Source organism: Anomalospiza imberbis, chromosome 2 (assembly GCF_031753505.1).
Source record: "Anomalospiza imberbis isolate Cuckoo-Finch-1a 21T00152 chromosome 2, ASM3175350v1, whole genome shotgun sequence".
In the NCBI taxonomy this organism is placed as follows: Eukaryota; Metazoa; Chordata; class Aves; order Passeriformes; family Viduidae; genus Anomalospiza; species Anomalospiza imberbis.
Window position 1 is genome coordinate 62,167,680 of NC_089682.1, and position 288,358 is coordinate 62,456,037.

General features: G+C 37.9%; 1 protein-coding gene across 9 annotated transcripts; it reads right to left on the reverse strand.

Moving 5' to 3' along the window:
* Positions 1–17,247: 17,247 nt before the first annotated feature.
* On the reverse strand, positions 17,248–229,099 carry GRIA4 (glutamate ionotropic receptor AMPA type subunit 4). Of its 9 annotated transcripts, none has more exons than XM_068181402.1 (17): positions 228,567–229,099; positions 227,267–227,425; positions 160,427–160,666; positions 106,593–106,777; positions 91,766–91,819; positions 89,644–89,802; positions 87,656–87,823; positions 86,340–86,444; positions 80,855–80,965; positions 73,256–73,462; positions 66,647–67,017; positions 65,059–65,257; positions 59,974–60,221; positions 27,362–27,476; positions 24,972–25,106; positions 23,451–23,633; positions 18,238–18,376 (listed from the first exon to the last, which is right to left on the reverse strand). In XM_068181402.1, exons 1-16 carry the CDS (start codon positions 228,652–228,654, stop codon positions 23,499–23,501), a joined length of 2,679 nt encoding a protein of 892 aa, XP_068037503.1. In that variant the 5' UTR covers positions 228,655–229,099; the 3' UTR covers positions 18,238–18,376; positions 23,451–23,498. The 9 variants fall into 9 exon arrangements, 8 of the variants coding, with proteins under 8 accessions (XP_068037501.1, XP_068037500.1, XP_068037506.1 ...); XM_068181401.1 differs by lacking the exon at positions 27,362–27,476 and adding an exon at positions 34,409–34,523; XM_068181400.1 differs by lacking the exon at positions 23,451–23,633 and having other exon boundaries at positions 17,248–18,376; positions 228,567–229,097.
* Positions 229,100–288,358: the final 59,259 nt, after the last annotated feature.

A 288,358-nucleotide genomic window follows, 5' to 3' on the forward strand; every position in this document is an offset into this window, starting at 1 on the left:
AGCATGGGTTGCAGGGACAGCCAGGACAGCCATGCCAATGGAGTAAAGGTGGATTGAGCTGTGGCCTTTAGGGACAAATGACACCCACTGATCAGAAATAACAAACTTAAAAACGCCTCAGAAAGCCGAGGTCCGGTACCCTAATGGGGATTTTGTCATCTTACCAAAGCAAGGCCAGGTGGCTGTGTCTCAAATTATGTCAAGGTCATTTTGTATCCAAAACTTTAGGAGAGGTCTGAGGTTCAGAATTCAGTTAGAGGTAGTTCAAAGGAGAGAGGGCAGCAGGACTAGACTGGTGAAGCAGGTAGTACACACTCTGCTCTGACAGTAGATACTAAAACAGCTGAAAGGAGTTAACTGTGATACTTAACAAAGAGGTAGGGAAAGGAGGCATCAGACAGAGAATTCTGGGTGGACAGAGGCTGCCTTTCACTGCCTCCTCCTCTTTCTCAAGAAGAAACAATACAGCATTGCTTTGGATTTTCCATTAGAGCAGCTCCTTCCAGCATCACCTACATGGCAGATGAGCAAAACTAACATGGCAAGGTCATCTGTAATGATAAAAAAACAACACAGAAGAACCACATCTGGAATTGGATTACAGAGGTAGAGTCAGTAAGTGGATTCCAGGGACATAGGAGAAGGCCAAAAATTATGGCAGCTACAGAATGGATAGCATCTCATCTCTCTTCTTGGCTCTTCAATATGCTTTTCTATTGATTCAGGTATTCAACTGAATTTTGAAATGGAAACATTGCTACTATTTTATACAAATGCTACTAAAACAAATGTTTATTAGTTGAAGGACTTCAGGTTGTTTCTGAGAACAGCAAATTGCTCCACCAAAGAGAATTTTGGAGAAGTACTGTGAAGACAGATAATTTGTTCAGTCACTCCATTTTGGCATGCATCTTTTTTCACTATTGCATCAAAATAGCAATTAAAAAAGTAAAAACACAGCAGAAAAAGTGGGGAAATTGAATATGCAAAGGTGAAGAGATGAATTACTAATTTTACCATGCCTGGGTTCAGATATGCTCAGCAAGAACACAAGTGCTTTGAGCTCTTGCAGAACTGAGGTCTGCTTGGTGATCCCTCCTTGGAGAATAAGCCTCAAGATTTCTAGAGAGGACCTGAGAACTCAGGAGGTGAAACTAAGATAGTGAGCAGTATCAGCACAGACCCCTGGGGAGTGGAATGGTCGCTAAGCCTGGGATCCCAGGGGTCAGCCTGTGCCAACTCTGAGCAGCTGGTGGAGGAGGAGAGGTTCAGCATCCTGCTGAACTGTGGTTGTCCTCTTCCAGCTGCCCCAAAGCTTAAGGAATTGTAAAAAATACAGAAAGGAAAAAAAAACATAGATAAGTGTTACTTATTCTTTCATATTGGTTTTAGTATACAATAAAATCTCAGAGCTGAGGGCAGGAGACAAAAATGGACCAATCTAATGAAAACATAAAAAAAAAAAAGTTTTTGTTGTGTGACTGTATGGGTGCTTCTTTTCAAGACCTGCACAGGGCTTGGGCAAGAGTACAGTTGCTTTTAGACATGTGCAGGTCTCCCTGCAGAGACCTCCCAGAGCACTGGCACGTGGTCAGCTCTAGGGATGGTGGCTGGAGCACTAATGGCTCTCTAAATCACTCAGAGCAGACTACAGTTAAAAGAACTAACACCATTTCTCTTGCAGGTTGGAGCTGGAGAGATCTTTTGGCTCAGAAATATAGAGGAAAAAGGGTGGGCTGATCCAGAATGGTTTGCAGGAGAGCTCTTACTTCTAAAGACAAGCTAAGGGTTATCATCAGCCTCTGAACTGACTCACACCCAAGAAAAAGCATTTCTGTCAAGTCAAATAGGCATTGTCACATAAAGTGCTGATTTATAGTTGACCTCATATAAAAGATGTAGATAATCTATTTTTTTGTCCTAGATCTTCTTGATAACAAAATATTTTCTGGAAGCAGTTCTTTCAGAGGAAGGAGTGAACACAAACACTTGAACTACTTCATTTTTACCACAAAAGGACCCTTCCTGTGAATTGAAGTGCATGTGCCAGCTCCTCCTTCTTCCTGGAGCTTGCCAGCTTCCCTTCCTTCAGATTGTTTTTCCATCTGCAGTGTTTATAATAGTTGCAATGCTTCTGCAAGATGGAGACAGGGCTGTTTATTTAGGAGGCTGTACTCAGAAACTTGTCAGTTTAGCTGGACTGTTTGCCAGAAAAGAAAATTCAGTCTATTAAAAGATGCCAGCTTTTATTCAGGATGAGCAAATCCATTCAGAAAATAAATCCCTTGTGCCCTCTTCATACTCTCCCTTTTGATACATGAGCATTTTAAAGTCTTAGTTCATATGTTTATTCTATTTGGAGAAAGGAGTTATTTCCTGTAGAACAAAAGTCTTTTGGGAAAGAAATCAAGCTCTGGGAACAGCTTTTTATCCAAGAGTTCAGAAAGAGGTTAGGGGAAAAACAAAAACAGTGTAAGTGGAGCAGACTTTGAAAAGCTTCTCCTGAACTTGCTCTGACATTGTCAAAAAGAGGGAACAACCTCCAGACTTGATCTGCCAGCTTCCCTTGGGGTCAGCAGAACCTTCTGCATGGCACAGATAGTGTCAGGGCCGTGGTCCTTCTCCTGGTGAGCACTGTGCTGGCGTCCTCACCATTGCCTGCACCAAGGGAAGCTCAGAAGGCTCAGCAGTGTCTCCACTGCTCTTCAGTTGATGGAGACATGAACAGGAATGGTACGTCTGTGTGTGCATATAAACCAAAGGAGTTTTAGGAGAATCTAGGTTCTGATGGAGATGGAGCCTATGGACCACAGGATAAGAGCTGCCCCTCATCCCATGGGTGATGCAGTTGAGCACTTGTCCCAAGTGTTGGTGTACTCCTACCCAGGTGCACACTGCAAATCTGACATGTGCGACGTTTTTGTTGGGTGGTTTTCATGAGTGAGAGGTGTGGTGGTGCATCCCTTCTTTCCTCCCAGGCCATACTATGGTCTGGGAAATGCTTGTGAGGCCTCAGCCTCTGATGAACAGTACCTGGAAAGAGCTCCTCTCTTGACCTTATCAGAAACACCAAGTTCTCAGGAACTTGTGATGCCTAACAACCTCCTGCCCTTGTTTTTTTTTTAATGGACAGCCTTAGAATTTTTTTTTGCCTGAGTAACAACCCAAGTGAAGTGACATTTTTGTTCTCAAACTTTAAATAAAAGGAAGGATGCTGACCCAAAGTGTGGCCAGGATGAAACTTCATTATGACTAGAGCCTAGTCCCTTGAGGCCCTATAAACAGCAGTCCAAAATGACAACCTTTGAACTCTCCTGGACCACAGTGTCTCCTGTACCACAAGTGTGTATATGCTGTAGCCAATGTGGGAAAAATGCTGCTCTCCTGGATTTTTAAGTACTTTAGATTTGTAAGTTAGGCCTGTAAATAAGTTACTGTTGTGTTATTGTAAATCCCATATGAATCCTTTACTCTCTTCTTGTAACTCCCCCCTTTCCCCTATCTCCGCAAAATGGTTTTGGGTTTATTTTGGTTCATTTAGGTTTGGACTGGTTGACCCTGGATTTCTTCTTGCTGTTTTTTCTCACTGTGCTTACCCATCTAGTAAGTAGCAGAGTGAACCTTGCCAATAAACTTTGTCATGCTGTTGCTTTTATAATTGACTTTTTTTTGCTGATACCTTTGCTGGTGATTCTGTAAGCAATTTGTAACACTCATTCACAAAAGGACGGAAGGAGGTTGTTGTTTTCCTATATTAGTCTTGTCCAGCATGACACAAGCATTCTGGGTCCTGTGGAAGATTTTCCATCTGCTTCACGGCCTCCTAACTGGAACCAGCAAAGAACAGAAGGGTGGAGAGCCAGGACAGATGGAGAATTCAGAGATACTATCAGGAAGAGACCAAATTAACACTAGTAACTCCTAAGGAAATTTAAAGTACTTTCCCTATCAAATGACCAGGAGGACATCATTGGCTCAGATCCAAAGTCTACTAAGGGAAAAAAAATGCCTTTTTGAGAATGAAAAAAGAAAGGAAGAAGCAAGTCCCATTGTTAAGAAGTGACTATACTGGTTATTCAAACTGATTCTATGATACTGACATAAATGGATTTTGGTCTGAAATCATTCCTTCAAAAACAATGGGGAACTTCTGTGGTGAGACCTTCAGAAATTTAGTGGTACATCCAAGGAAAGGGAAATAATAAAACTGGAGGGACAGAAGGGAGCTGCTCGCATTAGTTGCATAGCAGATTTTCCTGATGGAATGTTTCTTGTCAAAGGCCTGGGCTATGGAAGTGTCCTGGGATGAGTGTCTGAGAAGAGTGAGCAGGTCCAGAGTTGTGACAGATACAGTTTATGTGGCATAATGCCATTGTTTAGACTTAATTATAATTTGACAGCTAAAATTAAATACCAGAAAGTAAACAAACAGGGAGCTTTGAGACTATATTTTCAGGTGCTTTTCTGACAGTGTCATTGTTTTTACAATGTAAATTCCACACTGATCTTATTAATCCTGCATTTTTATTAGAGATATTTTCTCTGGACTTATCTCTGCTCCTTTGTCATATTCAACCTGGAAATTTTAAATTAGTTTTGAAACCAGTGTAGTGAGGCAGGTAGTAAAACTGAAGTGTCCTGTTTAGATTTCCCAAACCTTGGGTGCAATGCCTACCAGGAAAGGTTTTGCCTGATATACAGATTTCTTTTATACTGGAGAAGGAAGGGAAATAAAAGGGACTGAGCAAAGGTAGGAACTTGTTTTAAACAAATACAGAAGGGAATTCTAGCAAGGTATTTGTGAGAATAAAAACCAAACACCTACAAAGTTTTTAAATTTAACATTTTTGGCTTGTTCCTTATTGAAATTTGACCTCCAGTGTAATTACTATCAACCTCTGCAGCCCTGAGAGATGTTGTTTCATAGGTGATGAGAATCTTCAGGGACAAATGGGTTTGCAAGAGCTGAGCATATTTGTGTCAGCAGCAGAAAGAATGTCCCAAATCAAGTCTCAGGTATTCCCCTACAATGGTTTCCCATACATCAGCACCCAAGTTTGACAACATCACCAAGCTGATCCAAGAGGGTTACAAATGGACAGACAGCTTTGTCACCATAATACCAGGCAGTTCATCTCCAGAAGCAAAACACAGAGGATTACTGAGGTGTGGTTTTCACTTTAAATAAAGGCTGATGTCAAGATTTACTGGTGTGGTCTGGGGCAGCCAGCACTGTTAGTGACTGTGGAATATTTTTCCCAGGGCTATACAAGAAATTTCAGTTTCAAACGGAGTCTGTTTGGTAAGTTTTAGCAGTTCTTATGTATTTGGCAAAAAAACCCCTCCAACCCACCAACCATGCTACTAATATATATGAAATACAGCAGCCAAAAAACTTTTTGTACTTTATTTTGTGTATGTGTGGGTATATAGGAAATCATCCAAAAAAAATCAAATTAAGAAATGCATCACCAATTATCAAATATACATAAATTAATCTTTTCTGCCTGAAATACCAGTTCAGGGGACATATTCACCTACTCATCACATTTCCCACTGCAATTAACAGAACAAGACTGTCGGCCGCAAGGAGTAGGCAGGGAAAAAGCCACCACATGTTCACTGCGGCATGTGATAATAGCTCACTGCTGAGTGTGGTTGGGCTCTCATCCCACCTTGTCCTCCCTCCGACAGTCTGTGACTGCCTTGGGATTTGGCCAGTTGCTGCAGGATCAGCTCTGGAGGGGTAAACTTGTCCTAGGGTTCCTGGATGGGAGCTTGGCTTCATTCTTCTCTTCCCTGAGTGTCCATCCAAGGCTGGTGGCTGTGGTGGAGTCTGGGCGGTGCCCTCATTTACTGCTTTTGGAGGGAGAGGCGGCAGCAGGTAGGAGCATCTCTCCATTTGGGTCATTGCTGGGACAGCAAACCTTCCACGTCCCTGAAGAGAGGTCAGGCAGATCTACAGCTATAACCAGGCAAGGCAGAGCTTTCTGTCTTCAACTGCACATGTCTGAATGGATCTCTCGTGGCTGCAGAGAGATTTCCATTCCTCTCCCCGAAGTGGTCTCTGATTGACAAAGCTTTTAGGAGTATGAAATATGGCTAATTAAAGCATTGTGCTGACACAGCCCAAGGGTGCATGTATCAAGAGCTGCTCCATGTTGAAAAAAAATGCTGTACAATCAGCTATTTAAATAATAGATCAATTTAATTTATCTGAGAGAACATGTCATGACAACATAACTTGATTAAGGTCTAGAAATATCTACATGGGAGGTTTCAGAGGGTAGGATATTCTAGCACATAAAGGCAAAACAACACAATCAAATTCCTGGATACAGAAGGTAGCTGTGTTTAACCTTGAAAAAAGTTAAGGTTTAAGTCAGTTCTGAGTGGCATTTCAAAGCCCAGCACCAGCACAGGAGGTGCTATGGGCTGTCACAAATGTGCCCTCCAGTGAGATGCTTGTCATTTTCCCTTCTCCACTGTAGCCCTGTGAATCTCTGAAAAGAGCAATTTGGGATTGCCCAAATTGTCCTTGCTAATAAATGATCAAGGTCTAAGTACCTCAAGAAGATAGACACCCCAGGTGGTAGGTGGGTATCATGAGATGGAGTCAGCTTGTACCACACAAAAAATTAGCTTGTGAAACCAAGTGACCAGCCTACACCCCAGTGTTTCTTCCCTAATATCTTTATATAGTATAAATTATATTGTATGCTGGTAGATGCTCCTTATGTCCTTGCAATCCGGCCATTATGATGTCTTTTTCCGAAATAAGCACCAGGAAAGAGCAACTGCTTAGGCTTTATAGTTTAGTGGTGGACTTGGAAGTATTAGGTTTACCGTTAGATTCACCAATCTTGAAGGCCTTTTCCAGCCAAAATGATTCTATGATTAATTTGCAACAGTTTGCATTTACTCTGCTACAAATGTTTGCTCCCTTCAGTAATGATAACCACCTTAGCACTGCATCTATCACACATCTCCTTTTCTCTGCCGGGACTTTGCTATAGCTGCTCTCCCCATTTCTTTGCCTCTATGCTTTTCCTTAAATGTCTTTTAGAAATTAAACTATCTCTCTTTCCTGTATATAGGGAACTGACAGTAGAAATCCAGGCAACTACACGTGGATCTTGCAATATGGGGGTTCTCTTAGTGAAAGAGATTTGGGAAATATAGGTCATGGAAGGTCATGAAAGGAGCTGAGAGAGCCAAGGGGCTGTGGGGAAGCCGGGCATTATAAGGAGCAACTGTTTAATATATGCTCTCATCCTTTTAAAACTAATCATTTACTAGGTATGAATAATCCTTGGTGAAGAATGCCAGCTCCCCACTGGGATGGACCAATCAGGATCTGTGGGTGTGCTGTTGACTCCTAAATTTTGTGTATGATCAGCACCTTAAACTGCACCCTCCACATAATCTCCCAGCACACATTGCTGTATCACATGCTAAGCATAAACCTCCTGCTCAGCAACCTGTTCCTTCTGTCCCAGGAAAGGTGTTGCTTCCCTCATCTTTGTGACTCATTGCTGCCACATTGGCTGCAAAGGGTTCAAAAGTCAGAAAATCCCACTTATGGAGTGTACTTTTAAGAACAGCTCCAAAGTCTCATGTCAGCCAGTTCTGCTGCCTTTTTCTCTTTAGTTCACTGGGTAGGATCTGCTTGGCCACAAAACAACTGTTTCTATCTACATTGTCCATTCAAGGAGCAATGCTGCTTCATGTTGAAGAGCCAGTGACAGGAAGGAAACAGTCCTCCACTGAAAAATGTTTAGAGAATATAATTTAACTTGCAAGAAGCTCAAGGCCATTGCAAGTTTCTGTACCAACCCCCACTGAGAGCTAGGACATCCCATCTCAGTGTTAGATCAGGTTGCTCAGAACCACATCCAGCAACTTTTAATTACCCCTGAGAATGGAGTCTCCACAGTCCCTCTTAGCAGCCTGTCTCCATGTTTGACCAATCTTTTTGTAAAAATTTTGTTTACAATTGTCTAACTTGGATTTCTGCTGTTGTTACTTCTCTCCATGTCCATGGAGATGTCCATGTCATGTCCTTTCTTGGCCTGTATTTCCCCTTCAAGCCTTTGTACACACTCTTGACTTGGTGTTTCCGGAGATGCTCTCTCTTTCCTTGGAACAATCTCCCACTGGATTTGTTCTAACAAGATGTTTGGATTTCTGCTTGACCATGAGGACCAACTCAGTACAAAAGATTTAGACTTTCTATGACTCATTCCAAGGACTTTCTCCAAGTACTGTCCAGTTTTGAGAATACTGCTAGAATTCTTCCTTTGTTTTTGTTTCAATTGCACATTTTCTGTTTGACATTAATGGTAGCTGGAACTGTGGGGTTTGGCATTTTTTCTTTTTTTTTTTTTGAGGGCTGACACTGGGCTTCCCATTGACTGAAATGGTGCTCAGTGGCATGTGCTGATTCCCTATACAATTTCAATACCACAGTTGGAAAATGTACAAATCTTTTTCTTTCCTCTTCTTTCTTCTAACAAAGAACATAAGAAAGGATGTTCTAGAAAGGGACATTTCTTTGTCTTAGCATCATTTTACTGAATAAATGGGGTTTTTATGTATTTATCAGAGAGCTAATTAAAAAACAGAAGATAAAATTTTCTGATTGATGACTTCATACCATGAAAGAAAGAAATACTATTCTGCCTAGAAATTACTTCTGTTTTCTAACTACTGGGAAACCCTTCTGATATATCAAATTTACTAAAATGTAGTGTTTATCCCTTTGTACAAGCTTACTGTATGGGTATAAATCTTATTTTTCTAAGGGATATTAAAGTAAATGGACTGAAGAAGTACTGTTGAAATATTTCTCTTCTTTCAGCTGTAAATTTGGTCAGAGGGAAATTAGGATATTTGGCATTTTATACACAGAGAAGCTTTAAGTTTGCAAAGCTTCATCTCTCTTTCTTCTTCAAAGCCAAACTCATAAACAAAGGAACTGTTCCCAAACTGTCACCATGTCACTCAGTTTCATGAAGTCACCACATCACTTCTATTGTTATAACAACTTACTGTCATCTGTTGCTGATGCCTCAAAACCATTTAATGACCATAATTTTGAAAATAACTCTGAAGTGATGATTTTAAATGCAGTTTTTCTGAAATGTTTTGCAGAAAATCTCTGTTTTAATAAGAAAACTTTATAATGAAGAATTATTTTATTAAATATTAATAGCACTGGTAATTTGTGATAATAAAATCACATTTCTCACTATTAAAACTTATTTTTCCATTTTGTTCTCCCTTGTTATTTTCTATTTCATATGAAATGTTGAAAAGTTTTATATGAACTTAAGATTTTGAATAAATAGTTTAGAAAAATGGAATGCAATTTAAGATAGACAAATGTAAAACTGTACACTTAAGTAGGAGTAATCCACATCAGAAATGCAGAATGAAGGCTGAGTGGCTCTGTAGCTTTACTGCAAAAAGTCAGGAAGAAGATGCACCAACACCCTCCTACTCCTGCAGTTAAAAAAAATAAATTAGGAATTCTGTCTGCAATGAGCATGGAAAGGAATCTTGCTTTTATTGTGACCATTCATCAGGCTGGACTTGGAGGAGGCTTTCAAATGGGACTTCACGATTGATTTGGTTCAGTTGGAAAGAATCCCAGGGACACCAGTGTAACCAGTCTGAGGTTTAGAAATTAGTCTAAGGTTAGCTGTCATGCAGAGCTGTAGGTATGATACTGCCTTGCAAGGGGGGCCTGTGTGCTGATAAGATCACAACCTTTATCATCCTGGCACAAAGAATAGCTGTAAGAGTGGAAGAAACTCCAGTGGGTGGGAGAAAGCCTTGGGGCTTGATGTAGGTGAGCAAAGGTGGAAAAGCTCAGGGCAGTGAAAGAAATTTATGACCAAGTGGTCATCCAGGCTTTGGCAGAAGGAGCTGGAGCATGGCAGGAACATGCTGGAGACCAGAGCTGTAGTGGGGCTTGAAATAAGGAAAGAAATCTAAGAGAGTGTGGGAGAGTATGTAAAGAGGAGAGGCAGCCAAACAGCAACCAGTAGAGCAGGTTCACAACTCACTCATTCAAATTTCCATCAATCCCTTTCCTGCTCACCAGGTACAGCCCACTGATGCTTGACAGGGCAGAATTCTAGCCTAGAATTTCACAAACAAGGAAAAAGGCCAAAGTGGCTCAGCAGGGAGGGAAAAGAAGAAAGTGTGGGACCAGAAGTAGGACCTGAAACAAAGCACCTCAGAAAAGGTCTTTCTGCTCCTCTTGTTTGCTGATCCACAAGTGGCCAGATGAGCATCCCACAAAATGACATGTCCCTGGACTGTGGATTGTGACTATTACTGAGACTCATAACAAGATGAGACAGTATGACTGGTTTGGGTGAACTTCATGCTGATGGAAAATCAAAAGCCTGTGTTGCCTTGTGGGAATAAAATCAGCCAAGAGCTTTTTTCAGGTTGACCCCAAATTGCTAGTGCTCTGTGACCACACACAGTCCCCTTTGCATGCTTCAGAAAACAGCATGGTTACAACAATGCTGAGTGAAAGCATCAGCCAATTTCCTCTTTGGGTCAGGACTCCTATGATTTATCTGTAGAAACATCCTACAGAATTTGCCAAAAATAGGAAGAATGGATTCATGCTTGTCAGTTTCTTTTTCGTAGGTTAATTTAATGTCACAGTGGCTCTTGGTTTTCAGTTCCTAACAGAGGATGTGATAATCAGGTGGACAGGTCTGAATGCATGGAAAGTATATCAGCATGATGGACCAAATCCTATCAGTTGTGCTTGCTAGTGGCTCCAATGTCTTCCAGCCTTCTCTCAGGCTTTGCATGCCCCTGTGACCAAATATAATGGGAGGAAAATAATGCAGCTGCATTTCCACATCACCTTCTTGCCTTCCAAGCACTGAGGAACCTGTCTGAAAGCAGTGACCTTAACTGCACTCTCTCTCCTGAAACAGATTCTGTTTGATCGGGAGAAAGAGGAGACAGGTTAGAAGTTGTGCCCGCATGCTTAAAAGAAACCTCCCCTTCTGTTCAGGAACTCTGAAGGAATTTCAGACTCAATTGCATCACTCTTGCCACTTCAAAGCCTTCAGCGAATGATCACACACTTGGAAAATATCAAACCTAACTGAACCTGACATGGTTATCAGTGTAACTCAACCTGTTTGACAGTCTCCTTCCTCAGGGTTCCTCCTTGTACTCAGAAATGTCTCTGGGGAAAGAGCAGGCATTTCTTCCCAATTATCCCAGAGTGATAATTGCTTATTTTAAAAGAAAGCTCCCCTTTACATTTTCCGTGGGAATGATGTGATTCAGTGGTTCATACAGTGACTTCATTTTTTTGCTTTGTGTTAGAATTAGTTTAAAATACTTTGTAAATGAAGAAATGAAGTCTTACATCTAGTCTTTATATAAAATATGTCCTTTTCATGTATTTTCAATTTCTTTGTTATCATCCTAGATCTGACTCATGGAATAGTTCCTATGGTGAGGATGAAAACCAGTCTGCCCCTGGCTTGGGTTTCTTCTGTAGACATTCCACTTGGTGTGAAGAAATAAGCATTAATAGAGTAACATGAAAATGGAAATTTCTGTATTACCTACAGTTAACTCACTTGAGGTGTAGGAAATACAGGCTCAAGTTCCAGCTGTGATGAAAATGTACCTAGTGAAATGCAGAGAGAGTGCCTCAGGCTGCACTGACCCGCCTTCAGCCCTCTTGATCCAAAATGTCATGCCTGAGGTTTGCTGAAGATGCACTTACCACTAGGGTATTATCTCCTCACCTCCTCTCACCTCTCCTTTGAGAATTCACATTTTGGGGCATCTAGCTGCTGCTGTAACCAGGGTTCCCACCAGCTTACCAGTGGCTTATATTAATTAAATGGCAATTTGAACATAACGGGTACCAAGCAACAAAATCTTTTGGAGCTGGGGGAAAGCAGTCATTGCTAGAGGCTAGTGGTATCTCAATAGCAGCTGTGAGAGCAGCAGGGAGTCCAAAGTTGTGTGTTTACACACAACAGAGTGGCTAGCAAGCAACCTCTGGCATCAGGTAGCGTGTAGCTGAAGGTAGTAAGCATTCAGTTTGGAAGCGATGGCAGCAACTCCATCCTTGTGTGCCTGTGTCACTGGCACTGTGATCAGAGCTTGTCTCACTGATGCTGCAAACATGCCAGACTCACTCAATTTCACAGTGTGCTGGCTGGACTTGGGTCCCCATGAGGAGGAGCCATCTGCCCAAGTGTGGGCACCTGCACTGTAAATGTCAGCTATTGAATGAGTCATTCTTGGTTGTCTTCACCAACGAAACTCAGAAAAGATTGTTTGGGCATAACTATCCCACCCACAAAGCATTGTCTAAAACAATTATTTATACTACATCCTACAAGTTTCTAGACAGTTAATCTGGAGATGTTTAAAGTCAGTAAGTGACATCCTGAATATCAGATGTTCTCAGAATCTCAGAATGCCATTGCATTTTCTATAGGCTTTCCAGCAGTTATTTCTTAATCCTTGTGATGGAACTTTTAAAATATGATTTTTTTTTGTAGAATATTGATTCTGTCCTTTAGACAAAAAGGCATTTTTTTTTTCTTAAAGTTGTTTTAGAAATGTCAGGGAACTTCCAGCAATTGACAGTATTGCAGGTAGCTGGAATATAAAAGGGAAGAAGGGAAGACACCACCTCTTTTATGTATTTATGGATTTAATGATTGCTGTAGTGTTTAGAAAGACTCTTTTAATAGAATTACTGGATTTAAACTGATGCAGTCTTATGACTTCCAAATTCTCCACATCTTCTACACAGTTACACCAAAATACGTTTAAAAGTCCCACCAGATCGGATCTTTCCATCCACACTAGTGGTTACATTTTTACACCATTATGCATGGATTTCAACAATTAGTATCAGGAAAATGGCCAGGTAGAATCAGGGCCTTAGCACGGGAATCCTTACGAAAACAGCTAAAATACACAAAACCTTGAAAAGTAATAGAATTGTTTTTCCAGGACTTAGGAAAAAGTGTAATTTATCTTACAGCACTTGAAAGTCCACTTCAACAGTTTAGCCTTGTTAAAGGTCTTTGAAATTCTTAGAGATACAAAAATCTAAAAAGACAATCAGGGTCTGGCCTTTAGAACTTTATAGTATTTGGTGCTAATGGAAGATGATGGATTGGTTAGCTAGGGGTGTGAATCCTTGCTTTAGCCATAAGGAAAGACTGACAACAGGGCACACTTCTCTGAAGTGTGATGATAACATGCCTTAGTCCCCTAATACATCCAGATTCTGAGCTCAGCAACACAAATGATAATGCACATCTTCATTTAGGTAAGCAGCTTGGGATATGTGCTGCAGCTTTTGAATCTACTCTCAATGCAGAATAACAACAAAAAATTAAGAAAATTTTGACCTTAGGAAAATATTGAGGGTGGTGCGAACTTCTGAAGAGGTTGCCCAGAGAAGTTATGCATTTTCAACACTGGAGATGCTAAAATTATGATAGAATAACATTGAGAAACCTCTTAAGCTTTGAAATTGGATCTAACTTTAAAGCTGAATCTACTTTAAATGGATTTTTGAAGGAGCTAACCTCCAGAAATCCCTTCTAGTCTAAATTATTTCATGTTTCCTATTTACTGGTTTCAGCTTGCCTGACCTTACATTTAATGCAACCGTTATGAAATCAGTAAGTTATTTGGAATCTGTGGCACTCCTCTCACTTAGAAAAGGAAGTGGCTCTAAATTTCTATTTATAATTCCACTGGTGACTTCTTACCCTTAGACATTTTAGCTGAAGCTAAACTTGTTGTTGCATACCAATTACACATTTTGTGGTAACAGTGTTAATTAATCCATGTCTACAACAAATCTCTGCAGCTCCTTGCAGGCTGCCTTTCTTTTCTTGTTTTCAGCATTAGTGTAGTAGGTAAATTCTGCAGGTTGAGAGCTTTAGGAGGTCCCTTTTGCTGTAATTTTCTAATCATGGATGAAAGTATGCTTACACTGAATATTAAAAAATACTTGTTCTTTATTCTGACATCCTATCAGATTTGTTATTACAGAATTATTAAGCAACAGAGGTGAAAAGTGTCACTGCCCTCCTTTACCACATGCAATGATTACAACCAGTTGTATAAAGCTATACTTCTTTCCCCAGGCTCTGTTCTCAATTGCACCGAGACAAGTTCAATTCAGAACATGTACATTCAGTTCCCAGAATAGTCCTAGATGAAATTCAACAATAACAAGTGGTTGCATAAAACTAATTCTGCATGTGAGGCTATCAGGCAACCCAGCAAGTCTGTACTGATTTTAAATTTAATAGGTATTTAATAGAATACATAACCAGTGTGGGAGGGTTTAATGTGTAGGACAAGAAGCTAATAAAACAGTGAATGTCAAAGCAGGCTGGTCCTATATTACGATTCACCTCAGCTCAGAAAACTTATTTTGCAGATGAGTCTAATATTGTTGTTAATGTTAATAATTGCTCTTGATTACATTGAAACTGAAATTATTTTAGAAGCAGATAAATGCTGATATTATTCAGTTCATCATTAAGACAGCTAAATTTAGAAATCTGTAGGAAAATTATGTGTCTGAATTCTTTTCATACTCCATGGAGATCTAGTCAATGGAGGCTTGAAAAGAACTCATCTATAGAGACTGGGACACAATTCATTTACTCTCCCACAGGTAGTATTTGAGATGCCTTGGGCCATCTGAGACATCTGCACAGGGGTCCCTTATCTTCTCCAGACTGAACCCAAACTCTCTCAGTCAGTCTTCACAGGAGAGGTGTTCCAGACCTGTGATACACTTAGAAGCTCTCCTCTGGACTCACTCCAGCAGGTCCCTGTCCTCCCTGTGCTGGGACCCCAGAGCTGATGCAGCCCTGCAGGTGGGGGCTGAGCAGAGCAGAGGGGCAGAATCCCCTCCCTGGCTGTGCTGCCCACCAGTGGATGCAGCCCAGGACACCACTGGCTCTCTGGGCTGTGAGAGCACATTGCTGAGACATGTCAAGCTGGTCATCCACCAGCACCCCCCTGTCTTTCTTCTCAGGGCTGCTCTCTATGGTCACAGCATATGCAGCAGCTACCCTCTTGGAGTAAGACAAAAGAGTGAGTCACTGTGAAGACAGCAGACAAACACCCTGAGATTGCTTTCTCAACCACTTGAGCTGTAGGGCAACTCTCCCTGCTGTAGCATTTTCCTAGCTAGATTTTTTCCTTTTTTTTTTTTTTTCTTAAAATATTTTATCTGCATATGACAGGGATCCTGAAAGTGAGAGCATCTTCTTTACCTCAGCTGACCAGGCATTCCCTTGGCAAGCACAAGGCTTGGAAATGGTAAGAGAATGTGGTGATCCCCCACTGTGGCTGCTGGCCACATGGCCTTAGTGGGTCACGCCACTCCACGGCTATGCAGCCCGGTGGCTGCACTGCTTATGCTGCTCAATTCTGAATCCTTCTTGGTGCATGCCTACCGACACTGGGCTTCTCAAAGGACTTGGATGCCTCATTGCCAAGTGGAAATCTGACTTAGGGAATTAACAATGAGCTCCATGGACCAACATTCCTAACAGCAGCGATGGACTGTTTGCTGAAAGTAGAAAATAAATATAATGTGTTAAAGAGACAGGGGAGTGTATAAGAGTAACACTGGAAGACAGTAAATATCCCAAGACAGCCCTGGCACTGCTCACAGTCATGGACAAAGAAGGGATGAAGACGAGATCCTGGAAAAACAGACAGACACAGTAAAACAAAACAGACAGCATTCTTCATACTCAGGCTCTCAATCTGTTTAGCCTCTAATATGTTACTTTGTGAAAAATGGAGGCAAACGATTTTTTTTTTTTAAGACAAACTCAGAACCAACCCACTCAGAAGCTGTTTTTTAAATATAGCTGTAAAAAGAAGGGAGCTTCCAGGTTTACTCAAAAAGAGAAAAACAAGATAACTCACCTAACCTAGCCAAAGAAACACAGAGCAATTCACAGTAACTCATGAGTGTGCTAAACGTGCCAGTAAAACATGGATACAAAGTAACACTGGTCACAGTGATTCATTGCAGTGTTATCAGTCTTTTTATCTAAGAACCCTGCACACACTGTAGTTATTATGCCTGAGGGGTAAGCATCACCTTATTTTCATGTTTGCCTGCACTGCCAAGCTCTGTATAAGAATTGGTCTCCACCAGCCTATGGTAAGGTTAGTGGAAGGATTTAGGCTCTTGCTGCTGTGGTTCAGCTGTCTGATATTTTAAGGTCTACTTTAAGATGAAGTCATTCACTCATTCTTTATTTCTCCCCAGTAGCTATAAAGGGTCTCTATAGAGTATTTGAGGCAAGGAACTCGTATTTATGTTGTCTATATCTGGAGTGAAACTGAGCCCTGCTTTGCAACTCTGCCTGTCTGTGTCAGACAGCAGGAGCATCAGCTCAGCAGTGTCTGGTTGCCGTTTTTGGCAGTAGCTGGGGGTTGGTCCTTGCTGGGCAGCTTTGGGCTCCACCTGGGGCCCACTCTTTGCCCCATGAGAGCCCTGGGATCTGAGAGAAGCACCAGCTCCAGGCTTATGGGCCTGGGAAACTCAGGAGCTATGATTACTCCAAGTCTGAATTCACTTGCAGTCTGGGCTCTGGCACATGGTTGTTGCACTGGTGGCAATACTCTGGATTTGGACACCACTGCCAGGCCTTGTGAGGCCAAGGAGAATGACCATCACAGAACAGACTTGCTGTAACTTCGCAACTACAGACGTGCCTGCTCTTGTTGACATCTGGCTTTTATTCAAATTGTGGCTGTTAGTCTTTCCCAGGCACTGATAGGCTGGGGGATGAAAAGTGAGGCTCCTGGACACCAAGCAGGCTGCATCTATCATCTATCACATCAGTCTCAAGAACTGTCATTTTTACTTCCTTGCTCCCTGGCATCTCTTTCCTTGACCTACCCAGACGACAAACACTAGCACTAAATGGTTCCCTAACACTTCAAAAAGGTTTTTAGTAGCTAGTACTAAAATACCTAGTGAATAATCATGACAATTCTTTAGCTGCTCAGAGTCCTTCCTCCCTATTTGAGTCCTTTAAAAGCACTTTAGAAATGTGTGGGGACTCAGACTGACTCTGACAATATTCTGAGTCCTGCTGTAAGAAATGAACAGCCCTTTTCTATTTTCCAGGAGGCATCCCTAATGACCAGAAAACAACTCAAGCTCTGTCAATATTATAAGAACAATTGTTGTTTTATTCTTTTTGGTGGGTACAAAAACCACAGTTTCTTACACAGAACAAGATTATAAATAATATCTGTAACATGAGTGACCCGTAGTCTCTTTTGATTCTACACTGCAGACTGATGAAGTACTCTAAACATTTTATCATTTTGTTTCTTGTATTAGACAGATGCAAATCTGTGGAACATGGAATGATGGAACAGAATGAAGGTAACAGCAAACAAGAGGATGACCAACAACTTTTATAAAAAAAAATTCTCTGAATTTTATTACAGTGATGGCATTTTATATCAATTATTGCAATGATTTTCCCCTAAGATGGTTAGAAAAAGAATTGTGTTGTCCTCTACTGAATTTACATCAGTTAAAAAGCAAGCATGTTTCAATATTTCTCTTTTTCCAAAGAAAATGTAAATAATTTCTTTATTTTTTTTCACAGGATTTACATATTTATTATTTTTTATCACAGTTTAGTGATTCATTTCTACAGCTGAACAGCTGAGTATTCTTTCATTGTATATATTGATGTTCTGGAGACACAGGTTAGCATGTTCATTGACTTCTATAGCTATTTTTCTCTCATTGTCAAGACAAAGACCAAAATGATGTCCTTTCTGAGCATGTTCTTCACAGTTTAATGCGCTAAATTGGCAAGTCTTATTAGTTTTAAGTCCACTCAAGTGAAATTTGTTGCTGTTAATACACCCTTCCCAGCCCCCTCCCCCCAACAAAACTAAATTATGAATTTTCCTGATATAAAATCTGAGTTTGGGTTTCCGAGCTGAGCTCATGCACACATTGTTGCTGATGATGTCTGGCGCATTTGGACGTACTTCCCTTTCTCAGCCAAATTATTAGTTCATCAATGACACTCCCATGTCGTTACAGTCTGTGCTGTGTTCCCATCAGTCACCAACACAGTTTGATTAAGGCACTCAATTATTTTTTTGGTTTTTATGGTAGGTCCGATGCAATTACAGCCAATCCTGAACTTTGTCTAATTGCAGCTCCAGTGTGCACGGCCTTCGGGCAGTCGGGAGTCAATACGCGTCCGTTTTCTCCCACGCTCCCTGTGATGGATAATCTGGCTTTGTTTCTTATGGCTTCAGAAAAGGTAAGCTAGGTTTGAAGAAAAAGCAGAAGAGAGGAAAGTGTTATAATGTTTCTGTCCTTCAACCAACCAGGACACAGCAAACACCAAAATATTAAATTTTAGACATCTGCATTTTTTCATGTTAATGTTAAATATATAAATAGTAATCATCATAAATATAATGCATAGCACTTAAGTCTACAGGGGAAAAAAAGACTAGTAATTCTGAGGGTAAATTTCATTACAATAAATTGCTACTGATTTAAATATAAAATCTGAATTTGATAATGAAATTAACTGAAGAGGTAATACCTTCATTTAAACTGCTTCAAACTAAATTTATATACAGTGAGAAGACCTTTTGGAACCTGAAAGCATTAGCATCTGTGAATAAAATCATGCACAGGTGTTTATAGTCTTTGACCTTCAACTAGGAATGCCAGGACTAAATATAACTACTGAAAATTGTTTATAAATTGCAATAACTATACCAGCTATCTAGCAATTCCGTCATACAAATCTAAAGAACTTATTTTCTCAATAGAAATATTTAGTATCAGGAAATCTGAGAACTCTCATCAAATCTCTTTCATATATATATATTTTCCTACAATTAGAGAAGGTGATAACTTTCAAAGAAAATGTAATTTATTGAGAGAAAATGCAGTTTTATACAGTTTTCTACATTATGTATAAATTTCCCATAAGAAGGTTTAAATTTTTGTTCCTTGAAAATCCTTAGCTTCTGCTAAATCAGAACAAAATATCTTGTTTAGGAAGTAAATTTCTCAGGCAAAAAAATCTGGATTTGTTAAAAGATTTATAGTTATGCTATCTAACTTTAGTCATCAAAAAATCAGTAGCTAAATCTAAAAATCTAATAGGGTTCTCTCAAGTGATTATAAAAAAAAAGCCAAGATGACTAGTTTAAAGTAAATGATTTCTAGATTACTAAAATTAGGGTGTCTAAGGTAAAAAAATGCAGCAAGGCATCCAAACTATAATACATTAAAAGAGATTTCAGAGAAAACTATGTTAAGATATTAATTAGTGTGGAAATCTGATTTCTAGTCAGAAGCTATGTAAATGGTATGCAGGGATGCAGTCTGAAATACTAATTGGGAAGAAAGGGAGATAGGAGCATTCACATAGGAGCAAAAGGATGACAAACATCATAAAATCATTTTGTTTGCTTTGTTACTAATCTGTACATTTTGAACTTTATCCCTCTGAGCCCAGTTTCTCCTTCTGAGGTAGCAGTGAAATCCTGAGCTGCTGTTTTATATGTGGAGTTTATTTTATATATGAATATCTAGGGATGAGGAAGAGCCCTTAAAACTCCCAAACATTTCCACTTCTGTGGAAATGCACTAGTCTAATATTACATCGTTATCAGTAGCTCCTTCAAAAAGTTGTCAAAAATACAGCGGCTGTTTGTGGCACAGTCAGAGCTTGGATTTAAAAACAGCTTTCCAAACCAATTGCCCTAAACACTTCGGTCCTCAAAAATACCCAAGTTCAGGAAAAGGCCTCAGCTTACAGAACTCATAATGGCATTCCCCTTACACTGGAAAACCTTGGCTTTGGTAAGGGACATCCTTTGAAACCTTTCCCTGCCACCACTGTACTTTGTGATAGGGACTGTCACCAAACACATCTTGATCTAAAACAACACCCAGATACAAAAAGTGCAGCAGAGGTGATGAGGAAGTGGGGAACTGGGCCTATACATTACCAAGAACTTCAATTACTTCCCAGCAGCAAATAAAAATCTCTACATTTGCAAAGCACCGGCACAATGCAGTGTGGTACAGGTCCACATGGTGCATGTCCTGAGTCCCACTGCAAATAGATACTGGTAACTGCAGAAATGCAGAGAACATGTTCTGGTCCACGGCAGAAAAAAACTAAAGGTGCTTTAGTGTGGGAGAGGGATGGCAGTCCAAACCAGATTAGAAAGCAAACTTGGGTGGAAAAGGGACAGCTTGTTCCAGATGGGTTAAATTTCCCAGAAAGTCATCACTGTGTACCAGAGTCTCTTCAGCACACTGATCAGCTATCTGTTCATGGCCATTCAGAGTTTCCCACTGGGAAAGCTGAGTAAGAGCGCTTAGATTTGTATGGGATATACAAGTTGTATGTAACTGTGCTAGCTCAGTCTAAATAACTTTCTGGCCATTGACAACACACTCAGGACAAAAAAAAAAACCAAAAAAAAAAAAACCCAAACAATAAAAGGGATCCGGGATAAATAAAAAAGATGAAAAAAGAGAACAACATTCTCTCGGTAGCCTTCCACAGAAGAACAGAAAAGCTGCAAGGAAACAATTCTTATCCTCAGTGCAAGACTAACAACAGCTCAGCAACACACCACAGGACAACTCAGACACTTACAAAGCCAGGAGGATCAGGTCAAACTTGTACTTGGGACAGTGCCATAAAGCCAAGTAACCAGGTAGGCATCTGCTCTGTGTTTTAAACTGTGTTACAGGTAACAAGCCAGGCTAATACTCTGCTTAACTGTGCTGCTACAACTTCAGAATTATGGCCTGGATGCAGAAACAGTTTCAGGAGTGGCTGGGATAAGAGGGAAAAGTCTCGGTATTTCCTGTGAATATTACCCAAATCATGAAAGTCTTCTTTCAGTAAGTATATGAGGTTAATAGTGATAATGTATTTTCAAATTTGTCATTAGTTTTGATTAGATTAGTTGTGAAATTAATCACATGAAAACACTGACTGCCCTGTTCCTAGAGGGGAAATGGGAATTTCGGAAAATTATATCCTCAGTCTGTTTAATACAAATATCCTAGCCTGTGTGTGTTCTTTTGTTGTTCAGGCTCCTCTAGTACTTGGGTCACATGTTGGGAGCTTTGGCACAAATATCTAAGGTGAACTTTTAATATATTTTTCTCTCTTCACTATGAAATTGGAAGTATACAAGTCAAAATAAGTACATTACACACTTACTGAGCCATCCTGTAGCACTTCACCTTTTTTTGTAGTTAATAGTAATAATGATGTTTTTCATTGCTTTTTGTAGTTTCATAATTATTTTCATTCATTAGTTATAAACAATAGCATGGGATGGGAGAGCAAGAGAAGGCAGCAGAGCTGGAAGCTGGTTCCTGAGCTTCATGGCCCACTGAGAAGACCATGAAGAGGTGGTGGTGGAGGCTGGCTGGATACTGGAACAACCCCGTCAAAAGCCTGTGGGTTTGGGGTGAGGAACTCAGCAGGGCTTTGCCTTAGAGCAGATGGACAGAAGGATGTTAAACTCCTCACTGCTCTCGGTTTCAGCTCTACTTGTACACTAAGGGCTTAATACGAATGGAAAACTGCTGCCTGGAGGAGGAGGAAAGGATTGTTCCCCCCTTAAGGAAAACTTTCTTCCCTCTCTTCAGCAGATGCAACTGCCTGCCAGTGCTTCTGAATGTCTTTATCCCACTCATATAGACTAGTCCATTATCATATAGACCAGTCCACACATACAGACTAGATCTTCATTTTCATTTTCAGCTGCCTTGCAGGCAGGGCGAACTTCCCTGAGGTAACTCATGTTTGACTGTATGAAACTAAAATAAAAATCAGGGTAATGAATATTAATTGTCAGGAGGGTTATTTAAGCTATTTTATATTAGTTTAAAACATAACATTAAAACTATTTGATGTTAGCTTAAAAAGTCAGATGTGTTGGTTACTCATGCAGGTTAGAACCACCAGGCATCTTTCCATATTAGCGAGTTTTCGTTCCAATACGATCTCTTTACTCCTTTGATTAAAAAAACAAAAAAAAAAGATATCAAAGTTTTCAAAATGTGTAAGACAGACATATTTCTGCAGAAATATGTGCAGCCATCATTGTGGGCTCTGTAATGCTGCCAGATAAACAGGGGTTTATGACTAGCATGTGTATGAACAGATGGCATAGTCCCCCTGCTCAGTGTGGCACACAGGCACCTCTCACTGCCAGTGTGGCCAGGAGAGGATGACTGGGCCTTGGCAGTCTCCCACATATGAGCATAAGCATTTTTATAAGAAGTTAACTTGAAATTTCTCAATTTCATGTAAATATTGCCAAAATAAATTTTTCATCCAAATAAGCAGAAAGAAGAATTTCAGAAGTCTAAATATTTGCTAAAAATCCTAGTGATTTTTTAAAAATTTTAAATGTCTAAACCCTAAATTGTTAATTATCAGAAGTTTTGACTGACCTAAAAATGAATTTTCAGTAAAATAAAATGCAATATTTTTGTATCTTTTTTTGTATTGTTTAAAATATATTTTTCCAATAGGAATTCATCCCTGTGTTACAACAAGTCCCACAGAAATCCAAACTTGACAGTAAAGTATTTATAATCTTTCCTTTAAATACAAAACTCAGTTAGCTCTGTTTTTTTATTATAAGAAAACACTAAGACAAAAAAAAAAATCCTGCAAGTATAATCAGTGTCTGTTGCAATGGAATAACAGAGCTGGGTGGCAACTGTGGGGATTGTCAAGTCATGCCATGCTTAGCATGCTCAGCCAATTTGGGTCAGGTCAGTCTTTGAATGAAAGCTTTTTTTTTTTTGTTTGTTTGTTTGCTTTTTTAAAGACTGTATTTTGAATGTATTGCACTCTGTAAACTTGATAATGAATATGTTTTCTGGGATTCTTACTTTTATACCAGCCTGGGGACACTCTCCGTTGTGAGCACATCACTAAAGAATTTAAAGGAAAAAAGCACACTTCACTTGCATTTTGCACAGTGACGTGCACAGGATTACTTCTTTTTAAGACCCTTATTACTGACAGTAGGGAGTGGACTTGGGAGATTAATATTAGCGTCTGGAAGTCTTGTTTTCCAGTTCACAGTAATGAACACTGGTCTATACTCTTGGAGTCTCCTTGGCACATAGCGTGCCTCACATTTTCTCTAGTGAACAAAGTGCATAGCTGACACTTTTTTTTTTTTAACGTGGGGAAATTGGCAGCTCTGTTACAATTAGAATATACCCATGACTCTTTCTAGAACAAGGAAGAAAAGAAAATCCCACAGAACAGTGTGTAGGGGTCAGTTTCCCAGCCAGCCCCCTCCCTCGCGCCCCGAGAACCCACCTATTCCTCGCAGCGCTCCAGCTATCATGCTCAAACAGCATTCTCTGCTCACTCTGTGTTTGCTCTGTACTGTATGGTTCGGTACTGTACGGGCTGTGCCTTTAGGCTGTAAGCTCCTCGGGACAGGGACCTGTTATGTGTCTGGCACACTTCACCTACTGTACAGCGCCGTCTACTCCAGCGCTATATAAATAATAAATAAAAAACAATAAATGCATCTCCAGTTGTTTCCTACAACTTTGTTTTTGTTTTTTTTTCCTAGGTGGCAACATAAGTACTGTATTATTTGTCTCATTTCCCTAAATCTGTGTTTTCTACTTCCACTATATAGGGATGGCTCAGGAAAATGTAGCTGAAGATAGTTGTTAACAGAGGAGACATGTGGCTTGCTATTTGCAAGGGCAAGGGAGCTCTAGCATGACCGGGTAGGGTGCTAGCTGCACATTCACTTACAAAGCAGCCAGCATAGCTTGGGAGCTACGTAAAAGTTATATTTAGAAGCTCAATTTGCTGCTGCATGCCATTTCCAAAGGTCATGGAGTTGATTTGTCTAATGATTAGTTGGCAAGATACTCACTGTACGGATGAGAGCAAGTACATTAGTAAACCATCCCTGCACACCTACTCAGGGGAGCTATGCAGGATGCAGCTTGGCCGCATCAGCGCTTCAGCCTCCAAAATCACTGCATGAATGTCTAAAATACACTAGTCTTGACCTAGGTAGGGGGGTTTGTTACTGAAAGCTGAGGATGGTAATCAAGGTCTATCCACTGGTTAGTGACTCTTTGTGACTATTATAGTGGGCAAAAGTTGACCTGAAGCAGGATATTGTGGGGAGAAAAAAAAAAAAAAAAGCCACACAATTAGCATAAAACATGTATCAAAGGGAGGGTGAACAGGGAGGGGGAGGGAGAGGAGGTAAAACAACATTTAGACTTCTTGTAACAGTGCCTTTTCTTCCATTAGGTTAACTATGGTTCAGTGATGTTGCCTATCCTAAATCTTGGTTACAGATAGGGCCAATATTGAATAATACAGGCTTGCAGCAATTTGTCGCTAGTAGAGTGCAAACCTTTCAGAAAATACACTTTCCAATCAGTTACTTAAAAACTGGCCCTCAGGATATATACTTTCTTATTTAAAATAATTGTCATCTCTCAACTGATTTGACAACTTTGAGTTGTTCAAAATGTATTTTTCATGTTAAAAATTCCTTGCAATGCAGATGTCTATTAGCAACATAGAATAATATGCTGTACATCTGCAGCCAAAAGAACTGAACCACTTTGCACTGAAGTTTTCCAAAATATAAAGCTCTGTTCAGAAGCAAGCACCACTAGACAGACATGTCACAACACTGCGTTACAAGATGCATCACCCACTCGCTGTAGTAGGCCCTAAGTCCTACCCCTAAATTTTAATACTTTCGGTTCCATATACGTTGTAACCTTCTCTATAAGTTGCTAAATTCTGGGTATTCTGCGAGGAAGTTGGGTTAAAAGTCTGTGCACTCTTTGCCACCTTCATTCGTTTCGCCTCTGCCCTGGACTTGTAACAGAACTCTATCAAAGCCACCAGCATTGCCAAGCCCAAGCCTCCAACCAGAATGTAGAAGACTCCAGCAACGTTGCTGAGACTCAAGGCACTCGTCTTGTCCTGGGAAAACAGAAGTGACACAGTTAACCCTGGAAAATGGATCCCAAGAAGCACAAAACACACATTAAAACATTAGAAATAGACAGGTAACAATGTTTAGCTGAAATTTAATGACAGTTGTTCACATACTTTAGCAAAATTTGACCTATCTGGATCTGTAAAATATATTTTAAGCAAATAGTTTTCCTGGTTGGCATAAAAAAATATTCTAAGTATATTGCCAACATATCAGGATGTCATTGCTTGCTTACTGCAAAGCATTACTTCCATTACATGGAGAATTAAACAATGACATGTCTAGTTCTATTTAGGGATATTTCAGCACTGATACTAAACTGCATTCATGTAAAGCTCTTCAGAAGCCTTGGAATCCAGAAATCTGTTTTATATCAGACAAGACTCTGCTTGACCTTTACAAAAACCAGTAATTGTACTTGTGATAGGCATTGCTGTTAATTTAAAAGATCCAGACTGAGCTTCTGATACTTCAATGACAGGCAAAAACAACATGTGAGGCTTAAGTTCTTTCTTTGAACAAACACTTCCTTTGAAAGTGCACAGTGTACCATACACATTGTGATATATTTGCCTCTTACCTATTATTGTATTTTGGTTTTATTTTACTATAGATACAGTTCTGGAACATGCCCATGGACTACTAAGCTCAGTAACAGTATACTTCTAAATATCAATTTATGCAATTTAACACATTTTTCATAATTTAGATAAAAATGAGGATTTTCTTTAAGCAAATTATTAAATATTCATCATTTTACAATCACCTTCTTGGGTGTATTGTATAAAATAACTATTCTACATTTCTCTATACTTCGCTGCTTAATTATGAACCACATTTTTTTTACTTGAAATCCATGTGCTTTTTCAGCATAGTTCTCAAGGAACTCTCTCAGGATTGACTTTGTATGCTACATTGTGTGCCTTAAAATACTTATAAAGCTTTATTCTTATGCAGACTATATAATCTTTAGCTAAAGTAAGGAGAGTATTTAACTTCTGATTGTAATCTCTTATGAAATTTTAACTTATGAAGACTGCAAAAAATGTGGATGTTTAATTTAAAGAGGCACTATTCATTGTGCAATCAGTAGATTAGCACAGTAAAGGTTCCCATGGATATACAGAGATGATTGGAGTTTATAGCTGGGCTCTGCTTTGTGCCTTTTTAGCATGCTAGGAAGAGCCTAAGTATCTTGGAAATGACTGTACCTCTGGTGGCAATTGCTAACCATGGTGCTTGCAAACAAGGAGGAGGCAGGACTGAGAAAGACCTGCCCTAATGTAGGTAATGGGTTGAGGCTTTCTCAGCTGTTATTTACAGTTACTTTGTCATCCTCTTAAATTATTTTCACTCCTTTTTTTCAAAGCATTTGCCAGAAAAAGCAAAATGTGTTGAAAGCTTGTTTCCCACATTAATTTTGTCAAGGCAAGTCTTGGGACATGCAGGCATCAAGCAGTCAGTGCCTGTCATTATTTCCTTTTAGCTGTGGCTGCAGAGGCTGACATGGAGTCAGGTACTGTGAAGAAATGTCAGACTCCTAAAATACAGGGCTGGCACTCACTGTGGTGTTTCCCAGTTGTCAGAAAATACCTGGTTCTGGGTCTGTCCCCGTAAAGAGAAGGAGCTGTCAGTTCTCTGGAGCTGCCAGGATTCCTGTTTGGGTATGGACTAGGATAAACACTGGAAACTGTAGAAACTATTAATTTTGAAGCCTTTCACTTCAAAGTTCAAGTTTTCATCTTTAAAGTTAAATTTTCCTTGGCCCTCAAGGAGCGAGGGACATCCCCAAAGGCTGCAAGACACCACCTTCCTGGCCAGCAATGAAAGGAAATCCTTTCTGCTAGCATTTCTTCTTCTCAGAAAACTGCTAAGGTAGGCCAGCTCCTAAAGAAGTTGTGAAGGGACATTTCCTAAGCAGTCAATGGCAAAACTCCATACCCTCCAGGAAAGAAGGAAACAACTAATCTAGCCTGCCTCTTCCAAATCCAAAAATCTGCTTTGTATTTCTTCAAGAGATGCTCTGAATATGTGGGATGATGTTTGGTGATTTATATCACTGAAGACTTTAAAATGCAATAGTGCTTCCTTAAATTAAAGTGCGGCCGCCAGCAAGATGGGCCAAAGTTGATTCATTCTGAGTCTACAGCTGCTTATTTCATTTCTATGTCATTTTGTTTATTACTTCCTCTACTGCTTTGTGAACACGATAGTTAGGTCCCGAACTGTAGCGACTGACCTTACTTCCAGAGTCCTTGGGTCCACATTCACCTTTATCGTACCACCATTTGTTTTTCAGCTTGTCTAAGACGCCTGCCTCACTGAGTTTCAAAACGGCAAGGTTTACAGGAGTTCTTCACGTGGAAAATAACATAAATAACATTATATATGTTATTTTATGTTATTCAAGTAAAACTACATAGAATCGCATTGCAAAGTGACAGAGCAGAGGCCACAGTGGGTGCTATGTCATGTACTGTTGGCCCAGGTTTAGAGACAGACATATGACCGGGACCTGCTCCATCGCTTTAGGTAACGGGCACATACTGCTGGGGAAGATTTGTAAATAAATAGTATGCAATTACTGTGAACCCAAAACTATTGGCTTACACATATTAACAACATACCCTTCAGAGATATATGTAAGACAACTGCATATGTGACTTAAGAAACATTAATTTGTGTTCCTTGCTTTCAATCTATTTTTAGTTTGCATGCATACAAACTAATAATATGATTTGGCCATAGGTATTTCATTTACTGCCCTCAAAATTATCCTGGCAAGAAAAGAAGATGTTTCCTGCAGTATGCTGCCCAAAACAATTTGGCACAGCCCTGTAATAGGAGGCCCGCATGCAAAGAACTTGGGGGGAGAGCTGCAAAGACCCCCTTATCCTCAGCTAAGAAGGACAGCTGGTCTTCCATTTTAATTTCCTGTTTCAACATTATTTTAAAATTCAAAGTTTTTCCTTAAATCTCCCATATTCATGTCAATATTTCAAGGGTCCCAGGCTGGTGATAAATTTCTACTTGGAATAGCTATTTTTACTGGTGGTATTTGCTGTGGGTGATGTAACAGAGTTTAATATTGAAATGAAACTTAATCCAATGCCTCAAAGTGATGAAATGCTATGGGTTTACAGTGAAGTTGCTTAAACTCATTGAATAATCTCAGAGTATTATGGTAATGCCCCACTTCATGCAGATCTATATGTTTTAAAACTGTAATAAATTATTAACAGACTTCATTTTAAGTACTTTCCACTTCAAATCGTTGCCCAATTCTTAATGGAATTATGTGGTAGGCATATGGATATCTATTTATGTGCAGGTGTGCATGCAAATACAATATATATCAGAGAAGCAGGGAGATAAACAGAAATGGCATGTGATAGATAGCCTTCTGGTGATGTTAAGTGTCATGATACTGTGTGTGCCAGCAGATTTCTATGGGAAAGTTTATCTCCCATAATATGCCATAATTAATTCATTACTTAAACATTAACTTGTGGATTCAAGGCTTAATAAATAAATAAACAGTGCAAACATTCATTAGTACAGTGTAACTGAACTTACTAAAAATTGTTTGCATTGAAGAGGAAAGGGGCTTATTGCCCTCTATAACTGATTTAACAGGAAATTCCCAAATGCTTTTGTATTCATATATTTGTGCATGTTTATATATAGCTATTTAATACACGAGTAACAGCTTCTGAGCTTTGTATGCTGTTCTTAGCTCTAGGGACCCTGCCTCTTCATACATTCTGATTGCTCTTTCTATATGTACCTAAAGTGGGGGGATTCACCTCAGTATTTGCACCCTTAAATTATGCCCCAAGCTTTGTCCATCTGTCCAGACCTCCCTGCAGTTAATGGGAAAAGGTAGGTACCTCCAAATGGTGGGCTTTGATACCAATATTAACATAGGATGATGTTGAGATGCCTGTCTCTTCATTTACTGCTGAGGAAGCCTTGGTGCCTTGGAGAAATTTTTGACAGCCACAGTTGAGTGAGAGAATTTCCCAGGAACTCTCAAGTGATTACTCTAAGTAAAGGAAAAGCTTCATCCACTTTCCAAATCCCACACATTTAATTCATATGCAATACTCTGTTTCTAGAAACAAAAATGCCCATTTTTTGCTCTTTTCCAGTATTCAAACTTAAGTTTTGCCTTGAGGCTTCTGGCAGCAGGCTGTGCAGGTTGACAGTGGAACATGAGAGTCCCACAGCTGTGAAATGAGTGGGCTTGGGGTGCTGGCAAGTTGCCTGTCAACATGATCCTCTGCTGGCTTCTAGTACAAGTGCAAAATAATTAATATTATTTGAATAGCTGTCATCTGTAACATGTCATGCACTGGCACTAAGCCACGTTCCCATGCTCCTGAATTCTATCCGTGTAACAAGGCTGGTTAAGACAAAGGTAAGGGGACATACAGGTACTGCTCTCCCTTGGAAAATCAGAAGCCTATGGAGTTGTTGCAGATTAAACTGATCAAACTGATAACTAGGAATAGATATGAACTATCAAAGCCACCAGCAAGGTGGGAACAAGTCAGAAAACAGATGCCTCCTTGTCCTTCACTTCTTTTTTTTTTTCAGCACTAACACTTTAGGCATTTAAAGCCTGAAACTTCTTTTTCCCAACTGTAGTTCCTTTAATGTTATCCTTTCTGCATTGTCTCTGCAAGAAAGCTCTCAGGTTTTCCTTCAGGAAAAACAATCAATTTCACACTTTAAATTGCCATGCTGTCCTCAGTGTCTGAGCCTTCTTAATGGCAATGGTCAGCAGAGGAAATTCCCATTTTTCACTGGGATGCAGTAGTGATGTGACTGATGCCAGGCCCTTGTTTCTCCTCTCCACAAATTTTGGTGGGAAACTTTCTTAGTGAAGGCCCTGCTGAAGCTCAAGAAAGCCTGTCCTCAGCCCCTCTCCTTGTTGCCTGCCTTAACAAGGCTCTGTGACATTTCCCTCACATCTGCCCTCAGACAGTCCCAGCTGTGATGATGGAGAAGCATTCTGAGAAAAAACTTAAAATTATATATTACAATATTTTAAAATATTTTACACCTTCAAAACAGAATTTCTGTCTTAATTCAAATCAGTTAGCTGTGATGGGAAATGCACACGGTCCAATATAAGAAGCCCAGACTAAGGGGCTGCAGTGGAAAAGGAAGATGTTTTGCTTACGTTTTCCAGAATCACAGCATATATACACCCCTTTGCAATTACAGTAAGTGATTGCAGGTGTTGTGAATTGTAATGTATTTTAGGCTTTTGTTTCTTTGTTTCATTTTGAGTAGGAGATTTTCAACAGCTCTTACGGGAGATGCGTGTCCAGATCACCTTGGCTCTCACAGCAAGTCACTTATTTTGATATGACTGTCAGTCACAAACTCAGAGACTACAACTTCTTACTGGATTGCTTACACAATCAGTTGGTGAATAGTCCCACTGATATTAAAGGGGACAGAAAAAAAAAAATTATATGGTTTGCTGTATGTGAACAAGGGGAATGTACTGAAGTCACATACAGGGGATAAATTCAGCATTTATAATTAAATTTCCCATTAAGTTCAGTATTGTATGCTTAATATGGCAGTGGAAAATGACTATAGATTTGGGTCTTGTTCAATTGTTTAGTGATTCCTGAATTACTAAAGTTGGGCTAAATCTTCAGCTAGAGTAAACTGGCACAGTTTGTGAAAACCAGTGTAGTTTTTTTCCAGGGTACAGCTGCTAAGAATCTCTCTTGCTGTATATAAAGAGGATCCAACTGCCTCAAGTTCATGTAAGGATAATATATGAGAAATAATAACTAAAATTACCCTTTATCTATGGAGAAGAATTTGCCCCACATAGCCATAGTGCAAAACTGCTGTGTGACAGCACATGAGACCCTGTTCTTCACCCGTGTGCTGAAGTCAGTGTTGGCACAGCCTGACTTGGGCACAGGGACACTGTTTTTTTCTAACTTTTCATCATGTACTCAGCCCTTCTGCCTCCTCTATTAGCTTCTTATTCATTTCCTCCTATCCTGTCATCAATCACTTGCTGTTGGAAGGGCCATTTTTAAGAGCCTCAGGCTGGATCTTGAGCCAACAGCATCAGCAAAATCAGAGTGCTTTAAAATGGATTAATGAAGTTCTGAGCTAGCTGTGTTTAGGACAACAAATGGGCAATTATAACATTTAAATCACAATACTGAGTGATTCTGAAACAAATATAGAATTCTGGCAGACAAGGATTTTTAATATGCAATCATGGATATATTTTAGGAGCATTTTCATTACCCACTCATGGCTGAGCCATTAATTAAGTGTAAGGTCAGTCTCATCAGCTGACTGAAAAAACACAGGCCACCGTGTTCTCCTGAGGGCTGCCAGCAGAGACTGGACAAGATCTCCATCAGCACAGCTTCTGTCCACTCACACTTTCTAAAAACAATGGAGCAAAGTGGCAGAAAATATGTTTCAGTACCTTCCCGTGCACCACACGAAGTGATGGCATACAGTTAGGATCTGAAGTAATACTTTCAAAAACACTCAAATGACTTGAGTAACTCACTTTTATCTTCAATCATGAACTAATTAATCAAATCAATAAACCACAGGTGGTTCACACAGGGCAGCTTTCTGAACTGTCTTTCTGAATTTTGAAAGATTGTCCCTTAAAGGGAACAATAAATGGGGAGGCTAGAGGTGACCTTTTAACAGCAGAGAATGGAGGTAGGAGACATCCTGTTTTACAGAGCAATACAAGCCTTTGGAGAACAGCTGAACTCCCTGGAAGCTCCCTCATTTCTGTAGTCCTCTGTACTATCATGAAGGGATATTGTGGGTCTGCACTCTCATATTCTGAATAATGAATCTCAAATAGTAACAGCACAGTTATCAGTTAAGCTTCAGGTGCTGTATTTCTTTCAAATGAAGAGGAGCTTCTTATTCTCATTTATGAGAGGACAAAGCCCTTCAATTTAAACTGAAGCTGCTGAAAAAGCTCAGGGTTTGTTCTTTTAAATTCAAACAGTGAAAAGAAGTATTCTTAAGCTTCTTAAGAAGGTAAGAACTTAGTTCAGCACTTGTTGGTAACCATCAGGTTTACCAAAGTAGTGCATAGTGTCCTGGTTATTCCACTAGTGATAATTTGCTAGCAGAAAAGAAATAAAATACATAGAGCTCCATTAGTTCAGCAGAAAGGGTTTTGATTTCAATTGATCAAGACTGTTTCTGAGAAGGAAATTAATTTTACAGATGGTAAATGGCTAAGTAAGCCTTTGGGGAATCAGCCTGGCTGTAGTTTATAACCCAAGATCAGATGCTGCTGCAACGCAAGGCTTTGGGAAGTGTGGGAGTGCCTGCTCACGTGCATGATGTACCTGCTTCCACCAAACGTGGGCACTGTAGGCACACGATAGACCTGAAGCTTCTCAGGACCACTGGTACTGCCAACTCACTCAGCTGTGCCTGGGAAAAACTGTGGCAAGAAACAGGCCCAAGGCCAGATAAATGCTCATGGCAGGCTGTGTATAGCCCCAGAACCATGGGTTGAGCTCCATCATGTTCTCCATTCTTTGCTAACGCTGTCCTGCCCACCACATTGTCTACTGTATCCTGAACTGCCTGTGTGACCTACTGTTAATTTCCACTGGCAATGTGTTCCTTCCTTCCTCCTGCATTCACAGGTCCTCGGTTTCTCCATGAACCGCACTCCTCATCTTTCTTTTCTACCTTTTCCCCCCAACTCCTTTTCCTGTCACTTTGAACAGCACTTCCAGACATTTTCCTGGTGAAACCCTGTGTGTTCCTCTACCATGAGCTGCTCCCTTTTCCCTGCTTCATGACTCACAGCACCTGTGGCTGGTAATTAGGGAAAGTATATTAAAAAACCTCCTTAGTTTGCTATCTAGCTTTGCAACCACTGCAGACTTATGAGGAGGATATTCTAAGAAAATTTAGGTATTTTAATGATTTTATTCTCTGCCTGTGATATTAAAAGAATAAATAAATAAATACTCCTCCCCCAGTAATACAAAAGCCCAGGCTTGAGTAAAGGTAAGTGCTATTGGGCCAAATATATCTGAACATTTTGGAAGAGAAAATAAAGACCATTTTTGAAACTGTGACTGCTGGCGAGCAGAGCGGTGTGGGGAAAAATAGGTAGAACAGCAGGATTGCAGGCAAAGTGAAGAGGATTAGGAGACCAGTTTTGGGTGAGTGCAGAACAGCCCAAGGGATGGTCCCTGAGGCCAGGACACAGCATGAAAGAGCAGGAGGACTAAAGAAGGAGAGAAAATAGTAAGGAAAAATATATGTAGGCAACTGTAAAGAAAGCTACATAAACTGCGTATGACAAATCAGTCAGATTTAATCACCTGTATCTGACTAGCTCTGTGCCTGCACAACTACCTGTGAAGCATTCTCTAATATATTGTTCACACACAAGCACATAAATAAATATTATTACATGCTGCCTGGAACAGAAGGGGTATTTTAAATGCCTCAATTTTCCCCCACTTCACCGTCTTCCACATTCTTGCTTCTTTCCAGCACCAGGCAGTTTTTCAAATGAAGCTGTGAGGCAGCAAGGAAGTACTGGTACTGGCCATATGGAAGATAGGGGAATGCAGTAAGAATATGAAGCTGTTAAGACCAACACCTCAGCCTACCATGCGGCCTAAAATTCCTGTCTGATATATTCTAGTAAATTATGCCTAGGGAACCACCATGGACTTCAATTTGTTGGAAAGTTATCAGAAAATGTCACTATGAAGATATTTTATTTGAAATTTGTCTTCCTATTTTGGATACTTGTGAAAACTGTAATTTGTACAGTATTGCTTGTGTCAATAATGGATTCCTGCGCCTGGACCATACATTAAATTACCCCTCAGAGACAGTCACACTGATTTTTTTCCCCTTTTCCTCTAATGTCACTGAAAAATATTTTTAGTAGTACCATACAGTAGGAAAAAATTCTTAGCTGGTGAGCAGGCTTCTGAAGGTATTTAACAAGCTTAGAGAAGGCTCACCACAATTTCAGAAGATGCATATTTCTGAAAACTGGTGATAGATCTCACCCCAGAGACCATTTTTGAGTTCCCCTTGGGGTGCCTAAACAAATGCAAATATTTTTGCTTTGACAGTAATTGCATACACCTTGGTTTCAGCTGCAGGTACCAGCAGTGCTGTGCTACTGGTGAAGCTGTTTCGTCGCAGGTGAGACCCCAGCAGATGCACCAATTACTTCACATACTGTTTACCCGCTTTTGGTGACATTGAGGCTAACCTTGGAGTCACCTCCCCCGCTGCCACATTCTCCTTTGTCGTACCACCATTTGTTTTTCAATTTGTCCAAGAGGCCTTGTTCATTCAGTTTTAAAACTGCGAGGTTAACAGCATTTCTTGAAACGATAAAACATATTTTGTAAGAAACTGCACAGCTGTTAAGATGTTAGAAGGAATGAGGACTTAAGCTGTTTATAAGCTTGATCCACACACTAAATAAACCTCTCATTTCCATATTTCAAAGCCCTTGGCAGCACAAATAATTGAGGTTACTTCCAAATGTGAAAAATGTGTTTCCAGTTCTAGAAACGATTTTCAGAACAGCTTGGATTTTAATGCAAAAATTCTATCAACCAACCCAAACTATTTTTGCAAAATGATGATAAAACTCTGGCTGGAATTAAAAATGATTTACACGGATTTATCTGAATCTGTATTTAAAGTGTGGGCCCAGGCTGTTTTTTCAAGCAGATGGGAAAATGTATCCCCATGTACTAAAGAGGCAAGATCCAGACTGCCTGTGCTAGACGCTGCCAGTCACTGTGTCACTACAGCTGTGACATGTAGCACTTCAGACTGATCCTGAATGAGCTAAGGATTAGGGCTCCAGAAACAGGCTATGGGAGGAAGAGCTGAGGAGGACTAACAGCTCACACACTGACTAAGATGCTGTCCAGAGCCAGTCAATGGAAAACACTGGACAAAGTGCCAGAGGTCTGTCTGTCTGAAGCCCTGCATCTGTGCATATGGGATGCAAGCTCTAGAGTCCTACTCCCTTTGCACATTAGAGGCTTAGCTGAAAGGCAAGACCTGGGGTCTCGCCTAGTGCCATGACTCCAGGGACTGCCCTGCTGTTCTGGGAGAGCACCCTGTGTCCCAGCCCGAAGAGCACCTGAGGAATGGAGGAGGAAGGTGATGATGAGGGGTGACTGCACTGGGGAAACCTGGGAACAGTGTGGCCAAGCTGAAGCTCAAGCACTGCTGGAAGAGAAAAGCCAGCCAATTAGTTATGTGCTGAGAGAAAAGAGGTTTTTTGGACATCCTGAGGACCTGAGATACAAGGGCATTTTTTGGGCATCCTGAGGACTTTTCTCTGGAGAGTTTATACATGTTATGCTCCAACTGGATGAAAGACAAATCCTGCTTTGATAGCAACACAGTGGCATGGGTGCAACAGACTGAAAGGAGTTCTGTGATGTCCTGGTGTCCTCCATATCATGTTTAAATTCTCTTTTTTCAGATGAGAGAAATACCTGTGAGAGAGACTTTGGATCTGTGCAGACAGAGGGGCATTGCCAACCCAAAGGCTAAAGCACAGAACCACTGCTTCTGTAGGAATTCAAGGCTGCTGGAACTGCACTGAAACTCAGCCAAGAACTAGGACACAGCTGGTCCTAGGATGCTGTTGCTTCTCTGCATGCTCAGAGGTTTCCCTTTGGGTGTCTAGAGAGCATCAGGACTGGATGGCAGCGGTTAGACAGTATAGACCACCATACAAACCCAAATTTAAGGCATCTGGATTTATGATAGTGACTATAGCCACTATATAACATTTTAAAATCAGTTGATAATTAATCTTCCAAGGTATTTATGCAGCCTTATCATCTCCAAAGGAAACTTTGCACTTGTTTAAGTGTACAGCTTCCTATCTGTATTACTAAGACCCTAAACAGTCACATATCCTAATGATACACAACTACATCAGTATCAGTAAAATTGTATCTTCCTATTTTTATGTCCAGAGGTCCCTAGTGCATCCACGCCTAAGAGAAATGTATACTCTCTCTGATGGGTGTCTACCCAGGCTTGCGTGTGGCTCTGCAGAGGCACGTGGAGCAGTGGCACAGTTCATCTCCAAAGTATTTGAGAGGTGTCAGCAGCTTAACTACTGCTCTTTGGGGATGATATGGGGTTAAGAAAGATGGAGTTTCTCTCTCTGAATTTGTTTAATGCTTTCAACATCTGTCCGTCAGGACTGAGTGGGATATGACAAGAACTATGACTGTCAATAACATTCTCACTTCAACAGTGAGAAGATGCAACACCTTCAAAGCACTCGGAGAAGGGCCAGGAAGAGATCCTCTGGCAGCAGGGCTCTGTCAAATCATATGGCACTAGAAGACACTGGGGTTTGTGATTCAGCCTCCCTAGAGATGGCTGATCTCTCATCTCTGGAGGTCCTTTCTGGTCTTAGAATATAATTTTTTCTCTTATTAAGAGAGATATCTTCCTGGCAACGAGGTACAGATAATGGTACTTCATAGCTTATGTAGAGTCCTTTACTACTGTGGTCCATCTGTGGGACAAATGTCAGCTTCATGACAAACCTTTACTGTCTTCTGGTAACAGCTTTTCATAAAGCTCCTCCTGGATGAAAGACAGGTCCTTGCTGGCTGGTCATGAAGTTTGGAAACTACTTATGTAGATCTGATGTTACCTAACTTCACTGCAGTTAGACTTACAGGAGATTTTCAACAGAGATAAAGTAATTGCTTGTCTGTCCCTGAAAGTGAAAGTGAGAACTGCAGGCTGTAGTGGGAGTGATAACAGACTGCTCTTGGATGATAAATCTTTAAGGGGAATTTAGCAGCCAAGCTGACAAATGTGATTTTGTGTAAGTGCTCTAATTATGGTTCACACTCCAGAGGGAGAGAAGCAATTGCAAAATTGGAATGAAATTGTTCATTTGTCCCTTTTGTTCTTGGAAGCAATTGCTTTTGAATCAGTCATATTTACTACAGATTTTTCATACTCAGCTTTTCATTACAAAGCCTGTGTTTTCAGTCTGTTTGCCCCATTCAGAAAGATAACTGTGTGGCCAGCCTTGCCACTTAACAGAGAGATTTCCAGTACACTAAATATAAATGTTACCTTTTTAAGGACATTGGGACCAGGCCATAAATGAAAGATGATCCTGGAAACACATTTCTTTGATGCTGAATAACATTATTTATTCTGAAAATCGCTTAGATATATATCTGGAGCCTGCTGTCTACAAAGTCAATGTCAAAACTCCTTCTTGCTTGAAGGGATCCAAACCAAGGTCTAATTCAATGTTGCTATGTTGAATTGTCACACTGGGCAGCAATAACACAAGCAGCTGCTTTGACAGTTCTACAGATGCAGGCAGGATTGATCACTCCCACAAAAAATGAAATGTATCTCAAGGAATATCACTAACTCTCAATTCAACAAGCCACTTAATCTCAGCCTGATTTTAAAGCAGATGGGAAGCCCTATCAATCTGTCTATCTGAAAAAAACATCTTCAAAGAATTTCCTCTGAGCTGTAGTCTCTCAAGAGTGAACATTAAAGCTCACCAAATTAGACAAAGTCCATATGCTAAAATTCTTAGAAATGTTTTTTTTTCTTTTCAGTCTTTATGTTATTTTGGGTGAAGATGTTACTTGATAATTTACAACTTCTTTTTCAAGTTAATGTCTACTTACACCTTTCACTTGGATATTCCAAGATGAATTAAAAACAACTAGGTGATGTCTTTTACAACTAACGTAAGTTTTCATGTTTAATTTTCATGTTGAAGGAAAAGAGCTTTCTCACTTGCCAAATGCTTAAATTTATCTTTCAAAGCATTAAAGATTATCAAGGAAAATGTTCCCACAGTCATTTATAGAAGCTGCAGCTGGTTGATAGTAATCCTAGAGTAATAAATAAATAAATAAAACCCATTCATGAGAGGGTTATTTAGCTGGGTTATTAGCCATATCCATAGACAGTTTCACATCACAATCAAGAAATGAAAATAAAAAGGATGAAGAAGTAAATGTGGATTTAAGCTGCAATCATCACTCGGAAATTAAACTGTATTGTTTATAAATGTAACACATTATTGTCCTCATCATGTCTAGTAGGCCATGTAAAACCAGGTTAGTTTCACACTGCTTTCTCTGTTGCTTTGTTATCCAGGTCCACCTCAACATGTGGAAATAAATAATTTCCCTCTGGTCAGCAAAACACAGAGAACCTTTGTTCAAAACTGCTGTACCTCCCGGGTTGGTTATAACTGAGAGCCTAAAATGTGCAATGGTGACTGCATTGAAAATTATATGAAGACCTCAAAGCCAGGCTAGATCATCCACACTCATCCTAGACAGCGCTTTGTTCTGCCACAGAGGAAGGCATTTGGAAACCTGAGTATCCATGGCAAAAACTTTTCTTTCATCTTAAAATGTAGGACTGCATCTGCAAAACCACACTTAGTCCAAACTCCCACTAAACTCCCACCAAACTCCCACTAATATATTCCTCTATAAAGGAACTGATGTCTTTGCAAGAGTCAGGGTTTAATAGTAATAAGCAGGCAAGGCCTTTAATATTTGACTCTTAATCCTTAATGTCACTGCACAGTCCTGCCTCTTCCATTAGTCTGAAGAAAACAGAGTCTTTGCATGCAATAGTCAAGCCAGTTAAGACAAAACTGCAGACCTCACTTCACAAGTACTTGGGTACATGGACAGTGATTTCAATACATGGATCACAGCTATTTTTAATGAGTCTTTAGAATCACAGTATGAAAGATGTGATGAGAATTAAATAATTTTCACTCATTTAAAATAGCTATCCCTATAAATAAACAGCAGTAAGCAGTTTAAAACATTAATTAGTATCCCTTCTTTTTTTCTAGAAGAGCCCATCTGTGCTGTAGATACACCTTACACAGTTATCAAAAGATAAAACTCTACAGACATATGACAATGGGACTACCCAGTCCCTTACAAAATAACATCAGTGATTCCAAAGAGATACCTCATTTTTTACCCAAAAGAATTGCAACAGGGTGTTTGCCCAAAGCCCAGGGAAGCCAGCAGAGAGGTTTACTTTTACTTCCAGTGAGTTTGGATCACATCAATGGTTAGCAGTTGACCCATCTGCTGGACTTCAATCTGTAAGAAGCAGTGAGGGAGGCATGCAACAAATCACCTAAACACCACGGTGCACTACATTGTGGTACCCAGCTAGGGACCACCACAGCCAACATCACAAGCACTGCTGGAAATCTGAGACAATCATAGCAGTCCATCATGAAAAGGGACACAAAATTTTGCCTAATGCAACACTTTGAACATCAATTTCATCACAGGATCTCATCACTCCTTAGAAAACCGTAACTAAAACATGAAATACATTCTGCTCAGTAAGATCAACTAATGCCCAGAGCTTGAATACACACAACACAGAGAAAAGGCTCTCTCCAGCTTTGTTAGGCTGCATATGTATCCAGACATATGTACACTTGTATACAAATATGTATGCTCTCAGCCACAGCTGCTTTTCATTTAACTAATTCAGTTCCCAAAATCTCTGGATGCACCATGGTTCGTAGGATGGGTGGAAAGCACCACCCATCTGCACCAATCAACATCATTCCCAAATGCAATTCCAAGGCCTTGGCCTGGTTCATGGAGACTGCCTCCATGAATTATGGTCTCAGAATATCTGCTTTTGAATACTAAATACTGAATACTGGCATAAAGGCACAGACAGGTACCTAAGTATGCATTACAACCAAGGCAGGATCTCTGCTGCAAGCATTTAATAACAATATTTTAGGCAGCTGGTAGAGCCTTGCCAGGAAAACTTAAATGTCTTAGCTATTTAAACAGCTTTGACATTTTCCTGAATCCCTTTCCTGAACTTAGTCTCATAAATTCTGTGTAGCCGGCATGTCAGATAGCAAAAATACTTCCCTGCATCCTGGGCAGATTCTTAGCGCAGTTCTGCAGTTTTCATCACAGACGGCGGCACTGTTATTTCACTGCTAGAGTTGGGGATGTTGTTCACTTTCAATATTGAACGAGCTAGATGTGCAAAAATAACGTGACTCACTAATGACACCCTCCATACACGAAAAAGAGCCTTGTTTAAATTGCAGCCATAATGTACAACCCAGTGTCCCAGAAATGCTGGGGCCACCACTGCAGCTGAAGAGGCAAAAGCAGAGCAGAGACCCCCAACCCTCCAAAAGGCTTTTCACAAATCATTCTCACAAGGGATTTCAAAGTCTCAGAAATCACTCAGTCACTTAGAAGTCACATGGTGCAAAGAGATGACATCTCTGGTTAACCTCAGGTTCTCTGAACATACAACAAAGTTCAACAAGGAATACTGAATGTTATATGGACAAAGCTCCATGGGTAGGTCATATGCAAGGTATGGACCAACTGGCAAAGTACAGAGGCTTCCTTTCTATTAGGATAAAATATATGACCACATTGTCCTGTAAGTTTGTTGCACATATACTCCTAAGTAACTGGTGCCTGTAAAGAAGAGGGAATCAGCAAAGATGGGAAGTAAAACCACACATGTGGTGGTGCATCACCACTACAGGAACAAGCTTTCCTGGGACTGCAGTATCACAGCCAGTGTTGGCAAGTGATGACGTGTCCCAAGCTCATTTTCTTCCTTGCACTTTGGCTGTCTTTCCCTGCAGCTACCTGCTGGTGCAGCCATCATGCAGACCAGCCCCTGGGCACTACTGGAGCAGGCTGGAGGGCTTTCTTCTTCAGGACAAGGCAGAGAGGGTGCTCGGTGAAGCCAAGGGCAGTGACCTTATTTCAGTGATGTGAATTGCAGTTATTCTCTCGTGATCTAATCTGTATCCAGCCCAGGTGGCTTGTGAAGAGGAGGCCACAGCTGCCAGGAGCCTCTCCTCACCCCCCAGCCTAGCGCTTCCTGCATGCAGCTAAGGATCTTTCTTAAATGTGCTTAGCAAAACACAAGTGGGTGCATTTTTATAGCTTATGTATATAATCCATTCAAATAATTTTTAACAGGAAAAATTAAAATGCAACCTTACCAAGCAAAAAATTAAGACCTGCACATCTTTTGAGCTGTTTATTTTATCCATGTTTTGAAAAGCATTGATGGCAGATTGTAACATGACATAAATGTAGTGCGGTTTAAGGGTGTTTGACAATTCATCAAGAGAAATTAAGTGTAAAGCTGCATGGCACTGCTGAATATGTTTAATAAATTAGGATTGAAAGAAGCACTCTGTTAATGAGGAAGATGTAGCCAAAGCTTACATCACTGTGTACTCAGAAGGTTTGAAAGATCAATAACATAAATATTAAAAAGAAGAGCTAATGCATGAACATTTTTACAAGAAAAATGATCTAAACTTTAAAGACAAAAGGCCTGCTTTAAAAGCATGTAATCTTAAACCCATTTAAGTTCTTACACGGGAAATTTTTTTACTGGGATTTGTAAAGATTTGCATGCTGTCATGTTACTTGTATGAAAAAAACTGTATTCAAATACTGAAGCACAGGAGTCATCAAAACATTTTCACGTTACTTCAAACAAAATAGAGTCCTTGGCACTTGCTGTCAGAAGTTGGCCAGCATTTATATTAAGTAAAGAACTGCTAGTATTCATGTTGTGAGTCTTCATATATATTAGCTCTTTTTCAGTGGGTCTCTCAGGTTTTTCTACTAAGCTCCTCCATTTTTATATCCATGCTTATCAAAGAAAGGACATGATCAGCCATCTCAGCAGAAAGCTCAGGTCCAGCTCAGGACCCACTAGAACAGTGAATACCTCCTGAATTCCATCTTGCAAAATTCACATTCCCCTGCCCTGAAGAACTGACTGGTCTGTAGAAAGCCAAAGTGTTGCAAAAAAGCTCTGCACAGGTTCTGTGCTTCATTAGAAGCTGAAGCCTTTTAAAAACATTATTTTAAAATCTCCTGTCCAACTGCACTTAAAACACCTTTCACAGAAAAATATATCAAAATATTAGTCAAACAATAAGAATAAAGTAATTTTACAAGAATGTCTGTTTATTCCTACCTATTTAGAGATGGGAAATTTACAGCAGTGCTCAGATACTTTTCGATTGTGGCTAATTAAAATAAGTATAGCACTCTTCATCTAGCCATCCAAATAAGACAGTTAATTTCCAGGGGCAGTGAGTATTTACAGCTTCTATGTATAGCCTAAGTATAGTACATGTTTAGTTCCTCGAGCTGAGCTTTGTAAACAAATATGAGCCAAACTGGCACCTTGAGGATCAGCAGGAGTTCCAATTAATGGGAGACCCACTGCTGCTAAAAATTGCCACAGCTACTTTGAATTCAAAGAGGTTGTGACAATTTACACCAGCTAGAGGTCTGATGACTGAAGTTTAAAATATTTATATAGATTGAAAGCTGTTTTGCAGAAAGATATTCCAATTACAGTATGCAAGCACTTCTTGGCACAAGCAATTAAATATATTTTTTGCCTGTGTAAAAACAACAGCAGTTGACCTGGGATTGCAACTCAACTTGTTTCTCTGTTTTACACAAAGCTTTGCTGTAAATAAAAAACACATAAAATTGTCCCTAGAAAATTGGTTCATATTGGTTCAGTACACAGTCTTTAGCAGCAGCAGAAATGCTAATTTCTCCCAACTCTGAGGTATTTTAATTTTTGCTAACAACTACCTAATCCTGTTGTCATCGAGCAGTGCATTTTGTTGTTTTGTTTTGGTTTTTTTTTTTTTTTTTTTTTTTTTTAAGCACAATTTTTCTTGCTGGTTCCAGCATAAGCAGGATTATGTGAATGGGCTGCTGCAGTGCAACACCTGCCAGTCAGAATACATGTTTTAAAGGCTTAGAATCATAGAGTCATAGAATAGTTTGGGTTGGAAGGGACCTTTAAGATCACCTTGTTCCAACTCCCCTGCCACGGGCAGGGACACCTCCCACTAGACTGGGTTGCTCAGAGCCCCATCCAACCCAGCCTTGAACACTTCCAGGGATGGCGTATCCACAATAATGCTCGGTAGCCTGTGCTAGTGTTTCACCACCCTCAGCAAATCCCTCACTTGAGTGATATTTTTCAAAAGTGTCTGAGACCAGTGTAACGCTGTCTCCATGCTGCAGGAATCACTCTCAGGATAAGCTTAGCCCACTGCCAAGTTCCTCAGAACTCTCTTTCACCTCAGAAACATTAGTAACCCTGAGCCATTTATGTTTTTACATTGTTGAAATTGCTGAAAGAATTTACAGTAATATTTTTAAAATTGAAATGTGTAAAGTGAGCATGTGTAAGTACATCCCTCTCCCCCACCAATACATAAGGTTTTCATATGGGCCAACATTCACCTCTGGCATGGCTGGCAGAAAACTTTTTGCTTTTTATGCCTTAGGTGAAGCAGACATCAACTCACAGTATTGTTTCAGCAAGATGTTTGGATACTGTTTCACCTGCCTCTCCAGTAACTCCTAAGTTTAGGGTCCCTCAGCTGAAAGAAAATGACTGTATTGGCATAGACAGGTTGGGGTTTCCTGGCAAAGCACAGCATGTGGTTCAGTGCCAGGCAGAGGTTCCATCTGTGTTGGATTGGCACTGCTGAAAGTCAGGGAGTAGCAGCTTGAGGTGAGGGTCACAACAGTGAAGATCTATCATGCCTCATGCTGTCCCGCTCCTCTCCCAGTTAGACTGCATTAGTGCAAGCCTCTTGCAATGACATTATGTTTGGTTACCCAGGCATATGCTGAAACTCCTTATGTCTCTCCATTTCAAGAAAAAGCCAAATGCTGCACAACTGATCTTACTGTTTTGCAAATGGATGATTTAACAGGACTGAAAATATTATTCATCATTACTGATCTTGGCCAGAGGATTTAAATTTCCCTTTATATAATATCTTAATCATATTTGTAAGGCATTTAAATTTTATGCTTTTGAATGCCACAGAGGAACTATTTTCACGCAGAATGAGGCTAGGAAAGCATATCTCTTTTGGATGCAATTCAGTGCTTATTGAATAGAAATATGGTGTGGTTCCTTGTAACTTAGAAAGCTGATCCTTCTTTACATCCACCTCAATCCATTTGATATCACTGATGGATTAATAGAGAGCCTATTAAGATCACCAACTCTGGCTACCTGATGCAGAGGAAGATTTTACTACATCAAAACCTTCCAGAACAAAGCAAGTGGCAGCTGTTTCAGCAGCTTCTAATTTGTCACTCCATTCAACATGTCCCAGCAGTGGCAGAAATATTGTACCTTCGACTGAGCATTTCACAGCTTTCCTCTGCAGGAAGACCCAGTCCTAGGTTGAATCACCTACCCCAGAAGAAATGTTACTGTGATACCCAAAAGGAGTCAGAACTTATTGCTGAATCTCACTACAAATCATGGAAGACAAAATATCCTGCTGGACTAACTGCAAATATTAGACTTTCTGGTTCCTTACCAGCCCCATATCTCAAAGTGCTATATAAATGTATGTTCTATTTAGTGCATAGCAGAGCATAATAACAAACCCAAGATTTTAATGCAGTATTGAACATACCTGGCATTTTTGCAAATTTGATTCAAATCTGGAAATATTTGAAAATATTTCACTCTCAGACTTCTCCAATTATTCATTAATGTAAGGCTGAATCCACCACTTAGGAACATACAATAATGGGTAAGAGGAGCCACATCTGAAATGGTCTTTGCCTGTTTTCTACTCCTTATGATATGTTGATGTATTTTCCCTCTTGCAAGCATCAGGATCTCACAAGAGCACCTGATTAGTGTAAGATCTCTTTAAGACTCAGAAATTGCAGAAAAACATCAGGAGTCATGATACAGTGATTTCTGCAAGTAAAAGTGCACAACTGAGCATCTCTGCATGCCTTTTTCATAAACTACCTCATCATCAGTTTATGATTCTCCATAAAAAGTGAAAAAAAATCCTCTATTCTAGCTAATATTTCTTAGATGTCCTCAGAGAAGAGTCATACAAAAGAGTTGCATTTAACCACTTTCAGGGTGACAGATATAGGTATCTGTGACAAGAGCTACAGTGAAAGAAAAAAAACCCAGTTTCTGCCATCTTCCTAGAAGCTGCATTTGGGGGAAAAAATACTACTTGAATTCATGGAATAACCACATTCAGTGGAATTCATAAAAAGAAGCACGGCCAGGAAGCCAAAGGAGGTGATTCTGTCCCTGTACTCCACTCCCGTGACTACCTCCATCCAGTTCTGGGGACCCCAGCACAGCAAGGACAGGGACCTGTTGGAATGGGTCCAGAGGGTTAGACCCTGGCTGAGAGAGTTGGAGTTGTTCAGCTTGAAGAAAACTAGGCTCCAGAGAGAACTTATTAAAGACTTTCAATACTTTAAGGGGTATAATAAGAAAGATGGGGACAAAGCTTTTGAGTGGGCCTGCTAAAGCAAAACGAGGAGCAGTGGTTTTCAGCTAAAGGAAGTCAGATTTAGACTAAAAGATGGTAGACTTAGACTAGGCATAAGGAATAAATTTCATAGAATAAGGATGGTAAAACACTGGAATAGGTTGTCCAGAGAGGTGTCTCATTCCTGGAAATATTCCAGGTCAGGCTGGACTGAGCTCTGAGCAACCTGCTCAGTCCCCTGCACATTGCAGAAGGGTCGCACTAGATGACCCCTAAGTGTCCCTTCACACCCAAACTATTCTGTGATTCTATGATTCTATGATTCTATGATTCTGTATATCTATATATTTATTTTAGGAACAAGCTCATGCTTGTTCTGTTCCTAAGTGCAGAACAACCTAACCTTTTGCTTGTCTGGTTAGACCTTTCAGCCACCAAGCCCTAGTCTCACCTTGATGAGAATGAAGCATGATACCATTGTGAAGCCAAATACCATCAGCCTTCTGTGTGGTACTAAAAGTGTGGCAATACAAGCAAGCTCTTAAATAACTTTTTTCCTAGTAAGAAAAGCTTACTCCACATGGGAAAGCTGTAGGGCAAAACTGCTGTTTGCTTGTGAGGGAATTAATCCACTGACATCAATGTCCATGAAGTTATTAATGAAACATGGCCACTATGCCAAAAGCTATTGGCAGCATAGAAATCAGGACGCATTCTTGACTTTTATGGCCACCAGAAACAGATCACTAATTCATGAGATTTGTACAGTTGATACGATTTTGGCAGGCCTAAACTTAGACTGAGAGGAGGCACGAGGGATTTCTGTAACATTACATTCATGCTTCTTTGTGCCTCCATACGGATGTTTTTCATAAAGGCAATAAATGGAAAGATTCCAGCTAAGACATGTCTTCTTAAGCTTTGGTCTAATTATGATGTAAGCACTTTGAAGTTCATACTTTAATAAGAAGCAGAGACTGAAAGACAAAAACAGGGGAGCTATTTCCCAGGTGGGAGCTGAAGCTGCAATTGCAATGCAAAAAATAAAGAACACTGCATAACTTGTGCCCTAGTGAAATGCTGGCTTGTGTTTTGCCTAATGGCAGATCAATATTATACAAATGAAGAAATTACAGTCGTGCCATATAAAGCCTTATTTGGTCAGCAGCCAAAGTGGGGATTAGCTGGAAGAGTTCCTAGGACTTTCTGTCTGAATATTATTGCAGAAGTTAATGAGGAATATCTGATATGCTTAGACAAACATAATGAGTGCCAGCAACCAGATGAGATGGTTGGTCCAATAGCCAGTGTGCTGATAATTAAAATGCCCTGAAGCCAGCTGAACAGCAGCCCAAGATCAGGTGAAATGATCACAAGGGCAATCCAATCCCTCTGGCAACCAGCTATATGATGTCACCATCAATACATCCATGTACACAGCAGCAGACTCTCCATCTTCCCCCAGCAGGGAAGCAAGTTCCACTTAAGCATGGAGCACCTTCACTTTTGCACAGCTCTGTGTCCCTATACTGCAACTGGTAGTGGTGAAGGAAAAGCCACAGTCAGCTCAATACAATGGTTCTGCCAGGACTTTACTATGTCCCACTCATTCTCATCCACTACACCACCTGGTCCAGTAGAAGGTGCTCCTGCCTATGGCAGGGGCTTGGAAACAGATGATCTTTAAGGTCCCTTCCAACCCAAACCTTTCTCTGAAATGCAAATATAACAGCTCTCAGACCAGTTGGACCAAGCACAGTCACATCAATATGGTAACACATGCTTGTAACGGTTCAAATACAAGCAGCCAGGCTGCAGAGAAAATTCAGTACTAAAAGTACTAATAGATCTCCACAGTGAATATGGAGATACAAATAATGTAATTACTGTTGTCCTGAACACATGCCCATGTGCCAATTTTAATTAAAAAAAACATACGTAGTAGGGTCCACTGGTGATGGAGATTTCTGCCATTGCTTTCTAAATGGAACACAAAACATGTGGTCATAGACCACAGACTGTTTCAGAAACCATTAGCTGAAGTTACAATTTCCTGGTCGTTTTCTTTCCAGACCAATTTTTTTGACCAAAGACACCGAGAAATCTACCACTGTGTTTATCCTGACGCACACACCTCCATGGATTTGAAATAATCATACAAACATCTGGAGTGGGAATGGGCTTCAAATATCCACAGCACAATAAACACAATGCTATTAATCTTCACCATTCCTCTGAGGTTGATGGGCAATTGTCATTACCCTCAATTTGCAAAGGTGAATCTGAAGTAAGAAGGTGCACAGATCTCCTCCAAGACTCCCAGGAAATCTGGGCAGAGTCATTAACTAAGCTCACCAATATGACACAACTTCAGGCAATCAAACTTCATTGCTTTTCAGAAATCTCTGGGTCTTTTCAGGCAATTATTCATAACGAATTTATCCTTCTGGTCTCCCAGAGATAGACTAAGCTTAAACTTCTGTGTGTATTTCCTCAATTCAGTCTTTACCACAATATGCTTCTAATTTTTCCTGTCAAAAGTGGGAGACAGCCAACCTGAGTGGCCTGACTCCCATAACAAATGAACTCTTCCACATTTTGACCCACTCAGGCATTCCAAAAATATCCATGCTGTCAATCACTCAGCAGCTGTATAAATCTGCTTAGGAAGTTAACTGCTCCTTTTTCCGGCAAAGAAAAGGTATGCAGCACTGTCACTTACTTCACTGACTTCAGATTCTCTCACTCTATTTTGCTTTTCCAGCAAGAAAATTTTATTCAGATGGGAATGATCTGTTTGACATTTAATTCCCAGAAATTGTAATTAAAGCCTAGTGGTCAGGAGAAGACCTTCTACCATGCAGGAAACATAAACATCGTTTTCCATAAGCTATTGCAACTTTCCAAATACTCCTGTAGCTCCAGCAGATTCAGTGTGGTATCCTGAAGATATCCTTATCATAGCCATAATTTTCAAGAAAGGATCATAGTACAGGGCAGTCTGGAAAGTGCCTAAAGAGTTGTCTGGTCCAACCTCCTGCTCATACAAGGGTCAGTCCTGAGATCAGACCAAGCTGCTCAGGGCTTCAACCAGTCATGTTTTGTACACTTCCAAGAATGGAGCCTGCATAGCCTCTCTGAGCAGAGTGTCACTGTCAGACTGCCCTCAGGCAGTCAGGGGAAATAGTTCCTCCCTACATCCAGTCTGAGCTTCTCCCCTTTCATTTTATGTTCATTGTCACTGATCTTCCTGCCCTACACTGCTGTGAAGAGTCTGGCTCCATCTCCTCAAAGACCTCCCTGCAGACACTCTGGGCCGCTCCTAGGATGCCCCAAACCCATCTCTGCTCCAGGCTGAACAAGTCCAGCTCTCCCAGACTCTCCTCATCTGAAAAGGTCCAGATCCATATCCAGCTCTATCTTGATCATCTTCCATGAAATAGGGTCAATTTATTGATGTTTTTCTTAAGTGAGGAGGCTGAAAAAAAAGGATGTTGTGTTCTAGATGCAGTCTGAATGTTTGCAATTATTTTATCTAATGCAACAGTATCTTCTCTTGTGGCCTACAAATTGGATGAACTAAAAGCACTCTAATTGGAAACTGCTTTGGATAATTGCCCACTATCTAAAAGAGATGCCAAAAATAGCAGCCTGCTTATTTAACTGTGACAGGAAAAAAAGTCCTAAATCCTCAAGAAACTGTGATGACTTTCTGTTCACTTTCAACTACTCTTTCATAGACTGAGTTTGCATTATTTAAATTGAAAAGACAAAACTAATTGTCAAGTGTTCATGTGGTTTTAAACCAAAAAATATTATCAGCAGGTATAGAATATAATCAGAATAGTATCATATACTGATTAAAACCTGAGGAACTGGATCTTAGTAAATGCAGAGCATCTAAATGTGGGTTAGTCCCCTAGCTTTGGATAGAGGGCATTTTCTTTTTATTTAAAACCAAAAAAGAAATGAGCATGCTCCTAAAACCTGTCTCTTCATATTTTGTGTTGCAAGCAGTAAAAGGCTCTTGTGGAAACCTTAAAATTCAAAATTGTGGTTGAAATTGGTAAAATGTGAAGAATTGTCTAGTAATGTTTACATTTAGGCACATGAAATAGGGACAATTTGGGTTTTCTAGAAAAAGCTGAGATTTTCTGTAGGAAATAACTAGATCCCATGAATTTTTCTGTAGGCTTAAGAGTTTTAAGATCCAAAATAGACCTAAATCACACAAACGACATAGCATAAAATGTGTGAAATCAGGTGCCTGCATCCGTACCAAAGAATCCAAAGATCTAATTCTATGTATAAAAGCCTCTTAAAGACATAGTTACAAATCTGGGCCACAATAAATGGAACCGTATCAGCAACAGATTGGAAAGAGCCTGATGTGTAATTATGTTTAGAGAAAGCTGTTCATATTCTGGAGGTAACAGATGGGCTGCCAGATGTTGGGGCTGCTCTCACCTGCAGGCCTCATTCATCCCTGCTTCTAATAATGGAAGATCTGGAAGCTAGCAAGGGATCTGGATCTTCCTGCACAGAGATGATATTCCTGAGTAAGAGGGGAGAAAAAATATACTAATAAAGCTCTATTTTCTTTATGTGCTGGAGGCAGATTATTATTTTCATGTGTTCTTTCAGAGTAGAAAGAAGTACCGGAAATGTAACAATAAAACAGGTCTGTGCATCAGGTCAGACTTGGATCCCTTTTATCCAATTGTCTTTTGGCTTTAAAAAACTGCAGGGAAAATTATAGTCAAACTTTGACTACAGAAAACTGCCAATCCTGCCAATAACTGTTAAAAGAGAGTCATAACAAAAAACACACAGCATTGCTTAGCATAATGGGATTTGCTAAAAGATACAGTTAAATAGGAGCTAAATCCTTTTTCAGGCTTGATTTCAGCTTCCACTCAGTGACTTGTTTGGAACAGGAAGCAGAGGAAGGAAAGCAGATAACGGGAGTAAGGCTTCAAGTTATAGAAGTACAGAGATGTGAGCTAAGAATAGCTAGTGATAGTTGAGAAAAAGAGCTCTATTTTTCATTCTACTTCCTACTACACACAAAGCAGATAAATTAAGAGGAAAAATTATTGATGAGCCACAAGTCACCATTTTATTGAACAGTATTTTAGACTTGAACTTTTCAGTGAGAGATACATATGGCCATTTTTACTTGGAACCTGAGCTCCTTGGGAACATTCCAATGATGGGAAAGAGCTGCATTTTAGAACTGTTGTGTCAAGACACACAGTAGCTTAAATTATACATTAAAACTTCTGAATCTTGTTTTGTGCTGTCGACACCTTTCTACCTTTCATGCTGGGATGTTCAGTCCATAATGCCTACTCACATTGTGCCAGTCTGAGATACTGCTCTCAGTTCAAAGCAACCACAAGAAAGAAAACAAACTTTTCTTCCTACTTTTGGTTGGAGATTTCTCACAAGAATCAAGGCTGCACAAAGACCAAATGGCCATTTTATGTCTCTTGGAGTCCATCTAGTACTTACTGTCAATTGGAAATGGGCAGTTTTGCAACGATCACACAGACTTATTGCAAACTGTGTTTCAGGTGCTATTTGTACCCTAAATGTCATTTCCACAGAGAGGTATTGTTACAAGCTGCTAAGATGCCTTTCAGCAGTCTGCTCCTTTGCTTCGGTCTACCTACAATTTACCTGAACAATTATTATCTTAGTGGGATCAGCCTTTAAGTTGTCGGGAACTGTACCATCAACTTCAAAGGGCAGTTCCTGGGACTTGACATCTAAACAGCCAGAGAGTTGTAATAAAAAGAAAAGAGAGAAATCATAATGAGCAGCATTGTTAAAATATAAAGGGCTGCATCTTGCCCTCTGCTGAGATGCTTTACAAGGGATTGCGGAAATGGCAGGGAAAAGGGCAGGAGAAAATTATTTCTGAAGTGCCAAGAGGCAGCATTTATTTCTCAGGGGATCTACAGACTGGAAACAGCCATAACCTTTTGTATCCCACTGACATACAGTGAGGATTAATGCTTGATAAAGTCCAGAAAATCAGTAAGATGTATGCACAGCAATGGAATCAGTATTTTTGAGACATTATGGCCTTTGCTGATAGTCTGAGGCAAGTTCATTGGTTATACTTGACTTTAAGCCCCTCTTTACCTGTCAGAGAATTCAACAGTCTGACAAATTTAATTTGGATAGATTTGTTATTGTGAAGCTCCTATCCTGTTTGCATTCAAACAATTCTGAAACAGACAAGCAAGAAAAGAACTCTGTTCTTTTTGCTGCCTTGATTTATTTCTGATTGCAAAAATGAAACCTGTTACTGAACTTTTCCTGGTGCTTACTATCTCATATTGGCCCAATGCTTCTGTAAGACAGTAAAGAAATTTTTAGTAATCACTAAATATCAGAATGAGAAATCTCTTGTATAAATAGCTTGTAAAAATATTATTAAAAAAAAGCCTCATTGTGCTTTTAAGCAAATAGTAAAGCATAAGATACAGAATAGTAGCTTCACCTTTTACACTGATTATACTACCACTGAAATTTTTAGGGGAAAAAAACCAAACAAAACCAACCTTTCTAGGAAATAGTTTTATTGCTGTTTCCATGCTCTTTTCTTTCACTCCTGCTCAGAAACACTTAATTTCACAACTTTTCTCACTAAAATCCCAAGACTTCCTTTGAGTAAAAAGCAGGATGATACTAGCAGAGAGGCACCAGAACCTGACAGTGTGACCAAGATGGGAGCTAAGCTTCTTGGAAGAGCTTTGCCTTCCATCAGTTGCTTCTACTGTCATTTGTAGTGTAGGAAAACAGAAATGGCAGCAGAACAAATTCCTGTGACTTTTGATTTCTCCTCCAAACCACAGACAACTTTGTTCAATTATGAATCATCCCTGAAGTCTGAGAGTGACAACTTCCTGCTAGTGGCAATGAAGAAACAGGCTCTGTGAGGCAAGGCAGGTCAGAGATGGCTCTTTGAAGTACTTGAAATATAGAGTGATTTTTTTTCTCCCTCAGGTCAGAGAAAATTCAGCAAGTACAGAATCATGGACATTAATGAGTTGTTTTCTTTCATAGAGACAAGTATCAGAAATTATCTCAATAGCACTGCCATTTGGTGACTTAAATGAGAATTATTACAATTTCCTTCCTCTATAAGTAAAAATTGCAAGAATGGGCAAAACTCTTTCAAGTAGAAAATTTTGCCTCAATACATTTGCTTGTACATCTTGCAGTGAATCTTATTAGTCATCAAATTTTCCCTTTTTTTTTACTGCACTATTTTTTCACAGGGAAGACCCTTATCTTGATTGAAAATGATGAAATTAATCCAAGAAGCATCACTGGGGAACAGAGCAAGATGGGACTCAAATCTCTATTCTCAAGGCTTTAGATTTACTTTTCAAATAGATACTCTGTTTTTAGACAGAAATAACCCAGGTAACCAAAATTAAGTATGCCTCCCAGGCTCAGCTGAAAGAACAACTTGCTAACGTTCATTGTCAGGTTCTCTTCACTGATCTTTTGACCCCTGACATTTATATTTCTTCCTAAGCAGTGGCCCATTCTCTGCCTTTTTACCTAGTAAGTGTTATTTTCAGTTGATAGCAAACCCAACAAGCTCTGAAGGATCTGACCTGCTTGAGAAATATCTCAGCTATAAGCTTTGACACTGAATGGTAATGATGTGGTAATTCAAGCCTTGTTATGCCTACAGTGAAGGGAAAAATATTATGCAAAGTCATACTGTATGATCTACACCATCAGTCAAACAGGATAATATTTATATATGTATAAAATGCTACAGATCACATTCTAGTTTTTATATAATTTTGTATCACAGAAAGAAATTACCTTGGAAAATCCTGCTAGGCTGACTAAAATCCTATTCTTTCAAGTATCAACAGACCACCCCATAACTATGGAGGGGGTTTTGCTTTCTCCAGTGGTCCTTGCTTCAAAAGTGTAGAGGTCAAACTCAGTATTTTCACATCACTCATTTTAATCGCCAAACCTCAATTATTTACCAGTTCTTTCTATATCTTGTCTACATTGTATATAAATAACATCAGTTTTGAGGTCCTATGGTGCTTTGCTGAAACGACTCTGTGAATAACACTGATTAAGGGGAAAACCCGGCATTCTGGCAGGAGAGAAGGGAAATGTGAAAAAAATCAAACCTGCTTCCTCTGCGTCTCTCCTCACTGTGACAGTTGCTTGTCTTCAGAATGATGTGGGGAGGCCTTTATGTGCCAGTGTTGCCAACCAGAAGACAGCTAACTAGCAAAAGAAATATCCATTCTTCTCTCTGAAGTGCCAGAACATGCTCAGAGGTGCGTGGGCCACTGATGTTAGCAGGATGACCCAACCACACATTACTTTTACCTATTTTTGTACCTTTCTAGAAACAGGAACATGCCATTGAGTGAAGAATGCAGCCCAGATGCACAGAAACAGCAAGATAGAATAGTTACATCAACAATATTGGTTAAAAAAACAAAAAAAATCTATAAAGACCTTTGAAAACTGAACAAAACAGGGTACACTGAAGAGTGGTCTAGGCAAATGCTTCCTTTATGATACAACACAGTTTGTATAAGGAAGCTGCACTGATGGGAAAAGTTTATTTTTCTAAAGATTCATGGATTTCTGCAGTACAAAACCATTGAAAAACAACAGTGGAAGAAGTCCTCTGTAGCAAACAAATGTTGACAGTGTAAAAAAATTGGGTGGGCAGCTCAAACATTTTTCCTAGTTCTTCTCTTAGTCAGAGGAAGTCTGTGAATATCATACCTATCCTTTTGTACACACAAAGCCAATATTATAAAAAGCAAAAGAAACCAGGCCATGCAAGAAGTTTGGGGGGAAACGTTTTTACCTGTCCTTACAGTTGACTACTGCATAATGACTCTGATGGTTTTCCTGCAGAGCTGGGTGTGAATTGCCAGCTTACTGACCTACACATCCAGGGTAAAATGAGAACTGGTGTATATCTCAGAATAATATATTAAGTTTACAATAAACAGCTTTGGCAGTGAGTGATGAGCTGGGAATTCCTTCCACAATAAGCTCCTTATAGTCTGGTCTCCAAAAATATTGAGGACAACATTTGATAAAAATTAAATACTCCCACTGGAAGAAACTATACTCTCATAATGCTATTTTCAGGTCAATGAAAAAAAGAAAAGGAAATATCACTTACAAAAAAAAAAAAGGGGGGGGGTGCAGGAATATTCCATCCTAGGTAAGGTCTGCCAAAATTTTGTATGAATGAGCATGCATTACTAAAATAAGTTTTCTTCCAACACTAGATTTCTAATGAACCATACTAGATATATCTGTGAAAAGCAAAGGTAACATTGCCAGCTTTGGTACCACATTGAAATGAAGCAATGAAAGAATGGTAGTTTTAGAGATTCACCTCAGGAAAACAAGAAGATGAAGTCACTGAGATCAAGATCGTAGGTTACAGAGCCCATGCACACAAAGACTCCCCTCATAACAGATCTTTATCTTATTCCTACAGATTCATTTTTCTCCAAGAAAAATGTCCTTTCACCACAGATCTCTCACTTCTAGGGTGAATCTCTTTCAGGTATTGCACATTACATTGTATAAAACAGGAGAATCCATACACTGTTGACAGGGCACCATTTAGATGCCTTTTGCACCCAAAGCAATCTGCAGGATGCTCCTCCCTTGCATGAGATGGAAACTAAAATCTCTAGCTTCACTTATGTTGCAGTTTTCTCTCCACAAAAGTTGCTAGAATGATGGCAAAGTTACATGTGCAGCACTAGCATCCCTGATGCACCGCCCACACTGCACAGTTTATGTTAAACACGGTAAAGAACGGATAAAGCGTAAGGAGTCAGTTCATGTCACAAGATGTCACACTGCAAAAACTAGCACATATCACCAGGTGGACCTTTTTGCCTTCCTCTCCAGAACATAAAGAATTCTTCCTAAAGTCAAACTGAATTAATTCTTTACTACATAAAAAAATTAGAGACTTGAATAATGGAATACAGAATCCCAGGTTCATATATATATATATAAATATTAACTGTAATTCCAATAGTAGGAAGTTATTAGAGCTCTGGATTTCATTAGGTTGTTGAACAAATAACACCAATTTCTAAAATATATTGATGCATCTAGTCAAAGTTTTCCTATTATTTGCCTAAATCTAATCCTGCCATTCTCATCTGCCTGGGCTCAAAGTGTCTCACCAGACACTTATGACCTTGCAGGTTTCACTCATCCATGCTGCATACTTTTGGCTACAGGACAGGACAAATGTCCTTAGTTGAAACAGTAAGAGAAGAAATGACAACAACTCCTCATTTTTTAGCCCAACCTCTTATTCTCCTTTACATAAAACAGCTTCAAGGTACAAAAAGCTGAAAAACCTTTTAGTGTACCTTTGAGGAAATATTGCCCTTAAGTCCTTTTTCATTTCCTCTTAGGGTGGAGAACTCTATCATGTTCTTCACTATTCAAACTTATTTATGATGCCTACATATCTAAAACAGAAAAGCAGAGGCATGCAAGGCACAGGACTTGAGTACTACACGATCTCCAGGTGTTGCCCTCTGGAAACACAGTTACTGCAAGTGGCAAGGCAGACGACCCAGGGATGATCCACAATGGCCAGAAGTCTGGCCACAAGAACATCTTCTAATGACAACACTCTTACAAAGGCAGGTCTTGCTAAGCAGACAAGCAGCACTCTCTTAACCACCTTTGAAAGCACCACCTTTGAAGGAAAAAACTCATTAATTCACACTGGGTACTACACAGTGACTTTGGAAGGATACCTACCGTTGTAGGAGGAGAAACAGTAAGAACAGCTGGGTAATGCCATGAGAGAAACTCAGTCTTTGTTGTGATGAGGGCCTTTGCCCTCAATCCCACATTCCTTCTCAAACATGACAGTCTTTTACAACATCATATAGAAATGAATATCACTGAAAAGGACGGAAGGAAGGAGACACACATGATGTGTGATGTGGTACTGCCCATTGGGCATAAAAGAAACACACATCAGGCATTTCCCATTCTCCTCCATTCAGTGATATGCATTAATTGTAATACTGCACCAGCACTGAGAATAAATAATTCCAATTAGCCAATAGGTACTGGTTGAACACTGCAGGAGTGTAGCATGAAACCCAACTAGGAAGAGTTTTGACTTAAAATCCACGACCCTGCTCATGTGTACAGTCATGAGCAACAGAGAGAACAGTCCTTGGATCTCTCTGACAGGTGGATTTCATCTGCATGATCCAAATGATGGGTATGTGCTCTGTAATGAACATAAGCCTGGTGATGTGATGGCAGGGTACCATCCCTAATCCTATGCTAGAGGAAGAACCACTTTCTGTCAGGTAGATGTGTGAAAATATATGGTCTGGTTCTCCATAGACTCGCATCAGTTTTATTCAGATGCTACTATATTTTCAGGGAAAAAACTCCTGATTTATATCATTCTAAGTAGGAGGATTAAGACTAATATACTTCTAATGAAATAGGTGTTCAAACAGTTCAGTGATTAATTTGATATGAATAATTCATTTGGAAAATTTTTTTTCCATAGTCCTGAACAAACCAAAGATAGCATTTGAATGTTTAAATTTTATATGCTACTTGAATTATTTGTGAAGTAAATCAAGTAATTTGTGGTCTACATAAAACTCAACTAGGAAATTAGGATTATTAAATAAAAGAGAATTTACAATTCCTGTAGCAAATTATGTCTTTTGGCTAATTTATGCAATGAGCTCAGCTAGCCTGCCCTTCATGGATTTCAAGCTGCATGTTCAATATTTGCAATTATCTGTGCAGACAGCAGTTACATAAGTCATCTGATCAGTGACAGAAACACTACCATGTGGGATACAGTCAAAATAGCAAATGCAGCATATTCTAAATATTTAAAATTTCAGAAAATACTGAAACATGCAGATAAAATTTACAGCTAACTCTTTTCTGTTCAAAATCACAGGGGGAGGAAGCATTTCCCCTCTTCTGTAAGTGCTACTCTCCGTAGATATACATGAAAGAGGTGGTACAAATGTGAGGTATTGCTTGTTCTTTATTTTTATCCAGAACATTAAGTGTGTTGCTTAATGTTTTTAGTAGGTAAGCAGCACTGATGATTTGTCGCTGGGGCTGGAGAGGGAATGGGGTGCAGCAGGAGAACAAGCAGCTTAGCACATGTGAAAGAAAGGTTCAGGAAAGGCATGGACATGGACAGCCAGTCGAGACAGCTTGAAAGAAGATTTGGTCCAATTTTCAAGTCTGGTAGGATTTCCCCTATTCTGCTTTTTGAAACATGTTTGAAGGTAGCATGTGAAAAATGACATGGTTTTGATCACCTCACCCTAATGATAGCTGCTGACCCCCAGTTAGATGAAACGATGGCCTCACTGAAATGTCTGGGAGCTTGGTCTTTAGCAGGGATGGAACCAGGACTTCACACTGGATCCTTACAATTGTGGTTGTGCTCTTCCTCTCTGCTCTTATTAGTCCTACTAGGTCCTCTTACTTCTAGCCTAGACTTATGTCTCATCCCCATCACTTCTAGGTATTTTTGTCTAGCTAACTGAACAAAACCTGAAATAAGCCCAAATTTGACACAAATCAACTTCCACAGGCCATCAGTGCTCATTGTAACAGGCTGTCTCTTGTTGGTATTGAACACTCTGCAGAAGGAAGGGGAAGGGATTAAAGAACACTATAAAACACACTTAAAGGAAAGAGCCCACTGCTAGGACATATAAGACAGCAGCCAAAGTACACCTAAAATATATCCCCTAGCTTTGACTCACTAATGGGCAGCTTTGACTGTCAGCAATGGGCATTTCCTTACTACCCTAATCTGCAGTGCTGCCTACCACTCTTAGGTTGTCTGAAACACTGAAAAGGAGATATTAATTTATCAGAAATATAAAATAAAAACCACGTGCTTTGAAAATATATTCAGATAATAGAGCAGCCTCTCTTATTAGCTCTGCCTTCTACCTTTAATTATTCTATGAGTTCTGGACATATTTTTCTATAGAATTAACATTTTTAATGTCATTTTCCCTCTCTCACCTCCTTAATGTTCTCTTACTACTTTATTCAGCAGTGAAGGTGGCAATTTTTAAATCTGAGAGGTACTGAATGTTAAGGACAAAAATTCATAACCAGTAACTGAGATAACTGGCCTGATTTTCCCCTGCACATTTTGCCGTGGATGGAAATGATTCTAGTGATATTCCTTTCACCATCCCTGTAATACAGTTACAGCTACTGATGCTTGTGGCATTGTGTGCAGGTTAAACTGACGAGTTATGAGTGAGTCTAATTATCTGCATAGCGGTAATGATGTCTCTGCAGTCACAGATGTAGACAAATAGGTCCTTAGTTACTTCATCCACAGACATATGTCTTCACCTGCACTTGTGACTCTTCCCTTACACCTACTTCCTCTCCTTTGTTCCACACTGTAATCCCTTATCATGAGCACAAATGTGAGAAATGGGGTGCTGAGCAGGCTGCAGAGCATTACTTTTCCCCCACTCATGTGCACATCATCACTGTCAGACTCCCTTCAACTGCTAGTTGCTCTTTTGTTTTGAAGAAAATTGGCAAATCTACACTGGAAAATGCAAGATTTGTTTGCGTTAAACATTAAAGAAACAGAATGGTAAGAACCGCCAATTTTGACACAAAGCTGGTACCTTGACTTGTCTCCCCTGACAATTTAAATGAAATGCAAATGATTTTCCCTCTGTGAATCAAAAACTCTCCTACTTTATTGAATGCATCTGATATCATGAAAAAGAAAATACTGGTGAGTTTGAAGGCAGTACTGAAATGCATAATGCTAGAAACACAAACATTTTTTCTAAATAAGAAGGTGCTTTAGCAAAAAAGTACTTTAATGAAGTTGCTTTATTGAAGGACTAATTACCTCCAAGCAATGATATTTGAAAAAAAGATGCTACAAGCAGCTTCTTACTCAGAAATTAGTAGCTGAGATCAATAATCAAAACATAAAATGTAGGCATATTATTGGTGCAGATACTGATGTAGATAATGTAAACATAATATTGCTATAAAAGGTTGAATTCCGTGAAAAAAGCTGATGAAATAGAATAACTGGTGTTAATTCTATTGAGGCTGACTTCACATAGCTAGTGTTCAACCAGTTTGGTTTTTATATGGCCTTGAAACATATGCCAACTATAGCTGCTCAATCCATATTGCAATTAGAAATGGTTACCTTTGTTGATCAAAAAAAAAATGAAATGGAAGAAAGTAAAAATAACATACCATGTTCACACACAAAACAAAAAGAGCTATATCAGGGACATCAGGGAAGGTGGAATACTATAACAACACATTTTATATTGTTATACTATTCCACCCACCTTAATGGAGAACCCTTCGGTGTGGCTACGCCATAGCCTTTCGAATCCAGATTTCCTCCCACTTTCATGGTGTCACATGGCTTTCGTTGCTCAATGTATTCATTCATGGTGGACTCCAGCAGGAAGGCAAACTTGCCCTTGGATTTGCGGACACGAGCTACTCCCTCTGCAGTAGTCCTAGTGAACACTGATGGCTCAGCTGATTTCATGTAGGTCCACATCTTTTCATACACTGCTATTTTTGATCTCTGGAGAAAATCAAAAACAAGTTAGAACAAAAGAATGTTGCAACATTTCAGAATGGCACTGCTCAAATAAAATCAATCATACTTTAAATTTTCAGACATTTGAGGTTGGGAAAATCTTGGAGAAGGGTTTTATTTGAATTCCATTATTTTAAAAGAGACAAGAAAGAAAAGTATCAATACTATAGTAGCAGACACTATTTTTACGTTTGGCTACCCCCTAGCAGTCAAAAAAGAAACCTGCAAAGCTGAATTTACTGTTAGATAGAGGAAGTTCACACAGTCAATGTGTTTTAAGGAATGATATATGAATTAGATGTCCACAATAAGCCTGAACTCTTAAGAGAAACAGTAAAATAATCTCCCCATAAATACACAGCTGAATCTCAAAGCATTTCTCTAACACCCACTTCTTCTACCATCAAAATCACAATAGCTTAAGTAAGATTTCTGTTTTCATGATTCAGAGTCCAGAACTGACCTGATTTATATTCAGAAATGCTATACACTATTTGAGGACATGGTTCACAGTAAAAGATGGAAACAGCAAGTTGGAGCAAATATTAAGGGAAGTAAAATGCCATAAGCATCTTTCTTAAAGAATTAGGTATGATTTTAGAACTGCAGTATCAGTGGATTTATTTTAAAGACTCTGATCCTGCCAATAACTAAGAAATGTACTTTCTCAAAGAATGCACAAGAATTCATGGCTTAGAGTGAATTAGTTGGAAATTTTCCTGTCCGAGAATGCATGGAGTAACTACAGGTAAATACCTAAGCAAAAATAAAACTTCTTCATAAAAATTTAAAGTAAATAAAAATTTTCACTAAAAGAAAGGAATGAAAAGCTGTCAGGCTGAAAAGATTCCCATGCTCATTAGATTCACTCAACAACTCCTTTGCTTCCTCCAGCAATAAGAATACATACATGCAAACCAGCAGTGTGTCAGCTGAACACTACACACTATTTTTATAATAACAGATGGCACTTGTCTTCCCCTATGTATGCTGCAAAAAGGACTTTTTAACCTAAAGCTCAAGTCAGCTTTTATTTGAGTCAAGAGGAGTTTCTAGCTAAGCAAGATTTGGTCTATGAGCCTGTTCCTACACAGTGCTGAGCACTCCAGAAAAATATTCATTATTCTAAAGCCCCAATACAAAGGGCCTTAGATTATTTCAACAAATACCAGATCCTATAACCTTAGTATTATATAAATTAAAAATGGCTTTAAGAAGCCTAGAACTGAGCCTTTTTTATATGTGAGAGTAATTTCCCTGAAGCACTTCTTTTTACCAATTACTGAATGACTGTACTATTACTTAGAAAATAATTTGTTAGGGACCTAAGCCTATGCTGAAAATAAGGGGGCATTTAGCTAAAATTGTTCAATTAAAATGCCATATAGCAGAACATCATAAATTATGCTTTCCTTTTTTAGTTTGTCTGTATGCATAATTTTATCTTTCTGTCAAATATAATAACATCTGAATCAACAACAGCTGTGTATGTCCATAATCACATCCTGATTTGTCACCTTTTCTTTCCACTCTAGTCACAGCTATTTTACATTTGCATAATAGTGGCTGGGAGCAGAATATAAACAAAGCCACCAATGCATTCTTTTTGCTTTACACCGATGTAATTACATGGATTTAAATTTACAGAAAGAAAAAAATGGAAGAGAGTAGTAATAAATCAGTCATAATTTCAAAAGTATTTTCTTGCCTTTGTCTGCCTTCACTTCCAAACATTTCTCTCATCTTAACATCCACTAGATCTATTTCTTTATGAAGTAACCATATAATAGGTCACTTTCATTTATAACTTTATGCAGCACATAAAACAGCTTGATTAGTAACAGGAAACACTGCCCTACATCAATTGAAATAGGCTGCATTTAATTTTTTTTTTCTTTTAGAATCTAGTCTCCTTTGCCTATAAAAATAGAAAAATATGGAAAGTCTAGCAAGGTATCTGCTCTCTAACATTTTCTTCTCCCAAACTTTAATTTGTCTGCATTCAATGTCTACATGTCAACTCAGAGTGAAAACTGAAGAGTGAACTAACAAGTATTTTTTATTATCATATGAGGAAACATTGCAGCTTTTCCTGCAGTCAGCCAAGCTGGGATAATTTCCATTTTGGAGTTTTTCTGAGTAGAACTGCTAAAACTAACTACTTTCCCTCTTGAGCAGTCTGTCTGGAAAATACAACTCTTGCTGCATGTAAACCAGAAAATAGGAGTATGTCACAGTTAACAGTATCAAAGTTCCTCTTTTTCTTTATGTTGGCTTTAAAATGATTTTCACTTTTCTGCTTTCTGTCCAGATTTAAAACAGGCTGAAGAGGTGTTCAGAGTTTCTGACATTTCGATCAGAAATGACAAAACAATGAGAAAATGTCCTGAAAGCTCATCTTCAGCCAGATAATCACCACTGACAGAAAAGTTACACATGATTCTAATACCAAAAAGTGAATTGTTTCTAAACCCACAAAATGTTCGACTTGGCACACAAATCATCTTCTACTATTGTTTCAGGCTAGGTCTTAATATGTGTATTATGAAAACAGCTTTTGTCTAAATATTGTCTGTCAATATTTTATCTTTCTCCCTGTTTTGTGAAAAATATCTTTAAAAATAGCACATAAAGCATCATTAAGAATCACTGTATTGTGAGAGTGATTAGAAATCATTTGAAAGTAGGGCCTCAACTGCACCATTTTAAAGAAAGTGGTCAATGTAGCTTAAATCTTCATTAATCTTCACATTTTGCATATGCAATAGTATTTAGTATTTGTAGTTAAAGTTTCCCTCTGTATATTTGAAAGAAAAAAAATTTAAAAAGCAGCATTGATTTTCCTTCTTTTTTCTCTTAATCCTTTAAGATTGAAGTGAAAGAAGGGCTGTTGTGTTGGACATTTTTAGTCCATTATAGTATCTTCTCTTTAAAATGAGAACTTGCATAAAATATTGAGTTTCTGTGTTTACAGGATAATTTAAAAGAACCATGAAATTTTTGGGACCAATATTTTTTCTACATCAAAATATCTGTTCTCATTACTTCTATACAATGGCTTGTGCAAGTATTTTAAAACTCTTAAGAAAACAATTCCAGTCCTTCATTCTCTACTATTTCTTTGGGAATTGATTTTTGCATACCATCACCTAACAAATTTGCAAGCACTAGATACTCTTGAAAATGCAACAAGTTAATAAATACAAAGTTACATAAATCTGCCTGACCATCAGCATCATGTTTTTAAGTATCATCACAGCTTCATTCTAGTAGAAAGAACTATTTGTACCCATATATTGTACTTACTACCTCAACTTATGATAGACTGAAACTGGAGTTCCAAGAATAAAATATTTAACTTTCCACAAAAAGAACTAAAAATGTGTTTATGGGTGAAACATAGGTGAACATAAATAATCAGTAGGAGGGACTGTACTCAATAAAAAAATCATAAGACAGGTGTAGACAGAAACCTTTTAGTGAACAGTATCCATTAAAAATGAGGTACCGTTCAGCTGAATCCTTCTAGAATTCAAGAAAAGAGGCAGATACTTTAATGTGTGCTTTATTTCATCATAACACACATATCTCACACAGGATGCACAGGGCTGCTTTTCTTTCTCCAGTGACTACGGAAGAAATCTAGAAAACTGGGTTAAACTGAACTCCTTGATCAGTTTAATGATGTGAAGGTCCAATCACTGTGCTTGTTAAGTGAAATCTATATCTTATAAATCATCTTTCTCCAGCTAATAGAACCGATTTGCAAGCTCGTCTATGGGCATATTTGTTGCAATAAAAAGGTTATTTCACTTGAGACATTGTCTTTGAATGGATATTGTCTATAGTTTCCAAATGGCATTGAAAATTTTGTTAATGGTTTACTGAGTTCAGTTTGGTCAAATTGAAAACAGTGAAGGTGCGTGTGAGTACCTAACATGAACTCCTTCCAATTAGGCAATTAGAAGAAATTTTCATTTAATCTCCCTGACTTATAAAAATTGCTTAATCTCCACATTTCAGCTAAATAATGACCTAATTATCTGTGCAATTTCCAAGGAAAGGTTACTGGCTCACAGCATTTATTCAGAGCAGTGTTTAAACACTAAACTCACTTTGGTCAGCTGAGCTTAACTTTCATCTGCTGGAGACATGAAATAAAGCAGGAAGGACTGTTTATTATGTACTGCCTGTGATGTCCAAGCTCCCTGCTTTCCAGCTGGCAAATGATTACATACCAACCACACTAATGCAGGAAAACAAATGACAATGAAGTAATCAATAGAGACAGCACAGGCATATGAATGGCTATTTAGGCTATTTCCTAATGCTCCAACCACATCCCCTCGAGTTAAATTTTCTCTTTATTATCCATCTGAAAGTCAGCAAATTAAAAAATGCATTTCCTTCCCACCACCCAAGACCCTAAAGCGAAATGCACACAGCCAAATCCATAAGCAGAAACAAAACCCGCAAGACTCCACTTTACCATCATAGGCTTTCAATGCTGCACATGAGTACTGTAGCTTCATATGAATCAATAGTGCAATGCTGCTTTAATTATCACTTGCTTCAGTATCCCCCTAGGCATCTCTTTTGCATCTCTTTTTTTTTTTTTTTGACAGGATCAATAAGCTTTCCACAGATTAAAAAACTGAAAACTCCAACAAATAGTCTTGTGGGGGTAAAAATGTAGATGAAGTATTTCAGCAGTTACAAAACTATAGTGCATATAATTGCAAAGTCACATTATTTCACATTTCCAAGCATCTTATAAGAGTGTTTGGGAGGGATAGCTGCTCTAATGGACGCGCCAACTTACTCTGAAGAACTCTTTGGTTGACCCTGAGTCCAGTGTCCCGTAAGCAATTTCAGTTTGTTTGGCAAGGTCTTCTGCACTCTCTATGGGTGAGACCATTCGCTCAACAGTCAAGAAAGCAGCGAGGTTAGCAGTGTAGGATGAAATAATGATCAGCGTGAAGAACCACCAGACACCTCCGACAATGCGACCTGAGAGGGATCTAAACATGAATAAGATAATGCACATTTTCCTGTCTCTTGAGCCATAAAGAGTGAGAGAGAGAGAGAGATTGAAGGCACCATTATTGCTGAATATTTGTCATTAAGCAACAATCAGTGTGAGGGAGATAATATGCATTTTAAATATTAATAGATGCTTCTACTCTAGAAACTTAATGTCTGCACTGTAGTCCACTGTACCATTGTGTATCACACATACACAGAAGTTTAAATCCTCTTGAACAGTAATGTCAGTGTTCCTATTATTTCAGGACATGCCTAAAAATAGGAAAAATGTGTCAAAAAATACTGGGTAGGTAATCTCTTTTTGGAGACAAAAGTAAAGCATGGTAGCTTGAAAATCAGTAGTTTTCTCGGTTTCCTCTTTAAAAAAATGCAAAAGGCTTTGCATATGGATTATGTTGGCTCCAGGATTAACATGTTCCTGTCACCCAAACTTCCCAAAAATTCCACAATGTTCCATTCATTGAACATTCACATTTTTCTTCTTTAAGAAGCAAGAATTTTGTGATAGAAGAGACATTTCTGTTAAGTAAAAAATTGTATTTTCATTTTCAATACCTGCAATTTGATGAGAAGGTTGTTGAGGAGCAAGGCACATCCACTCTTAATCAGTACCAGTTTTATTGTTAACTTCAATAATAGAAGGATTAGGCCAATGCTGAACACTCAAAATTTCACTGGAAACAGCTAAAATGAAGCCTTTAAGTTTGAAAGATTGGGTCATAATAGTTAATTAAAAAGTTTCAGTTACTGCCCACTAAAGTTCCAGAACTTCATAAAATGTTGAGAAATTCATGACTCCATGTATTAGACAAATGATGTACTAGATGATCATATATTATAGGACAAATCATGTATTATAGGACCAAACAGGTAGTAGATCTGAGGCATCTGCTCTGTAAAGCACACCAGAACAACACGGCGTGGCTTCTCAGAAACAGTCAAATATTCTCACAGACAGCAATATTTGTGAAGCAGCACTGTAGAACTTGAAACAGAAGTGGGACATTCCTTGATGCAAGGCACATATTCAGTACAACTGTGTGTATTTCATGGTTGTAACACAATGGAACTAATCTAGCAACAATACAATTCTTCAGAAGTCAACCCAGTGGAATTTTCCCTGTGTGAACTTGCTGTTTCTGAAAGCAGTTTGGGGTTTAAGCACATTGACATTGGTAAAATAATAGTAATGACTGAAATTCAAAGCAGTTTAACTGTTGCTCTTATCATGGCTATTAAAAAAAAAAAAAGAAGAAAAAAAAAAAGAAAAAGAAAAGGTTGAAGAATGAACTTCAAAACACTGCCAGGAAAATTAACGAAGGAATTGAAGATAAAATGCAAATGTAAAAAGATTTGACACAAACCTTGGGGAAATATCACATCCTTGTTGCATAAAGGCACCCAGGGAAAACCAGAGGCTGTTGAATATGCCAAACTCATTGGGAGGCTGGTCACTGGGTCCTTCTTTCCCATCCTCTGGTTCTTCTGTGTGCCACTCATATGGACTAAACCTGCTAACTAGGAACAGGACCACACTGACACCAATGTAGGCAAAGACTATGCACATCCAGATCTCATACGCCAAAGGGTCCAAGAAGGAAAACACTCCTGGTTTAGATTTCTGGGGCTTTTTGATCATAATGGATATCCCCAAACTCATAAAAGGCTTAGAAAAATCAATGACCTCTTCTCGTACCAAAGTGATGGTCAGAGGCGCAACAGCAATCTCTGCTTTCTATAAAGAAAAAAAAGAAATATAGATGTATAGATTAATTGATGTGTGCTTATACACTTGGTAAAGCAGCTATTTCCAAAGGTACGTTATTAACATCAGGACACTGTGGCTTAAATGCTCTTGGTAGCATTTTTCTCTTTCTTTCTATCACAGTCTGCATTTATTCAATATGCTTTCAGTAAAACATACACATTACAGGTTTTTATTTTATAGAATTATACAAATACTTAATTTTTCTGCTAAGGAGAAAACTCTTAAATCTTATAGAGGTGAGCAGCAGTATAGGAAGATCATTTTAGGCATTAATTAAGACTTAAATAAAGTAATTCAAGAAAGAGTAGAAAATGAGAATGACCCTATTGTCACTGAATGTATAGAGACTTTTTAATTGTTAAATTTGGTAAGACATAATATTTTGAGGTAAAGCAGTTCATAGAACTTGAGAAAGCTCCAAATGGCATGAGGCTGCAAAAGTGATTAACTGTTGCTGTGATTCCACCAAACTGCACAGAGTTGTCTCAAGGGAAATATAGTTCAATAAGACTGGATCAGGTTTTAAACAGCAAAAAATGGCAAGTATACAGGAAATAGGCGTGCAAAATCATGCGATAAAGGGATAAAATATGTGCTGAATCCATTCCCACTAGTTTCAGGAATATTTTCAAAATATATTTCTAACATGTTTTTTGGATGACGATGCCAATCTTGAATGAATCATTATTGATGGAGGTGATTATGGCTACTAACAATGATGTCTGTATGCACAATAAAATATTGGAGCTAAGCTAATGGATCGCTTTTCTCCTTAGGGATGGTACAATACATTAAGGTTTGTTCCTTGCCTAGCCTTGCCTTTTACACTAAAGCTGTCATTACAGCAGTGCTTCAGATGGAAATTGTATGGGGACCTGGGTCAAAGGAGGCACCTCTGAGAGGGGAACAGATGCAAGAGCTGCTGAAACCTGTGTCCTGTTCATCATCATAGTGCTGTGTCTAGGTACAGTCACAGAGCAGAGCCCATGCTCTGTGACCAGTGTGGACTTAACAGTGAAGTAACAGTATTTTGTGAACACTTTGTTGTTTTAATGAGGTTAAAACATGCTGAAAAATAAAGATATGCTCAAATAGTTTAATCCAGTGTTATGTAAATAGCTTGTGTGCCAAAGAAAATATTGAAATGGAGCTTTTTTTGTCATCTTACAACTTTGGAATAGGCAAATGCATTTAAAATAATTTGTGGTTTTTATTTTTTGTGTCAATTCATATGGAGTAATATATGTTTTATGGAATTTAATTTTCAACCAATATTGTGTAGTTGAAAATTAAACCTATTTTGGCAGCAAAAAAACTGACTCATTCCAGTGCAATGGCCCAAAAATGCACATTTGTATTAAGATGGCTGTATATTAATCATCAAATTATATCTGTCATTCTGAAATAGTTGTGATGCAAAGACTTACCAAAATTTCATATAAAGATATTACATTTTAAGCAATGCATCTGAAATCATAATTTGGCAAAAGTATCAGAAATTTTTCTGGTGCTAATGTCTCAGGTAAATGTTATGATAACACTGCTAATTCTCTGAATTTTAATTTACATTTTGTTATACAAAGCATTTTAGGAAAAAAATGGCTTCTTAATCCCTTGTGATTACCTAAGTCAGGCTGAAACAGATGTTTTATGGAAACAGCTATTATATGAGTAGGGTAACATGTCTAAAATATAATTTTAAGTAGTCTGAAAATTATAAACTAAACTTAGTTTCTGTAGTCTAAAGACTGTAGGATGGTTTGAGATACTGGCTTTTCCAGTTGTTTTTTTTTTAATCTCACTCATAAGTAGCTTTTCTCCAGAAGGATGGTTTAATTCTTTAGAGTCAACATCTTTTGTGTTTCTAAATTTTGGTTATTGAGAATGCCTAATGTGGAGTCCTTTAATTAAGCAAAAGACTCATGGCAACTCTGATCTTTTGCTGCCAGTCTTCTCTGTGTTTGTCACATAGTGGTATCTTCATTAACACAGTGTAAATGACAGACCTGGTCACTGGTCTTCAAAGGTGTTGGCTAACAGGTTTTTTTGTGTCTGCAGATTTCTACTGGGGTTAAAACACAGATTCTTGGGGGCTGTTTGTTTTCACAGTGTGAGCTGGAAAAGTGACATCACCATTTTAGTGTGAATTGAGGAGATTTTAAATACCTCCTTAGCACATTGCATATTAGATGTGAAATGTTGGAGAGGATTTATTTTACCAAATTTAAATGTTCAAATAGGGTATGCAGAACTTGAACAACATCAGAACTGCTGCCTACAGTACTTGAAGGAGTTAAAGAGGAGAAATAGCAATTTAACCCATTTTTTACAATAGTGATCAAGTATCAGATAATTCATAATTTAGATAAATCAATTTCATGCCAACAAACCCAAAGGGAAAATATAAAGCTAGGTCATAATTAAATGCCAAAAAAATGGAGAAACTACAGCCCCCCAGACTGATCATATTATTATTTTTGTAAGACTATTGTGTGCCATGTAAATCCTACATAAACTCTTCATTGTAAAAGCTAAATAATGAAAATAGCTGTGCATGATAATTATCAGCGTTTGTGCTTTGCCCAGTTAATGTACACCATATAATTACAGATTTAAATGATTAACAATATGACTATGGTGCAAAAACAATTAATGATTTTGTTGCCATTGAAATCTGTTTTAACAAAGACTAATGATACTTCACAGTTAAATCAACTGCATCTGTAACAGCATTTCAATCAAGGCTCCACCATTACCAAGTACAGATGCATTCTGGATCCTTCCAATATTATAGAAGGGGACAAGATTGATTCTGATGGAGAGAGACATTTTCTTTTCCAGAATATATAATTATTATAATGTTGTGAATAAAATTTATGCTTGGTACGAGTATTGTGAAGGTAGTAAAGCTATCTGAGAAAAATAATGCAGAAACAGATTTTAACCTCAGAAGTTCATGGGTTCTGAGATTTCAAACAGAAATGGGTTGTGACCTTTTGTGTTAAGCAGCGAAAGAAAAGCATTCTGTGTCAGGAGAATGAATATTTAATTAGAGCTGACCGCTAGTGAATTTGTAAACAGCTATTACATGTGCTTAATGGCATTTCATCCCCAGCCAGCATTTCTTCTGTGAGCTAGATATCAAGGCAAATAAAATCCACATGGACCACTACATGCATGTGGATACAACAGGGACAAATGACCAGGATTTCCTCGTAGTTTTTAATAATGTGCTAAAAAACAAAACAGAAAAATATGCAACCATCCCCACCATTACATTCTGTACAATCTTAGCAAATGCTGTACCCCACAGCATTTTAGATGATGTTTCCTCTGGGACATGATGGAATAATCAGCCACGGAGTTTAGGAAATGACTAAGCTGTTCTGTGCAGCACCTGAGTGTCCAGGTACCAGAACAACCTCTGGTGTATACAGGTCTTAATGGACCATGGGATAAAATTTTCACATGTCCACTCTTAGTAATAAGGACAGGGCTAAGGGTCTTTGGGGTATGATGGTAAGAGCAAGAGAGCAGAGGAACCTTTTGAGCTGTACAGAAAGGATCCAATCTCACTGGCCAGAGCAAAACTGTCTGTTAATCCATTAACATAGTTGGAAATTAAATGCTGTAAAATGTTTCCCAAACAGATCATCTTGTCAATGTGTTAATTCAGTTGCAAATTCTCTCCCAGTCCTGGCTGTAAATAAAAAGCCTTGCTTGAAACACAGACAACTACTCAGACTACTTGTGTTTATGATTAGGGGGTCTATCAGAGAAGGTGAACATACTCTTCTTCTAGCAGAGCTTTGCAGCAAATCTCTGGCTGACTGATTTTTCTGTTTTTACCTAGGCCTGGGAACCTGATGCTCTGTAAATTGTCTGGCAAGGACTCAAGGAATTTGCAGGGAGGATGTTCTTGATGGATTCCCTGTGGAAATCTTTAGCAGAAAACTTTGCAAGTAACAGAAAGAACAATTTCCTTTTTAAGCTACACCTGTAGAAGTACATTAAGCATTCTTGGGGTAGCTCTTGCCCTTAAGGTCCAGCAGCACTGGACAGGCCGTGTCGCTGCTGTCAAAGTCACCCGACCTCCAAACCTGCATGGCCACATTCAAGCTGCTTATAGGGAAAGGTCTCTGCTCAGTCCCAGGGTCCAGCTGGGCTCAGGAATTGTTTCAGACAGTAATTATGGGCCAAAAATGTACTGGAGGCTATTCTTGCAATTTAGCAGATTAATCAGGCGAATTCTGAAGCACAAGGACGTTCCCTGGTGCCACTCATACACCAGGATCGATGCAGCCTCAAGGGGCCTTATGACAGTGGAGCAAATGTCCTGGGCAACAGCTGACTCCAGTAAAAAAGCAGCTCCAAGAGCTTTGCTGCAGCTCATTCCCAGAACCCAGTCCCAGAATTACAAAGACTGTAGCCATCCTAAACAGATAGCTGGAAAGAGCCTCCTCCTCACTCTTTTCCATTACAAAAAATGAAGTGTTGGCCTTGTATTCTGGGCTGGCCTTCTTCATACAGTTAATTTGCAACAGATTCCTCATGCCTGTGCACTTTACTGCTTTCAGCTCTATTAAAAGTAGTGTGTGTTGGCACATCTGTGTAAACTTCCTTACAATACTTTTTATTTCAGTCTAGTCCTAGGACATTGATGAGGCAAATTTTTTAAGATAAAAGAAGGAAAAAAAATGAAAGTGTAATATCAGGTTTCCTCTATAATTTTCAACTAGATGATAGGCCACTAAAACTGTGCATCTGAGCAAAAGAGTTTTCTCATAAATAGTAACATTTCTTGGATAATTTAAAAAGCATTCTAGTATAAAACACTGCTTGGCCATTGATGTCCATGGGTTTGTTATTGCAATTAAAAGCCAGAGAAGGGGTAACCTCCGTACTTGATGAAATAAGTTTGAAAAATCTTTATTTTTTGCTACCCTAAGAGTTGAGCTGCTTTCAAGCCACTGAAGTAGATATACATACTTGGTGACATTCAGTGTTTCTACTCTTTAAAGGCAAAATTGAGGTTGCCTCCTTCATGAACTTCAAAGAATATGGAGAGTTTTGTTAAACTGATATAACCTTTCCATTCCAATGGGGAGGGGAGATCACTGAAATTCTGGGGCAACATTTCCCACACTCCTGCAGCACAGAGACTGTTTCATTCTGCAGAGTCCCTTGAACTGATGCTAACGGAGAATATATAAGCTATGCTAAACTGACAGAAGGGAACTGAAATGGAGCTTCTACAAAAGCCATGAGGCCTTTGCAACACATGGCCCATACTCTCAATGGAATTGTGAAAAATGTGACTGGGATGGATCAACTGGTATACAGAAATTTTTTTATGGGGAGGTTGAGGCATGTTATGAGTTCATGGGTGGGAATATTTACACCTGAGTAGCTTGAGGATTTTTTTTTTTAATTCCATCACTGAAATGAAAAGTTTCTCTAAGAATTCTGAACTGTTCTCAGTGCAGATACAAGCAACTGTAGTCATCAGCAAAGTCAGCTCTGAGTTTTGTTACTTTTGGTAACACCAGATATTGAAAATATTTTTTTTAGGTTTGTTGGAACTATTTTCTTTAAATATTGGAACTTTATGTGTCAACAGAATTGCTAACTCTTATGGTATTCTGAAGAATCCTTCTCCAGAGCACTCTATAACATAAGGTTTTCAGTTGTTAAACTTACCAGGTTTGCTCTTAAATTTTATTATTGATGGTCATCTTAAAAGTCTGTCTTCATTGTGAATTGCTCATTTATGTAATTGTCTGTAGTGGTTTATTACCTATGTTTAATATATATGATGGTAGATTTTTCATATCTCGAACTAGACCAAGAATCCTATCTTTTAAAAAAAATCTGTCCACCATTCTATGAAAATCAATTAATGGGTGATATTCTTCATAACCAAGTTTTACAGTGTGTCAAGAATAGATGGTCTCTAACATTAACAAATTTTTAAGGGATATACAAACTATGGATGTTCTAATATTTCAAGGTACTAGTTGAATAAATAGTAGAACTTGCATGAAACTATTAAATTTTATTTTGAAAATAAGTGAAAACTCACAGACCTGAAACAAGATTCTGTTTCTTTTCTGTGACCCCAAGATTAAATAAAATGCACAAATACTTCCTATTTTATGACATACTATGATAAATTAAATCCTGCTTCAAAAATTGGTATGCTTACCCCATAAACAAGTTCTCCCACCATCCCATTCCAGATTTTTGTCTCTGGATCCCTTGCTCCATATTTTCCATCAGGAACAATGGCAATTTTGTACTTGATACCAATATGTTTTGCAATTTCTGATGCCAGATCTACACAGTATCCTTCAAACTTGTCATTCCCTTCAAACGTATCATGGTTTTTCTTGAACATAACATATGGGGCTTCCTATAATGAAAGAAGTAAAACTGTAAAGGAGAAGTGTACCAAATATAGTCTGAAAAAATACAAACATGTCATGAGCTGACTGAACAACACACAATTTATAAAAAGTTCATGGACAGTATTTGCATGTTTCAATTAAAATGTATGAACAGAAATCCTTCTGGCAAGTTATACTCTCCACACTAAATTGGGTTATACATTTCACAAGAATTATTGACCTTACTTTGTTTTAAATGAAAGACCTTAGTGCAGTATATGCTGAATTTAAAGCATGAATAGAGGTTGAGCCTAGACAGAGCAACGGGCTGTGAGATCATACAGGTACAATGTAGACTTCTGACTTCACTGAGTAAGCATATCCTCTAGCACAGTGGGGTTTCTACCTATGTAATTTCAGATGCAGAGCCTGAGTGACTTCATTTCTTGACGTTTAGAATGTATAGATCCTAAAAGGCTACATATATTTTAGTGAGAATATAGAAATACACTCCCAAGGAAATATGCATCTTCCCTTTAAATTAACAGTGCAGATTCTGCAAGGTCATTTAGGATGAACTTAAGTGATATGCATGGACAAGAATGGTATTAAGTTGACAGTGACTTTACATGTTGTATGAAAAAGAAGTACCAAATATTTTTGGACAGTGAGTGCCACTAAGAACGAGTAAAACCTGTCTTGAAAAGTGGATCTTGCATTCCCTATATAAACCATACTATCACAATAATGAACATTATGCAGCTGGGAAATCAAGGTAATTTTTATTTTTAGCTCTATGTGAATTCAGACTTTAGAAATTATTAAGTAAAACTATACTTTCTGATGGTACTTTAAATTACTTCACATAATTCATATTCAGAGCCAGTTCCAGATGAAATATTTGTCAAATAAAAAGGGTAATTTAGGTCACTCTTTGTTTGAATTCACATCACAAAATACTGGCAACTTAAGTTTTCTCTGTGCTCCCTGGAAAATGTTGGTCTTTTGACATAACCTCGGTAATATTCTGCCCCATTCTCATCTTCCCTACAGATATAATTAGCACAAGAAAAAAATAAATTTAAGCAATGTCTGCTTAACTGAAACTACAAGAATATCATCTGTAAGCAACAATTTTGTAACCTCTATTAGGTGTCTAACAAGGGAGGATAGGTGGTATTACATGAGTGCAGTGCAATGAGTGCCTTTGCCTGTACAGAGTTTGCATCTTCAAAGGAAAACTGCTGAGTATTACCAGCAGCCTGCACTTTTTCTTGTATTCCTATCCCTACTTAAATCACCTTCATCTCAACCACTGGTCTTCTAGAGGGAGAGAGGGAGAAAAGCAGGGAGATCTTGATCTCTGCAGTAGTTCTTGATTTTTGGAAGTATTTTGGCCACGTGTATGAAATGTTCCTCCCTCACATAAGCTTTATGTTTACATGAGAGGAAGACCCAAAATCTGTGCCTTTCTACATATGTTATTGCACAGAAAAAGATTTAAAATAAGCAGAGGTGAAAAATACTCTGTCCTATCTGTGATTTAGCCAACTACTTGCTAGAAGGGCAATCAAGTCTGTCCACTGTCCTACATTTGTGAACTCTCCTTACAAGCTTCAGCTACATTGCTTGCTGCACCTCAAAAGCAATTTTGCTTTCCAAAGACCAGTGTTAATGATTGCTAGCTCTTCTGATTCAGCCATAGTTACCCAGCCAAAGGCATGCAACTAGAGTCACACCAGGAGATAATTCTGGTGATGGACTTGAAGAAGACAGGCACAGTGTATGCCAGATCAGCTTGCTCCTTCTTCCAAAACCCAGACACTGTGCTTCTGCCTGCACCTCACCACTGCCAGGGCTGCTGCAAAAAAAGCATTTTAACTGTTTCTGCACAGCAAAGCCAAGTGACAGATACCTCAATTTTTCTGTTAAATGTTAAGTGAACTTCAGCCCTCTTACCCAGGATTTCTGTGAGGGAACACTGAAAAGGGAAGTGCAGGGGTCCAATACTGTCCTTGGTGGGTACAAGCAGAAGCCATCCCATGCAGTTGAGTGACCACCAAGATCTGACAGGGAGCTGTTTGGTACCTGGAGGAACTACATTGGTTCTCTTCCCCATCCACCTCCCTTTCTTACACTGATCTCACTGATTTAGAGCAAAATACAGCAGGGACCGTTTTCATAATGCAATTATCTTATAGAGTAAGGTAGTGTGCCTTGCTGTGACTGCTTCCAAAGAAGCAGCAACTGAGTATGATCTGCCAGTGTGGAATGGTACAATTAAAGATAACAGCAACACCTACTAGCATTTGCTTACTATGTTGATCTTTCCCTCCTAACCTATTTTATATAGCTTTAATTGTTGTGCCTACTTTACATGCCAAGTAATCAGATATCTATTTTGAAGGTAGAATTTGATGGGGGAATGCAGGTGGCACTGCATGTGAGTTTCTGATAAAGACTGTTTTTTAAAAAAAAGAAACCAAATAGTAGCCCTAGTTTTAAATCCTGCCCATTTCAGACTTTGAGGATGTCTCAAATTGATGAGGTGTTCAGTTGTTATAATAAAAAGACACTGAAAGGCAAGTTTTACTGGTTTGCTAACAAGTAACTTACACAGATGAACTTTCAAGGTCACACTATGAAGTTAATGAAATATCTGAATTGATCAATAGCATGTACTTAGCCATATCTTGATGCTCTTTTCTATCTGTGGCACTGAAAAAGACCTTCTTATTTTGTATAATCCATTGCAATAGCATTTTCAAAGTTAGTAGTAATGTTAGTGTAATTATGGTAGTCTAAAAATGCAAGAGCTGCAAGTCGTCTGTGGAGAGGTATTATCTTCTACTAAATCAGCTGAAATAGCTGAAAACATAGGCTTACTTTCTCATTGTTTCCAGTTTTAGCATCTTGACTAATAGAAAGATTATCTCTGCCCACCATCTTTATGCTTACTATATTTTTGGACCATGAGCTTTTAACCTATGGATATAAAACACACGTCTGACTTACTGCCGAATGAGGTTTAACATTGCAATATTTGCAAGATTTCAGCTGCTTAAGAGTATTCTATGGAGTAGTGAATCAAGGAAAAGTCCACATTGAAATGACCAATGACTAGCACGGAACAGATATTTGAAATGGTGCAAGCTTTACTTATATAATTCACAATTTCATAACAATACTTAACATTTGCAAATACAAGTTGATGTCTGCAACAATTACCTTTATAGATGTAAACAAATCATTCCACCACATTGCCACAAATTCATGTGTACAGTTAAATGCTCACAACTGATGATTCATACTATAAGGGAAGTCGGACAAAGTAACTAACCAAAATAACAAACAGATTTAAACTTGGTTCTCCTATTCCAAAGTGGATTTCAAAATAATCACCATTGCAAAAATAATTTGTAAAAGTGACAAATATCTGTGCAAGGAAATTTCTAACTTTTAGAACAGGTGTGGGGCACATTATCACACTTTATTCTGAAAGAAACTTCTGTAAATGTCAATGGAAGTTTTTTTTGGTGACTTTTTTTTTCTTTTTGTTTTTTTTTTTTTTTTTCTGAATAAAGTGTCCAGGATTCGGTTTGAAGTCTTTATTATTTTCATGCAACAAACTTCATTTTTTTTCTCCAGTCTACTGAAGAATTTAATTAATAAAGTTTCTAATGAAAAAATATCTTTCTATTATGCAAAAAAAGGCTATAATTAGAATTTCTGAGGTAAGACTCTATCAAGAGTATATCAGTGAAAACAGTGATGGTGATTCTCAGTCACCTAATGAAAGTTGCCTATCATCTTAGATGCCCTAAGGTGACCTGCTTGACCCCAAGGTGCTGCTCTGCAGGTGCTTTGTGCTTGCCCTTTACAGATAGGTCTGATACCTTCAGTATAATGCATCCACCTATAGGCCACCGAATCAATGTCTAAATCTTTGTGGTGTTACAATCTTGGGGCAAAACTTACCCCACATGCCTGGAAAAGTACATACACCAGCTAAAACATCCAGAGGGAGAGACCACACCCTGCTGGTGTAAGAAATGGGGGACAGACTGTATATCCTAGAGCATCTTGAATGTCACTGAATCAATACCCTTTGTAAAGTCATCCACATCTAGGTGACTTTGTTGTGAACTGGATCCTGCCCTTGAAACTTAATCTGCCAACACCAAGGATATCTTATTAAGATATTGAACTGTAAGCCACAATGCAGATGCAACTTATCATCAAGCTTTGGTTTTAAAGGAGTTTTGTGATTTTTAAGTTTTGCAGTCTTAGAGTTAAGTACAGAGTTGGCTCTGTCATGAAATGTATTGGAGAGTTTGGATTAGTCTTCCGAGCCTACTTCCCTAAATTCTACCTCAACAATTTAGGACCCTATTTCTGAACCTGCAAAATTAGAGATGATCATTCTCCCTAGCTAGATAAGTCCCTTGCTTTACCTTTAAGGGATGCAAAGAGCATCCCTTCTCCAGTCATGCAATGAGCCAACTGTGCATTTGGAGGTGTTACCATCCCATTCCAAAGGGAATGCCTCTGCACAGGTAGGAAATCTGTCCTTTCCAGAGACCAGTAGGCTGTGCATCTCGTGAGGTGCAGAGTAGGAACTATAAATGGCAGTTGGTAAAGAACATCAGCTGCTGCCTCCTCTCTCTGGGCTGCTACTGCACCACATAACTAACTGGGGATAGGCTGAGAGCCTAAACCAAATATGTATAATAACTTCTACATGCTCTCACTATGTTACAAATGAAGGAAACATTTTGCTAAGTAGAAAACACTCTACTAAGTTCTTTGAGTGCAGAGCTGATTCATTATAATGCAGTTTCTATGCAACAGGCATACCGCCACACTACAGCAAAGACTACAGCATAGACACATAAAAGCTGAAGAAACAGCGGACAAATCAAATTGTGTTATTTGGCTTTAGGCAAAAATTAAAGCGAGCCATGCTGAAAACCTGTAAGATTTTCCTATGCTGCCATGACATCTGTCTTTGAAGACTGAAAAGTCTGACAGCAGTGCTTGCAGAAGCGTTTCAGTTTAATGATGGAAAATATGCATGCAACCAAAATTAAATGTGTCATCTACAATGGTTCAACTTCCCTTCAACATGAAGAGGTGCAAAAGTCTCTGTGGCATTTGCAACATAACAAAGAAGAGAAAAATAACAGGACTCTGAAAGTTATTCTAGTTAAATATTTCTTTGTGTGTGTGATCATATGCTTGCAGATCCTAAATACATTGTCCTAGCAGGCCAATATTAAGAATCATGGTTCTATTCTGCCTTCAGCATCATGTGTGCAGTTCCCAGAGGAGTACATGGCAGATGGGTATGATAAGGCAGAATTCACCATATATTCTTATTCAAACCAAATTCCAATATATTTCTCTTGCACTGAGATTTTGAAACATGGAAAGGGGACAGATTTGGTCAAGAAGCTGTGCTGCTTTCAATTAATTGCATTTATCAAAAAATGACATGCTGCATTAACACAGGGCATGCTTTGGAATATTAATTCTGCTTTTTGGTTTTGCAAATGATCCCACCAGTCCCTCCAGTATAGGGGCTGGAAAAGTTCTTTTGAAGATAACATTTATTATGCACATCAATATGCTTCAATGCAAACAGGACAGGCAAGATAACACATTTTAAAAGCTTTCTTATTTTGTTTTTTTTTTTTTCCTTTCTGGTGAACAGAAACCTTTTCTATTACTTTTCATTATTATATTTTACTCGCTTCTCCTAAGTTTGGAGCTATTTATGGAAATTACAGTATTCATGTGTGAGAGCCTCAGTCAAAGGTATCAGGATTGGTTTGAGAGGAAAATTTCGACTGAAAGCTTGTAATTCACATCGTTCTCTTCTCAGCTTGGCAAAGTTGAAGGTTAACATCATCTGTTCTAGACATTTCAGATTAGTCACAGAACTTTTCTTGGTGGTTCATTGCCTGGTCATCCAGTCAGAGGAACAGTAATCCATATGGAAAAATTAGCTCAATGTTACTAGACTGGTGGTTAATACTTGAGCCTTAGTTAGGAATGTTCGCAGCATCTTGGGACTCTTTTCTTCCTTGATCAATTTCTTAAAATAGGATTCTTCATCAGAGGCTGAAAAGAGGAGGACTGTACTGAAGTATATTTTTTTCCATCACCGAGTCTTTTTTTTTTTTTTTTTAGGATAAAGATACATATATTTAAAATTTCCCATGCAAAAATAAAATTAAAAGTCACACAATTTGGTTAGGAGTTACATTATGAATTCCTGTATAGTAGTTTGGTTGTTTTGTATCCTGGAATGATAACCTTCAACAGGAGATTCATTAAGATGTAATTAATGCATAAATGCTGATACACACTGCTGAAGATCTGGTAATTAACTGTATTTTTAGTTAGAAAATGTCTTGATGCTTTCCTTTGGATTACTTTAAACTCTGTATTGAGTTAGAAAAATTATTTCTTTATAACACCAACAGAATATTCCTTCCCATTTAAGACACAATTTATTGGGTTAACATGTCTTGTTTAAATGAAGCAGGTGAAAAGGGCTGTGAACTGAGACGTAAAATCTTAAAAGCGGTCACGTAAAGGTCACCCTTTGCCAGTTGGCTTTGATAAACATCAGCTTTAAAGGGCATGTCTGACTTCAGAGGCAAAAAAATGTTAAATATTTTGTTTAAAATACAGATTTGTAAGAAACAATTGTTTTGAAAAATTGTGAATTAAAAATGTAAATGAATGAAGCAACTCATTTTCCTTTGCAACCACTCTTTAAAAACACAATAATCCTGGAAAATAAAACTCCAAATCTATATAGATTTTATTAAAATAGAAATTTTACTGCAATGCTGAATGAAAATTAAGAATGCATCTACTAAATTCATGTTTTCATTCACAATTAAGAGTAGGTAATCCAGTTTTGACTGGCTGACTGAACGATACTACTTTGAACTTTAGCTCTTGCTAAAGTCAATTATTGAGTTTATAATTTACCAAGAAAAAGGGACACTGGCATTACAGTAATCTTATTTTATACCCTCTGTTCTACTCTGTCATTTAAAGGTTTTGGGTTTTTCTTTTCTTCCAGTGTTCTGTGAGTCAAGATTTATCAATTAGAGGTTGTAAGAACTCATATCTCTGAGACTTATTTTAGCAAAAAATGGAAAAGACTGAATTAAAGAAAAAAAATTATCGCAATTAAATTTTTAAAACCTGATTTCAAGTGAATAATTATATTAAATGCATACAAAAAAACCAACCTGTGCAGACATGACAGTCAGTATGATTAAGATATATGGGTCTCATCCTCCCACCAACCTAGGAACTGGCAGATTAAATTAGATCATAACTAGAAATGAGACTGTGTCACACACCAGTATAAGCATTACGAAAAAGAAACACCTTACCAAAATTGTAGTGACAACCACTGTTCTATTCTCAATGGCTGCAGTGTCATTTCCAAGTGTAGGTTCATGCTGAATCAAAACTAATTTATCCATGTCATTCCAGTAACCAACCTGCAAAACAAAATTTATATCATTTGCAGTAAGGTCTACATTCTGCATAACTACAAATATAAACTACTATAAGAACAAGACTGATCCAAAGATGGTTTTGTCCAAAGGAAGTGCTGTCACATTAGGAATGGGAGTATGCATCAATCACTTTGGGTGTACCACCCTGCACCCCTGCTGCACAGAGACAGACCTGGTGTCACCTCCCACTTTGCTGCTCCTGAAAGATCTGAGCTACTTACTTCAACCAGAGACACAAGGTAAATCCCATTTTCATTAGCTTGAAGCTTTCCTGGGGCATAAATGCGATATAAGATTTTTTTATTCCCCACAAGAATATTTTCATTTGTTAGTCCTCCAGATCTTTTGGTCTTAGACAGAGGAATGAAAGACATCTGGATGACAGTTCTGCAATCCCATGGCTGATCTCAATTCCTTGCTCCACCATGGGCATCCCAGGAGACCCCAGCTCTGGGATTTACACCAGGCTTGTTCCACTTAACTGCTAGCACTGACCTTTTATTACCTACATTAGAAGCCCTGTTATTTGTGCTTGTTTTACACTTACAGGACAGACAGTACCAGCAGACAGCGACTCAGCTCATGCAGGATAAGCATCCCTCCTAGAAAGGTGCTTGCTTTTCCCACTGACTGTAAAGCATGGTGAGACTGAATTCTTCCTAAATATATCTTAGGGAAGTGCCTACAGGGAGGTGGAACAAATCGGGTTTTTCTCTCCTTGGCTGCATTTAGGCTGCCATAACCCTTCCCTGAGCAGCTTTAAGGTAAAACAGCTGCCCTTATTTGTTGCTGGCAATGAACTTCTCTAGAATCAGATTTGAATCAGTTGTCCTTGTAATCCTGTGGAGGAAAGCCCCCAAACCTATTTTTCCCCCTTCTTGCCCATTCTCTTTCCTGCAGATGGATCATGGCTGTCTCTGCATCCACTGACAAGGCTGCTGGGGCTTTTTTCTCTGACCCAGCACTGAAAGCACTCAGCTCCATGTCAAATGGACAGCATGAACACAAACATGTCAAGTAGCACAGTGTTCGAATCCCACCTCAAGGGGCTCCCCTGCTTACTGAGAACCTAATGAATTGGGAGACTGATCTTTCTTCCCAGCATGATTTAACAGACACATGATCTAAAAGGTTTCTATCAAAAAGATGCAATTGAACCAGGCACAGCTCAGTTTCTGGGAGCACCTGGGGACAAGTCAGCAGCAACTGTCCCTTGCCCCCTTCCTTGATTAATTAGTAGTTCATGAGACCAAGAGCTGGGAGAGAGGAATGCCTTGTTTATCTTACTAGAAGAGGAGCAGGAATTTTAGTAGAAAGTGGGCTCTAGGAAGAGCTTCAATGGAATTGTCAGGATGAAAGGACACTGTGCCTTGGATGAAAAATTTCAGTATGATGGAAACTGGGTAAATGATCAAATCAGTTATGTAGTCAATATTATTTCCAGCACTATTGTAAAACCCTGATTAAATTCACTGTCACATAGGATTCTGCCTCCATGACATGTTCAGCTCAATGCAGTGATGTGATATGAGAGTCTAAAAGAGCAGGGGAGTGCATCTTGTTCCTGACTTATATGCATTATATATATATATATCCTGTATTTTATTAAAATTGTCAACCCTCCTCTTAATTTTTACATTTACTATTTCATTAGTTTCCTTGAAAAAACTGCATGGAGAGGCAAGTCATTTTAACAGTCCCTAGAGCAGTTTGACTGAACATGAGTGATTTTTTTTTTGTTGTTTTTTTTTTTTTTTTTTTAAATAATGAAGCAAACAAGCACAAACTGTCCATGCACAAGTTCCCATACATTTAGTTGAAATGTTCCTTTTCTTTTTATGATTGTTCTTACAGCACTGGAGCCTTGATTTAGGTGTCTGCAGCTAACAGGAAGTGTCAGCAGTGCTGATATAGTAGAGAGGAAGGTTTTCTTCCTAGTAGTATACACTGCTAACAAATATTCTTTTTCAGCCAAACAGCCATACAGCCACAGATACAATTAATTATTGAAAATGTGGAGCTCTTGTCAGAAAACTGTGACCAGCTAAAGGCAAAATATGTACACCAAAATCTGGCAGTTTGGGGAAATATGATAGTGAATGATGATTTTTCATTGTGCAAGTCTTCACTGCTATGAAGTTCAGAAGGAAAGAAAATGAAAATTAATGATATACTGTGCTACAGAAGTAAGTACCATATGAAAATTCAGACAGAGATAAAGGCATTATTTGAGAAATGATAGGCATCTTTTAAAGGAATTTTAGCTTTTTTTGCATTGGTGTGAGCTTGTATGTGTTCAATGCTAACCTGCACTAAAGTAACTCTGGAACTAGATTACTGAATAAATATGAAAGATATGTCATGACACTTGTATAAAAGTATAGAGATACACAGTCACTTGGAGAGCACTAAATAACAGTTTGCTTTCCCATAAATACCTCAGCTCCACAAGGAAAAAAAAAATTCTCAAAGGATAGGATTGAATTTAGCTATAAAAGTACCTCCAATTCTATTTGGGCTGCAACTGAACTTCATAGCAGTTGCATCCACTTATACAGAGGCTGAATTTATCTTTTAAGAAAAAAATACTGCAAAAATATTCACTTTAAAGTAAATTTGCTATAACAGTTTGGCATTTAAATGAACAGTGTCCTTTCTGAAGGCCTGTGCACCTTGTAGTAACCACTGAAGTGATCCTGTTTGAGCTCACAAGCCACTGAGGGCAAGAGAATACAGAAACATTTTGATAACTAATTTTCATGTTGTCAAGTTGGAATTCAGAAGCCAAATCTTAGACTGTCTTGTGCATGTAATGTAGTGTATATACTTTGTTTACTTTTTCTTTTCCATTTTTTTTCATTTTGGTAACAGGATGCATGATGAATGACACAATTACAGAATTATTGAGCTGGGAATGGACCTCTGGAGGCCATTTAGTCAAACCCCTTGTTCAGCCTAAAGCCATTTGCCCAGGACTGTGTCTGGATGCCTTCTGAATTTCTCCAAAGATGAAGACTTCACAACCTCCCTGCACAACCTGTGGCAATGTTTGGTCACTCTCAGAGGATGCAAAAGTATTTCCTAATGTTCTGAAGGAACCTCCCGTGTTTCAGTTTGTGCTCATTGCCTCTGGGCCAGTGCCTGGGCACCAGTGAAATCCGCAATCACTTGATCACATCCCTGCAGTCACAGGAGTCATTCTATTACATCTCTGTGATCCTCATCCTCCTGTCCTTTCCCCTCACCAGCAGATTTTGTTACTGCTCTGCAGAAAAGAACCAAGTCAGAAGAGCTGCATAAATGAAACTAATGTGAGCATAGACTAATATTTCCCATTTTACTAAACCATGTGGAAATCTGCCTCTGTCTAGCTGTGCTGTTTTTTAATAATATCTTCACATACTTAAGGCTGTGGGCCACAAAAATCACTTTTCTAAAGACTGGAGCCATGCAGTACTCTGACTGGAAAGGCAGTTTTGAAAGAATAGTGCTGGGTGACTCATAAGTCATGTTATGTTGGACATGAGAAGAAGACATTAATAGTGAAGGCCTTTTAGTTCAATTAAATAGAGTCATTTCTCACATATTATATAGGATTTGTCAGGCTGGACCACAGAACTGGTCCAATAATCACACATAAAGCACTATCTAATACATGAGAAATTAATTCTTATGAGTAGCCAGATCTTTCAAAGGTGTTATGACTTGTTATGTCAAATACAGGTAATGACTTAGGAGAGGCAGAGAGGCATGACTGAAAGGTAAGAAAAGCACCTTGGGCCTCTAGTACAGCTCTGACATAGCTCCTCTGTTTGCAGTCACCCTCCCCTTAAACTGCAGGAAAGAAGAGAGGATGGGGACATCCCTGCAGTGGTGCCAGACAGACACCTGTCCCATAACAGGTGACAAAGGTTGAAACATCAACTCTTTTCAAAAGTTTGCTGACAAGCAAATTCCCTAATGAGTTACTGAAGTTGTGACCTAATTAAACACATCTCTTTGCACCTTGCCTTCCCTCCTGTACAACAGAGGACAGGGGATGGAAAGGGCATAATTCACTGTTTCCTCCAGTGCACCCCAGCCGCCCACATATCCTCCAGGCTGTCAATGGTGTGGCATGGAGACTGGAAGGAAGCAGGGCTAGTAGCAAGATCAGACACATTTTCTGGCACAAGACAGTGGACTTCCCAAGAGAGGAAAGACAAACTCACCTTTCTCAATTTATTCTTGAGCCATCTGTCACACTCTCAAAAGACAACTGCACCAACAGGCCTTATATGCAGGCACATGCTTTGCTTTGGTCTGTGTCTCTATACTGTGATATAGTGGCAATTTTTTTCATCCAAGTGTGTAATTCTGCTCTGGGTCTGCAGTTTAATACTCTGCTTTCTCAGATCTGTGGCAGGTAACTGTCTCCAGGGACACACAGTTCTCCTGGTAGTATTTACTGCACTTGTCACCTCTGGCCAACAGCAGAGGACTGTTTAACTCAATTTTGATTGCTTTAGCCCCGACTCAAGCAGCCATGAGTACCCTATTCACCATCACCTGCCCTCTTTTCTTGTTCTGATGACCTCACAAACAAAATAGGTCACAATGACTCAAATAAATGAAAATCCTTGAGCCTGAGTACGTTTTCTGCTTTTATTTGTTTTATACTATGATAAATGGACAAATTTCAGCGCAGAAGAGAAAGGATCCACAAAGTACCCAAGATTATATTTTCAAAGTGATTGGGCTGAGTGATAATGAGCATTCAGACATGAAGGATCTGCTTAGACATGTATTAATGTGCATTTGCTTGCAAGCAACCAAGCCAATCAAGCACACAGGATTAGATACTGCAATAAATTTCAGAAAACACAACTATTCAGGTCATTCTCTCTTCCTCTCTCCTCTTCTGTCCTTTCACCCTTAAAAGCCTTGTGTTAGTTACAATCTATGGTTCATGTTTACACAGAATGTACAAATCAACTTGCTTAAAAATGCAAGTAATTTTCAAGCCAGAAATCTAGGGATAAGATACAAGAAATATCTACTATTCAGAATTCTGACCATTTTCCATCACCCAGCAACCTAGCAACGTGCCATCCAGCTGGCTTTCATTAGTATGCTTGACTGACTGACATCCCACCACTCCAAGATGCACACTTGTTTTTGTGCTCCCCAATTTGAGGCACTGAATAATAGCATCTAGTAGAAAATGCAGCTAAAAACTGCTTTCACCAGAAATATCCACGTACTCAGTGTATTATACCTTTTCAAATGGCAGAGTCCACTTTAATATAAGTTTGCATAACATTTCATCATACACAACTCATTTATATGATATGAGGATAGCAATGTCAGCACATACCTTCCGAGGGCCAGTATTTTTCAGCTCAAAGACATCCATGGTGTAGTTGACCCTACGACCATAGTGGTCGAACTGAACATTTCCAGTCAAACCTTGTATTCGAACCTACAAATGGAAGAAAAACCACCGTGAAGATCCAGTCTTATCATCTTTATTTCAAATGTCACAGAGCACTACAAATGATACAGGGCTGATATGGATAGGGCTTGAAAAGGATGTTTTCAAAGCATTCTAATGAAGAAGGCCAGATGTGAAGCCGTACAATTGGCTGTGGCAGGTTCCCAGCACCCGTGCCTCAGCTGAAACCAGAACACTTTTTCTTTCTTTCAGCACTTTATTGTGCACTGAAGAATGCCCAAGCTGTGGTCCTTGTCCCAAAGAAGTTGTGGCCGTATTGCTGATGGCTTTGATTTTTATCAGGATCTGGCCATAAAAACCTCTTTGGCAGAATTTGAAGTCTCATGCTGTCTGCCTGAACACAGAAGCCTGACTTACTGTTTCTCTCAATTGTTACACATCTCTGCATCTACACAGAATACGTGAAGCATACCAAATGCTTTATTTCTCTCACTAAGAGTCAGGATGTGGCTTGAAATCACTTACTCTTTCCCTCTGTCCATTTCTATCTGCTGATTTTTCTCCAGGATTGAAACCTTGGCTTCCAGGCACGGAGCTGCCAGCTCTGTCAGCAGTCACTTCTCCTCAGCAGTTTCTCCTGAGTGGAGTCTGCTCATTTGCAATGATTTAAATTCTACTGCAGGATTTTTATTTTTGTTATTGTTCCATTCAAAGGAAAGGCTAAATCATCTTGACAGAGATCTGGAACTTTCTAGGCATCCATATTCGTCAGGAATTCAAAATCCTGAAATAGCCCATAGCTCTGGGTTATTTCTTTTTAAAGAAAAAAACCCAAACCTACCTATGTGATGTCCCTGGGAGAAGTCTACTTTTATTGAAGATGACAGAAACATATTTGAAAGGTTATATTATGTGGTTATGCCTTTTTTCTTAAATGACAATATCTGTACAGCCAGGTTATTTGCAATAGTAAAAATTGAATTCAGCAGTGCTGTGGAGGAAGTTCCAACTCTCTCAAAAGATCTAACAGTAGCTTCAAATAGTAGTAGTTCCTCTCTGCCTTCATTCCAAGTTAAAAATCAGAACAACCTGAACAGCCCAAGCTGCTTCCAATTTCCAAGTAGAAAATAATTTTCCCTCTCCTATTACTACCCTTGTGCATACTGTTTTGGAAGTCATATAGAGTGCAACTGGTATACAAAATTCTAAAAGATCCCCAGAATAAAGCCTCCCCTTACCTGTTTTAATGTCCTCTCCATATCAATTCCTTGACCCCATGGGGCTGCAGGGTTGGCAAGACAATCACCAGCATTTCCTCTCCTTGAAATATCAATTTTCTGTCTTCTAAGATTACGGAAAGTTTCAGCCATCACAAGTACTCCATCATATGTCAATGCAGATGTATACTAAATAGACAGACAAACACAGCTCTTCAGAGCTGACCAAAAAAAATTCTGCTGTTTCAAGATAATTCTAGCTTGATTCATTATGCAGCAGTTTCTATACCTTCGTTTAGAAAACAGCTCTCCTCAAAATCAAAAGCAATTTTGTCTAAGGGACAAATGTAGGACATTTCAGTAGGTACAGCTTTAAATTTGTATTTCCTAAGGGTAGAAAAATCTGCATATTAAGAATTAATTAAAAAGAAAACAAATTAAACTTGAAATATTCAAATATTTTTCCTTTTCTTTTTTTTTCCACTTGACTTATACAATAGGGAATGACCCCATCAACCCAACTTACTCAAAAGAAAAGAAGGAAACAATAACTCACTCACAAAAAAAAAACAAACCTGAAAAAATGCACAGCTGATGAGCAGACATCCAGGCTACTGGAACTGTTAAGAATGATCAAGAGTAGATTCTTCCTATTAGAAAACCTGTGTTGGATCTCTGCCTGATAGGTACCCTGAGCAGTCTGTGTTTCTACACTAACTACAGCAATAGGTTCATAATGCGCCAAATGAAACGTTTAGAAAAAATCTTTGGCAGATGTTAGCCTGCAGCCACATAAACAGAGGTGTTTTCTCAGTATGGTCCTCTGATAAAAACAATGCATCAGGGAAAGTTGTTCATATGCCCAGGGCTGATATTGATATACTCTCTAACTTCCAAAATTCAGATTCTATTATTCAAATCTAATTTCCTTCCTTTCCTTTGTCTTGCAGATTGCAAGGTCTTTGACACATGGTTTATCTATATAGCCTCAAATTTTGGTTATCTCGAGATGAATTATGTGTGATTCAATTAATCATGCTGACTTCTCAGAAGCAGACCGAATAATCTTGGTTTTGTCGCAAGGAGTCCTATAGGTAGAATCTTTCCTGTCACCAGTAATTGGGGATGTCTGCATTCAAAGCCCTTGGTTTTGGTTTGTTTCTTTTTGGTTTTTTTTTTTTGTGTTTTTTTAAACATAAATTTTTGGAGTGTCACTGAATTCTGTAGCTATGTCTTATAATAACCATGTTGATGCTCTCTCTAGACTTTGCCAAGCTACCAATGTCCCAGCCAAGGGAGGGCTGGTTGCTTATCTTTGCATAGTGCCCAGCACAAAGGAGCCCATTTTCAAGCACCTCTGGTATGCATTAGTGCATATAATAACAGAACTACTTAGTTGAAGTCATATTTACAGCTGTGCTGTGATTTGCCTGCCAGGAAAATTATATGTCAAATAAATATTTTCTTACGAATCTGTGAAGGATTAGGGTAGAGGAACTCTGGGATGTGATTTAACTTTAAAATCATACCCGAATGTGATTTCTACATGAGTTTTTGAGGTGGAAAATTTCCAAAGGAAACCCCATATGAAAATTTAAAGGTAGCAGATTTACTTTAATTTATTACAGTTAAAGTAATATCTCATCCAGAATTAATCTGCCAGGAAAGATCTGCACTCCAAAGAAACCTAGATAATTAGACTAATTAATGTAAATTTTATTGAAATTAAGTTGTCAGTTAAGCATTTGACCTTTATCTTCTGTCAGTAAAGGGGTGAAGTTGGAGAATAAGTGATAACAGACATTTAAGTACATCAGCAAAATGTGTTGCAATTTTCATTTCCACCATACAAATGTAAGGATAGGCATGGTGAATGGCCAGTAATAGTAAGATCAACTGCCTTCTCTTCTGCCTAAATATTAAAGTCTTCATTCATGTATTCAACAATGTTAATCAGAAATTAGAACCCTGGAGTGATATCTTTGGTAGTGCTTCAGATCGGGGAGTACCTTTGGTGGGGTCTCAGATCCTGGGTATTCTCTCTGATCCAGTTTCTTCCAGCGCTGCATCAGCTTAGTTACCATTGGGGTACTGAAATCCACTAGCTGAAATCCAGTCACATTGGCTCCTCCATGCATAAATCTCTCCAGAGAAATATCTTTGAATCCCTAGAAAATCAATTTAAGATTTTGTTTGCCCTCCTACACCGCTGTGGGTCCAATCTGTTCTAGGTCAGTAGATAATGGCAGAATAAAGAATGCACAATAGCAGGATTCCATTAGAAGGCAAAATTTGAAACCAGGGAATAGTGTTGAACCTTCATTCATAACTTCCATTTGTGTAATAAAGAAAAAAAGCCAAGAAATAGATTTGCCACATTATTGCTAGGGTGGTCTTGACAGCTAAGCAACACATTGTTGGGAATGGCAGACCATTTTTGAAGAACTGCCTTTGGCAAATCAACTGAAAAATGCCTGCAGAATATTAAAGGCTTAATCCAATTTCCATCAATGTTGTCAGATTGGAATAAGCACTGTAGTAGTGCTTTAAAAAATGCATCCCTCTTTTTTTGCATGTTTAAAAAATGAACAATCCTATTCTGTAAATACGCTTACTCCAGGATTCATTGTTTAGGCTGAAAATGAGATAATATAATAGACATTAGAAGGCAGAGACAGCACATGAGGATCTCATTGTTAGTGCAAGGAAAACAACATCAGAATAACACCTCTGTTAAATAGGATTGTGGTAGCTCTTAGATTTGTTATAAATTGAAAACCTAGAGTGAATCCCAACACTGAAAGAGAAGATAAAGCAAATATATCTCCTGACCTATTGGTTTCTCTGGGTAATCTGTTCAGCACAATTCTTTACTAGAATTTGCCTTTAGAGACAAAACTGAACTTCAATAAACTGCATAACACAAACTGCTAAAGCACTAAGAAGCAAGCATAAATCTTTCTCCTTTCCTAGTTGCTATGTCAAAGGCTAGCTCAAGTGGAATCTTATTTTAATTTTCTTAAGTTCCTCTGATTGGTATTTATCAGCGAAAACACAAATCTAGAAATATTTAGGAAAAATAAATTGTGGGGCACTGGGGTACTGACCCAATATCCCAAGGGAAAAACACTTGTTAAGGACAGAGATCTGATTCATATCCTAAGGGATACTGACAGTAAATATAAAAGGTGACACATCAGAAAGTTATATTACCCACATAATTGAAGAGACAGTAGATAACAAAGTGTGCCCCTGCTGAAGTAGATCAGATGTGTCCATCTCCACTGCATACCTCACTAGCAGATTACTGCAACATCCAGTTCCTTGTTTACAACAACTATTTTGCATGAGAATAATTACTTGTGGAACTATAAAATAATAATGCTGAAAAATCTAATTTATAAGACCTAAGAGTACAGACATCTCATTTGAAACACCTGAGGCTTCAAATATAATCTGAAATGGTACTAAGTGAAGGTTCAAGTGCAGCAAAGCACAATAAAATATTTCACGTCAACTAAAATACCTTGAGGGTGAGTAGAAAGAAAACAGTTTAAAGCATGCATTAGACTCTGTCCTACATTCATTGTGCTTTGCCAGGCAGGTATTTTGGCTTAAAGAATGAGTCATTTAAATAATAAAATACTGCATTTGCTCTTTCTTTGCCCTCTTCTGAACATTAGCTGTGTGAACGTCCAGTTTAGCCTTAAAGTAAAAATACTGAAGCAGTAATTTGACTGGAAATTGCTGATCTTACCGGAAAATACATGTTCCTTGGGGAATGCATAAAAGGTACCTCTAGAATTCTTAAGTTACTAATAATAAAAAGACAAGTAAAAAATCATTGTAGTTCTGTAAATTTTAATTCAGCTTCAAGATACACTTATCAGTTCTTCCTCCTACCTTGATTTTGATAAAATTTAGGAGTATTATTTACTATATTATTGTGCCCTTCATATCTAGATAGCTGCAATAAGAAACTCATGTTCTTTTACACACCATCAAGAATGTATTATGTACAAACACATATTAGAGACAAATGGGAAATGCTGTGTGAAGTGCTATAACTTCAAAGTAGAACTGAGTGTTTCACTTACCGAGCAGGGGTATAATTCTAGAAAAGTATCTTACCAGGTTGGCAACAATATAATGGTATCCTTTAACATGCTTTCCCACGCTCACAATCTGTGGGAGAGAAATAAGACAAAAAAGGAAAAACAATATCATACTGTTTTCTTTATAAAGCTGTTTTCATAGAAAGTTAGATATAAACTGAAATATATAGCACTGGTAATATAAAGCTGGGAGTCTTTTTGCAATGGCATACCTATAACTTTCCAGGGGCTTAATAATGGTAAAAGGTTAAAATTACAGTGAGTAAAGTAATGAACTGGTAATCTGAGTGCCTTCTGTATTGAAAATGTTACTGTAGTATACTATGTTACCAAATAGAGCAATTATCTGTGGGATACAAATTCAGAAGGAGGAGATGTCACACTAGCTAGAAAGCCTACCCACTGATTTACTTTCTCATTTGAAATAAGTGCAGAATTTATGAATGAAACTGGGGGCTTATCTCTTGAGATCAAAGCTGTTTGCTCTTGACGTGGTCAAATGCTAAGAATGTTATTTAGATCTTAGTAAAATGCTAAAGATTTTAGGAATGAGCATGAACAAGGACAGAGCAAGGTTGCCTGAGTGTTTAACCAAAATGTAGCATCAAGTGATGCAGAAAAGGCAACAACCATGATATGGCAAGATCAACCAGAGGGTTTGCACAAAAACTAAGTCCACCTGCAAGTTGCATCAATATTATTGCAATTTCTATGGTGGAATGACTCTCATTTATTGTGCTGAAAAAAGAAAATGAGGTACTATTTTGCCAGTAGAAAATGGTGATAATAGATGCATTGCAGATTAAAGCTGCTTTCACTAAAGAAACTAAGCAGTACTAATAACCAGTAACTAGCAACTAAAGTACTGCCAGTAACATGCAGCTTGCAGTTAACAGTACAGTCCTTTGAGATCTTATTATTTATAGTCCACCACTCACTATAGAAGTCTGCATGCAGCTCTAATTTTTACCTCTCCAGGAAGCAATTTAGCTTCCCTCCAAATGAATAAATAAGACACAAGCAAAGGTTTTCCACGAAGTGCAGGTTACTCAGTTAAGTAACAGGAAGCTTGTGGATCTGTTTCCTTTCCTGCTTTGAGATCTCAGCTCTAGACTCTGCCTGAAGAATTGACAACTTCCTGCCTTTAGGGATTACACCTCATGCTCAAAAGAGAACAAACACTGACTAGGCCTTGCAGCCCTTTTTCCCAGTGATGTAAAAAGTGAGTAAAAACATTTTAGAGATGAAGAAAAGCTGACGAAGAACTAAATATTTTGACCAAAGACATGCAGGAATCCACTATCTTAATCTAAATAGGTTAAGATTTGGAAATGCTTGATTCTGGACTCTATCATTCCAGTAAATCAATTCCCTTTTTCAGGAGAGTGGATGGGAAAATCCAAGGGATTTTCCCTTGACATAAGTATGTGGTCAAAATTCTTTTAATTTCATTACCTTAAGTAATAAACTAAATAAGCAATTTTTCATTCATCCTTTTGCTCTATCCCAAACTCATATGTATAGTTGTCCTAGGGTGACTTTATGATGCTTCTATCCCCAGTCATCTGTTCTGTTCATGCTGGATATGAAGTTCTGCATCTTTAAGACTGGTTCTGAGAGCAAAGGCGGGGAAACAAAGCGCAGTGTCTTTTCAGAAACTGCGTTCTCTCCCATGCATTCTCCCTCACTGACTGTGTTGTCTGCAGCATGGACAGTGAGAGAGAGAGAGACAGGGAGCTTTTTTTTTTTTTTTGCTTTTTTGCTGGTTTTCATCATTAACCATGGCTAGGAAAGTTTTCCCAAGACTGTGTCATTTTTTCCTGGAACTGTTCAAATCTGCTCTGGACCAAAAAACCAGCAGAACACCAGGGGCTCATGCCTGTGGCCCACCAAGGCCCAGGATGTGGCATTTTCCAGCGCATGAGGGACTGACAAGAGACTGAATGAGCCGTGCTACAGCCCATGAAAAGGACTCTCTCTGAATTTGCCATCTCTTCAGAACAGCGAGAGGTTCCATTGTTTAATATTATTCATTTTCTCGTGTTTGTGAATACTTTTCTTGTCAAATAAACAGACTTTTCCCACTTCTCTTGAAAGAGGTTTATGTATCCTGAACAGGTTGGGGAGGGACTGCTTGATTTTCCTTTCTAGAGGGATTCCTTTGGAGATTTCCTTCCTAATGTGCCCTAAACCAAGACAATAGTCTATAGCTAAAGTGCTTCTATTTAAAAACCAAAACATAAACCTAAAAAATCCCAAATGACACTAAGCACCCAAGCCATGATTGTTACCCTTTGTATAAATTGATTTTAGACTTAATAAAACTACCAGATCAGTGATTTAATACCATGGCTACCATTTTATTGGGAGTGTTAGAGAGGAAGAAGTCGCAACTTTCCCTATTGTAAGTATGTGAGGAGGATACTCTCAAGTAATGAATTTTTCCATATAATAAAAAGTTTCAGGTCCTGGCTGGGTCAATGGCTTCAAAAGGATTATAACCCTTAATCCCAATAAAGCTTATACATCTGTACTCATTCAGCAGTGCACATGAATGAGTGCACTGCTGAATGAAAATATTTGCCTCCCCCTTACAGGGAAACTGACATAGGGTAAAAACTGCATTTTTAAATAAATACCTCATCACAACCTGAAAGTTGTTAAGTGGACTGACATAATTTAAGATCATAGAATCATAGAATGGTTTGAATTGGAAGAGACCTTAAAGATCATCTAGTTCCAACACCTCCCATGTTTTTCTCCTTGGATCTGTTATTAAGCTATTCACCCTCATCTTGGGCAAATCTCCTTTTGAGATTTATTTCTGTGATTGTTCCTAGGAAATGCATGTAGATACTACTGCAGAATTCCTGGATTTGATGTGAATAATATAACATTTTTGAAAAACCTAAAATTTGATGTCTTCATTGTATTCTTTCATTGTTTCTTTGGGTAAACAACACAAGTACAGTTATGTAGCATGGAGCTGTCTTAACTTCCCTTATCGTCAGTGGAAAGAGCAGGGTCTCTGAGGAAATGATTCAGCTTATTCTAAAGGACATTTGTAAAACTAATTAGACAGCTTGTGCCCTGAAAGTGTGTATTTTTCTGCATTGACTAGAAAGAGTTGATGGGGATTAGCTCTGATGCAGACACCTATATTTTATGTCCTTAATGTTAACTGAGATGAATTTCACCATTATAAAATGCATATACATATAAGAAACTAAAAAGAACAGTGCCTTATAAGAATTTTTAGTTGATGATCTACTATAAGACAATTATGAAAATACCTTATTCTTATTTCAGAATTCCAGTAGTAATCAAAAGTAACTAGAATTACATTGACTTTAAAGTTTGATAAAAGCAGGGCCAGTGAGATCCAACTCAGGCACTTGACACAACTCTGTGACTTTATGTTACAACACTGTTCTTTCAATTTAGCTGAACAATAGCCTGGTCTAGGAAATTCAGAATCTGTTCTACTATTGGAAAGAAGGGCTACCAGTGTCTGCTTTGATTATTTTCTTTTTTTTTTCCTGTGTGTGGCAAGGTCACTGACTTTGATAAAACCATTTGCAAACTTGCATCAGCATCTGAACAGAGAATCTGGCCCCAGGTCATCCTCTGTTCTCTACTATTGTGAAATGGATATTGCACATAACTCATTTTAAAATAATGCTTAACTTTGGTAGCATGAAATGTCCCTCGTTATGATTTACAGAAGATGGAGGTCAGTACAGCTGGAGTGAAAAGGACTTATTTTCAGTTAAATCTTTTCAAAGGGTGACAGCTGTGCATTACCAATCAGACTTTAACAAAGGTTTTCCTCTTTGGTATTGTGTCACAATACACTGCCTTAAGAAAAAGAACACCTGCAATAAAATGAAGTCTGTCAAACGCAATATAAAAAGAGTGGAGACTTGTTAAAGACAGAAGATTGAGACCTGATCTGAAATATTGGAGCAGAAATGGTGATGCTATAAACCACAACTGAAGTGGGATTTTACACAATATCTGAACCCAGGATAAATCTTTCACAAAGCCATAAAAAAGCATTTGAGAAAAAAGCCCAATTTTAATAACTAGTGCTCAGAAAAGGGCATTCTTATTGAGGAAAGGGTGGACAGCCTTTAGAGAGGATGCTAAAGAAGGCAGAAAACAAAGAAGATGTGGCTCTGTCTCTCTTGTGAAGGCAGGTGCTGAGCTGGAACAGGGCTGTGCACACCTGCCCCTCTCACAGCTGGGCAGAGAATGATGCTTCCCACACAGACCCCACGCTTACCATCAGCTGGCAAAGCAGAGAGCCCTGCACAGTGCAGGAAACTGTTGTGGAAGAAGACCTGGAGAGGTGGCTCAAAGGTCATTAACCAGTGCCCTGAGCATAGCTATTTGCTTCCTTCTGCTGCTAAAGTTGTTTGCATTCAAAGCCTACTCCTATCCTAAATAGGATGTGGAGACTTGTAAGGAAAAAGGAAGCGAGGAAAGAGATGAAGGGTGTAAGAAGAGGGTCACTTCACAAATCTTTTGAATCATTCATATTCATCCTTTGTCGCCTGCTGCCTATTTGCTCTTTCAGCAACTGAAATAAATTGTTTCTCATGTCCAAACCTCATCAGTTGTGTGCTGCAGTAACAAAATGCATTCTTATTACTGGGCAGTGTGGGACTGTGTGCAAAATGCCAGCCACCCCAGAGAAAGGAGCCTGTGCAGAGCTCCTCCTGGCTCTGCAGGGTGAGGACACTGCTGGTGGCAGTGCTGGCGGCTGGCTCCTTCAAGGAGAACTATCAGTTTGTATTGACATTCCAGTGTTGCTTAGAAGCAACTCCATAGACCTCTAGGGAAAAAAAGAAAAGCATGGAGAGTAAAGAATGATGAAGAAAAGGCACTTTATGAATCTTCTCTCTGGGAAGATTCCCTCTGAGACTGAGTTACGCAGAGAGCTGCTACTCTGGCCCTGAAGTTGTATGAAGTCCAACAATGCTGCTACCAGCCCACACTACTGTGTGCTGTGCACATGCCAAATTCTTTGGCTAATGATTTGCTCCTGTGGTTGTGTGAGAGCACAACTAAACCTGCATTTTATTCATGCAAATCTAATAGACATAGGGGAAAACTGCAGTCACCCCATGCTGTTTCTGAAATAAGAGATTAAAAATCTACATTATGCCACTAAAATACATGTAAAAGCCATGCTGTCTCTTGATAAATACTCATCTGTATTTTGGTAGTGATCCTTTGTGCCAACACATCTCTGTTTTCATGAAAAACAGGGAAGCAGGAATGTTGGAGCTAGTATTCTATGTAACTCACGTGTCTGGTTAGCTTTTGCCTTCCTCTATTATGTTGCAATTTATTGCAAAGTATCATGTTTTAATTTATTATTATCTTAAATTATGTATGTTAGTAATGTAAATATGATTTGCAAAAGTGCCAAGTGCTATCTTCAGTTAGTGGACACGCTGGAAACTAAGACAAGAAAAAAAAAAGTGTTTTTAAAACCAGCCAAATTGACAACTCGGTCAATTTAGAGAAATTTAGCAGTCAAACATTAATTTTTCAAGTTTAGCACTCCTGAGACAAATTGAGAGGAGATGAAGAAGGAGGGGAATATCTTGGCTTCTGTACATTTCTCCACACAGACATTTATTTGCTTTCACTTTGATGGTAATATTAACTACTACTACTCCTGCTACTACTACTATTACTACTGCTGCTAATACTACTGCAAATTCTTCTACTACTGCTACTACTAATTCTTGCTGTGACAACCTGCTCCATTTTATCTATCAGAGAGATCTGTTTTTCAGTACAAACACGTACATGATATTTCTCAACAACATATCTCAAGGCTCTTTAAGGCTGAGGAATCAGTGGTGTCAAACAACACATTGAACAACTGATTTAGTTAGACAGCTGTGAACAGCATTCAAGACACTGGGCAGCTACTTCCTTATTATGCTTGTTAATAACAATTGTTAGCCATTATTAATTAGAGCTTATTGACTTGCAGTATTTATAAGATTAGTGATACTAATACTTTGTGGCAACTTTAAATCCATGTGTAAATTTTAATATTACACAGGACAAAGTAATTCTTTTTTATGATTAAGTATCAGTTCAGCTGTGTACATTGAAGCATTAAATCTGTGCCAGATGCTCCATAACAGTTTTCACTTCTCTGTTTAAAGGCAAATAAGCCCTGGGTGAGCAATGAGGCTTAATCTTGATGATACAAAGCACTGACAGAGCTGAGAAAAGTGCTCATCTACTGGGAAACATCCTATTTAATTCTTATGGTCTGGGGAGAGCAGGGTGCAGGAAAAAACTGACTGGAATCAGCCTGTTTGGTACACCAGGAGCTAGACTGATGATCTCTAACAGCAAAACTGTTTCAGTATGCAAAATTCAGAAGAAAATGCTGTTCACAGTGGACACTGGAAGGCTCTGAACACATAGAAAGCTGAGGTTTCAGCTTTGTCAGATGGAGATGGTGGGAGAGGATGGAGCTGCTACAGATGGAAGAAGAAAGGAAATCCATTGCCATTCATGCAGAAAGGAGAAATATTTCTGAATATAGTCCTCATCATGTGGATGTGCTTATGGACATATCTGTATAAATATAGAAATAAACACTGTCATGTTACTGCATGTGAAAAGCCCTAGAAAACAGAAATGAGGAGTAGCAATATTCTCTTTCAGAAAGAAGTAAACATAAAGGTCCTAGGCAAATGCAATTACAGTTAGCTTGTGTTTTCAGCTTGCTCTGCTGAGTTTCACATGAAGGTCATTATGGAGAAATTAAATCAAATTTCTGGTAAAAATCTGAGAGGGCTATCAGAAATAAGGAAGAAGCAGCAGACTACTCAGTAGCAGAGAATGAGGAACCAAAATGCTCAAGAAGCATATGTTTAGTGAAGGACATTTTAGATGCAGTCACACAATATAGTACAGAGGTTGATCTGATCACCCTGGTATGTATCCCTTCTGGCTGTTTCTGATGCCAGCACATTACCGGTTTGCAAGATTCACTATAAGATGATACGCAGTTCACTCACTCATAAGGTATTTCTACTTCAAGAGCTGCCTATAGGTGTGTAAAAAGAGTACTGTGAATCAAAGGAGCTCATCTGTGTACATCTGTGCCTTATTTCATGGCCTGGCTCTCAGCCTGACTCGCCAAGCACAGCAGGACAAGCTGGGTACACACTGGAGAGGAAGAGGCCTTGCCAGAAGGCTCCTGGGCTTCTGGTTTGAGTTTCCCATGGGCTAGTCATGCACCCTCATGGCAGAGAAAGCCAACAGCTTCTTGGACTGCATTGCCATCATGGTGAGGGAGGTGATCCTGCCCCTCTGCTCAGCTCTGCTGAGGCACACTGGCAATGGTGTGCCCAATGCTGGCCCCCCCAGTACAAAAGAAACAAGGACATACTAGAACAGTCCAGAGAAACACCAAAAAGGTTATTGAAGCATCTGTCATATGAGGAGAAGCTGAGAGAGCTGTGACTGGAGCAGGCTGGAGAACAAATACCTCAGGCAGATCTTTGCAATTATCTATAAATACCCAATGAGATGATGTAGGGAAGAGGGTACCTGACTCTCCCTTGAGGTGTACGACAATAGGACAACAGGCAAGGGACACAGGGTGCAACACAAGAAATTCCAGCTATCCAGCTAGATATGAAGAATTTATTTTTTTCTATGAGGTAGTCAAGTGGTGAAACAGGAAATAAAAGTGTTATGGGATCTCCATCCTTGGACACATTCAAAATTAGGCCAAATGAGTAACCTGATGTATGGTTGCCCCCTTGAGCACCAGGAGTGATCTTGAGAGGTGACTTTCAATCCCAATTATTCTCTTAGCTTGTGAAATAGAACTGCTCATGTCAGTACTTCACAGTCAAAACTTTCAAAACCAACTCCAAAATCTGTCTGAAAACAAATACCACCAATTTGAGAGTCCAGTGTTGTTGTTGTTGTTGTTGTTGTTGTGGGTTTTTTTTCCTGGTGTTTTTTTTTTTTTTTCTGGTATCTTATTTGCTCTGCAATGATTAATATGCAATGACAATGGGAATTCTCTCAGAAAAAGGGACAAGCAAACAAAACTGTTAACTTCCTATTTCAGCACTTCATGCTTTTGAAAGCTTCCTTACATCATTTTACATGTCCTTTTGGTATAGATTAACAGCAAAATGAAAAAAATATTGAAAGACCAGTAGAAAAGGGCTAAAATAAATTAGAGTTAATAACATTATTTCTCATGACCTAAATGACTCTTAGCTTACACTTTTCAGTGTAATTATCAAATCTGTTTGGAGTATTGACTGCATTGTATACCTGAACATATTTCTGGGCAGTGAAGAAGCTATAAGAAATAGCTGTGAGATCAGCTATGGCTGAGCAAATGACAGTCTGCTTCTCCAGTAATAAGGGTTATTAGTCTCTGAAGAAGTAAAAAGAACAAATACAGTGGTTGAACAAATAAAATATGTTTTCACTGAAATCTTCAAAATTATTTTCTGTGATAGTCTTCAAATCTGACCACATTGTTTTATTACACTTCAGCATTGCTTGCAGAACAGCAAACAAAGACATAATGGAAGAAATCTATGATTTGTATTTAGTGAAGATAAAGTATCCCAGCTAATTAAATGCAAGTACAACCTAGGAGAAAGCACCGTGACATTTCCTTAAATGTGTGGTTTTAGCTATATATTTTCTGTCATCTTTCCTAAGGAAATCATTTTTCTGCTACTGAGCTGTCTCTGGGTCTGTAAAATATTTTTTAACACATATGGCAATTTCAGCTATATTTGAAAGGAAGACAATATCTTTAAGACACATCTAAGGTGTTAACTCTGTGCAGTTCTTATTAATAATGGCTGCTGGGTGGAGAACAGAGACCCATCTGTTTTAGCCACCAAAAGGACAGGAAGCACCCAGACACTACACCTCCTGTCTGACAGCTACAGTCAGCACATGGGTCCTGACACCTTCCACACATTTCTTGATTAGCCATAGGAATTGCCTTTTCTTTCTTGCTCAGCACATTTTTGGGAAAAAAAAATTATGGTGCTTGTCGAGGAGGTGGTTTAGGAGAAAATTAAAGCCCACTAAAAACCAGGGGGATGTCACTTGTTTTAGTACTTCTGAACACCATTTCCATCTGCTGTATGTAGTTTCTGTATTGTTTCAGATTTGACTTATACAAATTAAGTGATAAATAAATGCTAATGTAAATAAAATTCTGTGAAAAAAAAATAAATATAATGATTTTGTTAGACTGGGAAGCCTGACTTGGGGTTTCATAACTTCAGCTTAAATAGATGTGTGGTAATAGTTTTGTTTGAGCTTTCTCTGTAATAAATAAACCCACATTACTTTTGTTAGCATATTTATTTTGGAACATAGATTCTACATTTCAGACAGAAATTCAGTAAATACTTATAAGTTTAAAGTAATGATTTTCTAATTTTAGTAGATATACCCTTCAGCCCTAGGCTGACTTTACTTCTGACTTTCACTGAATGAGCAAAAAATGCAAATAAATACACTATTTTTAAAAGGCAGGAAGAAAAATAAAATGAAAAGAAGGGCTAAGAGAAGAAGCAAAACTCTCAATGAACAGTTGTGTGTTTCTTGCTGTGCTGTATGTGGCAAATGACTCCTTTGGCCTGGACTGCTCAGATGCTGTACAGCTTGCTGCCAGTGTTAGTGGATTAGTTGGAAGGAACTGGAAATCATGTTACAATGGGCTTCAAGCATTCATTTCATCTTAAGCAGAAAGTTGTTTGTATTAAATTCATGGGAGCACTTTAGAAACACAGCTTGTAAAGAAGAGACACAGAAGCAAAGAATTTTCCATCCCTTTCACTGACTTTCATCCTTCCATTCAAAAAGAATATTTTTGTGCTTTTAAAAGACCACCTGCTGAAAGTTCCGTGGAAAAAGGGATGTCAGTAAACAAGGACACAATGGTCCTTGACAGAAAATGAATCACTAGAAATGCATTCTGCTATACAAGCTATAGCTGTTACATGAAACTGTGGCGATATCATTTTATCTTTCTGTGTCTTTGTTTTAGCTCCCTTTCTCTGTCTTTTCCCCGTAATCTCTAATTTCATGCCTGTAGGAAAATGGGGCTTTGCCTTTGTTTCTAGTCACTTATACAACACAAATAAAGGGCTATCCTTGTTTATGTTTTGAATTAAAAACTTGTACCTTTTTTTAAAAGGCTGTGTATGAACAGATGAAACAAAGGACTAGGTAAATTAACTGTGAATCAGATTTTGTGACATCACTTACAAGGTTCTAGAAGACATTCTGCTAAGCATAAGACATTTTCTATTACCATTAAGTGCAGATGTGCTTTCTCCAAAATGGAAACACACTTTCTGAAAGATGTGTGGAAAGCTAACATGGAATAGATCATTGTAAGATCACAGAATCCTAGAATGGTTGGAATTGGAAGGGACCTTAAGTTCCAACCCCCCTGCACCCTACTTTCCATCTAATTTTACTGCTCTGGGGGCTCCTGCTCAGCAGTGAAACACGCTGGATTTGGGTAATTTCTGCAGGAGAGCAGCAGTGGTCATGTCAAGCATTGAATCCCCTTGTGGTACAGACTGTGGGTCTGCCCCAAGCACCAGCACTGCCAAGGCTGCCCTGAGAGGCCATGGGGAGGGAGCAGTCCACGCCTGGAGCCACCGCACCCCCAGCCACACACCAGGACTACACTGGTCAATAAAATGGGTGCAGGCCTGCTTCCCCTTCTCAAGGGCAAATCATGTGCATCACTTAAAGTGGGCAAGTAAACAAAACACTTCTGGCAATGGTCTTGGTGTTTGTGTGGTGTCTTCCAGAGCCCTGGATGCAGGATTGTAAGGTCTGCCAGAGGAGCGTAAAGGATGACTTTCACTTCCAGGTAACGAAAAGGTTTTCCTGGTTACAGTTGTTGTAAGTTGTTAAGAAGGTAAGGTGTTTCACTATCCTGAGAATAAAGGATGAAAAGGAGCTAAAATTGTCTTGGTAGGCTTAAGTTATAGCAGATTATTAAGTGTAGGTGGAGATCTACTGACTCAGGCTGAAGACTCTCTTACTGATCATAGAGGCAGCAACTGTTTCATGCGTGCAGAAATTGATGTCTTGCTTCAGTGTCAAGTTTAAACAGGGCTTTGAGCTGAGCCATGCCAATGGGGACTAATGCTAAAACCAAGCAAAATGTTTCCAATATTAAGAAAACCATCACAGTCTCAGAATATCCTTGAGATGTAAGATCTGAAACCTGTGCTGAGATGAAAACAAGAGGGAGCAATCCAAGAAAACCAGATACAAAACCTTGAGCGCAGGCTGAACCCATCTTCTGGATTTAATGTAATGACAGCTCTACTGTCCCTTTCTAGAATGGAAATCTGAAAATCAAACCTCATTTCTCTGTATTTCACCATAAAAAGAAATATAGACTCGGCCCTGCCCAAAACATCACAGCTGCACAAAACCTAAAAGGAAGCTCTCATGATAAAAAATGCACATCCTGGGTTGTTCATGGGGGGAGTCTGGAATTCACACACATCACTGGGTTCCAGGAGAGAACTTTCCTGTGAAGACAAGACCCAGATAGAGAGTGTGGGGGGGTAGCTTCTACACACACTCACCAATGTACATGGAGAGGAGAAAATAAATGAGAAAACCTAATAAACTAAAAAATATAGGGGACAAATGGAAATAGTTTGGTTACAATAAAGTTGTACAAGAAGTGAGGAAACAGCAAGGTGCAGTTTTTCTCTGCTGGCAGGTGAAGAGGGCAGCGAGCAGAAAACACCAAGTCAGAGGAGTGGGCAGCAGGCATAGGCAGGGGAGGAGCATATTAGCTCACTTCTACAACACAGCCAGTGGAAAAGCCTCCAGTCTTCACTGCTTGAGATACACAGTCATGAGAAGTGTGAATGTGCATGTACATGGGCAGTCGGTTGAGAAGAAAACCACAAGCCCACAAGCCAGTTTCCCTGCCTTCATTAGTGTAGATTTAAGGGCAAAGCACTTTGAGTTATGGTCTCATTACTGAGATTTAATTACTTTTCCTAAATGTTCTGCAGAACATTTACTTGTACATTGCAAAGTATTACAGTATAGTCACAACTTAGGCTCTCAATTACAGGAGAACTAGGCAGGAAAGAAGTTGAGTTAATTAGACTCACTGAAGCTTAATCAATTCCTCAGTGTATGCAGGGAAGAATATACCAACTTTTAGTCCATCTGTGAAGCCACCTTACCTGTCTGCTACAGGTTATTAAAGCCCTCAAGCAAAGGGAAAAATTCAATGGCTGATATTTGAAAACAGTTGTTATTTTGCATTTTGTACATTGGGCTAATTTCTTTCCTATTTTTTGAAAACTAAATATTTTGTGTCTGAGACTGCTTCTGACTGCCCATCCTCAAAGCAGCATTTGGTCTTTGAGGATCATATTGGAACCCCAACCCAGCGCCCCAGGCTCATGTGTAGATCAGCCTGTCTAGGAAGACCAGAACCTTCACAGGGGAGAGTAAAGTTGCAGCTCTTCTGCACACTTTCTCTAGCCTGGCTGTAATGCCATTCCTGCTTTTATAGTGATGGTACTTTATAAGGATGGAGAGAATCTCCAGGCATATTGGGAAAGAAGGGAATTAACATGATACATGACTCTGAATTTAATTAGATCATGTAAATATATATATATATATATATATGTTAGATATGTATAGACAGTGACTATTGAGAGAACAAAAAAAATCTGTAAGCCCATGAGCCAGTTTCTTTCACTTCAGTAGCATGGATTTAGGATAAAGTTTTTACACTTAGGAGCAAATAACATAAGCAAAAATAAAAAAAAAAGCTCATTTCCTAGGTAAAATTTGTCCCACCCAAAATTAGACAGTAGCCAGAAAAATCACTTCCTAAAAGTGATACAAGTATGCTGCATATAAGGTGTTAACTCTTACCCTCAAGTCTCCCTGTGCAGTTAATGAAAAAACTCAATTAGCTTTAAGGCCTGTCCTGTGGAGGTGTGAGACAAACTCACTATGTCTGATTCAGGCTGTTGTGGCCACAAACTCCATTTTTATTTCTTAGCATGCTTACATTAGCTCCCTATTTTAGGCATGCAAAATCCAGACCTGTATGAACTGACTATGCAGCTGCTGATCTAGAAGGAAAATAAGTAGCAGCTCCTGGATGAAAATAAAAAGTACATGTGAAATCAGTGAGATCCAAACATGTACTCAGTGACTTCATTTTCCTTGAGTGGATAGTCAGTAGGAACACCTATGCAGGATAGTGAGTATACTTCAAGACCTCTGGTAACAAAACATATTTTTCTATATCACACTTGCATGCCATGCAAAAGAAATCAGGTAATATCATGCACACACACAGAAATGAGGGAGAAATTGTTTTTCTGAATGTAATTTAGAAGACCCTCACATGGGTCTCCTGTTTTACTATAATGTAGACTGAACCAGGGGAGGATTTCATTAGAAGTTGTGTTACGTATGTGTTAAAACATAATGGCATTCAGAATAAAGAAAGATATAATGGCCAAGTGAGTATCTGTAGCAATATGGAATTGTCTGTTCTTTTCTTGGCAATAGTCATAGAAAAAGTTCTTGTTATATCAGCCCCACTATTAATTCCCTCTATACCTTCTGCCAGTGAAAGTAAAATTGATGTATATATGATATTGAGTACTATTTTATGCATTTATTAGTACTATTTTATGAATTTCTGTATGAAAAATGACATTTCATTTTTCAGTGACTTCAGAGGCAGATGCACCATGAACGGTTTTGCAACAAAATCTCCAAAATTCTCTAATGTATTAACCAAGAGAAGCAGAGTGGTGGCAGAGGGTCCAGCACCAGCAGATGGCATTCATTCCCTGCAATTCCTGCAGCAGCAGGAGGCACTGAACAGTGAATTTGCACCACAGCAATGTAATATGTGGGATCATAAGAGATGCAGATAGTTAACCCTAAGTTATTTTCTTGTCATTTGGCAAAATTTTTCTTTCAAAGCATCATTTAAGTTTTTCCATTATTTAAGGAATAGCTTACACATAAACACTATATAGAGATAGATTTGCCACATCAGAGCAGTTTGGTTTGATATTCACTTTGCACACTGGTATAGATAATACCAAGTGGAAGCCAGTCTGTCTGACCCAGTATTTTCTTTCCCCACCAGCATGTTTCCATGGATAACTGATGGAAGAACCTGACTTCTCTTCCCAGTTTAATAGCACTTTTATTCCCTGATCTTTGTGCTCCTAAATACCCTGCTAAGGTGATAAAAGTATCAGTTTAAATATTTGTAGCAATAATTTAAAAGCTTTTTATGGCTAGAAATACATGACCTATGCTATTTGACAAACAGAAATAATAATGAATCTAAAATAGATTTTTTCCCCCCCTCAAACAAAGCAGAGCTTTACCCCCATGAAGGTACAGATTAAGAGCACACTGGCAATTCAACAACACCGTGGTTTTCCAGCAACCCTCTGACCCTGATGCAGGAGGCATCAGGCAAGGAGGTGCTGGTAAGTGGGACCAAATGTGCAGCTGCCCTGACTGCCGGCACCTTTTGCCACCAAGGTCCTGAGGGGGAAGGGAGAGGCTCCCTGCCCTGACATGCCAGCTGCTAAGACAAGTATTGTAGATAAAAAGAGAGCAGAACAGGCAAGTGGACATACAAATATAGGCTGATGAAATAAAAAAAAATAAAATTAAAATAATCAATTTCATTTCCATTGACAAAATAAACAAAATGCAATCTCATCTGGAGTTTCAGTAACATTAAAAGCAGTTGTTACCTGTTCTAAGAGATTCTGAAGCCTCTCTATTTCACAGTCTATTACAAATTTCTTTTCTTGCCTTCGATCCAGATCTTCTAAAAGCCGCCTGTAGCTGGCATCATTAAAATTCTCCACACAGATGGCACTGACTTGCCAGCTATTTTGTCCTGCTTTTTCCATAATTGCTTGAAGTATTGAATAACCTAAAAGAGAAGGATACAATACACTAGTAACACAATCATTGTGTTTTTTTGAATAGGAATTGTCCTTAATCAATATTATATCTCTTAACATATGCTCCTGCAGGGAAGGGAATAAGAGAATATTTGAATCATACCTATGCTGCTTGTCATGATCAGCATACAGTATGCAATTAAAAAGAGCTACAATCGCTGGGAGTGATCAGAATGCAGAGCATTATGGATAATCTTCATATGATTCATACACACAAACTCTTCCACTCAAGCATTCAGCTTCCCAGATTAGTCTTGTAGTTTCTGTATCTGGACACAGCAAAGGAAAAATCTGAGCCTACTCATTCAGCAGAAGTATTTGGATACCACAAAAGCATTCAAATGCTTTGGATTTGGTTTCTTTTGTCAATAACAACACTTAATCCAAGCAGCTTCTAATGCATCCTAGTGAGAATTCTTTGTTTAATTTAATTATGCATATAAATTATATGCCAATGTAGATGTATGAATAGAAATTATATTGAACTAGTTCAGAGCTTCCATATAGCTTGAATTAATGTATGCAAAGAGATTAGGGGTCAATGAATGAAAGGCACCAGAGAAGCATTAACTGTTACTACTGGCAGGATTATTGCTCTTTATCGGTACCAGTATTTGTTGCCCCCGTGTTGTCTTTGAGGCTGTTCACAGAAGGGAAAGGCAGTGTCCTGTCAGAGGTCTCCCCTGAACCTGCAGGGCAGTCTCAGGCTGCCCTGGACCACCAGCCCTTCACTTTCTTCCTGCTCTTTTTAAATGTTTTCACTGGGGATGTGCAGTGGGAGAAGGCAGCAGGGGAGCTTATGACATGACTTAGGACAGCTTGCAAACCTCATCTTGACTTGCTCAACCAACCCATGAAGCAGGAAGCATGTATTATTCTATTTTTCATCCAGAATAAGTAAGGAATTTGTTTAAAGCAATGAAGATTGTACACCTCACACCCAGAATAGATTTTTTAAAAAGACAAAAAGAACAAAATGACAGATATGTTTCTCAATAACACATTCATAAAATGACACAATTCAGAGAAGCTCCTCCTCTCCAGAACCACAACAGGATTGTGGCATTTAACTCATTAGCTAACAGAATTTCCCCCACTAGCTTTAAATCAAAGATTTCACCTCTTAAAAATCTTCTTTAGTGATCTGCTTGCTCAGTGGTAGTGTCTTTCTCTCTTCAACAAGAGTGTCCCATGCCTGAGTGCAGGGGACACTCAGGTATCATTTTAATGCACTTAAAGATGTCACTGCATAGCAGGTTCCCTGTGGAAGAACTATGAGATATCCCCACAGACTTCAAGAAGAATCTTAGTAAGTTGCATTTCAGAAAGAGCACTTTTGAGTGTGTGGTTGCTAACTAACTAATTAGCAGAAGACTTACAACACAGCGGAAATCTGAGTTTGCCTCCAGTCAAATAAAACTAGACGACAGTGTTATTAGAATGTGACTTTTTAGGACACATGAGAAATTAATCTTCTTGCAAGTCAGGAGTAGCTATTTTTCTACTGGCTCTTATTACATTTGCAGTCTTTGAAATATTGACTTAAATTATAACTTTTCTTATCTTTATGACATTATGCACCATCACTCCAAAATGAACATTTATTAGGTTTTTTCCCTCCAATTCAGATGACATGTTTTAGATAAAAATACTAACAATTATAATAAATACATAAAATGCAGAACATATTTTTTTAACATAAATGAGACATTTATTTTATGAAACAGAATTTTATTGCAGGAAATGAATTCAAATACTCAATATATCAAGTATTAAAACATTTCTGCACTCAGCATATATTTTTAACCTGATGACTGTTATTTTTTTTCAAAAAACCATCAGCTTTCCTGTTAATTGCTGCATAATTATTCTGCTTTTCCTGTTGCTATATTCAATCTCCTTTTTGCCTGTAATTATCTCTGCAAATCATGACGAGATTCTTTCCCAAGCATTGTATTTCTTGCTTCATTTCCTACTCATTTCCATATATAGACATATATTAAAACCACTCCAATGTTACAGGGGTTCCTGCTTCACTTAACACTGTAACTTTGACTTGATCTTTGCTACCAAGGCAGTCAACATTTACTTAATTCAGCTTCCTGACACTAATTAACATTTTCTTTGATAAAGAATGAATGGTGTTTGAAACAGCAATTGACATTCCCTCCTTCCTTTCTTATTTCATTTGGACAACTTCGCTAAGATGCGTTTGATCAAACTGGTAATTTATCCCAGCACAAAGCATGACAAATATCAGACAAACACATAGAAAACCTTTTTTTCTATCTTGGATCAAGGTTTCACTTGCCACATTTCATTAGCCTTCCTTTAGGTATTTGAAGCTTCTGCAGCTACCAGCTGGCACTTAGATGAGGGTTTTCACATGTAGGCACAACACAGCTAAATAGCACTAAGTGGATATGGTGCAATATTCTCCATCAGAAGAGTTCAGAATCCCTGTGCAAGTAATCAGTGGCATGGTCATCTGTTCAGTGTGCAGGAACAATTTTTAATATAACAGACTGACAAGGATGAAGTTTACACAGAATGAAAAAAGGCATTCACAGGCTCAGTTGGATAAAAATTAGACATGCTGTGGAGAATGCTTATTTGTCAAAAATAATTGGCTACAGCTGACAAGGAAAAAAACTGGCTTCTGCAAACATTTTATAAGGCAAAAACCTCTGAAAATAACCTGGGATAATTCTCAGAAACTGAATGCTGCATTTCTATTCAAGCAAAATTCTTAATCTTTAGAAAGATGTTTGCCCAAGTAAAGACATCAGACATTAATATTATAGCTGTCATCTAAAACGTATTTATTTTCTGTTTACCTGCTGTTTATCCTCAGTTATGCTAAAGCCAGATGAATGATTTATTTTCTGGAATACATTCCCTCCCATTTATTGAGAAATACTATCTGTTACATACATGCAAACAAAAAAATCCCTAGGCTAGCTCATATAAGCTGAGTTTTATAGTCCATGTTTTTTCTAAAGACTATTATTTAACAAAATGTTTAGGACTATGCCAATATATAAAAGTAAGCTAAGTTCTCTCACCAAATTTAATAGTAACTCTTCCCCATCAACTAATTCAACCTTGAAATGCAGACAACTCATTTATTAAAAAAGACAAATGATTGTGCCCAAGCATAACTTTGAATCCTGGAAATGTGTATCAAGAAGTTCCTGGTCCTTTATGGAACTTGTATTTTTTTTTCCAATTAACAAATCTATGAATTAAATAAAACACTAACAGAACTTCCTGAAAGCTCAACTGAAATCCTTTCCAAATGCAAGGACATTGTATGCAAGAAGGACTTCTTTTTCCTCTTTATAGGACTGTATTCTGGGGAATTTTCCCCAAATGACCTGTGATGAGAAGTCTGCCAACTGATTTTTATAGGTCATTGCTTAAATGTAGATACTATTAACAACTGCTTAAGGACTAGTAATACCAAGTCCACCTCAATATACTGGAACCAAAACAGCAACAAAGCAAGTCTGCAAATATTTTGTTTTCTTGATCCCTCTCCCCTTGCTTTTCTGCTCTCTGGTCAGGTGGAATTGTGATGACCTACCATACTGCTATTTTATCTTTTTTTTTTTTTTTTTTTTTTTTTTTTTTTGTCCCAAAAGATAACACACAGTCATAATGTTGGGAAGAAAAAACCCCATGACCCCGTCCACCCCACCATCCCCCTTCATGAAAATTAAATGTTACTCTATGTGTTTCCTGTAAAATGAAAGCTGGAGATGCTTACTGCAAGAAAACATGCATTGGGGTTGATACTACAGTTAAATATATAACAAACAAAAATCTCAGAATTTTTTAAGCCTTCTGCCCTCATTCCACAACCCATTGGCATTTTTTCATCAAAAAATGGATCAGTCATAGAAAAATAATAGCATATATGCAGCTGGTGCTGTGAGATATTAGTACTTCTTCAGAGTCAGATGTCTTCTGGAGGCCAAAGAGTGTAAAATGGGAAAGTTTGTAGTCCAGGATTCCTCCTACTCACTGTAATTGGAGCCTATACACAAACTTCCTCCACCCAAGTAGCTGAAATCATGAGAAATCGTTTTGATTTCAAAATTTAAGTTACCTTTCAGTCTTTTTTATTTGTCTTCAGCTAGGCTTTCCCCTAACCAATTTCATTTCAGCAGGCAATGATTTGATTAAATTTATTTCAATTTAAATAAAAAGTAAAATTTGATATCTAAATCTCTTCAGCATGTTCAGAATAAACTGAAGAGATATAGGAGTACCATCTTGACTTATTTTTTCTGCTGGAATGCACATATTTCCTTTTTTTCTTTTTCTTTTTGTTTCTTTTTTTTTTTTTCCTTGCTTGCTTACTTACTTTCACCAGAAAATAGTTCAGTGATCAATTACAGTGATATAATAATTTCAATAACTTTCATCTTCCAGCAGCCTTTTCATTCTGGCAAACCATTTCCCCAATCCCCTAACCACAAGCAATCATTCCTGATGGGCTTGCCAGGACATAGACAGCAAAGTAGCTCTTTGCTCCAAACAGTAGCACCCCCAGTAATAATTCTTATTTTGGAACTTTTGTCCATTAACCTATTACTAATTTTCTACAGTTAAGAAGATGCAATATTTACATATTATCACTGTGTTTTACTATGGTTAGCAGACTAACAATACTGAATTAGTAAGTTAACAGGTTAATAAACTTGGAAACAGCATATGCAATATATTTGTTATGACCCCAGGCATAGAAAACATCTCTGACAAATATGGGTCTTTTCCAAAGATGAGCTTATATGAGCTCATATGCTGCACATTACTGAAATGCAAATTAATTTGCTTCTCTTTCAGGGCCAGTTAATTTTCAAATAGGAATGAATTTCATTCCCAAGATTTACTATGATTCCAAAAGCCCCATACACTGGTGGAGCTACTTTAAGAAAGCTACTTCCAACTACAGGAATCAATATTAGGGTTTTTTATAAATCCAATACAATAGAGAAGTGAAGAATGAACAATAAATCATTCAGTAAGGATAAGCCAATATATTTAAAATTCAAGCTTTCAAAGGAGAGACATATGATCCATAAAAAACGCCTTTTTTTTTGGTCTTGGATACCTATCTCAAAGGTGCTTTTTCTTCAATGAATGCTGAAGGAGTCTGGACATGAGGCTCAGTGAAAATATCTACCATTTATTTTATCTGGCCAAATCTTGTCAAGATGAATCCAGAAAATACTGTGGTGATGAAAGCCATACAAGAAATTTACAGTATGAATGATGCATGACCATACATTCCACCAATAACTACAGGCACTCAAATTCATGCATATTTCATTTCTCCTTATTTTTAAATTACCTTTTTAGTAATGCACAGTTTTGTTTCAAATTTTGGTCAGCATAGAACTTCCAGAGCTTAAAAAAAATCACTTGCACCCCTGATTTTTTCTACAGTGTGAGCCGAAGCCAGAATTTTCAACAAAAAGTACATACAAACTGGCCAATTCCTATGACAGAGTGGAAGCTAGAACTACAGGTGTGTTCAGAGTCCTTCTTGGGTCTGATTCACAGAAATGATACCGAGATTGGAAAGTAAGACAGGGAACTCAAGAAATAGTTCCATCTATTCCTCTCTAACCCTCCATCCCCCAAGACATATAAATTATATTAAAAAAATTCTAGACAGATATCTTTCATTGTCCTTAAAAACTCTAAAGAGGATTCAGTCACATTCTAGGTAATATATTCATTGCTTAATTATCCTTATCATTAGGAGATGTTTTCTAAAGTCTAACCTAAGTCTCCCCTGGCATAATTTAACGCCACTCATTCTTGTCCGATCTCTAGTAGGCCTGGAGAACAATTTGTTCCTTTCTTCGTTAAAGCAATCCTTTATGTAACTGAAGACTGTTGTTACATTTCTTTTTTATCTAGGCTTCTGTTTCTGAAATATGATTATCTCAGTTTTTCCATGTGGAAAATGTTTTAGTCTCAATTCTGACAATTTTCCTTGCTTTCCTCTGGATATGTTGCAATTGATCCAAGTTTTTCCTGAAGTACATTGGTGAAAATGTGATGCATTTAAAAAATGTATTCCAGAGTACACACAGTCCTCTTAAATTTTTATCCTCTGCAAGCTTAACAAATGCATTTTGTATTTCTTCATACAAATCATTAACAAAGACACTGGAAAAAAAAAAAAAAAAAACTGCAACCAGAATGGATCAATACTTAATACTTCTTTATCTGACAGTGAATCTCATATACTTATTTCTGACTTTTAGTGTGATCACTGTTTGATAGGTCTTCTAGAAATTTCATCAAGAAAAAATTTCTTTAGCTCATTGCCATGGGTTGACCTTGGCTGGATGCTGGGTGCTCACCAAGCCTTTTATCACTCTTACTTCTCAACTGGATGGGATGAGGGAAAACGTGGGTCAAGACAAAGAAAGGGAGACATCAATCAGCAATTACAGTTGTGGGCAAAACAGTCTCAACCTGGGAAGATTAATTTATTGCAAATCTAATCAGAGTAGAATAATGTGGGAAAAAATCCCTTAATATCTTCCCTCCATCTCCCTTTTCTTCAACTATGCATATGGCTGTAGAAGGTCATGCTTACCCAGAGAAGCTGTGGATTCCCCATCCCTGGCAGTGCTCAAGGCCAGGCAGGACAGAGCTCTGAGCAGCCTGGTCTAGTGGAAGGTTCCCTGTCTGTGGCAGGGGTGTTTGAACTAGGTGACATTTAAGGTCTCTTCCAACCCAAACCATCTATAATTCTATAATCTGTTCGACTGTGGATCTCCATGTGCTGCAGGGACACAGCTGCCTCACCATGGTCTGCACCAAGGGCTGCAGGGGAACTTCAGCTTTGGGGCCTGGAGAGCATCTTACTCCTTCTTCTGCACTGATACTGGCATCTGCAGAGCTCTATCTCTCTCATATTTTCACTTCTATCTCTGTTGCACAGCTTTTTCCCCTTCTTAAACACAATATCCTAGAGGTGTTACCACTATTGGTGACGGGCTTGGCTTTGGCCTGTAGCAGGTTCATCTTGGAGCCAGCTGGCTTTGGCTCTACCAGACATGGGGAAAATTTCTGGCAGCTTCTCACAGAAGCCACCCCTGTAGCCACCCCATTACCAAACCCCTGCCATGCAAACCCAATGCATTGATCTAGCAAAATTTAATGGAAATGTAAAAACTTGCCTTAGAATAAGATACATATTTTTTTCCAATGTCTACAAAACAAAATAATTCTGTAATTGCCTTATCTCACATAATCTGTTTTTGAGAAATCCATGTTTGGGCTTACTTAGCTTTCCAAATTCTGTCTACTTTCAAAGAGATCGATTATGATGTAGATTGTGAATTAAGCCACCTATACTATCAATGATCAGGACAATTTTACTACACATAGTTCTGAACCAAAACTGAGGAAATAATAGATCAAATTTAGCCATCTCTTCTATTGTATTTTTGTTTCAAATGCTTCAGAATATTTGATGATAAAGGAAACTACCTTTGAGATCATGTTTCTTGCCTCCCTGACAACTGTGACCTTGAATATTTTCTTGGTGTTTGAGAGACACCTTCAAAACAAGATCCTGCAATAGTGTATGGTAAGATTTTCTGCCATTCTCTCCCTTAATCCTTTTGAGACTGGTACCTGTGCAGCTACATCTGCACTATTTAATAATCCTTCTTTCCTGAGGACAAATCAAAGCTACAAGAAAATGCTGGCAATATATTACAATCGTTACTTCTTTTTAAAAAAAAAAAAAATCTTAAGTGGAACAACATAGCCTAAGAAATGTGCTTTCAGGGAGCACATGGGAGGAGGTTTGGATTACACCACAATGGGAATTCATGATCAAAGATTCAAGCTGTGTCAGGTCCCATTAATGCTACACCCACTCAGCAGCAAGATTTCCCCCCTTCTTTGCATTTCAGAGTCTGCAGCCTTCAAATGAAAAACACTGTAAAGGTGTCTCATCAAAGTGCCAAGTGATAGAGATAACTGGGAACTTGAGAGGGACTGAAGAAAAGCCCTGGTTTTGAAGCCAATCTAATAGTTTTGGTTGGGCTTTCACAGTTTTCAGATACCATTACCCTTCCCATTTCACTGAATGCCTTCAAAATAACGTTGCAGTCCCATAATCTTTCTTATGACAAGCATGCATGGAGATGAAAACATCCGAAGGTACTTACAGATAAACGCCAAAACCAAATTTTTGTACCTTGTTAGCATTTTATGTATTATTTGCTTTTATTTGTCTGTTTTTAGTTATGCCATAAGCTTCAGCTACAGCTGGCTCAGGTGAGAGGTCATCGGCTCCTCTGTAGTTTACAAGCAGCAAGAAGACACTTTCTTAGCAAATTTTAACAAATTTTTATTACAGAACTTTAAATGCTAAATTAGAAACTGCAGGTAATCATAGTGTTACGAAAACTTTACAAACTATTACCTAGAAACCCCCAGCAACTGAGCTAACAAGAGGAACAAAAGAGAGGGAAAAAAAGAGAAGCATGTGTTATGTTAACCCCCCAACCAGTTATCTGATATGTCATCTTGAGACAATCATTAGGGCTAATGTGTATCAGTATTTTTAATGAAGAGGCAGAAAAGAGGAAAAACTTACTCCACTTCGGAAGAAAATAAAATAAGTTCAAATATTTGCCTTATTACCTACTGCCAAAATTCTTCCTTTTGCTAAAACTTATAGTTTGTAAGACTGATACTAATAAATTATCCTTCTTGCACAATATCTTCATTTAGGCATAGTTATTTTCCAGAAATTGCAAACTTGCCAATAATTCACCTCTCTAGTCTCAATTTAATAGGATTTACTTTGCCCGGTGATGGTATACAAATGTACACAGAGGTTTGTGTAAATAACATCCTAAAGATCCCTGTCAAAGGATATTAGCACTGTGAGCTAAAGCTCTCAGAAGCTGGTATATCTTCAAATTAGCAGTACCTTAATGTATTCTGGTTAATATATTGTGCTGCTGTCTTTATATTGTCATATACTCCTTTTCCATATAAGGCATCTGCCTCAATAAGATACCTGTGCCCTAAGACAGAACTGACTGTGGGTACTAAATAAAGATCTTCTTGAAGTCAGGTCTTCTTCCTCCTTTCTATAGGGATTTGTTAGAAACGTAGTGTTTTATTATAAAATGTCTGGCAGTCTCTGCCTATTGGCTGTGTCATTTCTAATAGCTGCCTGAGAGAAAAGAGAAAGAGCAGTCTTCAGACTGAAACAACAGGCATTCACATTAATAAGCATTCTTTTGAAGGAAGTCACAACCTTCATTCTATCTCTATGGACTTGTGGCCATGTCCATATTTACTGGTAGCTACACAGCACATAATCTTTAGGACCTTACACCTCCCATAAGTTCTATTTGTAGATCCCAGACACATTATTTCTGATTTTAAATTTCATTTAAGATGTTTTTGAAATCTACATTTTGAAGTATTTACCTTTTTCAGAAAAATTTAATAAGCACTGGGAAAACAGGACTTAAAATCTGAACACTACAATTATGGTTACCACTTGTTTGAAGTGAGTTTGAAATAAGTCTTACTGTATCTTTTAAACTGACATGTGGACCACATATTTATTAGAAGTTACTTGCTCCCTCAACAACTAACATTTTGGAGATAATCCTAAAGATCTATGATTTTCTTCCAGCTCCTAAAATTAATTCAGTGCTTTTCTTATGTTATGACCAGCGTTAAGATGAGGCTCCTTCTTTTTGAACTGGAGCAGCAACTTGTGAAACATCTGAATATGTTTGGCTTTTAAGCCAAATATGTTTGAAGTGTAATGACAATGATCATTCCCCTTACCTGGATCCAAATTCAGTTCTGGGCCCCTCACTGCAAGAAAGACATTGAGGGGCTGGAGCGTGTCCAGAGAAGGGCAGCGGAGCTGGGGAAGGGTCTGGAGCACAAGTCCTGTGAGGAGCAGCTGAGGGAGCTGGGGGTGTTCAGCCTGGAGAAAAGGAGGCTCAGGGGGGACCTCATCACTCTCTACAGCTGCCTGAAAGGAGGGTGCAGCCTGATGAGGGTCAGTCTCTTCTCCCAAGTAACAAGTGACAGGGACAAGAGGAAATGACCTCAAGTTGCACCAGGGGAGGTTTAGATTGAATATTAGGAAACATTCCTTCATGAAACGGGTTTTCAAGCCCTGGGATAGGCTGCCCAGGGAAGGAGTTGAGTCACTATCCTGGAAGGCATTTAAAAAGCATGTAGAGTTGCAGTGAGGTAGATGGCTTAGGGGTGAGCACAGCAGTGCTGGGTTAATGTTTGGACTTGATCTTAACTTCTTCCAACCTAAATGATTCTATGATTCTATGACAATGAATAATGCACCTGCCAGGCACTTCATCTTAGGGACAGCAAATATCACTCTCAACTAAACCTTGAAAAGGGCTCAGAATCTGAATTTCTTAAAAAAAAACCCCAAATCCTACAATTAAAAAAAAAAAAAAAGAAAAAAAAAAGAAAAAAAGTAAGAAAACATTTTAATAAGTTTCATTAAATGTTCCAAGACATTACAAGTGTACATATATATATGTGTATAACAAGTAAATACATCTATATGTATGCATATCTGTAACTGCTTTCTATGAACCTGTGCAAACCAGTATGTAAAGAAATAACAAAAATTTTAAAGAAGGGAAATAAACAGAGACTGTTGATTGTTTTAGCTTCCTCCTCTCTTCTCACTCTTTTCAGTACTTCTCTGAAAAGAACGGGCAGAACAAAAGGCTCTTAGTAACCTTGCCTCATTTGAGTGTCTTCGCAAACACTGCTATCACAGTTATTGATATACAGAACTGATCTATTCCATTAATGCTGTAAGACAGCTAATGTAACATCTAGATACTTATACAGAGAAACAGGGAAGATAATGATATGATCTTCACAGAGATCACTGGACTACTCCTACATGGCTGAATCTCCTTTTGGTGTCCACATTTAAAAAAATAATGTTAAAATATTTGACAGAGGTCAAAGAAGCAAATCGAGATGATTTGAGGCCAATATATAAAACATGCCTTAGAGTAGGAGAATTACAGGAGAATTTATCTCAACTGAAATTTTGACTAATTTGAATTTGGCTAATTCTGAGATAGTTTATCCAGTATCCTTCGTCACGCAGCAGAAGGAAACAGGCACCTTCTCGAAGGAAGCTCATAAAACCCTCCATCGTATGTCTCATGTACTTTCCGGAGGAGAAGACACTTCTCCATGTTTAAAATGAAAAATCCCAATATTATTATTTCTCAGGTACAATGCCATGAACACTATTAACATCATGTTATGCATATGGAAAGAGCAGGACTAAAAGCAACCAGCAATATTATCACAGTATCTGCTACTGACATGCTTTAAATTTGTTCTTCTATTTTGTATCTACATTTCACATAATATACAACATTTCATTTAAGTAGAATTAAAAGTTAGGTTACTGTTATGCTTCTCTTGTGGAGGATGGACAGCTACACATAGGTTTCCTTTGATTAGTCTGGTGAAGGGATTTGCATACAATTACAGAGACAATTTCAGTTCCTAGCAGGAACAAACACAGAATGAAGTAAGTACTCACCATATGATTAGACTAATTTATTGCATCCCACTAAGGCAATCTATATGCCAAGAAATAATCATAAACTCATGTTCAAAGCTCTGGTAGAATGAATATATTTAACAATTCAAATTAAATTCCAGCTGTAGGAAGTGACATTTAGTGGGAAACATGGAAATGGGCAAGGTATAATGTAAAGGTAACAGGTAAAAGAATACAGACATTGAAAGCTGTGACTGGCCTGTCTGAAAACAGACCAGGAAAGAAAATTGTGAATAAAATCCTGGCAAGTTTCTAGTATGAAATATATGTTGATCTGGACTTTGGTTAGTTTAAACTGACCTTGACATTAATGTCTGAAAATGAATACAGTGACCAGTCAATAATTGCTCCATAAAAGTTAAGTGCCTGTGACGTTTCATTATACAGTGGCACTTGCATTGACCATTTTGAAAGCAAATTATCTTAAGAACTTTGTTCATTTTAGAGCTGGGTATTTTTCTTCCCCTGAACAGCTGTTTATTCACAGAAAAACACACTCTGGTGTAATCCCAAGTCTTAATGAGCAGAAGTGAGCATTTCTGCCTTGGACTTGCCAGGAGAAAAAATTACTAAGTTTTCAAAAGAGTGGAAACATCTCTAATAAAAATGGATGTTGCTTAAATATTTCCATTTAGGGCATCTCCACAAATAGAAACAATAGGCACAATTTGGTATCTGCATAACTGTTACCCAGGAGAGCAGTGGCAGCAAGATACCTGCTCGGTATTCCTGGTCAAAAAAGCATGGAATTCTGCAAGTGTCACTGAATGCCCCTGAGTACACCGTGTCGTGACCATTAGGACTGAGCATGTCCTGGGTGGTTTAGTCTAAACCTCTCCAGCAAACCCACAGTATGAAAATAATGCTAAAATAGTCACCAAGGCAGAAAAAGACAGTGAAAATTACTCTGCAGCATGGACAAAGAATATTTATCAGAAAGGTGGGAAACATTTAATGCAGTCTTGTCTTCAGTGGCTAATTAGTTTATAAAAGAATGTCTGAAAATTTGCAGAGCATGTGAGAATTGGCTGCAAAAACTTAAGGAGGTGAAAAATAAGAAATTACAGAGGGACTTTCTGCATCTGAGAGGCATGAGAAGTGAGAATGCAGGAACTGCTCAGTGGATATAAGATACTTTTTAAGTCCTAGAACATGTATTTGGCATTTTAGACTTCAATTTAAGTTGAAAATAAAATAGTAAATAAGGTCGAATTTCAGTTGCAGTAGTGCAAAACAGAAAAATCCCACTTTGACCATTTTTTTGGATGTCTCCACTTCTGTACTTGCAAATTAAAATCTATTTCTAAAAATCTACAGCAGATGATAATCCATTAAAAAAACCCAATGTTGTTTAATTTTCTTTACACACTGCTGCCAGGAACAACCCTATCTATGCTTATTGCTCAAAAACCACTGTAGAAAAATCTGGTGCCCACTAATAGTTCTTTGTGTATTTTGGCTTGTGCTTCCATTGCTCTTTTCAATGTGATTGACAAGATATTATTTCACAGTATAGTATCTTAAATGCTATAAATTACCTCAACTGTCTTATTTTCCTAAAGAGATCCAATGTAGATTTGAATTTTCCAATTTGCTTAAAGCAGTGACATCCAACCTTTTCAACTTGAGCCCTGAAGCATTATTCCAAAAAGAGCAGTGGGCCACAATTATTCCTTGAGGGCATTTTCTCTGGAAGCAGAGTGGAAGGAAGCAGGCATCACCCCTGGCTCCCTTGCTGGGGATCCTCAAGTGTCACCAGGAGACCAGGCTACAGCTGTAAAATTTCACAGAATTCCTTAAGCACATTTTGTTTTGTTTGTGATATTGAATTATGCCCAGTGGCAGCCTGAAGGAGCTCTCACATGGCAGCTTTGTGCCGGGACTCCAGGCTGGGATGTATGTGGTACAATGTTCCAAAGTACAAAAGACAGGGTGACCTCATTCCTTCTGCTAAAGTTACCTGCTAACTCAGGTTCCAAATCATTGAGCCAAATCTCAGGCTAATTAATTGCAAATAAACAAACAACACCATTACAGAAACTGGACATTTGCCTACGTCCCTTATGAGACAGTTTCATAAGAGAAAATTTGCACAGATATAAGCAGCGGCAGCAGGCGCTTCCCTGCTGAGCTGTTAACACTGGAGATGATAGAAGGACAAAAATCTCAATATTGACACACTGCAAGACATTTACACCAAACAACCTTGCTGCAGCTGGGAGGACTGTGTGCATTTGCAAAGTTGTCATGTGTGGTGTTGGTCCCCATGTCCCTTCCAAGGACCTCTGTCCTGGAGCCAGGCTGCTTCCATGGCCTGGAGCTACTCTGAAGCATCATGTTGTATCCTCTGGGGCTGCTCATGACAGACACATAGGAGAGATTTCTCCCTAATATAATGAAGAAAACATAAAGCATCTATTCATGGAAGAATACAAGATTTCAGCATACATTTAGCATTCTATGGATGATGTCATCATGACTTGTGCATCACTAAATGAAGACATAAAAAAACCCTTAATGTCTTCATTTAGGAATGTATTTGTGCATGAAAAAGGGTTGTAATTACTTAATAGATATTTATTTAAGGTTTTATCTCTGCCTGAGAATGTTAATATTCACGATTTAGCTTTCATCTCTATGGTAGTTAAAACGAACAAGTATTTTTCCAGTGAAAGAGTCTGGTGTTAATGCATTTTTATGATTAAAAGGTTGTTCTGATCCTGAGACAACTATCTGAAATATAGGTCTGCACAATACAGCCTGTGGTAGAAAATGTGGATAAAATTTTAGGCATGTTGATAGGAATAATTGTATTTACATAAGTAATGTTGCGCTCAAAGGCCTCATTGTTCCAGGTGCTGTACCAAGTACATTTGCAGGAAAAGGTCTCAAAAAAGATGACTTTGGAAACCAAATAGACTCAGGGGTAGGACAAGTTGTTTATTCCTAGTTTTATTTTTAAATGGGTGAACAAGACATTTAAGGCATTTTTCATACTTATCAGTCTGAAAATAAAACAACCTGCTTCTAAATGGATATTCAATAATTAATTTAGAAGTAGGATGATCAAAAATATACTATACAAATTAGACATATATTGAATACACATATATTCTTTTTTTAATTTATATTTTTTTCTTTTGAAATATGCTTAAGAGTAAATAACTTAAATAATTTACTTTGAATTTTCCTTTCTATCATTCTTTTTCAGCATAACAGATAAGTCACTACACAGTGCATATACTAACTTGCATTTTCACAGAATAAGAACTCGAGAAATACTCTGTGTGTGGATGTTAGGATTACTTATAAAAATCAGGACAAATCCCGTTGCATAACTCATAAAATATTCGTATTGACTTTAGCTGGAACTACTCACAAAAAAAGAAGCTGGTTCAATATTTGAAATCTGATATAATTAAAATTTGAGAGCATTTAATTCCAAAACCAATTTAATACATTCACAGAGTTTTAACTGTATAACAACTATTTCTGTGCCAGGTGAAAATGTAATTGACAAAAAGAAGTTAAAGATAACAAAGAACCAGATATGAAAATGAAATCCCAGTAGGCTGGCAAAACCTTACATCTGGAGGGAAGGCAGGCAGGAAGGGGTCCCTCCTTTGAAGGACTAGGACTGGACACTAAAACTGTTGTCCTGTCACAAAAAATATTAAATGTTATAATTGAATTTGAGTAGTAAACCTGAAAAATCATGGTCTGGACTGGAACTGATGTTTTATTCTTATGTTAAATATTGTCTTGTTATACTTTCTTTCCCACAAAATAGATTATTCACTTTTTAGACAATGTTCACCTGTTCTGTGCAACTTTCTGTAATATATCCTCCATATACATACAGTTTTACAACTTCAAGGTGGTCACAACGTACATGGCACAATTTTGGCACACGGTTTAAAAAGCTGCTGCATATGTTTTATGATTGTTTAAAAAAGATTTAAAGTGACAGGTCCTGATTTTTAAATGACATGCCTTATTTAGAAACGGAGCACTTAAAACAGGGCTAAATATGTCTATCATAGATAAGCATACTTGTTTTCTTCAGAATTCATGACATTTTTGACAGTTCATTGTCAGCATGCCAGTATGTCAATTTTAGCTGTTTCCTGGCTGAGAAGAACTATGCAGGTGAAATGTATGAAATATTCTGTGGATTGCAATAGCCAAAGCAGCCTTCTACCCTGGAACGTATTCAGTTGCTTCATACCCAGGTTAGTTAATAGCTGGCTAAGAAAGAAACTTTAAAAAAACCCCAGCCTCCCATGCTAACAAATGCTACAGAACATTTACCAGGGAGCTAATTTGCAGCAAACTGGTATTTCACCATTCAGTTTGAAAAGCAACTTCCATTGTTGGCACTGTAACTTGCTCCAGGCATACTCCAGGCTTGCATGTCAACTGAAACCCATGAGGAACTGAACTTGTGGTCTCATGCCACTCAAAACTGGTACCAGGAAAGGCATTTATGCTGCAACACAGTAATCAAATCTGAAAGCTACCTTGTCTTTAAGTACCTCATCATATCTTGCACATTCGCACCACACTTTTCTATCAGACTCTGACAATCCAAAGGTTTTCTATCTGTCAGGTTTATTACAATTCAGGTTCAGAAAAGCTACACATATATTCTGACTTGATGCTTTTAAGATACATAATTGAAACATGGCAAAATACCTAACTTTCATATATTAGGAAGGCCTATGCCATTGCCTAACCTTATCCTTGGGAACTTCCGTCTGTGTTCTGGAAAGGTGCCTAAGAATCTGCTTTTATACACTAACCCTAATAACAGCAGACATGTCCAAACAAATAGTTCTCATAAATGTCATAGGCCAAAATACAAACTAATACAACTTGCAGTACAAGCTACCTGAATGGGATTAACTTCTGAAGGGTGATTTAAGAAAGAATGAACCCAGAAGGTACTGTCAGTCACTTGGGATTGCAAAATACACTTAAAAATCAAATTTTATACTGGATTGGCTCTTTGAGAGTTTGCAAAATGTCTTTATTTTCCAACAAAGCTGAAGGAGAAAATTTAGCAGGAAACCAGGCATTTGAAAGAGCAGACAATAAAATGGGCACATCTGATAAATTAGCACCCTGGGATTTTCTTTTTCTGATATTGCTCCCAATATAGGTCTCTTCAGGATTTGTGAGCTATCTTCATCTTGGACTCTCCCTGAAGATTAAATCCATGCTTCATTAGAGTACTTCATTGCACTTAAAGGGACCTGAGTAGCCACCTGAGTAAAATTACAAAAGTCCAGATCCACAGATTTTGTGTGGATCTGAGTATCTGTTTTATGGTGCTTTTTTAATATAAATGCTTCTTTTCAACAAATACAAAGACTTAATCCACAAATGTAATGTATTCACCTGAAGAAGGCAAAAAGTTTGCGGAAAGTGCCCAACAGCCTGGGAAACAACCCTACATTCTATCTTAGTGCAATAAAATCTCATTCGGTAACTTATTCCTCATTTTTTTTTAGAAAGCAGAATGCCAAGCTACTCTAAATGTCTAGCCACTCCAAGGCTTAAATTGAGGATTGGTGAAAGACTGAAGTAATCAAGTTCAAAGATACTGGTGATAATCATATGAAACTCATGACTGTTCCTCATTACGTAGCATGGGCGTATTACCTTGAGTTAAAACCTCCTCCAATTCTCTGGAGCGTTCATTATTGCTTCTCTTGACCACACTCAAATATGCCGAATCAGGAAAAGGGAATGAAACCTTTCTATGCTATTAAGTCCCATCTCACCTCTAACAATTCAATAGAGAATTTCATCTGGTGCTTTTGCTTGCAATCTGATAAAATACAGAGGGCTTGATTTTGGCATCAAGAAGCAGCTGGACCTAATCCTGGATGCCTGCTGAATCATCTTCTTTCCCCACAAGCAGGTCTTTGTACCAATTCACTATCCCAAAAGGATGTATGCATCTTCTACACACTATGGAAGAAAAAAAAGAACTTAAAACCAGATTAATTTGTGTTAGTGTATGTATGTACAGTCCCAGTGAAACCCAAAGTCTTTCCAGTAATTACAGAGGGGATTCATTCCATTATATGTCAACACAGGCAAAATACAGTCAGCAAGATAGAAAATGCTTTTCAAAGGGGCTTTTGCCCATTAACAGGTTTGTTTGTTTGTTTGTTTGTTTGTTTTGTTCTTGAGGGTTTTTTGGGGGGGTTTTGTTCTTTTGGTGGTAGTGGTTTGTTTTGTTTTGTTTTTATTTTTGTTTTTGTTTTTTTATTCAAGAGTCTGTTTCATTTGACTTCATTTGAGTTTCTTTGTTTGTTTTTTTTTTTTTAATCTGACAAGTGAACATAACACCCCAGTGAACAGCAAGAGGAGAAAAGGTCTTCCTGAAAATATTGCTTAAGTATTGAGCATAGGATGAAGTCCAAAAGGAAGTGAATTATTTCCTAAACGCCCTGCCAAAGACCAGTGTATCTAATAAAAGAGAGGAGTTACTTGACCCAAACAGTCAGAAGAAGAACTCCCCTCCAGACAGTGAGACACAATAAGAAACAGAGGCAAAGTGTATGAAAGGGTCAGGCATCTCATTTTCAGAAACTTACTTTTTCTTGAGAAGTAAATAAAATCCTGACAGTTCTTGGTTTTTTGTCTTCTTAGAAGCCTGATATTTCTTTTACCATAGTGGTGTTTCTGACCCTTAGTTTACAAAACTAAATCCTAGATTTCATGGAGAATTTGAACAGGATCATTTTCTATTTATTTTGGACTCTTCTTGGTTTATTCAGATGATGTTGATTTTTCCTAGTGGCACGGACATTTGCAAAAGACAATACAAAGCCCAAGACTGGGGAAAACAGTTTTACAGAAAGTAAACCAGCAGTTTTTCTGATTTTGTACTATAAGTTCATTGATTGGTTATTGATAATGGGTGATTTATAGTGCATATAGTCTTTTCAAAGTCTTCTGCAGTATTTATCACTACTGTATGTTTGAATCTGAAAAGCGGGTTGTATTAATACAAAACTACCACTATTACTTAGAAATTGCCAAATATCTTTGCTCCCTATCTCTGCACTGCTGAATACGGTAGTTTCCCCAAAAGTGTATGTATGGCATTTGCAATAGTTGATACAGAAACACTCTACTAGAAGAGCGTGGTATCAGAACAACACACATTTTTTTTTTCAAACATTAAAAGTCATTATGTGACAAAACACCTGGACGAAATCTAACCTTAAGACAAGAATCATCACTTTACCTTTCAAAAGTACTTCACAATCTTTTCTCTATAAAGCTCATGTGGTGCTTCTTCCACAACCTTCTTCCATTTTTACTAGATAATCTTATTTCCAATATAGATTAGATTTTTTGGCCATTACTACATTACTTTGTGTTTGACTCAACACTGTTCTTTAGTTTAAGAAGTTTTATTTCTTCCATTACTTTTATTCTCCTAATATATTGATGAAACCCAGTAATTTTTCATCTACAGACAAGCCTCTTTCTTTCATGACACGAATGGTGCATAGTGATGATCATCCTAGCAGTTCTTCTCAGAATCCCTCTTTCTCCAAGAGATCACACAAGAATTAACTGGCTAAAAGTCTTCAGCACCAAATAACAATAAAAAAAAATTATTCATCCTGAACAGCATTATGCACATGAATGCTAACAATCATCCTTTCAAAGTACAAATCATTTCTTTCTTCTGAGTTTGGAAAGAAATAAAAAAAACATTAAGAAATGTTAGGAAGCACACAGACTATTTAACATAACTCAGCATGAAATCTCAGGAGATAATTGAATACTACAGCACCTTGAAGAGTGGTATCCAAGTAAATTCAGTCCTCCAGAGGTATGATAATCTAATTTCCCTGACGCTTGTCTCAGGGCTGTTTGAAAAATCTTTAATATGCAAAAAAACCCTGATACTTAAGACAAAGACAGATGAAATATGGAGCTCAGAGAGCAGAACAGTGGTTTCCAATGAATCAATGAACATCGTGAGTTACACACAGTAATCTGCTACTCTTTGAATGTGTACTAATAAAGATGAGTGGTTAAAAAAATCCATTTAGGCAGCCTTTTTGGTGGAGTAGAGAAAGGCACAACTCATGCATGGAAAATACTTTCACATGCCTGTCACGTCTTCAATATTGCTTTTTAAGAAGCCATTATGATATATATTGTAAACATTAAAGATGAAGAAATAAAATTTTTTTCCTCCTCTAAGTAATGTATACAGATGTGGTAAAATTTTATACAGGCTCAAAATGAACCTATAATTGCCAAAAAATTACTCTGTCATTCATGTTTTGAGGAAAAAAAAACAAAAGGCATAAAAAGGACAGTAAATTGTAAAAGCAAATCTTAAAGAGACTAAAAAAATGCACACGTATGTAAATTTAGAGATTAATTAAAAGGCATAAAAATATTTTAAATGCCTTAATGTAAACTATTCCAGTCTTTCTAACACATTTCTCTGGGGAAGAAGAGGAATAAAACCAGTAATGCTTATAGTACACAACATCATTACCAGTACTTAATGAGTCCCTTTCTCTTCCTCTCAAGTTCTAAATGCTAAAAGAGGTAAAAATTACATTAAATTCTCCAAATCCTTTGCTATCATCCTCCCCAATATTCTCATCTCTAAATTTGAGAGATACACATTTGATGCCTGAAATGTTAGAAGGATAATGTCTGTCTGCATTGGACAAAGATTTATTGTCAATGGCTCAATGCCCAAACGGACACCATGAGCAGTGTTCCTCAAGGGTTCATGTTGGGACCAATAATATTTAATATCTTCACTAATAACATAGGCAATGGGACTGAGTGCATGCTCAGCAAGCTTGTGCATCACATCAAGCTGAGCTGATTTGGTAGACAGATATGGTGCCATCCAGAGGAACTTGGAAGACTTGAGAAGTGAACCCATGAAAAACTCAAGAAGTTCATCAAGGCCAAGTGTGTGGTCCTGAACCTGGGTCAAGGCAATCTCAGTATCAATACAAACTGGGGGTATGAATGGATTGAGGACAGCCCTGATGAGAAAGGCTTGGCAGTACTGGTGGAGGAAAAACTGGACATGATCTGGCAATGTGTGCTTGCAGCCCCGAAAGCCAACCATATCCTGAGTTGTACCAAAAGCAACGTGGCCAGCACATGGAGGGAGATGATTTTTCCCATCTACTCTCTGCTTTCCTGAGATCTCATCTGGAGTAGATGTTCTGCTCTGGGACCCAGTACAAGAAAGAATGGATATGTTAGAACAAATCCAGAGGATTGCCACAAAAATGGTCAGGGGGATGGAACAGTCAGAGCTAGAGAGAGCTGGGGTTGCTAAGTCTAGACAATACAAAACTCTGGGGAGATCTTATTACATCCTTTCAATATATAAAGTGGGCTTGTAAGAAAGATGGAGAGAGACTTCTTGCCAGGGCCTATAGTGGCAGGACAAAGGACAATGGCTTTAAAATGAAAGAGGGTAGAATTATGTTGGATAGAAGAAAGAAATTCTTTACAGTGAAGAAATCCTTTCCAGTGAGGCTGGTGAGGCACTGGAAGAGGTTGCCCAAAGAAGCTGTGGATGTCTCATCACTACAACTGTTCAAAGGCCAGGTTGGATGGGACTCTGAGCAACCTGATGTAGTGAAAGACGTCCCTGCCCATGCCAGAGAGGTTGGACAAGATGATCCTTATTAGTCTTTTTCAACCCAAACCATGCTATGATTTTATGAAAAAAGAGGTGTTTAAATTATACTCAACAAGACTCACTAGAGAAAGAAAGAATATTTATTTCTCAAAAGGATCTCCTAGAATGTAAAGACCAGCACCACAAAATATAAAAAAATCCTACAGAAAACAGTGGGAATTATGTGTTCAAGTGCTTTTGCAGACCTAGTCTTTCATGTTGACCATGTTGCTGGGGGATGGGCTGGGCATTGTCCCGCAGGGGGTGAGCAATTGTATTGTGGATCACTTGTTTCTCTTGGGTTTTATTCTCCTTCTCTCTTGTTTCATTACTATGATTATTGTGAATATCATTAGTATTATTATGTTTTGTTTTGATTCAAGTATTAAAAACTTATTATCTCAACCAACAAGATTTACCTTTTCTTTCTGATTTTCCACTTCACTCGGGGGTGGGGTAGTGGGCAGTGAGTGAGCAGCTGCATGGTACGTATTTTCTGGCTGGAGTAAAAACCCCAACAGCCCCTAAGGCACACCACCAACCACCAATACTTGGCTGCAAACTGGGGTTTGTACAGATAATCACAACCCTTTCAGCATAATTAATGTTGCACACAGTACACCCACCTTAGCACTCATGCATCCAAGCTGTATCCCAGTTGTTGATAGCATAGAAGATAATGTCAAAAGCTCAGCTTAAGTCCAACTAAACACATCTACTCGCAACTGTACTGGTTTCACCCTTGTCCATGGAGACAATATTTTGATCATAGAAAGCAATCAAATCATTTAGGCACAGTCTTACAGACACAGTTAATCCATGCTGGCTATTCCAAATCACCTCCTTGTCTTTCATATATGTAGAACAGTTACTCCATAACTGTTTAGCAGACTGAACTAAAGACAAGCCTCTTCCCCAAGTCCTTTTTCTTCCCCTGCTTGAAGATGGGTATGAAGTTTTCCCTTTCCATGTCATCATGAACCTCCTTTTGAAAAACAAGATCTTTCAAAGACCATGAAGAACAGTCTTTAAATTATATCTGCTGGTTTCTTGAATACCCTTGGATAGAAACCATCTAGTACCATGGGTCTGAATAAAAACAATTGGCCTAAAAGGTCTCTGACACAGTCCTTCTTCATTCCAATTCTGCCACTTTGCTCATTGATTTAGAGGGCCTGTGGGCAGATCTTCCTCATAAAAATCAAGATAAAAAGGCATTGAGATTTTTGTGTACTTGTCCACTCTTTTACTCCTCATTGGACAGTAGGCTCACGTGGCGTTTTTTTTCCTCCTTCTTCTGCCAATACACTTTCAGACACACTTTATACCCCTTTGTTGACTCTTTTTCTACTCCACATGCTTGAGCCATGATATTGTAGTCCTCCAGAGAGCCTGTTCCTGCTTCCATCTTCAGTGGACCTACTTTTTACATTTAAGTTCTGTCAGGAGTTCCCCATTCAAGCACCTGCCATGCTTGCTTGACTTGCTACACATCAAAAAAGATAATCTCGGTGCTTTGAGGAAAATGTCCTGGAAGATCAACTGGCTTCCCAGACCCCTTCCTCTACAGGGTAGAAGTCTGTTGGACCATGCCAAGAAGATCCCTAAATGAGCCGCTCTCCTTAAAGCCAGGGCTCTGACTCTTCTATTACCTCTCTGCATTAATTTCATAAACACAGAGCTGTTGCTTATAAAGCTGCCATTGCCTTGCCCACCTCCAGCCTTACTCTTCCTTGCTTGTAGTTGCAGGTTTAACAGGTCTACCCTGGTTATAACCTTCACTGCCTGTTTCAAGAAATCATCTGGATGTGTGTCAGAAATCTCCTGTTTTGCTTGCATTCTACCTTATTACATTTTGACCACTTAGCAAGACAGCTGAAGTTCCCCGTGAGTATCAGAACCTGCAATTTTGAAGCTTCCTCCAGCTGCCTAAAGGTTTCCTCCACTTGCACCTCTTCACTGCATTTAGCAGAGGTACCATCACATCTGCATATCCATCCTTGTCTCCTCACCTCCACACTCCGGGCCAGTTTACGCCCTAGGGAATTTCCTGGACAGTGCAGTAACCCCTTCGCATAGAGCACAGCACTGGATCCTGTCCATCTCCTCCATGCTCTGCAACAACCCCATCCTTTTAGTCACTGCACTTTTTGCAACCTACCACATTGGTGGCCATACAGAGACACCTAATCCCACTTGCTTGTTCCATATGTTCTCTGAATTCACAGAGAAAACTGGGATGGGACTACAGCCACCATTTTTTCACCAGGTGAGAACATGAGAGCCTCTCCCACTACTCTGTTCTCCTTTCTCATGGCCTGCTTTTTCATGGCCTCCCAATCAAGCCCTCTGAAACATTTCTAAGTAAACAGATAAGCAGATAATTGTGATTTTTAGGCCTAGATGTGACAGTTCAAACTTGGAATCAAATTAATTTTTATGTTATCAGAACACAAATGTGCCTCAAATTATTACTATTGCTACTTATGTTTTTCCTCCTTCCTTTCCTTAAAATGAGCTGATTTAGCTTACATTTAAAAGTCAATTCTTAGACTAAAGCAAGGCCTCAAAAGCAAATTGCAGACTTCTAGTAATAGTATTATAAAAGAATATTTACTGTTGTAGTATAAACAACAAATAATTATGGTATCATGAAGCATCATTGCTAAGGAAACCATATTTGTATTAGTTCCTATTAATTATTTGCTTAGATCCTTATCAGAAATATATTACTTTGCAACACTTCTTGGAGTATCCTCTAAAACCCCTGTATATGGGTTAAAGCTGAAAATCTGAATATTTGTCTGATTTGATTAGATTTTTTTTCCATATAAAAAGACTAATAATAGAGTGAGATGCAAAGGGTCAAACATACATTTCATATATTCCATTTTCTCTCTTTATTTCCCCATTAATTTCTTTCTTTTCATTTATAGGCAATAAAAGTGGTATAAAATGATCAGCAGTCGATGCAGTATGCCTCTAGTCTTGCATTAGCTCACATAGCGGGCCTGATAAATTGGCTATGATTTCAGGACTTTATATAGCTCTCATTATCTTTTGCTGCAGCAAAGGAGGTTTTGAAAAGCAACATCCCTCCTTTTGCATATTGTACTCTAAATGTAACATAAACCAGTTATATTAGTGCTTACCTATATAATTAGTGGAACAAAGCTCTTAATAGAACAATTTAATGCAGACCCTTCACACATTAAGTCAGTGTTATGCCCTTTTTACTCTCAAGGAATTGCTGAATTCCCAACCTGCATACTTAATATAAAAATGAAGTGGCAACGAGGCTACAGTGAAAGAAAAAAAGTGATTGTGTTTGCCTTTGGAGTATTTATTTTATAAGCTTATAAGTGCAAATAAACAGGTATATGCTCTTCATACACATTAGTTATCGTCCTTTCCTCCCAACCAGAACTTGAATTTGCACCAACTCTACATCCATTTTCCTTTACAATTACTACTTTAATCTCTTTTCTTTCTAAGCTTTCTGAATCCACTGCTTACATTCCCTTTAAGCATATTTGTCTGCCAGGTCCCTCTCAGATCATCTCGTCTGCTTTCCCACCTACCTGTCTGTATCAGCTAAAGTTTCTGCTTAAGCATTTAAATCTGTATTCTGTCCCTACTTCCCCAGATATTTAACCATTGTCAAATGTATAACCTGTGCATTTGTGAGTCTAGCCTGCATTTTTGATAGATGAAAATTGTCCTCTGCCTTTCTACTCTCCCTCATGAACTCAGAATCAACATGAATAATTTTCCTTTTTGACCTGTCTATTGACTTAAATAGTGCGATAACATAAATGGCATATCTTATTTATAAAGCAGGCTCTTAACCTACACATTAGAATTCTAATAATTTGTCACATTAAACATGCTAATGGTACAATACTATCTTTGCAGTTTAAATTCCTTAATATTTGCATATTGTATCCAGCCTGCAGTCCAAACTCACCATAGCTCCCATCCTTTTTCTCATCTATTTCAACATTATTTATTAATTTCTGAAATACATAATTTTTCCTCACTCATATCCATCCATAATATTATTCAATGTCTCTTAGCTAATTGTTATGGTGATAATATCCCTTTCTTTGTATTCCTGTTACTCTGCTCTTCTTTCTTTATTTTCTATCAAATTTAAATATTTCTCTCCACTTTCAAGACCCTTTCTGATGAGATCCACCATATTAGTATTTATTTTAGAGATGATGATGATGATTGGTGATGCTAAAGTCACATCCACTTACTAAATTTTCCAGCTTTTAACTCAGCTTTCTCCTTTGTGGCTCTGCAGAATCTGTGAGGCTGAGAAGAATCCCTGTGAGCATTTGCTTAGTCACCTCGTTATCCTCCCTCAAATACTGCTATTCCATGCCACCTGCAAGAAAGCTCGACAATAAGCAGATTGCCATGATGCTAAGAATACTTTTCATGCCTCCCTGTATGACTGAATTCTCCCATCTTTTGCTCTCACTGTCCTGTTTAATGCCTAGATGTAATCACTGTAAGCAATAGTGACGTCTTTCCTTTGTACTTCTATGTGTAAATAATTTACTACAGTTCTCTAGTGCTATGATGATCCCAACAAATAATGCTCATATGAACATACTACTTCCATTTTCTTGGTAGTTTGCCTTTGGGTAGTTCTGCTGTTAATTCCATTCTAAAATTGTCATGCTGTCAATCCATTAAGGTTTTTGAGGAAGACCCATTTTTGGAATGCTTCTTGAGCAGTCAGGAAACCTCCATGTAATACGACAAAAATGGTCAAAAAAGCAAGCTCTCAATCAAAGCATAACATGACGAGTAGGCATAGCCCACATTGTCTTGACTCATTTCTTATTATGTTTAATGAATCGCTTGTCAGCTATCTATGCATACCAAGAATCCTATATCTGAAAACTGTAATCTTAAAACCAAAGACTTTGAATAATACTAGATGAAACAATCACCTGGATATTTTGTTAGCAGCTATTCCATCCTACCAGAGGCAAAAAATAGTCATGACTATGCCACACTCCCACATTAATTCCTTTCAGCAGCTCTGCCATCTGTAAGTGAATCTTTGGGATTGAAGAGCAGAAAAATCAGAGCACTGTGCAATGGTCCTCAGCCATTTTGTTGCTGCCACCTTCTCCAATTTTGCCAAGACTCCTCAAACATCTTTGCGGCCATATGAAGCTAAAACCTGTATGTCAGAGTACATTGAAAATTAGAAGAGTGAAAACGGAAAGGAAGTAATAAACCCACTGCTGTTCATTTACTAATGCACAGCACTTGTGATAGCGTTTACCAGGTAACAGTGATAATTCAGTACCACCAATAGTTGTACTTTTTGTAAGTGCAAAAGAAGCCAGAAAGTCAAATTACATCTGCAAAAAAAAACCAAAAAAAAAAAAAAACAAAGTAGGATGCCTCAGTGTGCTCCTTTCTCTGTGTTTCTGCATGTAATCTATGAAATATATTTCATAAGAGGAGTGCAATTGAGCAAATTGCAGTTTCCACACTTTTGAAAATTGTGCCTGACAGATACTGAAGAGGAATCATCTACAGTTGGTTGTTTTAGCCTTTTACATGTAGCTGACATCACTTTATTAAATCGAGGAGGGAGAGTTTTAAATAAAAATGTGAACTTTTGTAGCATAATGAATAGTTCAAAAAGGCAAAAAAGGGGCATCATTTTATGTCATAAACTGGCTTTTTGCCTGCTCCAGGGATGTGACAAAAGATGTATAGACTTTATTCTCTCCACAAACAAAGTAATTTACCATGTAATTTGACAAATCACAAAATAGAGGAAATGAGGAATAAACTCTCTGTTTTATGTTAATCATCATATCTTTTATAACCTTCAGATTCCTTTTTCATAGACTTCAATAGCTTCTAGTATTCTTGTATCTCAGCATCTAAAAACTGTATTTTACTGTGCATGTTTTTGCAACCAGAGACCAGATATTACCCCATTTTACAACGAACTTGGACAGCCCTTATTCACTTCATGTAATATTAATGTTCTTAATATGTAGCTGTATGCCAAGGCCTGGTCCTTGATAGGTGCCTAGAGATTATGTATCTCAGTGATCCCAAAATAGGTATATTGTAGCCACTTTTAGAATACTTGTATGTTATAAGGCAATATCATTCTGATTTTCAAAACCGAAGGAAGTTGTTAATAAATAAAATTAATGACTAAGAAATTATAAATAAACTCTGCCATATCATTATTGAGCGATATGGGACAAATTATATTACTGTCATTCCGTAAAGACTATGAAGGATTCCAATGACTGCTCACAAATATGTTCCCCTTCATGGAATAGGGATAATTTGACCACTGCTAAAAAATACTGAAAATTTTGTATAAACCACTTCAGAAACATAATTATTTTTTCTGCTTATATATTTTGTTGCTTCTTTTTTCTCAAACCCATGCAAAACTTATTGCTGGATTTTTTTTTCATTTTCATAATCAAAATCATCATTAATTTTGCTTTTTTACTACTTTAATAATATTGATTGCATTCTGATGATGCAGCATTGCTGTTTGCACTTCCAAAGTATGCGTGACACTATTCTATACCAGACTGACGTATTTCAGTATGCATGTGAAATAGCCTGTTTCCAAAAAGGAGGATGGTACTATTACTTCTCAATCTCCCTCCCTTTCAGTTTTTAACTTGGTCCTGGCACATTTACTCAAAATCAGATCTAGAAAAAATGCATCCATTTTAAAATTGCAGTCCGACTGTTGTTGACAATGTAGTATTGAATAAATGTAGCTGTTTTTTCCTTCCCTCTAGTGCTTTCATCCTGAGTTCATACAATTGTCAGCTTTTACATACAACAGCTGCACACAAGCAGTGACAAGGAGAGACCTCAGTGGCTACAAGTGTTTCTGCTTCTCATTATACTATGTCATCATATCCTGCATTTCTTGTGAAGTCACAATACAAATGCATCCAGATCTGATGTTGTCTCAGTTGCAGTACAGGGCCTGAAAGAACATCAGTTCAGGGACAGACATCTGACATTATCACACATTGTCATTCAGGAATGTACACTGCTATCTGCCTAATTATCCCCCCCTCCTTTCCTGACTTTGATCCTCCTTTCACCCCCAAATCAGGACCCATGACACCCTTCTGTATACAACATTGGAAAAATTTACTGTGTGAACACATAAAACAATGAAAATCTGGATGAGCAGCTTTCAGTAATAATAAATAATAATAAATAATATACTAATAAAATGAAGTTGCAATCTCTGAGAAAAACAGTTCAAATTTTCTGGCATACAGATACTTATAATTGTCTGATGTTGGATGTTCTGCATTAGTATATTTATGGTTTGGAAGAGCTATACTAAAATCAAAAATTTTCATTCTGCATAGTAATTCCATCAGGAACAAACACAATAAAAGGTATTTCTGCTGAAGTTCATAAAGGCTTTAAATTCAGTTATGAAGCTTTATGCTGTATAAGAGGCGCTCAACTTTTCAAAGAAAAGAAATAAAGAGCTGTCTTTGTTGGAGGAAAGTTAAATTGTTACAAGCAACCTATCAGGAGCAATTATGCTGATTCATGTTGTAAACATCATTCCAATGTATGCTCACCAGAAAATGTAGAAGCATGACATTTAGTGCATCAAATTTAGCTTTGTCATTGCCTTATCTACAGGGTAGAGAGCTTTGCACACATTTCCCAGTAGAGAAAAATATCCAGTTAAATCGTCTTCAAAAATACCCTTAATTTATAACTTGAAAACCAAATTTCAGTTGAAGAAAGAATTATTTCAGAATTTTCTTTTTGGCATTTCTCTACAGTCTACATAGACAGAGTGCACTGCAGTTCTATAAAACAGCCATTGTGCCAACTTATCTAATCACAGCTACATGAAAAGAAGCTCTGAAATTTATTTAGATCACACAGTCAGCATGATCCATGAATAAGGAAAATGTGTAATTGAATAGCTCAGGGGCAGATTCGGGTGTGCACGGTGACCCAGAAAGTCACATTTCAGTCCCCTGCTTCCTCCTTGCAGTGGGAGCAGCCGGAGCCAGGCATGCACCAGGTGTACTGAGATGCCCTCCTAACAGCCCAGCTGCTGTGAGGAGAGTGCTGGGGCTCAGAGACACAGCAGGCCTCTCATTGCTGCCTCCTTTACACTTCCTCCATTAGCTCACATACGTGCAGCACGCTGGGGAGACAGCCCCCATCTACCAGGGCACTGAAGCAAAAAATTTCAGCCCTCAGCACTGTGTGTTTGCATATCTAAGAAGTGGGACGTTTCCATGCCATTAGATTATCCCTACTTCTCGTGTGACCAATCCCTCATGCGCTACTCACTAAAGCCAGGACAGTCCTGACATTCACTGGTTTTTCAAGAACTGTCACTGCATCAGGTGTCTCAGAAAAAGATGGGCTGAGGTGGAGGGGAGATGATAATCTACAGAGTACAGAATGGAGCAGTGCCACAGCTTGTTTTTTACCCTGCCAAGAGGGTATATAACCAGCGAAGTCTAACACAATGTGCAGTTTCTGTCTCTGCAGTTAGTTTTCCCTCAAGGCAGAGAAAAAAAAATCTTCTTATTATAAAATTATACTACTGACACCATAACTAAGATTGAAAAAGGCTATTACTGGTGTAAGTGACTCCAAATAAGCTTCTTTATTAATTTTGAATAGCTATGCACAGTAAAAGAAAGACAGACCCAATAGATGCAGGCTCTAGACCCAGAATTTTCAATTCTCATAATGAAAGTAATAAAAAGGGGAGATTTCTCAGAGATCTGGGATCCTTATCATCGGAGATACTAAAAAAACTGATTAGAGAAGGTTTTGAGCAGCCTTTCTAAGACTGAATTTCACCCATGTATTGGGGTGGGAGAATTTTCACATGATATCCAGAGGGCCTTTCCAACACAAATGATTCTGTGATTTTAGCAGGGATATCAGTCTGTTTTGCTATCGACTCAGATGTATATTTGCATTGGGTTTGCATGGCCGGGTTTTGGTGGCAGAGAGAGCTACAAGGGTGGCTTCTGTGAGAAGTTGCCAGAAGCTTTCCCCATGTCCAGCAGGGTCAGAGCCAGCTGGCTCCAAGATGAACGTGCTGCCGGCCAAGGGCCCATCAGAAGTGATGGTAAAGCCTCTGTGATAACATATTAAAGAAGAGGGAAAAAAAAGTTATGGCACAGATGTAACTGCAGCCAGAGAAGAGAGCAGTGAGAACACACAAGAGGAACAGCCCTGCAGACACCAAGGTCAGTGCAGAAGGAGGGGCTGGAGGTGCTCCAGGCATCGAGCTGAGATTCCTCTGCAGCCCATGGCACAGACCATGGGGAGGCAGCTGTGCCCCTGCAGCCCCTAGAGGACCATGGGATGCAGAACCACACCATGAAGCCCATGGAGAAGATCCACACCAGAGCAGGTGGATGCCTGACAGAGGGCTGTGACCCCATGGGAGGCCTGTGCCGGAACAGGTTCCTGGCAGGGACCTGCCCACTTGTGAAGAGAGGAGCCCATGCTGGAGCAGGTTTCCTGGTAGGACTTGTGACCCATGCTGGAGGAGCCTGTCCTTGAAAGACTGACCCTGTGGCCCATGGTGCAGCAGTCTGGGGAGCACTCTTGCCTGCAGGAAGGACCCACAGTGCAGCAGTTTGCAAAGAACTGTTGCCCCGTATATAAAAATACCCAGGTGATGAACACAGTCCCGTAACTCATCTTTAGGACCCCTCAGTTATCACTGAGTCAGACTGACAGGAGTAGTAAGAGGTGCTGCATTTCTTTACCATTTATGTGGTGTCCACCAGAAACATGATGATTTACAATTCAAGGAAAAGAAAGAAGAAACCAGACAAACAGAATATAATGTTAGAAATTCTGCCTATGTCTAGCAAGACAATCTCTCACACTCTTTTCATCTGTGCTCCCATTTTTAACACTGAATCAAGTCTAATGAAGAAACCCATATAAAGATAAAATACGTAAATGTAATCCAAGATGAGAAAAACATCCAAGACATATCAGGGGTGTTGATCAAAACTGTAGTAGCTGTAGTATTTTCTCAATGAACACAGTTTTTCTCATATACTAACTCAAGGCTTAAAATGACTTCTAATAGCAACTAAACAGGGCTTTTGTTAATTCATTTTTTTGGTTTTTTTTTTTGGTTTTTTTTTTTCATTTTAGCAGCCAGATTAATCCTTTAAATGGGATTCCCCAGTTTTTCATTTTAAAACTGCAACTGGGGCAGACCACTATCAGGTTAAGAATCAGCCAAAAGGAAAATTATATTTCCTTTAATTTGACTACATGTTCTTTGATTAACTCTCACAATGTAATTTGTACATGAGAATGTTTCCAAATAAATGTCTGTTTCTAGTAAAAAAAATTACTAGGAACATTTTGGAGCATCAGCTTTTTAGTTAATATTCTTTCACTCATTAACAATAAGTAGCTTTTTTATTTTTGCAGGCTCTCGATGTAAACTAGTGCTCGGGCTGTTCTGATTATTTATAATTCATTATTAGGATGTTGCTATCAAGCACTTTGTTGTAACGTTGAAAATCTGCAAATACATATTTGAAAAAAAAAATTTCCAGAGGGCAGGCTTTGGCCTGTTTAGCAGTTCAGTTGACAGAATCCCTCGGGAGGCAGTCCTGAAGGGCAAAGGAGTCCAGGAAGGCTGCACATTTTTAAGAAGGAAATCTTAAAGACACAGGAGACCATCCAAATGTCCTGAAAGATGAGTGGGCAGGAAGACCCACCTGGCTGAGCAGAGATTTGGCCAGAGCTTAGGGTAAAAAAGAGACTTTAAGAAGGGGCACGCAACTCAGAGGGGCTACAAGGACGTTGTGTGGTTATGAAAGGAGAAAATTAGAAGGGCCAAAGCCCAACTAGAAAATCTGGCTTCTGCTGGAAAAGACTAAAAGATGTTTCTATAATTGCATTATCAACAAAAGGAGGACTGAGGCAGAACCTCCATCCTTTGCTAGATGAAGGGGAAAGCATAATGAGAAAGGCTGAGGAAAAGGCTGAGGTACGTAGTATTAAGTACCTCTTTGCCTCAGTCTATATTAGTAAGATCAGTTGTACGCCAGGTATCCATCCATTCCCTGAGCTGGAAGACACTGATGAGGAGAAGAGTGAAGTCCCCATAACCCAAAGAGAAAGAGTCAGCAACCTGCCACACCATGTACACAAGGTTTTAGCTTCTTTCAGACAAGATCTGGCAGTCAGCTAACTGTTGTCTAAATAATTCAGCTGGAGTTCAGCTGTGCATAGCGATATGGAACAGCACCTATTCCTAATTAGTAGCTAGTGATAACATAGTTATTCACCATAGGGTGAGCAGCCCATGAGTTAGAATAAAAGTGTCATGTAGAGCAGAACAGGTAGAGGTGAAGTGCAGATGCCTGATGCTGTAATCACAAATCACAGTGGCCAGTGGCTGGTCACTTTGTCAACTGAAGTGACTGTCAAGGATAACAAAGAGAACAGAAAAAACAGGTAAGACAGAATTGGAAACCAGTGAAGAAAGACCAAGTGAGATAATCATTCTCAGAGCAGCTTGGTTGTTAGCTAGTTGCCAGTTTATCGCAAGCATCACTTTTAGGTAAGTGCTGAGAATATACACAAATACTCTTTGCTAAGCAATGTAGATGTGTAAGACCTGATAACGACATCAGAGATCTATGAAAAAACTTGGTTTAAAACTTCACTGAAGGTGGTTTTATATTTTTAGATTAATTACCCTCTTTATATATATGTGTACCTTGTTACATTTGAAGCATAGCATTTCTGAGCTACCAGAAAACAGAGGAATTTGTCTGCCTGTTTTGAGTTTTATTTTCATTAGATCTTTAATTATTTGCTATGGTATTCAGAGAACTTTTACTCCTCTACTTCAGAAAATAAGATTCTACTTTTTTGTGGGTTGATGGCTGTCCTAAAGACTGATTATGGAAGAAGCCCCAACACTTTCTAGGATATGGATTCTCTTTTATTTTTCTTTTTTTTTTTTTTTTCTATGTATTTGAATAAGTTTTTCACTCTATGGTTAAAGAGTTTGCAGTAACTTTGACTGTCATGGCACCAGATATATTAGTATCTTCACACTGCTTAGGCAACATAATACTAAATTATACAGAAACATACACATCTTTTTTTTCTATTATTTCATCATCTACATTTATAATTTTATTGCTCCCAAACCCAATAATATTAGCTGTTCAAAAAGTAGCTTGATATTCAGTTTTTAGCATTTGAATGTTCCGATTTTCCATACAAACATTAGCCAGCTGTACTACCTCAATGGCATCACCTGATGGTGAGTTTTACCAGTTAGCAACAGAAAACACGAGAGCTGCTTCCTATGAGGAAACTACATGATTCGGCTTGAAAGCCAGAATGAAATGTTATTTCCCCACAAAAAACTAGATTTTCATTTTATGTTGTCATTAGTTTTAAAAACAATTTGTTATCTTTATGGTAGTTTTTCAATCAGGAGTTAGAAGATTGATTAATTCTCAGTGTTTTTTTTTTTTTTTTTTTTTTTTTTGCAGAAGTCTCTTCTCCTATGTAGCTTATCTTAAAACTCTAAGACCTACTGTCACCTACGATAAATTACTACAGTCCTACCACACTGAATGCAATTGGGCAAACTATCCAAGAAAAATATGGGCCAGAGAATTATTATAGACAGCTTTTATATCACCATATTTGAGAGACATTGCCATATTTTTTACTTTGCAGCTTATAATATTTGACACTAAAACCAAATCCATCCAGAATCCTACCTCTTACACTATGCAACACCAGCTGCTTCACAAGAAGGTCAAAAGGCAGTTGCTATGTTTTATACCCTCTATCAGTTTTGTCACACTCCCTTACGTTCAGATACTCGCTTAAAATCTGCCATGAGTTGTCTTCCTTGTAATAGCTCTTCTTGGGCTCTGCTGAAGAGATAGTGAAGAGATAGTGGCTCTACTCAAGACAGTGTTACTCATCACAGTCTCCAATTGATAACTGAGGCATGCTACATTTATACCTTCAGCAATATCCTGTGTCATTTTTGTGGTATACTTCAAAACTGTATACAAAATTCAAGAGTTTTGAAGTGGCCACCTTTCCATGGCTATTTCAATCTAGGATATCTATAGATTTATAAATCTACCATATCTTTGTTTATATGCACTCAAATGGAGAAAGAGAACTGGTCTTTTTAAACAATAGCTTTATTCTCTTTATTAGATAGCTTCTGTATTTCCTCTGATTAATTTCAAAGGCAATGAATAAAATCTACAGCTATCTGTGCCTGGTATTCAATTTTAGCTTCCTTTCCCTTTCGTGATAGTCCTGTAGTTACAACATTTTACATTTCCCAGCATCTGAATTCATCCCACTAGGCATTTTCTGAGCCTAGGACTCTGCTTTTAAAGGTTTTCTTTGGTTACTTTAAAATAGTGTTCCAAGTAATTTTCCGTGTAAGTTTTGATGCTTAAATCCCCCATCTTAGTAGCTCTTTTGTAGTCTTACCAAGCAAAAATAAGAGTTTGATATCCTTATTTTGCTTTCCATTCACTAAATTTATTGAAGTCTTGTTGGCTATTAAAATTCTCTGACTGAGTGAATCTTCTGCCCTCTGCATTTTAAGCAGTTAGACTTAGGTGTCAGTTTGCACTTTGATTCATTAGAAGAATAGAGTGGCACTTTTTTGCTAAAGATCAAAACCAAGTGTTAGATCTAATTTGAAAAGGACAAGGGACAGCAAGAAAAAGATAAATGAAATGGCTTATTAAGTTTTACTAGCAACAGGTAGTGACTTGCAGTGTTCACTATTAACCAAATATAAGCATTGTGCTAACCTGAATGCATGGAAAGTTGAGAGGGGTTAAAGCAGTTTGAAAAAACTCTGGAAATTAAAGTCTTCATTGATCTCTTTAACCAAAAGTCATCCATCATTTATTAACTAAAGAATTAAACAGTCATAGAAGATTGCAATAGTTCAAAATTACATATGTTAAAATATCCTAATCTGCAAATAAAGAATATTTCAGGCAGTTTCTGCCATACATTTCTCCAAGTTATCTACTACCAGGCAGACTTTGTCACCATTTTCAGAGACATACATTTTCCTTAATAAAAAGGCAAAATACTGTGTTCCAATCATTAAAGTGAAAATATCTTTGGAAAAGGTCTTCACATCTAGTACAACTTCTTTGTACTTTTTCAGTTTTTTCTCTGCATAAGAGCAATGGCTAACAATGGCTCTACTTTTGTTAAGCATTAGAAAAAAAAATCAATTGCTCATAGGCCAGTACTACTTTTCCTTCCTTCAAGCTGTGTCATAATCCATAAAGAAATAATCCATCACTGCAGTATATTTTCTTCACAGCTGTGACAATAAATTCCTCATTTTGTTCTCATCTTATCCCATGTAGCTCCACTGCCTTTGCTGGAGTTACTGCTGATTTTCACTACTGTCAGTGAAGGCTGAATCAGGCTGAAGAAATAGCCACTGCCATGTGCACTTTATGAAGTGTATCTACGAATCACAAAATATATTAAAAGCTTTGTAGCCCTTGTTTCATTAATTGAAAACCAGTTCATCTAGGATTTCATTTTCAGCCCCAAATGGTCCTTTTAATTCAGAAAGACAAGACATGCACATATATTAGTCATGCATTGAAAAGCTTTCACATTTGTAGAGCTGATATTAACTGTTTGCACACTGTGATTTATTTTGATTGATGTAAGCTGGTCTAAATTTCTTGTCACACAAAGCAGTGGCAGACCAAACCTAAGACTATGACAGAAATATTATGCTACATAAAATATAAACAGGGATAAGAAAATTCACCATAAATATTGATGTGTTTGTACTTGAAATTTCCTATTTTTATAAATCCACTACACCAGAGTTCTTTAATACATTATTTGAATTTCAAACACTCTATTTGAAAATTCAAGCATATGTATGATTCAAAGTAAGGCCAAGCTAAATTCATAGGTTGTCATTTAAAATACAATAATCCATGTGGAAAAAGGAGAGGTAGTAAGAAGCTACACACTTCTATTTAGATGACACTAGGATTTAAATGTTTTAAGAAATAACACTGGTCATCATCAAAGTGAAGGTCAATATTCACTTGCCAAATGTACTATAAAGTCTGATGATCTGAAGAGTGAGGAATCAATATATAAGGCCTTGCATTTTCATGATCATTTAAGGTAACTAAATGCAAATTTGGTGTAGTGTGTTTTAATTCAGACAAATAATATTTCACCTAAAAGTAGTACTATTTTATCTAGAAAGTAAGCTACTCTGCCTTACAGAACACCTGTACCAGTATTTCTCACAACCAGTAAGAGCTCAGCGTGCCCAGTACAGTAATGTCCTCTCCTTGTGCTTAGATTGTAGGATGCTGGAGGAAAAGGGCCTCAGAAACACCACCCCTAACACTTTAAGGAAAAAAACTTTTCACCAAGGTTTGCCAAGGGTGAGTCTGAATACCCTGAGTTCCTGGGAATGCTGAAAGCAAATTATCTAGTTATTCCAGGCTGGTATATGCATTTTCTTCTCCTGCCCAGGTTATGAAAATTCTGACAGCTATGGAAAAGATGGTACCAAGATGCTGGAAAACATCTTTCTCACTTACAGCAACATTATTATCTAGAAGATAAGAAGAAATTAAAGAGAATAAGGTAGTAGGCAATAATCCCAATTAAATAAACTGTCAGTGATTGTGGATTTCATAAGATCTTTAGCAGTGTGTTGACTTTGGGAGTTCATTTGTTGGGGTTTTTTTTTGGTAGGATCTTGTTAATTAAAGTATAACTAAGCAAAAAAACTTCCAAAGCAATTGCTTGATACTAAAAAAAGAAAAAAATTGCAAGACTAATAAAAACAAAGGGATGTAAAGGTAAATGTTTTGTCACCTGATTTCTGAGCCAGTGCAGTGTTTGGGGTCATAAACTCTTTTACATGATGGAAGAGGACAGAAATTTCTTTTTTCATGTTTTCTTCTTGGACAGAAAGGAGTGCTGAGAGCTTCACAAAGCTTCCTGGCTCTCCAAGCAAGATACTCAAGGAAGAAAACACTAAATACTGTTAGCTTTGAAATTAAGTCACACGGTTTTGCAGAATGGGGTGAGGTAAAGTGCTATGAAGTCAAGAAAAATGGATTTAAACACAGCTAGCTAAAATGAGAATTGATTATTTAAGAGCTCAAAACAGCCTCAAAGAGATGCATCTTGCCATGCCATGTAGCTAGTTGTGGAAACAAAAAAAAAAATTTATTATAGCAATGCTGTTTATCAAATTCTAATATAACAAATTTAGTAATTTGACACAATTATATTCCAAATTGCAGGGTCTATATGGATCAGACACTAGTTTGCATTGTTTTTAGCACCAGAATTAGAAGGAAACGTGGAAAAGTAACCTGGAAAAAATTCCTGACAGCATTAAACAGCTTTAAGGCTTCGGGTCCCATTAAAAGGCCTCAGGTCCTATTCTTCACATTGGACAACCTGATGTCAGAGAGCCATGTGTAAATCCACCTAATAGGATTTTTAGTTAAGTAGATCAAATTTTATAACTTCAGTCTCTGCCAGAGAGTGGATTTTTCTTTACAAGCCAGATAACTTTTTAGCCCTTCAGAAACTGCCTCTTTACTACAAATGGAGCAGAGAACCAGAAAGAATTTAGTGTCTTGTGCCAGACGGCTCTTTCAGACATATCAATTAAGGTACTCTGTTATTATCACAGACAATGTGGTATAACACCTTGCTAATAAAAGCAGTGGCCAAAGGGGATGTGATGTGGTATTTATATGCAACTCACATGCTTAGGGCAGGATAAGGCCAAGGCACAGCCACTGACAGAAGAATGTCAAATTATTAGGAGCCTGTTTGCATTTCTACAAAGAGGTTTGCCTTTTACCATACTACAGTCTCAGAACTGCCACACTGGTATTTAGCGATGCCGTTCCAAGCAATCAGAGTTGTCCTTCTTTCCAAACAGCAGATGTAGGCTGCAGAAATAGAAGCAATGATGCAGAACTGTTTCCTCAAAGTCTTCGTACCCAACAAAATGTCAAAAGCACTGCAGAGCATTGGAGACAAGCAAAGGATACCATGCAAATATGAAATAAAGTTCATGGCTGATGTGTGGTAGAAGAGAGACAGGAGAGAAGAGAGGGAAGAAGCTCACAGTGTACCAGTTTATGTTTGCTCTCTAGATCACTGGGGAAGGAAAATTCAACACCCAGCCAGAGCAAGACATTGATAGCTGCAACAGGAGTGAAAGGTGCCAGGAGCAGAAATAGGCACCACAGTTCACTGGAGCATGATCCACTCCTTTGCACCTGCTCTGCACACATTCATGCAGTTTGTAGAGGTCTCTGGAGACTACAGACCAAGTTTTCCTCTTGATACAAAAGATTCAGCACTTCTAAACCTAAAAGGAGTGCTTTTTAGCACTTCTTGAAAGTGCAGCACTAACTGAGCACGGCTCAGCAAAGCATCTTCCACTATTAACTTTTGACAGTTCATCTTGACTCTTTAAGATCTTTGCTTTTTCTTCCAAATGGAGCAAAAAGGATGAAACAAGATGAAAGAAAGAAAAACTAGTTAAGCCCACATTGCAGTAGAAAGTGGCTGCTGGAGATACAGTTGGCATGTATATTGCAGATATTATCAGCTATGGTTCACGTTTAGTAGTTTGTTCCCTATTAGTTTAACCTCCACGCAAACACTTCAATCATTCCAACTTTTCTGGTTTTTAGTCTAAAAACCAAAAGCTCTGCTCTAACACATGGATGCTCTCAGAGGGGCCAACGTGAGCCATGGCACGATGGGTTGCCAACCCCTGCACAGGGCTGAGCCTGGCCAGGGGCTCCCCTCCAAGGGTGAGGAGGGTCTGGCCTGGTCTGCCTTGCATGTGACACCACAGAGGAGCCGTGGGGACACGGACCACACTGCCCTGTCCCAGCTGTCTTCACAGGCACGAGGGGAAGGCTGTGGCCACCCGCCAGATTTGGCTGGAGTCCATCCACTTTGCACCAGCTGAGCAGCATGACATGGACTGTAAAATCTGGCCTAAAGGTTTTTAAACATTTAGAGCTGCAAAGGTGAAAGGGTAGGTTGAAATAATGGTGTGGCCTGCTCTGACACTCTTCTCAGCTCTGGGAGTATAAGAGATCCTTATTATCCCGGGCAGGAGCTGAAAAATGACATCATACTGGAGGAATAGGACACAGGGGTTACTTTAGAGATGATTCAGATTTTGTTATTAATTCTCTCTACTTGGCAGAATGTTTAAAAACTGGCAAAGGAGCATTAGCATTTCTGGCAGAGCATTTTAACAGCTGCACAGGTAGTGAGAAGTCAGCAAGAAGATCTTTCCAGCCTGGCAAAAAGGGATAAAAAGCAGAAAAGAATAGTTGGCCCACATCTCAATGACAAAATCATGTGACAAAACTCAAAAGCAGGTCAAATAAAAAACAAACAAGTGTTCTATCCTACAAGGTTAGCACTGCAAAACTGAAGCATGCCATGTGTTGATATTTGGCCTCTCTCCATAGCAGAAGTACTTTGCACAGGTCAAGCAGAGAGGGTGAACAACTGATTTGTTGGCTAGAAAAATGCTGAGAGAAAGAGAAAAAAACCTGGAGATGGTCCAGTGTATAGTACACGTTTCATAAGTGTATCTGTAAGAAAGAGAGATAATTTTCTTCACAGTTCTTTCAGCAGGTGTTTATCCTTTTTGGCATTGACAGCAATATTTTGCAGCTACACAGCAGACATGCAGAATAAGATTCCTTTCCACACTTGAAAAGAATAATTTCCCCTTATGTGACTTACAGCTGCTCCAGTCATTCATAGCTGATGTCCTCCTTCTCCAAACCAACACTATCAAATATTGCTGCTTCTGGAATTTACTAAGAAAAACAAAATCTCCAAGTTGTGCCCATAAGAGAGTGACCAAGGTGTTCTATTGGCTTCCCTTAAAAGCCAAGGAAGATGCTTCCTTATGAACACAAACGGAAAAGCCTCAGAAGAAATATTATGTGCTGTTTTGATGCTAAGATAAGAACTGTTGAAAGAGCCTGAATAAGGCAAGGATCAGAGTACAAGTACAAATTAAAACAATCCTTTCACTCCCTATCAAATTTTACTCCAAAAAAAGAAAATTTTCTTTCCCTTCTGATATGCACAGAGGTGTGAGGATGTCTGCAAGGATAAAGTCAAAAGACATGGTTTTCTCACTGTAGCTGAGGTGAACCCCTTGCTGAAATAACTGAAGGAGCTCAGGTCAGTAACCACCTTTTAGTTAAGCAATTCCTCATGTAATAGCTTAAATGCAGCTTTACAAAAACACCAGCTGCTGAAGAAAAGGGTATCTGAGCTCTTACTATGGACAAAGCCGAAATGAGACCTGCCCCAGTAACAAGACCTCTTGTAAAGACACATGGATTCATAAATCTTGCATGAGCACGAAGTATAGGATTGGTCCTGTGGAACAGAAAATCTATATAACATCAGAAGTTTAAACCCAGTGGCCCAAACCCTTCTCAGTACAAGATGCAGTCAGTAGGTTACGCTGAGCTGCTCTGAGGATCTGACCCTGCATTTCCTTACATGTGAAAATGTTCTCATATCTCTGATGAATGCATTTACACTAACTGTATTTTCTATTATCCCCATTTCTGCATTTACTAGAACAATTTTATGTTCAAAACAAATTAAAATGCTGTTTAAGATGTTGTGCCTTCTTATAGCAGCTTGAATTTGAAGTGAACAGTGTTTTTGAATAAAACTGTAGCACTTTCTGCTAAAATAAATAATAAAACAGCAGAAAAACACTCTGTATTTCACATATTTTGGGTAGATTAGGCCAATTATTCTGAAAGTGAAATGGACACTTCATAACAGCAATATTTTGGACTGATCTCTAGCCTCATTAAGCATTCTCAGTACACCCAGAAGAGTAGTGTAAATAAAATACACTGTTTTCTGATGAGCTTTGATGAGCAGATGTTTGGGGTTTTTGTTGATTCATGTCTGGGATGTTTTTAAAACTTTTCTGCTTGTGCTCCATTTCCTGTTGAAGGAATTCAAAATGACCCTGATGAAAAGAGACAATTGTGACTGTGTCTGCCTGGATGTCGCCCAGGCCAGCAGCTGTGCAGTGGCCACCGCAACGTGCCTGACTTGCAGGAGGGGAAATTATGTAATTTTGTGTTTAGACTACTTGTGAATTCATCTTTTGGTACAGATTAAATACTGCACCTCTATGCATTTCCTATTGTCACTTGTCTGGAAGCTTGGAAGTGCAGTTGAGATGACAAGATATAGCACGTGGTGAACCTCTCCTTTTGCTGTTTTGTGATTCATGCACATGAAAACCATGAACATTTTTAGCAGAAATAAAGTAAGTAAAAAAACCTGTAATTCTTTCTCATTCTAAAATGACATAGACTAAAACAAAAAATAATTGATATCTGGTTTCAGGTTTTGTTTTCTATTTTTGGTTTTATATCTTTCATTTCATTCAACTGGAATGTTGATGCATTAAAATATACTGATAACTCTTTGTTCACCCTGAGACAAAACTGCAAGTTCTTTTCACTATGACAGCCAAAGACTAATTTTAAGACTTATTATGTTTGATTTTTCAAGCTAAAAACCGTGATCTGTGATAATTGTAAATAGCAGAGATAGCAATAAATTACAGTGGGATGCTCCCAGACTCTGAAAATAACCTATGAGAAATTAAAATGGATCAAACTTACTGGAATGTACTGAAAGAACTGGAAAACATGGCAAAAGGATTAGAAGGTGTAGAAAAATTCCTAATATAAGTCATCAAGTAGGAAAAGAAAAGCAGAATCAAACCAATAAATCTGGGCAAATATGTGAAAGCAGGAATGCAGAGGTAGATCCTGAGATGATTCACAAGTTAATGCAAATGAAAATAATTAAACTTCCCTGAAGCAGTGGAAATGTGAGCAACAAAACAGCTGAGTTTTGGGAGGCCCTGCCAGAGTTTCTGAAGGGACAGAAGATAAAGTTGCTGCAGTTCTACCCACAGTTCACAGATTCAGAACTTGCAAGGAGATATTCTGATACAGAGGAGAAAGGAAGTTCCTCTTCCCACAAGGGGTAATGAAGAGATCACGAAAGAGAAGGATGCATCAAGTGGGGGGGTTTAGGGGATGTTTCACAGAATAATAGAAGTCCTGTGCAGGAAGGCACACTGTGAACGTCACCCTTGGCTTCAGAACAGAGATTTTCATTCTGCCTCAAGATCAAGAGCATGTAGCTGCACTAGGAAATACCTGGCAGAACGCTTTGCTTTTTTGAGGAGGAATTGGATGTGAAATCAATCTAGCAAAAGGCACAAATTAAAATATATATGCTCTATATGGTCTTTTAAAACACACTTATTAAACAATTTAGAAGAAGGATATTATTTTCTCAGTAAAACAATTATATGATAGTATTAACTGGGACATTTTTTCCCTGACTCTTTCCTTGGAAAACAAATATCGAAATGCTTTTCATGGGAAAAGGCTATTTTAGATGAGTTTCTTATTTTGAATAGTTTTAAAACAAAGTAATGGAGATGTTGAGATATACAAGTTGAAGGCTGTAAAAAAGTTTGGTTTTAATCTAATGCTTAATTAGAATGAGAATAAAAATTTAAAAGAAAATATAATCTAAAATTACAGCTAGAATATTTTTCAGTAGCATGATTTGAATTTGTAAGATATCAAGATTTTTGATATTTAAATTACTTCAGCTGTTCTGCATCCAGACAAAGCTAGGACATATAATTAATATTAGGCATGTATATGAGAAAAATTCATCCACACCCTCAAAAGTAAATGCCACACAAAAATAAATGGTAGGGTCAGGTCCATGTCCTATTTTGTACTCAATGTATAAACTGCTTATAATGTAAATTTGGCAAGGTTGCCTCATTTTTACTACCATTAGTTAAAGATTCTTAAAAGAGTTTTGAATAATTTATACCTATTGGAAACACTCCTTATCCCATTATATAAAGGAGAGTACTTTTTTTTTTATAGGAAGGATATAATTGAAGACAGAAATATCACAATACCTTACTTTTATCAAGTTTACTAACATAGTAAACTGTTTTCTTTCCACTTGATTTATCTATACATATCAAATCATTTTAAAAGAGGCATCTGCAAACACATTTCTCTGGTATGAGAGACTTCTTTGAATAGCACACTTAAAAAATGTTGCTTATTCTTTTTCTATGTTTAATACTTGTTTATTATTTTATGTACACTTGACATTTTTTATTTAATTTTCTTATTCTGAACTCACTACAGAGGAAATTTGGCTCCGATACCTTTTGTGAAACAAAAGCATGTATTTAGGACCTTCCCAAGCTCACTGTCCCATGCTGACTGGACTCACCCTTAGGAGAGGCATGATCTAGGATATAAGTCCTTACTTCCAGGAGAGTTTCTGTATTCTTTTCCCAGTGAGAGGTTAGCATAAAATGTGTATCTGTTCGAGGGACCTACTAGCAACCAGTTTTGTAGTCACAGCCCTTCTCTTTGGTGACACTTCATCATTTATTATGCCCAGGTCTTCAAAACCACATTAAATGTTCTGCTTGCCATTTGCAGACGAAGCCACACTGGAACAAAATGCATGCCCCTTGTCCAAAGGAAAATGTCCTGCAGCATCCGAGTGTGCATTAATATTAAAACCCACCAAGGTAGTTGTACAAGAAAGGGATTTTGAGACCCCAGGATTAAAGGACCCTTTGGTAACTCTCTTTCCAATTGCAAAATGCTAAATACCTCAAACATGCATTGCAATTTTGGTAACAGAAGCAGCTGCTAATGCTGTTATCTGTAAACACTAGTGCAGGAAATTCCCTGTACAGAGGCAGAAATAGCATCTGTAGAACTGTGATAAGCAGTCAATCATTTTAAAAGGATGTCTACACATCAACCACCCCTTCTGGAATTGACCAAAGACCAATTATTTGTATAAATATGTATGCAAATAGGATTCAGCTGTAATTTAAGAGGGAACCACCTAAAATATATTCCATTTACAGGGAAAATGCATCTCAAAATAGTGAACATCTAAATACATTGGAATATGCTTCTTTATAGAAGCAGAAAATGTAGCCCTAAAATCACAGACTACATGGATGATAGAATGACAGTTCAATCAGCTGAATTAAGAATGTGCAACTCCAGAAATACCCTTATGTACAAACACAGATTTACACTAAAGCGGGATTACCTTTACCTCCTGCTCCAGCTCTGGAGAAATAACTCACACTACACAAGGGATAAATGTCTCACCAATATGCCAAGGAGGGATCATGAAGAATTAAATTAGTCTTATACATTTTGATTCTTTTTTAAACAATAGGTGCATAAAAATGGAATAGTATATCTTGATATGTGTAAGTCTATGTCTTGTTTATTTATTTTTATTTTTAAAAAGCCTGCTTTATACTCTATTAAAACTTGAAACATTCATCTACACATAGATAATACTCTCAAAAGACAAGCTAATTTTTCTAACTAAAAATGCATTTAGAAACAACTTGGCACAAGTATTTGTTTTACATTCAGTATTAAACTGGCACCACGTCTGGTCTCTGGCAGCACTGACTATACTGCCCTTTGTTTGCTACCACTTCGTGCTCCAGCACTGAAGCCAACACCTGTGGCCATATAAAAGGCTACGTTCAGCAGCTGCAGGACTCGGATGTCCATACTGAAAGGAATTTCTAAAGCATAAGCATTTGGATGTGTGGCTGGCTTCCTCGTCTGAGTCTTTTCAAGGCCCTCTTTGGCGGGCCACGCTGCTGGGTGCTGGATCTATCAACTGTCTGCTACTGCTGGCCAGTGTGTAGTGGTGACATAGCACAGCCTCAGACTCAGAAAAGATGCTCTTGGCTATGCTGATGTAAGGCTGCCTTCACTGAAGGCAGTTTTTTGCAGGGTTTGTCAAATGTGATACCACTGATAGAGATATATGTAAAGGGTTAAGTCTACCCTAAATATTAATATGAAAGCTAAGTACTAGGGAACCATAACACAAATTTTGGCTTAAAACTTTGCTATCTGACAGTAATTGGTTTGATTCACAAAAAAGATGAAAGATGAACACAAGTCCAGTAATTACATATGTAAAACACCTCCTCTTTTTTGGGATTGAATAATAATAAAATCAGAAATGTGCTCATGTGCTCAGAGTTGCTATTTGAAACTCATAAGAGCAGCTGAACTTAATTCTACTATTCATAAAATCTAGAACAAAAATGCCAAGACATGAGCTCTTTTTCAGAAAAAAAAATGATATGAAGAAATTTTTTTCTTAACTGCAGCCTTGTGTGAAAAAAGCTCTTAAGCAAATGGAAACACACATTCAGAATTACAGACCATACTATCCCTGCTCTAAAGTAAATACAGAATGTGTGTAAAAACCAGATAAAAATGACATGCTTTCATTTAAAGGAATGTATTACATATACAGGTAACAACAAATTAACTATTCTCTAATTCTCTGATATTGTTAGAACAAGCCATTGGAAGTTGCAATGTTATTTACATTTGGATGTTGGCGTATAAAAGCATATAGAAGTTACAGGCATAATCTTGTATTACACATGTGCAAAACTGAGATAAATGCTACTGAGAAAAGAACTTAGCTCTAAGGATTCTACAACACTGTCACAAACAAATCATTAGAAAGGGCAGAGATGATTCACTGGCATGGCAATTTAAAAAACAATATTTAAAATTATCATGAGCCTTTTGTCTTCTCCATGACACCCACTAAGTCAGAATAAAGAAAAGCAAATTCTTCAGACTAGGAATATAATAATCAGCTGTTTATTTCATGTTTTAGGATTTATATATTTCTATGGCTTTTGCATATTAGGCTGCACTCCATTTTCTGAGTGTTTAGCCAGATGACCAAACATACAGAAAACTTCTCATGCAGCATAGCTTGAGCCACATCTTACATGGAACACCAAAGTCAGGGGACTCATCTGTAAACTTGATGATGAGCTTTTGATTCCAATACCTGAATTTTCTGTTAATTTCAACCTTGATCTAATGTTCAATCATTTCAGTCAACAAGAGAAGCACTTTTGTTAAATGAAGCATTCTGAAAGCTCTTGGAAGATTTTTCACATGTAGTAAATTAAATGATGACCCTCTTGATTTACCAGTATTGCTTCTCTTTAGTGGCAAGACAAGGGAATGATGGAATGTCACGGTATCAATACTAATGCTGATTTTAGGAACCAGCTGCGTTTTAGTTTCACGTGCACATTTATTACCTGTATTTTCAAGCTGCTACCACCTGCTGAGAAGATGTGGATGAGCTGGCATTTTGCTGGTATAATTATTAATGAGCTAACACTGGCAAAACAAAATTTGCTGCAAGATAATTACTGATGGATAAAACACATTGCCCTATTTCATTAAAAACATGGAAATTACTGTTACTGAGTACAGACAACAGTAGATCATATGACATATTTACTGCAGTTCTCTAAATTCACTGATATTTGACAAAACATTTTTTTCTATATTCTGTGTATTGTTTCAGATTGCCCTGCATTAAATTACAATATAAATTTGGTACAAAACAAACACAGTGGTAGCTGGATCCCAATGTGTGTGTGACATGATTCACTGGCCATGTAAAAGCATTTGCTGAAGACAAACAGCTTTTTAACTATCAGATCTAGTGAGGAACATGGAAAAGTTCAAACTTGCAGACCGTGATGTTAGAGCAGTCTAAGGACTATGAAAACAGGCATTGGATGCTGTTTCTTTTATCAATATTTCTTCAATGACATGACAACACTGATCTTTATTTCACAAAAGTTTGGCACAAAACTGCATGATGTAAGTAAGAACCTCACATTTTTAGTGGACCCAGTCATGAACTTATGTTTCTTTTCTATTGTCCAACATTTTGCCAAAGATCAGTAGGATAAAAAATTCATATTGTGGGAATCCTACCAAATTCTTCCTGGTGATAGTAATGAAAAAAGGACCCAAAACCAAGTGGATGACTGCAATTAAACAAAGTCAGATTCCCAAAATAATGTCCTTTACAATCCAAGACGTAACTTTTTTTTTTTCAAGCTTACCTGTGATATTATTCTAGAAGTTTAAGGCAAGAGTGATGTATGTTTGGGCTTAATGGTGCTATGCAGAAAACAATTAATCCAGAGCACTTGGTGTCAAAACCATTTTTTCAGTATTGTGTTTTAAGGGCACCAGCAATTTGCTTTTTATTAGCAGCACTTGGTCCTTTTCACATTTTTTCACAAATAAGAGCCTTGACTCAGTATTTTTATGCACATAAAAATGTAAGTTATATGTTTATATCACTACTGACCTTAGTAAGTTTAGCTCTTTCAATTGAGGTATTGAAATAACTTTACAACTTGCTATTCTATTACCACTACTTTCACTAGTGAGACATTGAAAAATTTGTTCAAAAGTACAGTAAAAATATTGAGTAAAGCTTGATGTAGGGCCAATTCTTTCAGCACCTAAATGCCCAGCCAATGATAACTTATTGAATACCATATTCTAATGAAAGTCCTTCAATCTGATTTTACAGTGCTTTCATCTAGATCACTTAGAATATTTTTGATCTGATTTTTGAATAATAGAACACATTAAATGTTTTACAAAGGCTATATATATATAATTGAATAGAAATAATATATTATTGAAAGTTTCTCCATAGTAGAAAATTAAGGAAGTTATCTTCTCAGTGTCCCAAGTACTTTGCAGAAGCCATTCCCAGTTTCCTAGAGAAATTATGACAACTTGATAAATAATCCTGAGGAGACATAAGAGATCAATCTGAGGTGGATATCTCCATAGTCCATGGGATACAAAGCCCATAGTCACTGCAGATATTTACTGACCTCTTCAAAACTTCTGAACTGGTAACAATCTTACCCTAGTGGTAAGAACCTCATGGGCTTATTCCAACCTGATTGAAACATTTTTTCCTACTAACACTTCAAATTTGCCCACATAATTTTATCCTGCCTACATCTCATCAGGTACAAACAATTGATATTTTCATCTTAACAGTCCTACCATTAAAAAATTTAAAATAAAATCTCCGATTGTGAAGCTTTTTCTCATCAGTCATGTATTTTTTTAATATTCCTTCTCTGCAGTGGACCCTTGAAACTTTTATCTGCATGTGGTGGTCAGTGATCACATTGCCATTACAGCAATGGATCTTCGTGCTACATCTTTACAGAAGGCCCTTGTTATAGCTGAAAACAGTATCTAGTGCTTCAAAAGGGGAAGGAAATTTTTTTTTGAAAATTTTTGATGTTTTATTTTGCAGTGGAAATCTCAACATGTGACACAGCAGCATGGCCAGCTCAGTGATAGCAATATTCAGCTTTCAAATCTCACATGCAAAATTTTTTCAAAATTTCAAAATAACTTCTACTTTATTGGTCTCAGTATGGCTTTCTGTACTTATACTATACTTATAGCTCACCACAACTCTTGAAATATAGCCCATGATATTAATTTTGAGAGAGTTACTGGGCACTTTGTATCTATGATTCTTCCCTACTATGTTTAGTCTTTATACCACCTTATCACATTTCACCTTCTTGAACTATCTATCAGGCAGATCACTTTGAACCCTGAACCCTTTTTGTACCACTTATACCTTGGCCAGAATCATTAACCCATCAAAGCCTTTCTCTGTGCTGTCATTGCAAATTGCAATCTTTTGCACCTCATCTGATACCTGCTTTTACTTTTAAAATATGTTATTAAGAAAAAAAAATTGGGGTTATGGTTTCTACTTTTCAAAGTGCTGTGCTATAGTTGAACTTCTATTTTCTTTTTTTTTGCGTGAAAAAGTCAGGCCTGAGGCAGTATCACTGGAGGTACTGATCACGGATACACCAAACCTAGTGTTTACTGCAGAGCCAGATGCTCTGCCAAAGCTGGAAATTAGATTAGACTGATAAACTGATTGCAAATAAAATCCATAATCTCCCTCAAAATAAGAGGGAAAGCTTGAAATTTCCTATACCATTATTTGCCTTCTCCAGACATCTTCTGTTCTCTTCTGAGACTCACTTATCCTCCACAAGATCTTAGAGACAAAAGCCTAGAGATTGCTATTCTGTGTACTCTGGGATTAATTCTAACAGACCACCAGTACTTGTATAAACCTTCTGCCAGGTTTAGATTGTCACAGAACACTTTCAGCTTTAAAGGAGTTGCTATTAAAACACTATCCAGAAATGCGGGAAAATTAAATTTACCTTGTGCACAGTGAGCTAATTTTCCTCATCTGCAGCCATGACTGAGTTGGCTTTATGGACATGTAATTAAAAGGAATGGAGGGAAAGAAAAAAAGCATTAACAAGGTACATAAGCAGGCTCACACATGATGCCTAATTTCTGTAGAATATAACTATCTTACAGTCCTTGCCTCTGGTGAATCAACTGCTAGGCCACCTGGTAGCTCCACCCTTTGTGCTCCCCACTTTAGTCACAGTCAGGGACTGAAAACTTGCTGGGAAGCACAGCTGAATTCAAATGGATGCTGACATTTTGTGAAAGCAGTTTCCAGCTTGCTGGCTGACATCCTCTCTGGTGTCCTATGTGTCCCCAATCTGCTCCTCTGCCCCTCTCCATCGTGGGACCTCTCAACTCTGGGTAATCCCTGCAGTTAAACTAGCAACTTCAGCCATTCCAGCTTTCACTAAGGCTGCACATGGTGTGGAAATCTAACACTGACCTCTTGTAGGTTCAATTCTTTCACTGCTCAACTCTCCACTGGATATTGGCAATGCTAGGTGAATGGTTGGACTTAACCTTAAGGGTCTTTCTCAACCTAAATTATTCTATGATTTTATTCTTAAACAGCTTCTCATACATCACACAAACTCCTCCAGCCTTCTTCTGTGATTTCAGGGTCCAAACTTTTATTTCTGGTGCCAGAAAATGTTGTCACCAACTAGTGAAATCACACTACAGGCATACTTGTGCTAGGTCAAAAATCCCATGGATTTACAGATACACAGCTCCACTTGATTATATGCCTCCTTTTAAATCAAATACTTCTCAGTCACAATAAAACAACATTTATAAACTGAATGTTCTTCTGCTCTACTTATTTGGTATTTTTCACTTAATTCCCTTTAGTGATGACATCAAATATTACCTGAGTTCTTTTTCCCTGCTGGACTTCCCTTTCATCTGGGTATCTGAAGGAGGCATGGGTTTGTTTCAGCCCTTTCTTACTATGCTTTGCATAACTCAAATAAATGTTCTTCAGCCTCCTTTTTCCCCGTCCTGTCTGTGTTCCTGGCACTTTGCTGTTAGCATTAATTGTATAAGGCATCAGGTCATAATTAAACCTTTTTAAACCTGGAAGGAGGATAAGAGAAAGTGGAATGTATTGAAACAAAAGGACCCTTCAGGCTTTAGCCTTCTGTGTCATTCTTGACTTGCTCACTTTCCCCTGTTAAATAATGAGCTGAATTTTCCTTCATCTTTCTCTTCGGTCTCATCCCTCTTGCAAAACCTGCTCTCCTTCTCCATAATGTCCCCTGCTAGATCCGAGTTTGGCAGAACATCAGAAAGGGAGATTTAACATAATACCTGAAGCCACCACCTCATCATAGTTTGTGTGGCCTAAGACTGCTACAGGGTCTAACCCCAAGTGTGGTATGTGGGATTGACTTACAGAGATGCAACAAAAGTACATTCCTGGCCTAAACTGAAATGTTAACATAGGTGGCTCCAGCATTAAGGACTGGGTTCTGCAGGGAGCTTAGGAGCTGTCAAAGAGATGAATAGAATGATACAACAGAGAAACCTATCTTGATAATAGGATTTCACTGTTCAACCCCCAAGACTGAGCAGCAACTGAGTCACATGCAACAGAACAAAGAAGCAAGCAGGACAGAGAGGCTTGAAAGCAGTTCTGAAAACATTCATTTGTCCACCACTGCTGCTGAAGTGTATTTTGTCATTCTACCTTTGTGAAATACCTCTGCCTTTTACAATACTGACAGCTGCTAAATACTGCCTTCTTCACAGATAGCTACTGTGTCAGGCTGGAATTTAGGCTTATTGCTTACTTTCTCCCATAAGAGATTATTCATTGCTTCCCATTTAAGCTGCAAAGATCAACTTGCAAGCCCAGCAAGAAAATGCTGAGGGGGTTCCCCTTCCTTCAATTTGCTTGGTTGGGGCTGCTCAGAGAAACAGGGAGACATCTGGCACATAAAGGAAGGATCTCTGGCAAAAATCTGGACAAGGTTAATTTCTGGCCTCACTGACAGAGATTCTATCACTCAATATTAATGATTTTTTTTTCTTTTTACAGTTATTCTGTTAGTAAGGTGATGCTTACCTTTTTTTAATAGCATATATGAGGTCCACACTGAAATTTTGTCTTGTGCAAAGGTGGTGAAAATTTACTCAACAGTTATGTGTCTTTACAGTACTCTAAATACCTAAAGATACATTGAATCTTATTTTCTCCTCCGTGAAACTGCATCACAAGACCTATTCAGAATTTGAGAGATAACCCAATGTAGCATCCCCTGAATCCAAGCTGGAAAATGTCATGTCTTTATCAAAGATGTGCTAATGAGTTCAGAGTGGCAGAGTTCCATGCCATAAGAATTAATTATTAACCATGCTCTTATAGACTCTGTTCTGAAACTGTCCTTGGTGTGATATCACCTGCTTAAAAACGATGTCTCAATCTAATTAAGTGTATGAATTTAGATGAGAAAGGTAACTACAGGTTGTAAACTTCTTTACTTAACAATCTGTTGAACTTGTAAGACCACATCTGTAATTATGTGCATGTTTTCTTGTTACCCATATCTTGAGTATAAATTCTTTAAAATTCTGTTATATTTTTCTCTTTCCAGTTACCTAATACATTCTATAATGCTTCCCAGAACTTCCTCTATGGGTCCAGCAAGGATTAAAGAAATATTTCTTTAAAAACAACTAACAAACAATTATGAAACAATACAAACTCTTTCATTTTCTTCCATTATTCATTTTGATTCAAATTCAGGTATTTAGGCAGCATATCAAGGTAAAAACTCACTAAAATGTAGCGCTTGAATATAGGAGAAAAATAGCTTCTATAGCCATAATCAAGTAATTAAACAGATTTAGGTCTGTGTAATTCCCTATTTCTTCTGTAGAGTAATTATACTGGAATAAAGCCACTTTAATTCCAGAATAGACAGTCCACATGGGGAACTATATTGAAACAGCTGTAGTAAAATAATTATTTGACTACAGCTATGCTGTTTACTCCCTCCCTGAAAGCAAACCACCAATATAAAATCTTGTCTCTTTTGCAGAAACTCAGCTATGCTGGCTCAATCCTATTCCACAAACTAACTTTGCCAGCAGAATGAACACACCACTCGGAGAACAGCTTTTACCTCTCAATTCCTCACTGAGAGGTGAAGTACAGTGATGCACTTACAGTTTTTATCACTTAGCTCTGAGATGCATTGGGATGTGGAATTGAGAATGTGGATAGAAAACACACCCTTTTCTGAAATTAACTATATATTTTGTAAAGGTGTAGTCCATCACAGAGATAACTCCAGCTGAAAGGAGCAGAAGATGGGCTGTGGCAGCACTCCCTCCCACTGCCTGTGGATACCTTGCACCTTGCAAGCATTGCCTCTGACCTCCACTACTCTGGCACAGCCTGAGGGCAGAGCCTTTCTCTGCCTTGACCTTCCAAAGCTTGGAAGTCCCACAGGCTTGCTCTCATCTCAGCTTACAGCAGTGCAGATGCAGAAAAGAGGCTGTTACTCTCTACTTCTTTGTACTGCTGTCACTTACAAAGTGAATTGAAGAGAGAATAGAGCTGTAACATTCTGCTTATTGAACTGTAATTTTGTTTCACTACCATTAGTTTAAAGATTTTAGTATTCTAGACTTGAAGCACAGGCTTTGGCTGGTCGATTACATACTATGTGAATCCAATACCCAATTTTTGCAGACTAAGGAATTCTGCCTTCAGCTACACAGATTCTCAATAAGAGGTATTTCACCTCAAGGACCCTCTAAAATTTGGCTCCCCAAGCTCTCAATAGGACATAAAAGTTCACAGCTCTTGCAAAAGTCATTTGAACGATGCAGATCAGAAAGTTGGGTCACAACTTACCTCGATCTGTGTCATACAGGAAAACAAAGCGGTTCCATTCATAATGATCCAGCAAGCTCAGGAGGGCTCCCCGCAGGGACGGCCGCAGCTGCAGCACGAACTGGCTCTCACCCTCCGTGGGGAAACTCGGTGTGATGAGGGAGATGTGCAAGGCGCTGCAGAATGAGGTCAAAGTATGTACTGATCTCTTATCATATAGTCCAAAAATGGCAAAAACTCCTCTAGAATACTGGGAGCAAACTGAAAGAAATAAGCAAACAAACAGAGTTTAAGTAGTGACAAAATCTGTAAATATGTGCTTACACATTCCAGGATCCTCAAATTTCTAATTTGAAGATTTTAAATTCTGCCTGTACAGTTACATTCACTTTTCACATTGTTTTATTCTGGAAACCAATAAATAAATAGCTAAATAAAATTTTGTGACTTTCTGATCCTATTCATAGAAACTGAAGTATCCATAGTGGTTTTACTTTAAAATAAAATGCAAAATAAATAGCATATGTTTTTGCATACCAGTGAAAAAAGTCAACATATACTGTTTTAGCCATAGCTCTGCATAGTATCAGGCATTGAACATTTCCATTACCTTGAACTGAAAAATGTTCACATTCTAAAATGTGAAAATTATCAAAAAATATTACTGACCTTGTAAGTGAAATTTGGACATTTTGAATTGTAACACTGTAGAACCTTTGCTCCCTTTTAAACAGGAAGCCCTTGTGGTACATTAAAACACTTCTAGAGACATTGAGTAAAACCTACTTCATGAATAATCTCCTTGACTTTAAGAGGGCAATTTAAATAAAATGTAGTAAGTCAATGTGATTTGACTTTTGCCCCAACCCTTTTATTTCTACTCTGTGCTAACTGGAAACCAGGAAACAAATGACCTGAATATATTTTCTAAGTTTTGATTTGCTCTTGGACTCATTTAAGTCATAGGGAGAGACTTCTATTGATTTCATCACACTGGGTAAGGAGTTTACTGATCTCTGCACATGAAAGCAGACATATGGGTATTTTCTTGAGCAACTACAGCATTCCTATCAATTCATAAAGGGTCTAAGGAAAAACATCCCATTTTTTTTAAGCACAAACCAAGTTATTAGAAACTGTGTGATCATTAATAGTGTTACCTCTCCCAGACACACAGAAAAGGGAGAAAGAAACAGTCAGTTAGGGGATCATCATATTTTCTATGCTTTCTTCTCACTATTTCCCATGCTCTCCTGTTCCAGTTCCTCTCTTTTCAGAGTCCCTTCTTACATGTTGCCTAAACATGGGAAAACTTAAGAAACCCTCCCACTAACCGAGAGTTAACAGTCATTCTGCATGTGCAGCACACTCAGGGAACAATGTACACAGTAAATTCAAACCACTTAAGCTTTAATTTTTTCATATTACATTTATTGCTGAAAATAAAAACGGTGCATTTTTCTCTAAGACTTGGGTGATTTACCCAGTTCTGATGCCAAAACTGGAGTAAGTAGCTTGAGGGCAATTTTGTGATTTTATGTTTTCCTCCACTGTTATAGCTCCCATCCTAATGATTTTTAATTCAGATTTTATATCAATAAAGCTTTTTCAAAAGCTTTCTTCCTTTACCTAGGTTCACCTTCAATATGCGCATCTCTCACAAAAACCCTCTTAGTGTTTTCTTTGCTGGACCACATAAAACAGTTTCTCACAGACCCCTCAAATGATTTGTTTGTCATTCCACTCATCATCACAGGGAGCCTTGCTCTCTGCTTTCCCAGCTCCATCTCATCTGGCTTGAACACATATGACTGACATGTTGAGAACTTCAGTTAAAGGTTTCCTGCTTTTTTTTACATTATTTCCCCATCTCAACCAAAAAATATTTTTTCTGCTATATCTTAAGACAACACTGTGTTTTTCTAAAATATGAACCTCAGTGATGGCTGATGACCATGTTGGGATCAAAAGTCTGCTCCTTCTTCCTTCTGGGCTCTTTGCAATTGATGAATTTTTGCTTGTAGCAGAGTATTTTCATTAGTCACTGGTATTCGTTTTCCATCATGCCACATATATTTCTGCACTCTTTTAAAATTATTTGCTTGTATGCTTACAGTCTTAGCCTGCTCTGCTTGATGTACTTTTTATCTCTGTGTCTACTGTAAAATTAGACAGTTATGATCTTTCTCCTATAGTTGTGCTTCTCCAGCCAGGTACCTCCTCTTCTACCAGAATTTGTTGCCATCTTCTCCACAGTTTCATGCTTGCCTTTTGACTCAGTTTGTCTCCATTTCTGTGAATCGCTTCTCTTAAGACCATGTCTAATTTATTACATTCTCTTGGAAACTGGAAGATAGAGATCAATCCTATACTGTCTACCTTAGTAACTTCTAATTGCATTTTATGCCATTTTCAATCTATATCCATATTTTAAAGCTTTCTTTACAACAAAATCTGTTCTATAACTTCACTGATCATACATATTACAGCTCTAGTAAGAGGCACTTGTTATTGCATCTGCCCTTCAGTAAACCAGTTCTTGAAGAACCAGGGAAGAAATATGTGACTTCTCTGTTCCTATTAGTCATCACACCTCTTTTAAGATCAACATTCTCCTTGAGTGAAAATCAGTGTGAAATATCTATTAGTTTTAAATCTCCAACCAGATTTTCCTGCTTTTCTGTCTCATCATCAATGTAGAACAGCTTCACTTATTTTTCTATTTCCTGTATTTTTATTTAAATAGGTAAATGAAATTCTACTATTGTTTTAATGTACTTTAAGTTTCATTTTTCAGTGGAAGCCCCTAACTTAAGCTTTCATTTCTGCAGCAAATGTCCTTTATATGTCCTTTTTTAAAAACACAATCTTTCTTAATAATCCTTTTCAAACACTTGTTTCTTGTATCTTCCTTCTATAATCATTCATTCAGTCCCATCCTGTACGTTACTTTCCTCTGCAAAGGGATTTCTTCGTGTTTTACAAGGATTTCTGTGAGGATATGGCAGGCCTTCTCTATTTCTAAACACAGTTCAATTAACTGAAATAATTGAACACAATTCTCATGTAAGTGGTAGTTGCTTAATGTGTTTCTTGTTTAGACAAAATCCTTCCTAAGGTTCCTTGCTGTTGTACTTTGCAGTTTACAGGGGCAAAGAGTACTTTTTGTAACACATGGTCCTTACAGTAGGAATCCACATGATGAAAAATTCAAGAAATCAATGCCAAGTTGTGAAATGGTACACTTAGTGGAGTTAAAGCTCAAAATCATTCTCAGGATGGAGAAAAACGCAAACTTGAAATTTCATTAAAAAATATAATACGACCCTGAAGTACTTACAACTTAGAGTAACAGAATAATAATTCTTTATGTTCAAAGCAAACTATCCTTGCCCCAGTCTAAATCCAAATATGATAAAACATTATCTGAATATCATTAAAGTCCTGAAATAGCCAATCCAAGAAAACTTATGCTATTATACTTGAGATCGAGACTGGAAAATAACTGAAGAGTGTCCTTTGCTCCTTGATAAGAAAAAAAGCTAAGATGAGGGTTATGAGATTTTTTTTCTTACTCAAAACAGTAATTTTTTTTTTTCTTACTCTTACAAAACCCACAGAGAGGAAAAATGCCTGTGACACTATGGAGATGAAGCTTAAACATATGCAGAGATGCTGCAACACTCCTGAATCAATTTTACAGTAATCAGCAGAGACCACAAAATCAGCAAAGGCATGAGGATTTGCATTCCAACTCACTACTGTTCTCAGAAAATGCCTCCCGGCAAACATGACTAGCTGAATTTGCCAATTCTTTTTCCAGTTCTCTTACACTTCTAAAGGCATTTTACTTATTAAAAATTAACTAAATTATGCTTGGTAAAACAGTCGCATACAAGCATTCTAAGAAAATTTTGTTCAAGATTTTTTCCCTCATAAATACAAAGCAGTGATAAATACACTTTTATGACCATAATTTGTCTTTAAACCAGATATCTCTTAGTAGCTGACAACTTACTATCTGTATTACACATGCTCTTCTCTCCTGGAGATTTTGCAATGCCATTGGTCTTACCAAAGATCAGATGAATGGTTTGGTTTGAAAAGGACTTTACAGATCATCTAGTTCCAATATTCTCTATCATGAGCAGGGATACCTGTTACTAGATCAGGTTACTCAGAGCTCCATTCTGCCCGGTCTTGAACATCTTCAGGGACAGGGAGTCCACAACCTCTCTGGCAAATTTTTCCAGTGCCTCACCACTGTCAGAGTGAAGAATTTCTTCCTAATATCTAATCTAAACCAGCCCGCTTAAAGTTTAATACCATGCCCCCTTGTCCTGTCACTTTATGCCCTTGTAAATAGACTCTCTCCATCTTCTTGTAGGCTCCCTTCAGGTACTGGAAGGCTGCAATTATGCCTGAAGCCTTCTCTTCATCAGGCTGAAACCTGGTTCTCTCAGGCTGTCTTCACAGGAATGTTGCTCCAGCCCTGCTAACAAGTGTCCCACCTCTGGACTGGCTCCAACTGGCTCCTTGTTGTGCTGAGGACCCCAGAGCTGATGCAGCACTGCAGATGGGGTCTCAGCAGAGCAGAGCAGAGGGGCAGAGCCTCCCTGGCTCTGCTGCCCACACTGCTTTGGATGCAGCCCAGGACACCAATGCCTTTCTGGGCTATGAGCACTCATTGCTGAGACATGCTGAGCTTCTCATCCACCAACACCTCCAAGGCTTTCCCCCAGGGCTAGTCTTGATCCTTTCTCCACCCAGCCTGTTGCCTTGGAACAGACTACAGAAAAAAACACTGTATCTTAAATTGCCAAGATAGCCTTATTGCAGTAGTTGTAATATGAATTAGATGTGTTCTATTCTAGCTGGTTTTACTACATGTTAGTACAACGACTTTAAAATAGGGGACTCTCAGGACCTTCAGTTAAGAAATGACAGCATAATGCCAAAATGGCAAAACTTGTATATACTGAAGGGTTTACCGAGACACACGGAAAAGTCACGTGGTCTTCTTTCTCTGTAAGAGAAATACTTTCCAAAGTTCCTGCTATTGCTCTAAAGACAAGTCCCTCACTTAAAACACAAATCTTATCTTGAAAAACAAAAATCAAAAAATTCCAACAACTTCTTATTCCCAAGTTATACTCCAAGTTATATAGCTTAAATCCTCTAAACAATATATTTACAGAGAATAAGTAGAGTACAGCTGGTGTGCAATGTTAGTTTTGTTCAGCAGAAAACAGGCAGCAAGTATAGGAACCATAGATATAGGAACCTGGAAGACTTGCAGCCTAACACCACAGTAACATGATAGAACCTTCATCAGTCATGACTCACTGACCCTGAGTGTTCCAGGACACAGGTTCTGGAATGAGCATTATCAAATGCTTTCCCTTACATTTTCAACTCTTGTGTGGGAAGCCCTGGCACAGTCAGCTATTATAGATATGTTGACAGACACACTGATATGTCACAAAAACACTAACTGTGGAAGTGTCAAAATTGAAAGACTGGCGTAGTCTGCATTGTGGAAGTTTTCACATATGAGGACTATCTTTCATTGCTGTCTCTTCCCTTCCTCCTATGCTTTGGACATCCAAATGGGGGTTAGGGATTGTGATTGGTCAATGAAAACTTTTGTCTGACTCTCTTTCCTCCTCAGGCTGCTCACCTAATCCAGCATTTGATCTCCTCAGGAGATAACATCCTTTGCAACCTTCTCCAGCATGTGCCTTTGCTGTGGGCTTCAGATCTTCAAGAAATGCTACACTGTAAGCACTCTCCAAGAAGTAGCCTTTCAGGAAAAGACTGCTTCAGACTGCAGGGTCCCCCACAGGCCACAATTCCTGTCAGAAAACCTGCTCCAGCATGGGCTCTTCTCTCCATAGGGCTACAGCTCCTGCCGGGAGCCAGCTCCAATGTGGACTCTTGTCACCCTGTTCTTTTAAAAGTTTCAAAATTCTTCTAAAAGTTTTTTATGCCTTCTGATGTTTACATATTCCTACTGGAGTTCTCATGCCTGTTCATGTAAATAATGATTGTTTTAAATTCTTCTTTGTGGGTAGAGAGAATTGATAAACTGTTGGTTTGACCAGTGTGGTTGGAGAGGTAGCAGTTTCATCCTCCAATCCACTGTCACTTTTGGAATTCTATATATTGTAAAGTCAGAAAATAAAGCTTTCTCTTTCTGCTCTTTTTCCCTCTTCAGCATCTAACGTATGTGTGTGAGTTATTTCGTGTCGTAGTGAGACAGACTCTCCACGCGCTGCAGCGTCATTCAGGGCACTTCCACCTGCTAGCGTGGGATCCTCCACAGGATGCAGGTGAATCTCTGCATCCCCATGGATTTCCATGGGCTGCAGGGGCACAGCTGCTTCACCATGGGCTATGTGCCATGGGCTGTAGGGGAATTTCAGATCTGGCACCTGGAGCACATCCTGCCCTCCTTCTGCATTGACCTGGGGGTCCGCAGGGCTGTTTCTCTCACATGTTCTCGCTCCACTCTCTCTCTGCTCCTATACAGTGTTTTTTATCCATTACTGAATGTGTTATCACAGAGGTACCACAGTATCACTGACAAGTGCAGCTGGCTGAAAATTCCATCTGACATAGAAGTGGCCCCTGGCATCTTCTCACAGATGCTGTCCCTCTATTTCCCTCCTCCTAACCAAAGATGGGCAGGCACTGATCTCTTCTCTGTGGTGAGCAGTGACAGACCTGATGGAATGGCCTGAAGTTCTGTCAGTAGAGGGCTAGGCTGGATATTAGAAAAACGTTCTTCACCTAAAGGGTGGTTGGGGTTGGGGAACAGGCTCCCCAGGGAAGTGGTCACAGCAGCAAGCCTAAGAAGAGTTCATGGAGCACTTGGACAATGTTCTCAGGCACATGGTGTGACTCTTGAGGATGGTCCTGTGCAGAGCCAGGAGTTGGACTTGATTAGCTTTGAGGGTCACTTCCAACTTGCCTTATTCTATGCTTCTTTGATCTGGTAAACTCCAGAGCGCAACAAATTAAAAAAACATATTTAGGGAGTCACATTTCCTTGTGCCACCATAATAGTACATGAAGACTTTCATTTTGAGGTGTGTCTGCAATGTCATCAGTGGCCCATGTCTTCTTGGGTCACAGTCATATACACTGTTTTGTTCAGCTGCTGTGCACCTGCCAGCCCTGATATAAAAAATATTGTGCAAATTCTTTTGACCTGAAGAACTTCTTCCAAGAGGAAAAGCCTACCCATATGAAGATGCAAGCTCTACATGTGAGATTAAGCACAGAAGGGAGAATCATTTAATCGAAATATGAACCACCTCCCAAGGTCAAATGATTTATAAAGTTATGTCCATAAGAACTGTGACATTGGAGATGAGATTAAGCAGTATTTCTAAAATAGCTTTGACATTGGCGTTTCCTGTTAAAATGTCCAACTATCTTTCTGTTCATTTTGCACAGATCATCCCAACATTCTCCTTCTCCTCTCTGCTCTCTGATCCATCTCCTCCTGATTACTCCACTGACCTCCGCCTCCTGGAAGAGGACACAGGGCTAGTTAGAGCTCTGGAACTAAAAGACAAGTGATCTAAATTCATCCCTCTGTAGTTTCAAACTACCTTGCACCCAAATCCAGTACAGATTTGAAACACATGTGCTCTTCCTCAGTTGTGTTTGAGACTGCTAATTTAATACTAAATTATGCTCTTGCATTAAGAAAAATTCCCAACACTCAGATGAACTTAATAAGCTGAACTAAATCATTGATATAAGATGACAGACAGGATTATAAAAAAGAAAGTAGTATTACGTAAAGTGGGCAGATGAAAAACATTATGGATGTATTAGGACCAGTTTACTACTATCTTAAAAATTGCCTGGAGCAGAATAGGATACCTCTAAATACAGTTATCCAAAATAGGACAAAAGGGAAACAAGGACTTCTTTACAAATTATATAGTTAATACATCCAACAACATCCAACAAAGCCCTATTCATGTTCTATTTATAGACCCACACCCTCTAAATCATCATCTAACTTTGCCTTTTGATCACAAACTCCTTCAAGCAAATTAATTACCTTGCATTTAGGAGGCATATATCACATATCAGGTAGCAACATATCTAAAGTGTTATAACCACAAATAATATCACAGCACTACTTTAACCAAAACCAGCTTATTGCTCTAAAATTTAACACTGTATTAATGGTTGAGGTGAACAAAAAGAGACTACATTATGATCTTTCCAGCTTAAAACAAACAAACAAAAAACAAACAAACAAACAAAAAAACTTGTGACAATGAGTCACAAGTATTACCCTCTTGAGAATTTATTCCTCTCAAACATTTGTCCTCCTATAATAAGACATTGCATAATGAGAAGTCTGGCATGTTGGGTACTGAATCACTGATACAAAATTCATCCCCTGGAGCAAGTCACTTTGCATTCCCATGTCTCAGTTTTCAAGGTTTAAACTGTCTGTTCCATTGAGGACTATAAGCACTTGACAGGAAGGCCAGTCTCCTATTAGATATCTGAAAAAACTTTAGCACAATGGTCCAGCTGTCTCAATGTGGCTTCTGAGTGCTACCCCAACGTGTATGAACGTTTTACCTAGGGGGCCTGTCTCTTGCAGTTCCATAGTAAATTCTGAAACCCTAAAACTACGTAAGCCTTTGCCCTAAAGGTCATTGTGTTTGGCTGTAGGCATAAGATGAAGCATGTACTAAAAAGCGTGCAGGAGTTTTTAGCAGAAGTTCAACACCAGATCTACCAAACACAGAAAATTCATGAATGTTTTCTATTCACAGCAATGGATTCCTTCTAGTACTCTCTTCTAAGCAACTTACCAGCTCATTTAAAAATCCTCTCCTAAGTGCAATTAAAGCCTTGGGTTAATGTGCTCGATCAAATGGTGGTTTGGGAAATGCAATTCTGTTTGTTCAGCTGCAGATGTGAGAACATATTGCAAAACAAGATACAAACTTACTACATTTTTTAATTAATTGCCACATTTCCAGAAATCATTTTTGTGAATTGTCTCTAAAAGACTATTTCTGCTCAAAGACAATTCCTGAAACAATATTTGAAAGTGATAGTGCATTGCTTGCCTATTGAATGGATAAATTGAATTGAATGAGCTTGACTAACATGCATGGTATTTTCTTCTTTTAAAATAAATTTAAACCTTTTAATATAGTATTTTGTGCACACTGCATTATAGCAGATCACTAAGCTACAGAACTTTAACTTTAGAAGGTTATCCTGGAAGATGGCCAAAATAAAAGACCATTGAGACCAGGCAAGACTGGCTTTTAAGTCCAACTGCTGAACTCTTCTCCATGCTTCATATGGAGGCCAGATTTTTTTCTCCACAAATTAATACACTGATTAAAGTTTCCTCCAAGCCAATTGTAGAAGCTGTGAAATAAGCCTGTGTGTCTTTGTATGAATAGGGGCACACGGAGAGTGGAGGAGCCTGTCTCACCTTGTTCTTACCACCCAAAAGTCAAGGGTTTAATTTCTGGGGCTTTTTTTTTCTGTCTCTAAAATAGCAAAATAAGTATATTCCAAAGACAGATCTTAAAATGGGTTATAAATTGTGTGTACTGATTTATTCACTAGAAGTACCTTTCTCTTTTTAACTGCAAAATGAAATGACACAATTTAGGTAGATTAAAACCTATTCACACAATCTCACTTTAGGAAAAATATCTCTGTATTTTTAATTCCCTTTCCATTCTAGATTCAATGTGATTTGGAGCTGCCATTCTCTGAGGCCCATCTCATATGACTCACTCAGATCTCTTGCATGCAGGGGCTCCAGGTATTTCTCACACAGAGATCACGTATCTCTATTTTCCTTAAAAGTGCTCACATCTCTCATTTCTTGATAAAGAAGACAAAGTATCTTGGCCATTTATAAATTTCTGAGAGGGAAACTGCTTTAATCTTTAAATACTTTTCATCTGAAAACTTGGGCACCACTAAAGTATTTTACTTTCATTAATATGTAATTCCACATAATTTAAATCCAATGGGCTGTTTTTACAGAACAAGAAAATAATTTCCACTGGGTTTATTTACAAAATTTCCTTTTCCTCTGTGCCTTGGCTAATTTCTTTGATAGAGCACCCCTCATGAATTCCACATTTGCTGAACACTAACAAATCTTTTCTCATTTTTAAAAGCACTTTACAGATCTACAATAAATCATCCAGTCTTTGTGCCTTTATCCTTCAGTCCTGTGCACTCCATGGATCTGATATTTATAGCTGTCTGGCAATGCACATACACGTGCGTATCCCTAACTCTGCCAAAACTTTTTTTTAAAAGCTCTCCCACAGAGAATCCACATACAGCATTTACCTTTCATTGTCACATGAATGAGAATCCACATTGGTACAGGAGTTCTTTTTTGGCTGTTTATAAAAGCTGATAAAAATACCAGTAACATGTGAGAGTTCCAAGCTTTTCAGAACTACAGAAGTTTTTTAAAAAGTTAAACATTGTAGGAAGTTCCTATGGCACTGGCAGGTTTTCTCAAGGACAAAGTCTCTACAGCCATCTTTGATTTTTTTTTCTGCTTCAGGATAAAAGCTTAGAGAGGCATAACAGATTGCATGGAAATTAGATTGGACTACAGTAAAAGACTGGCTTATGGAATCAATTGTAAAATTCCCAGTTGCTTAACTGAGGTGTACATTTCACCTCTGATACTCCTGGTGGTTAGAGATCTTCTTGCGAAATCCTATAACCTTTTCAGTTTGCCAGCTGAGGGAAAACTCATCCTGATCAAAAGAATACCTAGAGAAATCATGTTTGATAAGTTATCTAGATTGCCTGTGTGATTAAACATTTTTTGGTTCTCTGATTAAACATTTTTTCTCTTTCTTGGATTGATTAATTTTCTTACAAGACCTTTTACTTCTTTCAGTTCAAATCTGGACTTCATACGAATATTTCTTTGTAGAGAAAACAAATTACTTTGCAGCTTGTTTTTCCCCTAAAATCTAAGATTTTATAAAACTTGCCCCATATACTATTTAATGAAACAGAGCAAAGAAAAATATGAATTTTGTTTTAAGAAGTAATCCTTTGATGGCCCACTTCTCTGCAACCTTAGCCTCTTTTTTATTTATTTATCTTGAAAAGGGAAAAAGTAGGTATATTTAAAAATAAATTTTCTTTCCAAAAGAAAAAGAGATGGGGAAAAAAAAGAATCAGTTTAATCAGTTTTAAATAGGAGGGTAGCTTATGAAGCATGCAGTTAATTACATAAAAATAGCTTTTTATTCATAGCTATGTAATCATAGGTTTCTCTTACATATAAGAATAACTATTTGCAGTTTACAGAAGAAAATAGCTACCATTTTTTTCTTCATTTTGGAGAAATACACATTAATTTTGCAGTACTCCTGCGAGCAAAATAGATAGATGTTAGCTTAGATGTCTCTAAAAGATGTATGCAGATAAGCCTAATAAAGTACATCACTTTGTGTCTAACATATTTATCTTACATATTTCTCCTCATTTAGTTTACAAGGAGAGTTTATTTCATTTCAATTTTGGGGCAGGAGATACTTGTGGAAATGAATGCGCTGTTGTCTGAGGGCCTAGATGTTGATGAGAGGAGAATGTTTATGCTGTCTCATAAAACATTGCTACCACACACAAAACAATGTTTCACATGGAATAATTAACTTCTACATAAAACCATTAACTTCCATTATGAATAAAGACCTCTTTTCTAATTCTGTACTTGTAAAACATTAAACAAAATGGTGTCTTTACCCAAAAATTAATCTCTTGAGGGCTTCCAAACTAAAAGCAGACTGTAGAACAGAGGTAAAGGTTTTGAATACTTGGCATGACCTATCTCCCCTTGACTCAAGTAGCCATTCTGAAACCCAGCACTGCCTTTCATAGGCAGATATTGCTTAGCACACCTTGTATTCCCCTCTAAGAGCAAAACTGCTAACTTGCATTAAAATCAATTGATGTTACTGAATTTAGTTATTACACTCTTGACTACAGTAATACCAGAATCTTTCTTGCAATCACACAAAAAGATGTCAGTGCTACCTACTGACTTGAAATCATAAACTCAAAGAAATCAAACCGCTTCTCAAAAACTATCTCCCTGTTGCTCTCCTTAGGCACAATGTAATGCAGGTATTTTGGTTCCCATCCTTCTTTTGGCACAGCAATCAAAAATGACGTTTCCATCTCTCTTCCTATGACATTCTCAGGTTGTGAGGTTATAAATGAGAACAATAGTCTGGAAAGCACAACAAAAAGATGGCAAAATGTATTTGAAACCATTTAAGTGAAAGGGCATTGCTGGTCCAAGCCTAAAGTAGCTGTCAATATTCAGTTTTATGCACCAATTCACATCTTTCTATATGCAATGAGTTTTCTTCATTTCACAAAAAATGGACCTGGAGGCAGAGCTCTTGACTTCTGTAGTTGGAAAATGCTTAACAAAAAAAAAAAAAAAAAAAAAAAAAAAACCAAAACAAAACAAAACAAAAAAGCAGTGACAAAAATATGTGTTTAGCACTCTCCTTTTCTTCCTGAGTTTTCAGCTAATTCTATCTCCTCTATGCCTGGTTTTCAGTATTAAGTATTATCTTAAGTATTTCCACAATTTCACTACTTTAAAACAGGAGCATGAGCCCTCTCATTTTGTTCTCTCATATCTTTGGCAGAAATGGGGCTTCAGCCAAAGGCATTCTGAAATAGACTATCTATAATTGGGATTTCTACAGAGCTGGAAAATGTGCTGGTGATAGTTTTAGAAAAGAAGAAAGATAAGAAGGGAGCTGAGATTGTTTGGCTGGCACCCTGTTATCTCTGTGAATGGACCAAAGGAGGATGTACTGTGGGGTCTGGGGGAAAAGGAGGCACATTGTCAAACAGGCTTTGCCATTACAAATGGTTTTTTAATCATGTTTATCACAAGAGATTTAAAATAGCTGTCATCTTATGTAAACTTCTTTTGCTGTTCCAACAGCAGCCTTCTCAACTGAAACCTATGTTTCTTCTATTTATTTTTGGACTTTAGCAGAGCAGAGTCCATCTCTTCACTGAACTGTTTGGTCAACAAAATGAGCAATATACTCTGTTCTTTTGTACATGAAAACATACAACTGATATTTAATAAAATATTAATAGCTTGGTATGCAAGAACATGTCTTTGTTGATGTGTTGAAATCAATTTGCTGTAAAGACTGCTTTAAGAATAATGAAATGTTGTCTATATCACCTTAGGCATTATGTAAGGCAAGTAGCTTCTATGCTAGCATTTGCAGGAATAAGCAAAATTAGTTCAGCACAGTTCACAGCTGTGATCACTAGAGTAAAGCTCAGGGTCTAGGGGCTGCTAGCTTTGATACTCTACTAAAAAGGCAGCTGTACTTTACTACTGGTCCACTGGGCCTGATGCTAATAATTTTTAAATGGCCTGTTAGTTACAGCAGTGGCCTCAAGCTACCTCTTATTTCAAATCCTATTAACATTTGTGCATCTTTAAACTACTTTATAGTCTTAATTAGCATATATTCATTCATAATTCCTAGTCAATCTGTTGCTATATACAGAAAGGAGAAACAAGAAAAAAAATATTAACAGTGGCCGAAGAATTGGTGGATGAAATGTGACTATGGTAATGTGGAACCAAACCAATCACACAAAACAGTGAGTGCAGAAATGCTTCTGTACATGCTGCTTTTCTCCACAGTGCTCTGCAGGATCAAACTGCTGCCTTAGGATAATGGATTGGTACTGCCTACAGGCATCTTGGGAAAAGAAACCAATATAAGTAGAGTATTTAAGAAAACCAGGTTCAATGCTATTTTTCTTAGTTATAAAATTAGATTTTAAAAAAAATGAAAGGTTTTCAAGAGTTTTATCGGTTCCAGAAAGATGTACTCAAAACAGTTCTAATAAAGCAAGTTTTTTCTTGCACTCTGAGACTTATCTTGCTTATTCTCTGTTTCAGGCAAAATTTCATTACAGAAATGGAAGCTTTCCCTGAATAAGGATTGTAACACATTTCTTAATGCATATATGCTAACGTATATAAGTACCTCTGTTATTAAAAACTATGAACTTCTGGTAGCTCAAAGATACTGTAACATGTATCTTTTTTAAAAAGTCCCATTACATTTGTCTTGAAAATATTTTATGATCTTTGCATTTCTAACATATAGAAAACTCAGTAGTTAGATACCACAATGATTTTATTACACAGATATGCAATTACTGGCCAAAATCAACTTCTTCAAGTCTAGCAAATGCTGATCATGCTGATTATGACTTTTCAATCAACCAAAGATTTAAAAGAAATGCTGACATATATCTAAACTCAATCAGTTAGGAAAAATGTACAGAGCAAAGCATTTTTTTCTCCTTCACAGTTATGCAAAATCCAACTACTTTTTGCCTGATTAATTTGTTTTGCTTATGGGTAAGCAATAGAACATAGATGCTACTCGAGCTTCAGAAAAAAAAAATACAGAATATTTTTCAGCTTGATTTGAAGTAAAAGGGTTGTTGTGAAAAAGGCATAATACATAGAAGCACAGAAAACTTATTCTTTTAAAACTTGATTTTCTCTACAGTCTCTTTCTTAGCCTATTTTTTAGCATTTCCACAGTAGTTATGCTTCTATACCTACTCACAAAAGAAAGAGATGCATTAGTTACTCTTTTGTTTAAGATAAAACATAATCTGGGTAGGGTCATTTAACTTCCTTCCAGGTTCAGCTGGGTTTAAGGGTTTAAGGTGTGTTTTGTTGAAATCACACTAAGGAGATTGAAAAAAAAATAAATCCAGTCCTTTTACAAACTTGGTTTTCAATGCCTGGATCATCTACTTCACAGCCATACTTGCTGGCTAATTCTTCCAATGTTATGATCAAGAGATAGTTTAACCAAACCAGCGGCATAATTTTCTTCTCTCCTTTATTCTAGACTGAAGAAGAGGGGTGTCCTGCCAGCTGGTGGCCTGTGAGAATAGAGAGGACTATACTGGAAACTAAAAGGAATCTCCTCCAGCATCATGTTCCTTGTCATAATGTTCTGATCTCAGGTGCTCACAAACTCAGCACAATTTCATAGGATTTCCTTACCATGGTACTTTTTACCGTTGAGTTTAACTGAGATCAAAATTGAGAAAAAACAAATAGAGATAGAGAGGTTTCAAGTAACCTGTCTGGAGGGCAGGAACAGGATCACAGGATAGTTCAGACTGGGAGTGACCTCAGGAGGTCTCTGGTCCAACCTCCTACTCACAGGAGGTCAGCTCTGAGGTCAGACCATATTCTCAGGGCTTCACCTGTCCAAGGTTGAAAATCTCTAAGGACAAAAACGGCACAATGTATCTGCTTGTTCTGTTCCACTGCCTGTCTTCACAGGGGCATCTTAAAAAAAATATTCAGTCTGACCCTCTCTTGATTCACTTTACTTTCACTATCTCAGCTTCTCACCTGGCCTCACTTCACTGAGCCCAGCTCCATCTCCTAGATCACTGCCCATAGGCACTGGGGACTGCTGTCAGGTCCTCCCCAAAGCCATCTCTCCTCCAGACTGAACAAAACCAGTGCTCCCAACCTCTCCTCAATGGCTGGTGTTCAAGGGGAGTAATACTCTGATTTACTGTCTCTGCCCCTTTTCATACAGCTTAGGATACTGATATTGGTTAACAAGCCCTCTTATAAATGTTACCTGAAAATGTCACTATTTTTATTGCACATTGCAAGCAGTAACTACTGTGATCAAAGTCAGTACAGCTACTAAGAAAAAAAAATCCACCAAAACCTTAACAACCAAGGCTTATCAATGGTAATGTCAATGAACACAAATGTACATGTGTGCCTGAAAATATGGACATAAAACATAATCATATTTGCACTTGATTTGGACCATATGTAAGGCAACTGTAGAAACAAAGAAAGTCACACCCACTTATGCATGAACAAGCCCATGACAAAATGTTGTTAACACACCGAGGAACATGTTTTATCCCAAAACACTTACTAACTCCAGAAATCCAGACTGATCATTTATTATGGATTTGGTGCACTATGAGGTGTTGCAAAAATACAGCTCCAATTGATTAAATAATTGCATTGCCATAAAGGCTGACAGACAATATCCCACTTCTGTGTGGAGTCACCTTGCCTCAAAGTCAGTAAAAACTGCTTCTGCACACACAAGGGCAAAATCTAGCCTGAAGTCATCCCACAGCATCAGAAAATAAAACAACATATATCAATGAGTATTTTAAACAACACAATTTGATTATTTGACACAGTACACAGCCTAAGGCATAGGTCTAGACATGTCAGAATAGTCCAAAGGCCTTGCTCTTTAGAGGTTATATATCATCCTGTTGTACTATTCTCTATTTGCTGTCCTATCTTTTTGCATTACCTCAAGGAAGTAAGTGGCAGACCAGAGCTGTAACAGAACACCTGTGACATAGGAGCTTCAATTCATTAACAAAATTAGGAGGCTATGTAGACAGAGGACACATTTTATAAGTGATCCATACCCTTAAGTTAGTGGAAAGATTGTGAAAAAAAATAGATACAGGTCTTTGAAATATATTTCAATTTAGCAGTTAAGGATTGTCACACAGGTGTACATACATTTAAGAGAATCTGTTGGCTCTTCCCATTTTTTCCTCCATTATTCCCTGCAACTGCATGAAAAGAGAATATGACGTGCTCCTCATCCCCTGACCTGTCATCCCAAGGCCATAAAGCCTCTTAATTGCCCTTGGACTTCTTGGTGTGACTTCAACACTGCCTACCTGATAAATCAATAATGATCTGAGAATCTGAGGGCCGTATCCGGCTCTCAGCCGTCCGTAGGAGGCTTTCTCTTCATATCTTTAACCTGATCCCAAGGGAGGCAGCAGGCATCCCTAAGGAGTGGGTCCAGTCCACATATTAGGCCTTGTGTTCCCTTCAGTAGGCCGTCTCCTATGGCAGTGACACATCTTTTTTCCCTTATGGAAGTGGTTTTGATGCTGGGTGTTGGATGGGTTAACCTTGGTGACAACTCCAAGCTGGATGAAGCATCATCCTCATTGCTGTTCCATCCCACTTGCACAGCCTCACTCCTATTACTCAGGGTACCTGGGAAGGGGAGGCAGTCACAGCACTGAGCACTTCCCTGCAGCACGTGTGATGGACGGGGATGCTTCTCCTTAGAGATAAAGCAACAAGCTGATGGCTACTGATGGAAACACCAGTGCTTCAGCCTCCTCCTGATGCTTACATTTTGCCTGACACTGAGTGCTGTGACACTTCAGCACTGAGCAGTGTTTTGGTTTACGCTCGTCTGGCCGGGTGAAGCAAAGTTATCGCCTCGCTTCACCTAAAAGCTCCTCGTAAAAGCCAAACGAGGAAAGTGCAAGTTGTTTTCTGCACTAGCCTTGCAGCAAAGAAATAGTGAATAATTTGTCAAAATCACGTAACTTTGCTTTTAGTGTAACTCCAATCTTCTGCAAAATGCTGAGCAATCAGGAAATCAAGCAGCTAGTGAGATATGCCTTAAGCGGTCTCTGATAGAGGGCTCTCTCTTATCCAAAATGCTGCCAATTTTTCTCCTTGTCGTACTGCATCACATAGGCAATGATAAAATATCTTCTTTTTGCAAGGCTATTGTCTTTAAATTACATCTGCTACATGATGCACATTTTTTAGATTTATAATAGGGACAAAACAGAGTGATACATTATACAAACAATGAAGTAAATAGGTAGTTATATGTGCATATGCACACAGTCAATTTATTTTTTGCCATAAGTTCCTTTGGGTTTTGTATTTAACACAAGAGAAAAATAATTAGAAATTGTGACATTAGTCTGGGTTGGATTTCATAGACAAAGTATTTCTAATTGCATAGATGATTACTTACTGACCTTTCTCTAATTTTCATCTGTTCATCTCTTGAGATCCCACATGTCAAAAACCAAGGACTACCAAATAATTTCAAAACAATAAAAATATCTAATGAGAACTAATGGTCCTAATTTCAGTAAAAGAGCCACAAGTGTAGAGTGCAATCCAAAAAACTGTCTTTTTCTGACATCTAAATAGGAATATTATTAGGAAAATATGATCTCTATAAATGTAGAAGTCTCTGACATCTACTCACAACTACCTGAAGACTCTTTTACCAGTAAAACCTAAACAAATAATTGTATTTCAAATAAGAGTAAAATAATGCATTTTTTTAAACTGACTTGGAAAATTTTGTTTCAGAACATCCTTATTAATTTCCTTTTTCAGACAATTTTTCATTCTCACTTGAAACAGAGCTCTCTGGTCATACCACAATTCCCATCATGGAACAAAACATTTCCCCTGGCCTTCTGAACAGGATGATTACAAGAGCTGCTGCAAGGGTAGAGGGAAGAAGGAGCAGTGGAGGAACAGTCTTTTTGATTTTCCATCTTAATTTATTCAAAAGACATGTAAGTATATGCCATATAATACAAATATTTGGTTTCCATTAGTTTGATAAATGTCTAAGAGCAAAGCAGAAGGAGGATTTTTTAACACATGGCTTGGTCATACCTGACACTAGTGCTACTCAAAAACCTGTAATGAAATGAGCAGTCTAACTCTGAGAGCTATGCAACTGGAAATACACCTGACATTCAAGGATCATGAATAATACATACACCTTCATCACTGCCAAGGGTTGAAACAAGCACATCAAAATACAGAGTAGTTTTAAAAGGACAGGAAGTCATAATTTTGTAAGACAAAAATAGTTGACTCGATTTCACAAAATACCAGTTGTTCTGCAATTAAGCTTTGGTGACTCAGATTTTGAACTTGTTAAACAGAGCCCTGCAGTGATTATACTTTTTATACTTCAGAAGATAACATTTCACTAAGCTAAAACCATGTGTACACAGCTCAGCATTCAGCTTACAAGCTGTCGAGAGAGGAATTTGACAAAGATATTTTGGCATCTTTTATAATGTTAAGCTTTTCTCAGATCAGGAATGTTTAACTAGCTCCCCTAAAAACCTCAGCTTCAGAATCTAAATATTCCCATGTTCAATCTCAGTTATTCTATCAACAGAAGACTCCAGTAATTAAGCTATCTGTAGCTGTGAAAGAGGAGAAGTTTGAAACCATCATGATATAGGACACCTAACATAGTAAGAAAAACATAATTTTCAATCAAGAGTACAGTGAGAGTCTGGCAAAGATATGAAACCATTTATAATGGTGGCTAACGTTTAAGGAGAGGAAATATTACTATGTGATATATAGTAATGTACAAAATACACGTAATAAATGTTACGTACATACGTATGGAAAGAACTTAGAGATATCAATATACACCTAACAGAAGTGTAAAATGTAAAGTAAGCTAAGGTAAAAGGTAGTATGGCTGTGCCAGTGTACAATCAAATGTCTGAGGGTTATGGAAACAATTTTGCCCATGGAAAACAATAAAAAAAGTCCAAGAAGAAAAGCATATATACTTCTGAAAGCAGTGGACAAGTACTGTAAGAAGCAAGCTGGAATTGGTAATGCTGTCCAAAAGAGTAAAAGAGGCAAAGTTTGGGCAAGGATTCAGGCATCAACCAGGTTTGTCTCCAAAGCACATCGGAAGAGGAAGAAGTGAATGGGCCCAGTGCCACAAACTGGCCCTCTGATACTAAACAGCAGCTATGGGAAGCTCTAGCAGGGCACCAAAAGGCGGAGTAATTCTGATAAATACAGAGCAGTAAACCCTAATTAACAGTTGATTGTGGGAGGGGAAAAAAATGGAGGTAACAACCAGCAGAGCAGGGGAGATAAACTTATGCAATATCAGCAGCATCTTAGGAATTAAATATTTTGAAAATGATAAAATTTATATATATAAAAGAAGACAGTAAGCTTTCATACCCATACCCATACCAGAAAAAAGCTTTAGCCCAAAAGTACTAGAAAACAGAATGGAGAAAATGTACTTGGGATTGGGAATAATTTTCCTTTGGATGTTTTCTCTGAATTGTGTCTCTTTGTGTGAGTGTCAGCACCCAGGCACTGTCCAGGAGGGCTGTAGGGACCACAGTGAGGGAGGCCAAGGCTGCCTCCAAAGTCTCCACCACACACCATGGCTGAGCTCTGCAGCCAAGGTGAAGGACTCAGGAGGGAAGGACTGCAATTGACCCTGGGAAAAGCTGCTTAATTAATTTTCCCTCAATCATGTCTGCATTGTCCACAGCAGTACTTGTTAATGTGGTCCTTAGCCAAGGTCAGCCAATGACACTGTTTATGACAGTTTTTTAATTCTTAAAAAAAAAAAAACCCAAACAATACAAACACATAAAACTGAGAAGCAAAGAGGAGAAAGAAAGAAAAAAAGAAAAAATAAGAAGAAAATAATTTTAAATTTGCTTCCTCAAAGAGGTCAGAAGAAACATTTCTAAAGGATAGAAAAGTAATAGTCTGCAAACACTTCAATAAAAAGGATAGAAAAGATACTTTGGCTTGTACAACTTGCACATTCAAGCAGGACAGAATGAATGTAATGCATGACTTAAGACAAGTATGAAGAATCAATCCAGCCATTCCAAAGTGTAGATGAACTGCCCCATGAGCAAAGGTAGAAACTCTGCTGCCTCAGACACACTTAACTGCAAGCTGAACACTCAGAAAGTTTCATGAGGTGGTGGAAAACCAACAGGACCTCATAGAATAATTAAGGTCGGAAAAGACGTCCAAGGTCATCAAGTTCAACCTTCCAAAATACGCTGGAATATCCAATCTATGTACTGTAAAAACTCTGATTTCTCAGAGCAGCTAAACTGAGCTATTGCAGCAGATGTAGAATTCATGAAGACAAAAAAACTCTTCAAGATTTGAATGAAAAAAGGCACACCTTTAAGTCATTTGTACAAGAAACACAATTCTGTAGGAAATCCAGCTAACCCTCAATGTACACAATTTTCTGCAATAGTAAAGCTTAAAGTAGGAGCAATTAATGCTCTGCCACTCTCAAGAAGGCCAAATTCAACCCATAGCTGAATACTGCCTTCTTCCATCAGTAGAAATTTCTACCATCCCATCTAAGAGAGGAGCTACTGCTAACCCAGCTAATATTTATAAGAGCCTTTTCAATCAACCAATCTACCAGAATACCCTAGACACACACATTTTTAGTTCAGAAGACACCATACTAAAATCTTGTCTAGGCACCCTCATGATATAAACTAAGTACTTTATTTGCCCTATTTAAATCTATTAATTAAAACTTTGATGACTCTTTTACAGATTTTTGAAAGTTAATTTTTTTTTGTGTTTTTGGTTTGTTTGTTTGTTTGTTTTTTTAACAAAAAAGCCTAATCAGATCTGAGGAAGGCAAACAGGAATATTTGCAAATTAAGAGAAGGAATGGGCTGCAAAAGTATGAACTTCTTTCTTGTTTCCAAACCTGCATTTAAAATTACATGTGCTAGAGTCATAGCTTCTAGTATACCAGACTTTTGATTGATCCAAAGCAGTCTGCAGATCTCAGCCCATTAAGCACTGAAGAATCTGTACCTAAATAACCCAGTGCAGAATCCTGCAAATCCTGACTGTGACTGTAAACTCTTTTCATGTGAGGAACTTCACAACTGCAACAGCTTCCACTTGCTCTTCCTCGTTGGTATAAATACGGTATATTACATAAATATTTGTTTGACCTACAATCATTTTCCTGGCAGGTCCATTCTTCACTAGCACCCCTTCATAAACCATAACTTCAGGTTCATCTGCCTTAAGATTATGCATTTTTGTTTATCTTTAATCTTATAAAATCTTAAACACAAACAATATTTAAATTAATTTCTATCATGGAACTTCAATCCTTTGGTGTTTTTGTCATTATTTTGCCACCAGTGCCATGCAGGCATACTTTTTGCATTTATTTATTTAAAATCTTCTTTTGGGTATCACGACACAGCTGGTTCATGTCAATAGGGCAGCAGAAGTCATCATATCCCACTGCCTGAGGTAAACGCCCTGATAAACCTGGCTTCCTTCCATGTGAGGCTGAAGCAATGCTTTTGTGGGATCTGCTGCAGGCTGGTTATTGAAAATAGAATATGCTCAGTGCTTTGCATGCATAGCCCTTTATAAATAATATATAAAGGTCAAATAAGTTATTTATTGGGTCTTTCTGTCCATTTTATGTATGCTACTTTGTTTCAGTATTGAAGGTCTGATTTTCAGTTGCTGTAAATTCAAACCGATTGACATGTTAACTTACCATGAGCTGAGAAACTGGAAAAGAGTGAGAACAGTAATTTTATTTTTTTGGCTCAGTCAAATGCAGTTGTCTACCCATATTCACTGATTTCTCTTGAAGCTGTCTCTTCTCGCTCTTTTTTTCCCCCAAATTTGCATGTTCATACAGTTAGGTAATAGTCTTGTATAGGTGACTCACAGCAAAGCTGCTTCTTCAGTGATGGCCTGTCTCTATTCAGTTCTGTAAATCACTCTAACTCATGATTTCATAGTATCTGCCCAACTCACCATGGCAAAAGAGAGCTCTTCTTTTTCCTCCAGGAATTGCTTCACCGTGTAGTTCTGATACAGCCTAACACAATGTTCACCCCTTTTCCTCATCTTCCTCCCTTCTGCAAGTCATGTCTAATACTTTTTTCTCACACTGCATACAAGACATCTTCTTTGCTTTGTTCTCCTATTGCACCTTCACCAGCACAACTCACAGCGACGCCTGCACAGTGGCCTGACAGAAATCACACTTGTTACTTTCTGGTCCGTGTAAGTCATCTCTGACAGTCTCCCTTGCTGCTTCTTATTACAGCATCACCTCTGAGCTCTCACCAGTGTTACTTCTGAGATCTCCAGCTGCAGCAAATTGAAAGCAAATAGTCATGAAGGCATTATTCACAGCTCATTTGTTGTTGCATTTCTCACAGTTATGCCCTCACTTCTCTCCATGGTTCAACTCCAATGGGATCACCTGCTCTGAAATGTTTGTAAAAGCTTCCCACTCTCTGCCAGGTGTCTCCTTGAGTCACTCTTCTTCCCTATGGCAGCTCTCAGATATGCATTGTAGGGCCCATAGGTACAAAGCCTACATTCACCTAACCAGAACTGTTGCAGGAAAAAGGCTAGAAGAAGCCCAAATTCCAGCTGCTACTACATGCTGCATCATCACACTTCATGGGAATGAAAGGAAGAGACAGCCCATCCCTGAATGGGGCTAGGAGGCAGTGGAGCAGGGAAGCAAATCCAAAGCTCTCAAGCATTTCATACACAAAGAACAACATGGGAGCATTTCCCAGCCCAGCCCCAAGGCCCCACAGGGCCTCTCTGGCCTCAGCAGCATCCTCCAGCTCCCGTGGCTGCAGGGTTTATTTCTGCAGTGATGCCCCTGATGAACAGCCCCATGGTGGCTCCACATGCAGCAGTGGCAGGGGCTGTGTGTCACCTATTAAGTGCCACAGGCTGGTCACTCCTGATTTAGATGGATCAGTGTAGACAGCAACAGCTTAAATACCACAAATGTGTTAAATTTAGACTCAGACAGGAGGAAACCTGCAAATAATGATACGTTTGCCCACCATCAATCTGACTCTCTGCATATTACATCTGTTCTCGCTATTTTATGTATTTTTTTAGATTAGGCTATGCTATCTTCTGCATTTCTAAAGCACTCAGTAAATTCTGGAAAATACTAGAATATTAAGAGTAGCAATAATTATGGCCCTGCTCTTGTCTAAAATGCTTAATGCATTAATAATTTTCCACAGTATAAACATTCAGTAATAATGAAATTGATAACTTTTGTACAAGTCATTAGCAATTAAAATTTATTTGTACACTATAATTTGAATATCTGAGACATAACATAGTGCTAATTAGTGTATACAGAATCTCTTACTAATGAGTTAAGGATATTAATTTGTCTTTTCTTTAGTAAAGTCATATTTCTCTAAAATGACACAAACAGTCCAACAAGAAATTAAATTCTATAGAAATAGTGATTTTCAGCACTAGCCATTTTTTCAACAGTGCACCTGAATTCAAAAAGCAAGACTTTACCCTCTGCCTCATGAATACTAAACAGCATTCTTCATCTAAAGGTTAAACCAGAAAAAAAATCAGTCTCTCTGCCTGTATTTTTATGAGAATTGCAGAGTATTTTATGTGTATTGTTCTTTTTAAGTGTAGCTAAACCTGTCCCGTATGTCAGCAAACTTTAATTTAACATATTGTTTTTCCATAAAAACATAACAGTGTAAATAACCTTCAAGACACAATGGCATATTTTCAGTCTATTAAAACAGGTAATTCAGAAACACCTCTCCCCTACTTTATCTCTTTCAGGAAATCCACAAATGCATTCCATGTCTTGAAACAAACTGCCAATACATAAATATTTTGGGAGTCTTACCTGTTCCTAAAAGGGCTCCTTTCACAAGAGGGATAGCAGCCACAAAGCTGCTATGGCCATTGAATTTGATTGACTCTGAGTCAGAGTTCAAATGACAAAATGAGACAGTTATGAAATTGAAAGATTTCCTAACAGAGTCCATGGGCTGCATTACCCAACACCTAAATCAGGGATGAGCTATGCAGTACCAGATCTGGTTTTTTGTCACATATTTGAAGGATTCAACCGAAACAGTGCAGACATGAAGCAGTTTACACCAGGGTTTTCCTGTCCTACACTGTTCTCAGAGCTGGACACAGGGGGGTTCCCCGTACTTTCAATGTGGGCAAACCACAATAGGCCTGACAAGTGTTCCTGCTTTCAAATATCATCAGACTTCAAGATCAACATGATAAACCAGCTTAGTTAAAGATTATGATAGCAAATATTCAATGAAAATATCTGACTGGGGGAAGGATGCTGACAGCATTTTGCCAACACATGCAAAACAAGGAAGGATATAAATTTCTATGTTGCAATTCAGTGTGCTCCAAATACAAGTTCTCAGCGATAAGAATTGCATCACCAGCCAACACACATTGCAACTGTTTCTACCAGTGCAGCATTAGCTGTAGTGCTATGGGGAGTATCTCTAGTGTGGAAGGACCATACTGAACTTTTTCAAAGCAAGGAAAGATGTGAATTCATAGCAGTCAGAACCCCACAGTTATCCTTGGCAAATGCATATGAAGAAAGTTAACCAAAAATATTTTTCGTTTACTGAGGATAAACTACAAATTCTGTGTGGTTATTAATTCATTGATTAAAGAGAAAAAAGACTTCTGGGGAGCATCACCAGTCCAGACTGACTTTCCAGGAATGCTGAATTTTATGTCTGGATCTCTGTTTGCTAAAAATGGAGAGAAAAAATAGAAATCAAAAGTACAGGTGATTTGGTCTCTTTGTGGGAGGGTATATTTGAAGGATCAAAGACATAGTGATTTGAGAAAATAAAATGTATTCTTGTGTTAGCTATACAATAATATCTACAGAGGGTACCACAAGAGAAGACTAAAATACTGCAGACTGGCTCCACTTCCTGCCATTACCTCATTCTTAAAAAAAAAATACAAATGCATTCTTCCAATCTAACACATTTTAGGAGACAGGAGGAGAGCAGGGTAACTATTTTGGACAGAGACTGCTATTAGCATTTCCAATACAGAGTTCATTCCAAATTTGGTGCTACGCTTCTGCAGATCTCAGATCAGAATCAAGCCTTTAGGCATTAACTGAGATAAACAAAGTACGATACATCAAATCTAATTATGCTATAAATATCCAAATAATATCTAGATCTCCGAGGTAATTCTAAAGAGCCTCAGTGACAGAGAGGCAAATATTATTAAGTTTAAACTGCAAACAGCTTGTGAAATATGGGAAATAGCATTACATGTGAAAATATCTGTAGGGAAATATTTTCTTTTAACTAATAAGGCAGGAAATTTTGTGACATAGTAAATGATTTTTCTAGTAGCTTAAGGCATCTTAAAGAAAAAGCAAGGATGCTAAATAACTACTATATATTCCAGCTTTAAAGTCATCATCAATAATATGTATTTCATAACTACCGAGTAATAAAAAATAGTGGAATGCACCCCCCCTTCCTATTCTTATATGTTTGTATCAATTATAATAATGAAATAAACACTTAAATTGGTTAGTGATTCAGTTTTATTTAGGACATGTGAAAATAAAGCCTTCATCTCCTCCCCTTTCACCATTTTCATAGCAAAAATATAATGTCAGCAGGTAAATAAAACCAAGAAGGGTTTGAAGGAAAAAAAACCCCATTGTTAAATGACAGACCTCTGTCATCCCATTTACTACTCGTAGAGGCACTGATGTATGGTTAAGTGCACCTAGCTCCAACTTTATTTTAATATCAGATTGAAATTGAGCTTGTAAATGCATACCAAGAATCTGTATGACTCTGCCCTCTAGACCTCCTGTGTGAGTTCAAGACATAGAAGTCCATAGACATTTTGTGATTATTTCAGTCAAATGACAGAAATTCCAAAACTGCTCAGTGCAGTTTTCAGGAACAAATTTACATGCTTGTAAGGCACCTGGAGCTATATGCCTTAATTAAATCTGCTTCCTTTTGCATTATCCTAAAGCACTTCCATTAACTTTTTATTTCTTTGAGCTACGTGTACCAACATTACTTCACAGAATATTTGGCCAGTTACACACTCACATGCCCTATGGAAAACCTTTCAGGAGAACCTCAGGAACACCTCCTGGCATGAAATCTTACGCACTGCACTTGTTAAACCTCCATCTTTCCCGTGCAAACACGGTGCATATGGAGCGCCTCCATCTAACATTCAAATCCAAATTCAGCAGCTTGGTTGTACCCCCCCTTGTGGTATCATTCGTCTGTCAGTGATTGAAGCTGACTCAGTTCGTAGGTCAAGTGATGAAATATCAGATCACTCACGTACATGCATGAATACAGCTAAAACCTACTAGATCTTGACTGTACACCGAGTTGTGTACACAAGTGTTCTCCTCAGTGATCACCAGGTAGAACTTGTTTCTGCATGAGGGTGTTATAGACGGACACACACCCAGCCACACAGGCTGAGATGGGATACAGCTTGGCCAAGGTGAAAAGCCCTGAATAGTCCAGAATTGTCCTAAGTTTTCAGGTCCAAGTACAGAATTGTGTACACAGACTCAAATAATTCTAAGACCCAGCTTCTTACTTTGGGGATGTGAGTAGAGACATGTATAGAGAAATGAAACATCAGCTTTGACAGATACAGATTTAACTACTGGGACACTTCTGCAGCAGCCAGCCTGCCGCATTCCCACAGCCTGAATTGAGGCCAATGACAGATATATTTGCAGGTCTTCTTCCAGTGCTGAAGGAATATATTTCATGGTTTAAGGAAAGTGAAGTCATGTAAGAAGAGCTAGATAAAGACAGAAACATCACCTGAAGGAAGGATTATTCTGAGCTGCAGGAGGAGACTTGTCTGAGCCGCAGAGAGATAAGGCAATGCAAAGTGCAGTGACAGATGTGATCCCAGATCCCAATGGACATTGCCACAAGTCATCTTGTTAGCTATGCCCATTCTCAGGTCACTTCACGTGCCCAAAGTAGCAATATAAGTGGGTCCAAAGGAAATCTGGGCCTGCTGGAAGAGTCCCCTCTTGTCTTGTTACCTAGGTAGTAATAAAACGTTCTTCACAGAGCCTTTGAGCATGGCTTTCAAACATAAGAAATCATAGGAAATGTTCCATTTTCTTCCTACTCCTTTGAGTCATTGTAAAAGAAACTGGAGGCCTTGTACACACTGAACAATTCCTTTATCATTCACAGTTCCCTCACATAGCACCTCAGAAAATGCAAAAATTGAAAAAAGCTCTCCATCCTCTCCAGCAACGCACTTTCTTCTCCCCATTCACCTTGTAACCAGATAGCCTCACCAGACATTATTGGATAAAAATATGTCTGGTAAGTTATGATTTTGGTTAACAATACGACATCTTTAAATAGCACCACAGATGTAAACAGACAGAGAAATTGCCACCTGATCTAAAGACTTAATCTAAATTAGACCCATTGAATAGTGAGACGTTATATTTGCTGAACAGAGTAACAGAGGCCTAATTGCACAGATACAATTTGCAAGGACAGCTTTATGGAGAAAACTCTCATGTTTACAAGACTGTCCCTACCATTGGACCAGGGAGGATTACAGGACCTTAGAATCTGCCTTGGGAAAGCCGAGCACCAAGACAAACATCCTCAAAGCAACCACATGCAGTTACAGTCCATATTATTAAAATGCGATCTTATAGACTTAAATAAATATATTTTTCAAAGGGTTTATTTTAAAAATTTACATTTATGTTAGGGACAGAAATTCACCACATATTATAAAACTACATCCTAGAATTTAAGGTCACAGACACATATATGCAGGCAGCTGGAAGAGCGGCAAATGTTAGTACCTCAGGCCATTATTTTCCACTTCTATGTTGGAGTTCACCATGACAACAGCAAAGCAAACTAAATGGAGCCCACAAGTGCATCCTAGACTCAATGCCTCAATTAAAAGTTTTTTTTTTTTTTAATCTTAAATCAACAGTGAAGGCATTTCAATTTAACATGCTTGTCTCCACACTCAAACAAGGAAAAGGTCAAGGGAATAGGAAAGGCAGCAGTCTTCCTTGAGTTGTACAACAGCAGTAACATGGAGTTACAGGAGCTGAGCTACCAGCATTAAAAGTATCAGCCACTAGCTCCAGCAAAGAACAGCTGCCATTGCCAAGGAATTCACTTAACAGCAATCTCAGGCTGAAATATCCCAATGAGCAATGTTCTAGTGGAGTCTCCGGATCCATGACAGGACCTGCTTTGCTGTTTCTCGTCTTTGAAAGACATCAACTTACAGCTGTGACTTAGCTTACAGTTAAGACAAAAAATGTTTACAGACAATTCTTAAGAAAATATAGTAAATGATGGTATTTTTCTACTGTTCCATTAGCTTCTAATTACATACATGTATGTAAATTATAATGAACACCAGCTGATTTATGGTTCAGCTTTTGTTTTATTTTGGAGATGATATGCAGATCCCTAGACTTTGAAGTCATGAACATAAACTCCAAATTTATGTTTCTTCATTTTGTATAATGTTATCTTCTTTGTAAATTAACTGCAGATATCATGAGCTCTTAGAAAACTATTTTCTCTATATAGAACAGTAATTAAAGCATGTCCCAGGTTCATAAAGTTTTTTGCAGGCTTGCCCCATGCCCTCATTACCTGGATTTATGCACATAGTGTTCTGATATTTTGTCTCAGGTCATCAGCCTTTAGAATTAACCCATAAATCTTTTTCTTGTAAAGTCTGTTATTCAGATCATGAATGTCTTAAGCTTCAGGAAGTTGAAAAAATTGAATGTGATTTCTTTCAACAGAAATACCAGATGCATCTTGCTATGCTTCCATATTATGAATGAAAAGAATCATTTAATGATCCAGGAAATTTCTGTAAGTATCTGCAAGCACAGTGGTTTTTTTTTATTTGCATTTTTCTTCACTGCATTTGAAATTTCAAAAAGCCTCCATTTCTACAAGTAAAAGAAATATTTACTTTATGGAATTCTGTTCACAGTACTTGTTTCTCATACTGTGCACTGTGAAGGAGGCATTTAGTAGGTAGGTGAACATTTTATTCCAAATCAGCGTTCAATGCGTAATGAGAATAAGACTCAGAAAACCTGCAATTTCTGCATTCTTAAGAGATATAATGCAATATTATTTATCATTCTAAAACTCAGAAGTTGGCTGCAATATGGTCATGTGAAATTGAATGTAGTTTCTTTCAGGAAGTAGCACCTGTGAATAGTACCTGAAAAAACCCTATTCCAAAAACTAAGAACAACGTTTTGGCTCTTAAAGCACCCTGGGCAATGGCTACCCTGGACAATGGTTTTATATTATCTGTGATCTGACAAATAGCGTATTACATAAATCTGACATTACACAACGATACTGTTATTCAACATGTATTGGTAGTGAGCTATTTGGACAGCTATTATTCAAGTTAGGATGACTATCGAACCTTACTTGTCTCAGGAAATCAAAATATAAAAGTGATCAAAAGCAGATTCTCCTACCACCTTTTCATAGCAAAGAAAATCTATCTGAACTGTCTCCAGGTTAGTGAATTTCTTGAATTTACTTAAGCAGTTTTGCTAGCTTTCAGACATAAAGCAAACTTTAATATTTTGAACTTCTCCTTGCCTGATGTGGAAGAATACCCTGAGGAGCTACCCTTTAAAGGGTCTCCAAACACTAGTGATCTACTGTTATTTAGACACCCATATTGCCAGTATTTATATTACACCAGTCTCAGAGGATTAGTATAAAAAGGATAATACTTTCAATCAGCTGATAGCTGAGGAGGGACTAGCACTGCTGAATTTTCAGTTTTACTCCCAAGCCTCTATGTAAGCTGAGTCAGCAGTTGCTTTATTTTAAAGGCTCTCTTTATTCACCTGCACTGCTGCAAATTGATAAGACCTATAAATTCCAGTTACCTCTTAGAGGGCTGCTGTAGAGATTAAAGGTATATACCTGCTTTGATACCACAGTGTCGCTCCCAAAAGGATTAACAGGAGTTAAGTGCGTGCATGATAAGCAGGAGATACTCTACACCTCCCCCCTACAGAAGGCAAGAGAGGAAACAGACTCTGCACGATCCTTCAGAGAAATGTAAAGGCCATGCAGGTGAACTGTGACTAGACCACCCCTCTGCTCCCTCAAGCAAGTCTGCAGCACACTGTATGGTTCATCTTAGGAGTTCAAATCCGAGCAAGACACAGCGCCATTAATTAGACACTAAAATCCCCTTGTAGGAAAGGGCTTCACTGCACATTTACTACAAACTGGTAATACAATTTCAGCTTTCCTGGTGTGCCCAAAAATTACATTTCTTTCTTCTACACTGCAGTTGCTTATGATTTCATAGCTGCATTGCAAGTGCTCATAAATCAGCCCAGGGTATTGAACTGTTCTACTGTTTACCTAGAGCTTTTTACTTCATAGCGCATAATACAAAATAGAGGTAACCCAGTGATTGGTACTATGTAAATCTGGTGACCTATCTGGTGACATCTGAAAGAAAACTTAACATCAGATCAATTCACATGCTAATGAAATCCACATGGGATACAATGCAACTTGATAGTACTTCTCTCTATTGCAGAACTATTGCTCCCTGGTTAGGTAGCTGATCAGCTTATGAGTGCAGGATGTCATTTTTTTCTTTTAGATTGCACACGCTAAAATAAGAAAGAAAAAAAGCTGTATAAAACAGAAAATATCTTTATGTAAGACTATGTAATTGATCTCAGGAAGTGGGGTCTATATTCAGGCTTTAGAATTTATAATTTATGCAGTTTAAAATGGACACTTTATTTTTGTTTTTCATCCTAATGATACCTGTTACTAGTCTTTTCTATGTCAGATACTTATGTAGAAAGGATTATGACAAAGCTTTTGCTTCAGCAGTTGTACAAAGAGTAATTTAAAACTGAACTAACATTTTTAGTAACTTGTATATATGATGGGAAGGAATGTTGCAACAGTGCAAACAAGTTACAGGCGCTTACGGTTCAAACAAGTATAGGTTTTATGGCAAGCATTATCTAAATTAACAATGAATAAAATAGTAAACAGTTCCACAACAAATGAAAATAATAGGTGCTTTTATACTGTAAGGGCTCTTTCCTAAATATGTTGTGAACTTCCTGAATATGGGGTACATTCTTGCAGCTGCCTTCATAGGAATATCTTCTCCTGTCATACAAGTGACAGGGTGCCAACCCTGCAAGGCTGGCAAGATCTGCTAGAATCTCTTTAGAGGCACAAGTGCTGTAGAATGCTGCTTGTGATGGTGAAGGTCTAGTGATGCAGGGGAGGAGGATAGGAGAGATCAGAGGAAGACATGAAGACATAGTAGCTGTAAGAAATGAAGAACCTTTACAAACAGAAAATTTTAAATCTGAGAAGCAAGGAGATGCAGTAGGAAGGACTTTCCTGGGTGGAGAATGACCCAAGGAAGCACGTATCCAAACAAGGCAGGAAGTTGAGATGATCTCAGGGCACTGGAATGGGAAAAGATATGGCGCACAGAAAACACCCTGGAAGAATCCTCTATTGAATCCCAGTCTTACTAGCTGATGTACCAAAAACCAACAGTTTTTTGCTGTTGTCAGCAGAAACTTTCTAAGGGACATGCAAAATTCCCAACATGTTTACACCATTCAGTATCTCACTATTTATACAATTTGAGTTTTATCTGTTTAGCTGCCTTGTATCTTATCTGCAATTAGGGCTCGAAATTAAATTAATTCAAGAACAGTAAGCATAAAATTTCACAAACAAATCTGTGCTGGAGCATGGATTTGAGGCACAGGTGGGATATACAGAAAGACCTTAGAACCAAGAAATACCTCCAGGTCCAACAACTCCAGCACAGTCACTGCAGGTGGCACAAACTGCAGCCACAGCATAAGAAGCCTCCTAAGGAGATTCTGGGACAATGTTACCACGCACTTAGCATCAGCACACGCAAAGCTTCTTTGGATGTTTTTCAGCAAGTTCCAATGAAGACCATTTGCCAAAACCTTCTTTTCAGGAGGCTGACGAAAAAGCCTAGGGTAGAATAACTACTGCAAATTCAAGCTCTCTGTCACTTTCTGCCTTTCCCTAATCCAGCATGGGCATGCAGCACCTGTCTCAGACCCTGCAGGCACTCATGAGGTGAGTAAGGTGGCTAAATTAGACCTGCAAACATATCCTTGACCTTGAAACATTGCTTATTAATATAATTGTTTACATTTACCTTTCAATTACTGAGATACTACCCACAGGCGACTTAAGTAAGAAGGCAGAACAAGTGCTTTCATTTTGTTATGAGTCTATTGTTACAACATTTGTGTAAAAAATGTCTGTTTTCCAGAGGTTTTATGCCAATGAGGCAAATTCAGTACAGACTTACATGGCAGAAGCGAATGGAACTCCACTACATCTTTACTGGTGTTTTAATGTATTTCCTTACTGAGTCTGCAAAACTCAAAACATAAAATCACATGAATGTTTCCTGTAATTTAATAGAGTGAATTACCATATAATTAATATTTAATAAATGCAGGAAAGAGAGCTGTGGAGAGGCAGAAAGGGACACATAGAAAATGAGAACGGTGCAGCTTTTCTAACAGTACTGAAAACAATTTATATTGAAGAATATTTATGTCTTTCAGGATTTTTTTTCTTAATGGGTGCTAAAGGGCGATTCCCAGTGCATCCTTCAGGAAAATGGACAGCCTCCACAATTTCATTCTTGTAAGCATCAAGTCCTGAAGACTGTAACACCAGAAATACCAGAAATCCCTCGAGTTCATTTCCTAGAAGCCCTTAAATAGGTAGAGAACAACAGAATTTGTGGCAGATCTTTGTATAGGGTTTACATATCCATGATCCTGACAAAACTGTGCTGTTCAACATTTGTTTGTGGGTACAGATAGGCCTCTCCTATGTGATTTTATGACTCCAGTTCTGCCTTTTTCTCTTAGAAACTAGAGAAATTGCTAGACTTCTATTTAGGTACTAAATAAACAACTTTTACAAGAAATTTCTGGATGCAAACTTTAAAGAAACACATTTTCACATTAGGGGGATATAAAGGTCAACACCTCAAAATTCATAGTTTCAGACCTGATTGAGAGAGCTGCCCTCAGGCCTCTCCATCAGTTAATTTCAGTGGGAATAGTAAGACATTCTCACACCTCTCAAGCACTTAAGTACTTGGTATTTGTCACCTGTAGTAGAAAATATAGTCTAAAATATCTGTTTTCTTCCTTTCTCATATCAACATGATTCATCCATAAATATTGTAGAGTTTGGTACCACTGTTACCTGATCAACACCTGCCCATATGAGCACTGCTGATTCTTTTTGGGAGGGAGGGTACTCCTACTCTCTGCACTGATCATCTCCTGCCCCTTGGGCAGAGACTGATTCCTTATGCTGCTGTAGTGCCCGGCACAGCGTTATTTTAGATATTACTACCTTCAAATTATAATTATGGGCAATACTAACATACAGTACACATGGCGACCACAATCTGTGACTTCCTGAAATTAAATGTTTCCATTAGACTGACTTTTGGTAGTGAACAATTGAACTATACAATCGATGTGGCACATTACTAATATGACACTTTTCAGTCTAAAATTTCATTGAACACTCACATAGGCAGCTCTCAGCTATCTGCTTTTCTGTATACTTCACATTCTAAATTCAGCATTTCATATACTCAACTTTCAATATTTTTATACAAAATCAACACTTACCATTACACTTCTGTTGGACTGAAAAGTTAAATGCATGAAAAATGGTATGCTTTCAAAAGAAAATTTATGCATGAATAATATTCAGGGACTCATTAACTGATTCAGCTGTAAAAAGTATCCACCAAATCTGCTTAAAACAGACAACAAATGGGCACATAAAAAACTTGTTGAGCTGCTGTAAGTTCTCCAGGAAAGTCATAAATTTATGTGATGGTTTCAGTACCTTAGTGCCTAAAAAGAAAATACACAAGGCAGCCAGATTATGGAGAAGCAAAGTCTCTTCAGATACATTGTCTTTTTTTTTTTTTTAGGAAAATTTACACAGTGTACCCATTCTACCCAAACTCCAAAGCACCTATAAACCAGGGACTACCAGGTATTGCCTCAGCAATACTTGTAAATATGGTATAAACAAAACAGAAATTTCAGTATAAAAAGTATAGTCCTAGTCTGGATTCATCCTTTAGTCCCAAGAATTTATTTGGATCTAGCAATAAAAAAGAAAAATACCAACAAAAAAACCCAAAGCGTCAGGTCCCCCATGCCAACCAAGCCTCCACAACACAATCTTTCCCGCTGCATAGAAAATAAGTGTTGATAGCATGTAGCTACTATGGCAATAAAGATAACTAATTATCCTAGAAATTATTACCTAACAATTTGAACCACATGAACTCATTCTACCAGAGCCAGCTCATATTTTCTCTGTCAAAACAGAAAGAACCCTGCTTCCATTGTAGTCCCTGATCCTCCCCTGCATTGTGCTTCCTACAGGCAGCCACATTTGGCAAAACACCTCTCCAAAATGATATTAGAAAGAGTTGGGTACCACTGATGTGGCTCTGAGCATGCTTTACAGCCACCTTGTACAAAGTAGGGCAGAAGTTTGTCCTTCATGTCTCTGCTCAGCAATGAAAAGCAGTACAGCCTGATGAGGATCTGAGGTGACAAGCCAAGACGGCACATCAGGATATTTTAGGTCTTCAGCTGGGAAAGTACATTTCTGGCTCACACTGCAGCCAGGCAGCCCACCCTGGCAAGGCTTGGGACTGGTGCCTGCAACCATGTTATAAGTGGTTCCTACAAGGAAACCTGCGAGCAGCTCAGGTATTAAAAGGATTTCATAATGCTCCTAACTGCTGAATGAGCCACTGCTGACAAAGAAATGTAAAGCCAAAATATTAAGTTCTTGCTTAACAACATCAGGGACCATTTCATGTGGCTTTTAATTAGATTAAAACAAATCAATACTGGACAAAAAGGTCATCTGTTCAGTATCCTTCCTCCAAAACTATAGCCTAGTCTAACTTTTATAATAAATTCTTATGAGGAGATAATATTCAATTTTTAACTTTATAAAAAGAGTTCCTGTAACTAAAGAGTGGTGGCTTCCTAACACTAAAAAATACATTACATCTATTCAAAGTACAGGAGAGCACAAAAGACACTTAAAAGCCAAGGCATGTAGTTGAATAGCATGCACAGGTATGTAAGATAATCTTTTTAGAGAGACTATATAATAGAAATTTCAAAAGGCAAGGTAAATCTATCAGTAACTTGGTTTTACACAACTCAAAGGCATTTTCTCTGACAATGCTTTTTTTATTGCAAATACAATTGACTTTCTTTGGCATAAGAAAATATTCATCCCGATACTCAGAAAGCTGGCAGTTAAAGAATGTAGCTGTGATGTCTTAATGTGCTTCTTACTACTAAGAAACATATACCATAAAGTATGTTTAGAAATAGCAGGCATTTTTGCAAAATTTTTTGGAAGAAAGTTTTGCTTTGTTCAGTGGAGAAACAATAATTTCTTTCCCTTCTGCCTTTGAAGTAGTAATTTAAAACAGGCTAAAGTAAAAATTTCAATTACTTATCTCCAAAGGATGAAAATAAAAGCATAAACATTTCTTAATCCAAAGTAAAAAAGTCATCAGTTTTATTTAAAGATTTTAATTTTGCTAATTTTTTAAACAATCAAAAGAAATCCTTTGGAAAAAAAAAAGCCACATTTTTTTTTCCAAGTCTATTATAAAAAATAACGTCTCTGGAAAAGTACCTCCCTTTCATAGAAACCTGTAGTACAAAAAAACCCAAAAAACATTACTATGATTGGCACATATAAGCGCATGTATCATGCTACTTTAAAAACTCTATCTCAAACCTAATTATATAAATGTACATTTTATCAATTTGAAACACACATACACTTCTTACTCCAATTCAGCAGTGACACTAGAACCTTTACTGTAGTCCTAAATTCACAGATCACATTTTGACTTCCACCTGGTTTAAATAGTACTTGTACTAATAAAAATAATCTTCAAGTGAGACAGAGAACATATTTCATCATTCAAGAATATACCATGCATCTTAAACATAAGGACTTAAAATTATACTCTCTTACACATATGTGTAAAAATACATTTCCATCCATTATCCCAAGTGAAGAAACTCCTGTATTCAGATACTTGGAAACCTCAAGGTTGTTGAGAGTTTATTTTACCTTCAAAGAGAAGTCACTTTTAGTTAAGGCAAGTGCTAGGATATTTGAAGTAATAAAGCATTTAATATTAATTATAATATTGGTGGTTATGAATCTGTCTAATAATTATTTGAACATTGCCTGAATAAAAACATGACTGACATTTCAGTATTATTCCCAGTAAGACAATATTTTATGAGACTAAATTTGGCAGTTCAACCTTAAGTACAGGTTATCACTGCAATACTATAATGAATTTAGGGTTAGACAGTGATTTATTTCGATTATCCCTTGTCAAGCTCACCACATGTTTTACTGAGCTGAGGAAACATGCTGTCAAGCAGTTCCACCCTGAAAATGTATAAATGTTGTTACAGTTCATGTAAGTGTGATTGTGTCCCTGTTTCAGTGCATTAATAGAAATGAGCAATTTGGTCTGTTTTTTTCTGAAATACTGTCAGTTAAGTTATTATTTTATTCACTCTAGCTGATTTTATGCTTTTTAAGTCCCTAATCAATTTTAATTTTGAGGCATGACTTCTCTACAGCAGTGAAGTCCTGCTGTTATTCAGTGGCAACACCACACTTACTGCCAGCTCCAATGGTTACCACTGCCGTGCTTTTACCTTGTATTGCAAATATAACCCAAAATCCTGAAGTAACAGCTTTCCTTTTAAAAAGTGCACAAGGTCTGAGCCTGAGTTAGCAGTACTTGGATAACCAAAACCTGGATTTCCACATCCAGCATCCCATCCCAAGCTAGTCTCACTATTCCTGGTACGAGAGAGCTATTGTTAGTCACAGTCCTCCTGTAAAAGTGACACAAACGGACATTCTGAATTACTGCCCAGAGCTACTTAGACTGCCCTCATTTAAGAACTGTATGTAAGCTTTTCTTATTTCTATGGCAAGAACAAGTGGTAATAGCACTTGGCAGTATATTTACTTGATAGCTGTTTGCAGCTATGCTAGATCTCTGTAGAGAAACATGTACCATGGGCCTGTGGTTAATTTTTTACAAAAGGAAAGACAGTGTATTTGCAGTGCAGTAAATATTGACTTCCCATAAATGATCACTTTATATAAATGGTATTTTCTGGCTGTAAGCTTCCCCTTTAATTGTTCTATCTCTTCATTATTTTGTGGTCCAAAGACCGAGTAATGTTTAATTGCTGCTTGAATCCCAGGGAAATCTAGTGGAGCCCCGTTGCAATTTTTATTAAAATATGTATTATCTTGTCAGTCAAGCTGGAACAGTACAAGCTGGTTAATGTTATAGTAAACAGACACTGTGATATATATTTTAAAGGTTTAAATTATAATTTTTAGTCAATAGAGCACAAAGAGATGCAATCTTTAATAGCGTATGACAACTGCCTTCGAGAAAGGCCCCCTATGAGTTACAGGGTAATTCTCAATTTCCAGTCATGCTTAGCACTGATTCTAGTACACTGACAGGAGCCACAGCAGCCACAGTCACTGCACCCACAAGGTTCATTGCCATGAAGCTGGGCTGTGCTGGCAGGGACAAAACCAGACGTGGCTCCACTGTGTCTCCTTCTCCTGTCTCTTCTGCAAGCAGGGCATGATACCTTGGCACAGGGATTTACCAGGTATGATATTTTCAGTTCAGCCCTGCCTTTCTTGGGTTCTTTTTTTTTCCTCTGAGTTTTACTCAATTTGATATTCTTCCTCTACATCTCTAACGCTCCTCATCTAATCAATATGATTAAGTATGCCTCTCATGGCTTAATTTGGAGTGTATTGATGGGCACCCATCCCAGTACATGAGAATCTATTATTTGATTTGTCAGGCATGACAAATCCTCAGTGTACAACCATTGTGATTCTAACAAAACATCAGGTAAAGCTTTATAATTCCCATTCTACAGAATTCATGATGCATAATGGTAAACTCAGCATGTGGGATAGCAGAGCACTCTGGAGCTCGTGAATAGTCAGCAAACATGAACTTCAGTGGTCCCATTGAGGAATTAATTTAGTGCAGATATCTCAGTGTGCAGCTGCAGTGTGAGCTGCAGGTTGGGCGCTGGGTGTTGGGAAGTGATGGGAGCCCCAGGCAAAAGGCCATGAAGTGGTGCTGCCCCTCTGCACAACAGAGAGACCCCTGGGGCCAGCCAGGAGAGCAGGCACTCAGAGACACTGCAGGAGCCAAGGACTCAGCAGCAGGAGCCCAGACCATGGCACACTTAGACTGCAAGGGTATAAAAGCTCAGGGATTTGGTTGCTCAGGGTCCCTCCTTGGAGGCACCCAGCTCAAGCTGGCTTTGTGTTTTGCACCTTGATTAAATTACTTAAAGAATTCAGATGTCTGAGACCCTGCTATGGGAAAGGTAGAGTTCAGCCAGTAAGGAAACCTTGTCTGACTGTGTTAGTCTTGCTGCAAAGGGGCTTCAGCCCCAGCAGTGAAAAGTCTTTGATGGTCGGAGTGTGACTGCCAGAGTGCTCCCTGAATGGTCAGACAGGAAAGTTTCCTTAACAGTTTAAAAAACATGTCTATGTTTATCAGTCAGCAAAATGAAAATATAAGATACTACAGTTTCATTTAATATTTTAGTTGTTCTTTTAAAACAATGGTTACTAATTAAGGAGATCACTTGTTCATATTATTGTCAAAATATTTGTATAGCTAAATCACATATTGCAGTCCCACAGCAAAAAACATACACAAATTTCCTGTAAAACTAGAACACAACTAATTGTTTAGAAAGCAAAATATATTTGCAATAATTTTTTTACTGTGAAAACGTAAGGTTTACAAACCTATTTCATGATCCTGAACTGCTTTAAGCTCATGAATACTTCTTGTAAAATCAGTAGGACTGCCAGCTTGCTGAGCTGCTAGAGGTGCAGGTGGTTACTAGGGCAGGGTCACAGAAACAGGTCTGCTAAATTTCCCATTGGGAAAGCCTTAAGGTTATACTTGGTCAAAAGCCAATTTTCCAAAGAGAAAAACTTCCATTAATCTTTGTAGCTATCTTAATTTTAGCCAAGGGCTTTCACTTCCCACAGGCTCCCTCGCCATGGCCTCTCTACAAGATGGGGAGCTCGGGGATAAAATACTTTAATCTCCATTCACACTTCTGGAAAGGAAAATAACTTCATATAGAGTAAGGATGTGCATCTGAAGGGGAGAAACCATTGAGAGCAATGGGGCTACTTTGTCCTTTCTCCTGTTCTATCTTTGCAGTCGGGTTCAAATCCTGTATTAGTTCCTCCAGTGCCCACAACTGGACCTACAGTCCCACAGTCCTCCATGCCAGTCCTAGAGAACCTACACGGCATCTTGCAAATGGTTCAAGGGCAGAGAAATCTCATGCCTGGCTCCTTTGGTTGGTGTAAACACTCCCAGAAATATGTTAATCTTTGCAAGCAACAACAAAAGGAGCACAACTTTCACACAGCCTTTACTAACCTTAAAATCTTAATTTCCCAAGGTATTTACAGTTACTTCAGTAGAGGGGTCAAACTTGCATCAGAACCAACAACTAGGCTTAGGGTAAGTCTAACATACACACATGCGTGCCTGCATCTATAGGTATACATACATACATACATATATATACATATATATATATATAATATATATGCACATGTTGCTGTAATTTATAAGGAATTTTTTCTAGAGGAAAATAGGTAAAAAATAGATAAAATAGGTAAAAAGAAAGAAAACACACATATTCTAAAATATCTAATATGAAAACAAACACAAAACCAAAATTAAGTCTCTTGCATTTCCCTGCTCTAAAATTTACATACTCACTTTGTAAAATCCTTTAGCACATAGAAGTACTAAAATGACATTACTTTTGCAAACAAGGCTGCACCACACAGGACAATAATTCAGCTGACCTCCAATACATGGAGAGAGACTTTATCTGGGAGATCCACCGCCAAACTGGTAAAAAACATTACCCAGTTTGGCTGAGCTAGCTTCTTTTTTACCTATTGTACATACAAATGATCAAGAAAATTCTCATTAAAACCAATCTAAACAAAATGAACAGAAGAATGACTTACAAAACTAATTACTTACCTTCCTCCACTATTTCCACAACTTTACAGGATTCACAACAAAGATTATGGGCTAACTTTTAGCTCTAAGAATGCTAAAACATTTTAAAATAATACTTTCAACATGAGGATTAGAATCACATTTGCTTTGCTTCCAGTTAAAAGAAAGCCTTGAGCTTCCTCAGACAGCTGTGTAACCTGAACATAAACACTTCTGAGGTGGTCTGGTAAACCAAGCAGCCTTTACCATTTTCAGTGAAACAAAACAAATCACTTTGCACTGTACCAGACTTGGAAGACTGCTTGGCTTCCAAGCACTTTTCCTTGGCTTCCTCAGTCATCTGGGGGACATGCAGATCATAGGCCTGATGTTTCCTCAAATTAGCTGGTCAGCTGAAATGGATTGATGATTTCATGCTCTGATAATAACTAGGTGTTCCTTATTCTGAACATATATTATTCAATAACAATGAAAAACATCCTTTATACTATGATTTTCATCTACCTATAATTTAAAAGCTGAGAGAGAGAATTTTTTTTCCACAGTAGCATGGTTTATGGAATATTTTGCAATCTCTTTTGATGTCTTTGGAGGTGTCTCTGAGTATCTTTCCTCTAAGGACCAAAGACTCTTTGACGGAACTCAGCGCCAGTTGATATTTTCCTTCCACACTGCCTCCAGCCAGCAACTCACCACACATCTCCTTTCTATTACCTCTGTACACACAGCTGCAAATCTGAAGGAGCAGAAAAATCATCTCAACATCCACACTACTGCACCAAAAGATCATTTCTGTGTTGGGTGGTGAGTATCTACCTTTGTCCAGTGCATGACTATGTTGTGGGTTTCAGCAATGTCCATGTGTCAGGAATGCCAAACTGGAGCAATGTGCTATCGCGACTTGAATTCTTGGACCTCTGTCAACTCCCCATGACTATCTCCTCATTTGAATAAACACCTATGGATTGCAGTGTTTCTGAGATGAAATTTTGTTCCATAATATCTTACTTTCTCTCTTCATATGAAACTGATCGCAATTTCAAAAGACGTGAAGAGTTCATTTGCACTCTAAAGTATTAAAAAATTAAATTTGTCATAAATATTGTTGCCCATTATCACCAAATCAGCAAATAGGAAGCCAAATATAAGGTCAGTCAGCATATGTTAGAGAAAAAGCCAGAAAACGGTTGATTTATTTGACTGTTAGTTCTGAGGTAAGAGTGGATGTCAAAACCTAAAAAAAAGTATTTCCATTTTTAAGTAAAGTGTTCATTACTTTTAAGTGAACATGACTGTTCATTTTAAAAGTATTTATCTGTTCACAGTCTCCTTCAGACAGTCTCTTTTTTTGACTGTAAAGAGAGAAACAATAATTTCTTGACACTTTCTGCATTCTTCTCTAAGAAGCATTAATTCCTTAAAAAACAAGGAAAACATCTCTTGTCCATGTCCAGCACAAAGTCCCACTTGTTTTCTGTTCCCTAAAGTCACTAGAACACGATATAGGTAAGCAGCACTCTAGACTGCATTTCTTTGTTCTAATTGTGGTATGTACTATCAACTAATAACACACATCCCTGTTTATTAGTGCTCTGCAGTAGGGTCACATTGGAAAGACCTCTTCATTACTCACGCACTGCTTGTCAGCGCACAGGCTGGAGCAAGATTACTAATACAGCTGTCTAATTTTACTGAGAATATTGATGTTAAATCAGTCCCATTCACTGTCTACACAATCAGAAGCCTGTCCAATTGGGGAAAAAAAAACCAAAAAACAACAAACTTGTTCTTCTTATCAAACATCCTAGGTGGAAATGAGGAGAAGATGCGTGTAGCCTATTGCGCTGTTTTTGTAATCTGCAATAGTTATCCAACACCTTTATTTCAGAGATTACCACATGTAGCGTTGAAAACTAAAATTCCACAAAGGGACATATCCTAGTTTTGTATAGGAAAAAAATAAGGGAAAAAAAAATGGAACAAAAAAAAGCATATCCTAGTTGATTTTCTAGATACCACTCACAATACATGAATAACATAAATCCTCTTCCCGAATTATACTTTGGCTTGCGTTAAAAAGTTTGGGGATTTTTAAATGGCTTTTACAAAATAAATCTCAGTTAAAAATTTAGTAGGTCAATATTTAGAACTGAATCTGAACACTTTTGGTGATGCTAGTTGCTTTCTGCTGCTTTGAAATAAGTCAACAAAAGGCCCCCAATATTCAAATAATTTTCTCACCTATCATGGGTATCTTCCTAATTAGGCAGTGTGAAAAAATACAGAGAGGGAAATATATAGGGAAAATAAAATCTAAATTATCTACTTACACTGATTTGCCATAAGGATGATTTCTTGTTCTCTATTAAGTGGTGTAAAGAGTTGAGAGTAAAGCAAGTAAATGAATTTCTTCTATTTCTCAAGGGATGGATTTCTAATAACTTTGGTAGAGAACAGCTACCTGCAACCTTACAGAACTAAATTTCTACATCTTGGGTCTGTCCCTGCTTGCTGTGCTTCACTGTCTTTCTTCACTGGCATGACATAAAAAAATTTTCCCACTTATTAAATAATTTGCAATTTTTGATCATTCATACAGGCATTGTAATATCTTTTAAAATTGTTCTGCGCTTACTTATCATAAAAGTGCAATTTCCAAAATGAAGTCTTCAAACACTTTTCTATGTTTAAAAATTTTAGTGCATTGGTTTCAGGAGAAGAAGTCACAGATATTACAGACAATTTTAATGTCATTCTGATCTTTTTAATCAAATGCCACGTCTTCAAAGGACTTTGACAAATCCAGTGTTCTCAAGAGCTAGTTGTTCCACTTGGATTTTGATTGACTGAGCTGTCACAAGAATCTTAAGGGGACAGGGAGTACTGTAGCAACTTCATAGCTGCATAAAGGGACAAATTTTTTGACAGTTAATGGTCTATTTTGGGATACTTTATGGAATGTACCAATGGCATACATGTTCTTTTATTATTTGCAAAACTAGAGTACACCAGTGAGTACTAAAATAAAAATTATTGTCATCTGAGGCTTCTAAAATAAATGAGTTTTCCAAAGACGCTTGAGGAAAACAGTCTTTTCTCAGTTTGCTTGAAATTCTGCAAATGAAATCAACATGTTATGTGAGATTATGTGAGATTTTTCTTTCTCAGTAAAACAGTCAGGAACATATCTGATAGTAAAAAAATAATTCTGGAATTTCATTGTTCTACACTGAATTCAAAGTAGTTGTCAAAACTAAAATGTCAAATACTAAACCTAGAAACTGGTATTTAAGTATGTTGAATGTGAAGGAGATGAGAGAGACAGGGAGAGAACATGCTGTCAGACATACTCACAAAATATAAATGGATTAATGAAATATATCAATAGCAACAGATCTGTATGATTGGCTAATTGATAATTTGGAGGAAACATTTTGTCTGGTTTAATCAAAGCTTGATGCAACTTTCTGCATAAACTCCAGAAAAGGAACTGCCAGTAGATGAAGATCTGACTCCTTCCCATTAATTTCATAACTTAAAACAGGAAAGACGCTGTAGGTGATGGATATGATGTATCTCCAGCTCCCTTCCCACACCAGGATGTTGAGAATTTCAGGAGGATACACAAATTCCTGAAGGACAGATAAACTGATTGAATAAGTCACCATGTCATGGATAAACACATTGGCTCCAGAAATCTCTTCATCCTGGTAGAAGTGGCACGGTCACAGTGCAACTGTTGTCATGTTCCAGCTCCCTGGAATTGCTTTTCTTACTTTCCTATTTGCCTCATGGCAGTAAATCCTTTCCATTTGCTTTTTACTCTCTTTTGTTATCTTGATTGAAAGAGACCACATTAACAACAAGACTGGTTCACAAATCTCCGACTCTGGGTGTGGAGAATACTGTTCAAATTAAAACCCAAACTACTGAAAACAAAAATTTAATAAAAGAGTTAAGAACCAATGGTAATTCAGATAAATGTCAATGAACTCAATCTAATTAACTTTTGTTTAAAAAAAAACCCAGTCTGGCAAAGAAGAATCTAACATCAAAGGCCAACAGTGTCATGTCTTGCTTTTTTTGTTTTGTTGGGGCTTTAAAAAAAAAAGAAATTAGCTACTGCTTCCACCCTGCAATGCAGGCAGAATTTTAGTATTCCAGGTCTGTGAGTGTAGTTCTGGTGGCAAATAATTTGAATTATGTTTTAGGGGTTGCAAGGCACTAGACACTCCTAAGAATTTCTTGTCACTGAAAAGTAATAAAATAGAGAGGAAATTGGGCTGACACAGTTCCAGAACTACAGAAATGCAGCTGACAGACCTCAGCTCTTATCAGTCTTTGACAGGTGCATTTAGGTATTCTTGGGTTATTGCTCTAGGACCTATTAACCTCTGCTGAGCCCAGATTTCACCTCTTACAGTCAAGATCATGCAGGGATACTTGGGGCATGTAATTTAATAGAAACCTACAGTAAGTACATAGTTACTCACATCCTCAATTTTTCTGCCACCCTCAAAAAATCTCCTCACCAAATAAAGTAAAAGTTTTGCTTTATCTCCTAAGCATAGAAAAGCAGACAGTGCCTGCCAGGATGGCAAGTGAACGGCTGAATAACATATTTCCCTATTGGTTGTTTCCTTTGCAGGCTGCGTCTTTTTCTGGGCTCCCGGTCAACCACAGGACGTAACCGTGGACTTGGCAACATCTGCATTAAAGGCAATTTTACTGCAAAAGGTAACAATAGACATCACCATGGATTTTTTTTTTTTTTGACCTTTTATATTCCTGACCTCAAAAGGTCCAGTTTTCAGCTGCAAGCTGTGAAAATATCTTTTCCTGCATCATCACTGTTATAAAAAAGCTCAGAAGATGAAAAATAAACTTTTTGGTGTATCTATGCACCACAGGACTTTGGATTATACTCTTGAGTTGTACTGTGGTATTGACCATTGCCCTCAATGGGACCATTACAGTAATGGATGGGAAAGTAGCAAAGATGAAGCACTAACATTCAGAGATGAGACACCAAGGCTTTTTCGCTCCAAACTTTTGAATATATAGGGTTTGGCCAAGATAAGGTTTTGGCCAAGATCCAGTGCAGGAAAGTTTGTAAAATAATTGAAAAGAGCTTCTGGTATTCAGCCAAAGCCTCTAGTTTCTATTAGTTCTGAGGTTGCCTTTCTTATTTTAATATTAATTGCATATTTTTCATCTCTTGCATGATACCCCAGAGTACAACACAGTTGCTTTGGCCTCTAGGGAGAAAAGTACCTCCCCTGAAAGAAACTGAGCAAAACTACATAGAATCATAAAATGACAGATTTTTTTTATGTTGGAGGAGACCTTTAAGATCACCAAGTCCAACTATTAACTGCTTTGTCTTGAAAAAAAAAAAGAATGTGCCAAACATCCAAACAAAAAGAAAAAAACACCAGTACTCTTAAGGTCATTGGCTAAACCACTCTACACTAGCAATTTAATGATGTCCCTAAATGTGCAGTAAATGTCTTTGGGTACTCTTACACCTTTTAGAAAGCTCTGTTTTACACAGAGATATCAGGTAAATAAATCAGTTCACTAGTTCTGTGGTGAAAGACATACTCCTGCCTGGGAGGGGGAAACCCATAATACTATTTTGTCCACTTAGGTATCCAGCATGTCAGCAAGTCTGAGAAAATTACCTTGGCTTATGTAGAGTACGAAACAAAAGGTTTGGGGAGGCGAGGATATGCAGGTAGTATTTGCCATGCTGGGAGGGTCAGGTGCCCCAGTGTGTCAATTCTTTTCACCAGTTCCTGGAGCAGACAGACCATTATCACTGCACCATCCTGCCATGTGGTATTACGACACCAGTCCTCTGATGCTAATAGACAACACCAAAACATGGTCTTGCTTCATGGCACTGCTCTGTGGGACTCAGTGTTATCAACCCAAGCTGACAGTGGGAACAGGACCCCCCAGCTCTACAAAATTGGAACAGTACACAAAGATCTGCAGTGGACACAGTGGAGTAACTCTGTCCTACCTTGCTTGCTAGGGTGTCTCACTTTATTACCTACCAAGGGTAATAGGCCGTTAGCTGGGGAGAACAGAGCTATTAATGGATTCTGTTACAATATAATGCTTCGTTAACAGAGCTCTCAAAGAAATCAACAACTTCAAAACTCCCATAATCAATCCAATTTCATCTGATATATGCTCTGTCAAATTGCATTTCAAAAGGATTTTATAATACCGAAACTCAGTTATCTAATAACAGCATTAGCAATGTTAATTTTCTAATCAGAACGCAAAATCATTAATTAACCATGCCTTCTTTAACTGAAAGAAGCTGCAGTTCCTAATCAGTAACCCTCCAAATCCTTTGATGTTTATGCATAGAAAGGGTACATACTCCTCTGAAAATACCTGTGAGGCTTTCATTAGTGCTGGTGTTTGCATTGGACATAAAATTGCTTCCCTGGTTCTGCGCTTCTCCCATCCTTCCATCTCGTGCCATTACCCACAGCCAAAGGAGGCTGATGCTCAGTAGCACGAGCAGCAATCCCAGGTGGTCCTTGCTTCCTAGAAACAGCACTCAGTTGTCCAAAGACACCTCAGGTCAGTCCCAGCAGCCCAAAGATGTTGGTTTGCCATCATGTCTAGCCCTTCCTTATACTAGCACAGTGGTACATAGAAGAGTCTGTAATTGTATCAGGATTGGGAACATGCCCCAGAGTATGAATGGCAATTTTGCCTCAGGTAAAAGATCCACCTATCTCCACTAGTGTCCAGAAATCAGTAATTCCCCTGAATATTCACCCAACGTGCAAATATTTGCAATTGCAACTCCTGATCACAGCTTCTGAGTGGTTTGGACTCATGGATCTCTGCCAGTGCACAGCTAATTTGAACTTGAATCCGTGCAAACTGCTTGCATCCCCAGTTTTCTTCAGGCAAAGGTCCCATAGGACTACCACCTGTCATGCAAAACCACATCTATTTTTTGTTTTGTTATTTGTTTGTTTTGAATCTGCTGCTTAAAAATTTTGTTGAGAAAATACAGAAAAAAATATATGAAATAAATAACTTTAATTTACACCATTATTACTTAACTCCAAAAATTCATTCCACTCGCTGGAAACAATTGTTTCCACACTTTAATGGTTATTAAAAAGTCAGCATGGACATAAATTTTCCTTTAAAACAGCCCAACAATAAACAGAAGAACATTTTCAGATTTTTTTTTTCAGGCAAAGATTATTATGTGAGAATCTTACACTACATATTTAATATATTGTTAAAACAAAAGTTAAAAACAGAATAGTAAAACAATAGTTCAGCAACTGTTCTTGACATTTACAATCAGGGAATTAATTTTCCTGGGAAACACTGTGCTCCATGCTCCAGGAATATACCCTTTAAATTTGATGATAAAGCAACTAGTAATTGTATATCCCACTAAAATTAAATGACAGCTTTAATATTTCTAGGGAAAATAAAACATACTGCTAAGGCTATAAACTTTTTCATGACAACACTATAAGATAAAAAAGGAAAGTATGCACAATTTTTAATTTATTTTCATAATAATAGATTGCCATGTAATAGCTTATTTTCTCTTTTAAAAAATCCTATTTTTCAGACAGCATTTACAGAGAATGAAGACAGCCATACAACACACCCACCATGAAGTTTCTTACACCTATATCTAAATAAGCAAATGGCTCTCAGACTGTGCTTCATCTGTCAAGAACCTAGTGAAGGAATTCAGTCCTTTCCAAGACTGCTGGCAACTGGTTCCTTAGCCTCAAGCAATCATTTAACTTTGTTTTCCCCATTTATAAAATATTTGTACTTTGGCCTGAAGAACAATGAAATATCCCAAAAGCCTTGTTCAGCTAAGCATTTTGAACTAAGCGTGCTTAACTTTACACATACACATAATTGCAAAGACTTTGACATTATAGGGTTTTTTGAAAAAGCACAAAAAGAACTTTTTTTCTGAGATGAGCCTTGAAGAATATCTGTAACTTTTGTTTTAAAGTGGAATTGCTAAAAGCATATCAGATGGATCATAAAGTTATGATTATTTTCACTCATAGCTTTACAAAAACTTGTAAGTAATTTGTAACTGATAGGGTGTAATGTCTTTCTGAAGTATAAAAGTGCCCCCTTAGACTCTCAGATATGGGTAAGAGGACCACACCTGACATGATTATGCCATTGATTTCCTTCTCAAACTTTTTTCTGTATTTTCAATCTTTAAATAGCAGATCACTGCTGATGAGGACATCTAGCTAAAATAAAATTTCTCTGTTTGGCACATACATGAATAAACTGGTGGAGATTGGACCTTGAGTCTTTTTGCCGTGGACTTTCCCTGGGAGATGCTATTGCACACACAGAAAACACAGCTGAGCATTGAATCTTTTTGAAATTTGCAGCTGTCCTGGAAATTATAAAAGAAGTTGGTTTTGGCTGATTTTACTTATTTTACAACCAAAAATAGAACCACAAGTTAAACTCAGTTCACCAAACTACTGACTCTGAAATTGGGTGAAACCATTTTTGTACTTCAGCAGAAACCCTACTGACCTTTTTTTTTCCAGACAAAATAAACTGCCTTTGACATTTGGTGATTCAACTGGGAGAAGAATTCAGGCCTATTTTTCAGAAAAGTGAGAACAACATCTCCCATTAGCTTTCTGGCTCATGGAACAGTGCATGTCGTCAGCACACCACTCCTGGAAATAAGACACCAAATGCCTGATCAGTAGAAAATGAAAAAGTCATAGATTGGGTAGAATTGGAAGGAGCCTGAAAATCTGTCTCATTCCAACCCCTGCCATGGACAGAGACACTTTCCACTAGATCAGGTTGCTCAAGTCCCATCCAACCCAGCCTTGAACACTGCCAGAGATAAGGCATCCGCAGCTTCTCTGGGCAACCTGTGCCAGTGCCTCACCACCCTCACAGGAAAGAATTTCTTCCTAATATCTAATGTAAATCTTAGCATAGCTTCCAGAAGAACCTGCTCCATGACTTTTCTGGCCACCAAGGTGAGACTCGCTGGTCTCTAGGTCCCCGTGTCTTTCTTTTTTCCCCCTTAAAAATGGAGGTTATGTTTCCCCTTTTCCAGTCAGTGGGAACTTCACTTGCCTGCCATGACTTCTTAAGTATGCTTCTGCATATCATTTTATAAGTAGGTGTTTTCACAGTAGGCAATGGGATATCTGGCATTTTTTTACTTTTAAAAAATTACAAGTACCTTTTTCATTCAAAATCTATTAATTATGTTCCCAACTAAACTGCATCATGTAGAGTAAAACAAGTTAGTGGCCCCGAAATTTTGTGGTCCCCTAGACTCTCCCAACACCCACATGTGGGGACTAGTAGAGGCCATGGAACCTCTCAGCCAAGTCCTGATCCAGACAGTCAAAAACTACCCCAATAAGGAGCAAGGTAACATATATCTGACACTAAGCCTCCACACAAATAGTGCATTGTATTAAATGTCATTTCCATCCTAAGCATCCCAAGACACCTCCACAAGAAAAAAGGATATTATGAGCAAACAAAGAATTTCTATTTTCTATCTTCCACTACACCTTTCATTTAAAAATGGTATTTCAAGCCATGGACATATATACTGCAGAGTTGCCATTTATTCACCTTTAGGTTAAAAACATTGCTAGTTATAATAATTAACTGTAATGATCTGAAATTATGTGCTCATCATTTTCTTATAGCTGATTACTTCTCCAAAGCCAGCCTGATGGTTAGGCAATTGCGTACTTTGCTATCTAGACTCAAGTTACAGCTGAGTATGTTATATACTGAATATATATCACACAACTCACATGCTACTTTTAATTTAGCCTGAAAAAAAAACTGTTGAAGCTGGTGATTGTATGTTAACAAGAGAAAGACTGTGAAAAGGTCATTACCTAAACCTGGTTTTATGTCATTAAATCACTCACATATCATCTATCATACCACCCAAAGTGATAAGCAATTCCTAGAATATTTATCATTAAGTCAGTTAGATATATGTATTCAAGAACAAATGCAATGGACACGGTTAAGAATTATTTTATTTAATACATCCAAAGTTTCAATGGTTGCTGTTAAGTAACCAGAGAAATATTTGCTACAGAGCATACATAACATCATGGCTGATCCTTTAGCTTTTGCATTTAACAGCTCACATTGTACTTAAAGCTTTGTTTTAGGATTCTGAACATTTGTGATGAATGTACATTTGTCCTATTTCCAGCCTGTCTTCCTGGAATGACTTTGAGAGTTCAAGAAAAATAGCTGCAGCAAGACAAAATGGAGGAAAGAAAACTTGTACACACTCTACTCCAGCATCTATTACCTATGCACCATCTTCCATTTATCTTTCTTGCGCTGCAAAGCCAACCTGGTCTATTTGTCTACCTCCTATTAATGAATTATGAATACACCTGATAATTAAAATTCAGTATTTGCAATCCTGGCTGTGCAGTGGCACAATGTGTGATTCAAACCTTTCGCTCTGTGTTAAAAGCAATGTATCCAGATCTCCAGGTCTCTGGCAACATTTCACTGTCTTGCTAGAAACACTTAGCAGACACGCTCTTATGACATGGCTACAATGTATTAACCCAGAAGAGCAAGAAGAAAACACACATAATTTCAAGGCATACAAACAAGCGCCAATTATTTTGCTTATTAAAAAGTCTGAAATCACCTATTTTTGGATTATATTCACTTATATTCATCTTAGTAACTGCAACTGAGCTTTTTATGGCAAAACTCAGTAACTGCAGTAAGCCTGAAGGTGATAATCAGCATTTTTAGGTTGTTACCTCTATGGAAGAAATGCTGATGCCCTCTCCAACCCTGCTGCCCGGGCACCCTCTCCTGTGGTGAGGTAGGTGGGCAGCTCCATGTATGGAGCCCAGCAGCTGGCAGGCAGCCACAGAGGTGGGCACTGCTCCACACAGCTGGAGCTCAGGGCAGGTTTGTTCCATCACTCTCACAAAGCTGCAGCTCTCCCGACCTCTGCACAATTTTACCAGCTAAACCTCAGCCCCACCCGATAGCCAGCCCTGCCTGTCCCCCGAGTGCCTACACACCCCTTCCCAAGGCCAGCCGGGATGGGACAGCGGCTGCAGAGACGGGGTACCCCGCAGGGAGGGGGTGCCACAGCCCTGGGGGCAGCACTGACACATCTCCCGTGGCGGTGAGGCAGCAGCTCCTCCGCAGGGCGCTAATGACCCGTGAAACAGCATTCATCCAACACAGCACCTGCCCTGGTGTGCCTCGCTAAAATGGAAAGTACCAGCTCTGCCCACATTCACCCACTTTGCAGTTTTCTTTTTTTTCCCTTTTTTTTTTTTTTTTTTTAAGATTTATAAGACTTATGCAGGTGATTCTTGAATTTGAGTTTTGAATTTGAGATAAAACAAAACAACTTCCAAAAAAAAAAAAACAAACCAAAAACAAACATCAAAGCTAAACCATCGTCCCAAGCATATCTGAAAGATCACACCTGAATGCTCACATCTCTTGCTCACGCTTGATCACATCACTAACCCTCTTCTTACAAAGACATGCATGTTAGAAGGACATGTTCTGTCCCCTCTGCAGAAGGATTTTCCTTCAGGTCACAGTTGGTCTTTTTGACTGAAGAATGCAGAAAACACAGATGGCAGGTACAACAAAAATATGAAATATATATACATATATATATATATATATATACATGCATACATATATATATCATCCTGATAGTTAGCAGGTTCCTTTCATAAAGCTTGGTGGATGTGATAGCCCAAGAGGGAAGGGAGGACAAAGGGCAACCACGTCAGGCAGTTCACTGGGACTTGACTCCACTCATCTCCTACTGCCTGTTCTTGTTTTTCCAGGGTGCCCTTGTTACTGCCTAGACCCGAGAGATCTGCTGTAGCCTCTTGAGATCCAGAGTGTGCTCTAGGCAACACCACAGACAATGACAGAGGAGCAAGAGGGGCAGAACAAGCTTCTGAAAATCACTATCATCCTGTGAGCAGCATGCGGAGTGGGACAGAGGTGACTCACTAAATGCTTCTACAATGCATGTGCACATTCCTGAATATTAGAAAACAATAATTAAGTTGAAATAGATAAGAACAGCAGCTAAAATACAGTTAAATATACTAGTTGCTGGGACAAATTTCACTTTGGTTTTACATTTCTACAAATTTTGACAACTGCCTTAAGTCTCTGCAATGTCTCTTGAGTCCCCATCCTGTGAGGAACAGCAGAGCACCAAGCCAAATCTTTGCCCCTGGAATTTCTAGCTGCTCATTTTTTGTTCTCACACTGGGTGCTCTAAATAAGCAATTGGATGAATATCACCACAGAGTTATTATTTCTGTCATAAATTTTCAAAACTACCTATATGAATAACTGAAAGCCAAAGTCCTTCAGGGACTGGCATAAATCCAAAAGCTGTCTGAGTGCTAGATTTAGTATTTCGATCATTGAAGTGGCTGAAAGTAGTCCAAAAATATATGCACAGAAGGACAGTTCTCTGTCAGCTATACACATTTACACAGACTTCTGGGCAACAGTTCCAACCAGAAATTAACAACTTGGTCTAAGTAAAATAACTCCCATCCAGGCTTCCAACAGGGTATTGGAATTTACCCTGCCAAGATGTGCAATGCTTAAAGTACCTTGAAGTCTCTTCCTGAAAAGCATCTCCTAAAGGTTTGCAGTTCTCCACATAAAGCCAAAATACAGCATTTTAAAGGTATTTAAATGTTTTATAGAGCTTTCTCTACATACAGATGGAAGAAACCAAGTAAGATGTTTTTCCATGTATCTGCAGCTCAACCTAAGACACTATCCCAAAATGCTGTAGCATAGTCTCGGTGACTTGTTCCTGTTATCCCAAACCTCCTTTCTTGGGTACAAACACTGTCAACCAAGTTCATCATTTGGAACACAAGTAACAATCCTAAGAAAACAGTCCAAGTTCCAAAAACTAATCTGGGTAGAGGCTGTAGTGGATGAAATGTAGATGCAAGAGTAAAAGGCCCAAACAAGTACAGGGTCACCATCTTCTGCTCTCCTCATGTCCTCCACAAAGCTAAATGGAAATAGAATTAGCTGGGTAAACACAGGCATGGTGGAAACGAGATACTTCAGCAAACCTCTGCTGCAATTCTTTGGGATCACTGTAGGGTGCTACAAATTCCAGGGGATTACAGCCAAACAGACATCAGGGACCAAAATATCTGTTTAGTGAGGATGAAGAGAAGAGAGTGAGAAGTATTACAGTATAATCTCTGACGTTGCCTTCTCATGCAATGATGATGACCAGTGGAAAAAGTATTTCATCCAGTGCGGCATCAGGAATGGCCACATCCAAGCTGCCCTCGATGGAGGTCTACTATAGGTAACAACTGGCTATATAGGGAGCAGAATTGTGGTGCATCCTGGATTTTAGGAAGTCTGAGGCATTATTTTTTCCCTTCAAGTCAAGCATCAGGATAGACACATTAATGGAAGTGACAAAGAATTCTTTCAGTCACCCATGCTACAGATGCAGGGAGATAGTCTGCTTTGTTCCTGACAGGTTTTGAATGCTTCCATCTCTGTCTGTTGAGAGAGGTGGAAAAATGGGCAGGTACCCACTAAAATCTGGAATTGTTCATTATTCTCAGTGTGGAAAGTCTATATCAACAAATAAAAATAATAATAAAAAAAAACAACCCCAAACCCTAGGATTTTAATGACTTTTCTATTTTTGTCTTAGTGAAAAAACTATAGCACCCCTTTATTATGGTCACATACCGTAAGGAACTTACCATCATCACAGCACTAACAATAGGTACAAAGTTTTGAAAGTTTGACATTATTGACCTTATAGTTTTAGTTAAATGTGAAACACTTTTATTGAGGCCAAGAAAAGGCCCTGAGGGATTTTATTTCAGTAGATAGAAACTTCTAACTTACTGTGCCAATAATCCAATAGTTTGCAGACAATACTTTCCCAGACAGGAAGGCAGTATGTTATTGTAATGCACATCTTTTAAGAAATCAACAGGCTTAAAGCTATATCAGTGTGTTACATTTTTGGTGGCACACACTTCACTCTCTTAACTACTACTTCTAAGACCTACATGATGTGCAGTCAAGAAAGGAAAATATCTTATGTAAGCATGCTCCCACTGAATTGGAGAGATTATCCTTTAATGTTCTTCTGTCTTTTATGGGCACAAGAGGAAAAAAAAATCTTTTATAGGCACAAGAGGAAAAAATCTTTTTCATGGTGCCAATTCCTCTCATTCACATCCTCTTTCATACTTCATTTGTGCAGTCAATTGCTCACAGACATGAATAGGAAGGTGGCAGTACAGCCCTGCTTTACCATATTAAATACAAGGCAGCAGGAAGGTGAGGCCCTGGAGAGCAGTTTCTCAAGGTGATGCTCCTGACAAGGGATATCCACACCTTTTCAAACAGGTAAAATTATGCTGGATCTCATTTTAATTTCACAGACATTATATAAGGGCAAGGAACTGCAATAATTATTATTATCCTATTATTGTAATTGCTCAAAGGATTTTCTGCTAGTCTCCCATTTAGCATAGTATGTGAAAGGCTGACTAAACACGATTAAGTTGTGAAGCTCTGGTGCCTGACAGCTGTTCTGAAGAACAAGAGATTCCCATCAAAAACAGTAACTGAAAGAATGATGGGCTTTCTGGTCCTTTCATCAGGAAATGAAAAAACAGTAGTCCTTCAACATCTGTTAAAGACCCAGAAAAATATGGAGAGAAGCAACCCAATTCATCTGCATGAACTATTTTTTGTGGTACAGCACCACCACTCTCTCAAAATGTTGCACATATTGAAGTCCAAGTCTGATTTGGGGGAGTAAGACAGAGATGGAAACAGGCAGGGTTTTTCTGAGGTCATATGCAATTTCTTTTTTTTTGTGACCAAGAAGCAAATGTTTTATACTCATTCCCTTTCCTTCCTTTCCCTGCAGTAGTTAAGCTGACAGTTATCTGCAATCAATACATTACAGGATCTAATAAGCTGCTGTGGCTTCTGGTGCTGAACCCAGAAGACAGAACAGCCTGTCCCTAGCTGTGGGGTAGAATTGGGACTTTATGATTTTGGTTCTGGGATGCCTGGATCCTCTTCAGTGGTGCAGAGCATGTGAAGCACCATGTCAACTGCTTCCACTGGTGGTGCTTCTTGAAAACTGCTCCCATTTTGTCATGTAAAGCTGGGGCATATAACAATAAAAACCAGAAGAGAAGAGAGAAGAAGATAGCTGATGGAAGCAAACAGAATTTTCTGTGTCTCTTGGAAGAGTATTTTTCAGTCTTGTGCTATTCTATTACTCCTCCTGTGCTTCACTGGATGTCTGGTCTAAGTGTTACTTACCGCTTTGTACTAAGTTTTCAGCTTGTCACAACCACATGTTCACCTTAAAGCATTTTGAAGTCATGTCAGCTCACACCAGCTATGATGCCTGGTTCACAAGCACCAGCCACACCTTACAGCTGGTTTCAGAAGCAGAAAATTCCCCATGCAGCAAGTAGTGCTCCATGTCAGTCCGTTCTCTGCTCTCTGAATCCTCTTTCTCCAACACCAAATAATGGTGTTTCCTTAATACACCATAATTCCATAATGGTGTTTCCTGATGTATCTTGAAGCTCTTCTCTCACCCAGCTGGGCATCCACGGAGGGCAAAGAGCAACTTCGGGGCAAAATCTCAAACTCTAAATTAAATTCCTTGCTCCAGGTAATCTCTCATTTCTGAGTCTGCAAAGGTGCCTGAAGAACCAGGGCAGATCCAGCTCCCACCTGGGCTTCAAATCATCTCATGCAGCACCTTGCCAAAACCTTGTCAATTACCTGCTGCACACATGCATTTGTGTTAACTGTGCCTGTTCTTTTTCTGAGTTATCTGAAAAGACCTTTACATTTTCCAGCTGATTTCAATAATAACTGAATAATAAATAATTTAAGTAAAGCACTTAATGGATGGAATAAACAGAATGCTCTAAATACAGCTATTGCTACAACCAAAATTAATTGTTGAGGTCTTCTGTTACTACTTGTCCCTGTTTTAGTGAGTTAATAGTATCAGGAAAGAAAAGGTTTGTCCTTTTTTATTCCTTCCATGTACATCTGGTATTCAGAACACTGCAACAGATCATCAAAGACAGCTATGGGAGCACTTCTTGTATTCCCTTATTCAGTCTTGTGCTTTCTGCAAATATTCTTGTGTTTTAAATCTCATTCATCATGATGTTTGTGTTCAGGCTGCAATCTCATCTGACACACAAAGCAGATGAAACTAGGGATTTCCAAAGCTAAATTCATAACTCTTGATATCTTAAGCTAACAGCCCAAAGCCTCCAGGTGAAAGCAGTAATAGATTCACATCCTCTGTGGCTCATAGAAAGTGAAATATGTGTAACATATATGACCATTAAGTTGAATTTGTAGGTAGATGAGTCTGTGAATACAAATAATGGGGATTAGCACACATTTGTTAGCAAAAATGTACTTAATGATCTTGGAACACATTTACCAAGCTTATATTACTGTTGCTTCAAGCCACAGTCCCTGCTGGGGTTAGGAGATGTTTTTCTCTTATGAGAGGGGAAAAAGTCCTACCATTTGTGTCACCCTAAGCATTCTTCAAAGGAACTTGAAAAAGGCCCCAGTAAGTCTTGCCATAACTAAACCATGCTACTAAGGGTGTCCCAAGCCACCTTTCTGTGCTGGCAAGACACAGTTCCAACCATCCAGAACAAACCTCAGGGGCTCTGGGAGCTGCACAACTCTGACAACTGGATGAAAATCATGCTGATTATGGTATCCCTCTAAAGTAAAAGCCAACAATTAACTCAATAGACTTTTTTCCCTTGCCTACTCTTTATGGCTCCTACATTCAACACAGATAAAGACACTGGATGACATATCCCAATGAAGTCTTGATTACATGACAATTTACCTGAGATTTTTTTCTGTCTTCAAGTCAAGACTGGATTTATTCAGGAAAAAAAAATTACACACTAAATAAAGGTATTGAGGTTGGCTGACAAGCATCTTGATGGTCCCACAGAGTGACCAAAATGGTCCCATTTAGCCTTAATCTGTGGACACTATTGCATACTATCCACACTCCCACTCACTTGGTGACCTTTACGTTTTCTTTGTTGAAGCAATGATGCTCGTAGCCATCAGTCAACATTTCCTCCCCCAGACTGCTCTCACATCCTTCCTACATCATCTCTAAGGACTTCTAACTTAGATCACTTCCATTTGGCATCACACCTGACCTTCCAGACACACTTTGATGGGATCTATGTAATCCTGCAGCAAATGCCAATGAAGGTACTCCCAATACACCTCTACACTTCTTATGCTCTTTTGCTTGAATGTTTGTTTGCGCCTCCAGGCAGCAACTCTAATTATTAATTAATCTATATAATAACAAATCATACAGTATTACTCTGCTGCTTTTACCACCTCAGAGAAGCTGACCAAAGATACTGATTTTTAAACAAAGGACCTGAGAAAGAAAAACCCCTGACCAGCTCTCAATTGCAGGCCACACAAACAGCTAGATTCAGTGTTAACAGGGTGTGCAAACAGCCCCAAAACCCAGCTTTTTACTTGGCTTATGCTTTCTACTCGGAGAGGAAGTGAGAAAAACTCCCGACTCAGCCAGGAGCCCATGACTATTGATTTTTAAAGGAATTTATCCTTCCAGATGCAGTGTTTTTGAAAATCCCACTTTTAAACACTCTTTTCAGTTTAAATGAATGGAAATTATCAAGGCTGAAGGCATTTATTAGCAAACCTCTCCAGGATAGATCCATACAGAAAATCTGGAGGAAATCACTGAAAGATCTTACACTACTCTGTTGAGACTGAGGGTCTGTAAAAGCTTCTTCCCTTTTCCCCCCATCATCTTAGGTGAAAAAACAGAGAGCTCAGTTTATTGACAGCTACATGCTACTTAAAAATTATTATAACTTTCTTTCCTGAATTTTACGTGAATATATCTGTGTTTGATAAAATCTTTCTCCTTTATATTCCATGTTTTCCAGACATTAACATAGCATCATCCAGATCTATATCTCACACTAACTAGTAGTGTGAAACACCTCTACTGAATGTCAGGAATATAAAAGCAGCACAAGAAGACTTTGGGGAAAAATAATATGCTACATTTTGTACTTTCTTTTCTACAGGAATTTCCTCTCTTTCTGCTGTTTTTACATTGGATATCTATTACATGAATCACCTTTCCCACTGGGAAAACAGATCTGACCCTGACATGGTGACATCAGTGAAATCACTAACAAAAAGAAATCATGGAATGGTTTGGGTTGGAAGGGGACCTTGATGATAAACAAAAATGAAGCATAAGGCAATTCTGAGAAAGAAATTAACAAAAATTGATTATTTTTATAATAATTCCTGACTATTTTGTATGGTAATTTCTAATACTAACATCACCTTTGATACCACAATGTGAGGATGTAAATTCCATATTCTTGGAAACTGTGGCAAGCAAAGCATAAAGGTCTCAATTCTTTTCAGCAATTAACTCTCTACCTGTGAACTTTTCTAAAATTTGATGGATATTCACTGGGCATATTTGCTTTACATCAAGAACATAAATAAATAAATAAAAAGATGAAGAAAATAAAAAATGAAGTTGCATTTTTATGGGTTTAAAAGTTCATTATGAAAATACACCACAGAAGCAACTGGAATAGTGTGCATGCAGAGATGGCACAGGATCTACCCCACAGAGGGTAAGAAAGCTGAAAGTGAGAAACAGAGAGCTGTTTTGAGTAGTTAAATAATTATGTATTTTAATACATCTTCAAAATGTGTTTAAAGCCTTTCCCCACAAATAACCCAATAAAGAATATAGTGAAAAGTGTAAGTACTTTTTCTTTCTTTTGGACTGCATTTGTATTTACAGGAAAAAGCCCTGCATGTTGGTTTTGAATATCGTGAAAGGTACTGCGCAAGCCTGCATGCTTCAGGAGCAATTGCTGCACATAAATACAACACTGAAATAGGCTGTGGAACACAAGAAAACAGTAGCCCAACTGACTTCCTTTGTAAACAGGCAATTATGTACCAGGGGTCCAATTGCTAAACATTTTGGTTTTTAAAAATAACAGGAGTTAAGCAATTTAGTAAGTTTAAAAATTTGAGCTATGAGATGAAAAATGAGAACATATTCCCCTTGCAAACAAAGTGGATTCCTACTACTCCTTCTTTTTAAGAGGTTCTAAACTCTGCAATCACTGCTCAGGTAGAGCCCCTATTTAAATCACAAACAGCTCTGTGTGGGGGAAAAAAATCTGCAGGACAAGGGCCAGGGTTTGCATTGGAGTTTTTTAATGCTAGCATAGCTGGTCAAAATCCAGCCATTACAATAGCTTTGTTGTAAGTATCCGGGTATTTCCAGTTTAGTCAAACATAAAACTTAGCTATAGTCAGCTCTGGAGGAATTGGTGAAGAAGAAGAATGATCTGGGTCTTTCCAATGTGTAGCCAGGACAAGAGTGAGAGGTATGTGTCACTCTGGTTCCATCTTCTCACCATATGGAACCTGCAATTATTTGTACAAGTCAGGCAGACTTCATCTGGACTATGGGCAAAAGATCAGGGAAGAAACAGTCCTCACAAGGAAGTAGCAGCACCAACAGAAGACACTTGCTTCATGCATTATTGCACAGAGGAGGACAGATTTTCCTAAGTGCTCAGCAGTAAGCAGCTCCCAACAGGAAGGCAGGTGCTGCTAAGGACTCGGGAAAACACTAGAATATCTCTGAGTGCCAAAATGTAGGGTAGCCTTTCTATTTGAAGTTGAGTGCCTGAAATCAGACATCACTAATATAGAATTTTTGAGATAACTCAAGGTATAACTGCATTGACAAACAGCTGAATCCACATCAACATTGATAAAAGCCAGTAGGATCTTTGTAAACCATAATAACAACCAAAATCTAGTAAGAACCTGAACTAGATAGAGGAAGATGTTAAAATTTCTGAAAAAAATATTAAAAGTAAAGCCAAAATTTCAAAACAAGACACTGTGATCAGATACTTTTGAGTAAATTTATTTTCCAAAATTCAGAACAATTCTTGATTTACACAGAAATAAATTATCTAGTTTGACTTTGTGACCTACCACATAACTTCGGTATGCCCACCTCAGTTGCAGAAGCAGACTTGGTGCTGTACTAGTCCAAAATCTTTGCCTCAAGATAAGTGCCCAGAGGAATGGAAATCCAGAGAACAGGCCCATTTTCCTTATAATTACACTGGTGCAATCATAGGGACATCTTCACTTTTGCACTAGCACAGATTTCATACCCTTAAATCAGTCATATATTAAGGAATAGGAACTATGAGGAAGTGATTATTTGGTCCAACATGTTTAAATCCAAAGAACTTCACCTGCTCACAATCTGGAATTGAACAATTCATTGTAGGATCTAAAACCATTAAGAAATCAAAGCAGACGTCTTCCCCTCTCATGAACAAGCAAGTCTCAAAACAATCAAGACCTAAAAATGAAATGCATGAGTTATTTTGACTAGTGTACAAACTCAGATCACAATGATAAAGCTGAAGTTAATCAATTTAATTTACTTGTTAAAGTGCTTTGTCCTGCACAAGAAGTACTGCACTGCTTTGCTTACTGCAAAAGGAATGAAGAAACACAGTCATTCTTATTAATCCTCTGAAATGAACATTAAATTACTTCTATAAGCTACTATAAAGCTTTTGAGTTTAAAGTTTTAGTCAGTCAAGTAACATGCTAGGACAAATGCCAGGGAAATGAATGTTTTGGACTTCCAGGGTAGAAATCTGACTGTATGTCAGCGAAGGCCCATCATTTATTTTACCAACAATAACCCTGAAAATTAAAACCAGACTCTGATGGATTGGAGATATTGACAATTGATCTTCTCTCTGTTGTATGGCTATTTACAAATGTCACATTTAGAGCTATGAAACTCTTTGGATATGGATGTTCTTATCTCTAAATATATACAGATGACACCCAAGTACACACATATTCTTTGATTCCATCAGCAAGTGCTAATATTAAAAAATGTTAAGAGAAATTGTTTTTAATAATTGGAGTCTAGCTTGAGATAAATTCTGCATATTAAAGCAAAACACTCACTTGAAAAGGATTTTTGTAATCGAACATATCTTAGAAGGGTAAAATTTAATCTAGTTCCATCTTTCTAGACAACTGGTACACTATTTGCTTTTGCAGTTAAAACCTGACTGTAGGATAACTCCCAACACACCTCAAACTGCATCCTTGGGAATACTGCACTGCTCTTGATAGCAAAACACTATTCAGCTGTATGAAACCTCACTTTCTAAATAAAGAACACCATGGTTTTAAATGACACTGATTATTCAACCAAGGTTATGCTTCTATTGCTAAATTGAGTTGTAATTATAAAGCAGAATTAATAACTAAATTTAATGAAAATTCCATTACGGTGCAGCTGAGAATATCAAAGTTGAAACTCCTGTAGGTAAAATGACAGATAGTCACAATATAAGGGCAATACTATGTGTGAGTCTATTCCCTCAACTTTCTGGAGTTCTCAGCAGAAAGTTTACTCCAAAATGACATTGCCTCTCCCCTCAGGAGAATGCACAAGCCCAGAGACAAACACACAGAGAGGTGAGGGTGATACGGGAGGCTCCTGTCTGACCTCAGGGCGGCCTCTGGCCTCAGTAGATCTTCCCCAGAAACTGCATTCTCACTAGTGAGGCAGAATCAGGTCCTCCAATTTCAGGTCATCAACCTCACATAAATCTAGAGGGCACAAGAGTCAAAAACACTAACTCCTGGTGAAAGAGGAAAGTCATTCCAAGATACAAAATTTGTAATTCCAGTAGGCTTTTCTTCTCATCCATGTGGCACATAAACAAGATTACACTTTGGGAGATTTGCATCTACTGGGATTAAAATCTAGTAAAAACAGAACTGTGCAAAAGAGGAAGGAAGTGTCTCATTTTCCCTAAATTACACTTATTAGGTATATATTAATCTCAGAATACACATGAAGTCAAACAGACTCAAAGAGAAATGCTTTACTTTTAGTATAAAACACTAATGAAAGACTGGAATCAATCTCTCTTCATCCCCTTTAGCCTAATTCTGTTCAAGAACTGCAAGATGCTACAGATTAAGGATTTTTCCAACTTCAACAGAAAAATTCTCAACCACAAGACAAGAGCTGAAAGGCAAATAGTTCTTTGTAAAATCATAGCACTACCTCATAATTACTCAAGCACATTTAATGTTGACTGTGTTGCTGAGGTATACTAATGTAGTATATAGAAGGTGCACGGAGGGAAGAAATTTATTTTGCATTCAGCTAAAGAATAAATATATAGAATCCTCTCCAAAAATCAATGTTTTGCTCCAACATCTGAAATCAAACTGAATGCAGGTAGATTTCTAATCATGAGCAGAATTTCCTGCTTATAAGTGTCAGACCAATGTATGCCAATAGACAAATATTTCAGCTCTGGTGTATTGTGTTCTGATGAGTAAGAATCTTGTACTATTCATGTTTTTGAATAATTTCAGCTCTGTCAGTAAGAGGGATTCTCTGAATAATGTATGTAGTGCAAAAGAAATGAACAGTTTAAATAAAACACGTGAATGTGAAGGGAAAAGAAAAAGGACTGAAATCTCCAAAGTGCTAGAGATCAGATCAATTTTGATAACTCACAACAGATTCTATCTGCTACGACAATCTGTTTCATATGCATTCAAGATTTAAAATAAAAATACTAATGTTCTAGGCCTGTTTGAAGAAAACAAAAATGCATAAAATAACTACTGGCGATTAGCTGTGACATTGATCACACAAAATTTTTCCAGTTCCAAAAGTACTCGTGGGTGAACATTTTGATGTATGTTTTTTACCTAGTGAAAAGAAAAAAACATTAAAGTTTTTCCAGTGTTGCAGTGAGTTACCTGCTAGTATCCTTTGCCATCCTTTGGAATAATCTGTCTACTGTCCCTGACACATGCAAGAGGTCAGGCCCTGAATCTTCACAAGTAACCTCTGCAGGAAATGGAAACAGAAATAGAGGAAACTGGTAATGCCTCAGAGCTTTATGCTTGAACTCACATGAATATTCCTCTCGGTCCAGCAGCTCTCAGGCTTTTGTACTGTATATTTGGGGACATGTGCTCTGAGTAAATTCTACACAACAGCAAGGTCCAAACTCACTGTTTCACAGTGGTTCAGCAAAGAGTTTTCATTTCATATTACCATGAAATCGCTTAATTCAGAGCTGATGGTGGGGCTTTCTTTAATTAGGTCAGAAAAACTCACACATCTGTGCTTTAGAAGCCTCTGTCAAGCCAGGAAATTCAATCACATGGAAGCCAGTGTCCTCCAGCTATCAGACAATTGATTTTTGCAGGACTCTGCTCACATTTAGCTTAAGGAACATGAGATATGTTCATTCAGTTGTCAGTTGGTTTGCCTAGATTTCATTAGGAGAATATCTCTTGTTTAAAAAATATTCTTCAGTAATAAAATGTTTTTAAAAAGAAGAAGTAGTCAGATTATTGGCACAAGACTGCAAAACATGAAATAAATGCAAACTTGGACTAATGCAAAAATACATGTGCATTTAAGCGGCAAGTAGAAACATAAATAAGGCCTTTAGGATTACTTCTATTTAATACAAATGTACAGAATATTATGAGCATACACATACATAAGCATATAAATTTAATTTTCCCTTTCTTCTCTGCCTCCCCCCCCCATACTACAAGGATTCATCATTTCTAAAGCTATTAAACACTTTGGAACTGAAACTGGGTTCAGCTTAAAGAGGGAAAAAAAAAAGATCGGGTTATGAATCACTATTTCTATAAATGACAGCAAACATAATGGGAGAGGTGTTCCTCAGCTAAATATAAAACAAAAATAGCATAAGGTGGTTGGAATGAGAGAAGAATCTGCTGCAAACAGTGTAAATGAGCAAAGGTTCGGGCAAACACTTTTTGAATTTAAGGTGCTTAGTTTTACACAGAAAAGTGGTCCAATTTTTAGATAATTTTATATTTGTGCAAATCAGAATTAATTCACTAACATTCAAATGGAAAGGCTAAGCAGTATCCTTAATCCAAAATGTAGCAATAGCCTGAGAAATTGTCAGAACTAGATGCATAGGTAGAATCTAGAATAATTGACTTCACCTAAAATTACTGATTTTAGTACACAAAAATTTTAGTCCCATCCTCTTTTGCTAAAAATTTAAGTTTAAAAAAGGTACTGTGTCATTGGTCTCCGTGGAAGACATGCAAAAGTTGACATTAACTGTAATATTTTCTCAATGAACTACACCTGCACAGACCTGATTCCTTCCAGTTTCAAAGCATCTTTTGAAATGTTTTTACCTTATGGAATTTGATACTGATTTCCACGCTACACACAACTAATACATTGCTCAGTACAGAATTCATGCTTTATGGGACATCACTCTTTCCTGCATAAAATGAATGGAGCCATTTTGGCAGCTCAAACAAGGTGGCAAGGTCATCTGAAACTTGAAGTAGCAAAGACTTGTATAAATAAATTTAGCAATCATGCAATAAATTATTCATGAGAACTGCACAGCATATTGTATGTTTACATATTAAAAAGTGCCACAGAGATGGCAGTGAGAAAGTGAAGAGAATCAGAGCACATATTTTTAAGGCACCATGAACACTTAGGCATTCTCCAGTATATTTCTATTTTAAACTCGCTCAGCAATGTCACTTAGAGCATCTACTTCCAGAGGCAATTCACTCTTGAATGAAGAGGAGGGATTCAAAAACTTAAGAGCTACAAAGGAAAATCTATAGAGTCCTTAAATATGAACATCAAAGTAGTAACACTACTAGAGTCTTCAGCTTTGCCCCACTGTACACCACTGTCTTACATAATAATATGAATGCCTTTTAAGAAGCCAGACATACACGAAAATAAATAGAAATAATGCTTTGCCCCTCTAAGAGATTAGGCATATCTAGTACGTGTTTCAACCACTGGTAAAAACCCTGGGGTGACTGAAATGTAGCAAGTTCAGCTAATTATATGTCACTTTTTTAAAAATAGAAATTAAAGAAAATAAATGTTACCTCATTTGTTAAGGGCATTTCTTGCTCTGTCTTCCTTTCATTGTGTATGTGCTATCTGTGTGTATGTGGGTGTGTGTGTGTTTATAAAATATATAGTAGGACGACAATATTTGTTCCAGTTGAGGTGGTCTGTGAAATCAAGTAGATCAGATACTAACTTGATTTGGCACCAATGTATGGATGCATAGAGACATATCCACAGGATGTATGCATTACGAAATGGTAAGAGACATTTACAACCTAGAATATAAGAGCAGGGCTGCCTCAAGTGACATCACCAGATCAACTGCAGCGTCAAGCAACTCAGATATATTATCCTGCACACCACTGCTTCCCTGTCCCCTTTCCAGCCATTACAAAAGCATTTGGGAGCACAAACATTATCATATATTTTCAAATACACTCAAGGCACAGCATGCACAGAAGCAAACAAAAGTGTGGGGTTTATGTACTTATTGAGACATTTATAATTTTTCTTTACAACAACAAAATTCATCTCCATAGAAACCAGGAAACAAGAAACTACAGTAATACTGCAGCTTACTTTTTACTAAAGTAAATGTCACATCAGGTTAGTCAGCAGAAGGCAGGAGAGGGGATTTTGCTCCACTAAGGAACTAACAAGGACTGCTGCCCCTTTTGCTCTTCTGCAAAGGCTATCTGTACCGAAGACAGACTTCCCGATGTATTTATAATGCAAGATAACAACGTGGTTTCCTGTTCTTTCCACTGCAATTTATGCGTAAGGTGGTCAGATCAGTGGCATGTTTACTTACAGGCATTTGTTACAGCGAAGCTGTTAGCTGTTTCAATGTTGTCTACATGAGGAACCAAATTAAAAGGTGCTTCGGAGGCATTGGGGCTGGTGTTATGAAGAAAGATTGCTAATCGAAAAGCAGTGTATTCCTGATCTGTGTTCCTGATGAAGAGACCACCTACAAAAAACAGAAAAAAAAATAGCAAAAGCAAAAGCAGCTGGGTAAATCATTGCAAGCCACTTACTGTCTTGTAAAACCAAGCAACTGTCTCTCCCAAAGCTGCCCAGTAAGGCAAGTCCTAAGACTTTAATGGATAAGGAACTAATCGTATTCATAATCACAACCACTGCCTTTAAATCACCGTCCTCAATCGATTTTAACCACCCTGATGCATTCATGCTTCTTTTCTGACTTCTCAGTTTTCAGCCTTTCATACATAAATACCCAGATTTGTCATGATTACAGTGACCTTTTAAAGTGTTTAGCCTCCATCTCCCTGATACTGAACACACTGGTAAATCAGCTGCTCAACAGCCTCTCACATTAAGTGGTGGGCTGATTAAGCGGAACGATGCTTTCTGGATTAAAAAAAAAGGGAATACCAACTTGACGTAGGATAATCTGCACTGAAGAAGAAGATAATGAACTTTGCTCCTCTGCAGCCATGTGCAGGCAGGGAGCAGCTCAGCCTTATTAGCAGCATCTTTACAAGTCCACAAGAAATGATGCAGTGATGGAGCTGAGCTGGAAAGAATTCAGATAGCTGCGTCCCATCCCAAACACGTCCGAAAGGAGGGAAGCAGGAGGCGATGGGAAAGGGGTGAGGATGGGGCACAGGACTACAGGGAGACACTTACAAAACCCTAAACTTTCCAACAACAGAGAGGAACGAAGGACGGTGTAGCCTTTTACCTCCCCCCCCACCCCGCCCATCCCTGCCGGCTACCGCAACCTCCGGGACTCGTCATTACTTCGAGAGTCAGGCAAAAGCACGGGGAGTCGGAGGGGGCTGAAGCAGCCAAGGGGCATCAGCCCCGAGCCCCTTCCTGCCCTGCCGATATCGCACACCAAGGGCTGGAAGGAGTTCTGCACAAGACAAGCATCCTCCTTCCCGCACGCGAACGCACACAGAAATATTTACACACACAGACACACGGAGGCACATACACAGAAACACGAGGATGATTCGTGCAGGCACGGAAATGGGATGGTGCTGGAGGAGAAATCTACAAAAACTGCCTTCAGAGCCTCCTTTCCAACTCACTTCGCAAAGGATTGAACCCCTGGACACACGCACGCAGTCCAATGCAGCGCTTACCTATTTGCACGCTGCTAGGAAAAGCTCCCATTGCTAGTCCCCAAAAGCCAGAAAACAACAAGACAAGCTGTCTGCAAATTATCCTCATCTTCTCTTCTGCCTCTCTGTCTCGCCTTCTCCCGCTCGCTCGCTGGATGCTGCTCAAAGAGGCATCGAGGGCGAGGAGGATACACACAAAACCAGGAATAAAAAAAAAATTAAAAAAAAAAAAAAAAAAAAAGGGAAGGGGGAGAAAAACAGAGGTTTCCTCCTTTTTCTTTTTATTCTTTTTTTTTTTTTTTTCCTAGTGGTTTGGTTTTAAAATTTGTTCGCTATGCTCTCCCTCTCGCGCCCTGCCTCTCTCCCGGCTGCCGCTTCAGCAAGCCATGCCGCCGCGGCGGATTTTTCCCGCAGTCTCCATCGCCGGGGAGCGGAGTGTGTCCGGCTGCAAATGTTGCACATGCAGAAGATGGTGGTGAGTTTGGCGGCGGGGGGCAGCGTCTGGCGGAGGCGCGGCGCGGCGCGGGCGGACATGCGCCGTGCGCCCCCCCGCCGCCCGCACCGCCGCGGGCGGGAGCCGCCGCCGTGCGCGCCCCGCTCCGCCCCGCGCCGCGGAGCCCGCCCGCGCCGGCCGCGGGTGCGCCGTTTGCCTTTATTTCTTTTATTTCTTTATTTTTAATTTTTTTGGGGGGGGCTTTTTTTTTTTTTTTTTTTTTTTTTTTTTTTTTTTTTTTTTTTGTGGTGGTGGTGGTGTTTTTTTTTTTTATTTCGCTCCCCTCACCCCGCCTTTTTCCTGCTGCTCGCCCATCCGCGGGCGCGCAGCATCGCAGAACTTTGTGCTGCGGGAGTCCGGCGGGAGGACCAGGCAAGGACAGTGCCCCGGGCTGGGGCTGGGCGCGGAAGGCTCGCCCGCGGCAGCCCATCAGTGGGGCTGCTGCCATAAGTACCTGTTATTATTAACGAAGGTGGCCGGGCGGATGTGAGTGTGCTGAGCGGCTCCGGAGCGGGGACGCGGCTGGGCAGGCGTGTCCCCCCCTCCCCGTGGGGGCGCTCCGCTCCGCGCGGGAGCAGCGGGACCTTCCGCGCTGCCGGGCTTTGCGGCAGAGGATGGAGCGCAGGGACGAGAGCAGGGGAGCGCTCAGCGCTGTGACACTCGTGCCAAAGGGAGGGAGAGCGAATGGAAGGGAAAACTTCACTGCTCCCACACCATCTACTTTTCACTGTCTTCCCCCCCCCCCGCCTTTTTTAATTTTTTTTTTCCTTTTTTCTTTCTTAATATTTTTAGTGGGGAGAAAATAATGGAGCTCTTTTAGTGTCTAGTCTTTTTTTGGCGCCTTTGAATTTTTCTCTTCAAGCCTTGGAAGTTTCCCAGAGGAGCTGCCAGTAGTCTGGGTCTATTGCAGTTAATAATTAAAATATATATATATAATAAATGATAGGTAATGAAATCATTCAACAATAGCTGTATGTCAGGGGAGGGAGCTTCTAGCTTCACATGTGGCTTTACAAGATACTTCTATCCGTCACAGGGAATGACTGGAGTTGCAATAGCATAATTTTAAAATGTTAATTGACAATATGAAAGAGTATTGATTTTTTTAAGGTGAACTTTGTGGCTCTGCTTTGAAACACACACATTTGCTCTAAGATCAGAGTTTTGCCTCCTTTCATTCAAGTTCACTTTCTTCGTTTTTTACTGCACCTTGTGACCTCAAACTCTCCTGTTGCAGGGTGAAAGACAACCCCTCTATCTGCTGCAGAGGGTGACAGTGATTTGTGAAAAATGATTGTGGGCTCCTAGCATCTACCACATGGGAGAGTAAGCACAGAACATTGAAAGCAGAGAAGTATAGACAGACAGACTTCTCAGCATGGACATGTCCAGCTGTGTGCATGACTCTGTGTGTGCGTGCATTTGGGAGATGGCGAAGTTCCTGTAAATGAATTACTTTTTGAAAGATTTCTTTGCAGATCAATGGCAAACAGACTTAAACTGCATTTCAGAACACTCATTCCTTTATGTTTCAGTAAATCTTCTACTTCTGTTTACTCTCCCCTCACATTTTCCAGTCTTCTCTCTGAAACAGCAGGCTTGTTCTTCACATTATTTACCCATCTCTTTTTGTGACCTCTGCTTTTGTTCTTGCTTGATTTTCTTTTCTTCTTCCTTGCTTTGCCTGCTTTGTCTCCCTAAATTCTCCCCAAAATTTGGTTCCTCTTTTCCTCCATTCTTCACCATTTAACTTTTTGACTTTGTAAACCGAGATGTAAAACAATGACAATGAGATAATATTTCCATGGCTGCCTGGTTCTTCACCACTAGGAGCAAGTGACCTTAGAAAAATATTTAGTTATTTTGCTGGCACATAAGCATGTGGATTCTTGCAAAGATTCATGTTAAGATTTTAGACCTATATCTGTGATAGTGGATCAGCAAGTTACTGCCTGAGCTGAGGCATATGCTTTGGTCTTTTTCAAACACAATGGTAGTATGTTAATTTAAATTTAATTTGAGAGTGCACAAGGAACATACAATGGTCTAACCTGATCTGACCAAGAGTCTCACCCAGCGATTCCTACATCAAATCTGTAATTTCTCTTGGAGTTGGACAATGTATTTTAGAGAAACATCCAATCTTGATTTAAAGACTTCAAGAGACAGGAAATCCATTGCTTCCTGAGCTAAGTTGTTCGAGTTGATATCTACTCTCATTTGTTAAAACCTGCATTTTTCTAGCTTTGGTTTCTAATGTTCACTGTCAGAGATGAACCCAGTATTCCTGTAATGTATCACTCAGTGCTATTCCTGGAAATAATCCCATCCTCCACTTGACCCTCCCTTGCTCACACTGCTCAGGATCATTTTGGCAGCTGTGGAAAGCAGAGGAAAGCAAGGGTAGGAAGCCATAATATAGCAATTTTGTTTAAAAGACACAATAGGAAAAAAAATAAAGAATTGCAGTATCAAAGGAGGGAAGTCCCATTTCAGTAAGTTTTGAGATGTGAATGGCAGATGATGAAGTAATTGACCACAATGTTTATCTTACTGAAGAGCTGGAACAGGAAAGGTAACAGGGATGTAACCAGAATTAAGGGTGGAGGAGAGGAAAGGTGAGATAAGATTTTAAACTCCCTAATGCTCTGGTGAGTTAACTTTGTCTGGTTGCCAGTCCCTATGAAGATGCTCTCCCATTCTCAAAAGGAAGGGGGTGAAAAATAAGGTGAAAAAGCTGATGGGTCATGGTAAAGACGAGGAGATCACTCAGCAGTTACTATCACAGGCAAAACAGACTTAAACTGGATAACGTTAATTTAATTTATCGCCAGTAAGGGATAGAATAGGATGGTAAGAAACAAAGACAAAACTATAAACACCCCACACAAACCCCTCTTTCCAGGCTCAACTTCACTCCTTCTTTCATGACTTTTCTCCCTCCTTCTCCTCCTGAGCAGTACAGAGGTGCCACCAAGCATCACTGACGGCCTCAGATTTGGGCAGTGATGGGTCTGTTTTGGAGCTGGATGAAACTGGCTCCTTTTGGGAGCTTGTGGTGTCTTGTGACAGAGGCTATCTCTGCAGCACACCCTCCCACCCCAACCTTGCCACACAAACAAGTTTAGCTGTAGTCTGCCAAGCAAGAAGAGACCAGAAGGAAGAGCCTGTGTGTTTTCCTGGTGGCAGCTGGGGAGGTGCTGCACTGAAGCCATTTCTGAACTGAGATCCCAGGATTCCCTTAGTTCCCCTCAGGCAGACCAGGAAGGTTGTGGTTGGTGATTAAGGGAACGAGGGACAGATCTCAGAATTACACAATGAAATATCAGAGAAATTAAGAAATTAGTGAAAGAAGTTTTGTTGAATGCATCAGTTGTATGAAGTGATAGCCTAGAGGGGGTCTGCCTAGTGAGCGCTGACAGTTGGTGGTGAAGTCTTGCTCTGCCTTAGGGCACAAACAGCTCATGTTGGCCTTGGCTGGAAGCCACCACTAGAGAGAAGACTCACTCTGTAGAGAATCTGAAGCTGAGTATCTGCTGCAGTACATGAATGACTCCTGCTGCAGAAGATGCATGAATGTGATATTTTTTCCCCTCTGGCAAGGTTTGGAAACCCTTGGCTATTTTCTTGATCAGATAGTCTTGTGCTAGAACAAAATGCCTGTATGAAAAGACCCCGCAGGAACTTGAATAATATGAGAAGATTTACTCTAAAGAAGAGATGAAGGCTGTATGTTAGCTAGGAGGAATAATACTGCAGAGAAGATACCAGAGGCATTCATCTTATGGGAATCCCAGAGGAAAAGCAGGATATAGAGAAGACAGACACCTTGCACTGTGGACAGAGTTTGCGTTGCATGTGTAGTAGATATATAGTCACATGCTGAAGTAGCAACTTTGATTCTTATTTATATGTTCTTGCATCCAAAATGCAAATTCCAGCTGCACCATCTGTTATAAAGGCATGCCATTATGTGTCTGGAGACATGTAACTTTTTGAGGGAGGTCTTGAGTTAGAAAGGGGGAAAGTAACAGCTGTGCCAATTGTCAAGGATAGCTTGTAACAATTAGGAGCACAGAAAGGAGGAAAGAAGGACAATTTTATTATCAAAAGATACAAAAATAAAGATACACCATCACCCCTTCCTAGCAGGTTCCAGGTGCACAGTGGCAGTGACAGCTTTAAAACAGACAGCACCATGCCCCTGGCCTGTTTGCTGGGGCTCCTAATGAATCCTTTCAGAGTAGGCAAATGTCTGCACCACAATGGTCCCCTATGGCACAACCATCTGTGTACAGAGATCCATCCCAAAAAGAGACTCCTTCATTTAGATTAGTCTTGCTTCAAATACAATTTTCATTGCAGCTCTCACTGTGTGGACACTGGAAATGCTTCTGCAATAAATAAATGGTGGCAAAACCAGTTGATTCAACACCCTATACTTTCTTAGTCTTTTCTTGCCTTATGAGATGCTGTAGCTCACATATCTGTCAAATAGATCCCTTAGACTGTAAACTCTGGGACAAGGCTATGTCTTTTGTGAAGTGCTAGAGAATAAGAAGTAAATAAAATAGAAATCATCTATGTTGATTTTTTTGGATTCCACCCTTTGGCACGGTCTCATGTGACCTTTTGTAGTTGTATCAGCAGTAGTGAATAGATGAACAGCATACAAGAAGAAGATACAGTTTTCTTTCAGTAGCAGAACTCCTTTTGAGGAAATCGCTTTACAGCAAGATTGGATCTTCCATTTGCAAGATTTTTTCCTCCCTTTTTCATTCTTACTATTTCTCATTCATCTAAATTCTGGGGTAGAGAGAACAGTTAAGTATTTTTAATAATACTTCTCATTAAGAGTTTTATTTTGATACTGGAACAACTGTAGTACAATGCATCTGGCTTTGAATACGTTCATCCACCAGTGCTACTCCTTTCTACTGTGATGCATGTTAACATCATTCTTTACAAACCTAATGACCTGAAGAAATTAAAAGGATACTATAAGACACCATGACCATGAAAGGAGAAGTTGTTGTGGAATGCGAAAAATCCTGTTTATAATTTAAATTGTGCTGATATCAGTCAGGGAGTTTTTTCAGTCTTAGAAAAATATGGTAACACTGATATAATTAAGAACTGCCTTATTAAGTTGGACTCAATGTCCATTTTTAACAGTAATGTGTAACATTAACTGATAGAGGTTTATTAGGGAAGAGTATGAGAGCTGAGCAGCTTTTCCTTTAAACTTTAAGGGACTTTGGGGAGGTTATTTGTTGATGAGTCCTCTGACCTCCTGAAAGTCAGGGCTTTGAGGCTTCTAAACTAAAGATTTTCTAGAGGTCCTTGTGTTGAAGAGTTGCATACAGTGTTGTTGCCTTGTATTTACTTCCATGTCCAGCAGCATCCTATGCAAATGCACTCTATAACTCCATATTAAGAAAGTAGTTTATTTAGTTTGATTTAAATCTTACTTTGTATTGACTTTTTCCTGGAAATTCCTGAAGGTAGTAATAATAAAGAAATGTTTACCTTGCCATATAATTAATAGCTTTTTATACTGTTATAATGTCACCTTTCAGTCACCTCTTTATGTCTTCCCATACTTATAGTCTATACTGTATACCAATTCTCCTTGCCACTATTCTCTCTGCTGCCTCTTATGTCTTTCTGAAAAACAGGACACATGAAATAGAACACATTTTTTCAGGTGTAAAACTGGTTTCTGCTTAACTCATTTTTTACCTAATCACTCCTAAATCATCATTTTCCTCTAAGCATGCAGATTATGTTTTCAGGAAACTATCCACAAAGACTTCCATATCTCTTTCCTGGGTAGTAATAGCTGATTTACAGCCTATCATTTTTTATGCATAGTTAAGGTTGCTTTTCTCATGTACACTGCTTTGTAATTTTTTTTTTGATACAGAATTTCATTTGCTGCTTGATTTTTCAATCAATTAGTATTGTGAAATTTTTCTGCAATACCTTCCAGACAGCTTCAGTCCCTGGGAATTTGATAAAATAACAAAATTGGAATCTATTCCCTTTAAATTTCCTCTCATATTCATTACATTTATAATGGCTTAATAGGTTTTTTTCTATTCATATTTATAACCTGGGCTGCATCATGGGGTGTACCTGAGAAAATAAAAAAGTTTGAAGCAATGTTTCTTTCCTAAGTGCAGCTTATTGCAGTAGTAAATGCTAGGCAGTTCTGAGGGATGGGGAAATTTCCTCATTAATTAGAGGTGTGCTTATGGGGAAAATGCAGCAACTTAAAAGCATTCCACCTGAGCCCATCTGGTCTTGTTTATACAAGGAAAAAAGATCAACTTTTGCTAATGCTGTTTTCTGCCCATCACTTATAATAATTCTTGAATTCAAAACGAGTTATTGCTAATCTTCTAGGTACTGGGCAAGTTAGACCAACTGTCTGTAAACTTACATGAAATAGGGTTTAAAATAAGTGTATTTCATTCTCATTTTCTATACTTACTCATCTGAGTACTTTTCTAAAGTAGCAAAGGAAAGGTTCCTCTGGGTATATCTGAGGAGTCTAGTTAGTAATCACCTACACCAAAAAGGTTGATACCTGAAAGGGAGGGTACAAGTTGAGAAAGGTCATTCACCCACATGTCCCTTTACTGTGGACAGGACACATGCATACGGCTCTTCTGAATCATGCAGTACTTAAAAATTCCCATTTTTATCTGGGATCAGGACATTGGTTCTACACCTCCTAAGCAAAGAACAGTCACAATAACAAAGACAACTCCCCACAGGTGAACGCTTTGTAGAGAAACTGAATTCAGTGTGGAATGAGATGGGAAGAAACCAGAAGAAAATCAGGAGACAGAAACTCAATTTAGGTAATTACAGATATTTGGAATTTGAATTCTAATGAATAAAAATTTTCTTTTCCTAAATAAAAAAAGATTATTTCTTTGGGTTATATTAACCCAATAAACCAAAACCAAACCAAAAACCAAAACCACAAAAACATATTAAAACATCACACTAATTCCGTGACAAATAAGATTTTCCCCCTAAACATTTTTGTACTTTGGTATTTTTTTTTTTTTTTGCCAAATGCTGATGGAAAATATTTTTCATTTCTTACCAGTTCTCATTAAAATGTTTTCCCATAAGCTCTGTGACATAATCTACTCAGAAGAGTGAGGAACATGTCAGAACCATATGAAAAATAGCCTCTGTTCAGTACCCATAGCATTTTGCTGTATTGACCTAATTGTCACTTCTTGTGAAAAAACACCCCAAAGTTCACCTTTGTTTGAAGGCAATAGTTTTTAGCTCATTTCTCTTGTTCACCTCCTGAGTGCTGTCACCCACAAGAAGGAGTGAGCTGGTTTCTGTGTGGCTTGTGCCACCACTATCAGAGAATCACCTCATCAGATCAAGCTACGGAAATCTCAGTATTGATGATACTGGATGAGCAAAAAGGATGATTCCAGATCCAGAGAGAAAGGGAATGGTGAAATTGCCGAGAAGAAGCCTCTGCCCTGTGTTTTTAACACATGAAGTGAAACAAATTTCATAAAGAATATTTCAAGCATGATAACCAGGAAACCTTCAATGCTGTTTCTGCAAAATCATACTTACAGAATGTAACTGCAGTTTGATACACTAAATTGCTCATAAAAATTAGTTTTAGTGAGGTTTATTGCCAATAAAAATGATACTTTTCACTTACATCCTGTGATCTTGCCTTGCATTTCCCAGTCCCTAACAGACCTGTATCTGCATGTCTGAGAGATAAATATCCTGCTTTTGTACCATCTATACTTTTGTATCAAAGCATTGCTTATTTATATAAAGCTATTTCTCAGCTTTAGAAAAAAACATACAATCAAATGTTGCAATGCTTTCCTCAAATCACACACACTCTTTCTATTTTCTGCTAAATTTTACATAAATTAGAGCCCATAAAATATTGCCTGGATTTGAAGATGCATTTTCAGCCCACAGTTTTGGCCTTTCTGTATTCAAAATTGTATTTTTCTCTCCATGGTAGGGTTAAAGTTTATCTCAAATAAATCTGTCTATTTGGCTCAGCTCTATCTGGCTTCCAGCCCCCGTCCTCTACACCACAAAAGCTGCAGACTAGATAATTGCTGTTATTCAGCTATAGCCATGTGCTGTGTTTGCAGAACTAGAATCTGTTTCCCTAGAAAAATCAGACACTCTTTGATGCCTTAAATGCTGTAAGCATAAGTTCTTACTAGTACTCTGATAGTCAAGACATGCCAGTTTTTATCCAGTTATTTCTTCTTCAGAAATGTGTAGTGAAGATAGAAGGTGGATTTATCTGCTGCATTATTAAGTAAAGTTTATGAAGCAATTTAGTGCTGTAATGGTCCCATTTAGCACTAATGTCCCTGAAAAGAAATTAATTTATAAGCTGTTGGTTTATTTAACAGTTGATACACAATGATTCATACTCTAAGGACTAGGGGTTATTGACAGAAAGTTTTTTCATTGAGCATCTTTTAAAACAGGTCAGATTTTTCATAATAATTGAGGTATACATACTTACAAAAATTATCCCAAATACATTTTATGTTAACTTTCTCAGTCATCAGCTGTGCTACATAGCACTGTAATCTGCAAGTAAGTGCAAGGCAAGCAGGGGTGCCTTTAGGAGAAGAAAATGCTACTTTGGGAAAGGGTGGAATTATCTAACCTTATGTCACTTAGAGCATCTTTTGAAAAAACCATAAGTGGTCCTTACTAAAGCACATCATGTGGTCATTGAATTAGAAATGCAGGGATGGAATAGATTCCAAAGGTTATATCGTCCAGTCCTCTGGCTCTAGGGAAAGAACAAATACACCAGAGCTTCCTACAGAGATTTTTATCTGCTACTTTTTTTTAGAATTTCTGCTAAAAGACTCTCCAAGGGTGTCCTCTTCAAGCTTTCTCCTCTCAATTTTTTTATTAATATATGACCTATATAGTCTTTTCTGCAAGTTACACTGGGTCCTTTTTGTCTTTCCTTCCCATGGACAATTCGTAACAATTGATCATTGTCTTTCCTATTAACAATCTGCCATATCCTAAAAGTTCTATCAAGTCTTTGTCTGCCTAGACTAAAAGAAACCCTCTTTGCAGTCTTCCTTCACTATTAATACTTTCTTAGCCCTCTTCTCTTTTCTGCTGTTTTCTTCTGTATTCTTTCCAGACTGACTATTTGTGTTTAGGAGTATGGCACGGAAAGCCACTGGCACTCCTTCAGCTGCATTCTCCCTGTAAACAAATAGAAGGAAATTATTCTGACCCATATCTTACCTTCAAAATGCTTGACAACATATTTTCCCTTTCCTTATTTTGCAGTAATACTTCACTGTTGACTCACAGGTCTTTTCTAATACTCTTAAACTTCCAGGTCATCTTTCCTCACTTGGCATTTTCAGTATTCATTTATCCTTACTAGTTATTTTGCTCTGAACTTTATTTCTTTTTTATTAATTTCTTTTTAATTTTAGATTATGTATTTATTAGGACAGTTCAGAAGTCTCCAGACTTCTATAACCCTCACTTTTCCTATTTCATCTACACTATTTTTTAACTTTTTCATCCATACTTTTAATGAAAGAACAGAACAGAAGTGAGCCTGAAATCTCTGAGGGTTGCAGTCTGAAAGAAAATCCCCATTTGATTCTGATAGTTATTCTTTGAAAAGAGCTTTCCATGAAGTCACACACAGTCACTATATGTTTTGTCATGTAGAAGACATTTCTCTTATTTTCCTACAAGAATTTAATATGAAAAAAATTTAAATTTCTTACTGTACTCAAGATACTTCAAATTTATTCTTCTTCCCTGTGTCATGGCTTAAACCCAGCTGGCAACTCAACACCACACAGCCATTTGGTCTCTCCCCCCGCAGTATGATCAGGGAATCAGGATGGCAAAAATGAGAAAACTCATGGGTTGAGATAAAGACAGTTTAATAAGGAAAGAAAAAGACACACATACAAGAAAAGCAAATAATTTGTTCACCACTTCCCATGGGCAGCCCAGTGTTCAGCCATCTTCAAGAAAGCAGGGATCCATCATCACATGTAACAGTGACTTGGGAACACAAACACTATCACTCTGAACATCCTCCCTTCCTTCTTTTCCCCTCAGCTTTCTAAGCTGAGCACGGTGCTGTATGGTCCCTTGGGTCAGCTGGGGTCAGCTGTCCCAGCTGTGTCCCCTCCCAGCTCCTTGTGCACACTGAGCACACTTGCTTGTAGGGTGGGGTGAGATGCAGGAAAGGCCTTAACTGTGTAAGTGCTGCTCAGCAGTGACTAAAACATCCCTGTATTACTGACACTGCTTCCAGCACAAATCCAGAACATAGCCCCAAAACAGCTACTACTGAGGAAATTACACCACCCAAAATCAGCTGACCCAGGAATAAAGTTATCCTGCCCCAGGAGATTAGCTTGACAGTTAAATTTTGAAAAATACACGTTGTTTGATTTTATTATTCTTCAGGTGTTTCCAAGTTTTCTGTGTACGCATCTTTTCCATTTTAATGCAGTCTGTACTTAGGTGAGGTGCCCTGTTTTCTTTGGATTCCCCATTATCCCACTTTTGAAGACACACATTTTCCTATTTTCTGAGACTATCCCTCTCTAATATGACTTCTCACATGTAATCACTGATGCTTCAAATACAGTATTGTTTATTTCTTTATGCACTTGGAGGTAAATTTAATCAAGTAGTGGACACTTTAAAATAAAAAAAAACTCATTTTAAAAAATAGCTATTCTGTCTTAACTACTGAAATTCAGATGTTGTCCTTTAAATAGTTTAGAAGGCTTGAAAGCAGCTTGAATCATCATCATAAAATTGTGCTTCAAAGTATGCTAGTGGTGCTTGAAATATCAAAAGCCTGTTTTACACAAGTAGCCAAGACACTTTTAAAGCTTTTTTTTTGCAGTTCTTTTGGAGCATTTCACTTTTTGTTCCTTGAAATGTTTTCTTATTGTGCTATCTTGTAAGGTGAGAAGCTAAAGCAATAGTTCAATAAAGCGGTATTGCAGGAAGAATCTTGAGTGGCTGGAAAAAGGTTGTGTATTGCCTGAGGTGAACAGATTATTTCTTTTAGCGGTATTTTGAACATATTCATGTTGTACATGCACCTGATGCACTTAGCACATGTAAACGTTACAGAGAGGTTTTACATTCAGATCAGGTAAACCTCCAGCCAAATACACTCATGAATACTGAAGTAATTACTGAGCTCTAAGGACACGTTGCGAGGACATTATCATTTGTCAGCAGGATACCAGTGACTGCTGTCATGGAAAATTTACATTAGCATCATTGTTAAATAGTCTGTTTACTAGTTTCTTAATGACCTGCAGCAAACAATGATTTGAACTACTTTATGAAGTTCAGCATGGAAGGCTGCAGTTATGTTGAATGTATTTTCATAGGTTAACGGTATTAAGACAGAATCAACGGCAGCTGTCAAGTCATATGCAACCAAATAATCTGTGAATAGGTCTAGGTGGCAGTTGTTTCTGTGATGCTAGCATACGCTGGAGATGTAAATTTAGTTTTAAAATATGCACTTGAAATATAAGTAGCCAGATAGCTGTGCTGAAGCATGAAGCCCAGGGAGGACTCTTAAAATCCATCTCACAGGTTGGGAAAAGCAGGACTTCCTAAGGCAGAGCTGCCAAGAGTCATTCACTGTAGCAGATCAGAAGTTTCTAGGAAAGAAGTGTGAACAAATCAAAACATATATGGTCTTCTTGGTAATTGCAACTTAAGAGTTACTCAAGAAACACTGGACAGTGCTAATAGGATTAAAAATATTTTCTTAGGTTTTACTGACAATTACCTGCTACTCAACAGCTGAAAATTTGGAAATTTCTTTTCAGCTTCCACAAATTATGATTTGATCCATGATCCAATGTTTCTGGAAATATTTAATTGAACCTTACTAATTGAAAAAATATACATGATTTCTGATAACGCATGACAAACTTTACATGTATTTAATATCTGAAGGAATTCTTTGCCTGAGCTGTCTAACAGGCCTCATTAAGGGAAAATCAGACTTAACTATTATTTGGCACACCTAATAGAAAGAAAATGTTCTTGTAAAAGTCTACGTGCAGTGTATTATTTTATTTTTCTTTATCAAATATAATAAAAAATATTGGTCTATTTAACTTTAGGCAAAATTCATAAAGATGGACTTAGAAATTTTTTTTGTAGAATAATGTGTGGTGGACATTGTGGCCACTCCACACTTTTCCCCTGCTCCAGAGTGGGCTCTTCATGGTGACAACTTTCTTCAGGAACTACCCACCTGCTGGGACAGGGTGTGGGTGTCCCTTCTGCTGTGGTCACTACAGGGGAAGCTCTGCTCTGGCACTTGGGCCACTGCCTCCTGCTGGTTTTCCAGTGGCCACGGTGTCTGCACGCAGCCCTTTCCCTGCTGGGGTTCCTGGCTCAGTCCTTGACAGGAGCCACAGTAGAAGGGACCGTCCTGGAAGCAGGTGTCTGTAGTTCCCGTGTGCGTGTCTGTGTGAACCTGTGTGTCTGTCTGTGACAGCTTGCTGGTTTTCAGCTGGTCACTTAATGATGTGCAGAGAATGTTCAAAAGGAAACTCAGCATAAAGCTCGTGAAGCGACATGCGCTTTGGCACAAGATTGAGTATTCACAGAACAACTTTAATAGCTTTGTGAAGCAATACATAAATTATGTTATTAATGCAAGAGTCTGTTGTTTTATCTTACTTGAAAGGGTCTTGGTGGGAATTTTGTGAATTTTCAAACCGTCTTTAATTTTCAAATTAAGGACTTGTGTTTGTCTGTGAGTAGGTTGTGCTAACTTTCCAACCAAAAAAATGTCTGAATCCATCTCATATCTTCATCATTACATTCAGTAGGCTTTCTACCCTTTTAAAAATTATTTTGTATATTTTATTAAATTATAAGGAACAAACTGTTTTTTAAAGGAAACTGATTCTCAGGGAAAATGTCTTTGCATTTATTTTGAATAATTACTGCTATTCCATGTGTACAAGATGAAATGTCTCCTCATTTCCATCTTTTATAGACTGCCTCACAGTACTGCGGGCTACCAGGAGCAACAAGCAGTGGGGATTTCTACACTCAACATTTTTTGACACTTTTAGGATTTAGGCTACAGCATAGTCCCAGAAGAAGAAATGACAGCCTTAGAAAAATGGTGTTATTTCAGTCTTGTAAATGAATGTTACATATATTCAAGCAAGCTTAATGAGGGAAAATATGTCAGATTTAGTGTTTGCTAATGTTATTGGCCAATGCATCATTGTAGCACATTCATCAGATCTCCCCAGGAAGGTTCCCGCAGGTCTTTTCCAACCTAAACCATTCTGCAATTCTGTGATTGTAGATAAAGATGGGTTGATTTTTTCCACTAAATATTTACTCACTTGAATAATGACTACATACCGAGTCAGAATTATGTGGAAAAATGTTCAAAGTAATTGTGTAATGACAGTTTATAGTGATGACAGTTTAAATTATGTCTTAAAATGAACAAATTCAAAATCACAAATGCAGCTCCAACGCCTTGATTTTCACAGTTGTAACTGCTTGATTTTACTATTTTAGCTGCATATCTTGTAGGGCTTTTCTTCTTACGTAGCAGAACTTTAAGAAGGAAATAAAAAAGCTGCTCCAACAGGGTAACTACTGAATGTAAAAATGAGAAAAATTTGTTTCTCAAGCTTCATTGTTGTATTCTTCAAAATCATATTGGACACTGTGTTTGCCTTTTCTTAAATTTTCCTCTTAATGTTCAGTGTCTTTTGAATAGATTTATATCTACCTATACAGAAAAATAGATCTTTCACTATTATGCAAACCCAGTAAAATTATTAAACTTAGACCAAAAAAAAAAAAATCTGGAACTCTAATGGAGCTGGGAAATTTATGAACTTCTAAATTTTAATAATAACTTCTAAATTTTAATAAATAAGCAGGCTTATCTTGAAGCTTGAGAGCTGATATAATAATAGCTTTTCTCTTTTTGGCATGAACAAGTGGGCTTCTATAGAAAATTTCTTGAAAACTCTCAGTCTCTATTCAGAGCATGCTCATGAATTCATAATTCATTAATCCCCCCAAAAAGTGTGGGAGCTTTTAACTGAAGGTGAAATTTACTCTGCTAACAGGAACTTATGCAAATGCTCAGAATCCCTGTTTTTATAGGGCAGGGAGAGTCCTGACTTAATTAATGAATGAGATTTTTCAGGATGAAATTTGAGTAAGGAAGCAGTATCACTTACTGTGGGAAATTACAGGAATTTCTGTAGAGCAGAGGAAGAAATAATCAAAAATATGAAAACTGGTAATACTGAGCTAGTATTTCCAGCTCCCAGCTCTAAGCATGCAGCTATTCCACCTAAATGCAGAAGAGTTTTACAAAGTATGCATTAATAAATACAGTTGAGATTTAGCAAATGGGGAAATATTAGGCATATTTAGGTTTTTTTTAGTAAAATATCTGTTATCTGTAATTCAAGATTTGCCATTGGCACTAGCTGAAGATGTCTGACTTGGGAATTGGGAGCTGAGGATCTTGATCTAAGGGAACAAATATGTTCTTAATTTGAAAGAGCTTAAAACAAGATCAGATAGAGCAGTAGATATTGCATAATAAAGGACAAATCATGTTAACAAGCAGACTGATACATTATTGTAATTCGTTCTCTTCCTAATCTTGTTCCATCCTTACTGTGTGGCCTACCACTATGAGGAAGAAATCATATTGAGTGATTTATTTCCAAGCTTCGGTTCTTAACACGAACTTGTCACCCCATATCTGAATATCTGCCCACCTGGCATGAGTGTCCAGTGTGATTTCAAATTTGAAGAGAATCTAGCTCTTTCAGAAACACTGTATCAACCTTCTTCCTCACTATATCTTCCCTAACAGATAACCAAATACCTTTGGGAAGTTGACTTCAAGGCTTATTGATAAAGTACCATTAGAATCAGGGACAAAAATCAAAAACTTGCAAAACAAAAACAACCAAATATGTTTCCACCACTGAGATAAGTAAAAATGGAAATCCCTAGGGATTAAATTCTTTCTAATAGACCTCTGGAAATATCACATAGTTGTGAAAGTTTACAACATCTGGGTGAACAGTCCTGGTGTTACTGCTTTCTTTGCCAGCTCACTTCTGCTAGGAAGATATAAAAAAACAGAAGCACCTATTCTATTAATCATAAGTTAGGAACTTCTAGGTTTGTGTTATCCTAAATGGAGAAAAATAAGAGAAAATGAAAGCTGATTTTGGTTTTTTTCCCTGGACTTGGTACATCTTGCTCTGGAAGAGATTTAAGTCGCATCAGGAAAGCTCATGTCACAATTCGAGAGCACTTGATCCATGCAAGTGAAAATACTGACATATATTGTGGTTACAATGAAGAAAGAAATATATTCAGTTAATTCTGAATCTAAAGAATTTTCAGATTGCAAAAAAAAAAAAAGTCTTGCAATGTGCCAAACATAAAGGAAAATATAAAAGAAGATGACCTGGAAGGGTATCAGCTGTTTTGCATGAAATCAAAATTTCCGTGTTTCTCCCTTGGTAGCTCTAGAAGAGTTCAGTAATTGCAGAGGGGAAGGGAATGTTAATATATAGCTATCTTCATATATGCAAAACCACTGAAAATTACAATAAATTGAAAACCAGACTGGTTTTCTGATAAAATTTCATGGAAATCATCTGTGACTTTTTCTCTCAAACATTATAGTTAGTCTTTTACTCTTAAGCTTACACTGAGTTGGTGAACTTTTTAGTAAAAATGTTTTCCAAGAGTATAGGCCTGTTTACTCAGGCAGAGGAAGAAAGAAACCTTGTAGAAATCTAGTGGCATATATTCCAAGATACCGGAATTTGCTCTTGTTATTAGTGCTAAAGTGTTCTGAGATTCCTTCAGGTATTATTCACATTAAGAAATAAAGTGTACTGCTTCAGATAGCCCACCAAAAAAAGTTCTTAATAGGAAATTAACCCCAGCCAAATAGAGAAGTAGGAGCTGGCTGAGAAGGATGCCAGGCAATAATAAAAACAGTAATAGTTGAGAGAGGTTAAGACATGATCAAATTATTTCCAAATGGTCAAGGCTTACTGCAGTTGTTTTAGAGTTTTCTCCTCAACACAAGATGAATACCGATGCGTCAGCACATCTAAAAAAACCCTATCAATTATTGTTAATAGGAGTTTAAGAGATTATAATATGTGAACTTCAGAAGTTTGACTGTTTATTACATCCAAAAATAGATAATGTTCAACCATACAATCCAAATATACCTCAGACATAGCATGTGACCCAAATATTTACACAGTATAGTCTTGATCCTATAAAAATTTTTGCATATATGTTAAAATTGAAATAATCCTACTACCTCTGAGGAATTATTCAAAGTTAATACAATGCAGAATGGTTTACCATGTTGCAAGCATAGATAGTAAGATGACATGTGAGGTAGAGGGCTGAAGTATGGGGAAGGACCATTGTGATGCTTCTTAACATTTGCAGCAGCAAATGGTTTAAATGCCACACCTGTGCATTTGAAAAACAGTCTGTGAAAATCAATGCAAACAAATGCTGAACTGATTGACAGACCGATATATACTTTGACCTTTAGTCAGAGTTTTAGTGAACATTTAGAGACATTTATCATGTGGCTCATGGTTCATGCTTTTTGAGCACACATGTAGAACTAGGCTTTGAAAGAAGACTATATTTCTATTTAATGTGTATTATTTAAAAGCCTCTTTTCATGATGCACAACCCTGTCTCTCATTTCTAACTTCTGTCTTGGGAACCAGGCTCTTGTTTCAGTTCAGGATCATAACTTAGATTTGGAGAAAAGGAATACTAGCTTTCTACTCAAAAGCATTGTTTTCAGAAAGCTAATGAGTATGAAATTAAATTCTCTACTGAATATTTACTGCCATGTCACCAGTTTTTCAGAACTTCTGCATGCAGATTCGTTGACAATGGAGAAGATCCTCTAGAAGTAAGCAGACTTTTTGAGAAAGAGATATATCTGCAAAAATCACTGTCTTCTTTTTCTTGTACTGCAAAGCATTTGGGCATAATTTACCTTTCTTCAGCTATAAATGTCTTTTTTACCTATAAAATCTTGTTGAGGACATACAGATAAAAAATTAAACATTCATAATTTTGATTTATACCTAGATATTCCCAGGTAAATATGGATATGTTATAATTATTTATAAATGTAGTCTTGCCACATATGGTAGATTTCATGTTGATGGTATTGTTCTTGTGAAATGGTGTTATGCTTGATAACGCAACAAAATTGAAATTGGAGCAGAAGTACACTGATATTTGGGTGTCCGACTAAAACAATGAATCACATAATCCGGCATGTACTCTTATTGCTCTTTTTTTTTTTTTCCGTGCCGCTGGATTTTTCTTCTAGCCTAAAGTAAAGTAACTGACTCATGTAGATAATTTCAAAGTCAAAGCATTTTAGTCAGCAACCATGATGCTTTGTAGGGCTACTAAAATTTCAGAAATGTAGGTTAGTGGTTCTTTTTGTCATTAACATATATTTTGTTGTTGGGTCTGAAGACTGTAATGCACAGAGCTACAATAATTTGGAAAACCTCTAAGAAAGTGAGGCATATGAATTTGAGTAATGAAATATCACCTTTACCATGAGAAAAAGAGATAAACTGGTTTCTAGAGTAATGCCGGAAAATGACTGCTAAATGATACTTTTAAAAGAGTTAATTATTTCTTGTATATTACTTTGTCTTTAGGCCTGAAAACTTACTTTCATGATAAGAGTCACAAGTCCTGCCAGCAAACCATCCCAGCATGGGCTCCTCTCTTCAAGAAACCACAGGTCCACCCAGGAGCCTTCTCCAGCATGGGCTTCCCACAGGGTCACAGCCTTCTTTGGGCATCCCTCTGCTCTGGTGTGGGATATGGAATATCTCCATGGATCTCCATGGCCTGCAGGGGCACAGCTGCCTCACCACGGGCTGCACTGAGGGCTGCAGGGACATTTCTGCTGTGGTGCCTAAAGCACCTCCTGCCCCTCCTTCTTTGCTGTTGGTTGTTCTTCTCACAGATTCTCACTCCTCACTTCTCTGGCCACAACTATTTCTGCACAATATTTTTTTCCCCTTCTTAATTATGTTATCCCAGGCACTACCACTAGCACTGATGGAATCAGGTTTAACCAGTGATGTATCCAACTCCAGATGGATTGGCTCTCTCAAACGTGGGGTAAGCTTCAGGCTGCTTATCAAAGCAGGTTCTCCCCTCCACCACCCCCTGTGGCCCCACTACTACCAAAACCTGGCTGCACACACTCAGTACAGTAGCAGTTAGTAGACTTATACTTTTCGTCAAGTCATATCAGTTACAGAAGCTTTTCTGTATAGTTCCTGTTTCCTGAACACTGGAGAAGTTTTTCTCCCCTCTCATAAACACTGCCTAAAAATGATGAAGCAACTATTTGAAGTTAATGTCAAATGCTACTATAAATTAGCTGTTAGGATACAAAGTTAGTGTATTGATTTTTTTTTTTCCATCTAGTACATGCTCTTTTTCTAAACAAACTTGATCATGTGCCTATTGATATATTGCAGATGTAAATTTTATTAGAAAATGGACTGGAAGGTAATAAAAATTTTGAACAGGCAATCATTATCAGCAAATTCCATTAGTAAACTGATACATTTCCGAACAAGTTTATTGTTTTTTAAAGATGTTTTGATTATTCCAGGATGTTAGAATTGATAGATGCAAGATGGTCCCCAATCATTTTAAAAAATAAAGAGAAACCTTTTCAGTGATTGGTGGGGAATAGAAAGGTATCCATACATGTTGATTTTACATATATACTGATTCACAAGCAAAGCAACAAGAACAAGACATTATAAGCTATAAGTAACCCAGGCAGATTCTGTGGTGTCAGTCTTTGTTTGAAGCTGGATCATGCATTCATCTTCATCCTCAACAACAGTATTTGAAAACGTCACACTGTGACGATGTTTTCAAATGCTGTTAAAATGCCAGGACTCCTTAGTCTTGTCTTAGGGAAATGAATTTTTTTAACCCTACTGTAAAGAAATGAGATAACTGGGTACTGAAATCAGACAACCAGTGAGACAAGAAGGAAAGAGGGTGGATGCTGATGTAAATTCCCAGTACAGACAGGGTGGGTGAGAATTATAGTCAGAGACAGCATCACTGTCTCACCTGTGCTGCCACTGCAGCTAGCAGTAGTTTATGAGGTAATGTATTCTGCAGATGCAGAATAGGATGGGAGCATTATTGCTGGTTTTTCCTTAAGGCTCAGGCACCTGGTTCTGCTCTATGTTTTCTGCACACTACTACCAACAGCTCACATTATAGCAGCATGGTTGTTTTGATGAATTGCTTATTGTCGTAATAAGGGTGCATACAACCTCCGTTTTGTGAGATTACTATAAAATCAGCAGTTTTTTTTAAACCCCACACATTTCTATTTTGAATGCTTTTGTAAATCAATTTAGCTATGTCAGAGTTTCACTAGAAATGTGCAAATAACTCTTTTACAGTGAGCTAAGCTTGCAAAGGGCAGTATGATCTGATTTTACAGCCCAGTACTTTCCATTTTCCATTTCTGAGATGTGCATCTCAGCTCAAATGACAAGTATTTTAGCACGTGATTGTTAGCTGTAGTAGTTTACCTTACATACAGATGTAGGCGTCCTGAGGGCATGGATAGTTCTTGATGGCCTTAACAGGACTTGCCTAGGACCTCTCCACACTTCTGAGTGATGGTTCCATTTAAGCCTAGTCCAGGACCACCGAGTCCCTGTCTGAGCCCTGTCTAGGGGTGTCTGCCTCTGCTCTCATTCCTAGAAAATGGCGTGGATTTCCTGGCTTGACCTTGCTGCAGACTTGCTGCCTTGCCATTGTCTGATGCCAGCTAGGCTGCTGACAGGACCCTGTGCTGTCACCTCCCTGCCCTGCCCTCCCCTGTGTCAGTGACACTGCACCCTTCAGATCTAGCACTGTGGCCCCTGGCTTACCTCACCTGGAGCTATCCCTGATCTTGCTGCACACTTGTGATGAGCTGCATTCATCCCATTAAATAAATGTTTGGTGTTGCCAGAGCTTTTGGAGTAGCATTGTGTGTGCACTGCAAAGCTGCAGAGCTTTTGGGCACTGGGGAGGATGCAGCTCCACACAGAACTTGTTTCAAACAGACACTGCTGTTGCTCAAACCCTTTGCACGTGGCATTAACAATGTGTGGCTTGTGACAAGCAGGCAGCTTCTCACTCTGTGCAGTATTTTGAAAACCTGTCAAAGAGAGATTCCTACACAAGATTCTCTGCAAGCACGTGGATTTTGCGTGTTTTCAAGTCCTGCTGTTTATAGTAGCACAGAAAATGTATTGCTGGTCTGGCATTTGTGATTATCCCAAACTCCATTTAATGGACACTTGCTAATCTGCAGGAGTCATGTTGCTAAATCACAGAGAGATTTGAAGGCAGAGGAAAGGTCCCGAAAATTCAGAAGCACTATTGAACTCACCAAGCAGTTTCTTTTCAGTAGAATAGGCCAGAGTACTTCAGGTGCCTAAAGAAGATTGAGTTGAAGATTAGAAACTGCTCTCCCTTCCTGCCCATAGTGGGCAGTAGGCAGGATTTTTTTCTGCAAACTGATGGGATTTGTTTCTGTACTTTTCATAACATAGAAGAATGCCTAATGCTTGCTGGTACTCCAATGTGGGAAACACTGATGTATCCTGATGGCAGTGCACCATTGTGTAAATAATTGATTATTTTGTGGGTCAAAGACATGAATCCAGTTGAGTTATTTCCTAATATGACAGTTCAAATCATGATAATCTGGAAGATGGAGTAATGATAATCAAGAGCTAGTTTGGGCTAGTTAGCAAAAAAATAAATGGCTAAACTGCAGAACTAACAGCCTCATGAGTATATCTGACCTATCTGGAGCCATCCCTGAAGTTTAATCTTTCATGGCACCCTGCATTCATGAATTTCACAGTTTTATTATTTTATTTTATTTTATTTTATTTTATTTTATTTTATTTTATTTTATTTTATTTTATTTTATTTTATTTTATTTATGTTTGATCTACACTTACTGCCTGATTATTTCCTAGTGTGTTCTACAGCTATCTTTCTATGATACATTAAAACATATCTTTGTTCCTTTTTTATGTCAATAGGTATTTCCTATGAAATCATATTATTTTTTTCCCATGCTGAAATCTAAGTAATTTCCTGTAATATGCAAAATATTCTACGATTGTGTTCATCTTCTAGCATATTTTTTGCAATGGCTTGTCCAGACCTTTATGAAATTTTCCAATGGAAACTGTGAGTTCAAAAAGTGATGCAGTGATTTCTTGTATGTTGTTCTCAATTTCTTCTGACGTGACCCTCAACATCCAGTTGCTACCTGAATTCCTGATTGAGTGTTTTCTTGACATTTTCGGAGAACTATCCACACAAGTTCTCATAGTTTTTTCCTTACTTAACATGGTTGACATGGAGTCCTTAGCATCCATCAATAAAGATATTTTTTCCTTCTTGCATGACTTCTCACTTTGCTGTTGAATTTCAACAGCCATTTTATCACTTGGTTGCTGAGGTTTGCTAAACAGAATATAGCAACAACAACACCACCACCACCAAGTTATTTATTGTAGCTGGAAAAAAAATGGCCATCAAACTATGACTTTTCAAGTGATTCTTACCTTGCAGTGATAGTTTTGTGCTTAAGCAATTGTCAGAAACTGTCACTAGGTCAGCAGCTGTCATAGGACCAAGGAAGCTTTGGAGAAGTGTGTTGAGGTGTCCTTGCCAGGAATAATCACACTGCTACAAAAATATCTACAGACGTGTACAAGATCCCTGTATTGGAAAAGAAAATACTAAAAGTTTTTCACAACAGTTTTCAGAGGCAGGTCCTTAAATTCTGATGTAACCTTGTCTCTCTGAACAAATCTGTGGGTCCTGACTTATCAGGGCAGTAAGAGGCTCTTAAAAAATCTGATTTTTTGCCTGAAGCAGCAGGAAAAAAAAGGGCTTGTATTTGAATCTAACCACTGCATTAATCTACAGACAGATTAAATAAATGAAACAATAAGGAAGGAATAATGCTTTAATTATTTTCAAAGAAGGTTTAATTCATGCTCTTGTTCTGTCACATTTTCTTCCTTTCATTAATAACTGCCCCACTTAAAAAAAAATCCCAGTGAAAATGTTTTCACAAAAGATTAACCTTGCTAGAATTACCTTCTGCACTGAAAGCTGTTTCCGTTTAAATTTTCCTGGACATTTCAAGCACTCAGCATGAGGAACAACAGAATGAACCCCCCAGTTTAAAAAAGTAGGTCTGTAGCAAGAGATTACAAGAAGCTGACATTTTCAGAGTGTCCAGTGAAGAATATGGAAATATGCAAATTACTAGTTTAAAACTTAAAAATAAAAGTAATCAGGTTAAATTGAGGATTCCATAATAAAAGAGATGCATTTTTGAGTTAAATCTGCATTAGACAGACAAGAAGGTAAATTTTCTTTTCTCCAATAACCTAATGCACAGAAGATACTCCTAAGAAACCTAGGGAAAGTGTATTTGGGGATAGAAAATACTATTAAATAAAATTATTTGTGCTGGAAACAGTGTTGATACCATAGGGATGTTTTAGTCACTGCTGAGCAGGGTTTGCACAGAGTCAAGGCCTTTTCTGCCTCTCACCCCATCTCACCAGGGAGAAGACTGGGGGGGTGCTCAAGAAGTCAGTCTTAATTTTATCTCCCCTTTTCATCTCTCACTGATGCTCTTTCACACAATTGAGATTTATTTTATGATGAACTACAAGACTGAAATGAGATTTGCATCTCTGAAAATTCTGTAAAAACCAATTTGTAAATGTTCATTTGTACTACTGTTTCCTTTACCCTAAAAGTGTATACTGTGTCTATCAGTGAAATGCTGAAGTAGAATTTTTGAACAGATTCTCCTGTTCTTACAGTAATAAAAGATTTTTTTTAGTTCTGAAATTTCCTTTTCCTTTCTTTTTAAACTTATAGGACTTCTCTAAGCATGATCTTCCCAGTATATCAGTTATGCCTTTATATAACATGCAGAACTCCTAAACATCTGTAATCCAAGGTTGCTGTTATTTTGGGAGAGAAAGAGGGAAGTTAGGTGCATGGTAATAGGTTTTTTCCCCCATTTTTGCCAGAACATTAGGCCAGTCATTGCAACATGCAAACCATGCAGTGGTTTCTGGATTAATTCATTCAATAAAAGAATTATGTCTTGTCTTCACAAAAAATGCAAATGGTATGCAGACATCGGCTATTTATGAAATAAGTTACTACACTGCTGTAGCAAGGCTGGAAGAAATAGATTTAAGAATATATTTTGCACCTTCATAGAAGCATCATGTTGTGTAAAATGGAGGTTTTCCTAGCACTCCTGTAGCTGGCCTTTCAATAAAATATCTGTTGAATTAGGCTAGACATGTTCTGCAACAAAGATTTGCATGAATATTTCTGATTGTAGCAGAGATCCTTTTCCTGGGGAAACACATTCAAAAAATTATTTTGAATGAGATTGGCAGGATTTTATTCTGATTTCTTTTTTCTCCCTGACCTAAATTTATGAAGGTTCCTCATAAACTAACACTTGGTCTATGTCTTGTAAAGAAAATTTGTCCCATTTAGGAAAATCTATACATTTGAATAATTTGAAATGGCCTTTTGAGGTGTCATGGTAAATGTTTCAATTTATTTCTGCACATTCCTCACTGTCCACAAAGCCTTGACTTCATCAGCATTTCCAAGGGGAGGAAATAAGTAGTTTCAAAAGACAAACCACTTTCCCCTTAGCACAGGAGGCAGTGCACGTGCAGGTGGGTCTGGTCCCTGGTCTTCCACCCAGCCGTATTTCTCCAGCGTTCCTTGGTGTCTGCAGTGCCGCAAGATGTTGCAGCACTCAAGAAGTGGGTGCACCCTCTATATTTGTATTGTGCCGTGCAAGTCTCTCCCTATGAACAGATCTATACACACAGCTTCCAGACCTACTACACTCTCTGCTTTATTTTTTTCCAGTTTGTTCTGAGTCATCCTGCAGCTATTAACAGCACAAAATCTAGCAGATGACTTTTTCATCAAGATTAAGGAGCACAACTAACATATTTAGATAGTTAATAAGATTATTTTCTTCAGTTTAGATTTATCTTCCACAGCTTTTGCATTTTATTGGGAATTTTTGACCTTAGATTACTTTCACTTGGTAATAGTAAGAATAAAAAAGCAACTGGAAGCCGCTGACTGTATTTTCTTCTGAGCTTGTACTTAAAAATTTAGCAGATGTTCTGGAATATGCAGTTAAGTGTCTTGTCTGGATCAATTCTTTCAATTCCAGGATCAGACAAAGTGTAGAAGATGTGTCACTTGAATTATGATAATATTGTATTTTTCTAGCTGAGTTTTTTTTTTTTTTTTTTAATCCAATTTACACAGTAAAATTAGCATAAAAGTATTGACACTCTTCCGGAAATCCATTAAAAGTGTTTCTGATCAAGTCAAGTGCTGAAGTGTCCCAATATAGAAAGTGTTGGGATACCATGGTGATTGTATCTATAAAAATCTATGTCCTGTCAAATTTCAGGGATTAAGAGCAAACACACTCTGCGGTATACCGTGGGAGAAATCATTAGTAGGAAAAAAAAGACTTCAGCACATAAGTACTGTGATTTTCTTTGCATGTCTGAACTCAATCTACCATGTTAGCTATCTTGAGTGTCACTGGAGTTTGACAATAGACACCAAGGGCTGAACAGAAGCCCCAACAAACTATAGTAATTTCCAGAAGATTTATAATGTGGTGCTGGAGATTAAGGCTAATTTTTTCAATCTGTCTAATCTTTCATTTTATCAAGATTCATTGATGTGAAACACAATGAACTCCATGAACAGATATAAAGTGTGGCAGCTGCAAGAAAGACCCGGCCTTTAAACTCACGCTCCCTGCTATCAGTGAACTGATCTGATCAGGGCCATCTAAAACTTGGATATCTCCTCTTTCCACCATGTAAACCAAAAGCTTGCTCCAGAAGGTCACTACTCTCATAATAGAATGATAATTTTCAACCTGAATTTATTTCTGTCTAGTTTACATATTTTTTGTGTTAGTCTCTCTTGCAGTTGATGTGATTCTTCTACCTCCACACTGGTTCTCTTTCCTTCTGACACCATCCTACTTTCATCTTCCTACACCTTCCTTCATTCCTTCGTTCTGTAAAAAAGTCACTTGTAATTCCTTTCCACATCACAGCCTTCATTTTGGTAAAATGAGCAAGTCATGGTCTTTGAGTGCTGTCTGTGAAAAGAACCTTTCTCATTTCCCTGTTCATGCTAGGAAATTTTCTCTCCTGCTTTTGCCATTTTAACTCCTCTTCTTTTTGTGTGAGGATAGCTAGAATTTTAGAGAGTTTCCAGATGAAATCTCATGAGTACATTATACAATGGCATTAATATTTCTTAAGCCTCTGCAAATACTTTCATTGATACAGTCTACCACTATACATTTTTTTTTAATTTAATGTTGTATCTCTTGGGTGAAAGAGATTGTAACATCCGTCTGTTGCTGCCATTTCTATTATGTCCAGTTCAGTAGGTGCTTAAGCCCTACTGTAAAGTTTAATAATGAGTTTTATTAGTAATATCAATGAAATGCATCCCTCATTACTTGAGAATGTTGGTGATATGCTTAATCCTTGGTTTCCTCATTTCTCTCTGTATTTTAAGTTGACTTGCTTCTTTTTGCATGTGTTCATTTTAGTATTTTTACTTCTCTGCTGTGGCTACCCTTCAGGAAATACAAAACAGCTCACAAATCTTACTGTTGCATATTCAAATCTTGTTGCAATGTAACTATGAAGGTTACTCTTCACATAATAAAGTGTACAGACTTTGTACAGGGACTGTATAAACAGTAGTCAGCATTATAGTACATTAGAAATAGAATTGTAGCACTGTAGAATAATTTAGGCAGGAAAAGACTTTTAAGATCATGAAATTCAACCATCAGCTGAGCAGTACCACCATGTTCACCCTTAAACTATGTCCTCAAGTGTCATATCCATGTTTTTGGAACACTCCCAGAAGTGGTAAATCCACTCTTACCCTGTAGATTCTGTTCCAATGCTTGACAGCCCTTTGTGTGAAAAAAGTTTTCCTCCTATCTAATTTAAATCTCCCCAGGTGCAACCTGAGGCCATTTCCTCTCATCCTTTTACTTGCTACCTGGGACGAAAGACTGACCCCCACATGGCTGCACCCTCCTTTCAGGTACTTGCAGAAAGCATAAGGTCTTCCTTTACTCTCCTTTCATGGCTAAATACCCCCAGCTCCCTCAGCTGCTCCTCACAGGACTTGTGCTCCAGACCCTTCCCCAGCTCCGCTGCCCTTCTCTGGACACGCTCCAGCCCCTCAATGTCTTTCTTGCAGTGAGGGGCCCAGAACTGCACACAGGATTGGAGCTGTGGCCTCACCAGTGCTGAGTACAGGGACACGGTCACTGCCCTGCTCCTGCTGGCCACACCAATGCTGATCCAGGCCAGGATGCCATTGGCCTTAATAAAAATAATATTCATAATAAATTGTAATAAGGCTGCTATTTTGATGGCAAAATATTTATTAGACCAAATATAATTTAATTTATGCAATGACTCATAAAGAAAAGTGTAAATATTATTATATAGACTGCGTAGACTGCAGCAGTATACAAAAAGGAAAACAGTGAGAAGAAAGTCAGAATCTTACTAGACTTTCTGATGTAATAAAACAGACTTTTATTGTATATAAAGTGTGCTTTTATGACTTTAAATTCAAGATGATTGAAGACTGAGACATATAAATGCATACATTTCATTTTATACAGCCATAGCAGTGTGAGTTAATGATTGTAAATTGCATAAAGTATTTCTTAGTTTACTTAATATATGTTATGTACAAAGAATGTATTTACCTAACTTGAAAAGAAATGTCTCAAAATCTATTGCTACATTTAACATTTAAATCACCATTGTTTCTAGAACCTTACACTATCCTAACCCTAGCAGAGCAGGGACCTCATTTTAAGGGAACTAAACACAAGAAAGATCAAGGCTGGAGTCCATCCGATATGAATCCTGTTCTTGCCCTGGCAAGGCTGAAGAACTGAGTATTGCTGACCACAAAGGGTTCCTCAGAAAATATCACAGAATCATGGAATGGTTTGGGTTGGAAGAGACCTAAAATAAAGTGTCCCAAACCCCCTGCTATAGGCAGGGACACCTTCCTTTAGATCAGGTTGCTCAAAGACTCAGCCAGCCTGGACTCTAATCCTGCCAGGGATGAGGCCTCCACAACTTCTCTGGGCAACCTGATCCAGTACCTCACTGCCCTCTGAGAAAATTATTCCTAACATCTAAGTCTCTCTTTCTTTATAGCCATTACCCATTGTCTTGTCACTATCTGCCCATGTAAATCGTCACTCTCCCTCTATTTTATTAGCTCCCTTTAGGTGCTGGAAAGCCACAATCAGATATTCCTGAAGTGTTTTTCCTTCTGTGTGAACAATCTCAGCTGTCTCAACCTGTCTTCATAGGAGAGGTCTCATAGGAGACTCCAGCAGGTCCCTGTCCTCCCTGTGCTGAGACCCCAGAGCTGATGCAGCCCTGCAGGTGGAGGTTGAGCAGAGCAGAGGGGCAGAATCCCCTCCCTGGCCCTGCTGCCACCAGTGGATGCAGCCCAGGACACATTTGGCTCTCTGGATGTGAGTGCACATTGATAGCATGTGTCCAGGCTGTCAGCCACTGGCACTTTCAAGTCCTTCTCTGCAAGGCTGGTCTCAAAGTGTTTTTCTTCTAGCCTGTAGTCCTCACTAGATATGCTATTTGATGACTTCTATTAATGATGTTAATGAAAACTTTTTGCAGTACTTCTGAAGTTTGGAGAGAGCAATTTACAGTTTTCAACTTTTTAAAAATCATGGCTAGTGAGGCTACTTGGAGGACCATTACAAATATTGGTCAGTTAAATTTTCCACCTACAAATTTGTACTTGGAAACAATGTGACTCTGTTTACTGACAGTGTAAAAACTCTTAAAATGAAAAAAGGAAATCTTGTGGCCACAGATAAGTGATTATAGTGAATTTTGAATGAATCTTCTGGTTTATTTATGATTCATGTGTAGCTTTTTCATCATAGAAATACAATAAAAGCAACCTCAGGGGAACTACATTTTTGTTTGGTTTTGTATAATGCATAGCACAGGAGGATCTCTATAGAACTGCATAAGTAGCCTGGATTGTTGCCTGGACCAGGAATAAGTTGGCAGAAAATAATATTTTCTATTCATTTTTTTTCCCTTTTTCAACCAGCATGGTGTTGTCTTTTAAAGTCTTTAAAGAATATGCCCAATGTCTAAAAAATTATTGCGGAGGACAGAAGAAAAAAACCGCAATTTAATCACTACATAACTGAAAATAAAGATCCAAATTCAACACAGAGACACATAAAACAGTCTTTGTCATAAATATAGTAGTTGCAGTCATTGCTGTGGTGATCTGGGGTCATAATCCCAATATTTAATTCCAGTGTTCACCTATGAAATTTAGAGGTATAATTAAAGAGCCGTCCAATTCACATCAGACTGATCTTGAAAGAGAAATATCTGAAAATATGTAATTTCAGAGGTTGCCTGTATGAGAACTACAAAAACACAAAGCAAGTCCTAATTTTGTTCTGGAATATGTCACTTGAATGTTATTTAGAGAAATTGTGGCTGTGGCTGCTATGTATCCAGAGTCGAGTCTCATTGGAAAAATACTTGGTCAGAGGTTTTTTTGAGTTGTCAAAACGCAAAGGGATTTTCTTCTAATCATTCCAGTTTTGGGTATTTTTACATGACTTTGTCTGGGCTGTACTAGGGTGTGGTAGCTCCTGAACTTGATAGCAGAATCCACCTCAGAGGAATTGAACACTTCTCTGGAACTGTGGTATCATTGCCTTTCACTTAACACAGGTATTCTTAAATTTGCACCCAGTAAGAACAAAAATCATATAGGGGGAGTGAAGGCAAAATTTCCTAGAACTCTGAAAAAATGCAATTTGAATTGGCTGTTGGATCAGTTTGATTTGGAATGATATAGTGACATGATGAACCCATCATACGGGAAGGAAGCATGAATTTCTTCTCAAACATAATACTGTCAGGACACATTTGGCTTTGCATGAGCTTAGGGGCTTTTCTTATTCTAGGTACAATAATGCCTATAAAGTTTTAAATATGTGTTACATTTTTACATGCCCTGTTAGAAGACAAACAAGATTTTTCTGTGGAAGGAGAAGTTATTCCATTTTCTGGCACTACAGCAAATTTCTCTGCAAGCTGTTTCTTCATCATCTTTCCTCGTTTATAGAAAATAGGTGTAACATTTTCCAATGTTGCTAAATTACTCTAATAAATCTGATTCATGATGAGCAAATTCATAAGCATCTCAACATATTTTTTACAAGTAAAAAGTTTTTAAGAGCTCTGTATGCTCATATTCTGTATAGAATTTCAGCATGTGAACTACCTTAAGTGGCTTCAAAAGCTGACAACTCTAATATGCATTTACGAAGCCAGTTACACAATAGCAGTTTCTCTGAAAGGCAAAAATTCAGAGAATGACAATTACATGACCCCTTGCAACAAAAGCCTGTGTGCTAACACACACTGTTGACTTATGCAATATTTGGTAATAGGGATTTTGACTGAAAATGGGGAAAATATTTCTGAGAGGAGGAGAAATATTTAACTTTTAGAGTCAAGTGTGTGATACCAAGTCATAGAGAACTTTTTCTTTGACAGTGCACATTAACTGAGTATAATAGAACTCAGCTCAGCCAGACAAAAAAGAACTAGACAGAAAGAGAGGTTAGATAACATAGCTGGCCAAAATGTTTGGATATAGCAAACATAATCCTTTGTACAAGACAGGCTTTATAACAAGTCCTGTTCAGCATGAACTTACTGGAAAGATGAAAAGCAATGAGAAAGCTGAATGTGTGTTGTCTGTGAATGCAGCTTTCAAAACTCTGAAGATTCAAAAAAGGGATGAAGAGTAGAGTTTGATAATGAAATGTGGAAAGAGAAAATTTGCTAGCAAAGAAGGTTAAAATTGAATAATTTCATTTGAATTGCATTTCAGTAAGTAGGAATTAATGTCCAGAGAGATATAAAACTATGCAATCAGAGATATAGTTGTGAAAACACAACTGCCCTCAGTTCTTCATGAGATTGACACTGTAACTTTTTTGCTATTGAAGTGAGAGAAAATTATCTGGTTGAAAAATCCATGAGTTTTTTTTTTTTTCTGTAATATATGTCAACAGCTTTTCTATATTATTAAATGTCTTAATTATTTTTTGACCTCAATACAGCTTGCACAAATGTGAAGCTTCATCCAAGCAAGTACTATGTAAAGAATTTTTTTTTTGTCATTAATATGATGTTGCTTGGATATTTGACTGAAAAAATGAATGAAGGAGTAATTATTAAACATGTGTATATCACCAAAGAATTAAAGAAATGTCAAAATCCTAAGTCCAAGGCATATGAAGTAGTGAGTATTGTGCTAATTAACTCAGAGCTCAGTAGATATTCAAGGGACACACTGGCTGTCAGTGAAATAATCTGGCTGCTTCTTTCCTTGGGATTAATACACAGCCAAGGGAGGTTATCAGTCACCATAAAGTATGTGATTCAGAAGTTTTCCAAATGAACAGCAATGAGATGAAACACTTTATACTTATAACATGTTAAACAGCTAAGATATAAACTAAAATTATTTCATATATTCAGGATAATATTAAGGATATAATGTTAAAGTCAAGGACCAATGTTTCTTAAGAGTGATCAATAATCTCAGTTTCATTCCATGACCACATCACTATCAATCAGGAATTTACCATACAGGAACTCAGGTCATGCCATAAGATCATCAAAGACTGGGGTAATGAAATGGAAGGAAAAAAAAGGCTTACAAAATAGTAGATGTGATAAGACACAGCAACAGCTGAAAAGGTATGAAGCAAAAAAGTCTACTCTTTTAGTGAAAAATGTAGGCATATTACAAGAAAAGTCATCATCGCTGTCTGTAATTAGACATATATTTAGCTAGGTTACCAGACACTTCCCATTATCTTTTGTCATTTGTGTTGAAACCTTAATCACATGGGCTGGAATTTTCTACATCATGATGGTAGCTTTAGGCCATATAGATTTGTATCTTCCTTAAATGCCAGGTAACACCACTGGAGAGTTTCTTTAAATAAAAACAAGTGGGAGAAAAGACGCAGTATTTTTTATTATGTTTAAAAAAAATCAGAACTACTATTTTTAAGAACTGCTGCAGTTTTGCAGCTTAAACTTAAAATCTGTTATATTAGATGGAATCTTCTTTGGTTGAGGATTACTCTGGGTAGATTACCAGCATAAGAAAGATTTAAGACTAAAAAAACAAAAGTTCCTTCTGAGATAGATGGGAATAGAGGTTTCTTTAAATATTGCAAGGGGTCCCTGAAACTAGTTTACACTGAATAATATTTTTTTCCTTCCAGCATGAATTGAATACCTGAAGGAATTTCTGCAGAAGTTTCTCCTCGGAGCCAAGGAGAGTAAAGCATGAAAGAGAATATGACCAGGTTTCATATAGCATTCACAACTGTGAAATGTAAGACAAAACACACCATCTCTCTCAGTTCTTTGATTAAGATGTTTTATATTCAGGACTGAATAGAGGTTCCATTTATCATGTCCAAAAATATGTGTCTGAAGAGTGAGGGGAAGACATCAGAGAGGATGAAGTTTTCAGTGGCTTGTCTGGAAAAAGTTTTATTCTTATGTCTGAAATTGGTTTTGATTAGAAACATGGGATGTATTGGAGATTTTAAATTTAAATTAGCTGATTTACAATTTTTTTTCTCATCCTTTTCCTGATATATGGGACCTTACAAGATTTTAAGGTTGTGTATTGATTATCACAGGGAAGAGGAAACTAATACTGAAATAGCAATTTCCCTTTCTGAATAGGGACAGTAAGTGAAACTTGGAAAGGGTAATGAATAGCAGAGATATTAATGCCACAGAAAAGTCATCCAAGTTGAATTAAAGCAGGAACTCCATCTGTACCTGAGTTAGGAGTAAGAAGAATAAAGGAAGAATTCCAGCTCTGAGGCTGTAAAGTGAGCATGACATGAGAACATGTGGTGAAAATCTTTTTGATTTGAAAGTACCGCACGAAGTACATTTTGTCTAGCATGTCCTCAAATATGTTGTGATTGCATATTTCAGTTTCCCTTGTAACCTCTTTATTCCCAAACTCATAATCATTCCTGTCAAAACCTTTTCCTAAAACCCTTATAAATACACCAGGACTTAGCTGTACTGAACAGCCTAATACCACAGGACAAGACTGATGAGGAGCAAAACAGAGATCTGAAGACAAAGTGTTGCAAGGAAACAGCAGATGAATATATAGAAGGAAATACTGTCATTCTGGAGATAACACAGCTTCAAAGATGGGCTTGTAGAGCTCAGTCTGGAAAAGAAGATGTTGACTGAAATATACTGAGCCATAGTCTGCAGAGAAATACCTGGATGTTTGAGGCACTAAGCACATAGAGTTCAGAAATGGAAAGACTTTGCTTTGTGTGATCTCTTCTGAGGTTGCTTACAGACATTGCTCTGAATTCCAAGGGTGCAGTACACTTGTTTTTCTATTAAACTAAGTGAATTGGTCAAGTAGCTAAAAAAGAGGATCCCTGATATCTACTTTCAAAATCAAAACATCCACCATAGATGGAAATAGTAATTTTAGCATGGGCTTTGGGCAGTTTTGTTCTTCAATTATGAAATGAAGTTGATCCTAAAATCTAAACTCACAGGTATTCTGTGAAGCTAAATTGGATAGTACCTTTGAAATACTTACATGGTGAAAAAAGAGGAAGAAAACAGTTGTTTGTAATACAAATTCTGAAAAGAGCTTGGTTAAACAGACACAGGAACACACGTTGGGTTGAAAGAGCAAAGCAGTCATTGAGAAGATAGTAATGAAGAAGAACTGTGAGAAAAACAAATGAAAAAGATCTGTATCAGGTCTGTAGCAAAAGTAAGCATAAAGAGGTGAAATAAGAAGACATATATTGTATATATAGTTAAATATATATTATATATATATATAGTATATATATTTATAGTTACATCCCCTATTCTATTGAGTTAAAGCACAAGTACTTAAAACCACAAAAGTCCTTCTTTTTTTGGTGTGGAATCAAATGCTTTTCTGGGAGTAAATTCCAAAATTGCATATATTAATAAAAATTGAATGAGAGAGAATCTGCTCTCCAGAGAAAACCAGAACAGGTGGAGATACCTGAAGGAAGCTGTAGTGGTGGGAAGAACTGGAAGTGTCAGAAATGAAGGAGTGAAGTTGAACCTGGGAAGAAGAGGAAATGGAAGTTTTTTTTTTGTTTTTTTTTGTTTTTTTTTTCTGGGCTTTGGGGTGTAAGGTTTTTCTGTATTTGTTTAGTTTTGGGGTGGGTTTTTTTTGGTTGGTTAGTTGGTTGGTTGGGGGTTGGGGTTTTTTTGTTTGTTCTTTTTTTCCCTCAGTATCATTCTCTGTTTGTAATTGGCAATAGATTAATTTAATCTTTTCCAAGCTGAGTCTGCTTTGCCTTTGATGATAATTAGTGGGTGATGTCTGTGTTGTTATCTCAGCCCTAATTTTCTCCCCTTGTTCTGTTGAGGAGGGGGAGAAAGAAGTGGTTTGGTGGGCATATGACAGCCAGCAAAGGTCAACCCACCACAAGAGCTCTGAGCCTTTCCTTTCAAAGAAAGGATTGATTTTGCCTAATACAACTTTGGAAAGAGGTGGTGTGCATTACAGAAACAATTTTTTTTTCTTGAAATGTTAAAAATGCTGAAACATCTGTTGTGTAGGTATTGTATCTATTGAGATCAGAAATGTGGGTCTACCGTGGAACTGGAAAACTCCAGAAAATCAATGTGTGCAGATATTCTTTCTCTTGAAAGCAGGCAAATTACAAATGAATGCATATAGTACTACTAAGTAAATTATTGAAAATAGCCATAGCTTAATGAAGAGGCAGGTTAGGAGCAAGACATATTACTTTTACACACTATTCCACACCTGCTTAAATATCTTCCTCTGTTTTTTGCCAGACACCAGTGAGTAAGTCTGCCCATTTTCTTGAGAATGAAAACTGCTTTGTGAAAATTTAGAACCAAGTGTGAGATATGTTTACAATAAATGGAATAATTTAGCTGTCACATTTATGAAAGGATAGCAGAGTATGTAGATGCAGCATCACAAACACTACTTTAGCATTTTTTTCAGACACAGTATTTTCACAGTTTGCAGAAACAGGAATAGAGCAAATTGATGTCAAAAGTTTCCCAGAACTCTAGAGGGATGGACTGATGTTGCTAGCATATTAAGGAAAACATCTCAGAATCAAGAAGCAGTCTCTCTGTATGGTGGATGAAATGTTACAAAAGAAGGCTGCAAAATATCTCCATCTAAGGTGACCACCACCCATAATAATGTGTTATTAGCAATAAAAAAAGATAGAATTTTTAAACGTGAGTAAATTAATGCTTTTCATTCTGATAGAAGCTTTTAGATGGAACACTTAACAGCTTTCTGATGAAGGGAATAGTACTTATAGGTGTATAGGGGCATACCGAGTCTATATTTGCTAAATTGCAGGATTTTTAACATTTCACAATGTTAAAAATTGCTCCAAGAGGGAGAGAAAATGTAGTTTGATGCATTGTGAGAGATATATTTAGTCCTAACATTTGATATGAATTTGCTGGCTTTTGAGTGGTGGTCATAGAAGATGATTTTTGGGAGTGCAGAGCAGTCATTCAGTCAGAAATAAGAATCAGAGATGTCTGAGAAGAAAAAGTCTCCATTGCTGGCAAATTTTGTCACTGTTAGGTCTCTCTCACTTCTTCTAAATACTCTCTGCAAGAGAAAAAATCGTAGTCTTTCAAAAAATTTTCTACCATGCTTTACATTTAACTCTTCTGAGTGAGGCTAGTGAAGTTTACCATAAAAAAACCCCAGGATATTATTCTATCCCAGTTTTTTTTTTTTGTGGCAGTGGTGTTTTCATGTTATTGTTGTTGGGATTGTTTGGTTGGTTGGTTCTGCGTTTTTTTGTTTGTTTGTTTAGGGGGTTTAGGGGTTTTTTTTCCTTTTTAAATGATATGGAAAGCCTGCAAAAAAGTGCTAATGGATGTTGAATGTGTATTTGCTTTTCCAGGTGCAGGGACCAGAAAATACATTTATCCTGTCCTGCGAACCATGTATTACAAGGGGTGTCTGTTTCTATATATAGTAATATTTTTGATAATATAAGACTTTAAAAGTGCTTGCCTATGTTCTCATAAAACTATGTGTTCTATTTAGTTTGCTGTTCTTATAAAACTGTGTGTTCCATTTAGTTTCTGTTTAGGTTATCTTCAGCCTTTTCAATTTAATTTTGTCTCCAGCTTGAACAAGAGAATGCTGGGAAAGAGTACAGGATCAGTTGGTAGTTACAGTTCAGGACCTGTTGGCTCTCCTGATCAATACAGGTGTTGGACAAGTAAACTCACAGAACCACAGAATGGGTCAGGTTGGATGGGACGATGGTGGGTCGTCTGGTCCAACCTTCTTGCTTAAGCAGGGCCATCCTAGACCACAAGGATGGTCTAGGCTAAATCATCTGTGTCCAGATGATTATTGATTATCTCCAGTGAGGGAGACTCTACAACCTCTCTGGGCAATCTGTTCCAGTGCTTGGCCCCCCACACAGTAAAATAGTTCTTCCTCATGTTCAGATGGAATTTCTGTACATCAGTTTCTCTCCATTCCCTCTTGTCCCAATTGCTTGGTACCACTCAGAAGAGCCTGGTCCATCCTCCCTGCACCTGCCCTTTGGATACTTGTGCCCATTGGTGAAGTCCCTTTTCAGTCATCTCTTCTTTAGGCTGCACAGGCCCAGCTCCCTCAGCCCGTCCTCTTAACCAGGATGCTCCAGTCCCTTCATCATCTTTGTAACCCTCTGCTGGACCTGCTCCAGGAGCTCCATGTCTCTCTTGTCCTGAGGAGCCCAGAACTGCACACAGCACTCCAGATGTGCCTCACCAGGGCAGAGTAGAGGGACAGGATCACTCCCTTGACCTGCTGGCAGTGGTTCTCCTAATGCATCCCAGGATCCCACTGTCTTCTTGGCCACAAGGACACTGCTGGCTTATGGACAGCTTGTTGTCCCCAAGGACCCTCTGATCCTTCTCTGCAGAGCTACTTTCCAGTAGGTCACCCCCAGCTTTTGCTGGTTCATGGGGTTATTCTTCTCCAGATGCAGGACCCTGCATTTGCCTTTGTTGAACTGCATCAGCTTGCCCTTTGCTCAGCTCTCAAGCCTGCCCAGGTTAAATTTCATATGCTGTCACATACAGAAATTGCAGTGTTCAAACCTATAAGGGTAAGTCAAGCCCAGCCCACTGAAATCTCACTGCACCAACAGAAAATGTTTTATGATAGAAAGGTCACTGAAAGGTATATGCTTCTTCACAGGCTCCCGAAATATTATCATGTTATAATATCATGTTACTAAATTTATTTCTTATTTGTTAAATAAGCCCAGTAATGGAAAACTTTAGCTCAAAGAAACTAAGCAACTGAGCAAAGTAATCAAAACAGTCCAAACAAATCCTGCAGTTGTCTTCCCAGGACTTTCTTGTTTACTTAGTTCATCACAGAATTGGTTGTCTGCCGTGTACATAGGTGAAAGTACTGACTGTGGTGCTCTAGGCTAAGTAAACACAAGCATAGAGCAGAAAGTCACCAGCAGAAGAAATAGAATTCAACTCCCTTTTAATATAGAATGAAGTCTCAGGAAACAGCTCATGAAAGAATAATTGAAATATAAAAGGGACATGTTCTGGTGCAGAAGTGGAGGAAATATTTTCCTTTTCCTCTGCAAGAAGAAATAAAAGAGATTTCACAAAAATCCCACTATAGTAAAGGGATAAACTCAAGATCTTTTATAAATAATAATAATTTCAAGATAGCAGACATGACAGAAGAATTTGGAGGGTATATTTGCCTTGACTGTCTGAAATCCAAATAGATCTTGCAATTCTTTTACCAGGGTAGTCTAAACCCTTCATCTTGTGACCAATAGTGACCTATTGGTCACTTAGGGGTGGTGCTTTTAGGCTCTTAAGCTGCACAAATGTTCACTGCAGCAGAGGTTTGCTCTGTTACTGTGCTGAACCAATTGGACCAATCCTGTCCCCAAAGTAGGGGCTTTGGATAAATTTGAAATTTGTATAAATTGTTTTCTAAGCAGAAACAGAAAAAATGTTGCCTGTAAGTAACTGGCATTGTCCCTCTGAAAGTCAAGTTTCAATCTTTCAATTCAAGTGACTAGAACAGCCACTACGGGCAAGAATTTTAGTTTTACTTGTTCTACAGCTGGACTTCATATAGAAGCAGAATGCCATGCATTAATAAAAAGAAAAATATTTTCTTTGTGACATGTCATACAAATCCATAATTGACTACATAGAAAACAACCTTAAATAAGAGAAACACCTCATTATGTGGAAGTTCTATTTTACTGTATTTTCATAAAATTGAGATGTTATTTTGCTTGTCTATACTTAGATGCCTCTGTAATTTATTATTCAAGCTATTTCTAAGCCAAAAATGGTAGAATCTGAGACAAACAAGAAATAGGTAAATCAAATGAAAAAAAACCATATAAAAGAAAACTTCCATGCAATATTGTCTTAATTATGTTTTTGCTAATAGTAGAGACAATTTTACCACTTTGTTTAAAGGAATCAGGGTTATGAACTGTTTAAGAGCTCTTGAAAATCCCAGGTAATGGACAGTACAACTGATTCCTACCCAGATCAAGAAAGACATTTTTTCTTTAGGGAATATGCAGCAAATCAGGAAATAAACAATCAAAAATATCCACTGAAGTCGGTAACATTTCTCAGAGATGGAACTTATGAGGAAAAAAAAGAGAAGTGTTATCTGCACAGAGAATTACATTTTATTAGAGTGCACAAATATATTCTGCTTGCTGCAGGTTAAATCCTTGGGAAATGTCAGTGTATCAAAACCAGAAGTGCTGATTTGCAGGAGAAACTTTGTTGTTGTTGTTCTCATAGCACTCTTCTCTTTAGCAGCCTGTTTGGCTGGATATTGTATTTTGCTTTATTTTTCCTTGCCTTTTTGATTCCCCTGATTGGAATAAAATAAAGCCACTTGGTGCTGTACTAGAATGCTGAGCTCCATGGACTGTTCCAGCAACCTGTGTTTGATGCCCTATTTAAATAATAGTGCCATCAATTGCTCTAATTGTTTCATCTTGATGCCTCCATTTTAGGTTTAGCAAGTTAAGGTTTTATCCCCCATTCATAAAAATTCAATCCTTTTAATTTAATTTGTTACACTAAGACCTCAATGTGTTCTTAATGCAAGTAAAATGCCTTGGTATATTATGTCTGATGCATTCTCAGGGGTTTTTTAGTTCAGTGAGTCATGTTAGTTTTCAGACTATTGCCATTGTGATAAGGGAGAGGTGGTTGGGGTGGGTCCTTAGAGATCAAGCTAGTAGTAGGTCAGTAGCTGGTGTGTAACACATCACATGATGTGGTGGCTGTGTTTCAAAAGCAGGTTATTGGTGACTGATTCCTCACAGATTGAAACGGAAACAGGACCTGTACAGGCACAGAGGACCTCTGAAGAACATTGGAAACCAAATGCTATTGGGAGCCTATCAAACCCAATGTAGGTTTTGTTAAACAAATTTCCTCAATACAGTGTTTTTCACAACTTTTCACATCAAGAACAACCCATCCATCCTCCCTGAAAGGATTGATTTCATTTTTGATAGGAGCCACAGCAAGTTGTAGTTATAGCTAAGGACCTTCACCAGAAAAATAAAATTAGTATAACAGCCTTAAAAGCTAGTTTTGTACTATGGAAAAATAGATGCTGTGGCATCTGGTAGGGGATACATCAGAGAAATTTTTAGTAACATTTGTTCCATGAAGATAACAGTAGCACAGCACTTCCTAGTCTAATTGCTTTTGTGATATATATATATAAACCCAATGTGTATTTATAGATCTTACACAATGGCATTCTGCCCTCCCTCTTGATGTTTTATCATTAACCAATGAAGTCCTCTCTGCAGCAAAATTTCCCAGAAAAAAAAATTAAATCTAGTTTTTCTGTTCTGAACTAAATAAAAGGAACCAACTTCCCCACCTGCTATGGCTGGCTGAATACAGAGAGAAAAGCAGTGTTAATTCAAAACAAAATCACACAGTGAAGATCCATTCACAGCTATTCTCATGTTCTGCTTGCTTTCCACAAGGAACTGAAAACATATATCTGAAGCAAATTTTCTTTACAAGGGTGTGCCTTTTTAAATGCAGTTTTATTGAGAGCACAGCTGCTATTCAGCGAGCAAATGTGTACTCTGATATCCCCTGGATCTTGCCTTCCACCATGGCTTCCAAAATATCTGGGGTGTGTGTCAACCCGGCATATTACTAAATCCTCACTAGGACATGTCAAATGAAATAAATAATCTGTTTGTAATGCCAGAAATCACTGCTTGCTAGCATAAAGCTATGACTATCCCACTTAAAGAGGCTGATTTTCCACAGTTTTTAATCCATTTTCAAATAACTGCATTACCTCACATTTCCACAGGAGGCAAGAACTCACAGATGCTGATTTATAAACACTGTGACATTCAGAATAAAAGGTAAGAGTACTGCTACTGACCCAAATAACAATATTTCTGATTTCTGTGAAGTCCAGTTCAATTATTTTAAGGATCAATGGCCCCACTAATACTAGAAAGTGCAGCTGGGCATTGTGATAATTTTAAACTCTCTTTCTTATCCATATGAAGTGTGGCAAATCATAAGATAACTTTGACCTTTCACCTGATCCTCCAAAGAATTCTTCAGACTTCTTAGAAGTTAAAGTCCTCTTATTTAGACTTGAAATAGATGACTTTGTTATCTCTTTTGTATATCTTTCTGTCCGAGATTGAGAAGCGGAACGTTTTCTATTGCCATCTGTGTAGCAGTTGTCTTCTGGGCAGTTTTCCTTATCTCCTGTTAATGGGCCCATCAATGTCTTGCCACATGGCTCAGAGATAACTCCCTCCAGCAGCCGTTTCTGTTGTACAGGTGATCAAGGACCCAGGCATGACTCAGAATGACATCAGCCCATTGTGAGATGCTCTGCCCAGCGGGGAGGAGCTAAGCATTCCCGTCTGGATATATTCTGGGATTTTTGGACAGAAAGGCAGCCTTGCCACAGGTTTGCAACAGCTAGGATTTCCACTGGATGACTATACCTTTTCTACAGGACCACTGCTCCAACAGAAACCACATCTGCCACTCCAGGAGGACTGCAGCCACTCCAGTTTGGACTGCTACCAACACGCTGGCCAAAGGGGTGTCAGCTTGTATTCTGACTTCGTCAGTGGTCTTTCCTTTTGTATTATTGTGTGTATTTTGTTTCTTTTCCCTTCTCCCATTGAATTGTATTTCTGACTTGGAGTCTCTCAGTGGTTTTGCTTTCAAACCAGAAGACTTTCAAACATCTTATTTGACCCTGAAATTACGGAACTACAGAAGTGTGTGTTTTCATGGAGATAATGCCTATTAACCTTACAGTTTTACCGCTGAAGATTTAGTGCCTGCTTTTTTTTTTAATAATGAAAAGCTTTGATTATTGTCTGTAAATATGAGATTTCACTTTGTGTCCAAGTTTTAAAGGACAACAAAAGGTCTTCTAAATTTTTTTCATGAGTATGTTTTTAATGAAGTATGTACATATCTATAACCTTTTCCCACATCTTCCAGAAAATGTGGCTGAGGATAAACTGCCATAACCTCAGACTGTAGTTTGATGTTCTTTCTGAATGTGGACACATTCCCCATTTTCATGTGCACTTCTACTGAAACAGAAACTTTTCAGTCTTTACATTTTTAATGGCTAGATATATTTTTTAGTGTCATATCTTAGGATCTTTCATATGTAGATATCTTACCCAAACACCTCAGATCTTCAATCTTAGTCTCACAATGCTACAGTGATGAACTAAAGAATTATAGTAATTTTGATAGAAAGGGGAATAAGAAGTACAAAATGTAAGTATGCTTCATAAGATAATACCAAATTAACCTGTCACCCAGGAAGAGCAAGAGCTCAGTTCTCACTATTCTGTGACTTATCATCAGGATCACAGGAGGATCACAGAAGCTGCAGGCAAACTTCTGCTCAAGATTACTAATCAAAGGGAATGTCTAAATAATGTGTTCTCTTACAAGAAAACTTTACCACCAAAGCTCTGGTAAACTGCAATAAAAAACATTTTCATGCAATTTCTTCTCTCTTTTGTATTTGTGACTGCATTATCCCAAGCTGATTAGATCACACTTCATTCAAGACATCATAGTGCTCAGTGGTGGGAAACCATTTCCTGGAACTGACTCCTGAGATGCCAGTCCCCAGCCAGTGAGAAACTGACGAAAGGAAGGGAGCACCCAAGTGGTTCCAAGTGCACTGTTGATCTCCTTACTGTAGGCTGTATCAGGATGATGCTGTTCCATGAAGGCAAAAGCAAAAAATTAAAAGATGGACCTCTGCCATTTCCCTTGTATTGCCTCTGGCTTTGCACAGCATTTGGATGAGAGTGGTAATGCACATGACCCAAGATGAAGTGGCAAGATACTGAAGGGAAAAAATCAGCAGGAGAGACAAAGGAAGAAAAGTGTGTTGACGCTCTAAATTTTTTTCCTTCATTTTTATTTTCTTTTTAAATGATAATGGTATCAGACATAGCAATCTTTTTGAAAATATCTTGCTTTTGGTTATCCTGATGCGCATTCAGCACATGATGTCTGTGATTTTCTAAAAATCTGTGAATGCTGATAGAGATTTAAACATTTCTTCTGAAAAAAGAAAAAAAAAAAAAGGAAAAAAATATATTCATAACCATGAAGGACTAGTTTATACCTTGATCTGTCCTATCTAGGCCAGACCCAAAATTGTGACATCCTAAACCAAATTGTTTGTATACCAGAGGCTCTAAATGCAGTGAAGTATTTTCTCATTCTTTACTTTTCCTTTCTGTCTTTTGTGGTATTCCACATGTCTATGCCATATTTCTTCCTACACACATAATTATATCCCATAATGGTTATACCATCCTCCCTATATATATGTCAACAATAATATACATCAGTTTTTAGATCAAGAAAGTAACAGAATAGGAAAAAAAAGAAATTCACTATTCAATCTATTGACTTGAGATAATATGTCATCTTTTCCAAAAGACCCCTTTCTGGTCTGTTTGGATGTCCCACATTTAAAGGGTTAAAGGCCTCTATATAAAAGCTGGGAAAGTAGAAATATGTAGCTCCATGCTGTAAGGAGATAAGGGAGACTGTGAAATGCTAGACAAGAGAGAAAGAAATTTTAGCTGTGAGTAGGTCACTCTTCTTTCATACAGCAATGGCTATTATTAATTTTCTACAGCTTACATTTCCCTCTCAGCACAGTATTTATCTCTCTGGGTTACTGTTGTATAATAGTAAATTCTTAATGTTTGCTTTTCTATTAGGTCACAAAGTGCCAGATAGCTTTACAGCATGTCCAAATAATTCAGCATCTCACAGAAAAAATAAAAGGTGTAGCAGCTATTAATATATGTGGCCCTGAAGGCTAACATAGGATAACTGGAACCTTTATTATTTTTTTCATTAATTTCTAAAATGTGGGTTTGCTGAGGTATGAGTGGAGGATGGTGTAAATTTTTAAACAGTGGCACTCTCAGCAGTTATGCAGACTCCTGTAAATACTGCTCGTCTCAGAGGACTGTAGTATTTGAACAGTGTTCTCCATTGGAACAGAACAAAAGAATTTTCTATTAATTTGTGGAGCTTAGGGGTGTTCAGTATTTGCTCACACCTTCCAGAAAAAATCCAGAAGCAAGCAGCCATCTGTCACACTGGGGATGACTGGATGGAGTTATACCTGAACTGAAAAAATTGTATCTAGGCAGTTTTGGCTTCTCCACCCAGCTCCATCCCCTCACCCACCACCTTCTGTCCAGGAAGGAGGGGAAAGTGTTAAGAAGTATTTTTATGTTTCCTAAGCTAAGCAATACAGAGTTAATTGAAACAAACTATCTGCATGCTGTTACAGTATGAAAACCTGCTGTTACAGGATGGAAACAAGTGGTTTTTAGTAGTACAGCGCATTATGGGCTCAAAGTCCCTTTGACTGCATTTCTGAGCTCATTCCACTGCTCCTTGAGGTAGGGAGTGGGGAACAGCTTGGTCTGAAAAACTCTTGTGTGAAAATCACCTTGAAAATCCTCTGTGTTACACTTTTTAGCAAGTACAGATGTATGTGATACAAGCATTCTTCACATCTTACACAGGGCATTAATTTAGATTATGGACAATACATCTGAGCGCTCAGTTTATACCTTGCACTCAGAGTCAGCAGCAAGGACTGGAAAATTCATGTAGAAAGATAAATTTTATTTGGCTACAAATTTGTTCTGTTGCAGAAATTCCTCATTTTTTGAGTAGCAAAATATATATGCTAAGAGCTGTGATAATGTTCTACAAGAGAAAAAAACAAATAAAGAGGAGGAGAATGAAGGTAGAAGTAGGGTTGTGATGTGTGATAAGGACAGGGAAGGAACAAAGCAAATCTAATAAATCTCAATAGTGAATGGCTAGTCAAACTTTTTTTTTTTTTTTTTTTTTTTTTTTTTTTGCAGTGGTAGTGCTGCCTGCATGCTGTGGGAAATAAGGCAGTAGAAATAGAATCAGATTCAACTGAATTCAAGATAAATTTCTATTGGGGATAATTTTTAAATAAGAGACTCTAAGTCACAAATCTTGTGGTAAGGATTTGAAACATTAGTAAAATCAGAAAGAGGGAGAGGGGGAGTTGAAGGGTGCAGGAGAAAAATATGCTATGGGAAGTGAATACATGTAAGGGTTGTGGAATAGGTAGTGGACTGATTTGGACAACCAGAAGCTTTGAATGAAAAAAAAATGAGTAAAACATGAAATGGGATAATAAAAAAAACCTGTTTTTTATTTAACAGGAAAAAACAAAATGGGTAATGCTGAACTAAAAAGTCTTCAGCTTAAGTGCTAAGAGTGAAAGTATTAAAGAGTCATTTTAAAGATGCACATCCTTTGTTGTTGTGATTAATAAACTTCACTCAAAAAGTAGAATTGCTCAAATAAGATTTGTTGAATATTTGAAAATAGCAGGTACTGTTAATGTGGAGTAGTAAAAGGATGTTACTCAGAGATAATTTGCATTAGGACTGATGTAACGTAAATAGAATAGCGTATAAAATTGTGAAGTACAAAGGACTTTAATTATTAAAGGCTAATGAACAAAGTAAAACAAATGCCTTGTAATAATCTTAGTGCTTATCAATGGGATGCCATGGGAAGGAAGTGTAACTGAGTGCATTCATCAATCACAGGATAATTTGTGTGCTGCCATTGTGAAGTGATGGTGAAAAAAGCTAGTAAAAGACTGGGATATGTCAGGGGAGACATTTCCAGTGGAGGAAGGGAGAATGTTAATGCGACTGTGGCAGGCTTGGATGAGACCTGATCTGGAATATTGTTCAATTCCTCATTCATAGTCAGGAGAAATGAATTTTAAAAAGTGCAAGAAACAGGCTGTTATGATTCTCAGGGGAAGGAAGAGTCTATTTCATGAAAGGATGCTGAAAGAGCTTAGAATTTTAGCAGAACAAAAGCAGAGCAGGGATAAGATTGCTGTCTTTAAATACATCAGGATTGTAAAGCCAGAGACAGGAAGGAAGTGTTTAGGTTAAAGAATAGTATTGGCTCAGGAACAAGTGGGAACAAACTGTCCACGAATAAATTTAAACTGGAAAGGAAATGAAGGCAAAATGCTCTGGTGTTCAATAATGCAACTTTTGGAAATTGTTTATATTATATTATGTTTTTTTACATTTATTATTTTACAGCATAGCATAGGACGGCAGAGCATGATAAGATTGCCTTCTATAAGGCTGTCATAGGAATTTTACTCCAGTTCTCTGTTTCTTATTTTGTGTGAATGTGTAAATGCCTGCAAGCATAAATATTTAATTTGCAGTAAAACTGGAGGTCATCTGGGATTATTTAAACAGAGGTGCAAAAGGCAGGCCAACTCAGTGCATTTACACAATAGTTGGAGTCAGAGATTTTGAGGAGTAGATGCACTTACTACCCTGAAATAAGGTAAATGGTGCTTTAGAAAAAGTTTATCTAAGCATTATACCAATAATATTTAGATAAAGCCGTGGATTAAATTTTTCAAATTCTGTTCCTATGCTCAAACTAATTTTATTGACTTAGACAAAGCACAGAAAGATAGATTAAAACTGATAACAACTAAGGCTAGAAATATACCTTTGTGGTTCCATAATTTGGTTTTTATTCTATAAAGAAAATGAAAACCTCTCTGTCTCTGACCAGTTGGGGTTTGTATTGTTTTTCTTGGTTTGTGGTTTTTTGTTTTTTTTTTTTTTTTTTTTTTTCCTCCATAGAATGAACTTTTTATGAATAAATGGATTTGAGTAGAAAGATGGTAAAAGTCTATTATTCTAATCTAGAAATGATACAACCTACCTAGAATATAGTGTGGAAGAGTACATGGTCAGTTTGGGGGGATAAATACCTCAAAAAATTGTGTAATAATATAAAGCACTCTCAAAAGAATACTCAGAGTATGTAATTGAGATAAGAGTGTGAATTATAGGGGTCTTAATGTAGAAGTGGAAACCTTATAAAATAGGGCACCAAAGTAAGTGACGGAGGAAAAACCTGTGCAAAGACTGCAGAGGCTCTGATGCTGGTATTGTATATGCTGTTTGAAAAGGTTTGAGGAGAAGGTGAACTGTTGAGGGAAGTTTTTCACATTTCCAGTAAAAAACCAGTGATGTTCACAGGAATATATGTTCAGAGATGGGTCAGTTTTTGGTGTTTTGTAATGTAACAGGAGTTGATTTTTTGAGAAAATGTCCTAGAAAGATAGGCTCATTTTGTCCTCCCATTAAAGAAAATAAATTTTTGTGATGCTTACCTGCTTTAACACAGTACTGTTCCTTGAACATGTGTGTTACACAGAAAGAGCATCCTCAGGAGGGTTCAGCATCAAACAGTTACACAGTCTACCACCTGGTGAGCTGACCTGCTTTTTCTGAGTGCTGTTGCTGAGAGACACAGCAGAAATGCAGATCATTGTTTGTGTTCTTCTTTCTCTGCCCTTGAATTGGCTTTTGGTCTCCTCTTGTTTATTCATGTCTCCATTACTCACTGTTTTGTAATATTCAAACAGTATATTAATTTGCTTTTTCCAAATGATCATACCTCAGTTTACAATTTTAAACAAGAGCAGTTTACTTTGCAACCAGTTTTTAATATCAACTTTTGCCACATATAATACTTAAGTACTTGTTTCTGTAAAAGGCAGATGAAATTTACCGTTTTCTGAAATAGTGTTATTTTTCTGAGTGTTTTCTTTAACATTGTTTTATTGCTCTCAGGCTGCCAAAACTACTATCAGTAATGGATGTAAAAGCCACAATTATGGTTCTTAGAAAAAAATTTTTGGACAGGTCATGGTGTTCTATTTGTTTAAAGTGATATTGGCCGATTCACCATTTACTGCAAAGCATTTTGTGTGGATATGAGTAGAGACACTTTTTATGTGCATTCATTGGCAACCAGACATGATCATCTTAAAGAGCTCCTCAACCAAGCCTTAGTTTTACCTTTTCTGTTACTTGAATTTGTAAATGTATGTCAGTGAGAAGGGATGGAAAATGGCCACTTCAGTACAGATACACCCAGAATTTTCACCATGTGCCAGCCTGCCTGTGGATCATGCTATCATCATCATTTTGTGGAGGGTCAGAATAGAATTCTAGCAGTGTTATTTTGCAAGTTTCTTTAATAATTTCATCTTAAAAGAAAACCACCACATTTTTTGGGGTTTATCTTGTTTGCTTTTAACATGTCTAACACAGTTTGGATTCAATGGCATTGGTCTTGCATTCCTTTCTTCCTGAGAAAACTCATACATGAAAAGTGAAATAATCCTCAAACTACAACTTGAATTTGAATCACTGTAGTAGTTTTCTTATATGAGTCTGGCAATAGTTTATACTAAAAGTAGCAAAGTCATGACCTTCAATGAGGTGGCAAATGAGAAATTTCCAACAACTGCCCTTTTGGTATTGAATTGACTAAATATTTCACTGCTGCTGAGCTACAAAGCTGATCTGCTATGATGGGGTCTACCATAGGTACCAAGTGTGGGTACCACTTGTCAAATTATTTTGACACTGAAATAAGGTGGTTTATTTTCAGAATTGCAAGTCTCTCTCTGCTATCATTTCTTTATGATCAAAGAAATCTTCCAGGCATGGGTGGCAGAACCAGTGATAGTTCTCAACACTAGTTTAATTTGAATCTCTGAAGGGAGAGGTAAGGACCTGTTCTATACAGGAAGTCTGTCTGGGTTACCTACTTCTCTCTGTGGCATCTAATTTGCATGGAGATAAGAAACTCCCCAAGTCTTATTGCCTCCTCTGATTCTAAAAAGAACAGGATGTCCCAATTCCTTCTCACCCAGTATTGTATTATCTTGACTTAGAAAGATATGAGCAGAGCAGGAGAAATTGTCATGGCATAGCTGAATTCAATGTGAAAATAACTCAAGAAATTGTACTGAACCAATGTATTTTTGGACCAGATATTTAGATAGGTGTCTCTTCATAACAGTTTTTATTTAATCTCTGAAATGTCCTAACCATCATAATATAAAGTGAAAAAAAAGTAATTTTGAAGCTGGATGAGTTTTTCTATAACTTGTATAATCACAGAAATTTTTCAGTATTTTCTATTTCTTTTCTGAATTATTTCTTACACACAGTAGCGAATATGCATTTGTACAATACATATTTGTGCATTTGTACAATACAATACACCTTGACAAAATTCATTGGTTTTAAATTAACCTGAATGTAGATGGCAGAATTCCATGTGGGAAAATTAATATAATGTCAATGTCTCTGGAAGTTGTAAAGCACTCAAAAACCCCCAAAAAATAATATGAAACATATTTTTTTTCTATTTCTTTACTCGTTTATAGGCCTGCTTCTGGACTTTGCCACTGGGATGCCTGAAAAAGTTATAGGACAATGCTTGCTCTTTTTGACATTGATTTTTTTAGAAAAACTTCTTTGTGTAGAGAAATGGGAAGTAGTATTCTCCTTTAAACACCAATGTGACCATTTTGTAGGAAACCACATAAACTTCGTTATGTTCAATTTTAACTGTAATTCTTTCAACAAACTATTGCCCAAGGTGGGATTCATTTAATCTGCTTCTAGATTAGATGTTTAGGATGCATCTGAACTAGGGAACCTTTGCTCCCTTCAAGTAATGGAGAGAAACAGGCACTTTAAGGGCTGTTCATGTGACCTAATTTAGTTGTTTGCTTTTGGATGAGATGAATCAGAATACACATTTCATCAGGCTGAGTCACCACTGTTTCAAATATGATGTACTGTTCACAGCTCTCCTGTGTGACTTCTGTGAGTCCATAGGTGTTTGCTTTCCCTGGGGTAGTGCTGGTCACCGTGTTGTCTCTTCAGTTCTGAGGGTAAGATCCACGTACTCCAGAGACAGCTCTGCCATTGGGAGCAGCATGTTACAGAATGGGGAATAGTGCTCTGTTCTTGGTAGTCCTGAACCTCTACCTTTAGCATAAAAAGCAGGAAAACTTTCAAAGAAGGTAAAAAATACCATTGATTCTGAAATAAAACTTGTAATAAATAAATAAAATCACTTTTTCCAACTTTTGGACTCACTATGCATTTTGTATTTTAACTGGGGTTGTAACTCCCATGATTTCCAAAAATTTAATTTAGGGATTAAGATAATTAATCTGTCTGATCGAATTTATGCCATCATTGTATTCCATCCAGAGTTCCTGGGTTTTTCATAAATGCTCTCAGCACAGATAGTACAAATATGGTACGTCAGCATCCTTTGAAAGGACATACAAGTGAAACTGGTGAACTGACATAACACTTGTCAGATAAAATAAGGGGAAGACTTCTTCCCCCACCTCCTCCATCCATCCCTGATCTATCTATGTACTCACTCCCTTGGCGTACCTGGGTAGCCTTGATCATATTTTTTTCTGTGAGAAAATGCAACTCACCAATACAAGGGAAATGTCTGTCTAGTTTCCTTTTTCTGCTGGATTAGGGAACGGAATTTGCTTACCGAGGGGCAACATGAGCACCAGAGCAGTGGTCTTTCAGAAGTAGCAGGCTATTAGACTGGTTAAATCCGTCTTGTCTCAATGCATCCTGCATCACACCAAGCTCCACATGGTAAAACACTCTTCCATACTGTGAAAAAGCTAAGTTAAACCTTCTCTATTTCTTTTCTTCAATCCATCTTTGCTTCTGTGATGCTGGCAAGGAGCTCTGTATGATCTGACTGAGCCTCTGACTTTCTTTTCACAGTCCACTTGTGATGCTGCAGAGCAAGAAGTAACTCTGGCATTGCTTACAATATGGATTGGTTATTCTGATGCTTTTAGCTTTTTATGTGTGTTATATTTGGGCCAAAATTTTAAAATGCAGCATAAATTTTGGGGTCTGAAGTTGGCATAAGTCTGGCATTCAGAAATCAAGAGTGTTTTTTTTTTTTTTTTTTTTCCTAAGTATTAATAGAAACATACATCTCCTGTACCTACATTGGGCTGGGGGAAGAAGGTTAAAAAATAATAATGAGGGTGAGGGAAGGATGACTGCATTTCATTTGTATGCAGGTGAGCTTGAAGCCTCAGAAACCTGCGGGAGACCACCATTGCTGAAAATTTGATCTTGGGCTTATCAAAGTAGTTTACCAAAAATAGGATCACAGAAAGCACTTTTATAAACTATTTTCATGCTCAATGAAATCTACAGCAGTAAATTAACTGTTGCAAGAAATGTGTGAAAAAAAAATGAGACATATTTTGCTTGGAAAGAGGGACTTGCTTTAACTCACTGTCAGAAGAAATAGCAGACATGGAAACAATTTCTCAATGTGTATCAGAAAGGGTCACAAAGACTAGGGAAAGATTTGAATCTGACAAGTTAATTTACAGTCTGGAAATTCTACTAAACACAAATTAGAAACAGTGATTACTGCTATGAAACTAGTTTTCAGGCTGCCAAAGTTGCTGACTGTTAATGACTGGGTCTAATCTGATGGACATATTTACTCAGAAGAATATTGCTGAGATTTACCAGTTTGAGTACTGTGTCAACTCAGAAAAACACTCACAGAGCTGTGAGATGGCCAAAAAAGCAATTCAGAGAATGAAAAATCTGCTAAATTAACAGTCATGGTCAATACACAATATTGTGACAGTGTAGAAATGTATAATTATATGGATAGCCTTTCCCAGAATAGATGATTTATTTTTGCAAGTAAATTTGATAATGGAGTTGCTGTCTTACCTTACTGAGAAGAGTAACAGAACAATTACAGCTGGTATTTCAATAGTTACTACTAAAAAGAAGGCTTCTACACCCCAAAGAAGATGATAGCTGGCTTGAGTTTCAGAGCAGTGCTGGATATGGGGAACTTGACATGTTGTTCTTTTCTTGTTTCCTTGCTTTCATTCCATGCCATCCAAGAGGTAGTGCTGAACAAGGATTTAAAGAGTTAACAGTTGAATTGTATTTTCAAACTATGAAATTTACAGAATTTAGAAAAGGTAATAAAAATATTTTCTTTTGCTTTGAAAATTTCTCTAAAAATGAAAAAAGTAGAGTTGATAGTGGTCTGCTTTTCTGGATGGAGGATTCTGAAAAATCAAAAAATTAGAAGTTTTGCTTTCCTTTTTTTTTTCCACAAAGAAGTTTAATGAAGTCCTAGCAAATATAATTGCAATGTCATAAGGTGTGTAACATTAACACATATTACGAAGTATATAACCAGCCACTTCAAAGGTCAAGGTTGTAGGAAGCGCATCAAACTGATCACACCCTTAAAATTGTTCTGAATTTTGCAAGTTTCTTTATATCACTTTTGGAAAGTCAAGTAATTTTAAACTTAGAGAATATGAAAGATGCTGAGTTCACAGCTTTTATTTTATAGTTATGTTAAAAAAATTAAGCCTAAAATGTCCTTCTCTCATGCAAATAACACGAGATCTTACTCTAGTGATGGGGGTCTCACTCCAACACTCTTCCCAGTTTCTTACATCTGAGGGAGATATCCAGTGCAGCATATATATACATTTATGGAACAATAAGAGTATTAGTGTAGTCCTCAGTTATAACCAAAATTGTATCAAAAGTTTAAACATTCCAAAATAACTCTAGGATGATTATAATTAGGGTTATTTATCATAGTTGTTTTCAAACTGGTCATGGACTACATTTGATTTTTTAAACCAGCAAGAAGTGCATAGTGAGGAGGATTTCTGCCCCAGAGGCCCTTGGATAAAGTTGGATGTTACAGCTCACAGTACCTCTGCTTACCAACCAGCTTAGTTCAGACCTTCCCCATGTCTTCAGGGGCTTCCATTCATTTGAGAGATATACTTTTCCTACTTTTTCACTTATTTGAAACTTCCCTGAAATTTGGAAGTATTTGAAACCTCCTCAGCTTTGGGGCTCAGAGACCCACCAGCAGCCCTGCCACATTTTTATATTCCTAGCTGAAGTGCCTAAGTTGCTAGACTCTTTGCACCTCTCCTCTGTGCCTATTTGCTTTCCCACATGTTGCCCGAAAGGAGAAACATCTAGAGGTCTAAAATAAGTCAGATGAACCTCTCCTTGATATATGTATATATTTTACCTTTTCCCCCTTTTTCTTTATTCATCTTGGAGTGACTCACTCCAACATCTGACTTGTGGGTATGTAAAAATAGGAGAGACAAATCTCATCTATTCCTTAAAAATGATTCTTGGATTGCAGGTGACTTCAGTACAAGATAATGACACAGAACCAGTAGGGTGGTTCATGTGGTATGGTTTGATTCAGGGCAAGCTAATATCTGACACTGCACAGTGCAAATGTTCTTTTATTACCTTTGCCATTTTTCAGTGGCAATTTTTCATTTTTAAAAGGAAATAATAGAATATCTATAATTCCTAAATTTCACTAAGACCTTCAAATTAAATTAATTAAATAATAATTAAAAAAAAAAGACAGTGCAACATTTTTATATTTAAAAGATAGTGATGATAAAAATCTTAGCTTTAGCAAAAAATTGATTCGTAAAGATATGTGCAATCCTTCTTAGCATAACATATTTGGGTTACAGACATTAAAGGTATCTCTTCTTTCAGACATTTTTTGCAACATTTACATTTTATACATCTTAATCACATGATGTTATATAGTCAAAATAATTAAAAGTCTCTGGATGAGTGTAGAACAAATTATTACCCTTGCAAGGTCTGAGTAAATGATGGATCATATAGGTCACCTATGGTGCGACCATTTAAAAAGATGTCAACATGTAAGAAATTTCTTAGGAATATGCTTTTCTGGTATAAGGAAAAAAATATGATTTTTCTAGGAAGAGAAAACAGTATCAGCCTTTAAAATCAAATAATAACTGCCAAATCAGCACATGTCAAAAGAAAAATTAGAATCAAAGAAATTCTATGAACTTTAGAATTCATGATCTAAAAAACTGTGCATTGATTTAAAGTTGTGTTTGGATTCTCTTTTCCTCCTTCAGTGTATTTTGACAGGTATTTTGTCCTCTCGTCTTTGCCAACTGATTTTTTAAAAATAAGAATTTCTCTTTTCTTGTGTTCCTTCACTATTTTCTGCTCTATTAAGAGCATATATTTGATATTTTCAGCATGCAATTGTTTGGAAACTGAAGTTAGTGACAAAATTTTCTGCAATTTCAACAAGACCTATGTACACATCACATTGTATAAGTTTGGAACCTAAGATTTCTATTATTTATAAAATTGATATATTTGCTTCTTCAGTAGAATATGTATGACAAAAGATCTAGACAGATATTTTTAGCACCTTATTTTGTAAACATTTCTACCTTACATTTTTTTTCATTTTTCTATATATAATAAAGAAGTTGAAACTTCTATAAGAAACATACAGGAAAACAGTCTTGAACCAGCTTATGGAAACCAATGTTCTCAGGCCTAAAATAAATCTTTTATATAAAGTCTTCAGCAACCAGTTTAGATGCTGAATGCATGTGCAACAATCAACACCTGCTCCTGCATCACTTCAAGAGGCTGTATTTATCTCTGTTTCCAAAACAGTTACTCTTGATGATTCCTCATATCTTTTTCTCTATTTTCCTTCTTGACACGTGAAATGCATGAAAAACAGCAAAGCCGCTTCATTGATTGCGAGTGGGAGGAAGCCTTCATGGTAAGATCTTGGGCTATATAAACCATGTAAATAACCATTTCTCTGAAGATCCAGAATTTGTCTGGTCACACAAGCTGCACAGTTGAACTACACACCAGCCAGCCAAAGTACTTCCTTTTAGTACTGTAAATATCAAGCTTATCATGTTATTATAATCTCTAGAATGATCTTAACCTCAGCTTCTTCCTACCTTTTGCTATATTTAAAGCTGTATGCAATCTTCCTTATTTACACATTCTACTTGCCAGCCAAGCATATTTAAAAAAATTGATATATCCCTTTTTGGGAAAGGCTTGCTGCCACTCTCACAGATGAATGCATTTGTATAGAGAGGGAGAAGACAGGATGTGAGGGGAATCCACAAGACCTGGTTCTAAGCCTTCCTTTCCCACTGTGCGTTTCCCTGCCAGGAGCAGGATCAATATTATAGTATATTTACAAAACAGTGCATCAAGGTCCTTGGAAAAAGGAAAAGCTGTGTTTTGCGTGATTAAATAACTGCAAAGTGAAATTCTCTTAGAAATATTTTTCATTGAGCTGGGATTAAAACAGTCATAGTAACAGGAATAATTCTGGTCAAATAATTTCAAAGTTTTTTATATTAGGACAGCATGAAATGCACAATGATAACTTCATTATTCTCTCCCTCCAGTGTGTATACCTAACAGGCCAAAACCAGGATACGACAGTCTTAGAACAGATGATAGTAGAGATCTTAAATCTATGTATTCCAAAGAGTAAAAACTCAGTAGGTGTTGTCTATAAAATCAATTTGTATTCCAACTGGAAAAGCACTGTCTGCTGTCATTGTCAAGCCCTGTGGATCCAAAGATAGAAATAGATCCTAGAAATAGAGGGGGGAAATCTTCTAAAGGTGTGAATTGCTTACCTAGGTAGAAAACATAAAAACTATTTGATGCCATGAAGAGATTTGTTTGTTTATTCTCTGGATTTATTACGTAAAAAGAATTCTTTAGGTTCTCTGAAGAGACTGCAGGGGAAAGTGGTGAGAGCTGAGGGATAACTATTTTCTATGGAGCTGAACTGAGGTGGTTCCAGAAGATGAGGGCAGGCTGACTGATTTACTGAGCTTGCTGACGGGTGTAGAAACAGGACTACGGTTGAAATGCATCAGTTTAAGTGTTTTTCTCAATCAACTATGGCACAATGAGAGGTAAATTAGAGAGCTGCTGAGCTACAGAGAGAAAGAGAGATTTAGTGATAGAGCAGGTAAAAAGAGGACAGAGAGGGAGAATTTATTTCCATCATGCGAATATATTTTTCTGGAATAGACTTAGTTCTTATAGAGAAAAACATCTACTCATCTAGACAGAACAGTGCTGTGATTGAATCTACTTGCTCCTCTGGCTAATACTGTGTATTTCTGAAAAAAATTGCTTTGATGTCAGACTTAATTGCTTTGGTGGAAGGAGCTTAAAAAACCCCGCAAAGAAAAACACTCTTGCATGGCTTTAAAACCCGGAAATTTTACATGGATATTACTATTACCTTTGGATCACTAAATGCCTCCTGTAGTTCAGTGAGTATTATTTCCTTCAATGGCAGACACGTGATGATGAGTCAAATCATGCAAAGTTAGTTCTAGGAATGGAAAACTTTGGAAAGTGCTAACTGTCTGCAATTATTTCTTCTCTTTAGTGTTTCTTTGCATTTCTCTGACAATATAACCTGTGAGAGTATAGGGACTCTTTACTGATCTCATTTTTGGTGTCCATATGGCAATGCTGGAATTTCCACAGAGCTCTGAAACGATTTTGCACAAGGTCAAAACTGAGGCATTTAGATCTGTGTTTTACATTCCTTTTATAATGAAATATGCATAGATAAACTGTTATTTAGGTTCAAATGAGCTGCTAGCTGTTTAAAACATTAAACACAGAAACTGTGATGAAACTTATATCACCTCATAGTTTTCATTGACATTTAACCTAAATTACAGTGACTGCTGCTTAGTCCAGGTGGATACTAAAGTGCAGCTGTTTTTAAAATATTATTCTGTGAACCCTACGGAGCTGGTTCTATTTTTTGGCCTTCCTTTCCAAAAACTGGTTCCTTTGTTGCAAAAAAAAAAAAAAAAAAAAAAAAAAAAGAAAAAAGAAAAAAAAGAAAAAAAAATTAAATGCAGTTGTTCACATAGCAATTAGTTAAGAAGGATACATGAAACTTTTCAGGTTTGAATTTCTTTTGCTGTGAAATACTTCTGCAATAGAATATGCTGTCATTATTTTTAATTGACAGGTATAGTGTGCAGGATTATGTATTTCATGTACTTCTTGTAGTTTTTTGACTGAAAATAATTATATTTGTGTCTTTAATTTCAAATCATCCACTTTTCCCACTGACACATAAATCTTTGAGTGTATGTCAGGATTTTTTATGTCAAAGATATCTTGCCTATTTCCTTAAAGAAATCATTATTTTCATTGTTTCATTCATTTCCAGATTGCTCAAATCCCTCCTGTTATCAAAATGCCATTGAATGGCACACCAGCATTTCAATGTGGAAAAACTGCCTTTGATTTTAGTGGACATTGAATTTCTATGATAAAGATTTCCAGACCTAGAAAGATATTAATTTTTTCAGTTTGGTTGTCAAAAACAAATTACATGAAAATTCTTCATTTTTCATTTTCTATAGAATACTCCCTTGTTTTGACACATTTAATTTCTTCCCAATCATTGATTCCAAAACTATCAGCAAACAATTTGGCTTAACATAAGGAATTAGTATTTGATACACTATGCTCTAGAAACTTTCAGCATCCAACAATATTATTCAAATCACACTTAAGTTATGCATCAGAAAGATGATATGCTGGACATATGATAAAGCTTTAACTCAGGTTCTTATGATGAAATATGAATCTGGATTCCTATATCTAGCTCTTATGGTTGGCTTTTTTAGGCCTGTATTACCAAAACAGCTAACTAGGATGGAGTAAGGATAATAATTACTGCAAGAAGAGGGGTTTTTTAAAAAGTTTTCTTTTTATTTTAACTCTTTTTAAAAAAACTGTTTTCAGAAATTCTAAGAATTGAAATACCATTTCTGATGACATATTCCTTTTTTTCTTTTTCTTTTCAGTCAGAAAATAGCTGAAAATATGGAGATCAAATGTTTCCACTTTCTCTCAACTTCACAGCTATTTGGAAAATTTTATTCCAATTTGTAAAATTTGTAACTTTGTGTCATGGTTTAAACCCAGCTGGAAACTAGTACCATGCAGCTCCTTGCTTACTCCCCTCTTCACAGTAGGATGGTGAGAAGAATCTGCGGAAAAAAAAGAAAAGGTAAATCTAATGGATTGAAATAAGAACAGTTTAGCAATTAAAATAAAATCCAGTAATAATAATGGTATGATTGTGATGATAATGAAAAGAGAGATAACAAAAACACAGAAGGAGGAATAAAACCCAAGCGAGACAAGAGATGCACAGTGCAGTTATTCACCACCTACTGACTGATGCCCAGCCCGTCCCCCAGCAGCGATCGGTGCCTCCCGACCAACTCCCCTCCGTTCATACACTGAGCAGGATGCTCTGTGGTACGGAGTATCCCTCTGGACAGATCGAGTCACTGGCCTGGCCATGCTACCTCCCAGCTCACTGACAGAGCATGGGAAACTGCAAAGTCCTCATCTGGACTAAGCACTAAGAAACAACTAAAACATAAGGGTGTTATCAACATTATTCTAATAGTAAATCCCACATCCACAGCCCTGTACCAGGTACTAGAAAGAAAATTTACTTTAACACAGACAAAGCCAGAACATCTAGAAATTCAATTTTTCTTATAAGTGTTTTTCCTGAGTACTTACAAAGTTACACTACTTATCTTTTTAATGTACACACAAGCTCAGAAAACTTGCAGAATTTGCCATAGTTATACAATTCCTGGAAGTAAAGAGCCACTGAAAAATTAATAACACTTCTTGCTTCAATTCGTTTTAGACTCATTAGGAATATGTTTCAAAGGTAATGAGTGGATTTAACACCTTTTGACTTAAAAAATTGATGGCAGATTTTTTTGTCTTATGAAGATCAGATTTAGCACAGTGTTGTTTAAATCTGAGTCGAGGAGATCTATTATAGTCAGGCAGATTTGAAATACTTTGGTCTTCATTTGTAGCAAAGCAGCAAATACTGTTAAGAGGGTAGTACATCATGACAAGTAAATTGAAGGTGAAGTAAAGCAAGAAAAAGCTCAGTCTATATTGAATGCAGGTTTCAAGTCTACCTGAAGGTCACACAGAGAGAAGATGAAAAGAGGCACAGCACAGACATATAATGCCGTCTTTACTCTTTCTGTTTCTATTCTGATAGTCTGGGGATAAAGCCGTGCAGATATGTCAGGATGAATGATTTTTGGATTTTGATTTCAAGAAAGTGCCCTTGTGAGAGTCTGTACAAGAGTAAATTAATAGAAGAAGATGTTTGAAGAGGCTAAGGCATTCGATGTAAGAACTTTGTTGTTATAATTTAAGGGTCAGTTATGACATTTCTCAATCAAAACCTCAGTACATGTATAGAGCTTACATTTTTATTCCATTGGAAGAAATTGCAGATTACTGCAAAGCCATTTATCAGCTAATCAGAATTTTCAAAATTAATTTGAGTGTATTTCAAATATTGTAGTTGCATTTTCTCAAATGAACCATTTACTATACTACGTCTTGGTGTTGAAGCTGAAAGGACATTTGATTTCAATACACATTGTTATTATGAACTGAAACACTATGATAATATTTCAAAGCATTTATGTACCTTCTAGAGCCAGGAAAATACTTTTATATCCAAATGCATTACACGGAGATATAGGACATCCCTCTAAATCACATATACTCTTTTTTAGCTTATTTGCCATAAAGATGCAAACACCTTTTCTTTTTTTTTTTTCCCTTAGGAAATATTAGTCTACTATTCTCATACCTGCTCATAAATCTGGTAGTAAAAATATTGTTTCCAGAGATATCCTGGGTTGTTTCCCTCTCATCCAGCTTCATGTATTCTGCAGTTTATATGTGTACACACTAGCTAGTAACCCAATGCTCTCTTCAAGGTCAATAGAGAGCAATACATAGTGATTCATCTGACCTATTTTAATCATCTATTTTAGGATGAGATGACTCATGCTTTGAAAGTGCCTATTTTACTCCACTCACTGTGAAAAAGTCTTGACAACTAGCTAACATGAAAATATCTGTACTGCTGATGTCTATATTTGTGATTTCACAAATGCCATTCTATGTGCTATCTTCAGAACTCTCTGATTTCCCCATCCTTTATTTATAAAAATTCTAGTCATCCAATCAATGAGCCAAAATAAAATTGTATAGCGCTGCTGAATATGCATATACCATAAGTATCAACTAGTTAGTAGCATATTTTAAACAATCTCCATGAAAGAAACTCACATCGTTGACTGAATTCAGAAAGTCATTTTTTCAGAGTGAAAGAGCTTCAGAAACAATTCTTCTATTACTGGGCTAACAGAAATTTTACTCAGGAGAAAATATTTTGGTAAAGAATATAATTGGTGCTAATATAACTAAAAAGGTACACCCCTCTCTTTCATATCATGGGATGCAGTCATTATT

What these genes read in the sequence shown, in the direction of transcription:
- GRIA4 (XM_068181400.1), bottom strand. Translation starts at nt 228,654, where the DNA reads ATGAGGATAATTTGCAGACAGCTTGTCTTGTTGTTTTCTGGCTTTTGG. An exon ending in GATCTGAGACCCCACCAAAG is followed by an intron (nt 87,824 to 89,643) that starts GTACTCCCCGAT and finishes CTGTCTATTTAG; the next exon opens with TATACATCTGCATTGACATA. An exon ending in TGGAGAGGACATTAAAACAG is followed by an intron (nt 86,445 to 87,655) that starts GTAAGGGGAGGC and finishes TTCCATTTGTAG; the next exon opens with GTTCGAATACAAGGTTTGAC.